The following is a 284,865-nucleotide window of genomic DNA, read 5'->3' on the forward strand; positions in this document are numbered from 1 at the left end:
CACTCAGATGCACGTAGGCATTCCTCTTTCTTCAAAAGGAGCTACCAGAAGCTCCGCGAAGTTAATCATCGAGGATGGGAGCATAGGGCCAGACCGATCTTTCTCCCTGCCCCATCTTTTGATGTTTATTAGTTTGCCACAACTGTGCTTTTTTTTCTTTTTTTTAACTGTGCATTTTTTTCTTAAGAAAACCCCTTAACGGGGATGCCTGGCCGGCTCAATGGGAAAAACATGTGACTTTTGAAATCAAGATCATGAGTTCAAGCCCCACACTGGACTCAGAGCCTACTTTAAAAGGAAAGAAGAAGAAAGAAAAACCTGGGGCACCTGGGTGGCTCAGTGGGTTGGGCCTCTGCCTTCTGCTCAGGTCGTGATCCCAGGGTCCTGGGATCGAGCCCCACATCGGGCTCTCTGCTCTGCAGGGAGCCTGCTTCCTCCTCTCTGTCTGCTTGCCTCTCTGCCTACTTGTGATCTCTGTCAGATAAATAAAAAAATAAAATCTTAAAAAAAAAAAAGAAAGAAAGAAAGAAAAACCTTCACTAAGTCACATTATTCTCAAATACACAATTACAATAATGCCCCTTATCCCAGTATGACTTATACTTTTCTTTTTTTAACCAAATATACGGAGAGAGGGACATATAATGTTCAATAGTATATTTCTGCAAGGTTTTTTTCAGACCAGGATTTTTTTTAACCTCTTAACTGTCTTCCATAGTCATTCAAATATCTTTATGCTTTTTATTAATTCTTTAGGAAAAGCTATTTTGGGATTTCCATTTTAAAAAAAAATCTAAGGGTGCAGTGTTTATTTTCTGGTATCTCGGTGAAACAGTTTTCTTCCTCATCACATTTCCCATGTTTCTCCAGGAGCCCAGGAGAAGTGAGTCCTTGTGGGGGGAAGGAATGATGGAGGAGTTACTGAATGGACCAGCAGGGGTGTCAAGTGTATGACAAGTGTCAGGTAGAGTGAGAAACCTTCGGATAGCTATCTGAATCTTTCAGCTCTAAGCCACAGGTTTGGGGATTAAGATCCACCCCCCCCCCCAAATTGCTAGAACTGACACAGGAACTCAGCAAAGTCACAGGATATAAAATCTATGCACAGAAGTCAGTTGCATTTCTATACACCAACAATGAAGCAGAAGAAGGAAAAATCAAGGAGTCAATCCCTTCTGTAATTGCACCAAAAACAATAAGATACCAAAGAATAAACCCGACCAAAGAGGGAAAGGATCTGTACTCTGAAAACTACAGCACGCTCATGAAAGAAATTGAGGAAGATGCAAAGGCATGGAAAAACACTCTGTGCCCATGGATTGGAAGAACAAATATTGTTAAAATTTTTATGCTACCCAAAGCAATCTACACATTCAGTGTGATCCTTATGAAAATACCATGAGCATTTTTCACAGAGCTGGAACAAATAAGGCCAAAATTTGTATAGAACCAGAAAGGACCCCAAACAGCCAAGGTAATGTTGAAATAGAAACCCCCCCCTCCCCTGCCCCATCCAACCTGTGCTGGAGCACCCTGCCCTCCCTTAGGATCACCTCTGGGACCAGGCAAGACTGAATCTGGCACCCCAGTCAGGAGGGACCTCACTGCACTCCTGTCCTGGGTTGCCCCCAACCCGTAGCCTCCCCGCCTCCCCCACCATTGTCGGCAGCAAAGGAATACGGCAGAGCAGGCTGGGGGTCAGAAGCTGCACGTGTGCATGTCGGGGCGTGAGGCTCCACGCTGGGTTCACTCCCAGAGCATCACCCCTCCCATCTCTGCCCCTCTCCTGGGCTGCTGCAGTCTCTTGCCTGCCGTGGACTCCGTTCCCAGTCGTTCCTGCCCACAGGCCTGCAGTACTTTGAGGGGCCTTCCTTCAGACCAGTTTCCCAGGACGCACATGGCCCCTGCCTTGTCCCGGACTCAGAGGACACACACACAGCATCCCGACTCTCCCGTTACCAAGACACACTGAAATACCTGCCTGCAGTCGTGCCCGTGTCCTAGCGGCGCCTTGCGGGTGGGAGTCTGGTCCGACGGACTTGGTTGGCACTGTGGTCTGTCCAAGTGTAAACCTAAGTCATGTCCCACCCTGCCCAGGGCCCTGGGTCTACTAGCAGAAGCTGAGCTGTCTTCACAAACACATATATATATATTTTAAGTTTCTTCCTTTCATCTTTAAAATTCACATGAAATTTGCATTGGACTTCATTTATTACATGGCTCTGTTGATTTCAATTTTAAAGGATTGAATTTGCAGTGCTCACATGTTAAAATCTTCTCCCCCCAACTAAATTTTTTTTTTAAGATTTTATTTATTTACTTGACAGACAGAGATCACAAGTAGGCAGAGAGGCAGCAGAGAGAGAGGGGGAAGCAGGCTCCCCACTGAGCAGAGAGCCCAATGCGGGGCTCGATCCTAGGACCCTGAGATCATGACCTGAGCTGAAGGCAGAGGCTTTAACCCAATGAGCCACCCAGGCGCTCTTCCCCCAACTAAATATTTAAGTAAAACCAACGCCGAGGTCGTCCCTTGGCCTCCTGAAGTCCTGTCTTCCTGGGGTAAATGTGCCCCATGACAGATGCCCAGACCTCCAGCACAGGTTACATTTTACTATGTCCTTGCGACCCTTGCTGTGAACTCCACCTGCCCCCCCCCACCGCCCATCCTCAGACAGCCGTCCTCCCGAACCATCTCCTTCTCTTCTCCCAGCCTGATCCCAGTGCCCTGCCTGCCTCCTCCTCTCCCTTCAGAGTAAGCACGATCTTGCCAAGCTTCCCTGGGGTCCGGCAGGTGGCATACACCTGCTGGTGGCCATACCAGTGCTGTGGCACTTCTTGCCTGGTTGGACGTGTCTGCCCCTCTACTCCTCTGACAGGGGCTTTGACTGTGCTTCCTGAAGGGACGGGTGAGCCCAGAGAGACCCTGTGACAACCCAATCAAGGTCAAGGAGCCATCTGGGCCCCAGGGGAGGGAGGCAGACCCTTGGGCCGGGCCACCCTGGACCACCTTCCCCCGGGCTGGCCAGTCTGACGGCTCCAGCATTAGAGACCCGAGTGATGATTACATTCAGCTGCGCAGCTGCTGGCCAGGGCGCCAGAGCTGTGTGGTGGGGACCGGGCTGGCATCAGAGTGTGGGACTCGAGGGGCGGCTGGCAGGGAAATCAGAGCAGCCCTTCTGCCCCTGGCTCCGGCTTTCCGCTGGTGACATGGAAGGGTATTAGGGTTCAGAACTCTCGACAATGGGCTTTTGTTCTCAGGACTACATCGTCATTGGCTTGCAGAGCCCTGGAGACAGGAACAAAAGCCAAGGGGGCCCTGCCATGTCTCTCGCCCTCCAAGCCCTGTGCCCTGCAGGAGTGCAGGGGGCCCCAACCCCACTTACGGTGGGTCCCTGGCCTCCAGCTCCATCCAGGAGCTCCAGAGCCCAAGGGACATGTCCGGCGACAGGCTGGCACAGGAGATTTCTCTGAGGCAGCCCCGGCTCGCAAGGGAATACCAGAATCCTGGAACGTCAGCATAGGAGGAGGCAACAGACACCTGCCCCAGCCTCTGCTAAAACTTACAGGGAGCAAACTGAGGCCCAGAGAGAGACTGTGACTTGCCCAGGGTCACTCAGTGAGGGAAGGCCTGAGCTGGGCTAGGAAGAAGGCCTTGCCCTCCAGAAAGGCACCGAGGCCAGTGTCTTCCCACCACTGGTCAGTTTTGCCTGCTCTAGAATTGCTTATAAATGTAATCCGGCGGTACGTGCTCTTTTGGAGAAGACTTCCATCTCTCAGCAGGATGGTTTCGGGTGTTGATGGTATTTTGTTCTTCTTATTGCTGAGTATATCCCACAATTTATCTACTCACCAGCTGATGGGCACTTGGTTTGTTTCCAGCTTCTTTCTCTTACAAAGGAAGCTGTTATGAACATTTAGGTACAAGTCTTATTTTTCTAAAAAAAAAAAATTGTCACAGAGAAGATAGAGACTATTGTGACAAACACATTTTTTTAATCAAGAGTAAACATCTCGTCACATTTGCTTCTGTTTTTTTTTTTCTTTTAAGCAGAAAATACACATCTAGTGAAGCCTCCTGATATGTTCTCCCTTTTGCCTCCTCCCCAGAGATAACCCCCAGCCAGACTTCAGCTTTTTTCCTGTGTACGCAGCTGGCAGTTTTTCTAGGTACAGTCATTCATTCCTCTTAACAAATATTGAGCACCTACCATGTGCAAAACCCCGATCTAGCCCCTGGTGATGCAGCCATGAACCCAACAGGCAAAAATCCCTGCCTTTGGGAGACGTTAACTAATTCAAATATATCATATGTCATGTTAGTGGTAAGGCCTGGGGAGAAAAATCAAGAGAAGGGAGAAAAAGTGAGGAGGTAGGGGAGTGGCTTGAAATTTTAAATTGGGTCGTTAAAGAAGGCCCCACCAGGGGCGCCTGGGTGGCTCAGTGGGTTAAGCCGCTGCCTTCGGCTCAGGTCATGATCTCAGGGTCCTGGGATCGAGTCCCGCATCGGGCTCTCTGCTCGGCAGGGAGCCTGCTTCCCTCTCTTTCTCTCTCTCTGCCTGCCTATCCATCTACTTGTGATTTCTCTCTGTCAAATAAATAAATAAATAATCTTTAAAAAAAAAAAAAAAAAAAGAAGGCCCCACCAGTTTCTATGGCTGTGTAAGAAATAACCCCAACCCCAAACCAAGTGGCTTATGCACAAGAATCCTACACCACCTCTCCTGGCTTCTGTGGGTCAGGAACTCGAGAGCAGCTCAGCTGGGTGGCTCTGATTTGGGGTGTCTTATGAAGTTGCAGTCAGGGGGTGGGCGGGCTGGCACCCTCACCTTGAGGGCTTCACTCACACACCTGGTCCCTGGCCTGGGTGAGACCCGGGCAGCTGCAGACTGGCCCAGGCGGGGGCTCTCTGGGCATCTCTGTCTCTCTGTTGTCTGTCCTCCTGTGCCCTCCAACAGTCAGGGCTCCAGAAGCATGTAAGTGGGAGAGAACCAGGAGGAAATGGAATTGCCTTATGGAGCCAGCTTTGGAAATCAGGGTCACTTCTGCCATCACCTTGGTCAAGGCCATTACAGAACTCCATCTGGGTTCAAGCAACGGAAACACAGGCATCGCCCCCGTACCCCCGTGGAGTCAGCATCACGCAGAATAGGATCTATACTGGTGTTTGAGAGCTCCCGCCTGCCCCAGAAGACAGCCTGTGTAGGGGTCCCTAGGAGGTGAGCGGCAAGCAAAGGCAGATCACACTTCTGAGCGAAGCCCGTTCCAGGCAGAGGGAACCAGCAAGAGTTGGAGGTAACTATCTGGAGTGTTCAAGAGCCAGCAAGAAGGCTAACTGGGTGGAGAGGAGTGAGTGATGGGAAGGCTGGTAGGAGAGGCGAGGTCAGAAATGCAACCTCAGGGGTGCCCCGGGTGGTTCAGTCGGTTGAGTGTCTGCTTTTGGCTCAGGTCATGATCCCAGGGTTCTGGGATTGAGTCCCGCATCAGGCTCCCTGCTCAGTGGGGAGCCTGCTTCTCCCTCTGCCTGCCACTCCCCCTGTGGTGCTTGCTCGCTCTCTCTCTCTCTGACAAATAAATAAATTTAAAAAAATGTTTTAAATTTAAAAAAGAAGAAGAAATGTAACCTGGGCCTTCCGGTCCCTGCAGGGGCCCAGCTTTTTTCAGAACGTGAGGGGACCCATAGAGGGATTTGTAGCAGAGGAGTGCTATGGGCTGACTCAGGTTTTTGTTGTTGTTGTTCTTGTTTTTGTTTTAATTGTTAATATATCAAAAGGCCCGCTTTAGTGACATGCTGGTCCCACCAGAAAATAATCGCAATAAGACTTTGTCAGGAACCTGCTCAAGCTGACCAACCAACTCTTATTTCTAAACCTTTGTGTGTACACGTGTGTCTTTCACTTATTTTTACTTTTTAAAATGATTTTATTATTTATTTGGGAGACAGAGACAGTGAGAGAGAGAGCACAGGCAGGGAAGAGGACCTGTAGCTCATTTGTATAGCTGGATGATATGCTTTCTAGAAGGTTGCAGAAAATGAAGGAGGAGCATTCTTCCCCGGGCTTCCCTAAAAAACGAGCTGAGATGAGGTTGCTTACTGGGAAGGGGACCCACAGCAGGGAGAGACAGAAGTGGGGGAGCCTGGGCAGGGCTGTATGGTCTGCAGGGTAAAAGCATGCAGAGTGCCCCCTCCTCAGAAATGTGCACCTGCAGGACAGGGGACTGGAACCTTTTTCCATTGGTTTCTGTCCTCACTGGTTGAGGTGGGGGGGAGAGCATGTTGCCTGCACCCTGGAGCCCTCATCTGAGCCTTCTTGAAATTGGAGGGGCCCCAGGGCATGTGAGACTTTGCTTGGGGTGAGAGTCTGAGCACACAGAGGAAGTCCAAAGCTGGAGGAGAGTCTGTGAGGTGCTGTGACAGCTGAGCTGAGGGCTGAAGGCGGGGACTTCAGGAGCCACACTGGCCAGGACGTGGGACTGATGCCCTCCAAGTGTGGCTTCGGAGGGCATGGGGTGCAGTGGCCTTGGAGGGGGCAGGAGGCCAGCGGGGGCTGAACCAGGCTGACCGTGAGGACTGGGAGAGGGAGAAATCTTAAAATGCCATGCAGGGTGGAGGAATGACCAGCGGGGAGCCGTGAGAAGTCTAGGCCACAGGCACAGGCGCCAGGGTCCTGGGATCAAGCCCTCAGCTCAAGTTCTCTGCTCAGCGGGGAGCCTGTTTCTCCCTCTTCCTCATTCATTCATTCATTCATTCATCCCATTCGTTTAGCACCTGCTGTATCACTGGGAGAGGCCCTCTGCAGCCCAGGCCGAGCCTGCTGGATCTGAGAGCCGGAGGTCGTCGCCTGATGGCTCTTCCTGCAGATCTTTCTGGAAAGGGGGTCTACCTAGTGCAGCTCCGTAAACACACGGGCCGAGCTCAGGGACGAGGAGCTGAACCGCGTGGAGAATGAGCCCTACATACAGGGAACAGAGAAGCACAGGCCCTGCGTGGCCTTGCCTCTGAGGCCTCCAGAAGCACGGTGGGCTGCTGGACGGAGGGAGCGGCGGGAGAGGACGTCAGGGACTGGGCCAGCTCCGCGGGTGTGTGAGGTCTCCTCCTCTTATTCAGAGCAGGAGGGGCGCTGTGGCCGGGGGAGGGGTAGGGAGGCGAGGACATTACAGAGGGAGGGCGACTCCGGAGCAGGAGAGCCCATGAAGAGTCCACCGCCAGGCTTCCAGGGAGGGGAGCTAAGGACTGTCAGCCCGCGGGCACCCTGGAAAGGCTCAGGACTGCAGCGGTTTCGGGTTCGCGAGGGACTCGGGCGCCCTGCCTCTTTAGACAGTGTCTGCTGCCCTCTGGTGGACGTGCGGGCGATTGCCCAAGCCCACTTCCAGTTTTTGCTTTAGCGGGCGGTCTGTGGGTCCTGTGGGTTCATCTTCAACTCGGGGCTGTAAAAATAGGTCCTGGAAGCGCCAGGCAACACTCGGCAGAAACAATTCATCAGGTTAGCCACAGGAAGGCAAAGGGAAACTATGGTGTGATTGCAACAGTATTTGGAGTGGAGCTGGAGCAGGACTGTGTGATGTTTTCTACCAGCGGTGGTCAGACAGAAGTGGGGCAGAGGGTGCATCTATCTTCTCCCTTTTGTTTCTCCAGTCCTTTCCACACCCTTGGACCCAATTTCCCGCATCAAATCCTTCGGTTTGAATTTTCCAGATTTGTGTTGGTTTGTTCAACATGTGCATAAACTACGACCAGGAGCAAATCCAGCTCTCCGGGGACCCGAAGTTTATACAACGGGAGAGAGAAATTCTCATTAAGGAAAGGAATAGAGGGGCGCCTGGGTGGCTCAGGGGTTAGGCGTCCAGCTCTTTTTTTTTTTTTACTTATTCATTTGAGAGAGAGTGAGAGATCACACATGGAGAAGGAGAGGGAGAAGCAGACTCCCTGCTGAGCTCGATCCCAGGTCCCTGGGACCATGACGAGCTGAAGACAGACGGTTAACCAACCCAACCACCCAGCTCTTGATCTAAGCTCGGGTCTTGATCTCAGGGTCCTGAATTCAAGCCCAGCATTGGGCTCCATGCTGGGCATGGAGCCTATTGGAAAGAACGAACAAATGGAAGGGAGGAAGGAAAGGGAAAGAAAGAAAGAAAGAAAGAAAGAAAGAACGAACAACACTGTGAATAATATATGAGATTTATGAGCTTCATGGTAAGTTCACCTTTCCTCTGACCCAACCATTTCACTCTAGATACATACCCTGGCGAGGTACCAAAAGACATGAATGAGTATGTTCACAGAGGTACTCTTTGTCAAAAGAAAATGCTGGATTTAACTCATCGCTATTGATAGAAAAATGGAGAAGTACAAGAGGAGTCAACATTTTATATTGAAAAGATACCTATTCTCAAATTATATCTAATGATTCAGTACAATACCAATCAAATTACAGCAAGGTTGAATAGAACATACTACTTCCAAAACTGATGTACATCCCTTACTTCACACCAAACACAAAAACCAGTTACAGATGGATTAAAGATTTAAACATGAGCGCGCATCAGTGGCTCAGATGGTGCCTGTCTTTGGCTCAGGTCATGATCCTGGGGTCCTGGGACCGAGTACCGCATCGGGCTCTCTGCTCAGTGGGGAGCCTGTTTCTCCCTCTGCCTCTCTCTCTCTCTCTCTCTCTCTCTGTCTCTCATGAACAAATAAATGAAATCTCTTTTTTAAATTTTAAAGGGGCACCTGGGTGGTTCAATGGGTTAAGCCTCTGCCTTGAGCTCAGGTCATGATCTCAGGGTCCTAGGATTGAGCCCTGGTTGGGCTCTCTGATCAGCAGGGAGCCTGCTTCCCCCTTTCTCTCTGCCTTGTGATCTCTGTCAAATTTTTTTTTTTAAGGCTCAAACAAAAAGAAAAGTTTTCTAAATTCTGGTTCATCTAGATAATTCACAAACTTCTTTTTTTTTTAAGATTTTATTTAATTATTTGACAGAGAGAGATCACAAGCAGGCAGAGAGGCAGGCAGAGAGAGATGAAGGGAAGCAGGCCCCCTGCTGAGCAGAGAGCCCCATGCGGGACTTGATCCCAGGACCCCAGGATCATGACCCGAGCCGAAGGCAGTGGCTTAACCCACTGAGCCACCCAGGCGCCCCAATAATTCACAAACTTCTACTGCCATCCAAAGTGGAGTAGAAAGGACGAGATTTTCTTTCTTGCTTAAAAAAAAAAAGAAGGAAAAGATGATGTATACAAACATATGCAACAGTAACTTGAAAGACATTGGACATCAGGTGACCAAGGACAGCATCCTTGAGAAATGCACAAAGAACAAGTGACCCCTGGGATTGTTTCCAGATAGGAAGGAGGAACTAAGGTGAAATACTCCTGGAGTTAAAAAGATGAACCTAAGAGGCACCTGGGTGGCTCAGTGGATTAAACCTTTTGCCTTTGGCTCAGGTCAGGATCCTAGGGTCCTGGGGTTGAGCCCCATGTTGGGCTCCCTGCTCATTGGGGGTCTACTTCTTTCCCTCTCTCCTTCTGCCCCAACCCCTGGCTCGTGTTCTCTCTCTCTCAAATAAATAAATAAAGTCTTTTAAAAAATTTTTTTAAAGATATTTATTTATTTATTTGATAGACAGAGATCACAAGTAGGCAGAGAGGCAGGCAGAGAGAGAGGAGGAGGAAGCAGGCTCCCTGCTGAGCAGAAGCCTGACGTGGGGCTCAATCCCAAGACCCTGAGATCATGATCTGAGCTGAAGGCAGAGGCTTAACCCTCTGAGCCACCCAGGCGCCCCTAAAAATTTTTTTAATTAAAGTGTGCCTGGGGGGGCACCGGGGTGGCTCAGTGGGTTAAAGCCTCTGCCTTCGGCTCAGGTCATGATCCCAGGGTCCTGGGATCGAGCCCTGCGTCGGGCTCTTTGCTCAGCAGGGAGCCTGCTTCCTCCCCTCTCTCTCTGCCTACTTGTAATCTCTGTCTGTCAAATAAAATAAATAAAATCTTAAAAAAAAAAATAAAGTGTGCCTGGGTGGCTCATTTGGTTAATTGACTGCCTTCAGCTCAGGTCATGATCCTGGAGTCCTGGGATTGAGTCCCACATAGGGCTCCCAGCTCTGTGGGGGGAGTCTAATTCTCCCTCTGACTTTCCCTCTCATGCTCTCTCACTTTCTCTCTATCGAATAAATATTTAAAAAATTGTTTTTTAATTAAAAAAGTGTTAGAACATTGGGGCACCTGGGTGGCTCAGTTTAAGCCTCTGCCTTCAGCTAGAGTCGTGATCTCAGGATCCTGGGATCGAGCCCCACATCGGGGTCTCTGCTCAGCGGGGAGCCTGCTTCCCCCTCTCTTTGCCTGCTTCTCTGCCTACTTATGATCTCTCTCTCTCTGTCAAATAAATAAAATATTTTTTTAAAAAGTGTTAGAACATAATTACAGGATTTGGTTTGTTAGGTGATTGAGAGGAAGGTTTGGTATTGGATGTTGTCAAAACAGGGTTAATTCTATGATCAGGTACCTTAATCTCATCTACAGGGAGGGCAGACAAGAGTGAGGCTAAAGCTGTGATGGTAAAGTAGCAGTAGTCATTAGCTGGGAGCGGGGATGTCTGGTTGTTTGCGGCTTGGACTTGCTCTTATTTTGTGTTCAACGTAACTATGGAGTGGACTAGTTTTGTCGTGACCCATCATAATCAGCCTGATGTTGTTTTATGAAATTGTTTATGCAAAACAGGACAACACCAAGAACTAGCCCCTGGATGCCAGGGGCTGCTCTTCTCTCTTTCACATACTAGTAAGCATATAATGCCCCATTCCTGGCTGGAGGATCTAAGTAATTTTGACAGGGAGATTTCTAGCCCAGGTGGGGAATTTCAAATAAGTAATTACATACATGAAATTTATTTATTTTTAATTATTTCATTTATGTATTTGACAGAGAGAGAGGGATCACAAGTAGGCAGAGAGGCAGGCAGAGGGAAAGGGAGAAACAGGCTCCCAGCTGAGCAGGGAGCCCAATATGGACCTCGATCCCAGGACCCCGAGATCATAACCTGAGCCAAAGGCAGACGCTTAACGAACTAAGCCACCTACGTGTCCCAAAAAACTTTTTTTTTAACTGAGGCATATACATACAATATTATAGTAGTTTCAGGTGTACAATATAATGATTCACCATCCTATACATTTCTCACTGCTCGTCAAGTTAAGTGTACTCTCCTTTCTGCGTTGTTGCATCCGAGAGAACAAGATGGCTCATCAGGAGCTCTACTGGAGCCATGAGGAAAGATGTCCAGGGTTCTTGCCACATCTGCTCAAACCAGCAAGGTCTGATCCAGAAAAATGGCCTCAATATTTGCTGCCAGTGTTTCTGTCAATATGCGAAGGAGACAGGCTTTATTAAGCGGGATTAAGTGAACTTCCTTGAATGGGTCATCCAAAATACCTACCTTAATGCCAATTCATTGTACATAAAATAAAAATGTATTTTTTAAGATTTTTATTTATTTGGCAGAGAAAGATAGAGCGAGAGAAGGACAAGTAGTGGAGAGGGAGAAGCAGGCTTCCATGTAACAGGGAGCCTGATGTGGGGCTCAATCCCAGGACCCCAGGATCATGACCTGAGCCAAAGGCAGACATTTAAAGACCGAGCCATCCAGGCACCTAAAAATATTTCAATTATGAGTGCTTTAATGTGGAAAAAAAAAAGATAAGTGTACTGATACCTTCTTTATCTATTTTAACACCTCCCCCACGCCCCCACCCACCTCCCCATCCACATCTATCTTAACCTTGTGGTATGCACTGGAAACCTTGGTTCTCTTTAAGGTCCTGGCCAGATGTTGACCCCCTACACACAACTATGCTCTGTTTCCAGCCTATCGACAAACACCATTTCATTTAAATTTCACTTGAACTCCATCCTTTCTCAAATCCTGAAACTGCCTTTCCTTTGCTCCGTGAAGTCCCAGGACTCTACTAGTATGCTACTTCTCTCCTTGGCAATGAGTCAATAAACGTGATTTGGTGCTCTGAGGCTCACACTGTGGTACACGAGAACTATATATAGTAAGATATAAATGCTATGGAAAAAAGAACGCAGGGGTTAAGTGTTGGGGAAAGGACAGTTTGCAATTTAAACAGAATCGTCAGAGAAGGCCTCGAAGATTAGTGATATCTGAGCAAAGACCTGGAACAAGTGGGGGATTTTTTAAATCTTCCGAGTGTCTGGGAGAACAGCATTCCAGGAGCCAGGCACAGTTGGTGCAAAAGCCCTGAGTGGGAGCATACAAGGTGTGCTCCGATCACATTTTCACAGCGAGCCTACCTTGATAACCTCTTTAATTCCTAACCTATCCTTCCCCCCCCCGTTACCCCCTTACCCAGCTTGTGCTCCCCATCCCCCAAGAATCCTTCCATACACAATCCCGTGATTACTACGTTTGTTTTCTGTTTTGCGAGAAAGCGCGGGCATCCTCACCCATCTCGCTCCCTAAGTAGCCCGAACTTAGAGACTTGGGAGGACACACAGCAGGAACTCGAAAGGTACGGGTGGAGGGGCTGACTGCACTATCCCGAGGCCCGGGGCTGGGGAGAGAGCGAGGCCAAGGGAAGGCGGAAAAGACCCGTCTCGCGGGCACTCGAAGACCACCGCCCAGTAGGCCCAGCCCCGAGAAGTCACCGCAGGATCTGCGCCCCGGCCCCTACCCCAGCCGGAAGGGCACCCTCGCGCGTGCGCCCGCAGCGCCCAGGTCCAGGCGCCCGCCTGATTGGCTGCGGCGGAGCCAGGAAGCGGTGTTGCGCGTGCGCGCTTCCTCCGCGCGGGCTCGAGTGGTGTGCAGCTCCCTGGTCTCTGTCGTCCCCGCCGCAGCCCTGACTCCCGGTCTGGGACAGTCGAACCCGGAGCTCGGGATGTTCCCAGAACTCAATAACCTTCTCAACACCGCCCCTGACAGGGCGGAGCAGGTAAGAGGCCGCGCGGCGGGAAGGGGGCGGGCCCCGGAGCGTGGCGGAAGACCGCATGCCCGGATGAAGCGCACGTGGACTCTTGGGAAAGACGCGACGTCCGCGGGGCACCGAGGCGCCTGGGAGTTGTAGTCCGGGGAGGGCCGACGGGGGACCCGGGCTCGGCGCGGGCGCTTACGGAGGGTGGGCGTCTCTCAAAGTGCCTTGGGAGCTTGGCCGCCTCTGCATTGGTTTACGTTCCCAGACCTGTACCCGGGAGCCCTGGGCGTGCTCACTGGCTCCCGGCGCCCAGAGGAGGAGGTTGTCTTGAGAGTCGGGAGTTTGATTCTCCCCGTTTCCCAGGAGACTAGCTTCTCATTCGCCCTGAGTTTCTCTCTCTGGCCCTGCGGCATTGTGCAGGTCGCAGTGAACGCTGCTCCTCTTCCTCCTCATGGTCTTGAATGCTGCTCTTCCAAGTTGCTCTCAGCCAGCGTCGGCTTCTGTCAAGTCGGCCTGGGGCACGACAGCTCCGCCACTTTGTTTTCTCCGCACTCCGGGGCATCCCGAAATTTTTCACATTTTAGCCCGGGGCTTACATCTTCCAGGAAACCAACCTGATTTATTTTACAAACTCTGTGCTCCCAAGAAAATGGAAAGCTCCACCAGGCAGCCAAAACACCATGTGTACCAGTCGGACCTTTTTAGGAACCTGTGGTGTCAGTTGCCCAAACCTGCAGATGGCACTGGCGACCTTCCTAGTTACCTCGGGCACCTCCTGAGTGCTCTGCCCAGGGCCGGAGTGGAGGAATGGGGGGTCAGAGTGGGCACCAGGAAATGACAGCACTAGAGGTAACCCTCAAGGTCTGATCGTGCAATTTTTCAAATTTTATAAGTGAAAGAAAACTCACAACATGAAAGTGTCCTATCAGATACCATTTGATCCCAACCTTCCCTTTGACGGGGAACTAGAGGCGGCTGGAGCAAGGCAGCCAGCCCCTGTGGAGTCCATCTTTAGATATAGTCTTTCCAGGACTTTCCATGACCAGAGCTCTCATCTAGGGCCACTGGGATGAGAACCTTGTTACTGGAGGTCTGCCAACTATTACTTCTCCCCTCTGCCCCCACCCTATTGGACAGAATTGGTATCAGAATTAGAAATAGGAATTAAGTTGGATCAGATTAGTTTTATGAACGCCCATTCCCATCTTGGCAGGCTGTGATTTTTATTCGATTCTGACAGTAAAAGCTTCTTTTGTTCAGGGTCTTGTTCTCCCCAGGACTGGTCCCTGAGGTACCACGGTGAATGAGGAAGATGAGGCACTTCATTCTGCTTGCCTTGGAGAAGTAGAAGCCGAGATATGTTTACCTATAACAAGTGATTTAATCAATCACTTTAAGCAATCACTTCAAGTATTGTTTCTTTCCCTTGTTTTGACTTATTTCCTTTTTTTTTTTTTTTTTTTGGTAATCCATGTGTGTGTCTCTGTGTGTATAAGATACTGACCTCTTTCCAGGGAGTCTAATTCACCTTTTTGTGTTCTTCTTAACTTTTAGGGGAAACTGACTCTACTCTGTGATGCCAAGACAGACGGCAGCTTCCTTGTACACCACTTTCTCTCCTTCTACCTCAAAGGTACAGGATTCATTGATGTTGTAGAAAAAGAAACCTAAGGCAAAACACAATGGGAATAGCGTTAACCAACAAGGGCTTTGGTGTTTGGGTAGCCAGATGGCTGTTTATTAGGTCATAGGTTACTTGACCGCCTTGCTCCCTGCCCATCCTCCCAAAGGGTGGTACGTACTCTCTGTATCCATGTCATATCTTCTCTTCTCCACCAAGCGTGTGTGCAGTCTCACGGAGACTCTTGTGGCCTCCTGATTTGATTGCTCCTTGATCCTTGTGTACTTGAGGTCCTTAGGACCTGGATCCATTGACAAGTTGCCCGGGCAGGAGATGCTTCCTAAAGAACGTAGGGAGGGAAACTGTAGGGCCAGTGCAATTTATAGAAACAGATTAGAAGAAGAAAACGGATGATGAAAAAGAGACTCATTTATCAACTGATTGCTTCTTGAGCCCCTGCTGAGCCAGGCCAAGATAGAGGGTAGACATTTGGCACTCTTAGTTGTAATAATTCACAGCTTTGAAAATTGTTTTCTTTTCCAGATGATGTTATTGTCCACACTGAAAGAGCAAGAGAATCTACGGTTAAATTATTAGAACTAATTGTGTTCCATAAGGTAGCTAGGGCCTAATAACTTCTTGGATATAAGACCAGTTTTTTAAAAAAAATTAGTTGTATTTCTGTATGCCAACAATAAACAGAAATTATTTATTTGTTTGTTTGTTTTTAAAAGATTTTATTTATTTTTCAGGGAGAGATTGGAGAGCACAAGCACAAGCAGGGGGAGTGGCAGGCAGAGGGAGAAGCGGGCTCCCTGCTGAGCAAGGAACCTGATGTAGGATTCTACCCCAGGACCCTGGGATCAAAACCTGAGCCAAAAGCAGACCCCTAACTGACTAAGCCACCCACGCATCTTCAAATAGTGTTTTTTAAAAAGCACAGTTGGATGAGGCATCTGGATGGCTCAGTGGGTTAAGCCTCTGCCTTTGGCTCAGGTCATGATCTCAGGGTCCTAGGAACGAGCCCCACATCGTGCTCTCTGCTCAGTGGGGAGCCTGCTTCCCCCTCTCTCTCTGCCTGCCTCTCTGCCTACTTATGATCATTCTCTCTATCAAATAAATAAAAATATTAAAAAACAAACAAACAAACCACAATTGGTTTAAAATAGAACAAAGTAAGGTATACCTAGTAGTACACGTAACAGAATTACATCTCAGGTTCGATGAAATAAGACATATATGAGAAAATGTGCGTCTTAGAATGAAATTGGGTATGTCATATTGCAAGGCCCCTTGAGTCTGTCTAGACCTGCCCCAGTGCTTTTGTTTCCAGAAGTATGAACTAGATGAGAGTGATTGTAAGTGAAGACTTCACTAAAAATCTGTTTGCTTTGTTTTCTAGCTAATTGTAAAGTCTGCTTTGTGGCACTCGTCCAGTCCTTCAGTCACTACAATATCGTGGGAAGGAAGTTGGTAAATATTGTAGACCTCCGAGGTGCAGTCCCTGAGTATGTGGGTCATGCCGGTGTGAGTGGGGCCAAGGCTGGTCTCCCCTCTCTGGGTTCTAGAGAACTTAGCAAGAGAGTGACTAAGGAAATCACAGGGTGCTGAACCCCTTATCTGAAGGGTTAAGACAACATCTCTTCCTGTTTTATTAATTTAGTTTATAGAACCACATCTGTTGTTAATCCAGTGCAACTCTACTGACTCTGGACCAGTTACAATTTTCTCCTTCTAGTGTGGGCTTTAATCTTAGTTTTGCTGAGTTGAAGATCACAGCTTGTTCTACCCCCAAACTGAGTGCCTCCTGTCTTTCTCTCAGTTTAGAGCTTACATCTCCCCGGATGTGGGAAGAGGTGCTTTTGTCACCAGCTCCTTATCTTATCTTGGCCTGTCCCTCATCTTAATCGATGCCGGCAGGAAAGAATAAGATGGCCAGGAGGGTGGTGAACTTTCTGGCCTAACCTAGGCCATCACCCCTGACCTGTGACCATGGGGGCTTACTGTTTTCCATTTTTGTTTTTGTTTTTGGTCTTGTTTTGTTTTTAATAGGCCCGCCTCAGAGAGGGAAAGAAGCAGGCCACTCATTAGCAGCAATGTATTGAAATGTCAGTTTTCCTACTGGGCCATGTCACCGCCTGATGTCACTGTGTTGGGGAGAAACTAATGAGAGCATAAGAGGAGGGTAGATTCTTTCCCATCCTCTGCAGAGAAAGAAGTTGTTCCTGTGTTAGAGGTCAGAGCATGAGCTCAGAGAGAGCAGTCATGTTAAGAACATGTTACAGGGGCACCTGGGTGGCTCAGTGGGTTAAAGCCTCTGCCTTCGGCTCAGGTCATGATCCCAGGGTCCTGGGATCAAGCCCCACATCGGGCTCTTTGCTCAGCAGGGAGCCTGCTTTCTCCTCTCTCTCTGCCTGCCTCTCTGCCTACTTGTGATCTCTGTCTGTCAAATAAATAAATAAAATCTTTAAAAAAAAAAAAGAAAAGAACATGCTACATTCCACGTCTGTGAAGCATGTCTCTGTGACCCTAGCATCTGTGTTTCTGGATGAGAAATCAACGTTCGCTCGTGTCCAGATTGGTACCTTTGAGTTGTCGTCGACACAGCAGGACTGGCACACACAGCACTGGGCACATGGAGGGCTGGAGTGTGAGCCTCCGTGCTCTGGGTGTGTTACTGAACTGCCATTAGTGGAACGGTAATGAGCGAGAGCAGAGGTGACAAGCAGGAGTCTTTCTGTCTGCCAGGGGTCACTGTGGGGCTGATGGCACTGCTTAGTGGAGGGCACCAGGGTGTGAATGAACATTTGAGACTTGGCCTAGGGGCATGAGGAGTCTAGAGAGTTCCATGTGACCTGTTTCTGCACAGATAGAGCAGTGGGCTGCCTATCTAGATTATATCCATCTTTGGGAGTTTGTCGAAATGCAGATCGTTGGGCGCTGCCCGCAGATCTTCTGGTTCTGGAAGTCTGGAGTGGCGCTCCAGGATCTGCCTTATAATTGGGTGACTTAAGATCTTCTCAGTCGGCTAGGTCATGAAGAGCCCTATTGAGAAGTTCTGGTCTAGGGGCCCCTGGCTGGCTCAGTCCAGGACCTCTTGATCCTTGAGGGATCAAGAGCCCCATATCAGGTATAGAGATTATTTTTAAAAATAAACAAACTTAAAAAAAAGAAAAGGGCTGATCTAGAGCAGGGGTTGACCCATCTGTTTATGTATCGTGTGTGGCTTCCCTCACTCTACAGAGCTGAGGAGTAATAGCACAGATCGTGGCCCGCAAAGCCTATGTTGCCACCTCCGTTGTCCACCTCCGAACTAGTGCGTCAGGAGTTCGTGTCGCCCTAGCTCTCGTGGGAGTGCCACCTCTGAGGAAGAGGGAGGAGAAGGAGAGCCTGTTGCTGATGAGATCGTCCTCTGTTGCCAGCAGCCTGGCAGTCGGTCTGGGAGCTGTGTTACTGAGAACCTCAGAGCCCCGCTGAGGTCCTGTGCCGCTGAGGCGCACCTGACAGGGTTTGTGAGGTCCAGAGCCAGCATCTGGCCCTTTCTTCTGCAGCCAGCACTTTTCAGACCTTGGTCATTCTCCCACCATTTTTTTTTTTTTAAGATTTTATTTATTTATTTGACAGACAGAGATCACAAGTAGGCAGAGAGGCAGGCAGAGAGAGAGAGGGGGAAGCAGGCTCCCTGCTGAGCAGAGAGCCCGATGTGGGGCTCAATCCCAGGACCCTGAGATCATGACCCGAGCCGAAGGCAGTGGCTTTAACCCACTAAGCCACCCAGGTGCCCACTCCCACCATTTTACTGTCATTATTATCGTTTCTAAATGTGCTTAACTTGGTAAATACGTGCATTTGAAGAGTTTATGATAGACTTCATGATACTGTTGCAAATTAAAGCCAAGTATTGAGCCATGATGAAAACAGACGTGTAAGCAAAACATCAGTTTTTTGCGAAGTGACCATTAAATATAAAGGCACAGTGGGGCTGGTGGGTTGGGGACACCCAGTGGAAAGAAGGCACGGGCCCCAACCAAAGGTGGACAGCTGCACGTTTACGGGGCTTAGAATGTGTCCTGTGCCCTCTTGTGAGCTGGAGTCTGGCTGCTGGGGTGGGTTCGCCTGCATGGGTTCGCCTGCAAGGCTCCGTGATTCACTCTCCCGTGTTGTTCAGGGTGTCAGCCTGACTGCGGCCCGGGAATGTGGGCAGCTTGTGTTCCTCGAGGGACTTAAGTCTTCAGTGGATGTCTTCTTCCGGGCTCAGGCAGAGCCACACCCCCTGCAGTTCCTCAGGTCAGTCAGCCCCCACCCCTGCCCAGAAGTACCCAGTGGGTGGGGGGGGTACCCAGATCAGGCTTGCTCTGTGATTCCTTGTCCCTGGCATGTGGCATGTGAGGGGACGGAGCTGCCTCCAGAAGGCAGACGCTTCCCTGGTGTTGTGGCTTCATCAGAGAGCCCTTGGCTCATGGACCTCATGGGCCAGAGGGCGTATGGCTGACCCAAAAGTTATAGAAAGCGTTATTTGCTGGGAGTATGGCAGAACAGTATGTTTTTTCCAACCCTGGCTCAGAGCCTTAGCACATACCTTTGTTCTGTTTTTGGCTTGATGTACAGGGCTCAGCAAAGTACGGCCTGTGGGTCAGCTACCTGTTTTTGTAGATAAAGGGTTTTTTAAAAATTTTATATTTTTATTTATTTGAGAGGGAGATCACAAGTAGGCAGAGAGGCTGGCAGGCGGTGGGGAAGCAGGCTCCCCACTGAGTAGAGAGCCCGATGCGGGGCTCGATCCCAAGACCCTGCGATCATGACCTAAGCCGAAGGCAGAGGCTTAACCCGCTGAGCCACCCAGGTACCCCTATAGATAAAGTTTTATTAGAATAGCTGCATTCCCTTGTTTGCATATTGTCCTGGCTGTTTTGCACTCCAGCGGCAGGGTTGGGTTGCTGAGGCAGACACCATAGGACCCACAAGCCTCAAATTTTACTGTTGCCCTTTAAGAAAAGATCTGTTGACCCTGGGTTTGCTATTCTGAGACTGGTTTTCCTGTTTCTTGTCCTTTGTGAGTGTCAGACATAAACACAGCTCTGTGCAGACCCCCCACGTGGCTGCTCTCCTTTGCTCCACAAGGGAGTCCCTGCTTGAGCTCTCCCCGCCTCCCACAAGACCGGGCCTTGTGCAGTGGCTGGAAGGCGGTGTAGAGTCAGAAGGCCCCGTGCCCCGACCCTGTGCGTGTGATCTTGCACATAGCCTTTACCATCTCCGAACCTGGGTGTCTTCTTCGGAATGATGGGCCTGGTTACACTTCACCCCCCAGGCTGTGGGAAGTTGCTGTCCTTGCTGTTAGTGGAGCTCAGACCTGGGGTGTGGGCTGGTGCCTAGGTCCTGTGCTCTGGTCCTTTTTGGGCCTCTGTTGCTGGGAGGTGTCCGCCCCGGGTAGACAGTGGGGAGGCTTGTTCAGAAACAGGCGGAATCTGTTTAGTACACAAACAGCCCTTAGACCTTGGTCCCTCACCGCTAGGTCACCTGAATTGCTATTTAGCTTTTTGTCCCCATGATGGCCTCCCGGGAAGGCTTCTCCTGCCTGCCTAATCCAGGTTAATCTTCCGATGCTTTAGCTCTTAGGTGGAGGGGTGGCATGGTGTCTCGTTAAGGAGGCTGTTTATTTTGTGTCCCCCAGTGCTTTGTACCTCCTAGGCCTCAAAGAGTGAAGTACAGCCCGCTTGTGTGTGCACGCATACCTTTTCTTTCCAACCAGATCAGGAACCCCTTTGGCCGAGGCCTGTGATCCAGTTCTTTGCCTCCCCTCTGCCTGTTCCTGTGAGGCTTCTTGGTCCCAGATAAACATTCGTAGAGAGAGAACTCACTAATGAGTCGTGCTTGATGTTCCAGGGAGGCCAATGTGGGGAACCTACAGCCCCTGTATGAGTTTGTCCGAGAGGCTCTGAAGCCCATGGAGGACGGACAGGCCGCCTGGAGGTACCCGGTCCTGCTGGTGGATGACCTCAGTGTGCTGCTGAGCCTGGGCCTGGGGGCAGTGGCTGTGTTGGACTTCATGCACTACTGCAGAGTTGCTGTGTGCTGGGAACAAAAGGTATTGATCGGCCTGCTCTCCGTGCTCCCGCCTCTGACCTCCATGGGCCCAGGCGGGTCCACACCTCCCTGGCTTGCGGTGCTCTTTCTTGTGGATTCACCTTGGGGTTTGGCTTTATGCTGGTAGGCCCAGAAATCTTTTGGTCTGCCATCCTCCACTCCCCTACTTGCCACTGTTAAAAAATAAGGGCCTCCAAATGAAAAGGTTGACCGGTACTGTCTTGACGGTAGCCGGTCGTGTGTGGTACTACAGCAGTCCTAGCTCCGGCACACGTTGCTTCATGTCCTGGGAGAAGTCATTGTCACTCTGCATGGACTTTGAAGATCAGTTAAGGTATAAACTGCTGTAAAAAAATTGTGAGATGTGATGCAAGTATAGGACATAACTGTTAACTGTCAAATGATGAGGCAAAAATGGGGATTTTGCCAACACAGAGCAATGGGAGTAGACCCATCTATAAGATATAGGAATGGCTTTGGTGCCTGCCTCACGGGAACCCAATGGCAGGAGTTTAGTGACACGAAGTTTGCAACACACCCACACAGCATCTGGCTCCCGGCGGCCGTTCTTCAGCATGTGATGGTGCCCCTGGCAGGCGCCTGTGGCTCTCAGCGCCGTGCGGTCAGGCCGCGGTGCTGGGCAGAGGGTGAGGTGAGCTAGTGGAGTCAGCCGGGGCTGTATGTTCCCAGCAGGGCATGTTGAACCCTCCTGTGCAGGGGCCTGCCTGGCAGCCAGGCTCAGGGGAACTCCAGGGACCACAGGGCTGCAGTCACAGGCGCCGGGAGCCCGGCAACAGAGAGAACGGGAGGAGGAGGGACCGGAAGGGGCGTGGAGGGAGCCCTCAGCCACACGGCGGCAGGCATAGTGCCTGCAGCTTAGCTTGCTCTGTGGCCTGCTGCTACCCTCGGTTTGGAAAAATACCTCTTTCAATTCAAAAAGTAAAACTTGAGAATAGTTTAAGAAAGAAAAAAGTAAGTAGCACAAAGAGTAGTACAAAGTAGCGGTCTCTTCCCTCACGTGGATATCTTTCCCGAGAGTCTGTGCAATTGTGAACATGTTTTATGTAGTGTGTGTGTTTCCTGTTGTCCTGTGTTTTTCTTCCCGTCACTGGTCACCTGCCATGCCATTTCATAACACACCTGTATTTTGGTGTCTGTTGCCTAAGAACGGAACACTTGAGTCTGCTTTCTTGTTTTTTTTTTTTTTTTTTTTTAAGAGAGGCAGGCTGAGAGAGGAGGAAGCAGGCTCCCTGCTGAGCAGAGAGCCCAATGCGGGGCTCGATCACAAGACCCTGGGATCATGACCTGAGCCGAAGGCAGAGGCTTTAACCCTCTGAGCCACCTAGGCACCCCTGCTTTCTTCTTTTTAATGACTGGAGAGTGTGCCTCTGAAAGGACTTACAGCGTAGCCCCTTCAGCAGGTCGACCTCCCCCTGTGGTTCTGGTTGGCCAGCTCCTGCCTGCCCTTCTGCCTCTGCTCACATGCGGCCATCTCCTGACCCTCTCCGCTGGGCCAGATAGGATGCCTCTTCCTGGGCTCCCTCAGTCCCCCATGCTGCCTTTTCTCCTGGCCTGTGTCCTGTGTCATCTCCAGGCCCACACCACTGCCCTCTGATCTCCGCTGCGGTCTGGCCCGTGCTGAGCACTCAGGAGCCGCGGACCGGAAGAACGGGAGCCTGGCAGAAAGGCGGCACTTTCTGCTAACGTGGAGGACCACAGGCCAAGCTGAGCTTAGTTTAAGAGGGATTGAGCTGGTGGGATTGAGCTGGTTGGATGTGCTGGCGAGGCTGGAATTAGGGTCTTGGAGCGTAAGCAGGCATCCTTCCTAGCCACAGCAGTAGCGTGGAGGCTGATCAGGGTGAAGATGTGCAGGGGATTGGAGGCCCTGAAAGCCCGGGGCCCCCCGATGGCCCTGCCTGGAGGAGCAGCTTCTCAACTTGACTCTCTGTTGCAGGGAAACATCGTGGCCCTGGTACATGACAGTGGAGACGCCGAGGACGAGGAGAATGACATCCTCTTGAATGGCCTTAGTCACCAGAGCCACCTGATCCTGCGGGCCGAGGGCCTGGCTACGGGCTTCTGCAGGGATGTGCACGGGCAGGTGCGCAGGGGCTCATGGGGCACAAGTTACTGCTTCTGTGCCTGAGCCGAGGCCTTGCGTGGGATGGTGTCGGGCCCTAGGGGTTGTTGGGTTGGGGCGTTCCTTCGGGTACAAGGGAAACCTCAGGAGTCGTGTGAATGCAAGACAGAGTCTGTTCCAGATGGGGCTAGCCTCACACAGCGGTGCACATTTTCCACGGTGGTCCCATTTGTGCCCGAAGTGGGACTTCTAAAAAGGACACTGCCATCTGGAGCAGAATTCTGCTGTCCAGCAGCGGAAGGCCTCTGCAGGGCCACAGCAGGCTTGGTATACTCGGCAGTGCTGCTCCTTTTAAGCTACAGACCTGGGAGGACCATTCCCCGTGGCTGGGGGTGCTGCCACCCCACTGCTGCCTCTGACCAGAATGTTTGAGAACTTGGGCAGAAGCTTAGAGTCCTGTCTTGGGAAGGACCCCACCCAAGGGGTTCTACCCCCACCCAAGGGGTTCTCTGCCTTCTAGAACTTCTGTCTCGGAATATCCCCCAAAGCCCCTGCCATGGCTTCCAGGTTACCTTGACATTGACCACTCTCGACGCATTAAGCATGGGTGAGAGTTTTGGCCCAGAGTTAGAAAAGAAAAGAAAAGGGCAAGCCCAGGGATGCTGTGTTGGTGGCACCTATGTGCACCGTGTGAGCAAAGGGTTCAGAGGAGGTTCTCCGAGGCCAGGCCCCCAGAGCGTTCTCGCATGCCTAGCATTGAGACATCATCAGAATAAACGTCTAGCCTTCCTGAGCCTGATTGAATGTGCTGACTCTCATGAGCTGATTTTCAGAATCAGGATAGCCAACAAAACCACACATAGAAAAAAAGACCAAAAGAGAAAATAAAAACACTTAAGCGGTTTTTCCCTGGAGGGCTGTTTTTCTCTTTCCTTCTCTTACACATTTTCTGTAACGAGCAAATATCACTCCTAGACCGAAGGGTTAGTTTTAGTTAGCTGGTAATAAGCTTTGTTTCCGAAGTGGGTCGCATGGCTGCGTGGCATGTGACTGGGACCCCCTGCAGGCCTCGGTCGCGGGGGGTGGAGGAGGCAGGGACGTGGGAGCTCTGCTTCTCTTTCATTCTTCTCCTTGTCCCTGTAGCTGAGGATCCTCTGGCGGACACCATCACAGCCTGCGGCCCAGCGGGACCGGAGCCTCACTTACCAGTACAAGATACAGGACAAAAGTGTGTCCTTTTTTGCCAAAGGAATGTCTCCTGCTGTTCTGTGACCTGATTGAGGAGCACATGGAGTGACCTTGGACCATTTTCAGATGTGAAAGATAGAGCGATGGGTCAGAATGGACCTGTACACCTTTGAAGTGGCATTTCAGCCTGGACCGGCAGCCCTGCTGCGGTGCGGGACAGCGGAATGGGGCCGTGATGGACGCCCTCGTTCCCCAGGGCCCTGGGCAGAAAACGCAGAGGGAGTGGTAACCCAGCCTCTGCAGAGAGAGATGCCACATGTCGAACCCAGGTGAAAATGGTGCTGGGAGCCTTCCCTTAAATACGCTTAAATGTGCTTTCGCCTCGACCACCCAGCGGGGGTATGAATGTGCCAGCTAGGAGATGGTCCCGGGTGGCAGGCACCCGAGGGACGCCGTGAGTAATCGTGGCTGGCATGAGGAGAGCCCCATATCTTGGCTTCCTCGTGATGGGCTGTCACATTTCATTTTTACTTGCATCCTGCAGAGGTATTTGCCCTTCAGTCCAGTAAGAAAACCAGTTTAAAGAGGCTTGGCAGTGCACTCAAGGCTGGAGAGCAGCTGTAGGCACCAAAGCCTGACTGAAGTCTGCACTTGTTGACCGAGCCTCCCAGAAACCAGAGGCGCCACTCGGTTCACGGCTTCACTCCCTCCTGGTTCTGGGGTCCCTGGCACGTGATGCTTCCTGGCTTGGTGGGAGGGGTAAGGAGTGTTCTTGCTGCCAGGAGGGAAGGGGCCTTGGCAAGTTGCTGCCTCCCTCACCTGCGAAGACCAAAGAGGTGAGCTCTAGCCCCAGTGTCCCATAGATGCCCGTCAGTCAAGATGGGCGCAGGGTAGACCCCAGGGGCAGTCCCTTAAAGTGTGTACATTTTTATTGTATGCTGATTATACCGCAATGAATTTGATTTTAAAAATGAATAAAATGAAACAAGAACACTGCTCTGCAGGGACTGAGGAAATTTATATCTGTTTTCAAAATTCCACTTCTCGGGACGCCTGGGTGGCTCAGTTGGTTGGACGACTGCTTTCGGCTCAGGTCATGATCCTGGAGTCCTGGGATCGAGTCCCGCATCGGGCTCCCAGCTTCACAGGGAATCTGCTTCTCCCTCTGACCTTCTCCTCGCTCATGCTCTCTCTCACCTCCTCTCTCTCAAATAAATAAATAAAATCTTTAATAAAATAAAATTCCACTTCTCACATTTTTTAGTTTTTGTAAAAGGGAACAATTCATTGCTCCTCCCCTCAAGTCATACCGTTGTGTTGGTTATCCTACTAATAACCAGTAATAGTAGCTACTTTTCTTCCCAAAATATCACAGACCTGATAGAATATTTGAAAATTATAGTTATTGAAGAATCTAATGATTCTTTTATGAATACTTTTCAGTATTAATACCAGCTTCATCTGAGCTACAGTTCTGAATGGGCATGGCACCCTGAATCTTTTTTTATATGAATGTTGTTATTCTGTTTTTTCACTTAATTTACAATTTAAATTCACAAATTTACTTACTTCACTTAATTAACTTCACTTAATTAATTTGTAAATTAATTAAATTTTTTATATAAGATTTTATTCATTTGAGGGGGGGAGCACAAGCTGAGGGAGAGGGAGAAGCAGGCTCCCCACTTAGCAGGGAGCCCGACTCGGGCCTAGGACCCCGGGATCATGACCTGAGCCAAAGGTAGATGCTTAACTGATGGAGCCACCCAGGTGTCCCTGAGTTCACTATATTTTAACATTTAATGGTTATTGAGCATTTTATGGTGTCATTATCCTAATTTGCTCTGCTATTCTCTGAGGATAGGTTCTGGGATTTGTAATTACAAATTGTGTTACAAATACTATTTTACTATTTTTAATCTCATTAAAGATGTTATTTTGGGGGTATCTGGGTGCTCAATTGGTTAAGCATCTGCCTTCAACTCGGGTCATGATGCTAGGGTCCTGGGATCAAACCCCATATCAGGCTCCCTGCTCAGTGGCAAGTCTGCTTCTCCCTTTCCTTCTGCCCTTCCCCACTGTTCATACTTTATCTCTGCCCTCTTCAAATAAATAAAATCTTTAAAAAAAATTATATTGGGCGCCTGGATGGCTCAGTGGGTTAAGCCTCTGCCTTTGGCTCAGGTCGTGATCTTGGGGTCCTGGGATCGAGTCCCACATTGGGCTCTCTGCTTGGCGGGGATCCTGCTTCCTCCTCCCTCTCCCTCTCTCTTTCTCTCTCTCTCTCACCTATTGTGATCTCTCTGTCAAATAAATAAAATCTTTTTTAAAAAATTATAAAGAAAAAAAATTATAAAGATTTTGTTTTTAAGCAATCTCTGTCCCCAACATGGGGCTCGAACTGAAAACCCTGAAATTGAGAGTCGCATGCTCCAACTGAGCCAGCCAGGTGCCCTAGGAATTTTATATACTATACCTTTTTGAAGGTGGGATAAATACTTGTTTCCTGAGAACATTCATACAGTCATTCAACAAATATTAAGCACCTTCTATGTGGCAGGCTGCTGTAGGCACTGAGGGTATGACCATGACAGAGCAGGTCTCTGCCTGCAAGAAATTGAGAAGTAATCTATGTAGAGTTAGACTGTGCTAAGTGCTATAAATAAAACAGGGAAGGGGCACCTGACTGGCTCTGTTGAAAGAGCATGTGACTCTTGATCTCCAGGTTGTGAGTTCAAGCCCCACACTGGGTATAGAGATGACTAAAAAGAAAATAAACTTTAAAAAAGCAGGGGGAAGGGACCTATGAAAGTGAGGGATGATGAAATTTTAGTCTTCTCCCTGAAGTGGAGTTTTTGAATTAAAGCATGGATTGGGGCACCTGCATGGCTCAGTTGGTAGAACATGTGACTCTTGGCTTCCAGTCCTGAGTTCAAGCCTCATAGTGGGCGTGGAGCCGACCAAATTAAAAAGGCAGAACAAAACGTGGACCGGCCCTCCCGTGGTATCATATTGTCCTTCAGAATGATGGAGCCGGTTAACAGTGATCTGTAAGTTTTCCTCCACCAGCATTGGATTTAACTTATCTTTTACGAGTTCAACAGTTGTGTAGAGTTGTGTGAAAACGGACACTTCTTTAACTAGGCTGATTTTCTCTCTCTATTTTCCCATGTGTGGAGAATGTATTCCTCACCTTTAATCACTTATCAGTTAGAATCTGAGGTCAACCTTGTTTTATCCATTCTTTGTAATATTTTGGAAAGGATTTTATCATTTGTTCATGTATGTATTTTTCTACTTTTATTTTTTATTTTATTTTTAATGATTTTATTTATTTATTTGACAGAGAGAGATCACAGTAGACAGAGAGGCAGGCAGAGAGAGAGAGAGGGAAGCAGGCTCCCTGCTGAGCAGAGAGCCTGATGTGGGACTCGATCCCAGGACCCTGAGATCATGACCTGAGCCGAAGGCAGCGGCTTAACCACTGAGCCACCCAGGCGCCCTGTATTTTTCTACTTTTAAAAACATTTTATCTTCAGAAAGATTTGTTTTCTATTCCAATATGCATTAGTTCAAGAAATATTTGTGGACTACCGGTTTTATTTAAGAGACCATTAAGATAAAGACAATCCTAAAGGCACCTGCTGTGCTCTGATGGGAGCTAGGAAACAGGCGTCTAAGTAATGTGACCCAGAGGAGATTGATGTTGAGGGCCATCAAAACAACTCAAGTAATGGACGGTGACAGGCTGATCGTCACAGGAAAGAGCAATTATTTCCCCGTCACTTTTTTGCTTTTGTTGAGGGAGCAGAGAATTGGGGAAGAAGTTATGGAGGCAATACTTTTTTTTTTTTTAAGATTTTATTTATTAATTTGACAGGGAGAAATCACAAGTAGACGGAGAGGCAGCCAGAGAGAGAGAGAGGGAAGCAGGCTCCCTGCTGAGCAGAGAGCCCGATGCGGGACTCGATCCCAGGACCCTGAGATCATGCCCTGAGCCGAAGGCAGCGGCTCAACCCACTGAGCCACCTAGGCACCCCTGGAGGCAATACTTTTTGAACAAGACCTTGGAATTACTCCCGTTTTGTCTCTGATGGTACCTTAGTTCTTCAGGATTTGGGAGAGGTATTTTCCTTCCCGAGTGGGATGAAGGTGCTGTGCTTTGTTGTTGTTTTTGTTGTTTCTAGCTTAAAATAATTTTTAAAATATCCTTCAAGTTAACTGATTTGGAATTTGCTACAGTATTGGGGCGCCTGGGTGGCTCAGTGGGTTAAAGCCTCTGCATTCAGCTCTGGTCATGATCCCAGGGTTCTGAGATGGAGCCTGGCATCAGGCTCTCTGCTCAACAGGGAGCCTGCTTCCCCCTCTCTCTCTGCCTGCATCTCTGCTAACTTGTGATCTCTGTCCATCAAATAAATAAACAAAATCCTTAAAAAAAAAAAAAAGAATTTGCTACAGTATTATAATTTGTCTCCATGCTAACTAAATAGCCCAACAGGATTTACTGAAAAGTAGTAATCCTTTCTTGTTATGTAGTTTGGGTTTATTTATATGTAAAGTTCTTAAAATTGAGCTTTTCTGAAATTTGTTTTTACTAGGTATTGAAAGGTTAGTATATGTCTGCTCTCAGGAGCCTTTATTAAAAGGGTACCAGTCCCACTTATTTATCCAGATGAATTTCACCAACTTGGTACTAAACTCCGTAAAGTATCCTTCAAGGATATTTTGTTCTCATTTTAAAAATTGTAGTTGTATCATTTTATTTAAAAAATTAGTGAAGATGGGGTGCCTGGGTGGCTCAGTGGGTTAAGCCGCTGCCTTCGGCTCGGGTCATGATCTCAGGGTCCTGGGATCGAGTCCCACATCGGGCTCTCTGCTCAGCAGGGAGTCTGCTTCCCTCTCTCTCTCTCTCTGCCTGCCTCTCCATCTACTTGTGATTTCTCTCTGTCAAATAAATAAATAAAATCTTTAAAAAAAATTAGTGAAGAAATTAATACTCTCTTATTAAGTGCTTTTTATTATTGGAGAAGAAATGATCTGGTTTTATAGAGTTTTTTAGGTTTTTTGTTTTGTTTTAAGTAGGCTCCACACCCAGCATGGCACCCAACACAGGGCCTGAACCCATGATTCTGAGATCAAGACCTGAGAAGGGCTGGATGCCTAACCAACTGAGCCACCCAAGTGCCCCAATTTTGTGGATTTTTCTATGGTGTCTTTGACATAGGGATGTAGTTGACTTTTTTTTTTTTAGATTTTATTTATTTATTTGACAGAGAGAGAAATCACAAGGAGGCAGAGAGGCAGGCAGAGGGGGAGGGGAAGGCAGGCTCCCTGCTGAGCAAAGAGCCAGATGTGGGGCTCAATCCCAAGACCCTGAGATCATGACCTGAGCCAAAGGCAGAGGCTTAACCCACTGAGCCACCCAGGCGCCCCTGTAGTTGACTTTTTAAAAGGTATAACTTATTTTGGTTTTTCTAAACTAATCTCTAATTGAGATTCCTGAATTTTTAGATATTTTTTCATGTTTTCCTTTTTTCAGATATTAGCATCTGCAAATAATGCCAATCTTGCTTATTTTAACTTTAAATAGGGCAAATCTTTTAATAGAAGTATAGTTAATTTACATTATTAGTTTCAGGTGTACAACAAAATGGTTCGAAAGTTACATACATTATGCAGTGCTCACCACCATACAAGTAATGGTAATTCTCGTTAGGCACCATACAAAGTTATTACACTGTTACTGGCTAAATTTCTCATGCTGTATTTTGCATTCCTGCTATTTATTTACTTTATAACAGGAAGTTTGTACCTCTTGATCCCCTTGACTTATTTTGTCCGTCCTCCTCCCCTCCGGCAATCGCCAGTTCTCTGGACTTACAAATCTGTTTCTGTTTTTTAGTTTTCATTTTTAGTTTCCACATATAAGTGAAATCATACAGTATTTGTCTTTCTGTGTCTGACTTACTTCACTTAGCATGGTCTCCTCTAGGTCCATCTATGTTGTCACCAATGGCAACGGCTCATTCTTTTTTATAGCTGAGTAATATCCTAACGCACGTGTGCGTGTGTGTGTGTGTGTGTGTGTGTGTGTGTGACATCTTTATCCATTCATCTATGGAGGGAAACTTGAGTTGCTTCATATCTTGTATTCACTATAGTAAATAGTGCTGTGATAAACATAGGGGTGCATTATGTTTTCAAATTAGTGTTCTTGTTTTCTTTATGTTTCTTTCTGTTTTCTTTTTTCTTTTTTTTTTAAATATTTTATTTATTTTATTTGACAGACAGAGATTACAAGTAGGCAGAGAGGCCGGCAGAGAGAGAGAGGAGGAAGCAGGCTCCCCACTGAGCAGAGAGACCGATGCGGGGCTCGATCCCAGGACCCTGGGATCATGACCTGAGCCGAAGGCAGAGGCTTTAACCCACTGAGCCACCCAGGCGCCCCTCTTTTTGTTTTCTTTGAGTAAATATCCCAAAGTAGAGTTACCGAGTCATATAGTATTTCTGTTTTTAATTTTTTGAGGAAGTCCGTATTGTTTTCCACAATGGCTACACCAATTTACCTTCTAATCAATAGTGCCTGAGAGTTCCTTTTCCCCCAAGATCCTTCCCAATGTTGTTACTTGTGTTTTTGATTCTAGCCATCTGACAGGTATGAAGTGATACCTCATTGTGGTTTGGATTTACATTTCTCTTATGATAAGTGATGTTGAGCATCTGTTCATGTGTCTGTTGGCCATTTGGATGTCTTCTTGAAAAATGTCTTTCCAAGGTCCTTTGCCCATTTTTTAATTGGACTTTTTTTTGGTGTTGAGTCGTAGGAGGGTTTTTTTTTTTTAATGTATTTTAGGTATTAACTCCTTATATTATATATAGATGTATATCATTTACAAATTTCTTCTTCTAGCCAGTCAGTGTGTTTTGTTAATGGTTTTCTTTTCTTTTCTTTTTTTTTTAAAAGATTTTATTTATTTATTTGACAGAGAGAGACCACAAGTAGGCAGAGAGGCAGGCAGAGAGAGAGAGGAGGAAGCAGGCTCCCCACTGAGCAGAGAGCCCGATGTGGGGCTCGATCCCAGGACCCTGAGATCATGACCTGAGCCAAAGGAAGAGGCTTTAACCCACTGAGCCACCCAGGCGCCCCAATGGTTTTCTTTAGTATGGAAAAGTCTTTTTAGTTTGACACAGCTCGAATACTTTATTTCCCATGAATAACTTCAGTCAGCATTTTGAAATCTGTTAAGAGTGGTGTGAAAGGACATGGGACACTTGGGTGGTTGAGTTGGTTAAGCGTTGCCTTCAGCTCAGGTCATGATCTCAGGGTCCTGGGATGGAGCCCTGTGTTGGGCTCTCCACTCAGCAGGGAGTCTGTTTCTCCCTCTCCCTCTGTGCTCTCCCTCCCTGCCTTCCTCCCTCTCTCTCTCTCAAATAAATCTTTAAACAAACAAACAAAAAAGGAGTGGCATGAAGGTATTTTTTTTTAAGATTTTTAAAATTTTTTATTTATTTGACAGAGAGATGCAGCGAGAGAGGGAACAGAAGCAGGGGGAGTGGGAGAGGGAGAAGCAGGCTTCCCACCTAGCAGGGAGCCCTATGCAGGGCTCGATCCTAGGATCCTGGAATCATGACCTGAGCTGAAGGCAAATACCTAATGACTGAGCCACCTGGGCACTCTGGTATTTGTTGTTTTAATTTCTGTTTTTAAGGGAATAGGAAACATATTTTATAGTAATTCTTACTTTTAAAATACATTAATTATCAAGTTAGTGAAATAACCTTGGAAAGGGAAAGAAAAAAGAAATGCTCCTCCTTAATCTCTTGCTCCCCCCCCTTTACAGTTTAACCAGTAATCATTAGTGAATTCTGTACTTTCTCAGCCTCATTGAGGTACTGACACTATTTTTCCTGTGCATGTGTTGAGCATCTCTCTGTTGTGTGAGCGCTAAATTCCTTTTGCAGCCTTGTTTTACTGGTATTTGTTCTATTTTCTATAACGTACTGCTTATGTTAGGCTTGTTAAAATTTTTAAGTGAATATTATTGAGCTTCTATGCAATCTGTATTTGTAAGAAAGATGAGCTATAATTTTTTGTTAAATAATTGTTAGCTTGGCTGTGTTTGAGCATTAGAACAATGTATGCCTCAGGGTACCTAGGTGGTTCAGTTGATTGAGCATCTGACTCTTGGTTTCGGCTCAGGTCATGATCTCAGGGTCGTAGGTTTGAGCCCCGTGTCATGTTCTGTGCTCAGCAGACAGTCTACTTGAGGATTCTCTTCCTCTTCCCTCTTCCCCTCCCCCCTTTCAAATAAATAAAGCTTACCCAAAAAAGAGCAATATATGCCTCATAAACCATGTTGAGGAACTTACTACTTTTTTTTTTTTTAAAGATTTTATTTATTTATTTGACAGACAGAGATCACAACTAGGCAGAGAGGCAAGCAGGGAGAGAGAGGGGAAAGCAGACTCCCTACTGAACAGAGAGCCCGATCCTGGGATCATGACCTGAGCCGAAGGCAGAGGCTTTAACCCACTGAGCCACCCAGGTGCCCCAGAACACACTACTTTTTGTATCCAGACAAATTCTTAGTTTATTTTATCCCAAATTAGGACTTACCTTGGTCAAGGTAAAGTAATTTTTCAGAGGTAGTTTAAAAGTATTTCTTTGTTATTGCTCTTTACATATGATAACTTTTCTTCGTTGTGCCAGTTTTAGTACTTTATTTCTAAAATAATTATCCATTCTATTTTTTTAACAAAATTATTTGTAAGTCATATATACCATAATAGACTTGTGTCCAGAATATATAAAAAACATACCTCATTAAGAAGACAACCCAGTTAGGGGCACCTGGGTGGCTCAGAGAGCCCGCATTGGGCTCTCTGCTCAGCAGGGAGCCTGATTTCCTCCTTCTCTGCCTGCTTCTCTGCCTACTTATGATCTCTGTCAAATAAATAAAATCTTAAAAAAAAAAAAAGACAATCCAGTTAAATAATAGGCAAAAGATTTGAACAAACATGTCACCCAAGCAGACATAGGAATGGCCAATAGGCTCATAAGAAAATGTTCTATATCATTACCTAACAGGGGAATACAAATTAAAACCACCATGTGATGCTACTGTGGAATCACTGAAATGGCTGTAGTGAGAGGATGGACAATTTCAAGTGTTAGCAAGGAGATGAAGAAATTGGGGCCTCAGATACTGCTGGTGGGGATGTAAAGATGGTGCAGCCACTTTGGAAAACAGTTGGGAAGTTTTGTGGGGTTTTTTTTTTTTTAAGATTTTATTTATATATTTGAGAGGAAGAGGTAAGGAGAGAGCATGAGCAGGGCGGAAAGGAAGAAGCAGGCTCCCTGCTGAGCAGGAAGTCTGACCCCAGGACCCCGGGATCATGACCCAAGCCGAAGGCAGACGGTTAACCGACAGAGCCACCCAGGCTCTCCTGTTTGGCAGTTTCTTAACATGGATTTACCATCTGACTCAGCCATTCAGTTCCCAGGTATATACCCAAGAGAAATGAAAGCAGAAACACTTGTAGGTGGATGTTTCATGGTGTTATTCATAATGGCCCAGAAGTGGAAACAAAATATCCGTCAACTGATGAATGGATAGACAACACAGGGGGAGGGCCCTGCAGTGGAATGCCATTTGGCAATTCAAAGGAATGAAGTGCTGCGACATGGCACAGCGCAGATAAGCCTCAAAAACAAGATGGCAGACGCAAAAGGCCTGATAGCGCACTAGTCCAACGGGACTATGGTGAGAATGGGAAATGACTCCACTTGGTTTCTTTTTGGGCAGATGAAAAAGTTCTGAGGTTGGAATGTGATGATTGCACTCTATGTATCCTGGAAATCACTGGACACTTAAAGTTTATTTAAAAAAACCAAGGTTATCTTGACTCCAGCCCTCAGAACTCTTCTGTAGTAGCAAGCAGCCTCCAAATCCCAGCGACGTAAATGGACAGACGTACACTTCATTTAAGTTACATGTTTGGAACTATGGGTCGTTGCTTCTGTTCTGCTCCATGCCCTCTCATTCTGGGACCCAGCTGGAAGGAGCATTCCCAATGTGGCACTCCTGTCCCCCTGGCTAAGGGTGAGAATGAGAGGCTTATTCTCCCAACCAGTGGCTCTTAGAGCTTCTGCCAGGCCATGTTCACTCACACTCTGGTGGCCAAAGCCAGACACGTGGCCAAAGCTGCCATTGGAGAGGGAAGTGTATTCACCCTGCCAGGAGGCACCAGTCACAGGACATTGGGCAGGGCTGTGTGTATGATCCCACCGCTCACCAAGAAGGGAACAAGGAAATAGTCGATTATAATGACCTTACTCGAGTACTCTCTCCAGGTACCCTGTCCAATGTCCCATCTGAAACCAGAAGCCAATCCTGAATACAGGGCAAAATCTTAAAGATCACTTTAGGCCAAGGTCGGTTGTCCTCACTATTGTTTACTTTCCCCTGACAATAATGTGTGGGGCAGGGAGGGAGGCAAGGCCTTGGAGAGGTGGTCCTGAGTCCTGTGGAAATGAATGGGTGTGAGGGAGGGGATATGACTCTTTGAAAGAAGGCTTGGAAGGGGTCAGCGGCCTGGGCCGGCACAAGAGCTGCTTCTGAGTCCCACTTTGCATTGTGACTACATCTATACCTTATACCATCCCAGAGCTGTTGCCTCTGAGGGCAGGAGCAGGGTCTGCCTCGGGTGGGTGCGGCTGAGCTGAGCGTGCCCAGGGCCGCAGGGTTGGGGGCGGGGCTGATCTCTGACGCTCTAGACCCGGTTCTGAGAGGGCGAGGTGAATGCGATCCAGGTCCCCGCTTGCGGCCTCGGGCAGTCAGTGCACAGCATCCCGGCTTGGCCAGCACTGGGCAGGCCGGGACTCGTGTCCCCACAGGAGACGAAGCCCCCAACGTTCCCCTTATATGAGACCCAGTAAGGAGACCTCCCTTGGGGTTTTCGGGACGCTCAGATGAGCGGACAGGTCAGCCCCCGGCATATACTAAACACTCAGTGGACGCAGCTTTGCGATTCCAACAAAGACATGGTCCGTGTGAAATGGTTAAATGCCCATTGGCGGATGGAAAAACCCAACACCCTAAATCTGCCACCCAGACATATCCACTCACTACACAGCTGCAGCACCTAGACCCTTCCTTCTCCGTGGTTGACTTTCCATAAAAATGATATCGTACTTCACAGTTCATTTTGAACCTCTTTCAGGAACAGGTTTCAACATCAGTAAGTATTCATAAGACTTGTCTTTTAAAAAGGCTGTAGGGAAATTCGTTTTATGGACTGAATTTATTCGACCCACCTGTATTTGTTGTGCATCTGTACTGTTGTCTTTAATTTTTTGCTGTTTTAAGCGGGGACCTAGGCATCTTGGGCACGTTCTTGGTAATCCTCGGAAGGTGCTGTCACAGCGGTCGAGTCCTGGTGCGGGCTCAGGGCCCTGCCCCATCTTCAATCCCCGCCCCGCCCCGCCCCGCCCGGACCAGTACCGCCACCTCTCCCTCCCTCCGGGTGGCGCGGCAGGCGTCCGCCAGGGGGCGAGCGGGAGCCGCGGGAGGGGCTCGACTACGCATGTGCGCGCCGCTGGAGCACGTGCGGGGGGCGGTGAGGGCGGGAGGGGAAAGGTAGGAGGTGAGAGGTGAAGGGGCGGAGAGCTGCGCGGGCGCCCGGCGGCCGGGAGAGAGAGGGCGGGTACCACGTACCGGACCGCGGGCCGGGAGCGCGCACGCCGCGCCCCGCCCCCGCCGCTGCCGCCGCCACCGCCGCCGCCACCGCCGCCGCCCGGGAGCTGCTGCCGCCACAGGTACTGCCGCGCGTGTCCCCACGGCGCCTGTCCCGGGGCCCGGGGTTCGGGCCTCCGGCCTCGCGGTCCCGGGAGGTTGGGGGGTGGGGGCCGCTGGGGACTCGGGCGCGCGGGCGTGGGCGCTGTCCAGCAGCCGTGCGGGCCGGGAGACCGCAGCCCAGAGAGGGGGCCGGGCCGCCGCGTCCCCACCCGCACCGGGTCCCCGCCCGCGCCCTCCTGTCCCCACCCAGCTTCTGGCTCCGGGTGACCACTGCCGGTTGAGGGGGTCGCGCCGTGGCGGCCCCTGGCCCGCCGTCTTCCCCGGGAAGCCGCCGCTTCTAGAACCTGCTTCGGAGCTGTCGGGGTTTTCCAGAGTGCGGGGGAGAGCTTGCTGTCCACTCTGCCTCTTTTTGGGGCTGTCTGGTTTTGAGGCAACACGTAGCTCCTTTGCTGGGTTTTGCTTGGCTTCTAGTTTTGCCCAAGCCCAAACTTTGCTCACTCACGTTACTCGTGCCTTGTTTATTACCTCGGTATATCATACGGGATTATAATGTCACGGTGGCACGAGTGCAGGGAGCCCGGGCCGTTTGAAGTGCAGAAAGTTGCACAGGTGGAAATGCTGTCGGCTGGAGGGAGCGGAGGGTCCCCGCGGGGCTCTGGCAGGAGTTCCCCTTCCTTGTGGCTATTTGCTGGCCCACCTTCTATGGTAACAGAGCTGCGGGGTTAAACTCTTTCTGGGGATTTTGTAACAATTCTTGTGAAGAAAACCCAGGAAAGGTTTCCTTAATGATGTTAGTCTTGTATGTGTTTCTTGTATTGGACCAGATCTCTTTTGGAGTTTGGTTATAGGGTGTCTTATTGGTGTGCTGCGGTCTCAGGATATCATGCTGGGGTCAAGAATGTCTGGGTAGTGTTCCTGAGGGATGCTTAACCGATGAACTTCTTTTCCTTTTTTATTCCTTTTTCTACGGTGCCGTTTCTTTAAAAAAAGATTTTATTTATTTATTTGACAGACAGAGATCACAAGTAGGCAGAAAGGCAGGCAGAGGGAGAGGGGAAAGCAGGGCCCCGCTGAGCAGAGAGTCCCATGCGGGGCTCCATCCCAGGACTCCGAGATCATGACCTGAGCAGAAGGCAGAGGCTTAACCCACTGAGCCACCCAGGTGCCCTTATGGTGCTATTTAAAAATATAATTTTTTGGAGTGTAGTTGTTACACTCCAGTGTTACATTATTTCTGGATGACACAGTGATTCAACTGCCTGTACATTATGCTCACCATAAGAGTAGTTACCATCTGACCTGTATTTTTTTTTTTAAGATGGCTCCAGGTGAAGCCCTGGTGGGGCGGGGGACAGGGGTCTTGAACTCTTGACCCTGAGATCAAAACCCCAGCTGATAACAAGAGTCAGCAGCTCAACTGACTCAGGCACCTGGGCCCCTATGACCTGTACCTTTTTAAGTGTATGTTAATATAGTTTGGGTTTTAGGTTTTTACACATTTGCAGCATTCCCAGTAGGCACATCATGTAAAAAAACAAAATATATGTGTATGTATGTGTGTGTGTGTATTCATAGTCCTTGTTTGAGTCTCAGATTGAAAGAATTTTCATTGGGGTGCGTGGGTGGCTCAGTGAGTTAAAGCCTCTGCCTTTGGCTCCGGTCGTGATCCCAGGGTCCTGGGTTTGAGCCCCGCATCAGGCTCTCTGCTTAGTGGGGAGCCTGCTTCCTCCTCTCTCTTTCTCTGCCTACTTGTGATCTCTGTTTGTCAAATAAATAAAATCTTTAAAAAAAATTCTCATTTATTGTGAACTAATCTGGTGTTTGAGAGCTCTCTCTTTTCTTTTGCTGTTGTGCAAAAACCACCTCTCCTGAGGTCTCCATGTGCTTTATAATCATTGGTTTGCCTTCCATCCCCATCACCCAGACCAGTTGACTGTTAGGTGGATGTAAAGTCTACTAGTTTATGACTGAACGATGGAGGCAGAAAGATGCTGAATTGTCGAGGTCGTATATGAGCAAGTAAACTGTCCAGTTGGGGTGCAACCATGCTTGTGGGATTCAGTACTTATGCACGTATTAATGTTTGGTGGCAGACTTAGGAATGCTTACTCTCTTAGTTATCTAGCCACACACATGAATGTGTCCCAAGGAATGACATGTAGGTTTATGTGCTGTTCAATTACTCTCACTCTCACCGTTGATAGCCATTTGCTGTGGCCAGGGTTAGTGATATTGGCTCCAACAGGTACTTTGTATACGGCTTATGTCATCACTTCCATTTGAACAGATAAGAAGACCGCTCCTTAGAGTGAATCTGGGTTTCCAGGGTCACCCAGCTTGTAAGTCGTGGATCAGGTCTTCAAACCAGATCTGCCAGACTCTACTGCCTGAGCTACTTCCACTGTAACTTGCTTCCTTCCGGAGTTGGCTGATGAAACAAAGTCCACGTGACTCCCCCCCCCTCCCAGTAGTAATTGAGTAAAAAATATTTATTGAACACCTGTGCTGTCTAGGTACTACTGTGCTAGGTGCTCTAATAATAGCTTATCTTACTTAATCATTATAGTAACCAGGTGAGATACTGTTACTCCCCCCCGCCCCTTTTAGTGCTGAGTTTTTACAGATGTTATCTGATGGGTCCTGGGTCACTGCTTGAGTTAGAGGCAGCGCCCAGGTGCAAACCCAGGTTTGTTTGACAACAGAGTCCATGCTTTTATGCTCTTGTGGCGGCAGAGTACAGTGATGGGGTGCAAGGAAGGAGCTAGCTAGCATCACAGACTCAGGTCAGAGATGTGGGACTCAGCAGGAAGGATAGCAGTTTGGGGGCTGCATTTGACAGCTTCCGCTTCAGGGGTCGGGGGCACTGCCCGAGCATGCTTGTGGGGTTGCTGGGCCATACGTAAGCTTTACCGTGGAGTCCAGAGATGAGGCGTGTCCATGCAGCAAGGGCGCTTGGAGGTCTCAGGGGAAAAAAATCAAACTGATCTTTGTGTTTGTTTTAGCTTTACTTAATTTTTTATTAGGTTATTTTATAAGGTACACTGTATATTATAGTAGTACATGCGTATATATGAATATACATATATTGGGACGTATACTCAAGTTCTTTTGGGGGGTTTAAATTTAAAAAAAATTGGAAACCACTGACTTATTTGATATTTAACATTTGTATCAAACATGTAAGGTGTTGAGCTAATCATTTGTTCCTTATTAGGAAGTTTAGTGAAGTTCACTATAATTTCACATAATTAGAGGAGTATTTCGTATTTTTTAAAAACATTAAAAAAATTTATTTCATAGACAGAGCACCTGCATGAGGAGGGGAGGGGCAAAGGGGGAAGCAGATTCCCCACTGGGCCAGATGTAGGGCTCAGTCCTAGGACCCTGATATCATGACCTGAGTGGAAGGCAGATGCTTAACCGACTGAGCAACCCAGGTGCCCCAAGAATGGTATGGTATTTCATATTAATAACCAGTTATAAATTATTTTAAAAATTGCAGTCACAATTTTGTGAAAGAGGATCTGGTATTTTAATAGGCTTTATGTCTCAAATGTAGTAGCAGTGTTAAGTTTGGAGCTAGAGTGACTGATACAACCCTTTAGAAATTAAAATTTTGTCGAACCTCTATTTTAATGTGAGAAATAAGAGAGACTAAAATAATCAGTTAACATAAATGTGGCAGTTGTAATAGTCACATTTGTGCTGTTAACTTCAGAGTATTTGCAAATCTTAGATGATATTTAGATACATTAAAATTCCAAATGTTGATTCCTTACCACTTCTTACAAATGAGATTTGAGTTTCTTCAGGTCACTCAGCTGCAGTGATTGGTAACTTATATCAAAATAAGCAATTCCAGAATTCTGCCTAACTTAAAAAAATCTTTAAATTCTCTTCCAGTTAATTTCACAATTGAATAGATTAGTGTTTGTTCAGGAGTTCAGGTTAAAATAACAGAAAGGGATTTGAGCAAGAAAATACATTCCCCTCGCTAGACAGGTGAGGCATTATTCATACCAGTGGTTCTCAGACTTTTGTGTGAATTAGAATCACCTTGTTTTAATCCTATTTCGCTAGAGTCTCTGACTCTGTAGGTCAGAGATAGGCCTTAGAATTTGAATTTCAAGCAAGTTCTCAGGCAGCTGCTGCCCGTCTTTGGAACCATACTTTGAGAGCCACGGCTCCATACAGGCACACCTAAAACCAGAGCACAATGCCAGTGCTGATGTGTTTCACACTGAATCCCAGCAGCATCAGTCAGTCATATATTATAGTTTTGCCAAGTACATAACTGGCTCTTGTTTTTAGACAGTTCCCCTTATTTTTAGATGATGTCATAATTAAGATTTCATTCTCAGTGATACTGCTGTTTATACTTTTTACTGTGTACTGTATTTCTAAATTTCTTGAGTTAGAGGTTTTTTTGTTTTTTTTTAATACAAGTTGTCCTTGTTGAAGAACAATTAGTACGCAGGTGTGCACATGCACAAGTTTTGTAATCCCGGTGGTGACCACTAGCAGGCTTCACTCTCGCTCATTCTCTTGTTCTCTGTCTTTATAATGGGATCATACTGTTTTGTATCCGATTCATCCCTCTGTATCCATGTTATATGTGAACCTCTTTTTCTGTAAAACACTATCCTACAACATTTTTTTTTAACTTAAAAATCTCATTTATTTCTGTGTTCCCCAGTTAACTTGATCCTGTGGGGCCTGGGTTGTGTTTAGCTGGGGGCCTGGGTTGCACCTTTCAGAAGACCGCAGTATCGCTGGGAAGGTCTCTGGTCGTGGTCCTCTTCAACAGTCTTCAGTGTCCCCCTGCCCTCATGGCCTTCCCCGAGCTGGCCTGCCCAGCCCTTCTTCCCTGCCACCTCACGTGGATGCCATCTCATCTCCGTGGGTGATTAGGTCCCTTCTGCCAGCCTGAGCCTTCGTTGGGTTTGGATATGCATTCTAATTTGTCATCCCTGCAACAGTGACTGTTGGAAACCCCAAGACCTGCCGTTAGCAAACAACAGAGAATGTTGCATCTCATATTCCTGTCAGGAAAGATAATCTTGAATTCTTCTCCCAAGTGCCATCCGAAGCTCAACTGAGAGAAAGAACATTCATTAGACTGTGCTGGGAGGTGGGGTTTTGTTGTTGTTGTTGTTGTTTTAAGATTTTTATTTATTTATTTGAGAGAGAGCTCGAGCACCAGAGTGGGGAGGATCAGAGGGAGAAGCGGACTCCCTGCTGAGCAGGGAGCCCAATGCTATCCTGAGACTCTAGGATCATGACCTGAGCTGAAAGCAGTCGCCTGATTCAGAGCCACCCAGGTGCCCCCGGAAGGTGTTTTTATGCTTACGTTCCAGGCAATGTTTTGTCTTTGAGTGAAGCCAGATCATTAAGAAGCAGCGTAATTCTAGTCCCTCTTCCAGCTTTTTAGTAAACTGACTTGGCATGGCCCTGCCAGCTTGCATTGAGATCTGAGAACTCCCCAAGAAAACCTGTGAGGCCAATTAGAAATTTCTTCATGGGGGCGCCTGGGTGGCTCAGTGGGTTAACCCACTGCCTTCGGCTCAGGTCATGATCTTAGAGTCCTGGGATTGAGTCCCGCATCGGGCTCTCTGCTCAGCAGGGAGCCTGCTTCCCTTCCTCTCTACCTGCCTCTCTGCCTACTTGTGATCTCTCTCTGTCAAATAAATAAATAAAATCTTTAAAAAAAAAAAAAAGAAATTTCTTCATGTTCAGTGCCTGGAGTGACTGTGCCTCATTTAAGCTACTGGTTTGATTTTTTTTTTAAAGTATATGGTGAACTGTGTCAGTAATGTTTCCTTCTTTGCGTTGGCTATTAGGGAGCTCAGAGTCCTGTTTGTATGGCTTGTGGTTTCTGTATAAAATTATTTCTGGCTTATAATGTTCTGCTTAATGGCTAGTTATTTTGCTCTTTAAGATTTTGCCACAAAATATAGAACACATTTTATCCCAGTTCTAAAGATTACTGTCATTGTATTGTAACCAAATGTGTTCCCACCCTATTTCCTTTTTTCTTAATACTTTTGAATTCCTCCTTGCCCTATCCCCCGCCCCCTCCTGTGTACTCATTCTTTGTTATTGTAGTTTAATTTTTCTGTTGTGGTAAATACACATAAAACTTACCGTGTTAATCATTTTAACTGTGCAGTTGAATGGTATTAAATGCACACATAATGTGCAACCATCACAACCATCCTTCTCCATTTCTCTTTTAATCTTGCAACACTGAAACTCCATACCCATTTAACATTAACTCCCCATTCCCTCCTTCCCCCTGCCCCTGGCAACCGCCCATTCTACTTCCTATCTATGATTTTTTTCTAATCTAATTCCACGTGGGTGGAATCATACAGTATTTGTCTTTTCGTGACTGGTGTGTTTCATTTAGCATGATGTTCTCATGGTTCATTCATGCTGTAGCATGTATTAAAATTTCCTTCCTTTTTATTTTTTCAGAATAGTTATTTATTTGAGAGAGAGACACACACAGAGCAAGAGAGGGAACACAAGCAGGGGAAGTGGGAGAGAGAAGCAGGCTTTCCACTGAGCAGGGAACCTGATGCTGGGCTTGATCCCAGAATCCTGGGATCATGATCTGAGCCCAAAGCAGGCGCTTAACAACTGAGCCACCCAGGTACTCCTGTTTGTTCTGTTTTTTATAGTAACCATCCAAGTGGGTTTGAGATAGTATCTCATTATAGTTTTGATTTGCATTTCCCTAATGGGTGGTGATGTTGAGCATCTTTTCGTGTGCTTGTTAGTCATTGGTGTATCTTTGGAGAACTGTTTATTCAAGTCCTTTGCCCAGTTTTACATCAGATTGTTTTTTGTTGTTGTTGAGTTTTAGGAGTTCTCTATGTATGCTGGATAGTAATCTCTCTCTCTCTTTTTTTTAAAAGATTTTATTTATTTATTTGGCAGTCAGAGATCACAAGTAGGCACAGAGAGAGAGGGGGGAATCAGGCTCCCCGCTGAGCAGAGAGCCCAATGCAGGGCTTGGTCCCAGGACCCCGGGATCATGACCTGAGCCGAAGGCAGAGGCTTTACCCCACTAAGCCACTCAAGCATCCCTGGATAGTAATCTCTTTATCAGATACTTGATTTGTAAATATTTTCTGTGTACTGCCTTTTTACTCTGTTGATAGTGTCTTTTGATGCACACAATTTAAAATTTTTTTATGAAGTCCAATTTTTTTTTCTTTTGTTGCCTGTGTTCTTGGTGTCTTTTTTTTTTTTTTTCTTTAAGATTTTATTTATTGGGCCCCTGGGTGGCTCAGTTGGTTGGACGACTGCCTTCAGCTCAGGTCATGATCCTGGAGTCCCGGGATGGAGTCCCGCATTGGGCTTCCAGCTCCATGGAGAGTCTGATTCTCTCTCTTACCTTCTCCTCGCTCACGCTCTCTCTCACTGTCTCTCTCTCAAATAAATAGATAAAATCTAAAAAAAAGTTACTTTAAAAAATATATTTTATTTATTTATTTCACAGAGAAACAGTGAAAGAGGGAACACAAGCAGGGGGAGCAGGAGAGGTAGAAGCAGGCTCCCTGCTGAACAGGGAGCCTGATGGGGGTCTCCATCCCAGGACCCTGGGATCATGACCTGAGCTGAAGGCAGATACTTAATGACTGAGCCATCCAGGCAACCCTGTTCTTGGTGTCTTATCCAAGAAATCATTGCCAAATCCAATGTTATGGAAGCTTTTGCCTTTTTTTTTTTTTTTTTTTTTTTAAGTAATCTGTGCACCCACTGTGTAGCTCGAACTCATCATGACCCTGCAATCAAGACTTCCATGCTGTACCTACTGAGCCAGCCAGGCAACCTTTGCCCGGTGTTTTCTTAAAGTTTGTTTTTCTTTGTTTTTTTTTTTTTTTTTAAATTTGACAGACAGAGATCACAAATAGTCAGAGAGGCAGGCAGAGAGGAGGGGAAGCAGGCTCCCTGCTGAGCAGAGAGCCAGATGTGGGGCTTGATTCCAGGACTCTGGGACCATGAGCCAAGCCTAAGGCAGTGGCTTTACCGCGCTGATCCACAGGTGCCCCAACACCGTGTTGAAGCATGTATCAGAATTTCATTCCTTTTTCAGGCCAAATAATATTCTGTTGTATGTGTATCCACATTTCATTTAGCTCTTCATCTGTCCGTGAACACTTGGATTATTTCTATCTTTTGCCTATTGTGAATAATGTTGTTATAAGCATGAGTGTACAGATATCTGTTCAAATCCCTACTTTCAATTCTTTGGCTATATACCCCGGGGAGGGATTGCTGGAATTTCTATGTTTCACTTTTTGAGGAACTGCCAAACTATTTCCTACAGCAGCTGTCCCATTTTATATTCTGCCAGTAATGCCCAAGTGTTCCCAGTTGCTCCACATCCATACCAACACTCATTTCCCATTTTCATTTATTTGTTTTTAATTTTTTTAATAAGAGCCATTCAAGTAGGTGTGAAGTGGTATCTCATTAAGGCTTTAATTTGCATTTCCCTAATGATTAGTGATGTTGGGCATCTCTTTATGTGCCTCTTGGCCATCTGTATATCTTCTCTAGAGAAATGTCTGTTCAAGTCCTTTGCCCATTTTTGAATAGGGTTATGTGTTTTTCTGCTGCCAAGATGTAAGAGTTTTTTACTCTGGGTATTAATTCCTTATTAGATGTGATATGCAAATACTTTTTCCCATTCTGTGGGTTGTCTTTTCACTCTGTTGAAAGTTTCCTTTGTTGCACAAAAATTATTCATTGTTTGAGGTCTGGTTTGTCTGTTTTTGTTTGTTTGTTTGTTTGTTTTTTGGGGTTTTTTTGCCTGTGTTTTTGGTGTCATATGTAAGAAATCCTTTTTAAATCCAACATCATGATGCTTTTTCTCTACTTTCTTTTAAGAGTTTTATAGTTTTAGGGGCACTTGGGTGGCTCAGTTTGTTAAGCATCTGTTTTTGGGGGGGAAAAAAAAAGCATGTGTTTTTGGCTCAGGTCATGATTCTGGGGTCCTGGGGACGAGCCCTGCATGGGGCTCACTGCTCAGCGGGAAGTTCGCTTCTCCCTCTCCTCTCCCTGCTCTGCATTCTCTCTTGTTCTCTCTCTCTCTCTCTCAAATACATAAAAAAGAGTTTTGTAGTTTTAGCTCTTTGTTTAGGCCTTTGATGCATTTCGAATTTATGTATGTGATCTAAGGGTTCAATTTAACTGTTTTGTATAGTAGCTATTCAGTGTTCCTAGCACCATTTGTTCAGAAGATTGTGTCAAGGAGAAGGGCTCCAGGAGAACCTCATCTTTGGTCTCTTCTTTGCAGTTCTTTCCCTCACAAGACAGTGCTTTTGCAGATCTGTGTTGGGAATGGAACCATTTTCCATGCGGCATTTGTATGAAAAGCTCTTGAAACCATAATAAGAAAGAGACTCATCACACCCCCACTTTGGGGTAAGCTATTAAGAATGATGGTGCTCTCCAGCAGGCCACACATTTGTCAGGAAACCAGGCAAGGGACCTCCATCCTGTGTGGATGTGGATGTGGCTGCCCATGTGTAGCTGGGAGCAGGTGGCTGGTCCCAGCACCTGCCAGGACCGAGACTGAGGTACCTTCTGCCTGGGCCAGAGGTCTTGTGAAATGACAGGGCTGCCCCACTGGGCTCTTGAGTTGTTTCTGCCTTTATTTTATTTTTTAAGATTTATTTATTTATTTTAGAGAGAGAGAAGGCAACTGGGGGTGAGACAGAGGGAGGGAGAGAGAAAATCTCAAGCAGACTGCCCGCTGAGCACAGAGCCTGCTGTGGGGCTCGATCTCACAACCCTGAGAACATGACCTGAGCTGAAGTCAACAGTTGGACACTTAACTGACTGAGCCACCCAGACACCCCTGTTTCTAGCTTAAAAAAATATTCTTTTCCCATATTCTTGGCAAGGGTCAGTTCAGTCTCTTTGTTAGTCATTCCTGACCAGTTCAAGAGGGAATAAGAATGTAGGTAGCTGGCATTATGGAAGAAAATCTTTAATGTATTTGTTGATGTCCAGTTGTGAAGAGGGGCAGCATCATGTACTTGGTTACTTGTTAATACAATTTTGTCTTTCCTTCAATCTGGGTGTTGCTGTGCCATCCCAATGATTTTTTTTTTAAGGTTTTATTTTTTTATTTGACAGAAAGAAACAGCGCATGTGTAAGAGAAAGCACCAGCAGGGGGAGCTGCAGGTAGAGGGAGAAGCAGGCTCCCCACGGAGCAGGGACCCTGACTGGGTTGTGACAGGGGCAGGGGGAATGGGGGGTGGGTGGGGAGGGCTCAATCCTAGGACTCACAGGTTATGCCCCAGTAGAAGGCAGATGCCTTCGACTTAACTGACTTCGACTTAACTGACTGAGCCACCCAGGTGCCCCCAATTATTATTCTAAATGTGGCAGTAATCATTCTCTTGAATATATGTATTTTCACGCTTCACGTTCTCTGAAATCAGCTTTCATTCGTGAACTGAAACTTATTTCTCTTTTCAGTACTTTTAACTTACTCTGCTGAGCATTCTTCTGGCTATTTGCCTAATTTTGATGCTTACAGAAGCAGAATTTCGTGTCCTAATCATCGGTCTACTTTACAAAGCAACTTTCAGGAAAAGCTTCTTTTCCCCAAGGGTGAACTGTTAGCAACAGTGGACTAGTTTAACCCAGTGAACAGACCTGCAGTGACTTTCCGCTCGGCACCAGGTGAGGTGCTGGGTGCTCTAGGGAACACAAAAGTGATTCAGCAGTGACCTTCTTCCTGAAGAAACCACAATCAATCAGAGGAGGCTGAAAGAGAATGAACGCAGGCATAATGGAAATACACAGTTACGGAAGCTCAGAGACGGAGGCCACTGCTTCCACAGGGAAGCGTTCAATATTGTTAATTTCAGCTTTTCGCTGCAGTAATAGATTCACATGGCAGAAAATTCAAAAGGAACAACAGTATACATGGGAAAGCTTCCCTTCCATTTTGCCCCTGGCCCCCATCCTCTCCCTAGAGGCAGCCAGTGTTACCAGTTCTCTAGTATCTGTTCAGGGGTGTTCTTTGCATGATGCAGACAAACACACAGAGAGCTCTTTTCTTTTACATGAAAGTAGCACACTATGTCCCTCACTTTTTTGTCTCTTTGTGATAATTTGTTGTCAATACATAAGAGTTTTCTCATTGTCTTTCACAATTGGATAATAGTCCACAGTCAGGATGTGCTTTTCTTTAGCCAGAGCTCTCCTGACAGACATACAAGGTGTTGTAAATTTTGCTAGTTTAGAAACACTGAGTTGCCTTCTATATATAGCATCCTTTGATGCATGGCCAAGTACATCTGCCTGGTCACTTAACCAGGAGCGGCATTGCTGTGTTAGTGAGTATGTGCTTTTGTAAAATTGTTAGCTCTTACCTGATCAGCCTCCATTAGAGGCTCGGTGCCTGTGTGCTCCTCAGCTGTATGTGGCTGTGCCTATTTCTGCACACCTCACCAGCACCGGGAGAGCGCATGGTTCAGTATTTACCTGTTTGATAGGTGAAAAAATTGTTTCTTTGTGTATATTTTTTTTCCCCAAAACTCAATTTTCCCTATAGAAAAGTTAAAAGAGTAATAGAGTGAACGTTCATATCGGGGTAGTTTTAATTTGTAGCTCTCCCTTTGCTCTAAGATTGAGGGACCATTTCCATTTCCTTTGCCCATTTTTCCTTTGGGCTTTGGTGTTTTTAACATTGATTTTGTAAAAATCTTTGATTTATGAAGAAACTTAGCACTTTGTTGGTGATAAAAATTGCGGTTATATTTTTCCAGATTGTTATTTCTTTTTATTTAGGATGGTTTTGTCATGAAAAAAAATTAGTTCTTTATTGGGTCATATTCATTGGACTTTTAAGGCTTCTGGGTTCTTTGTCATACCTAGAAAGAGCTTCCCTAGTAGAAGAGTATGAAAAATTACCCTGTGGTTTCTTAAAGTACTTTTTAAATTTCATTATTTTCCTTTATATCTTTTATCCATTTGGAATTTGAGAAGACACCTTGTATGTCTGTCAGGAGAGCTCTGGCTAAAGAAAAGCACATCCTGACTGTGGACTATTATCCGATTGTGAAAGACAATGAGAAAACTCTATGTATTGACAACAAATTATCACAAAGAAAAGAGCTCTCTGTGTGTTTGTCTGCATCATGCAAAGAACACCCCTGAACAGAAGAGTTGAGAAGCTCCAATTTAATTTTTTCCCAAATGGCCACCCATTTGTTGCAACACCTTGTAATGAGTAATCCATCTTTCCTCCCACTGGTCAAATGTCCTTTACTGTATGTGATCTACTTTGCCACATGTTGAATGAATTTGGGTCTATTTGTGGACTTTCTGTTCTACACATTAATCTGTGTGTTTATGTTTGGGTACACATTGTTTTAATTACTCTGGCTCTAGAGCATGTTTTGATATTTGGTAAAGTTAATTATCATTCATTGCCTTTAATTTTCAGAACTTTCCTGGCTATGTTTGTTTTTCTGTATGAACCCTAAGATAAATCTGTTTCCAAAAAAAAAATCCTTTTTGTTTTTCTTGGCACTGTGTTACATTTTTAGGTTAATGTAGGATGAGTGATATTTAGGTGATGAGTCTTCCCCACTAAGACTGTATGCCTTTTTCTTTGAGTCTTCTTTCATGTCCCTCTGAGTTTGAGAGATTTCTTGGCATTTCTTGTTAAGTTTATTCCCAGAGCTTTTTTTGTTTTTAGTGTTGTCAAAGTATTTTATCTTCTACCTTCTTGTTGATGTATGTGAAGGCATGGATTTCTGTATGTTAATTTTCACTACCTGCCAGTAGTGAAAGGTAAAGGTTTTCAGCCGATTTTCTATATTAGAATATACTCCACAAATAATGATCATTTTATTCTTTTCTAGTTGCATGCCTGTGTTTTCTTCCCATCGCCTAATTGTGATCACTGGCACCTCCACAGCACTAGTAAATGGTGGTGATGAAGTGCACAGGCTTGTTTGGTCTTTGAATCTGATGGGAATTACTCTAATGTGTTCCCAATGGGGTTGATTTGGCTTTGGGGTTGAGAAGGAAATAGTTGAAGTCTGTGTGTGTCTGTCTGTCATCTGTCTATATGTAAGTATAATATAAATGGCAGGGTTTCCTTCTTTTCTCATGGCTCAGTAGTATTCCATTGTAAATCTCCACTACATCATCTTTATCCATTTACCTGTTCACAAACAATTAGGTTGTTTCCATAACTTGGCTATTGTGAATAATGCTGCGCTAATGGGGATGCAGATAGCTATTCATGATAATGATGTTGTTTGCTTTGGATATATACCCAGAAGTAGGATTGCTAGATTATAGGTTTAGTTTGGTTTTTAATTTTTTAAGGAATATTCATATTGTTTTCTGTAATGATTGTACCAGTTTACTACCAGCAATGTACAAGCATTCCCTTTTCTCCACATCTTTCCCAACACATGTTTTCTGTTGTCTTTTTACTTATTTATTTTTTTAAAAGTAGGCTTCACGCCCAGCGTGGAGCCCAATATGGGGCCCGAGCTCAGAACCTTATCAGTCAGATGCTTCATTGACTGACCCCCCCTGGGCACCTCATCTGTTGTCTATTTATTTAGTTATTTATTTGGGGGTGGGCAGAGAGAAAATCTTAAGCAGGCTCCACATCCAGCCTGAGTCTGATGCATGGCTGGATCTCACAACCCTGAGATCATGACCTGAGCTGAAATCAAGAGTTGAGGATGCTTAACCGACTGAACCACCCAGGAGTCTCCGTAAACAAAAGCCATCCTAGTAGTTTTGCTCTGCATTTCCCTGATGATTAGGGGTGTTGAGTACCTTTCCATGTATCTGTTAACCATTTTTATATCTTTTTTGTAGCTATTAACAAATTATTGTTGCTGTAGTTATTTTTAATAATTTTGTCTTTTAACGGTTATGTTGGAATTAAGTGATTAACACATTACCATATTAGAGTTTTCTGAATGACTGTATACTTGCCTTTACCCAGTGTATATTTTCATGTTACTAATTATTGTCCTTTCACGTCAGCTTGAAGAACTCCTTTCAGCATTTCTTGTAAAGCAGGTCTAGTGGTGATGAACTTTGGGCTTTTGTTTGTCTGAAAAAGTCTTTATTGCTCCTTCATTTCTGAAGGACAGCACAGCTTGATAAAGTATTCTTGCTTGGCAGTTTTTTCTTGCAATACTTTGTAGGGTTTTTTGCTTTTTGTTTTAAGTTTTTATTTGAATCATGTGGTGCTCATCACAAGTGTGTGCCTCAGTCCGCATCACCTGTTTCACCCCTCCCCCCACCCTTTCCCCTCTGGTCACCATCAGTTTGTTCTCTATAGTTAAGAGTCTGTCTCTCTCTCTCTCTCTTTTTTTTTTAACCCTTTGCTTCTTTGTTTTGTTTCTTAAATTACACATATGAGTGAAGTTATATGGTATTTGTCTTTCTTTGACTTATTTCACTCAGTATTATACTCTCTAGCTTCATCCATGTTACTGCAAATGGCAAGATTTTGCTCTTTTTTGTGACTGAATACTTTTCCATTGCATGCATATACCACAGCTTCTTTCTGCATTCATTCATCTAGCGACAGACACTTGGGCTGCTTCCATATCTTGGCTATAGCAAATAATGCTGCTATAAAAATAGGGATGCATGTATCCCTTTGAATTAATGTTTTTGTATTTTTTGGGTAGATACCTAGTGTGATTGCTAGATACTGGGTAGTTCTGTTTTTCATTTTTTGAGGAATCCAGTGGTCTGAGGAACCACTCTTTTCCACAGTGACTATACCAGTTTGCATTCCCACCAACAGTACCTGAGTGTTCATCCTTCTCCACATCCTCATCAACACCTGTTTTTTCTTGTGTTTTTGGTTTTAGCCATTCTTATGAGGTGTTATCTTATTTTGGTTTTGATCTGCATTTCCCTGATGATGAGTGATGTTAAGCATCATTTCATGTCTGTTGGCCACCTGGATGCCTTCTTCATAGAAGTGTCTGTTCATGTCTCTTGCCTATTTGTAAACTGGATTATTTGGTTTTTGGGTGTTGAGTTTTATAAGTTCTTAATATATTTTGTTTTTTTTTTGTTTGTTTGTTTGTTTGTTTTTTTTTTAAGATTTTATTTATTTATTTGACAGAGAGAAATCACAAGTAGATGGAGAGGCAGGCAGAGAGAGAGAGAGAGAGAGAAGCAGGCTCTCTGCTGAGCAGAGAGCCCGATGCGGGACTCGATCCCAGGACTCCGAGATCATGACCTGAGCCGAAGGCAGCGGCTTAACCCACTGAGCCACCCAGGCGCCCCAATATATTTTGAATGCTAACCTTTTAAAGGATATGTCATTTACAGATATTTTCTTCCAGTCCGTAGGTTGCCATTTAGTTTTGTTGATTGTTTCCTTCACTGTGCAGAAGCTTTTTATTTTGATGTTGTCCCAAAAGTGTATAGTTTTGCTTTTGTTTCTCTTACCTCAGGGGATGGACTGATCTAGAAAAAAGTTGCTAGAGCTGGTGTCAGAGAAATTTACTGCCTGTGCCCTTTTCTAGGATTTTTATGGTTTTAGATCTCACATTTAGGTCTTTAAACAGTTTTTAATTTATTTTTTTGTATGGTGTAAGAAAGTGGTCTGGTTTTCCCAATAGCATTTGTTGAAGCATGTGTCCTTTTTCCCACTGAATAGTCTTTCCTGCTTTGTCAAAGATTAATTGACTATATAATTGTGGGATTCTTTCTGGCTTCTGTATTCTATTCCATTGATGTGTCTATTTTTGTGCCAGTACCATACTGTTTTGATTACTACAGGTTTGTAATATGACGTGAAGTCTGGAATTGTGATGTCTCCAGCTTTGCTTTTCAAGATTTCTTTGGCCATTTGGGGTCTTTTGTATTTCCACACAAATTGTAGGATTATTTGTTCTAGCCCTGTGAAAAATGCTGTTGGTATTTAAAAAAAAAAAAAAGATTTTATTTATTTATTTGAGAGGGAGAGAGAGAGCATGAGAGGGGAGAAGGTGAGAGGGAGAAGCAGACTCCCCCTGGAGCTGGGAGCCAGTTGTGGGACTCGATCCTGGGACTCTGGGATCATGACCTGAGCCGAAGGCAGTGGCTTAACCAACTGAGCCACCCAGGCACCATACTATTGGTATTTTGATAGGGATTGCATTAAATGTATAGATTGCTTTGGATAATTTAGACATTTTAACAATATTTATTCTTCCAATCCTTGAACATGGAATGTTTTTTCATTTTTTTGTGTCATCTTTGATTTCTTTCTTACAGGTCTTTGCCTCTTTGATTATATTTATTACTAGGTGTCTAATTTGGGTGCAATTGTAAATGGGATTTTTTTCTTAATTTTTCTTTTTGCTGCTTTATTATCGATGTACAGAAATGCAACAGATTAGGGTGCGTGGGTGGCTCAGTCAGTTAAGCATCTGGCTCAGGTCATGATCTCAGAGTCATGGGATGGAGCCCCACATCAGGCTCCTTGCTCAGTGGGGAGTCTGCTTCTTCCTTTCTCTGCTCCTCCTTGATGCTCATGCGTGCACTCTCTTTCTCTCAAATAAATAATCTTTTAAAAAATGTAACAGATTTTGCGGGGCGCCTGGGTGGCGCAGTGGATTGAGCCTCTGCCTTGGGCTCAGGTCATGGTCTCAGGGTCCTGGGATGGAACCCCGCATCGGGCTCTCTGCTTGGCAAGAAGCCTGCTTCCCTTTCTCTCTCTCTGTCTGCCTTTCTGCCTGCTTGTGATCTCTGTCTGTCAAATAAATAAATAAAATCTTAAAACAAAATGTAACAGGGGCACCTGGGTGGCTCACTTGTTGAGTGTCTGCCTTCAGCTCAGGTCATGATCCCAGCGTCCTGGGATCAAGCCCCGCATCAGGCTCCCTGCTCAGTGGAAAGCCTGCTTCTTCCTCTCCCACTCCCCCTGCTTGTGTTCCCTCTCTCGCTCACTGTATCTCTCTCTGTCAAATAATAAATAAAATCTTTAAAAAAAAAATGTAACAGATTTCTGTACATTGAATTTGTGTCCTGCAACTTTACTGAATTCATTTATCAGTTCTAGCAGTTTTCAGGTGTAGGTTTTTGGGTTTTGTGTATGTAAGTATCATGTCATCTGCAAGTAGTGGAAGTTTGACTTTGCTGATTTGGATTATCTCTTTTTGTTGTCTGCTTGCTGTAACTAGGACTTTCAGTACTATGTTGAATAAAAGTGGTGACAGTGGATGTCCTTGTGTTTTTCCTGGCCTTAGGGGAAAGGCTCTCAGTTATTCCCCACTGAAGATGACATTAGCTGTGGGTTTTTCACATATGGCCTTTATTAAGTTGAGGTATGTTCCCTCTAAACGTACTTCCTTGAGAGTTTTTTCTTTTTTTTTTTTTGAGGGTTTTTATCTTGAGTGGATGTTGTACTTTGTCAGATTCTTTTTCTGGATCTACTGAAATGATCATACGGATCTTATCCTTTCTCCTATTGATGTGATGTATGTGATGTATTACGTTGATTGATTTGAGAATATCAAACCACCCTTGCAACCCAGGAATAAATCCCACTTAATCGTGGTGAATGAATTTTTTTTTTTTTAAGATTTTATTTATTTATTTGACAGAGAGAGATCACAAGTAGGCAGAGAATCAGGCGGCGGGAGTGGTGGAGGGGGGGAAGCAGGCTCCCCGCTGAGCAGAGAGCCTGATGAGGGGCTCAATCCTAGGACCCTGAGATCATGACCTGAGCTGAAGGCAGAGGCTTAACCCACTGAGCCACCCAGGCACCCCTGATTTTGTTTTGTTTTTTTTTTTTTTTTACCCCTGATTTTTAAAAAAATGTATTGTTGAATTCAGTTTGCTAGTATTTTGTTGAAAATTTTTGTATCTGTGTTCCTCAGGGATATTAGCTTGTAGTTCTTCTTTTTTGTGGTGTCTTTATCTGATTTTGGTAACAGAGTAATGCTGGCCTCATAGAATAAGTTTGGAAGTTTTACTTCCTCTTTTTTTTTTTTTATAATAGTTTGAGAAGAATGGGTATTAACTCTTCTTGGTAGAATTCGCCTGTGAACCCATCTGGTCCCAGACTTTTCTTTCTTTGGAGTTTTTTTTTTTTTTTTTTTTTTTTACTAATTCAGTTTATTTGCAGGTAATTGGTCTGTTCAGATTTTCTATTTCTTCCTGTTTCAGTTTTGGTGGGTTATATGTTTCTAATAATTTACCCATTTTTTTGATAAATTATTAGGATAAATTATTAGGTTGCCCAATTTGTTGGCATGTAATTTTCCACAGTCTTTTTTATGTGGTGTTTGTTTTTATTTTTTCTCTCTCGTTTGTGATTTTATTTATTTGGGTCCTTTCTCTTTTTGTCTTGATAAGTCTGGCTAGAGAGTTATCAATTTTATTGTCCCCCCCCCCGCCCCCACCCAAAGAACCAGCTCCTGGTTATGTTGAGTAGTTGTTGTTGTTGTTGTTGTTGTTTTCCCCTTTTAGTTTCTATATCATTTATTTCTGCTCTCATCTTTATTGTATCCTTTCTTCTTCTGGTTTTAGGTTTTGTTTGTTCTTTTTCTAGCTCTTTTAGGTGTAAGGTTAGGTTGTTTGAGATTTTTCTTGCTTTTTGAGCAAGTAGGCCTGTATTGCTATAAACTGCCCTCTTAGGACTGCTTTCACTGTATCACAGAGGTTTTGAACCATTGTGTTATCATATTCATTTGTTTCCATGTTCTTTTTCATTTCTTCTTTTATTTCTCAGTTGGCTCATTCGTTGTTTAGTAGCATGTTATTTAACCATGTATTTGTGGTCTTTCCAGATGTTTTATTTTGATTGACTTCTAATTTCATAGTGTTGTGATCAGGAAAGATGCATGGTATAATTTTGATCTTTTGTTGAGGCTTGTTTTGTGGCTTAATATGTGATCTCTTCTGGAGAATGTTCCATGTGCACTTTGAAAAGAATGTGTATTCTACTCTTTTAGGATGGAATGCTCTGAATATATCTGTTAAATGCATCTGGTCCGGTGTGTCATCCAAAGCCCTTGTTTCCTTGTTGATTTTCTTTACTTTTTCTTTTCTTTTTTTTTTTTAAGATTATTTATTTATTAGAGAGAGAGAGAGCACACGCACAAGTGGGGGAGCAACAGTCAAAGGGAGAAGCAGACTCCCTGCTGAGCAGGGAGCCTGATGCAGGACTCTGTCATGACCTAGGATCATGACCTGAGCTGAAGGCAGTTGCTTAACCACCCAGGCTCCCCCTATTACTGTATTATTATCAATTAGTTTTTTTAAATGTTTGTTGTTAACTGTTTTATGTATTTGGAAGTTCCCATGTTGGGTTTATAAATACTTATAATTGTTATATCTTCTTGTTGGATTGTTCTCTTCATTATAGTATTCTTCTTTGTCTCTTGTTACAGTCTTTGTATTAATGTCTATGTTTTCCGATATGAGTGTTGGTACTCCAACTTTGTTTTGACATCCATTTGCATGATAAATGTTTCTCCATCCCCTCACTTTCCAGCCTGCAAATGTCTTTAGGTATAAAATAAGTCTCTTGTAGGCAGTATGTAGATTTTATTATTATTATTATTATTATTCATTCTCTTATTCTGTGTCTTTTTATTGAAGTGTTTAGTCCATTTACATTTGAAGTAATTATTGATAGATATGTATTTATTACTGTTTTGTTACTTGTTTTGTGGTGGTTTCTGAAGATTTTCTCGATTCTTTCTTTCAGGGTATGCTAGTTTTCTTTAGTACTCTATGTGGATTTCTTTCTCTGTATTCTTTGCATATTTCTTAGTGGTTTTTGATTTGTGGTTACCATTACGTTTGTAAATTATATTTTTTCCATATAGCAGTTTATGTTAAGTTGATGGGCATATAAGTTTGAACCCATTCTTTACTCCTCTCCATGTTTTAGGTATATGATGTCATATTTTACATCCTTTTGTTTTGTGTTGTTTAATTTTTTTTTTTTTACAGAAATATTTCTTTTTATTGCTCTTGTATTTCCTACATTCATGCTATTGGTTTTGGCCTTTTCTTTCTACTCAAAGAATCCCCTTTAATATTTCTTGCTCGGGTGATATAGTGGTCATGAACTCCTGTAGTTTTTGTTTGTCTGGGAGACTTTTTTTTTTTTTTTTTAGATTTTATTTATTTAGTTGATAGAGAGGCACAGCGAGAGAGGGAACACAAGCAGGGGGAGTGGGAGAGGGAGAAGCAGGCTCCCCCCCAAGCAAGGAGTCCAATGCAGGGCTCGATGCCAGGACCCTGGAATCGACCTGAGCCGAGGGCAGATGCTTAATGATTGAGCCCCATTGTCTGGGAAACTCTTTATCTCTCCTTCTATTCTGAATGACAGGCTTCCTGGACAGAGTATTCTTGGCTTCAGGTATTTTCTGATCAGCACTTCGAATATATCATGCCACTTCTTTCTGGCTTGCAAAGTTCCTGCTGAAAAATCCACTGTTGGCCTTATGGGGTTTCCTTTGTATGTAACTGTTTTTGTTTGTCTTCCTGCTTTAAATATTTTTTCTTTACCACTATATTTTGCCATTTAAAAAATTTTTATTATTATTTTTAAAGATTTTATTTATTTATCTGACAGACTGAGATCACAAGTAGGCAGAGAGAGAGGAGGAAGCAGGCTAGCCGCTGAGCAGAGAGCCCGATGCAGGGCTCCATCCCAGGACCCTGGGATTATGACCTGAACCGAAGGCAGTGGCGTTAACCCTCTGAGCCACCCAGGCGCGCTATATTTTGCCATTTATTTTTTAATTTTTTAAAGATTTTGTTTATTTATTTGACAGAGTTCACAAGTAGGCAAGGAGAGAGAGAGAGAGAGGAGGAGGCAGGCTTCCTGCTGAGCAGAGAGCCTGATGTGGGGCTTGATCCCAGGACCCTGGGATGGTGACCTGAGCCAAAGGCAGAGGCTTTAACCCACTGAGCCACCCAGGCGCCCCTGTTTTGCCATTTTAATTACAATATGTGATGTGTAGGTGTGGATCTGTGTTTGTTGATTTTGTTGGGGGTTCTTCGTGCCTCCTGGATCTGGATGTCTGTTTTCTTTCCCAGATTAGGGATGTTTTCAGCTGTTATTTCTTCATATAAATTCTCTGTCTCTCTTTCTGTCTGTTTGTTTTTGGGATTCTTACAAGATGGAGGTTATTAAGTTTGATGGAGTCACTGAGTTTCCTTAGTCTGTTCTTGTTTTGCATAATTATTTTTTCTCTCTTTTGTTAAGCTTGATTACTTTCCATTACTTTGTATTCTAGGTCATTAATTCGTTTCTCTGCATCCAGCCTTCTGTTCATTCCATCAGGTGTGTTTCTCATTTCATTTATTGAGCCCTTTATCTCTGCTATGTTGTTCCTTTGCTCTGTGTTTATGGTTTCACTGATGTCCTCCACTCTTTTTTTTTTTTTTTAAGATTTTTATTTATTCATTTGACACAGAGATCACAAGTAGGCAGAGAGACAGGCAGAGAGAGAGGGGGAAGCACGCTCCCTGCTGAGCAGAGAGCCTGATGTGGACCTCAATACCAGGACCCTGAGATCATGACCTGAGCCGAAGACAGAGGCTTAACCCACTGAGCCACGCCCAGGCACCCCTGATGTCCTCCACTCTTAAGGCCAGGGAGTATCCTTATGATTATTGCTTTAGGGGTTTTTAGTTTTTGTTTTTAGTATATGTGCTGCCAGAGCAAGCTCTTGTTTTTTGTTTGTTTTGTTTATTTGTTTTGTTTTTAAGTAAGTTCTATGCCCGATGTGGGGCTTGAACTCATAACCCTAAGATCAAGAGGGGTGTGTTCTACCAACTGAGCCAGCAAGGTGCCCCATGATCATTGTTTTAAATTGTTTATCAAGGGCGCCTGGGTGGGTTAGGCCGCTGCCTTTGGCTCAGGTCATGATCTCAGGGTCCTGGGATTGAGCCCCACATCGGGCTCTCTGCTCAGCAGGGAGCCTGCTTCCCTTCCTCTCTCTCTGCCTGCTTCTCTGCCTACTTCTGATCTCTCTCTGTCAAATAAATAAACTCTTAAAAAAAAATAAATTGTTTATCAAGCATGTTACTTATATCTGTTTCACTCAAGTCTCTGACCATGGTCTTAACCTGTTTCATCTAGGACAGATTCCTCTGTCTTCTCATTTTGTGTGAATCCCTTTGCCTGTTTCTCTGTGTTAGGAAAGCCAGCTACATCTCCTGTTCTTTAGTTTAATGGCTTTATGAAGAAGAGGTCACGTAGTGCCCTACAGCGTAGTGTCCCCTGTTTTGAAGGCCTGGTACTTCTGGGACTGTCTCCATTGTATGCTCTGTGTGCTCTGCTGTTGTATCCTGGCCACTTTATCCTTCAGGCTAGTCTGTCGAGGCTTTCTTTGACTGTTGTGGGCAGGGTTTGGTGCCTGGCCTGAATGTTGTACTTTTTAACTTGGTGTGCTCTGGCCTGCTTGTGAAATGAGATCTGTTGCTGCAGCTGGAATTGAGGCCTCACAGAATGACTGGGTTGGGAGACATGGTGTGGGCAGGGGTTTGGGCCAGTCATCTAGGGGAGGGCACCCCCCAACACCTGAGCTGGGACTGAGGTAAGCATGACTAGGGAGGGTTCTTCCACTTCAGTGCAGGGAAGTGGGTAGTGGGAGGGAGGTTGGTATAAGCCAGTTAGGTAGGGAATGTGCTCACTACACTGGTTCCTAGTGGTGGCTCTGCGTTTATGCTGAGAGGTGGAGGAGGGAGATGGTGCTGTCCAGTTCCCATGTTCCTGGCGGGAGAGGGGGTGTCTCTGTGAATGCTGCCTCCCTAGGACATGCTCCCAGATGAGCAGCTAACCTCCCCACCGTGTGCCCCAGGCACTCTTCAGATCACGGTTTCTAGGCCATATGTCAGCAGACTATTTGCCCTGCCTCTTCTCAAGAGTAGGCCAGTGACCTCTCAGCCCTTCCAGAGGTAAACATGCTGATCTTTAAAACTCTAGGCTTTAAGCCCCAGTCATTTCAAGAACACACAAGATTTGGACTGTCATGCTTTGCAAGGCAATTGCTATGGGGATTTGTTTTCCCCACGCACCCCTGCGTGTGCTCGTCTGTCTCTTGTCCTTCTTGCCTGTGGTTCCCTCCCCACTGCAGTAACCACGCTCCATTCCTCTCCCGAACTGCATCTCTGCACTTCCTGTCCTCTTTGATGTGGTCTCTTCTCTACCTTGAGTTTTGGAGTTTTTTCTGCCAGTCTTCAGATCAATTTCTGGGGTAGTGAGGATAATTTGATAGTTATCTAATTGTATTTGTGAGACCAGGCAAGCCTAGGGCCCTCCTGCTTCTCTGTCATCTTCCTCAGTCAGTCTCTTACAGCATTTTGAATACATCATCCCACTCTCTCTTGGCCTAAATAGTGTTTCTGCTGAGAAATCCACTGATAGCCTTGTGGGGGTTTCCTTGTAAATGTGAAGAATTTTTGTTCTCTTGCTGCTTGAAAAATTCTCTTTGATTTTAGATGGCTTTATTATAGTTTGTCTTGGAGATCTTTTTGGGGACCTATGAGCTTTATGAATGTGGATGTCTAAATCTCTCCCCAGACTTAGGAAGGCCTCAGCCATTGATTATTTATTTTTATTTATTTTTCAAAAATATTTTATTAAATTTTCTGACAGATAAGAAGAGAGGGAACACAAGCAGGAGGAGTGGGAGAGGAAAAAGCAGGCTTCCCACTAAGCTGGGAGCCAGATATGGGGCTTGATCCCATGACCTGAGCCAAAGGCAGGTGCTTAACCACTGAGCCACCAGGGTGTTGTCCCCCTCACCCCCACCATTGTTTCTTTAAATAAGGTTTCTGTCCTTTTCTTCTGTTTCCCTTTTGGGATGCCAACAATGTTTAGATAGTTTCTTTTGATGGTATCTCATAATTCACATAGGCTTTCTTTTGTTATTTTTTTCTTTTGTTCTTTTCTGGATAATTTTAAGTGACCTGTGACTTCACAGAATCTTCTGTTTTGATCACATCTGTTTTTGGTGCTCTCTACTGCATTTTTCATTTCACTCGTTGCATTCTTCACCTCCAGGATTTCTTGGATCTTTTTAATAATTTCTTTCTCTCTGTTAAAACAACTTCTCATTTTGTTTGTGTATTGTTTACTGATTTCATTGAATTGTCTTTCTGTGTTTCCCTATAGCTCACTAAGCTGAAATCTTTATTAGGTAGATTGCAGATCTCTATTTCTTTGGGGTCAGTTACTGGAAAATTACTGTGTTCCTTTGGTGATGTCTTGTTTCCTTGATTTCATGTTCCTGGGTATCTTACGTTGCTATCTTTGCATTTGAAGAAGCAATCACCATCTCCAGCCTTGACTCATTGGCCTTGGGAGAGAAATATCTTCTGTCAACCTGCTGGGATCCTGAGGCTTTCCCAGTGAATGACAATTGTATTATCAGATATTCCCAAACACTTTTTATCTTTTTTTTTTTTTTTTCAAAGTAGTCTCCACGCCCAGCAGGGAGCCTGTTGCAGAACTTGACCTCAACTACCCTGAGATCCAGACTTGAGCTGAGACCGAGAATCAGATGCTTAATTTAAGAAACAAAACAAGGGCGCCTGGTTGGCTCATTGGGTTAAAGCCTCTGCCTTCAGCTCAGGTCATGATCCCAGGGTTATGGGATCAAGCCCTGCATCAGGCTCTTTGCTCAGCAGGGATTCTGCTTCCTCCTCTCTCTCTCTCTCTGCCTGCCTCTCTCCCTACTTATGATCTCTATCTGTCAAATAAATAAAATCTTCAAAAAAAAAAAGAAAAAAACAGATGAATGTAGGGCAAGGGAAGGAAAAATAAAATAAGATGACAGAGGGAGGCAAACCATAACAACTCTTAACTCTAGGAAAATAGGAAAATTGAGTTGCTGGAGGGGAGGTGGGGGGGGAGATGGGGTAACTGGTTGAAGGGCATTAAGGAGAGGATTTAATGTAATGAGCACTGGGTGTTGTATGCAACTGATGAATCACTCAATTCTACCCCCGAAGCTAATAATATATGTTAACTAAATTGAATAAAAAAAAAAAAAGTCAGATGTTTAACCAACTGAGCCATCCAGGTGCCCCTCCAAATGCTTTTTAAATAGTTATCACGTTTTAGAATCAACGTATACAAAATGTACAGAAGATTTTTATAACAGTTTATTTATTTTATTTTATTTTATTTTTTTAAAGATTTATTTATTTATTTGACAGACAGAGATCACAAGCAGGCAGAGAGGCAGACAGAGAGAGAGGAGGAAGCAGGCTCCCTGCTGAGCAGAGAGCCCGATGTGGGGCTCGATCCCAGGACCCCGGGATCATGACCTGAGCCGAAAGCAGAGGCTTTAACTCACTGAGCCACCCAGGCGCCCCTATAACAGTTTATTTATTTTAAATACTTAATTAATTTATTTGACAGAAAAGGAGAGATAACGAGAGCGGAATACAAGCAGGGGGAGTGGGAGAGGGTGAAGCAGGCTTCCCCTGAGCAGGAAACCCCATTCGGGGCTCGATCCCAGGGTCCTATTATCATGACCTGAGCGGAAGCCACACCCTTAATGACTAAGCCACCCAGGTGCCCCTTGTAACAGTTTAAAAACTAAATATAAATGTTGGCAACATATAAAGAAAGAAGCATCACAGTAACTAAAATCAGAAATAAATTCCAAAACTACTTGAATATAAATATGTGTGTACTACTTTTATAATTGAAAAGCAATCACTGTTGTGGCTGCTAATGGAGAACTTTGGGGTAATACTCTATTTCTTGATGCGAGTGTTGTTTAGATTAATGGCTGTGTTTACTTTCATGGAGCTGTATGCTTATAATTTGTATACTTTTTTGTAATATTTTATGCTAAATTTGAAAAGTTTATTTAAAATAAAGGTAGTACTCGGGGTGCCTGGGTGGCTCAGTTGTTAAGCATCTGCCTTCGGCTCCGGTCATGATTCTGGAGTCCTGGGATCGAGCCCCGCATTGGGCTCCCTGCTCAGTGGGAAGCCTGCTTCTCCCTCTCATGCTCCCTCTGCTTGTGTTCCCTCTCTCTCTGTCTCTCTCTCTGTCTCTTTGTGTGAAATAAATAAGATCTTAAAAAAAAAAAAAAGGCAATACTCATCATAAAAAATGTAAAAGTACAGAAAGTTGACTTGAAATATTTCTCCACATACCTTATGCCACATGAAGATCAACAACCAGTACTAACATTTCCCTCCATTTTTCGGCTGTGCATTTTTGGCCTATAACCTTTATTTCATTATTTCAGACATTATTTCAGACTGTAGAAACAGTACATGCTCTGTGTGGAAAACTTGGTAAACACAATAAGGCACCACATCTCACAATGGAATGATAAGATTGACAGAAAGATGCCAATAGGCATAGTATAGCAATTCAGATTCTTTAATGACAAAGAATCCAGGAATTTATGAAGATATTTACATTAAGAACTGAAAGGGTTCTGATTCTGGTCAAGATGTAGTAAGAACATCCTGTCCTTTCTCTCTGACTGAATCCGACTAAAATCCCTGGATCAGTTGAGTACCCTGGAAGATAAATGACAGCAGATGGATTGGGGAAGGAAAACGTTTTTATTTTTTGTTTCCATACAATACCATCCAGCCTGGGCTCAGAGGTAGCACAAAACCTGGAACTGGGCACTGGGTGCGGACAGAAGAAGGTCTAAGAGAACCCCCCTCTTTCTAGTCTCGGGAGCAGGAAAGGGGATTCCTATGGGACAGGGGAGGGAGGTAGAGGAAGAGAATCTCTGATTTTTGTTTGCTCCCCTCCCTCTCCCCCCCGCCATTTTCTCCTGCCCTGGCCCCGGTGAAATACTGTAGCAGCAGAGGCAGTAGTGACATGGGCAGCCAGACTGGAGAGGAATCCTTTATTTAGGGGGATTATGGTCCCAGGAGCATGGAGAGAGATTCACTGAATTTATTTTGTCTCTTCTCGCCGGTTTACTAGAGGTGATCACAGTTGTGGTAGGTGCTCAGCAGAGAAGCTAAAGCTTTCCCTTTCTACCCAAAAGACTGGGAGCTGGAAAGTGTCAGGAAGATTGCAGAGAGGAAGGAACTCAACAAAGGGAACCCATAGTATTGTGTATGAACTCCTGGGCTCTCCTGTGAAATAGCATGGGTGCATCTGACTCTGAACAGTAAGCTGAGAGCCTAGAAGAGCAGACTACTGCCCAAGTCCTCTGCTGGCCACTGCAGGGTATGCCTGGGACAGATCAAAGTAGTACTGCAAGAGTTGTGCGAACTAAACTGACATTAGAACACAGCCCACACTGTACCCCTGGGGATAAAAATATATGTTTATAAATAATTAAAAATTAAAAAAAAAAAAGAACACAGCCCACAAAAGATGGGTAGGAGCTTGTGGATTGGGCCTACTTAAGTTAATTACTGTTAAGACAAACAAAAATCCAACATTTTCCATTCCACCTTAACAAGATCCAGGTTAATATAGCGTAATATCTAGAAATACAGAATTGCTCCACATACGAAGAGTCAGGAAAATCTTACTCTCCTAAGGAGAAAGGACAGATGGGAACCATGACATGATCCAGATGTTGGGCTTATCAAAGACTTTCAGGCAGAAAGTAGAATTAAATTATAATTAAAACTCCCCTTTAAGAATTGAGGGTGAACACTTTTGAAACAAATGGAAAATTACATATTTAAATTTTAAATCGGAAAACTTATAACTAAAACTAAATTTAAAAATTCATGAAATGGGGACGCCTGAATGGCTCAGTTGGTTAAGCAGCTGCCTTCGCCTCAGGTCATGATCCCAGCGTCTTGGGATCGAGTCCCACATCAGGCTCCTTGCTCCGCAGGGAGCCTGCTTCTCCCTCTGACTCTGCCTTCCACTCTGTCTGCCTATGCTTGCTCTCGCTCGCTCTCTCTCTGACAAATAAATAAATAAAATCTTTAAAAAAAAAAAATTCATGAAATGACCTCAGTAACAGAGGCGGGGGTATTGGAAGAGCCAGTTAACTCAAAGACGGAACAATGAGAATGATCCAGTCCAACCCAGCAGGAATTAAACTGAGGAAAAGTACACGGAGCTTCAGGGAGTTATGGGACAATATGAGAGGGCTTAGCTTTCATGTTATGGAAACCGCCAAAGGAGAGGCAGGCGATGGGAGTGGTACAGAAAACTGAAGAAATTATGGAAAGGAAGAAATAATGTGTCTCTATTTGCAGATGACATAATAATCAACTTAGAACTTCCCAGGGAATCCATGAAAAAGATTCTAGGTAATTGGGGCACACGGGTGGCTCAGTTGGTGAAGCGTCTGCCTTCGGCTCAGCTCATGATCCCACGGTCCTGGGATCAAGCCCCACATTGGGCTCCCTGCTCAGCAGGGAACCTGCTTCTCCCTCTCCCACTTACCCTGGTGTTTCCTCTCTTGCTGTGTCTCTCTGTCAAATAAATAAAGTCTTAAAAAAAAAAAGACTGTAGGTAAAATAGTTTGTGTGTGTGTGTTTTTTTTTAATTTTATTTATTTATTTGACAGACAGAGATCACAAGTAGGCAGGGAAAGCAGGCAGAGAGAGAAGAGGAAGCAGGCTCCCTGCCAAGCTGAGAGCCAGTTGCGCTCGATCCCAGGACCCCGGGGAACATGACCTGAGTCAGAGGCTGAGGCTTTAACCCACTGAGTCACCCAGGTGCCCCAGTAAAATAGTTTTGAATGGGAGGAAACACAGTACCCATTTCAAGACTTATTTTATAGCTACAGTAATCAAAACTGTGTAGTATTAGTAGAGCGATAGACACATAGATCACTGGAACCGAACAGGAAACCCAGAAATAGACTCGCATAAGTACAGCCAACTGCTTTTTGACTGAATGTTTGTGACTCCCCCAAATTCACATGTTAAAATCCTAACCCTAGTGTGATGCTACTAGGAATTGGGGAACTTTGGAAGGTCATTAGGTAGAAGGGGTGGAGCCCTCACAAATGGGATCAGTGCCCTCATAAAAGGGACACCAGAGAGCTCGGAATTTTCCTTTCTGCCATAAGAGGACACAGAAGATGGCCCTCTATGAACCAGGAAGTAGGCTCTGCCCAGAAATGTAATCTGCTATGATCTTGATTTTGGATTTCCCAGCCTCCAGAACTGTGAGAAAGAAATGTATTTTGTTTAAGCCACCTTGTGCATGGTATTTTCAAATGCTATAGAAGCTCAAACAGACTAAGATGTGCCAAAGCAATTCAGTGGAGGAAGGGTGGTCTTTTCAGCAGTTGGTGCTGGAATAATTTGATATCCATGGGACCAGGGGGAGGGGGAAAACAACCTAGGCCTAAGCATCACATTTTACACAAAAAGAAATTCAAATGGATCATAGATTAGTTGTAAAACTATAAAAACATTGGGGAAAAAATAAGAGAAAATTTTCAGAAGTACAGCTTGGTGAAGAATTCTTACACATGACAAGTAAAGCATGATCCATAAAAGAAAAAAGTGGGTAAACTAGACTTCATTGAAATTAGAAACTTTGATTCTATCAGAATTTGTGGAAAGAATAAGACAAGAGACAAGTGGGCTCAGTGGGTTAAACATCTGCCTTCGGCTCAGGTCATGAACTCAGGGTCCTGGGACTGAGCCCCATATTGGGCTCTCTGCTCAGCGGGGAGCCTGCCCCCCACCACCTGCCCTATCTCTCTGCCTACTTGTGATCTCTCTCTCTGTCAAATAAATTTTAAAATCTTAAAAAAAAAAAAAGGAAAAAGACAAGCTACAAAGACTCAGTGAAACATATCAGACCAAGACTCATATTGAAAGAATATAAGGATATCTCAACAATTCCTAAATACCCAGTGGATCAAAGAAGAAAACACAAGTGAAATGAGAAAATACTTTGAGATGAATGAGAACAAAAATCACAACATATGGAAGCTTACAGGATGCAGCTGAAGTAGTGTTTGGAGGGAAACTTACAGCTGTAAATGCCTGTATTAAGAAAGAAAGAAGATACCAAGTCAGTAAGCTCAACTATTAACTACTTTAAGAAACCAGAACAGGGGGCGCCTGGGTGGCTCAGTGGGTTAACCCGCTGCCTTCGGCTCAGGTCATGATCTCAGGGTCCTGGGATCGAGTCCCGCATCGGGCTCTCTGCTCGGCAGGGAGCCTGCTTCCCTCTCTCTCTCTCTCTCTGGCTACCTCTCCGTCTACTTGTGATTTCTCTCTGTCAAATTAATAAATAAATTCTTTAAAAAAAAAAAAAGAAAGAAAGAAAGAAACCAGAACAGGAAGAGCACAAATAAGCCCAAGACAAACAGAAGGAAGAAATAATGAAGACTAGAGTAGAAGCAAATGAACAGAGAATAGGAAAACCAGAGTAAGTAAAATAAAAAATTGATTCTTTTAAAAGATCAACCAAATTGGTAAGCCTTTAGCCAGAATGACCAAGAAAATAAGATTCATATTACTAGAATTATTCATGAAAGTGGGGACATTACTACCAACTTTCCAGAAGTAAAAATGAGTGTAAGGAAATACTATGAACAATAAATATGATGCCAGTAAGTTAGTTAGCCTGGATGAGATGGACAGATCCTGAAACATACAAAGAAAACTTACTAAAGAAGGAATAGAGGGACGCCTCCCTCCCTCGTGCTCTCTTTCTAAAATAAATAGATAAAATCTTTTTAAAAGTAGAATACCTTTTTTGTTTTTTTCTTTTAAGAGGACTAGAAAGAAAGGGGTTGGGGGGAAGGGCAGAGAGGGAGAGAAAATTCAAGCAGGCTACATGCCCAGCATTGACCCTGATCGAGGGCTCAGTCTCACAACCCTAAGATCATGACCTGAGCCCAATTGGACACTTAACTGACTGAGCCACCCAGGTGCCCTAAGGAGAAATAGAAAATCTGAGTAGCAGAAAAACAGGGAAAGAGGTTGAGTTAATCTTAAAATTTCCCACTTAAAAAAACAAACAGGGTGCCTGGGTGGCTCAGGGGGTTAAGCCGCTGCCTTCGGCTCAGGTCATGGTCCCCGGGTCCTGGGATCGAGCCCCACATCAGGCTCTCTGCTCTGTGGGGAGGCTGCTTCCTTCTCTCTCTCTGCCTGCCTCTCTGCCTACTTGTGATCTCTGTCTGTCAAAAAAAAAAAAAAAGAAGAAGAAGAAGACCACCTCTCACTCTTAAGCTCAGGAAGCAAACTGAGGGTTGCTGAAGGGAAGGAGGTGGGGGGGATGGGGTGGCTGGGTGATGGACATTGGGGAAGGTATGTGATGTGGTGACCGCTGTGTATTGCATAAGACTGATGAATCACAGACCTGTACCCCTGAAACAAATACTATATTATATGTTAAGAATTTAAAAAAAAAAAACAAAACTTAAAAAAAAACCAGACCCTCTCAAGATAGGAACAGAAGAGGTCTTCCTCAGCCTGGTGAAGACATCTATGAAAAACTTTGATGTGCTATCATATTTAATAGTAAAAAAATGAATGTTCTCTTCCTAAGCTCAGGGTTAAAATGAGGACTCATTCTTACCACTGCAATTCAGTGTTGTGGTAGAAGTTCTAGCCAAGACAAAAAAGACTATTTTTTTTTTAAATTATTATTGTAATAAAAACACATAACATAAAATTGACCATCTTGACCATTTTAAGTATACAATTTAGTAGTGTTAGTATATCACACTGTTGTGAAATAGATTTCTAGAACTTTTTCATCTTACCAAACTGAGATTCTAAAGTCATTTTTTAAAATGTTAATGCATTTGTTTTTTGTTTTTTATTATGTATTATTTAATGACTTTACCAACCTTATTTAGCCAAGACAGTTTTTTTTTTTTAGGTTTTTTTTTTAAAGATTTTATTTATTTGACAGAGATCTCAAGTAAGTGGAGAGGCAGGCAGAGAGAGAGAGAGAGGAGGAAGTAGGCTCCCCACTGAGCAGAGAGCCCGATGCGGGGCTCGATCCCAGGACCCTGAGATCATGACCTGAGCCAAAGGCAGAGATTTAACCCACTGAGTCACCCAGGTGCCCCAGATTTTTTTTTTTTAATTTAACAGAGAAATCTCAAGTAGGCAGAAGTAGATAGAGGGGCAGACAGATAGAGAAGGAGAAGGAGACTCCCTGCTGAGCAGAGAGGCGGATATAGGGCTCTATCCCAGGACCCTGGGATCATGACCTGAGCCAAAGGCAGAGGCTTAACCCACTGAGCCACCCAGCCGCCCCAGCCAAGAGAGTTTTATAAGAAAAATAAAAGGCGTCCAGATAAGAAAAGAGATTAAGCTAACACGGTTTGCAAATGACCTGATCTCGTGTATGTAATATCCTAAGACATACACAGACACATAGCTGAGAGGCATGTGTTCAGTGTCACTTGTCCTTAGGGAAATGTATTTTAAGACCCAGTTAGTTATCAGTACGTACTTAGCATAGCCAAAATAAAAAACAGTGGAAATACCAAACGATTCTAAATGATGGCAGATGAGAAGAAATCTCTTATGCTGCTGGAGGAAATGTAAAATGGTACAAGCACTCTGGAAAGTATTTTGGCAGTTTCTTAGAAAATTTCAACGGGCCATACTACCTAGCAGTTTCACTTCTAGGCGTTTATTCCAGAGAAATGGGATAGTCAGTAAACCTTTGTGGTAAAAACAAGCATGATAGGTCCATTGTGGCTGAAGCTTGGGGGAGATGGTGAATATTTCCAACAAACAGTCCTGAAAAGCTGTGGGACAGAGCCTGTAGTCTATATAGTTTTTTTTTGTTTGTTTGTTTTTTGTTTTTTACATCTTTTTTCCTATTACCTCCACCTCTCTTGGGTCTTTGGCACATTTATTTTTCTTTTTTTTTAAAGATTTTATTTGTTTATTTGACAGAGATCACAAGTAGGCAGAGAGGCAGGCAGAGAGAGGAAGGGAAGCAGGTTCCCTGCTGAGCAGAGAGCACAATGTGGGGCTCGATCCCAGGACCCGGGGATCATGACCTGAGCTGAGGGCAGAGGCTTTAATGCACTGAGCCACCCAGGTGCCCCTCTTGGTTGATTCTTATTAGGTGTGACTTGTTTGAAGAGAATTTTAAGTGTTGGGTGTTTGGTGAATATAGGCACAAAAAGATAATCATTTAAATTTTATATTAATGTATATATGTGGATTTTTCTGTAAGTTTCACATGTATTTTCTCATTCGGGGCCTGTTCAGAACTGTGGGGATCTCAGGCAAGCTGATGACAGAGTGGGATGAACTTGCCTCCCTGCTCTGTCCTTAGGGACCGACACATTCCATTCCTAGGGCCCTTCATTTTCTGAGCCAGAGTGTCTGACTTGATCCAGGCTTGTCCTCTATAGAATTCCTCAGGGCTGTTCTGACTGGTTCTAGCAGTTTTTTTCTTTATGTGGACAACTCTGTAATTTAGGTGTCTAATAATGAACTTCTTTGTTTTTGCTTATAGTGGGGTCTCTAGCAAAGGCAGGCTGTGGGATTGTTTATGTTTTCATGTAATGTACACTTTGGCCTCCTGGGCCTCCATCCTTTCCACATGTTGTGTCTCTTTATTTTTTTTTTTTTTATTTATTATTTTATTTTATTTATTTATTTGTCAGAGAGAGAGAACGAACAAGAGAGCCAGCACAGGCAGGGAGAATAGCATGCAGAGGAAGACGCAGGCTCCCTGCTGAGCAAGGAGCCCCATGTGGGACTCAAGGGCTCATGACCCAAGCCAAAGGCAGAGGCTTAATGACAGAGCCACCCAGGCCTCCCATGTTGTATCTCTTTAAATTCAGGAAGCAGAGCTGTAGATTTTGATATGAAGAAACCTATTAAGTATGGGGCAATGTAGGAAAAACAGGTTTTTGGATCACATAGAAATTTTGCTTTGGAGTAGCTTTGCATTAAAATTGTATGCAGTGGAATAGAGATGAATAATGTCTCCTCTTGGTAGGTTCAGGTAGGTTGGCTGTGTAATCAAGTAGAATTTGCATTTTTTTTGGCCTTGTTTTCTGGGTGCTATGAAAATTAACAATTAGTATAACTGGTAATATTAAGATCAGTGGGAGCTGAAATTAAGATCATGTCAGAAAGAGTTGTGTTGGCTGCAGACTGGAAGTGAATTAGATCGTTTTTTTCTTCTCTAGTTGCACTGGTGAAAGCAGGACTGCAGAGGTGGCAGAGAAGGAGATTGGCATCACAAAATCAGAATTTTTTGGAGGGCTTGGTTTTGTGACACTTGAGGGAAGAGATGTGAGACTTGCCAGAGGACTGAGGTTGGAAGAGGTACAGTTGGTTTCTGGCCTTCAGTCTTTGGGGATCCCTGTGATAGTGTCTCTCTCCCCGCAGGTGAACATCTCATCAGTGTGTGTATCCCCACCCGCACCCCAGGGGCAGGATGGAGGGCCAGGGAGCAGGAGCAGAAACACTGCTTCCCGGGGTCCTGGTGTCTGTTGGGGGGTGAGCACTAGTGCGGGTCGCCCCTGGTGGGTGCTCTGCTAGACACCTCTCTGACATGCCGGGCTCCAGTTGAGCCTTGTGAATGGCTGAGCTACCGGAAACAGCTCTGCTGCTGGGGCCAGCAGCTGCCACCTGCAGGCTCCTCTATCCTGAGCCTGTTGAGTTGACCCACAGAGGGTTCTATATCCTTAGAAGGTTGCTGGGCTGGAAAATTGCATATGCACGTAAAGCTTGTGTTTCCTGGAAGGTGGAAGGGGTGTTAGCCATTCATCTTCTTGAGAGCTGGCTATGCTGTGACGCCTTTGGCCTCTCCTTTCTGGTCTTGACGCTTCTGGAGAGTCACCTCTTTGGCCTAGGTTTCCATCAGTGAGCCTGATCAAGCCAGGACACAAGTTTGGGCACGTTCCCTATAACACAGACCGAAGAAAATGGCAACATGGAGCAGGAGATATGGATTTCTATTTTAGGGTAACAGTGGAGAGCTTGTAATGAAGGGAATTCTAGAACCTTGGGCCTTTGCTGGAGTTTTCTATTCTGATTTTATTGGTTTAAGGTTTTCTACTTGGAAGCAACAGAAGTTAATTTTGGCTCACACAGGCAGAAAGAGGATTTATTGGAAGGATATACAGTGGCTCACAGACTGGAAAGAAAAGCTGCTGAGCATCGTCTTCAGAAGGTGCTCGCATCAGAGGAGCCATGATCTTGGGAGCAGGAACCTATTGGGGTTGAATAAGCACCAGCACATATAGTTCCTATTTCTTTTTGCTCAGAAGTCAAAGTCCAGGGACAGAGGCCAACCACCTGGCCTGGTGTGGGTCAGGGAGGGGCACCTTGACTGACAGCGCGTGTCCAGGCCCAATCCCGTGGAGGGGGGTGGTTCTTCTGTGGCACAAAGACAGGGGCTGAGCAGGCCGCCACACGACTGTGTCCCAGTCTGACTGGGAGCAGTAGCTTCCTCTAATGCTGCTGCCACCATGAAATGTGTTTTCTGTCAGAAGCCTGGGCTTTTTGGTGTTTTTTATGTTAAAGGATAACTCTGCTGAACATTCCTTGCCAGTGAAATACTCTCTGTGCAAGAATGTGTTTTCTGAGGGGTCAGGCCTATGTAAAGTTTTTCTGGAAATCCCAAGGATTTCTTTCAGTCTGACCTGTGCCCAGAGAAAGGGTGGGGAGGATGTCCAGAATCCCCCTTTGTCAGAGAGCAGCTGAAGGTGATGTCTGCTACCCAGGTGTGCTTTCCTGTGTCACCTGTGGGAACAGTGCCCTCTTGAGGGAGTGGTCTTTTAGAAATGCCTGTATGGGAGAGGGTTGAGAGTTCATCATCAGAGCTAGAGGGGCAGTTTTTGGCTCTTAGGTTAGACTGACTGAGAAACTGCCCACCGTTAGAGCTGACCAGAGGGGGTGTGTGCGTGTGTGTGTGTGTGTGTGTTGGGACTGATGTCTCCAGACCTTGCATGTAGGCATCCTCAAACATGTCTCCAGCCACGCCTCACAGCTCCCTCCCCCAGCAGCGCCAGTGTGCTGACTTGTCTCCCTTCTTGCCAGGTACCAGCCGATGGTGTCCATTGTCCGTGCTGTCCAGCGCACACCAGGCTGATCCATGGTCACTTTCCGGGATGGCAGCAAGGTGACTTCAGCTGAGGATGACCCTGACTGAAAGGCTGCGTGAGAAGATATCTCAGGCCTTCTACAACCATGGGCTGCTCTGCGCATCCTACCCGATCCCTATCATCCTCTTCACAGGGCTCTGCATCGTAGCCTGCTGGTATGTTTCTGAGTTGTGCTGGATAGGGTAGGCCACTGTGTTGGGACAGCAGATTTCCTAATCCTGATTGCTCTGCAGCCCTTGGACTGTGTATACTTTTTACACAATGAAACTGGACGTCCATCGGAGCTGGTGGGTGGAGAGTTCGAGTCCTGAGGTGTTTAGCCGCTAGACTGAAAACGGTTCAGGCTGGCCCCGGCTTAGGCATTCGCCAGACTTGTTCATGTCATTAGTAGTCTATTTCTACTTCTAAGAAACTGGAAGATAATTGAAAGGCATGATCTTGTAATATTCCTTCTCCACAGCGACACTTTCATTTTGGTACCTGGTCAAGAGCAGGAGCATTCGAATGTTTTAAAACAAAATCCATTTGAACAGTCCTTGGACACCCTCGTGCAGGCTCACACAGAGACTTGGTTCTCTGCTCTCCAGTCATTTTCTGATGTTTACAAGGAGCCTGTTTCTGACCTCTTACTGATTCTCAGGGCCTGCTGTGCTCCCCGAGGACTGTCGTGCCTGCTGTAGCCGCCTTCGATTCACGTCTGTCTTTCTGTTACAGAGCCTCACAGAAGCCGAAGGCTACAGCTGATGATGACATGAAAAGGATGGGTTTGGTGTTAAAGGGTATCTGAGAGCCTTTTTTGGCTCTAAAACACTGACAGCCATGAAAAGAGCCCAGTGTGTTATCCTTGCTTCTGGAAGGATTTCCACACTGTTTGTACATCTGACGTTTGTTGGGTGCGTTCAGTGCTGTGCTGGAAGGAGGGTGGTTCGGGACTGAGCTCGCTGTCAGTTGTTGATGATCCCATGTTCTTCTCTAATTAGGACTAAGGAAGATGAGTATCTTTCATTGAGAATTTCCTGCCGGGTGCTTCAGGCATATAATTAATCTCATCAATCCTCATAATAACCTTGGAAAACAGTCCAGTTATATTTCCATTTAACCAAAGGAGGTTGGGGGATTGGGGCCTTGCCTGGTCTACACAGTTAATAAGCAGGGATACTGGGCCTAGGGATTCTCGTGCCTGCCCCCGAGGTACTCTGTTACCCTGACTCCCCTCTTTTCTGGCTCAGTGTTTTTGTACTGATGCTTAACTTTTGTTAAATTGTGTTGTAAAAGATAAGATACAGCTACCTCTTGTAGGACATATATTAGTAGAACCCAGATCTTGTGTGTGTGGTTTTTTTCTAAGTTAATTATCTTTTTAAAAGTCTCTCAAGATCGTACTTTTTAAAAGTCATCTCTATCCTTCAAAATCATACTTTTCTAGGCTTGGCCTGCGTGGTTCTCAAACCTGAGCTAGCAACAGAATCACCTGGAGGCATGCGCAACACAGACTGCTGGGCGTCACCCAGAGTTTCTCATTCATCAGGTCTGGGCTGGGTCTAGGAATTTGTATCTCTGACAAGTTCCCAGGCTTGGGACCACATGCTGAGAACCACTGGACTGTCTTTCTTGAAAATCTGTCTGCGGCTCTGCTACGTCTCCGCTAAAAGTGTTTTATCTTTTATTCTGATTTCTGGAGCAGCTCTTGGGGACACTCATGGTTATTATCCCCGGTATGGCCTTCTGTTGGGGGTGGTGGGACTGGGCTTCCCGTGCACTAAATCCTTGGGTCTTCAGTGGCCTCCACCATATGGAAGGTGGTAAGAAATACTTGGTGAACGAGTACATACAACTTGTATGCTGTGTGGTCAGTTTGAGTCAAAGAGGGGTAGTTGTGATTCCCTGTCCTCAGAGATAACTCTAGCTACAGGAAGAGGGAAGGATGTTTTCTGTTTGCCGTTCATCTTTGGGGATTGGGTGTCGCCAGGTGAGACCAGGCAGCGTCCTGGACCAGGAATGTAGGATACATGATCCCGGAGGACCAGCTGCTTGGGTGCAGTCGGGCCTTACCTCTGAATGAGTAATTTGCTCTTACACAAGTGTTTCAGAACAGACAGTTCTTGGTTTTATGACATGAGGTTTTCTGGTATGAAAACCTTAGAAGATGGCTACAGTCTCAAGTTTGGAGGACCCCTTCTCAACTCTGGGTGAATTAGAATGGGCTGGAAGGTTGGGGAAGAGGCAGATGTGCTGATATGATATTTAACAACCAACACAGCCCAGATGCTGCCAAGCCTGCCTTATATCCCCCAGGTGCTCCTGGCTGAACGTCAGTCCTGGGAAAGGGGTGGGTGAGGCTAGGGGTAGGACCCGGCTGATGGGAAGGCAAGGAAGACTGATCTTCCTTGACTCCTGTCTCGTAGGTCCTTTGGTACTTTCCCTTTCCCACGTGCTATTCCATTTGATGCCTGACATCCTTAGCGGGGGTGGTTATGTCCTAGTTTTTTTCAAGATGATGACACTGGTGTGGAGAGCTGATAAGTGGTATTACAGCTGGCATGTCCTTGTGGAAAGCCTTGTACTTCCTCCACCTCACCAAGGTGATAGGAACTTTTTGAAGAACACCGCTTAGTGCTGATAGCTTTTGTTGCAAGGAGTTTGCTCCCTGAACAGGAAGCCCAGGAGACATGGCCTCAGCTTCCGTGGGCCAGGAGCAGGATCTGTAGGCAGAACCTGCCTAGACAAGACCGGAGAGGGGTTTTGACACATTAGCCCTGTGTAACAGAAATTGAGGAGAGCGCTCCAAGTGGGTTTTATAACACTTCAGTAAAGATGGCCATAACAGGGGGCCCTGGGTGGCTTATTTGGTTGAGCAACTGCCTTCGGCTCAGGTCATGATCCCAGAGGACCGGGATCCAGTCCCATGTCGGGCTTCCAGCTCTGCGGGGAGTCTGCTTCTCCCTCTGACCCTCTCCTCTCTCCTGCTCTCTCTCACTAAGAAATAAATAAAATATTAAAAAAAAAAAAAGATGGCTATAACATATGCCAAGCACTGTGCCAGCCTAGTGACGCACATATCATCTCCTCAGAAGCGCGATCTGGACCCAAGACAGGTAGCCTCAGTGCCATTGGATGCATGCTCAGCAGATGTGACCTGGCCTTGGTGCAAAGGGAGATGGTGGTGTCAGGGAGGCTTCTCTGGGGGAAAACCTTTGAGCCAAACCCTGTAGGAAGAATGAGTGGCGTCTTCTCCCCTCTTTTCCTGTTCATGGTTGTGGCCGTCAGTCAGCTCACTCAGCAGCTGGGCAGGAAGGGTGGTCCCCCGAGAGCCCCTCTGAAAACCTGCTGCCTCCTCTGGTCCCACCTTCTCACGGCGCTACAGGTTCCTCATGTCTTTGCAGTCACGAGGTTTTAATTTGAAGAGGAAAACCAGCCTTAGATACTGTCCCATTCTCAGTGCCGTGTACTTTCCCAAAGCAGCAGCTTTGTCATGTCATCTCGAAGGAGCCTTTTAAAGGATTTTCTTAAAATCTGATTGGCTTAGGAAACATTTTGCAAAGCTAAATGATGTCTGTTAGCTTCCTAAAATGACAAAATGTGTTTCAACAGATCCACAGATTCTGGACCTTTTTGTCTAAGAGACCAGATACTGTGGCCCTAGGGCACAGGCCTCCCTGTCCTCTTCTAACCTGAGAAGCTTCTTTGTCCAGGGCAGGGTCCGCCCTCCTGTTCAGTCTCAGGTTGCCTGCAGAAAGCAAAGTGTGGGTCATAGACAGCTTCTAGTAGTTTTGTTAGATACCTGCATTCTGTTTAGTGGCTTATCTTTCATTGTCCCTGGAATGGGGCACTGGTGCAGCTTGAACTCAAAGGACTCCTGCTCTTGAGACCCTTGTTCAGATCTTAAAGGTCACGTGAGCTGTAGACCATGTTCGTCAGCACCGGATCACTCCAGGAGCAGTGAATGCTCTTTCCTCTGGGAAAATCTGATGAAACCTGCAGCACGTAGGCACTGTGGCAAGAGGTGTCTTCACATTTCCTGGAGGTTAGGCCACCCAAGGTGTGGCCCAGCAGCAGCCCAGCAAGGCGGAGGGTGCTCTGGCTTCCAGGCGGGGGTGTGGTAGGTGCACCGTGGGATGAAGAAAGAGTGCTTGGGTACAGGCTACCTACCGGCCTTCCTGGCTGCAGGTCAGAGGTTAGCATGAGGGTCATTGGGTCCCTTGATTCTGTTGATTCTGCAGCCTGCTGCTCCTGGCTAGAGAGGGTGACTTTAACTTGGAGAGCAGGTCAGAGCATGCTGAGGCCATTCTGAACCCCATGAAGGGTGGTCATTGTGCAGTCTGTGCGGGAATGCCAGAGCAGGCTTGGCTCCTTTCCTCTTCCTTTTTCTCTGGAAGAACACAGTACCTTGGGGCTGAGGCTGCATGTCTCAGCTCTGGTGGTTCTGTGTGGCAGCCTCTCTCCTGCTCTGCCCATGTTTTGAGTTCCCCCAGATCACCATGCTCTTGGTGGGGTGTGCACACAGGGCCTTGTATTAAAGGCTCTTTTTTTCTCTGCCTGTGTGGCCACTCTAGACACATTTTATTCTCTTTGTGGACAGGAAAGGCGTCTAAGTAGGTGAAGGCTTGTCTGGGACTGTGTTCTGGAGAGCCAGGCTGGATAGCTGAGGACGAGTCCCAAAGCCCCACTGAGCTGTGCCCTGAAGCCAACACCTGAGAGCCCAAGGGACTGGCTGCTGCAGCTGCTGCTGGACGCTGGCCTGTCCAGCATGCCAAAGTCCAGGCCTCGCCCAGCAAGAGTTACTCCCGGCCTCATGGACAAGCTCCGGAAAGGCTCTGGGATGCCTGTGGGAGATCAAAGACTCCTTCACCACCCGAAAGTTCCTCAGACACAAGAGAGCCGGAGAGCCCAGGAATACTGCTTCTAATCTTTTCACTACCCCACCCCTCGGCCTGCACTGGGGTTCTCCCCTGAGAAGGGAAGAGAGGAAACATTTCTCACCTTGATGTCTCCAGACAGGTGCCTCAGGCAATGTCTCTGAGCGTCATTTCTGTGATTGCTGTTTCCATCTGTCTTCAGCATCTCCTGAACCCCAGTCCCATATGACTGGGAGTGAGAGGGAATGAGACAAGCCAGTAGCATCCCCGTAATTGTGGGGCTAGAGCAACAGGACATTGCAGGGCTGCTTTGGGTCAAGAAGCAGGGGAAGGGACCATTCAGGGTCCTAAATACTCTTGCATGGAAGTGGATGAAATGTCCCTGCCCAAAGGCCCACCAGATGGGCTGTGGTGCTGCCAGTCTGGGCTGTGGGATGGCCGTCGCCTCACCCTGCCCGGGACACAACAGGGTGTGTGTGCACATCTGACCCTGACCCCCTCCCTTTGTTCTTACATTCAGGCCCCTGCTGGAGGGGCAACAAACAGGATACGTGGATAAGGGAGGGCAAGGCCGGGTCCTGGGATGTGGGGCAGAGGGGCTAGTGGTCAAGAACGTGTCCCAGGGAGGAGGGACCGCAGGTGAACCTACATGCCATACCCTCAGCACACACTCTGTTGTGGTGGACTTCAGAACACAAGTTTAAATGTATTAAGAATTTCCATACTGTTATAGCAGAGCATTAAACACCAAGCACTCAGACCTTATGAGCATGGAGTTCTGTGCAGCAAAATGTGCACTCACGACCTCAGCCTTGCGTGGGCTGTCTGGAAGGTACCTCATCCTGAACATTTCCTGAATGTCTTCCATGTGGCTAGTATTTGGGATGCAGGAATTAAAATGGCATGTCCCCTCCCTCTGTTTCCTGTATTAATCGTGTAGATGAGTAGGGGGTCTCCGGGCTAGTGGTTGCAGGCTGCGGCAGAGTATAGAGGAGAGGGACTGATCTGCTTGGGGACAGAGGAGTGGGGAGGCAGTGTGGCCTTGAAGGATAGGCAGGAGTTTGGCTGGCATTTGGGGGGCTAGAGGGCATTTTGGTTTGGGTTCCCCTGATGCAAGGACTGAGTCCATGTAGCTTGTGTGTGAGATGACATGAGCTTGGACGCCAGTGAGCAGTGAGCTGGGAAGCAAGGAGCAGCATCCGGGAGTGAGCCCCACGGGCAGCTGTGTCACCTCACCGGAGGATGTGCAGAAACGGGGTAGGACGGCTGCCTCGGAGCTCCTACCTGGGTGTGGGGGGTTGGACAGTCTCTGCCAGGGGTCAGCGGACTCTTTCCCTAAAGGGCCAGAGAGTAAAGCCACACACCACCTCGGTCACTTTGTTGTTTCATTTTTTTAAAGATCTTTATTTGAGACAGAGAGTGAGCATGAGGGGGGGAAGGGGCAGAGGGAGAGGGAGAAGCCAACTCCCCACTGAGCAGGGAGCCGGATGACTTGGTGCTCAGTGACCCCAAGATCATGACCTGAGCCGGGCAGATGTTTGACTGACTGAGCCACCAGGTGCCCCTTGTTTGTTTGTTTATTTAAAAGAACCTCTTAAATGTGTAAAAACCATTCTTAGGTCATGGGCCACACAAAAATGGGCCATTGGCTGTAGTTTGTGAACCCCCAGTCTGTACAACAACAACATCCGCTGGTTGAGGGCTGCCTCCCACTAGCATCAGTTCCCACCACTTAGGCAGAGAGACCTCCAACAGCAGTGGAAGTGTCGGGGACAGAGCTGCAAATGCTAGCAGCTGGAAATTGGGAATTGTGCCAGCATGTTCAGAAATAAGAACAGGGGGGATAAGGGAAGGGCACCAGTAGCCTGTGGGAGATGTGTCGGGTGGTCTCATATGGGGAACAGGCCGCACAGGTGTGGTAACAGAGTTACGGGTCGGGGAGATTGGGGACTTCAGGTCCATACCTGACTAAGAGATAAGTGATTTCAGGGGTAGAAGCAGAGGCTAGCTAGGCTAGTGCATTGCCCCAGGTGAGAGCTAATGGTTGCTTAGTCCAAGTGGAAGGCCTGGATGTGGCCTTGTCTAGATATATTTTGAAGGTGGAGCCTTCAGGATTGTCTGAGGACCAGATGTGAAGTATGAGAAAAAGAGGAGTCAAGATCAAAGTGCTTGGCCTGAGCAGCTGGATGGGTGGAGCTGAGGCAGGAAAGGAAGGGGAGGTTTTGGAGACATGGTTCATTTCCTTTGCCCCTGTAAGATCAGGGTAAGCCAAGATATAATCTGGTCTCAGAAACGAGTTTTGCAGAAGTAACATGAGGGTGGTGGTAGAAATCCCCAGACAGTTTCTTTAAATGTCTCTAGTCTGTTTTCTAACCTTGGAAAAGTGAGTGTTTTTACTTTTGAAAATTGCCTGACACTTTCCTTCAAAGCTTTCCTTTTGGCTAGAATTTGGCAGCCATGGATGGTGATGATTCCCTTGCATTTTGCAGTTTTGTAGAAGTTGGCATTTTTCTTTGCTTACGTTAAAAGGGATATATGGTTGATTAAATTTTTTTAGGAAAAAAAATGCAGTACAAGGTATTTGTGACCTTAAGAACACAGACTCTGGTGCCACACAGTCAGTGTCGACATACTGGTTTTGTTGCTTTCTAGTGGTGATGTAGCTTCTGCGTGTCTCATTGGGTTGTGGTGAGGCTTACATGAGCACATCGGTGGGAGGCACTGGGATCCATATCTGGCACGTAGGTGCTCAGTGAGAGAAACTACCACTAGTACAGGGACAGAAAATGGTCCACTGTCAGTGATAAGAACCATGTTGGGGTGAGTATGGGGCACTTTGGTAGCTCACAGGAGGAGCTGCCGAAGGGAACCCAGATATTGGGGGAAGGGGAAAAGACTTCCTGGGGCAAGTGGTACCACAACTGAGGGCTCAGAGATGAGTTATCTAGAAGAATGGGCAAGCGCGTTCCAGCAGGGATGGAGCCTCAGAAGCAAGAGAGCAGTTGTATGGCTCCAGGGCACAGGAGAATCACTGGGAGCCTCTTGAAGAATTTCAAGGCCTGTGGACCTTTCTCCCAAGAGACTTTGTCCTAAGAAAGTTGGAGGCTCTGGAGTGTCCTTCCCTTCTTTCTCTTCCTGCTGTAGTGTTTAGACTCCTGGAATTCACAGATGTTTTTAGTAATTTACAGTTTGAAAAAAAGGCTGCATCTAGTCCAGTCGGTGTGTTTCAAGCAGCTGTGGTGTGAGACGTGAACGTAGACGTGGAGAGTACTGAGTACTGCCTGCTTTCATCCTGGAGTGAAGCTTACGCTCCATCCATCTTAGCTCTGGGCCCCCAGACTCCCCTCCACAGGCAGAGTCCAGGGCTCAGCCCGTGTGCAGTGCAGAGCTTTCCAGAGCAGAACCTTAGCTCTGTTTGGAGTTTGGAGACAGCCCTTGACACCTACCTCCAAACAGTTGAACCTTGGCTTTTGAAAGCAGCAAGAGAGGAACAACTGTTCGTTTTCAGGGGAGTGTTCGTACGACTGACAGCTGATTTCTCCTCCCGAGACCATGGAGGCCAGAAGGCAATGGGATAACATTTAAAGTTTTTGAATGAAAAAAACTCAGGAAAGAATCATATATTATACCATACGATTGTTTGGTAATGGAGAAATTGAGATATATCCAGATAAACAAAAACTGAGGGGATTAGCTACCACTGGGCTTGCTGTACAAGAAACACTAAGTAAAGAAAGCCTGTCAGGCTGAAATGATGGGATACTAGACAGTAATTTTAAATTAAAAATAACACTAGTAGGGGCGCCTGAGTGGTTCAGTGGGTTAAGCCTCTGCCTTCGGCTCAGGTCATAATCCTAGGGTCCTGGGATCAAGCCCTGCATCAGGCTCTCTGCTCAACAGGGAGCCTACTTCCTCCTCTCTCTCTGCCTGCCTCTCTGCCTACTTGTGATCTCTCTCTCTGTGTCATATAAATAAATTCAAAAAAGTCTTTAAAAAAAAATAGCACTAGTAAAGGTAACCAGATTGTAACTTTTGGCTTGGTTTTTAACATCTTTCTTTGTCTTTAGGGCTTTAAAAGGCAAGTGCATTGAACAATTATTTTTAAGTCTATGGTGATAGGCCTACAATATACAGATTGGAGTCTGTGGCGATAATACTATAAAAGGAGAAAGACAGCTGTAGAAACAGTGTTTAGGTACTATTGAAACTAAGCTCTTCAGGCTGGATGGTTTCAGTTGTCTTATTTTCAAGGTCGCTGACCCCTTCTCCTGCTTGCTCACATCTGTAGAACCCCTTTGTAACAGCAGTATTTAATCTAGGTTGTTGTAAATTGTTAATAATAATTGTATTCCCCATAGTACCCAAATGATAACTTGAAAAATGCAGAAAAGGAAAGAAGGGAATCAAAGTGGCACACTACCAAAAATCAGCCAGATACCAAAAACCAAACAAGCAAACACAAAAAAACAACTATTGAAGGAATTGAGGAGCAAAAGTCATAATAAGACATGCAAAAACAAGTAGCACAAATAAATCCTTCCTTATTAGTAATCATATAAAATGTGAGTGGGTTGAACTCTTCTATTAAAAGAGACATTGGCAGATTAGATTTAAAAAGAATCTGTCTGTATGCTGTCTACAGGACACTTCAGATACAGACTACACATCAGATGTAATAACACAGAGAGTCTGAAAATAAGAGGATGGAAAAATATATTCCATGCCGAATAGTAACAGAAAGAGACCTAGAGTGGCTGTATGATTATCGGATTCTATTTAAAAGGTTATGAGACAAAGAAGGATGTGGATAAATACCTTAATAAGCAAGAGTGCAGGACAGTTACAGACACACACTCCCTTTCCAACAAGAGCCCCCAAAGCATATGAATCAAAAGTGGACAGAATTGAAATGCAAAATTGAGAAATCTACAGTTACAGTTATTTGAATCCTGCACTTACTTGCAGTACTGGATACAAAACCCAGACAAGATGATAAGGAAATGGGGAACTTGAGCAAGAGTGTCTGCTAGCCAGACCTCACAGCCATGCGGAGAACACCCAGCAGCGGCGGGACTGACCTTCTCAAGTGCTCATGGAACTTTCTCCCTGATAGACCATATGTTAGGCCACCTTAAGCAAGTCTTAATAAATGAAAGAAGACTGAAATCATATAGAGTGTCTTTTCCACTGTGGACTGAATCTAAAAATATTAGAAGGAAAGCTGGAAGATCCACAGATAAGTGGAAGTTAAACGGCACATACTAAAACAACCAGCGAGTCAAGTAATCAGAAGGCGAATTAGGAAATACCTTGAGATGGGAACGAAAATAGCACAATACACCAAGTGTGGTGGGGTGCTGTGAAAGTTCTACAAGGGGGGAGATGGGGAGCTGTGAAGAGAGCTCCGTACTCATAGCCAGAATATATAAGAGCTATGAATCAATGAGAAAAAGATAATCGAAAGAGTTGAAGAAAAGAGAATGTGTCCAAATGGCCAAAAAGCATGCAAAAGACATTTCAACATTGTTGCACATTGAAACCACAGAGACCCAGGCCTTCTCCTGGCCATGGTTGCAGTTAATTGGCCTGACAGCATCTAGAGGTGGCAGGGCTCTGGAGCAGCTAAAATTCCCGTCACACCACTGGTGGGCACATAGCATTTGTGCAACTACTTTGGAAAATTAGTGTTATCTACAAAGTAGAACAAGTGCACTCTAACACCCAGAAGTTGTCTTCTAGGAACACACCCAACAGAAAGGAGTGCTTTTGGCCACCAAAAGCCATATATAAAGATGACCATAATAGCTTTATTCTTAATGACTGAAACTGGAAACCAGCCAAAGGTTCCTTGACAATGGAATGGGAAAATGCACTGAGGTGTAATTCAGGGGAACGGCACATATCTGTGGGAAGGGGTGATCCGCCGTGTGCACTGGTGTGGGTGAATCTAGCAGATAAAGTTTAAGTGAAAGCAGCCAGTCATGAGAGGAGTACACACGTGGCACGGGTGATTTCATTTGTAAGCCATTAAAAAGGCAAAACTAATTTATGGTGGTAGAAGTTCTAATTTATTTATTTTATTTTTTTGAGTAGGCTCCACACCCACTGCGGAGCCCAGTGCAGGGCTTGAACTCACGACCCTGAGATCAAGACCTGATGAGACCAAGAGACGTTCACTGAGCCACCCAGGCACCCCCGATAGTAGTTTGGGGGATGCTCTTCACTTGGCGAGGGTGCAAGGTGCCTTCTGAGGTTCTGGAAATGTCCGATAGCTTGATCTAGGTAGTGATTATACAGGTGTATGTATATTTCAAAACTTATTGAACTACGTAGTTTAGTGCATTGTAGTCTATAAAAGTTAATTCTCAATTAAAAACAGAAGTATTCTTTTTTTTTTTTTAAAGATTTTATTTATTTATTTGAGAGAGAGACAGTGAGAGAGAGCATGAGCGAGGAGAAGGTCAGAGGGAGAAGCAGACTCCCCATGCAGCTGGGAGCCCGATGCGGGACTCGATCCCGGGACTCCGGGATCCTGACCTGAGCCGAAGGCAGTCGTCCAACCAACTGAGCCACCCAGGCGTCCCTAAAACAGAAGTATTCTTAAAAAGATGTGAAAGAAAATGCACATCGGTTTGCCAGCTTTTTGATACAAGGCCAGGGTTTTCCCTTGTGAATGGTGGGTCTGATTATGAACCATGCCCTCAGTGTGTTCTACACAATTTTCATGGTCTCTTTAAATTGCAGCAATTGCCCAGCAGTATGCCTCCGGCTCTTTGGGATTTTTATAGACCCCCCCCCACCCCAGTTTCTTGTTGTTGTCTTGCTTACATCTAATTTGACAATTTTTTTTAGCATCTTTCTTACGTCTCTAAAAATGTTCAACCTGTTTTACGAATTAGACTTCCTTGTAAGCTTTCTGTGACTAAAAATGAGCTTGAAAAAATTCTGATCTCCGAAAGTGGCTTCTGTGAGTGTGTTTCTAGCCCTGAAGTTTTATGGTTGCAGTATTTTGCACACGTGCACTGTACCTGCGGTGGCTCCTGCGTCACTTGTCCTGGCGCAGCCTGTGCTCCCGCCATGGCCTAACCCTTCTCTCCTTCTTGTTCGTCGCAGCTGCCCACTGCTGAAACTGCCCCTGCCAGGGACGGGGCCGGTGGAGTTCACCACTCCCGTGAAGGACTACTCGCCCCCGCCTGTGGCCCTTGACCACCAACCAGGGGAGCCCAATGAGCGGCCAGAGTGGGTAGGTGCTCAGCGTGTGGCCGGGGAGAGCCCCGAGGGTTGGGTGGAGATCGGCCGAGGCAGGGGTCCTGGGAGTGTGTGAGGGTGGCCATCTTCTGACTGGTGAATCTGTGTACTTGACCGGCTCTGCACAGGTACCACAAACACCTAGTCACAGTGAATAGCCTTGTTTGAAAGGAAACCCCAAATGACACAACAGTGAGACTGTCCTACAACACCAGGGTCGGGTATGTGGTTGTCATCGCTGTGGCCTGGTGGGTTCAGGGTCCTAGCGGGGCAGCTCACACACCATACCTGGGGCCGAGCAGCCTGAGGTGGCGCTAGCAGCCAGGCCATCTCCTCCTTGCCCCAAGCGGTCATGAGAACCACGGAGCATCCCTAGAGAATGTTGTCATCAGAGTCTTGGCACCATCTAACGTATGCCGTGTTTGCCTCATTTCTCAGATCGGTTAGGTCGGTTAGGTTCGATTTTCTCACAGTGCAGTTAGGTAGAGAGAGTGGAGTTTTGTGTTTTGGGTTTTTTAAATCCCTTTTTACAGTTAAGGAAATGGGGCCCGGAGTGATGAAGGGCCTCTGTTACTCAGTTTACGTGGGGTCAGCACTGCCATCATAACCCCAGGACTCCTGACTCCGGGTCCCTGCTGCTTCTGGACCGTACTGTCTTCAGTTGACTGAGCTCTGATGTCCACGAGGAAGGAAGAGTCACTCCAGTTGAGGGTCTGAGGCAGAGGAACTCACTCACTCTGACACTGGACTCATTACTCAGAAATCTGGCAAGCTCCAGAGCCCATCTCTAAAGTTTTTACCTTCCAGGTAGTGGATAATCTGTCCATCTTTCACACATTGTGCTTTGGTCCCGTGGACTTGTGCTGGGCTGAGTGTGTTGTTGAGGAGGAAAAGCAAAGCTCGGAGGGCAGAGCTCTTCCTCTGCCGCCTTCTCTGAGAGTGATGGTATGTTCCTCTGTTTCCTTTGCGGGTAATGTGGCCATCCAGTTCCGTGGTCAGCCGGGTGTGTGTTAAGCTGTACATGCTGTCCAGCTTACTAGGATAGGACTCCGTCCATTAACGTCGGAGGGAGCATGACTGATGTTGGCAGGAACTCGCTCTGTGATTTCGTGTCTCAGCTTGACCATTGGCCCAGCCTGGGATCTTCTTGGTTCAGACCCTTTACCCTCATTAACCTCTTGAAGCAGTTGTACCACAGAGTGGAACCGAGGGCTCCTGGTCACAACAGGGTGGTCTCTGTTGGTGGATATTTCATGACTCCACGAGTTCGTTGGGCCTGACGATATCGGGGAGGCATTTAATAATACAGCTGTTGGGGGAGGGGGTGATGTGTTTGTGAGCTCTTTGAACTTCCATAGTGCCCTTCTTTGGTCTGGGATGATGGTAGTAAACAGCTGTCGGATAACTGCTGGGCGCAGAAGTCAGAGGATTGTCTGCTCTCTCGTCCTCACTGGAGCACCCCCCGCCCCTGCCTTGAAGGCCTCTGTGCAGTGACCTGGTGGCTGTGCAGGTCAGTGTTCAGTTATCTTACCTCTGTGGACAATCCATGCTCAAAATCCAGGACAGCAGAGCAGGAGCAGTAAGGACTGCCTTAGTTACAAGGAACAGAAAACTCAGCCCAAACCAGAGTAAGCAAGAAGGGAATTTTGGGAGTCCTAGAACTCAAGGACACTATGGCTTGGGCCTCAGAAGGAGCCCCTCTCTCCGCTCTGTCAGCTCCGCTCATGATCTGCGCGCCAGCAGCGCCAGCCCCATGTTGGTGTGGGATGAGAGGGTGCCATGCTGATCTAAGGGAGGTTACGTGTAACTCCCCATCCCAGATCCAGGGGCAAAGGCGGGTACTTTGTTGACTGGCTTCATCATTTGTCTCCACCATGAGGCTGAGAATGAGGGTGGACCATTTCCAAAGGAAAATCAGGGTTCTCAGGCTCCAGGCAGCACAGCACAAGCACCTGCTGCCCACCGGGGAATGAGAACATCCTTCCTTCCCCCGTTGCTTCCGGCTTTCGCCATGTTTACTGCATGTCTGTGGTGTGCCCGGTAGGGTGTGATCTAGCTCACGGCTTCCGGGGAGGTCCCAGGCCAGTTCGATAAGACAAAGATGTCTGTTTATTTTATTTTATTTTTAAAGATTTTATTTATTTATTTGACAGACAGAGATCACAAGTAGGCAGAGAGGCAGGCAGAGAGAGAGGAGGAAGCAGACTCCCTGCCGAGCAGAGAGCCCGATGCGGGGTTTGATCCGAGGACCCTGGGATCATGACCTGAGCCGAAGGCAGAGATTTAACCCACTGAGCCACCCGGGTGCCCCAAGATGTCTTTCTAAAATAAATATGATACATGTCAAAGGGACACAGGAACCGACTGAAAGAGCCTGGTGGTCAGTGCTGGAAAATAAAATTTATTTTGCAATAAAGCAAAGTATTGGATTGGATTATAGGCCAAAGTATAAAATAAATATCTGAGTTCATATGATCAAATAAGTAAATGGGGGAAATAGACAAATTTGGGCAAAAATACAAAATAATTGATGTAAATACTCTGCCCTCAAGGCGGTGGGATTTAACCCCCTTCGTTAAGTGTGCACTGTGCATAGCGACTTCCTTCCAGAGAACACCGTATGGAGACGGGGAGAAAAGAAGCACTTTACAGTGGAGAACCAGATAGATACCTCCCCAGCAAGGCGGTCAGGGTCAGTGTCAGCAGTGGTAGATCAGGCTGATGGTGTATACCCTTGAGGGGCGACAAGTGAGACCTTCTGCCCCTGGTCTTCTTCCCAGATACCCATAATCCCAACCTAATTATGGGAAGAATATCACAGGAGTCCCAGTTGAGGGACGTTTTATGCAGTGCCTGACCACAACTCCGAAAAACTGTCAAGGTTACCAAAAGCAAGGAAATTCGGAGAAACTGTCACTAAGGAAAACTAAGGAAACCACATTTTCTTAGTTTTTAACCTGAAGTCCTTTGTCTTTCCCAGGGTCCCATTTAGGGCACCACAGTACATGCACTTGACGCTTCCCTGGCCGCCTCGCAGACCTTCCTGGTCTTGGATGAGCTCGGCAGCTCCAAGTGGTGGCCAGGTGTTTCGTAGAGCTGCCCGTTTGTGGGGGGGGCGGGGAGGTTTCTGGTTTTTCCTCTAGATTAGACTGGGGTTGTGGGTTTGGGGAAAACTGCAGGGTTGTGAAGCATCATTCTTTTCACATACATCAGCCTCCTAAGTTACTTTTTAAATTTCCATACAGTAACAATGTTCAGTCTTTATACCTTGCTACAAGTTTTTAAAAAGGTTTTCTAGGGTGCTTGGTGGCTCAGTTGGTTAAGTGTCTGCCTTGGGCTCAGGTCATAACCCTGGAGTCCTGGGATCAAGTCCCATATCGGGCTCCCTGCTCAGCGGGAAGTATCCTCCCTCCGACCCTTCCCCTTCTCATGCTTGCTCGCTCAGGCTCACGCTCTCTCTCATTTTCTCTCTCTCTCAAATAAATAAAATCTTTTTTTAAAAAAGGTTTTTAACGGATACATAGAGAAATCTCATTGCGGTTTCCATTTGCCTTCCCCAGATGATTAATGTCAAGTGCTTGCTGTATTTGCATGTCTTCTTTTGCTGTTTGCAAGTGCCCATTTTGAATGAAGTCATTTGGATTTCTTTTTATTGAATTGCTAGTCTTTCTGTATGCTTTTTATCCTCTTTGGCTTTAGTGTCCCCACAATGGGAGGCCATAGCTACACTCTGTGGTCTTGCCTTCGTGGGTCCTGCAGAGAGGTCTCTGATCCACTCTGCCTGGTCTTAGTACTCTGAGTCAGGCCACCCTATCTTGGAGTCACTAATGCAGCCCTGTCAGTGTGGGAGGGGCACTTTCTGGAAAGAGGGATGTTTTTACCTGAGGAAGAGAAGAACAAAGCAGAAATGGTAGAAGCTTTCCATTCCCCACACTTGTGTGACCTTGGGCAAGTTTCTTCACAACGTTGTTCCCTTGTTTCCCCATTCATAAAATGGGGATGAATCTGTATCATCCATTGTCAGAAGATTAGACAAGGCATGCAAAGGCTTAGTGCGGTACCTGGCTCATCACTTGCATTTGACACATTTGTGACTGTCACTGTACTTGATCAGATCTGGCCAAAGTCCTGGAGGAGGACCAAAGTTCATATGCTCGGATTGCCCTCTGGGGCACAGCAGGCTGCCACTCTCTCCAGGAAGCCTCCCCCAGATTTCTTGCCCTGCTTCTTCTCTGCTCTTGTGTTTCCACCTAGTAGGAATTGTGTTCTATTTAAGCGTGTATTTTAACATAGTAGTTGCTGAAGAAAAGCTTCTTGTTGAACAGAGAAACCGGGTGGCTTACATAGCCGACCAGGAATGTAAAGTGAGGCATTTCTCTTGGACCTCGGTGGGTGGGTGGGGCCAAGTTGGATCTGAGGTGGTGGAGTTTTAACTTTGATTGTATGCGCAGTGGGAAGCCAATCCCCCAGAGGCAAGGACTTGAGGAAAGTGTCAGTAGGAAGATCAGTTGTATTAAACGTGGAGAAACTGAGAGACGAGGTGACCATGCCTGAGAAGGATAGATATGTGAGTGGAAGGATTCATCTGGAAATCCTAATTTTACTAGTTTTAAGCCATGGTAATGTAACTTCATACAACTCACATGTTTTTTGCTAGACACTTCGCCGGATGGTTATATGTGTGGTGTTTTCTTGGGTCCTCACAGTGAAGTGTGAGGTCTGGAATTCTATCCCTGTTCCCTAGTAAGAGCCTGGGGGCTTAGAGAGTACAGACACCATTGTCCAAGGCACACTGCCGGGGCTGGCACTAGAAATTGAACCTAGATGGGTCCCCTGAGCCTGTCCCCCACCCACCGCCCACCACACCCCCTCACATGCCCAGAGCTGGAAGACAAGGATCAGGAGTTCTGTTTTTCAGAATTGCTGAGTAACAGGTATCCTCTGTCATGGTCTGCAGAGCCCCTGGGTGTGTCAGGATAAAGGTAAACTCCCTGAAGCTCTAGGTTGCTCTGTCTGAACGGAAAGGAAGGACTGTGTTTTATTTTTTATTTATTTATTTTTTTAAAGATTTTATTTATTTATTTGACAGAGAGAAATCACAAGTAGATGGAGAGGCAGGCAGAGAGAGAGAGAGAGGGGGAAGCAGGCTCCCTGCTGAGCAAAGAGCCCGATGCGGGCCTTGATCCCAGGACCCCGAGATCATGACCTGAGCCGAAGGCAGCGGCTCAACCCACTGAGCCACCCAGGCGCCCAGGACTGTGTTTTAAAAAACAAAACAAAACAAAACAAACAAACAAAAAAAAACAAGAACAAAACAAGCCTGAGGTCTCTTGCATTAACCTGGCTTCCCTAGACCGGCTCACCAGGAAACCTGAACTTCACACGAAGCCTACCTGGCCGGCCGCAGAAGTGGCTGGGCTTCCAGGGCCAGCCCCGTGGTGTCTGTGGTGGTGGCTGAGCCTGGACTCGGGCTTTCCAAGGAGCCCTGGTCAGCGCCTCATGCTGTGAATGCTAGTGGTTGGAGATCTCATTGGCTGTTGAGGAAAAACAGGCTGGAGAATTGGGTGGCTCTGGCTTTTAATCCTGACTCAGCTCCCTGTCCGCTCTGTCCTTGGACACATCCTTAATCTCTCTGGGCCTTGGTTTTCTTATCTGGGTCCTCGAGGTCAGGGTCTCCCAAGGCTGCACTGAAGGTATCAGCCAAGGCTGCGCTCCTCTCCGAGCCCGACTGGGGAGAATCCACTTCAGGCTCTCTCAGTGACCTGCTGGCAGTGCAGGCTGTCAAGCTGGGGGACTCCCTTCCTCACTGTGTGTTGGCTGAGGGTCCCCTCAGTTCTTTGCTAAGTGGGCCTTCCAGAAGAGGGGGACTTCTAGAAGACGAAGAGTTACAGTCTTTTCCCTTCCAGTTGCACACACTCTTGTATGCATTGTGCAACCATCCACCGCTGCAATTTTTCGTCTTGTAAAATGGAAACCCTGTACCTCTTAAAAACCCCCGTGCCCCCAGCCCCTGGCAACCACTGTTCTTTCTGTGTCTATAAATTTAATTTAGGTACCTCGTAGAAGTAGACTTGTACAATGCTTGTTTTTTTGTGACTGGTTTATTTCATGCAGCATTACGCCCTCAAGGGTTACTTGTAACCTAATCTCAGAAATGACATCTCGTTACTTTCGCTGTCATCTGTTTGTCAGAAGCCAGTCACTGGGTGCTGCCCACTCGGGGTTGCACACGGACGTGAGCCCCGGGACGTGGGGGTGGCTGGGGTCTCAGTAGAAGACTGCCTGCCGCAAGCTCCATCTAGTGGGGAGTCTGCGCTTTGTGCCTGTGGGCATCTGGATCCCTGCGCCCTTCCTCTTCTGTGGCCGCTGTTGGGGTATGGGTGGCTGCGTCTGTCTGCCTGTCTCTCACTTGACAGCACCCAGCATGGGGAGTGGTGGGCCCCTGGCCACGTCCCGCTGCGTTTTCAGTGCCTGCCATCTTACTTGCCAGCTGCTGCTCCCTGCATTGCCTGTGTAGGCGGATCTCAGGTGCAGCAAGCTCAAGATGCCGGGGATGCAGCCCTCAGGCAGGAGCCGCTGGGCAGGTGTGTAACACCTGAGCTCTCTAGTCCCTTAGGTGGGGTGACTCAGCAGAGGTCGTTTGGCCGGTAACACCCTTTGTTGGTTGCTTTCCCTCCCTGTGGCTTGTGCTTTTCCCCTCTCTGTGCTTTCTGCACACCCCAAATAAACCACCCGTCTTGGGCTCTGCTCCTCGGGAACCCAGACTGAGACAGTGGGTGACAAGAGTCAGGCCCATGCCTATTGAATAAACCATGGTAAGGGAATTTTGATGCCCAGAAGAGGGGGCTTGAAGGGTGCCAGTGTTGGGTGGCAAGTTTGTTACAATCCTATTAAATGAGGACCAAGACCTTGGAAAAGTTGCAAAGACGTAAAATAGCTGCTTGGGAAGTTCACTGGGAAATCAGGGAGGGTGAGTCAGGAGCCCTTCAGCAGAGGGAGGCCCAGCCAAGGCCAGGGGGCAGGGCTGTGCTGTAGGACTCAGCCATTCCCTGGGGCTGCCGTTGGGGCTTGCCGGCAGGGCTTGCCAACCGACGAGTGCTGGGTCTACCCAGCCCTGGTGGAAGGACAACAGAGAAAGAGACGTCTAAGGCAAAGGCTTACATGTTCCTATGAAAATCTGATGAAAGCCGTGGCTCCCTCTCCCCTAAAAATGATGATGATAGTCATAACATGTACACTTTGAAGCAGAAACTTTTTTAAAAAAAAATTGGTGCTCCCAGAACTTCTAGAGCTGTCCGTAGGACCCAGGAGAGGGCTCTGGTTCTGAGTCATGTTGCACTTGTAGAGATGGTAGTGTGAGTGGTCCTGGCTGGGATGAAGGGGGCTGGGGAGGAAGTTGAGGGCCTAAGGGTGGAGGTGGAGGGCCCGAGAAGGGCACTGGGCATAGGAGGTGGCGTGTGTGACACAGCCTTGTGGCCAGTGGGCACAAACCAGGGCTGGAGGCTCTGCGGTGCTGGGCCATCTCTGGGTGACCTGCCGTGTTCTTCACAGGGTTTGGGGATGATTGCCCTGGGGCGGGTCTCCTTGTAGAGCTGTTTGATTTCAGATGGCTCCTCCCCCACTCAGGACTGTGGGGGGAGTTGAGCGGAGGAGCTGCTGGCAGCCAGCTCCCTCCAGAGTCCTCTGTGCCTCTGAGCAGCTTCTAGCAGGCCAGGTCCTGTGCAAAAGACAAGCAGGTGAGGCCTTCTGTCCGCGGCGCCTTTGTGAGGGCGTCCTGAACGGAAACTTCACAGAGGCACAGGTGGTTGCCTTGGGTTGTTCCTTGACACTCAGGAGGCCGGAACTTGCCGCTCGCCTTCAGCATCCTGACCTTGCTTGTGCGATGAACTGTCTGGGCGTCATCGAGTGGCTGAGTGGCCTTTCTTCATGTCCTCCCTTGCTCTTGGGCGTCCCTGATTGCGGCACTGCCATGCGTCATGGCTGCTGGGCTGTCTTGCCCTGCCTCCACCTGGATGATGCCATAACTCCAGAGGCTTCCAGAGCGTGACTTCCACCTCGTCGCTTCCTCTCAAAGACAGCCGGGGGCTGTTCTTTGTCAGCGGGTTAGAATCCGCAACCGCTCAGGCAGGCGCCCTCCCTGCCTCCCCTTGTTCTGGCTGGGACTTCTGGTCGCACCTGGCAGGACTCCCGCGTGCTGTCCAGACTGGCTGTGCGCTCAGAGGCGCTCCCCGTCCCTCTCCTGCCAGGCCTTCCCCACCTCACGGCTCCATGCCATTTCTCCCTGGGCCGGCTAATCCAGTACCTCATTTTGGGGGTGCTCCATGACCTCTGTGTCACTGGGAATTACTCAGACGTGCCTGTTACATGTCTGAACGCTTCAGTCGGGGACCTGTTGTTAGTTCTTCCAGGGCTGCCGGCCGGTTCTAGTGAGAGAAGGGTGTGGCGCTGAGTGAGGAGACGCGGGCTTGGGCCCTTGTAACACCTGCACCAGTCCTGAGAGCCTGGGGAGTCCCCTTGCTTCTCACAGGACTGTCGGGGGGCGGGGGTGGTGGCAGTGAAAAGCTGTGCCAGAACTGTTTATTGGTAAGATTTCCGTGAATACGTAATCTCTGCATGTGCTGTTTGGATGCATGTGTGTGTCTGTGGGTCCATGTGGTGGGAGGGGTGTGTGTGTGCGTGTTCTCGATGCTGTGGGGTGAATGTCGGTCACATCCTTTCACAGTGAGGAAACTGGAATCCAGAAAAATACATGTTCCCGAGGCCGTACGGTTGGAGAGCTGGGATTTAAAATTGGGTCTTTGGATCTTTAAAATCCACTGACATGCAAGTGATGGGGTCAGTAAGACAGGCCGCGCCCTGTTGGGAGCTTAGGGTCCTCTGCGGGGGCAGCAGACCCATACCATAGAGGGCAGGGCTGTAAGTGCTTTAGGCTTCATGAGTCACAGTCTCTGTGCTGAACACTCACCGGAGTCATGGTTGTGTGACAGCAGCCAGGGACAGCACAGAGTGGGGTGGGCACAGCTGTGTTCCAGGAAAATCGTATTCAGAGAAGCAGGTGTTGGGCTTGACCACGCTTGTAGCCATGGTCTGCTGACCCCTGGTCTATTGGGAAGTGAGAAGGGAAGTGGTCCATAGATGGTAAAGAGCCCCTCGGGGACACCTTCATTTCTGAAGTCCCGTCCTTCGGGCCTCACATGGTTGGCCCATCGTAGATGCTCAGTACAGCCTTCCCGAGCATGGGCCAGTGCCGAGCTGACCTTTCTGCCCTTCCCCCGTTTCTTCCGCAGTATGTGGGTGCCCCCGTGGCTTACATCCAGCAGATATTTGTGAAGTCCTCGGTGTCTCCCTGGCACAAGAACCTCCTGGCAGTGGATGTGTTTCGCTCCCCTCTGTCACGTGCATTCCAGCTGGTGGAAGAGATCCGGAACCACGTGCTGAGAGACAGGTAACCCTCTCGGAGACCACAGCCTCCCTGAACTCCTTCCGCACCGCAGGAGGGGTGGGTGCCGGCCTCTCTCTAACCACAGAGCCAGCCAGCTTGGCGGAAACTGAACAGGCAAGCAGAGCGGCGGGGTCGCCAGCTTTGCATTTCTCAGCATCCTGCCGGGTCCCCATGGCCACACACCCCTGGACCTCTGCGGAGGGCACAGTTTTGTCCTCAGGTCTCAGATGGAGTAGGTGTCATCAGTGCTGACCCTGTGCCGGGCTTGCCTTACACCTCAGCTGGCTTGCTGCCTGGCGCCCCTGAGGCGTGGACGTGGTGGTGGTCGGGCTGAGAAGAGGCACCCCCCGCACCCCCAAAGCAACGGATTGCTTCTGAGGCCCCATGGGTGGTGCCACCCAGCCCCCCGGTCTCTGGGGTGTGCTGGCTTCACATGCTGCCTCCCCTCTGGGATTTTAGTTAGCTAAGGGCTTTGGCACACATTTTGGTGACTGAAATGAAGCCCCTCATTTTTGCCCTGGCTGCCCACTGAATTGCCTGAGGTGTCTTAGTGTGTGAGAGGTTGTATCCGCTCTCAGAACGCACTTCTCAGAGAGGCTTGGGGCCTCACGTGTACTGTGAAGGTCCATCAACCACATGGTTTGGTTGTTGACCGCCTGGAAGAACCCCCCCAACCCCCGCCCTGCAGCTGTCCTAATCCTTAGGCATCTGGGAACCTGAGATCAGGAGCCCCCTGTCAGTGCAGTGCGCCTGCCTTGTGTTCACGGACACAGCAGGTGCCTTGTGCTCTCTCCTGCACAGTTCCGGGACCAGGGGCCTGGAGGAGGTGTGCCTGCAGGTGACCGACCTGCTTCCAGGCCTCAGGAAGCTCCGGAACCTACTTCCGGAGCATGGATGCCTGCTGCTGTCCCCTGGGAACTTCTGGCAGAATGACCGGGAACGCTTCCATGCTGATCCTGACATCATTGGGACCATCCACCAGCACGAGCCCAAAACCCTACAGACTTCAGCCACGCTCAAAGGTACCTCCAGGGCAGGTTGCCTAGGTTGGTCACCATGTCCTCTGTGATGGGCGCTCTGGCAGATCAGGGGTTACCCCATGTTTTTCGGGGTGGGGGTAGGGAGGGGTCCTTGACAGCCCTACAGTGGCTGTCTTCCTATGTCAGTACCTGATGCTTTCTGTCTGCAGACTTGCTGTTCGGTGTTCCTGGGAAGTACAGCGGGGTGGGCCTCTACACCAGGAAGAGGATGGTCTCATACACCATCACCCTGGTCTTCAGGCGCTACCATGCCAAGTAAGGCTGGCGGCGCTTGGGGCTCCTGGCTGGGCTGTGGAATGGCATGAGGCTTTGAGTAGTCCCTGCTCTGGTTTAGGGTGTCCAGAATGCCCCCCGGAACTTGCAGTTTTTAAGGATCCTGTTGAAATGTTTATCTCCCTTAGACTGAAGGAGGCTGTGTTTCCACATTTGAGCAGGGATGACCTGACGCCTGGTTAAGAATAAGGAACTAACTATACATTGGATAATTGAATTAAAAAATAAAGAAAAAGAAGAAGGGACTAAGGCAAATTCATTGTCCTGGTGCTTCTACTCTGGTAGGAGTCCCTAGCTGGTGACTCCTGAGCCCGATGTGGCCTCAGGCCTTCCTAGCAGAGTGCTGCAGGCAGCTCCCTACCCAGGGAGAGAACACTGGAGATGCCTCCAGTCGATTGGCTGTCTGGGCCTTGGGCACTTAGAGTGCTATGAGAGGTCAGGAAAGGAGTGTTCAGGAAGGAGCTGGAGGAGCTCCTGAGATAGCTTTGTCATTCTTCCAAGGCTGCTTGGAGACTGTGGGGAAGCTCAGACACCACAGAGCCTCCAGCATGGGGAGGAGGGCAGCCCTGATGGGCCTTCCTGCCAGGGAGGGTCTCTTCCCCTGGCCCAAGAGGGACAGTCTGCCCCCTCACTCCTCCCCGCCCCCCCACCCACGAGCAGGTTCCTGGGCAGCCTGCGGGCCCGCCTGATGCTGCTACACCCCAGCCCCAACTGCAGCCTGCGGGCGGAGAGCCTGGTCCACGTGCACTTCAAGGAGGAGATTGGCATCGCCGAACTCATCCCCCTCGTGACCACCTACATCATCTTGTTTGCCTACATCTACTTCTCCACACGTAGGTGCACAGCGCCGAGGCGGGGGGCTTTCTCCAAGCTAAGCGGGCATTCCAGGCTACCTGCTTCCCTGCTCTGAAGGTGGCTTGGCAGAGAGGTCACCCATGCCCGGCGATCACAAACGCCAGGGCTTCCTCCTCTGGTGGAGTCTCAGGCTTGGGTGGTTCTGGGCCTTCTCTGGCTTCTCAGGAAAAGACCCTTCCTGGGTTAGGGCTCTCAAGACACACCATTTCTCTGAGACTGGGAAGTATGTGTGGCTGTTCTTTTCTTGGATTAAACTAGGGGCCTCCGCTTCCTCAGAGGTCAGGCACACTCTGCTCCTAGGAGATAAGTCCAGACGGGCCCCGGGTGGGTCAGGGTCTGGGGTAAACGCTGCCCTGAGGTGTCTTCTCTGCCTTCCAGGCAAGATCGACATGGTCAAGTCCAAGTGGGGGCTGGCCCTGGCTGCTGTGGTCACAGTGCTCAGCTCGCTGCTTATGTCCGTGGGGCTCTGCACACTCTTCGGCCTGACACCCACCCTCAATGGCGGGTAGGTCCCCACCGGGCTCCCCTGAGCTTCAGGCCAGAGAGCCTCCAGGCTTGCCCAGGACTGGATGCTTGCTGTTCCCCCAGATCTTTACGTAGTTATCTTGACATTGAAGAGATATATTTTTTTACCTTTGACTCACTTGGCTTGTATTTACACTCATGTATGTATAGTGTATCTATATATACATATAACACATATGCAGGTATGGCCGTGTATGTGGGGCAGGTATTCATATATGTGTATATAAGTGTGTTTTTGCATGTGTGTGTGTAAGCGATGTGGACGTGTGTGTTCAGTATATATCCACATGCATACCGCTCCGTATTGGTTTAGGGCACAGATGGGTAGGAGGTTAAGAAAGGTACATTTCTTCCCTTTTTCACTACTAAAACATTCAATTACTAACAAAATAGGTCATTTCAGAGTTTTGTTTTTTTTTTTTAAGATTTTATTTATTTATTTTGATAGACAGAAATCACAGGTAGGCAGAGAGGCAGGCAGAGAGAGAGGAAGGGAAGCAGGCTCCCCGCCGAGCAGAGAGCCCGATGCGGGGCTCAATCCCAAGACCTTGAGATCATGACCTGAGCCAAAGCCAGAGGCTTTAACCCACTGAGCCACCCAGGCGCCCCCATTTCAGAGTTTTTAAAAGATACAAGCACAGTCTAATTTGCCACCTTTCCATTGACCTGTGCTTTCTCTTGCCATTTCTCTCCAGCTCTGGGGCTGGAAGCCCTGTTCCGTGTTTGTCTTCGGTCTTTAGGCTCCCCCGGCCCCTGCCCATCCTTTAGTGGCCGCTGACTGCCTGGCTCCTCACTTACTGGGGCTGCTCAGGCTGGTTGTGGGCGCAGCGATACTGTGCTTTCTGTTACTTCCCTTGCTCGTGGAACACTTGCTGCCTTTTCTGAACCTGGTGGGGCTGACACCCCATCCCCTGTGGCTGCTGTGCCCTCCTCAGAGCCCTGGGTTCCATGGCCCCACAGCAGGGGTCCCGGCGGGTACACCTCAGCTGGGGTGACCTGTCCCTCACAGTTCTCACCAGTAGTCTGAGCTTCAGCTCCCAGAGAACAGGTAGTTCTCCAGATAGCTTCTGCAGAGGTGACGAGGGCCTGGCTGCGGTGCTGCCAAGGGCTCCCCGCCCTTTGCTCTGGAAGTCCAGTGTGGGAGAGACAGGGAGAGCGGTGCTCTGGCAGCCGCTGTGTGCTGTGTAGATTTAGACCAGGATGCTTGCTGATGCCCGGCCGGGCTTCCAAGCCTGCCTGAAAGCTGAGGGCTGTGCAGGCAGAGGGCCTGTGTAGTGCGGCAGAGGGGGCTGGGGCTTGTGCCCTGTGCTTCTGGAAGTCACTCAGCAGCCTCCCGCTAGAGGCTGCAAACCCCACAGCCTTCCCAGGGCCCAAGCCTATGGAGGAGCAGCACGTGCTGGGGCCTCCTCAGCACAGTCCTCACTCTCTCCCTCTCTGTCCCCAGCGAGATTTTCCCTTACCTTGTGGTGGTTATTGGGTTAGAGAACGTGTTGGTGCTCACCAAGTCTGTGGTCTCGACCCCAGTGGACCTGGAGGTGAAGCTGCGCATTGCCCAAGGTAACACGGCTGGCAGTGAAGGGGGCGCTGGGGGGGGGGTGCTTCTGTGCTGCGCTTCCTGCTGTGGAGGAGACAGGGGGCCCCACGGGTCGCCCTTGCTCTGACCTCCAGTATAACGTCGTGTGGACTGCCGGGCCCTGGGGGCTTGGTAGCATGTGCCCTGAGGAACCACGGAACTGCTAGACTGGACTTTGTGCTGGTTCATGTTTCAGTCAGAACACAGCAGGGCCCATGTGTGCCGTGGCCCTCTGTCCAGACTGGCACCCAGTGCTTCCTCTTCCTGCCTCACTCTGCCACACCAGGCGCAGGCTCCTGCGTCTGGTCACTGCAGAGACTGCCTCCACCGCTGCCACGAAAGGCCCCTGGGACTCGGTGCCAGGAGCTGGGGGTCAGGATTCTGAGGAAAGTGGGCAGAGAGCCTAGACCTGGAAGTCTAAACTCTTGCACTTCCTCTGCGGAACCCCCAGTCTGTGGGAACGGGGCCGAGGGCAGGCTGTTCGTTCATTCGAAGCCTTTGTGAGCTGCTGTGAGAGGCCAGGCCCTGCGCTAGATGGGGAGCTCTGAGGATGCGAGGGGACACGGCCCCTTACCCAGCAGGGGCTTGCTCGGGGGCAGGGGCTGGAGGAAGAACACAGCCAGCACTTGCATCGCTCGGGCCTTCCACCGGCTGTGGCTGTCCCTTGCGGACCAGACAGTATAGTACATGGCGGTGCCAGAGTGGGCGGCACTCGGCTTTCCTCTCGGATTTGCTCATCTCCGCACCCTGCTCCTCCCTTCGTCTGATGGCGGCCGTAGCTCTTCTCGGTGCTCTCCAGCCCCTTCCCTGCGGCAGCCGTGCAGTGCTGGCAGTACTGGAGCCTGGGCACTGGGAGAGTCCCGAGCACTGGGCCACTGTGGTGGAATGGCTGCCTCAGAAGGCTGGGCACCCTGCCGTGTGCTGGCCCCATGGCCCTGTTGTCCCCTGCAGGCCTAAGCAGTGAGAGCTGGTCCATCATGAAGAACATGGCCACGGAGCTGGGCATCATCCTCATTGGCTACTTCACCCTGGTGCCCGCCATCCAGGTAAGACCCCAAGGCCTGCCCGTGCGGGGGTACCCCTCAGCATGGACGCCCTGGCCTTGGGACCTCTGCTGCCCAGATGCCGTTCCATGCACACAGTGCTCCTGGCAGGCCTGGTTCAGAAGTTCTACCCAGTTCCAGTCAGACCTGTTTCTCATTTCTCAAGCAGAAGCCCTGTGCTGCACTGGCCCTCTCCTCCTTCCTGGGCTTAGCGCGGACCCACTTATGTAGCCTCCAGGCACAGACCACCCCCCACCATAGGAGGGCCACCACCCACTGCTCTGAGTGGCTCCTGTTCTTGGCCAAGTGCTCCCACCCAGCTGTGGGGCTGCGAGCAGGCGGAGGGGGACCTACGCCGAGTCGGAGCGCAGACTTGACTTGGGGGGCTGCAGGGAGGGAGCCGTGCAGCTTGTCCTCCCCGTCCGTCCCCCGGAGCTGGCAGGGCTGCTGAGTTGTGGTGTGAGCAGAGAACATAGGGTGACCGAGAGGGCATCTGCAGGACATAGTGCTGTCTTGGGACATTAGAGCTGCCAGAGCACTGTGTCACCATGAGCTGGGTCCTTTATCTTACCCCAGATGTGAGTGGAAGCTGTGGTGAAGGGCAGGGAAGGAAAACTGAAATCTGAGCAGATTCTGTGGACAGAACTTGGAGAGCAGAGGCACTACCCATATTCCTTTCAGGGTAGAAATAATTCCCTCCTGCCCTCTCTCCCTCCGTTGGTACTGTGCAGTCACTGGCAAGGAAGCTTTCTGGGAATCCTGACATTGGGTCAGGCCTGGGCTCTGTGTAGGCATTGGTCATAGAACTTAAGCAGGGCCAAAGAGTCTTTGAGGGAGGCCTTTTGGGGTAGCGGGATGCTGGGGCTCAGAGATTTTCAGGTTGGATCAGGCCTTCCTCTCTAGGGGGGTTGGAAGGTATAGGGAGAGCACCTACCCTTTCCACCTTCTTGGGGTGGTGGTGGGGGAGAGTGTCTCTGCTGCCGCCTGGTGGGGAGGGAGGGGGTTGCAGCTGGCACTGCCGCTTGTTCCTCGGCCACTCTCAGAGTCAGAACACAGCAGCATCTCTTTATCTCTTGGCTGGGCTCTGCCCGCCACTGCCCTACAGATTCTGAGGTACTTGCAGGCAGGGAGCTGCTTCTCAGGGTCTGCGCCATGATGTCATCGTGTTCCCTCAACTGCTCTAATTCCAGGAGTTCTGTCTCTTCGCCGTTGTGGGCCTGGTGTCGGACTTCTTCCTTCAGATGCTGTTTTTCACCACTGTCCTTTCCATTGATATCCGCCGGATGGAGGTAGGAGTGTGCTGTGCCCTGCCCCACCTACCTTCCTGGCCATGCTCGGGATGGCCCAGGGTGAGAGCGCTGCAGATCTCGGTCGTGGGCTGCCTCTGGACAGCAAGGTCGAGCCTTGACCACTGTGCCCCCCACAGCTAGCAGACCTGAACAAGCGGCTGCCCTCAGAGGCCTGCCTGCCCCCAGCAAAACCAGTGGGGCGGCCAGCACGCTTCGAGCGGCAGCTGGCTGTGCGGCCCTCCACACCCCACACCATCACGCTGCAACCGTCCTCCTTCCGAAACCTGCGGCTCCCCAAGAGGCTGCGTGTCATCTACTTCCTGGCCCGCACCCGCCTGGCGCAGCGCCTCATCATGGTACCTGCCCCCCCCCCCACCGCCCTCTGAGGGCTGGCCCTCCGTTCCCTCTGGACTTCTGCGCTTTGCTTTGGGAGGTGGGGGGTGCTCCTCGGGCCCTCACGGCCCCAGGAAGCCCGGCTTTGGGAAGCTGCCCACCATACCCTCCTGCCCAGATCCTGGTGGCTTCGGAGGTGATAAGCCTATCTCTGAGAGCAGCAGTCCCGGGAGCATCGGGTAGAAGAGTCACCGTCTCCTTAGAGGGACTCAGGACAGGAGCCTGGTGGATGGGGTGCTCTGGGATGGAACAGTGCCCGGCGTCAGAAAATGCTGGCCAGACTCATTCACTTGTTGGGCTGCGTGGAAGGAGAGGAGCAGGGCTGGCTACTGGCCAGCAGTGGCGCTCCCATGGAGCTGCAGGGAGAAGGCTGAGGCCCTCTGAGGACTGGGGGACCCGTGGGCGCCTCTGAAGCAGGTCAGTTAGCCGGTCCCTCTCGCCGTGCTGACCATGGGAATGGTGCCTGCTTTCTGGCCCCAGCTATTAGATGGGGTTTGGGGAAGTTCTAAGGGCGCTCTTCGTATTTCTAGGGCAGGAAACCCAAACCTTGACCATGAAAAGGGGACTCGGTCCCTCCAATGACAGTTGGCCCAGGTGGTAGTGGGAGGACTTGGTGAGGCAGAAGGGAGGACAGGTTGGGACCTGGGTCTTCTCCCCACCCCCAGGCCTGAGGTCCCTGCGCTGTTTCCTTCTGGCATGAGGGCCAAGGCTGCTGGGGGGTCAGGGCCACCCGGAGGTCCCTCTGAGCACCCATTGGCCCCCCTGCAGGCCGGCACTGTCGTCTGGATCGGCATCCTGGTGTACACAGACCCAGCAGGGCTGCGCACGTACCTCGCTGCCCAGGTGACAGAGCAGAGCCCGCTGGGCGACGGCGCCCTGACTCCCATGCCTGTGCCTAGTGGCGTACTGCCCGCCAGCCACCCCGATCCTGCTTTCTCCATCTTCCCACCTGATGCCCCTAAGCTACCTGAGAACCAGACGTTGCCTGGAGAGCCGCCTGAGGCTGGGGGCCCAGCAGAGGGCACCCCTGACAGCCCTGTCCCAGAGGTAACCTGGGGGCCTGAGGATGAGGAACTTTGGAGGACCCTCTCCTTCCGCCACTGGCCTACGCTCTTCAGCTACTACAACATCACACTGGCCAAGAGGTGAGTTGGGCTGTATCAGCTCATCGTCCCAGAGCATCCCTTCCCCCTCAGGCAGGAGACCCATTGCTTTGAATTTTGTGTTTCCTTTCCAAGAAACACCCATAGGGTTGTGAGGTAGGAACCTATGCTCCAGGCAGTCACAACCCAAGACAATGGCCCTGGGTCTCACCCTGGGAACTCACAGGTTGCGGCCAGCCCCTCGGCTGGAATGACATCAACCCACCGGCCGTCACCCACTCTGTGCCCGGATGGGGGACAGAGGCGGCCCACATGCAGTGGTGGCTGTATGGGCACTGGGTGCCTATCACAGAGCAGGGCTTGGGGTCGGTGCTGGGCTGGGAAGGACTTGGCTCTGCCCCCCCCCCCCTCCCGTGCTGGGAAGCCTGTACCCAGAAGGTGGGCTTGGAGTGGAGCGTGTTGAGCCAGTCCTGGTGGGAAGGGGGAGGGGCCCTTTCACAGGCTCCGCGCTGACACCCCCCCACCCCCACCCCCCGCGGGCTCCCAGGTACATTAGCCTGCTGCCTGTCATCCCGGTCACCCTGCGCCTGAACCCCAGGGAGGCCCTGGAGGGGCGGCATCCTCAGGACGGTCGCAGTGCCTGGCCCCCACAGCGGCAGGGCCCAGGGGCGCTCTGGGAGGCCGGCCCCAGGGCGCCCGGGGTGGTGCCGGCCCACGGCGACATCACCCTGTACAAGTAAGGCTCCCCAGGGAGGTGGTCGGCGGAGGGGGATGCAGGGGTGGGGGCGCACGTGACCACGCTCCCGCCCGCGCAGGGTGGCGGCGCTCGGCCTGGCGGCTGGTATGGTGCTCGTGCTGCTGCTGCTCTGCCTCTACCGCGTGCTCTGCCCGCGCAACTACGGGCAGCCCGGCAGCGGGCCTGGGCGGCGGCGGCGCGGAGAGCTGCCCTGCGACGACTACGGCTACGCGCCGCCCGAGACGGAGATCGTACCCCTGGTGCTGCGCGGGCACCTCATGGTGAGCTGGTGGGCGGGGGCGGGGCGGGCGGAGGCGGGGCCGGGGCGGGGCCCACGTGCTGACACCCCTCCCCCCACTTCCGGCAGGACATCGAGTGTCTGGCCAGCGACGGCATGCTGCTGGTGAGCTGCTGCCTGGCCGGCCACGTGTGTGTGTGGGATGCGCAGACCGGGGACTGCCTCACACGCATTCCGCGACTGGGGTAGGTGCCTGCCCCCGCCCCCGCCCCGCCCCCTCCGGTCCCACCCCACCCCCACCCCACTCGGTCCTCATTCCATCTTCCCTCCATTCTCACTCCGTCCTCCTGGCCCGCGGCAGGCTGCGCCGCGACAGTGGCGTTGGCAGCGTGTTCGAGACGCAGGAGAGCTGGGAACGGCTGTCGGACAGCGGGAAGGGGGGCCTGGAGGAGCCGGGGGACAGCCCTCCCCTGCGGCACCGGCCCCGGGGCCCCCAGCCGCCTGCCCTCTTCGGGGACCAGCCAGACCTCACCTGCCTGATTGACACCAACTTCTCTGCCCAGCCGAGGCTCTCGGAACCCACGCAGCCGGAGCCCCGGCACCGGGCAGGCTGCAGCCGTGCTCGCGAGGGTCCGGGCTACGACTTCAGCCGCCTGGTGCAGCGCGTGTACCAGGAGGACGGCCTGGCGCCCAGCCACTCGCCAGCCCTGCGCCCGGCCTCCCCTGGGCCCGGGTCGCCCCCGACCCCCGAGGACGAGGGGGCCTATCCAGAGAAGGGCTCCCCTTCCCTGGCTTGGGCCCCCAGCGCAGATGGCTCCATCTGGAGCCTGGAGCTGCAGGGCAGCCTTATCGTGGTGGGGCGGAGCAGCGGCCGCCTGGAGGTGGGCCGGGGCCAGGGGATGGAGGGATGGGGGAAGGGCAGTCCACTTAGGGTTTTAGGGTGCAGGCAGGTGCTCATGGCCTCTGGACCTGCAGGTGTGGGACGCCATTGAGGGCACACTGCGCTGCAGCAGCGAGGAGGTGTCCTCGGGCATCACGGCCCTCGTATTCCTGGACAAGAGGTGAGAGTGCTGCCCAGCCTGGCCAAGCCCCAGCTGTGCCCTTCCCGGTCCCTTCCCCAATGTGTCATTGATGGCCCTTCTCAGTACTCAGCCCCACACCTGTCAGCAGCAGGTACGCCACCACAGTGGGGGTGACAGCTGAAGTGCCAACAGCCTCCCCGCCAGCCTGGGCATGTTTTTCAGTTCCTCCACACTTGGAAATTCTTCCCTGCTCTGCTCGTTCTCTCCCGCCCCTGACCCCAGGGTGTCTGCCCAGCCCTCAGAGCTCCTGGTGACCGCCGGCCCTCCTGCTCCCACCTTCGTAGGCTGTGGCCAACTGTGGCTTTCCGGTTCAGGCCTTGTAGGCAGGCCCTGCCTTGTGCTGGTGGGACCTCTGGGCAAATGCCCTGTCTCTGCCTAGGAGTTCCTGGGCAGGGAAGAAATCCTGCTTTTTTGTGTGGAAAAAGGGAGTGCAGTGGGTGGTGCTTAGAGCAAAGCTGCTCTTCTTTGGTGAGACCACATGCCTCCTGCGGCTCCCACACAGTCCCCTTGGGGCCCGTCTCCCTCCTCGGAAGCCCGCCCTTTAGCTTCAGGCTGTGAGGGCTTTAAACTGTCTCACCTGTTCTCCAGGTGCCACTTTACACGTCAGCTCATGTGCCCCCGTGACCACCCTGTGAGGCAGTAGTTGTCCCCATTTCACAGATAAACAGAGGCAGGGTAGAGTTGCAGCCTGGGTCCCCGGCTTCAGCATGTTTCCCAGCACCTGTGCTTGCCTCTCGGCCATGGTCCCTCCGGCCGCTCCCATATGCCCAGCGGAGCTGACCCGTCCGGTGGCCACAGGGCTCGGGTGTTCTGAGGGAGCGCCCCCAGCAGCCGGTCTTCTCTTCCAGGATTGTGGCTGCCCGGCTCAACGGTTCACTGGATTTCTTCTCCTTGGAGACCCACGCTGGCCTCAGCCCCCTGCAGTTCCGAGGTCAGAGGGCCTGTGCTGGGCACGTGTCTGCGGCCGGCGGTGGGCAGGGGTGCAGAGTGCGGGGGCTGCCTGCAGGGTGTTTCCTCAGAGATTGCATACTTGGGCCGCTGTCTGCAGGGACTCCAGGGCGGAGCAGTTCCCCCGCATCCCCTGTGTACAGCAGCAGTGACGCTGTAGCCTGTCGCCTCACCCACACCGTGCCCTGTGCGCACCAGAAACCCATTACAGCCCTGAAGGCCGCAGCCGGGCGACTCGTGACCGGGAGCCAGGACCACACGCTGAGAGTGAGGGTTGGCTCCGTCTTGTGGGGGCTGCGGTGGCCTAGCCTGGGATGGCGAGCTTTTGGGGTCAGCCAGGGAGAGGAGGTAGAGAAGGGATTTCCCAGCCAAAAATGGAACTGGGAAACCACCCGAGACCAGAACCTGATGCCCACCCCTGCCCCAGGTGTTCCGTCTGGAGGACTCGTGTTGCCTCTTCACCCTGCAGGGCCACTCAGGGGCCATCACAGCGGTGTACATTGACCAGGTGAGGGGGCCACGCGTCAGGTACTGGGTACCAAGCCATGGCCTTTGTTTGGACTTGGGACAGCTGGCCTCCAGAACCTTTGGGGAAGCAGAACGGGAGGGAACCCCCACTCCCCAGGGCACTGGGATACTCTCGTGGACAGAGGCATTCCCCCAGTGACCCAGCACCCCTGCGCCTTTTCCCCTAGACCATGGTGCTGGCCAGTGGAGGACAAGATGGGGCCATCTGCCTGTGGGATGTGCTGACGGGCAGCCGGGTTAGCCACATGTTCGCTCACCGTGGGGATGTCACCTCCCTCACCTGTACCACCTCCTGTGTCATCAGTAGTGGCCTGGATGACCTCATCAGCATCTGGGACCGGAGTACCGGCATCAAGCTCTACTCCATTCAGCAGGTGGGCAGATCCGGGGCCACAGGACTCTTGGCATTTTAGGGAGGGATTCGAGGCACTAAGCTGATCCTGTCTTTGTCTCCAGGACCTGGGCTGTGGTGCAAGCTTGGGGGTCATCTCCGACAACTTGCTGGTGACTGGCGGCCAGGGCTGTGTCTCCTTCTGGGACCTAAACTACGGGGATCTGTTACAGACCGTCTACCTGGGGAAAAACAGTGAGGCCCAGCCCACTCGCCAGATCCTGGTGCTGGACAATGCCGCCATTGTCTGCAACTTTGGTAGCGAGCTCAGCCTCGTGTACGTGCCCTCCGTGCTGGAGAAGCTGGACTGAGCAGGGGTGGGAGCTGACGGTGCACAGCTGAGTCTTCCAGAAGCTGTCTCTGAACTGTCCTGTCCTGCCTCATGACTGTAATAATATTAAACTTTTTTTTTTTTTAATCCCATCTGCTACGGATCCTTCGAGCCACTTGCATCTTCCCCTAGAGCTGTCGCACCCCTGCCTCACTCCCTCCATGCCCGAACCCCAGCACGAGCCTTGCATGGTGCACAGGGGCAGCTCTGGGCCTGCCTCCTTCACCCTTCAGAGGTGTGGAAGCCAAGGGTGGCTCCGTGGTCCTCCTACGACCTGGCCACATCCAAGCTCACTAACGGCACCACATTTCAGGCAGTGCTGCTGAGGCTCCAGGTACCCCACCTAAGGCAGCAACAGGCAGATGCTGGCCACAGAACAGGTTGGTTTATTACTTTAATAGCAAAGAGCTGAAAAAATGTCAGGTCCCACAAAGGAGCAGAACCTAACCCAAGGCCCGCAAGGCATCTCCACCCCACAGGGGTGCGGGCTGGGCCAGGCAGGGCTGAAGGCAGCAGGAATGGGAACAAGAGACCAGGCCCACTGGAGAGGCCCTGCTAGGGTGGGCAGCCTGGTGCGGGAGATGTAGTGTAAGGACTGAGCAGGCAAAGCCTATTCAGGTCTTGTTAAGTGTCCAGAGTGGATCCAGAAGGCTGAGGGGGTCATCAGTGGCCCGGGCAGCCCTGAGACCCTGACCATTATGGGCTTGCAGAAAGTTCTGCTTGCTCATCCGCTGCTTTCCTTGCAAGGAGTTGTCCAGAGAAAAGGCCTCGGGAGTTAGGGAGGCCAACAGCTCGAGGGAGGAGGAGGGGGGCCCCAGGCTGGGGGCCTCAGGTACTGGTTGTTCCTCCTCAGGCTGGGGGGCCTCGGGCTGGGGTGAAGAGAGGGGGGGTGGGGAGGAGGGCGGGAGCTGAGTGGACTCTGGGAGGCTGGCTGGTGGCAGGCCCGGGGGCTCTACGGGGCCTGGGATGCTGGCAGCCGGAGAATCCAGGGCCCCAGGAGGCCGGATGCTGAGCTTGGCAATGGTAGCCTGGATGGAGCTGATGGGCACGTCCCCACCGAGGACCAGGTCCTGGGAGTCCTGAGGAAGGTGGTTCTGGGAAGACAGAAGTGGGTGAAGACCAATCTGCAAGGCTGGGGCGCGCCTGCCAGCCCCAGGGGCTCCTTCCTCACCTTCTGGCTGACGCTGGTGCCGGCCGACGGTCTGCCCGGAGGAGGCACACCATGGCGCTGCAGGACTTGCTCCACATGTCTCACCACCGCCTCATGGCAGAACCTGAGGTGCAGCTGGAGAGGGCCCTCGGCTCAGTCAGCAGGGCAGGGTCTCACCGCCCAGGGCGGAGGGCCCCTCCCCGGCCCCATCCCACCTACCCCCTTCGCCCCCAACCCTTACTTTCTCCTGCAGCATGTGTTTCCTCTGCTGCCGCATGCGCCGCACCAGCCGAGGCAGCTCGGGGATCCCATTCCCAGCCTCCACCTCCTGCACGGCGGCGTAGAGCAGCGCGAAGGCTCCCGTGCGGCCCACCCCCGAGCTGCGGCAGGAAGGGGGTGTAAGCGGGGTCCAGGGCTGAGGTGCCGCGGGGCACGCAGCCGCTGCCCATGGGGCCATACCTGCAGTGCACGACGACGGGCGTGTGCAGTGGCCGCTGGTGCAGGCAGTGCGCGTGCACCTCCTGGATGAAGCGCAGCAGGTTGCCGGGGCTGTCCGGCAGGCCCCTATGGGTGCAGGCAGGACCCGTGAGCCCGAGCTCAGCAGCTGCCCCTGTAGTGCCCGCGCCAGAGCCCGAGCTGCCCGAGCCCCCCGCCCGCCCAGGGACAGCAGACGCACAGCTCAGGCCAAGTGGGGAAGTGGAGGTGCACGAGCGAGCGCTTGAGGCTCTGGTCCCGGAACTGCAGGCTCAGCACGCGCTCCACATGGGTCTCCGTGGCCCGAACGCTGCTCAGGGCCAGGCTCAGGGCACCGTGCACCATGGGCTGGCCCCTCTCGGTGGGGAAGTAGCGTGCCACCTTTTGCTGAAGAAACAGGCAAGGCAGTAAAGGCTGCTCTGCCAGGGCCCCTCCCAGGCGCCCCCCTCCCCTCGCCCTCTCACCTTCTCCATCTCTGCCTCAGACACCAGCATGACAATGACCGACACCTTCTGCTCATGCACCATGAGCCAGAAGTCTGCGGCTGTACCGGGCAGCGGCGCCTGGGTGGCCACCAAAGGCGGGCAGTAGGGTGAGAGCCCTTCCACACGGCTGGCGTTGATGTAGTCGTCCTTACCCGAGCGCAGCACCACGCGGTTACTGTCGTAGGGCATGACATCCTGGTGCCGGTTCTTCAGGGAGTAGCAGCGGGCAATGGCAATGGACCGGCCACGGGCGTCGTGTTCCTGGGCATCCTGCAGCTCTCGCCACATGGCGTCCAGGGCCGCTGCGTCCCCCAGCTGGCCTCGAAAGGCCTCCAGCTCCCGCTGCAATTGCTGCAGCCTCTCGGGGTGCTCGTAGGGGTCCCGCTCAATCAGCCGCAGGGCTTGTGGGCGGCGGCCCTCGGCCGCGTCCACCTTTGTAGGCTGCAGCAGGGGCTGCCCACCCCCAGGGGGCTGCGTGCCTCCGTGCTGACTCTCCGGGCTGGAGGATAACAGGTCTGCGGCCGCAGTGCCCCGGCGCGCACATGGGGGCGGCTCTGCAGCAGGGGCCCGAGGTGGCACCGGGCCAGGCCCTGGTGACGGGGCAGGTGAAGGCACCAGATGGGGGTTGGGGGTGGGCTGGCCAGCAGGTGAGGGACCCCGGATGGAGAGAGGGGCCGCCTGGGGGCCCAGGGGCCTGGGGGAAGGGGCAGGACCATATGCCAGGGTGGGATGGGGAGACTGAGGTGGACCAGGGGTGGGGAAGGGCAGAGCCCCTGAGTGGGGGGGCAGAGGGTCCTGAGAGGGGCCCGGGTAGAGGGGGGTGTGCAGGGGTGGTGTTGGCTGTCCCAGGACACCAGATTGAGGGGCAAAAGGGTAGGGAGCTTGTGGGGGGACCCGCCCTGGAGCCGGGGGTGGGAAGAGGTTCGGATGCTGGAGTGGAAGGGGCTGCTGGGGAGGCTGGGGCCCAAATGCCACTCCTGCGGGATGAGGCTGGGGCCCAACCCTAGGGGCTGGAAAACCTGGGGGAATCCCAGGAGGAAAGTGGTGCTGGGTTGGGGGAGCTGTGAGGGGCGGCTTGGCTCCCATAGGGTAGGTGTAGGGTGCGGGCAGTAGTTGCGGCTGTGGTGGGGGCACCGGGAAGCAGGGCTGGGGAGGAACAGGGCTGGGGTTTGGCCGTGGTGCGGTGTGGCTGGAGATGGGGGCCTGCACACTATCTACAGTGGTGGTGGCTGGCCGAACCCCCATGGCCATCTCAGGGCCTGAGAACTGGGGAGGTGGGGCTGAGGGCAGACCTGCAACTGGCGGGGGGGGGCCTACACCCCTATAGGGACTGCTCACCACACCATGCTGTGGGGAGGACCGGGGGACAAGGCCCAACTCCGGTGCGTAGGCAGGGGCTGAGTAGAGGGCAGGTCCAGGGGCGATGGCCATTGCAGGGTGGCCTGGGACCTGGGGGGCCCTGGGCTGCAACACCTGGCTGGGGCCTGAGTAGGTACAAGGAGGAACGGGACCTGAGAGATAGTGGGGTGCTGGGCCCACAGAACTGGGGAAGGGGCTGGGAGGAAAGTGGAGGGGGGTAGCAGTTCCCAAGTAGGTTTCCGGTGGCCGTGGGCCGGCCACCATGTCAGGGGGCAGGCTGCGCAGCTCCTCGGGCAGGTCTCCTGTCTCCGCTGCCTCCCCCTCTTCCCTCCGGGGCAGTAGTGGCTTCGGGGCCGTGGGCCGTGGGGGCGGCTTCTTCTTTAGCTCCCTGCGGGACAAGGTCAGGAAGGAGTGGAGCCAGACTGCCATCGGGGAGCCTGGGTCTGGGCTGGAGCTGCCCCAAGGCCACACCCACCTGTCCAGGAGCTGCTGGCGCGCAGCCTCACGGGCCTGGCAGGTGGACTGCGCCCGCTCCAAGAGAGCAGCCACCTTGCTCTCCAGGTCCGCGTAGAAGTCCTTGCCCTCCTGGGACTTCTTCATCAGGTCCTCATAGGCTTCGTAGGAGGCCACCAGGGTCTGGAGTGTAGAGTTCCACCTGGTGGGCAGAGAGGCCAGCGGCAGGTGAGGAGTGGAGCCGGGCTCCGGGCGGGAGTCTGGGCTGCAGTGCGGGGCTAGACACTGACTTTTGGTCCAGCTCACTGAGCACCCGCCGCACGGCCGCATACTGCACGTTGGCCTCGGTCAGTGCCCGGAGCACGTTGTCCTGGGCCGCCAGGTTCTGCTCCAGGTACACCCGCAGCTGGTCATACTTCTTCAGCTGCTCCTCAAACAGCTTCTGAGGAAGGGGGTTGGGGCATAGGGGACACTCAGGGCCGCACTGCTTCAGGGGGCAGCCCAGCATCAAAGACCGGCCCCGCCTCGCCAGCCCCACCTTCATCTCTGAGTGGTCGGCAGTAACCAGCGAGGCCGTGATATCATCCTTCTGGATCAGCTCCCGCAGCTGCTGCTCCAGGGACACACGCTGGTCCCGCATCTCCTGCACCTTGGCCAGGATACGCTTCAGGTTCTGCAGCACAGCCTTGTCCTCTGCGAGCAGCAGTGGTCGGTGAGACCAGAGGCTCCAGCTCCACATCCCTCCCCAGGGGCACAGGATGGGGGGGTGCAGGGGGCTCACCCGGGGTGAGGGCTGGCGTGGGCAGGGCAGCCCGGACCTGGTCCAGCGGCCCACTGAGCAGGCGCAGGTTGCCCACGTGCAGATTCATGGCCCGGTGCAACTCGCTGTTGGTGAAGGAGGCCTTCTCGTGGACCTCCATGTACTTAGCCCAGTCGCGCCTCACCTCAGCCAGCTCTGCCTTGGAGCCCGCCGGGCTGGCCCCGGCCTGGCCCAGGGCCTCCTGCAGCTTCTGCTCAAGCAGCTCGTCCTCCTCCAGCAGCTCCCTGATGTCCTTCAGGGAGGCTTCCACATCCGTGAACACACCTGACAGCGCTGGGGGGCGTTTGCAGGAGAGGAAGAGCTCCTGAGGCAGCCACACCAGGCACCCACCTTGCGCCCGTCCCCAAGGAGACACAACTACCCACACGGTCAAGGGCTGGTGTGCGGCCCCAGGCTCGCTAAGCAGGACAGATGGGAGCATGAGGGTGGGTGCCTGCACAACCTCCGTCCTCAGTGAACACCGGAAGGCCGCCGCAGAGGACTTCCGCCACCCAAGTGCTTCTCCCCCTTGCTCACCTTGCATGGACTGCACAAGGTTCCTGACAGTATCAGGCCGGACACTGAGAGCTGCGCACTTCTCCATGAGCTGGGGCGGGATGTGGTTGTACGCATCAAGGTTGTCCACAGTCTCAGGGTCCAGCTGCATTGAATCCATGAACTGACTGGGGGGGTGGGGATGGGCAACAGGACCAGGTGGGCACCGACCCAATTTTCCCTCCTCTCATGAGGGTAAGCCCCGCCACTGAAACCCAGGTCTGAGGTCCTAGCAGAGGCAAATCAGCATCCTGACCTCCACCACTGAAGGTCTGGCCTAGCCCCACAGAACACACCTGGGGCACTGCTGAAAACAACGGGACACAGGAACACTGCCCTCCCAAGCCAGGTGACTGTTCCCCTATAAATCTGGTACCCAAGACCATGTGCAGGAAGGGGAAGGCTAGGCAACCTGATGCAAGAAGACATTCACTCTTCCTCTCCCCATTGCAAGCAGCACTAGAGACCCTGCAGAGGTGCACTGCATCCCCACGCCCCCCCACCCCCGCGCCTCCCACCTCCAGCTCCGCACTCACTCCAGGACCTCATTCTTGTCCTCAATCTTGGCCATCATCTCCCGAAGCAGCTTGGCCTTCTCCTCACTGCCAAAGTGACAAAGCAGGTGTTGGAAGCTAGGTCTCGAGACCGCCCAACCCCATCTGTGCTAAGAACAGGTCAGCTCCTCCCACCCACCTGTAGAGCGACGAGGCTTCATGAGCAGCCATAGGTACCAGTTTGGCAAAGATGTCAGGGCCTGTAACAGCAGGGTCTGTGGGGTTCACTGGTAAGGGCTTCACCAAGGGGGCGCCTGGGAGGAAGAGGAAGAACGGTGGAAACCAGGCCCACACAAGCCTTGAGTCGGCCTCTATTCTATACTCCTGCCTTCACGACACCCCCCCCCCAATCCTCAGCCTTCCCTCAGCTCCAGACCTTTTACAGGCTGAAGGGTGTCCAGTGCTGGGACAGCCTCATGGTAGATGAAGTCATTGTCCTTTTTGGCAGAATTGTACCTGGGGTCAGAGGGGGCAGTGGGGAGTCCAGCAATTAGGCCACCCACTCAGCTACTTGAGAGCTGAGCCCCCCGCCCCCCTCCTTCCCAGCCCAAGACTCACTTTCCCCCAATGACATCCATAGCAAAGCGTAGTGCGTCCTGCACGGTGTCAGGCTGGCCCTGGAGGAAACGGATGGGAGGGGACTCAGCCCCAATCAAAGCCAGTGCTAGCACAATCCTCGGCCCCCCGCAGGCTCACTCCAGGTTCTCTCGGGGCTCTGAGGGCCAGCCAGGCTCTTCCTCAGCTTTACCTTGGCCAACTTGATGGCTTCATTGAGCTTGTCCAGGGCACTCTGGAAATATGTGACCTGTGGGGGGGCAGTAGGCAGAGCCTGGTGCATCCTTCCCTCCTCCTGCAACCCCACTAAGCTCTGCCTGCTCATGAGGTGACCCACTAGAAGACCAAAAGCTTGAGGAAGCAGCCAGGTGTCAGCCCAGCCAACAGCACGGAGTCTGGCAGGCCAGCTGGCTCCACTTTACAGCTAGCCCGCCCCCACCAACCCATCCCCACCTCAGTCCCCTGGGGACAAAGGTGAAGCAGGTAGGACAACACAAAAGAAACACCAGGCCTGCAGCTGGGGGGGTGGCCAAGGATGTGGGGGTGAGGAGAGCCTCCCCACCCTCTGCCATGGAAGGGAGCCCTCTAGCACCTTGTGAACAAGGATGGAATCAGTCCGAACCCCTCCTCGCCACAGCTCACTCACCCGCTCCCCAAACTTCTGCTGCTCCTCCGCCTGCTTCCCCATGTGCAGCTGGGGGCAGAAAGAAGAGACTCTTACTTCCCAAGCGGTGCCCGCCCCGCCCAGCCCTGCCCCACCCCGCCCCAGTGGTCACGGTGCTCGCACATGAGCCACAGCTGCAAAGTAGTAGATCTTCATCTGGACAAGCTTCTTCCAGTCCTTCTGGATCCGGCCCAGCAGTGAGGCGGTGTCGGGGTTCTCCAAGGCCCGGCATGCCTCCTTGTAGTAATCTACTACCTGGGGGCCAGGATGGGGTTGTGAGTGGGAGTCAGGAGTAAACTAAAGGCCTGCTCTCAGTCCCTTAAGGGCCACCATCCACCCCCGCCCCTACCTGTGCACTGATGCGGGCCACCAGAAAGCTCTTCCTGTTGTCCAACATTGACTTCTCCAGAAGGCACTCCTGAGCCTGGCCCTGGGCCAACAAATGCAGAGATCTTACTCTTCCCACCAGGGGAACCAGAGAACCCTGTCCTCTCCTCCCACCTTCCCGCCTCCAAGAAGCACCCTCCTGCTCTGACCAACCTGCAGCTCAAATGATCAAAACCACGTCCCCACTGCCATGTGCACAGGGCCGGGTCCAGGATCCGGCGCTGGCTGTCCCCTCCCCTGGACAGAACTGGGCCCCGACGAGGGCCCCTCCTCACCAGCATGAGGTTGACGTTGAGAGAGAGGATCTGGCGACTCATGTCCACACTGTAGGCCTGAGGGAAGTGCTCACGCAGGTAGGCAAAGGCGCCTGCTGCACACTGGAAATGCGTACAGGAGACCTTCATGCCCTGGGAGGGAAGAAGAGGACGATGGCCAGAGGCAGAGCCAGAGAGCTGCTCGTGTGTCCACTCCCATGGGACAGGGCACAGACTATGGAGGCGAAGAACACTTAGCCCCACCCTTATGTCTTGTGTCCTGCCCGCCACTCCTCACCTCCTCAGACACCCGCTTGTCCATGGCCCCCAGCATGGAATGCAGCGCCCCTGGGGAGTGAGTCAGAGGACATGGTGTCAGAGCTAGCCTGTGGCTGCTCCGAGTCGCCGCACGCCTCTGTCGAGTGTGAGGCAGGGAAGACAGGGTCTGGGTATTGCGGCAGATGGTCCAAGAACACCCAGAGCGGAAACTCCCAAGTCCAGCCAAGCCCCTCAGTGTCTTGCTCTATCCCAGGCAGACATGGGATGGAGGAAGGAGGAACTCCCGTCCACAGCACTCAGCCCACAGTTCCAGTCTTGAGGCCCCAGGGATGCCTACACAGACAGCACTTGGGACTCCCCAGGCTTCTCCCTTGAGCCACACTGGACCTCAGTGTGGATTGAGTCGCTGGACTCAGCTGGACTAAGTCGTCCGGGCTGATAGCAGGGCTAGTTGAGGCCAGCCTTGTTCTCCCGCCTGGAACAGCCCAAAGCCACTGGGGGGTTAGAGCTGTCCAGTCAAAGAGAGGTCACTGCTCCTGGCCAGAGCACAACAGCAGCAGCACCACCACGTGGCAGAAGAGGAGCTTCTCCCCAGCAGTGTGCCCATGGCCCAGGAAAGAGGTGCTAGGAGAGCTATGGGGAAGGCGGTGGAGGGGTCGGAACCCAAGGGTCTTCTGTCCATGAGCCCACTGCCTTTGCGGACTTCTGAGCGGAGATCCTAGGTTGGCAGAGCTGAGAGGCAGGCCCGTGGGGAAAGGGTTAGGCAGCTCACCAAGGTTGTAGAGAATGCAAGCCTGCTCGTATTTGATGTCCTCATGGGCCACAGACTTGCCAGAGAAGATCTCGGTCCTGCAGACATGGCACCCCCATCAAATTAAGGGAAGGAGCTGGCCAAAGCCTTGAGGCCAGGTGAGAGGACCAGCCACCCCAGTTAGGTCAGAGGGAGGCCTAAGGAGACCACACCAAGCCACCCCTGTCCTCTGTGGCAAGGAAAAGGGGAGGGGGCTGAGGAAGGGGAGGGGACATCCCCACCATCCAAACACTGGGCTGGCCCAGGCTCCCTCTGGGCATCCCCCCAGCCCTGCCTGCCAGCTCTCACCAGGTGACAGGAACGGCGGCCTCCTGGCCCGAGCCCATGGGGACCCGACTCTGCAGGTAGTGAAGCTGGCCCAGGTACTTGCGGAGCACGCTGCAGCCCTCAAAGTCCCGTGGGACACGGACAGCATTCTGGGGGGCAGATGGGAGAAGCGGTCCCGCCATCACTTGAGGTAGAGTACAGGCAGGTCTGTCTGCCCACAGAGGCCCCAGGGAGAAATCTGCATCTGAGATAGAGACCGCACACTCCAACGGATCCAGAGAAAGCCCACAGCTAAGGCTGCAGCTGTCTAACCACCGCCCTGCCAGCTGGGGCTAGCTGAGTCGGTCCCACCTTCCTGGAAGGCAGGTCTACAACAGGTATTAAAAATGTTCATGTACCTGACACTGACCCATAGCTCTGTGTCTAGAACATACAGTAAAGAATACGCAGAGAAGCAAATGCTTGATGAGCACACGCGGATATTTATCACAGCATTAGTAACAGGGTCACATACTGCATGCCTCCGAAGTGGACTGTTCAAATAAATTATATCAAGGCCACCCCCAAGAGAGAACACGGCCACAAAGACTGAAGACGAGAGTCTCTATTACGTCTAGATGTTCATGACATATTTATTGAGCCAAAAAAGAAAGGTAACAGATAAGCAGTATAGTTTCATTTATATGAAATTGTATAGATACTGACAGCCAACTAGGTATATAAACAAAGATAAAAGATTCTAGAAGGTTATCCACCAAAACGTTAAGTGAATACCACTGGGTAACAGGGTTTAAGTAACTTCTCCTATTCTATCCATACATATAGAGACATCTGTTTCTTTGTACTATTTACTCATTATATTGAACACTTTCACTTTTTTCCTTTAAAAAAATTTTTTAATTTAAATTAATTAACATATGGTGGATTAGTTTCAGAGGTAGCGATCAGTGACTTATCAGCTGCACACAACACTCAGTACCCATTACATCACGGGCCCTCCTCGATGCTCATCAGCCAGTTACCTCATCCCGCCCAGCCCCCCCCACTTTCACTTTTTAATAAAAAACAATAAAGCTATTCTCATTTGGGGGAAATAAAGCAGATGAACACTGCACTCAAAAAGAAGAACAGACAACATCCTCTCCAAGAAGCAGGTGCACAAAACAAAGAAGGGACAGGCTAGAAGCATTGTGCACACCCTCACCCCACCTGCTGGAGAGAACCACAGCACCCCACTGCCCACTGGGGACTTCAGCAGCCACTGGGCCCAGCCGAGGGCTGACCAGCACCAGGGCCGACCAGCACCGGCTAGCAGAAATCCTCCTTGGAGGACACCACACTCCACAGCTGGGCTCAAGGCCTCTGCCTGGGATACTCTCAGAAGGAAGGGCCGGGCTACTTCCCCAGTCCGACTTGACAGCACTCCCCGGTGCCTCCAGCGCCTCTCTAAGCAGGAATGTAAACTCCCTCCAGAGCCGCTTCCAGAGGACCCAAAACAAGGATCAGGCATGTTCACGGCCTTACTGCTGCAGGGGGACACATCCCTCAGGCCAGGCCTTCTGGAATCCAGTCACCACCCACTCCCCATCAGAACTGCTGCTAGAACCAAATGCCTCATGGACTTAACATCTTCCTTTAGGCTGACCCATCTGTCAAACTGGAGCCACATCCTCATCAGGCGCCTCTCTAAAACAAGAGGGTCCGTGTGTTAGCTACACAGTTTTTTAATATTCACTAAAGCATATAGAGAAAGATTAAAGCAGAAAACATTTGTCTTTGTGCTTCCCAAAACCACCTTTGGGAAACAATGGAAGCAACCCTCCAAGTGACACAACTCCACAGCACTTTTAATCTTTTAATCCGGCCAAGGATGAACCCCCCGGCCGGGCTCTGCATGGGGAGCACTAGGCAGAACTGGAGGGGCTGAGCCAACAGCAGAGAGGAAAGGAAGCTGAGACCGCACCACTCCCACCACCCCGCTCCTGCCAGCAAACCCTTCACCGCCTGCCAGCTTTATGCCCTATAAATCAAGAACTGATCTGAGTTGCAGCCGGAAGGTCTTCTTAGAGACAACTCTTCCAGCCCCTGCTTTAGAGATGAGGATACTGAGGCCAGATCACCAAAAGAGCATCTCCTACAGCTCCCCAAACTTTATCTGCCTTCCATTTCCAGGGGGCGCCTGGGTAGGTCAGTTGGTTGAGCATCAGACTATCAGACTCTTGGTTTCCGCTCAGATCAAGATCTCAGGGTTGTGAGATCGAGTCCCGCATTGGGCTCTGTGCTCAGGGCAGAGTCTGCTTGAGATTCTCCGTCTGGCCCTCCCCAATCTTAAGCTCGAGCTCACTCTCTTTTGCTCCTGCCCTGCTCATGCATGCATGTTCTCTCTCTCCCTCTCAAATAAATAAATACGTCTTTAAAAAGAAAAAAAGATCTGCAATGGACTCCTGTGTAGCTCCCTTAATTGGAGCCTTCCACTGTAGAAGGCCAATTTTTCCAAAATAAAATAAGCCACCTGGCACTTGGCCTTGGTAACGCTGTCTCCGCAATGCTGTAGGTAGTACCTCGGTTCCTCGCCTGAGAACTGAGCCTGCGTCAGCTCTTCTAGCTCTGGTTCCCACACCCGCTGCCCCACTGTGTCTTTGATGAGCCACCATGTGCACGGCTGGGACCACACCACCTCCGGAGGCAAAGGGAGGCGTCAGTAAGTCACGTGGAAGCAGGAAGGCCTCACCCCAAACTGCCAGATGAAAGCCCCACTCTAGTATCACGCTTCCCGGATCCATCCATCATGATGCTTCTCTTTTACTGGGCACCTTGTTGCTTTTCTACCCCCCAGCCCCAGGAAAATGAACTCAAATACTATCGGAAAAAAACAATTAACAAAATAAATTGCTCAGGGCACCTGACTGGCTCAGTCAAAGGAGTGTGCAACTCTTGATCCTGGGGTCATGAGTATGAACCTCACAGTGGATGCAGAGATTAATTAAAAAACAAAACAAATTGCTCAACTGCTTTTCTCCACACTAACTGTAACAGGTGGAAAATATAAAAGGGGAGGGACACTTAACGATAGCAACAACAATTTAAAAAAAAAGTCTAGGAGCACCTGGGTGGCTCAGTTGTTAAGCATCTGCCTTTGCTTGGGTCACGATCCCGGGGTCCTGGGATGGAGCCCCGGATCGGGCTCCCAGCTTTTCCCTCTGCCTGCCACTCCCCCTGCTTGTGCCTGCAGTCTCTCTTGCTCTCTGTGTCAAATGAATAAAACCTTTAATTTTAAAAAAAATGCTTTATGGCTAAAAAATGCTAGCTGAGCTTTCAGTGAATTTCAGTGAATTGTAAACTTTTTGCTGGTGGAGGGTCTTGCCACCATACTGATGAATGATCAAGGTCGTGGTCGCAGGCAGCTGTGGCAATTTCTTAAGTATGGTAAGTGAAGTCTGCCTGTGGATTTGCTCTTTTACAAATGATTTCTCTGGAGCATGTGATGCTGTTTGAGAACATTTTACCCACAGCAGAGCTTCTTTCAAAATTGGAGTCCGGGGCGCCTGGGTGGCTCAGGTCATGATCTCTGGGTCCTGGGATCGAGTCCCGCATCGGGCTCTCTGCTCAGCAGGGAGCCTGCTTCCTCCTCTCTCTCTCTCTCTCTCTGCCTGTCTCTCTGCCTACTTGTGATCTCTCTCTGTCAAATAAATAAATAAAATCTTAAAAAAAAAAAATTGGAGTCCGTCTTCTCAAATTGTGCTGCTACTTCATCAATGCAGTTTACATGACACTCTAAATCCTTTGTCATTTCAACAACTTCACAGCACCTTCACCAGGAACAAAATCTAGCACAAGAGACCACTTTTCTTTGCTCATCCATAAGAATCTGGTCAAATTTTATCATGAGATTGCAGCAACTTAGTCCTATCTTCAGACTCCACTTCTAGTTCAAGTTCTCTTGCTGTTTTTACCGCACCGTGGTAACTTTCTCCACTGAACTCAGGAATCCCTGAAAGTCCTCCATGAGGGCTGGAACCCACTTTTTCCAAACTCCTATTCATGTTGACAACCTCCTCCCATAAATCGCCATTGTTCTTAATGGCATCTAAAATGATGAATTGTTTCCAAAAGGTATTCAACTGAATTTACCTAGATCAGAGGAATCATCATCTATGCAGCTACAGTCTTATGAAATGCATTTTTTAAGGAATAAGCCTGAAAGCCAAAATGAGCTGCAGAATGGATGTTGGTTAACAGGCATGGAAACAACATTTCCATCAGCGCTCTTGGGTGACCATGTACACTGTCAATGAGCAGTCATATCTTGAAAGGAATCTTCTCTTCCTGAGCGGTGGGTCTTAACAGAAGCCTTAAAATATTTAGTAAACTAAGGGGCACCTGGGTTGTTCCGTGGGTTAAAGCCTCTGCCTTCAGCTCAGGTCATGATCTCAGGGTCCTGGGATCCAACCCCGAATCGGGCTCTCTGCTCAGCAGGGAGCCTGCTTCCCCCTCTCTCTCTGCCTGCCTCTCTGGCCTACTTGTGATCTCTCTCTCTGTCAAATAAGTAAATAAAATCTTTAAAAAAAAAATTTAGCAAACTACATTGTAAACACATATACTGCCATCTGGACTTTGTTGTTCCATTTCCAGAGCATAGGCGGAGTAGAATTAGCATAATTCTTCAGGGCCCTAGGATTTTCAGAACAGTAAATGAGCACTGGCTTCAACTTTACAGTCACTAGCTGCAAGAGAGTCAGCCAGTCTTTTGAAGCTCTGAAGCCAGGCACTGACTTCATCTCCAGCTATGAAAGTCCTGGATGGCACTTTCTGGTATGAAAGGTGGATTCTCCACACTGAAAGTCTGCTGTGCAGTGCAGCCACCTTCAAAAATTATCTTCTAGATCCCCTGCTGCAGCTTCTCCATCAGCACCTGCTGCTTCACCCTGTACTCTGTTTTATTTTGTTTTCACAGATTTTATATATTTGTTTATTTATTTGAGAGAGACAGAGAGAGAACAAGCAGGGGGAGGGACTCGATCCCAGGACCCTGAGATCATGACCTGAGCCAAAGGCAGACACTTTACCATTTGAGCCACCCAGGCGCCCCTCACCTTGTACTTTGATGTTAGGGAGACGGCTTCTTTCCTTAAACCTCATGAATCAACCTCCGCTGGCTTCAGACTTTCCTTCAGCAGCCTCCTCAGCTTTTTGAGCCTTCACAGAATTGAAGAGTCATTGTCTTGCTCTGGGCTAGGTTTTGGCTTAAGGGAATGTTGTGGCTGGTGTGATTTTCTAACAAGATCACTCAAACTTCCTCCACATCAGCCACTGCTGCTGATGTGGTTTTGTTACCATTCATGTGCTCACCAGAGTAAAAACTATATTTCCTTCAAGAACTTTTCCTTTGCATTCACAACTGGGCTAACTGATACAACGGCCTATCTTGGATTTCAACCTCTCTTCCTCACTAAGCTTAATCATTTCCAGCTTCTGATTTAAAATGAAAATGTGCAACTCTTCCTTTCACTTGAACACTTAAGAGACTGTTGTAAGGTTACTAACTGGCCTAGTATCAATACTGTTGTTTCACGGCAACAGGAAGACCCAAGGAGAGAGAGAAAGACACGGGAACAGCTGGTTGGTAGAGCAGTCAGAACCCCCCCAACATTTACCGACTGAATTTACATGCTTAGATGGGGTTTATGGTGCCCCCAAACCACGGCAATAGCAACCTCAAAAATCACTGACCACAGCTCACCCCAGCAAATATAAAGATGAAAAAGTTTACAATATTGTGAGAATTACCAAAATGTGACAGAGACACACAAAGTGAACAAGTGCTGTCAGGAAAATGGAACCAAAAGACCTGCTCCACGAAGGACAGGACAGTCACAAACCTTCAATTTGTAAAAAATACAAACAAAAAAACCAAAAACAAACAAACAAACAAACAAAAACCAAAACACAGTATCTAGGGGCGCCTGGCTGGCTCAGTCAGTGGAGCATACAACTTTTGATCTCAGGGTTGTGGGTTCGAGCCCCACATTGGGTGCAGAGATTACACTAAAAAATAAATAAATAAAAAACACACAGGGGTGCCAGGGTGGCTTGGTCATTAAGCATCTGCCTTTGGCTCAGCTCATGATCCCAGGGTCCAGGGACTGAGCCCCGCATCACGCTCCCTGCTTGGCAGGGAGGCCTGCTTCTCCCTCTCCCACTCCCTCTACTTCCATTCCCTTTCTCACTATCTCTCTCTGTGTCAAATAAATAAATAAAACATTTTAAAAAAACAAAAAGCAAAAAATAAACACATATGGTATCTGTGAAATGCAATAAATCTAAGTCTAGGAGAAAAATGCACAGAAGACACTGGCAAGTCCTAAAAGGATATATAACACATTAACAACTGCGAAACCTTACTATTAACCAAATAACAGAAAATTAAAATTAAATACCCTTTTCACCTAACTGCCAAAACTGCAAAGTAGCAGCAGGAGTAGGGGGTGGAAATGAAAGCAAGTGCATCCTCTTCACCCACTAATTCCTACAGAAACAATCCCAGAAGTGGTCAAGCATGCATGACATGGCTTATACTTACCATGGGGAAAATGGAAATAACCATATGTTTGCTGACACCAGACTGATTAAATCACAGTGCAATGCAATGATCACAGGATGTTACAAATAATATGGTTCTATGTTCACTGATACAGAAACAAACCCACAATACATTAAACGAAAAAAGTTGACTATGGAGGCTGTATAGGCAGTGTAGGGTCCTACTGTGTTTTTGTTTTTTTAAAGATTTTTATTTATTTATCAGAGAGAGAGAGGGGGAGAGAGCGAGCACAGGCAGACAGAATGGCAGGCAGAGGCAGAGGGAGAAGCAGGCTCCCTGCTGAGCAAGGAGCCTGATGTGGGACTCGATCCCAGGACGCTGGGATCATGACCTGAGCCGAAGGCAGCTGCTTAACCAACTGAGCCACCCAGGCGTCCACCTACTGTGTTTTTATACAGTATACACAGCTGACACTTGAACACTGTGGGGTTCAGGGTGCTGATCCCCCAAGCAGTCAAAATTAACTATAATTTTTGACTTCCCCAAAACTTAACCACTAATAAGCCTACTGCTAGCTAGAAGCCTTAGTGGTAACATGGTCAGTTAACACATATTTTTTATGTTATACGCATTATATATTGCATTCTTATAATAAAGCTAGAGAAAAGGAAATGTTAAAGAAATCACAAGGAAAATACATTAATAGTACTGTACTATAGAAAACCTGCATATAAATGGACCCATGCAGTTCAAACCCATGCTGTTCAAGGATCAACTACATATAAAATTATAAAATATATATTCAAAAATTTGCAAGAATTAAGAGTTTTTTTTTGTTGTTGTTGTTGTTTTTGCTTTTAAGCATTTCAAACGTCTCCATTAAGTCAGCTGCTTTAAAGAGAAAAAAATATTAAACTAAAATAAGAACACAGGCGGCGCCTGGGTGGCTCTGTGGGTTAAAGCCTTTGCCTTCGGCTCAGGTCATGATCTCAGGGTCCTGGGATCAAGCCCCTCATCGGGCTCTCTGCTCAGGTGGGAGCCTGCTACGCCCCCCTCACCCTCTCTGCCTGCCTCTCTGCCTACTTGAGATCTCTGTCTGTCAAATAAATAAACAAAATCTTTATAAATAAATAAATAAATAAAATATGAACACAGTTCCAGGTGGCTTCTTTACCTCCCTATCAAACCTGTCCCATTCACAAGTGCGTAAAAGTACTGTTGTCCTACCTGTCTGAGCAACTCCAGCTTCTTCAGTTCCTCATTGTAGGCTTCTGGGTTCTCTCCGTAATTCTTTAGGACAAACTAGAGGGAGGGGGAGAGAGAGAGAATGTAAACCAAGAACACAGAACACTCCCCTGCTCTCACTCCTGCCCTGAGCCCTTAGCAGTCACTAGTCTAGATGCACAACCACGAGCCTATCTCCTGGACCACTGGGAACTTTACCTCAATAACGGGGTAGCACTGAGATGTTGACCATGGGAGCCTCTACCTTTAAGCTAAATGGGAAATACGACTGGACCACCCTATGTGAACATGCTGGCTGGTCTTCATCAGGCTGAGCCCTCTCTGTAAAGTCCAGGACTCTGGCAGCTCAGGAAGCTAGGGAACTTAGCTGGCTGAAACGGGATCCCACTAAGCATCCCAAAAGAGGCCACCAATTCAAGCCTCCCTCAAGGACTGGACCTTGCTGTGTTCTGGGATCTCAACCATAATCCTAACCCAACAAAAAATGTAAGCAAGACATACCAAACAAGAGTGGGAGTGCAAAGCCTTCTTCACCAGTTGTCCTGGCTAGGGAAGGGCACTGCAGTACAAATGATTTACATCATCCTCACCTTGAAGAAAGGCCCACAGGTGTGTGATGGGAATGATCCATATAGGAGAAGGAAAAATCTGTGCTCACATCAGAGAGGGGACTGGCATGCCTGGCCCCAAAGCACTCAACCACCTCAGGAGTGGACTCTTGGAAATGAGCACACTCATCAGTCTGGAGGCATAGCCTGCACCACAAGAGCCCCTGTCCATCTAAGATCAGCAGACTAAGGCCACTGACCAGGAAGCCTGTTGTGGTGCCTGCTGCCAGCATTAGTGATCTGGGGGCAGGGGGCAGATATACCCATTCCACAAACACTAAGGCACTGATGCCCACCTCACAGGTTCCCTAAGACCCAAACCAAGGTTGTGAAGCGGTGAAGGAAGTCAAAAAGGCTGAATAGAGGTGGCCAGCTCTCTCTAGTAGCACACTCACACAGCATCTGCGGCCCACTCACCTGCTCTGAGGTTCCTTCCCAGAACCTATGCCACAGAGCTGAGGCATTAAGCATGTGGGAACCCAGGCCATGTGACAGCTCCTACCTGCCTTGGCAGGGAAAGGGAGAGGAGGGACAGGCAGAGGGGAGGCTCCTGCTGAGCTTCTTTCAGCATCAACCAGTCACATTCCCAAACCTCCAATCCTGACCCTCTTCTGTTGGTTTTACCTCCTGCAAGATCCATGTGTTCATAAGCTCTATTCTCACCCCTTCAAATCTACCCCTCACCTAGATGCCAGAGTTCTTTCTAGCAAAATCCACTGTCATTCCTAACTTCAAAGCCTTCTGAAACACACACACAGCTGGGGGGGGGTGGTGGAAACAAAACCCAAACATACTTTTCTCAGGACAGTGAGATTATGAGAAATAACTGAATTGCAACCTAAAGAGAAAAATCTGGAAAGGATGTGTGACAATGGCTCCCCAAAGCCTCCAAAACCAAAGGTTATTTCCTAGGCACAGAGTTCACGGCTCTTCATAAGCACTCCCAACAGCCTTCAAGGACTGTCTTCTAGCAACTCCTGGGGACCCCCAGCCACCAGGCTTGTGGAATTGCACTCTCAGTTCTCAATACTTGTTCACATGTCCCCTCTTCTCTATTAAGACTCAGCTGAGATGTCACTTCTTTGAATTTCAGCTGCTGCTCTACCTACATTCTAAACATGCCTTCACCAGACTGTGCCTGACATAGTGGCAGGGTCCTGCCAACAACACCCCTCCAACCCCCACCAAGCATCAGAAATGGTAGGGGCCTTACTAGGTGTTTTAGATAACTCAGCAAAAGGTTGTGTTTACAGGAAATGCAGAGAATGGATGAACAAACTGAAAATACTAAAAGGAGACACTCAAGAAAATTCCGAAGATGAGACATTTTGCCCAACAGTTAACCTATTCTCTGAAAAAAAAATCAATGTAATGGGAGTGCGGCTGAACAAGAGACTAGTCTAGATTCTAAAAGATTAAAGAAACAGAACTAAATACAATTTGAGAACCTTGACTGAATCTGAATTTGAGGGGAAGTCATAAAAATACTTCGGGGGGGAGAAGCCTGGCTGGCTCAGTGGGTAGAACATGTGACTCTTGATCTTGGGGCTGTAAGTTGGAAGCCCATGCTGGCTGCAGAGATTACTTAAAAATAAAATCTTTAAAAAAATGCTTTGGGGACAATAGGTAAAATTTTAATATATATTATAGTAGAAAATTTTTATGGACTTTCTTACGTGTGATGATAATACGGTCACACAGGAGGATGTGCTGAGATATATACAACTTACTTTCAAAGCTTTGTGGGATATATACATATACACACACGGGTGTGTGTGTATAAAGACACACAAAACAAGAACACACAAACACAGTGAAATCAAACTCTTTTTTTTTTTTTTTTTAAAGATTTTATTTATTTATTTGAGAGACACAGATAGGGATAGAGAGCATGAGCAAGGGAGGAGAGGGAGAAGCAGGCTCTCTGCTGAGCAGGCAGCCCAATGCAGGGCTTGATCCCAGGACCCTCGGATCATGACCTGAGTTGAAGGCAGACACTTAACCGATGGAGTCACCCACGTGCTCCCCGAAATCAAACTCTTTACAGTTGCAGAGCTCAGAAGAAGAGTCTGCTCAGGATCTGAAGCTCCTGACAGAACCTGAGAAAAGGCCCAGCAGCAAACAGACCTCGGACCCTGCCACCACAGACCAGGAGCAAAAAACTAGAAGGCAACAACAGGACACCAGTGCACCTATACAACCAACAGCGAGTTAGGGTTGAAAGGACCAGAGAACCTCCAGAGCCTAAGCCGGCTCTGGAGCAGCTGGCCATCCTTTCCTGGGGGAACAAAAAGACCTACGGACAGGTCTGTTAACTGAGACCATGTCCGGGATCAAAGCCACTGGGGTGGGGGGCATAAAAAAGGAAAGGAAGGAGTTACAAGCGCAAAAAAGTAAGAGAATGGAAAGGCCATCTCCAGAGAGAAAGATCAATATGATGTTAAGACCTCTAATAGGAACTCACATGCATTAATTCTTTTTTAGATTTTTTTTTTTAATTTCTTTGAGAGAGAGAGAGAAATCACAAGTAGGCAGAGAGGCAGGCAGAGAGAGAGAGGGGAGGAAGCAGTCTCCCCGCGGAGCAGAGAGCCCGACATAGGGCTCAATCCCAGGACCCTAAGATCATGACCTGAGCTGAAGGCAGAGGCTTTAACCCACTGAGCCACCCAGGCACCCCTCACATGCATTAATTCTTGATTCTCACAAGCTTATGCGTTAAGAATAGTTCCATATTACAGGTGAGAAAAATGAGGACCAGATTAGTTATATAATTATTTGTAGCAGCTGAAGCTCACCTAAATTAAGTGGAAGAGATGACCTAAACCAAGAGCTGTCTGATTCCAATGTCTATGCTATTTCCATGATACTACTCTTCTCTTTAACTGAGCAACAAATGGCACAGAATTTTGTATGCAAACATTCATCCTAGGTCCTGCCATTTGTTTACAGATTGTAAAAATGGGAACCAGAGGGGCACCTGGGTGGCTCAGTGGGCTAAAGCCTCTGCCTTCAGCTCAGGTCATGATCCCAGGGTCCTGGGATTGAGCCCCAGGTCAGGCTCTCTGCTTGGTGGGGAGGCTGCTTCCTCCTCTCTCTCTGCCTGCCTCTCCACATACTTGAGATCTCTGTCTGTCAAATAAATAAATAAAATCTTTAAAAAACAAAACAAAAAAAAGAACCAGAGATTAGCAATGGCAGTGCTGGAACCCCAAGCCAGGTTTCCTGACTCTTGTCCCAGGGATATTCCATTTGTATCTCTTTCTCTTCTATTAGCATGTTCCCATTCTTCTGTGTCTGTGTCCCCTCACCCCCTGGCCCACCCCAGGCCGTGGGGGTGTTTAGCTTTTGCTCTTAAGTTGATACAACATCTTGGAATTCCATGGTGCTAATTAAAGCAATAAGACAAGAAAAAAGAGAATAAAAGGCACACATGTGTTAACATTACCTTTGTTCACCACACACTTATTTTTTTGCCCCACTTGCAGGATTTACTCAAATATGAGGCATTCCTTGGGCTGGTCCATGCAAACACACATAAAACTAAGTCCCACATAGAGGAGTGTTAATAATTACAACATATGCTTTGCTACTGAATTTCAAATGAGATTTATTCAGAGAAAGAAATTTTATTTCCCCTTGATGTCAGCAAGCCTAAAACCAAATTACAGGCCAACAGCACTGAGGATGAGAACAAAGTGACCAGAGTGACCCTACACTCAAAAGAATCTCTCCCACATCTCTTCTAACACCACCACCAAGGATAACTCAAGTTACATCTCCTGGCAGGTGCTAGAACTAGACTAGGTCATTCAACCAACACTTGTGAAGCACTCTCCACACACAAGTATTTATTACTTCCCAAGTAAAGGAAAGACTCTGGAGTGAAATGGATACAGGTTTTTGGTGTATGAGACTGAAGTCAGAGAGATGACCTGGACAATGCAAGTCATCTGCTCTTGGAGCCATTCGGCTTTAAAACACAACTGGGCAGACAGGTTTGGTGACTCCAAATCTGTGATAAGAGATAAGCCAGGTCACCACCAGAGGTAACCCAACGTCCCATGCTCCCCACTGCTGAGGAGGCAGGGTCCCCTTTTAGGCCCCTGGTTGTCTCATTTTCTTTTCTGTGTGTGTAGCAAGAACTTCAAAGGAGTCGGCTATCGAGAAGAGGGAGAAAAATCCCACAAACCTAAACACCAGGCACTACAAGTGAGTAAGATGAACCATAAGAAGAGGTAGTAAGAGTGAACACTCTGTGCCCCAGGTCAACTGAGCATTAAGACCTGACTGAATTTGGAGGAGTGTGGTACAACAGCTAGACAGCTAAAGGGGCCCAGAGGACGTAGGGTTCAACCTGAATAATGAAGAGGAGGAAAGGAATTCCAGTAAGGACCAGAGCATGAACAATGACCAGATGTGGAAGGAAAAGAAGCTGACAGTTCCTACAGGAGAGGCCTGGGGGAACGAATTAGAGAGAGGCAGGCTGAAGCCAGTGGAGGCAGGCCTTGAATAGTGGGCAGTTTCTCTGGAGAAAGTGGAGATTTAGAGATCAGTCCAGCCAGAGTGGGAGGAGAGGTGAGGCCAAGAAGCTACTCAGTTGGCAGGATGGCTACCACATGATACATCTGCCCTTGAGGAAGAGTTACTATGTGGATCATCAGAAGATAAGCTCCAGGGGTGCCTGGGTGGCTCAGTCTGTTGGGCGTCTCACTTTATCTCAAGTCACGATCCCAGTCCTGAGATAGAACCCCACATTGGGCTCCCTGCTCGGTGGGAAGTCTGCTTCTCACTCTCCCACTCCCCCTGCTTGTGTTCCCTCTTTTGCTATGTCTTTCTCTCTGTCAAATGAGTAAATAAAATCTTAAAAAAAATAAATAAATAAGATAATCTCCATGAAAGCAGGAATTTTTGTCATTACATACAGCCCTGACTTCCCAGGGCTGGCACATACAGTCACTCAATAGCTATTTGTTCAATAAATGAATCCGAGATGGATGTTAACACCTAAGTCCAAGTGAGCTTGACTTAAGCTCTAGTGTAGTTGATTAAGGGCAGGTGTTTGGGACCGGAGGAGGAAACAACTTCAAATACCAACACTTGTCACCAAATCACTCGGTGATGTAGAGTACAAATCAGCCTTCATCAGCTTCCAGTGAGTCAGCACTCTGGGCTCCACAGCACAGGTAAGAAAGTGCAGAGACAGCAGCATTTTCCCACTCAAAAATTATGTGCGCCCCAGTATCCCAACCTAAAGTTTGGCACTGCAGTTCCAAACCAGCTTGCTGTTCTCCTGGCTCTTATTTCACGTTTCTCCATAACTGAAGGCATGTTCATTAGGAGCAAAACCCAATACTAACCATTAAGAAAGATCTTTTCAACAGTCCAGGCCTTACAAAGAAACAAACCCTTTAGCTCTCTGGAAAACTCCTATTCATCCTTCAAAGCCCACCAAGCCTTCTCTGATGGCCCCTCCTTAGGCTGGTACTTCATACACTGCATATACTCTTCCACTGATACCACCATTTAATTTTTAAACTTTTTTACTAAACTGAACTCCATGAAAGAAAAAAAAAAAAGAACTGTCTCTTACTCATCTGTATTACCAAGGTAATAGTGCTCAATAGGTTGACCTCAACAGAACCCATTTTTACCCCAGTATCCTAAATTAAATTCCACCTCTCAGCTCCAAGTCACTGGTGAAGGTTCCCACAGCTGAGAGAAGGGTAGAAGAGGACAAGCATACGAATGGCAGAAGCAGAGTAGGGGCTCTGGTTGGGGAGAGGAGTCCGGGTCAGGAAGAGTTCCCAGGCTCAAGTGGCTTCTGCAGTCTCCCTCAGGCAGAGTTCTAGGGTACCCTGAGGAAGCCCAGCCTACCCACACACTGCTATTCCTTTTCAGTTGGTTCTTGCAAATACATGCCACAATCTTAACCTATCAAATAAATGGCATATCTTTCCCAACCCCAAAGAAGAGGAAACAAAGAAAAAAACAAAGACTAATCGTGTCTAGGAAATGAAAAGTTTCTTTAGCATTTGAGACCACCTGAGGCTGAACAGCTAATGAGCAACTACTCTCTGGAGGCTCAGAGAGCCTTCCAGAAACTCATTACTCACAAAATACCCTGTTGGTTAGGTAAGAGTGGCCAGAGTATCAAAGGCTAAGTTCCAACAAAAATATCTCCTAGGATTTTCTGGGCTAAGACTTTATCCACTGGATTTCCATAATTTATGGTCACCATATCTAAATTCCCTCTCAAATGTCATTCAATCATTTGAGAAACACTTTCCTGAATGCCCAACTATGTAGAGGGGACCCCACTAGGCTTTGAGGACAAGGAGATGCTTCTCTGGTCATTTAGAATTGAATAGTTAAAACATAGCACACATACTAACACCGGGAAAAGAATGGAAAAGGGGATTCAGAGAAGAGAAAGATTCATCCAGATGAAAAGGATTAAAGAATGCTTTCGGAAGAGAAAGAACTTAAACTGGGCCTTGAAAGATGGACAGAACCAATATACAGAAATTAAAGAGGGGCCCCATCCCCATCCCACAGGACAAAGAAGAGAGATTTTCTGGGTGCGAGGAATTCTACAACCAAAGGCACAGAAGAGCAAAATACAGAGAATGTTAAGAGAACAGCAAATGGCTGACTGTGAACAGAATCTGTATCAGAGATACACAGATCAAGCATACACTTGGCCGTCAAAAAATACTGAAAGGGCTGGGGCTGGTCAGGGAGAACTCTAAATGGGTTGGGGCTGAATGAGAAAACAAAGGAGTTTTGTTGTGTTTTAGAAAAATTCATCCAACTGAACTTGCCTGAAAGAGCAGATGGAGAGAAGACTGGGAAAGAGCTAACAATATCTGGGAAAGAGCTAACAAAATTCTTGAGGTTTAGATTAAATCTAATTTCCTGTCTTTACAAATGAGTGCCCAAAGAAGTTTAGTTTAATGACGGAATCAAAGGAATTCAATCTGTTACCGGTAGTGTAAAGAGAGGGAGGGAAACCCAGTGCTAGGTGGCCCTCCTCAAGGCTGATGTCTCAGGGGGCACCTGATGCTCATTCCACACGCCTGGCCCCTGTGCCAGCCCCACCTGAGCGCGCCAGAGCTCCCTTGCCTCCATCACCAGACCTGTCTGTCTCCCCCGTCCAACTGAACGCTCAACACAGCAACTGCTAAGGTTTCTCCGGGAGCTACAAGCTCCTCTCCCCTCCAGGAGGTTAAGAAAAGCAGTAACCCTTCCAAAAATGACAAGGAACTGTATCTTTTGGTCCAAGGGGGCTCCCGAACATGGTTCTTCGTAAGAGCCCAGAGACAACTGCACCAACTGTCAGAGAGACCCCAATCGCAGAGGTCAGGCATACCTCTGGCTCCCACCTTCAAAACTCACAAGAGGAGCCACAACCCCTGAGTCCGCCCAGAAGGGTGCTGGACTGACCCCGCACCTAGGGTACAGGTCAACGAAACGGCCAGGGAAGCCCGCCTCTCCCCGCGGGGCGGTCCCGGCCTGGAGCAGAGGCGAGCCGAACTAGGTCCGGAGCGTCACCCCGAGGAAGTGCGGTGCTTCCGTGGGAACCGCAATTGGCCCGGAGCAGAAGTCGGAAAGTCGGTTTCGACGAGACTGTGGGTATTAGCCCCGAGCGGGCGAAGCGGGGACAGGAATGTCTGCGGGGGGTGGGCCAGGCTGAGGAAATCCACCCGAGGCCCCTCCTGGCCTCACCCAACCCCGCGACCAGGGCCTAAGGGAGATGATGGACGCGCAGGGGGCGTCACGCGCTGGCAGACGGCGCTACGCGGGAGAGGTGGGGGCTGTGGGGGAAGTACTTACCTTCTTCACGGCCGGCTGGAAGAGGAAGTCACCAGCCTCCTTCAGGTCCAGCCAGATCATGGGCATGCGGGGTACGGCCTCCATGGCGGCTGGCGCCCGCCGGCCACCGGGCCGCTCCCCTAGCTGCCCCAGCTGCTGCCTCAGCCGTGCGCCCCGCCCCTCCGCGCCGGAAGTCACTTGTCACGCGGGGATGAAAATTGGCCGCAGGGCCTGCTGGGGGATGCAGTTCCCGCCTGCGCAGTCTTTAGGGCTAGGCGCAGCTCCATCGCGCATGCTCAGTTTCCTCCGCAGGAAGGGCGTGTAGGGCCAATCTCCAGCTCCCCGCGAAAGGGTTTCTGGGAGTGATAGTCTTCCTTCACTAAGCTGAGAAGCCGGTGGCGGCTGGATTTCTCTTCTGAGGCGGGGAGGATCTGCGGGCCTGGCATCTGCAGCCGCGCTCGGGCGCTCGGGTGTCGGGGCGGGGAGGGCGTTAGAGACCTCACCCATTAGCTTGTAGTCCCAAGTAGAGTCGAGGAACGTAGAGGACAGGGGCAGGGCGGGTGCTGTGACAGAGATAATGTGACGGGTGGGCCGCCCAAAAGAGGTGATTTGGAAACAGCCCTGAGGGAGGGACCCCCTGGCCAGAGGGAGCCCCGGGCAAGATGGGGCTCAGAAGAAAGCAAAGGGTTTTATCCCAGGTTGCAGAAATTTGGGACAAAGAAGTGACTAGTTAGAGACTAGTGTACTCCGTCCAGCCTGAAAGGCCCGGGGCTGCCTAAGGGACTGAGGTGTCCACTTCTGATGGGAAAAGAACGCCTCGCTAGAGTGTAAAAGCTAAGAGCCATGTGACTTGATGGGCTGGGGTGAATATGTGTGGCCCCGTGAGTACCTAGGATGCCCAGACTGGCGGGGGAACCACAAAATAGAGAAGTTAACCTCTAGAGGGGTGACCTGTAGAGCTGGAATTTTAAAGTCATGTATGTGTGACCCATCTTTGTAAATAAGATGGAGAATGGTTTGGAGATCCTGAAGGCCAAAGTCGAAGCTGGGAAGCCAGTGAGAATCTTTTTGTAGTCTTCCAGAACACTGGTGATGCTGGGTTGGGGCAGAGGGAGGTAAAAGGTGGGCACATTTGAGAAACATTTTGGAGAAAAAAGTGTCACAGCTTGGGAAGGATGGATGAAGGGGTATGAGAATGTCAAAGATGATTTCCAAGTTTCCATTTGGTACAGTTGGGTGGCTGCAGGAACACTTACTGACGTGAAAACAGGAAGAGCAAAAGCTCAGGTCTGTCTAGTGCTGAGCTCGGAGACATTTAAGAGGAGATGTAAAGGAGAGTCTGGGACGTGTGGTGTCTGGGCTCACAAGAGGGGATTCACCCACAATGCCGGACCCAGTTTGACCCCAAATCTTGTAAGACTCAGTCAAGGGCCTACCTTCATGTCAGCGGGAGTTAGAGCAAAAGAAAATGCAAGCACAGCAGTGTTCCTAATAGTGTTATTCACAGTAGCCAAAAGGTGGAAACAAACCAAATGTCCATCAGTGGATGAGTGGATAAACAAAATGTGGCAAATCCATACCCTGGACTATGACTCAGCTGTAAAAAGGAAGGGAATTCTGACACCTGCTAGGATATCAATGAACTTGAAGGCATTATGTTGAGAAAGAACGGAGAGCAAAAAGGACAAATATTGGGGCACCAATAAATTGGTGCATTAATTCACTAGGGCTGCTGTAACAAAGTATCATAGACTGACTGGCTTTAACAACAGAAATCAATTTTTTCACAATTCCAGAGGCCCCAAGTCTGAGATGAAGGTCTTAGCAAGATTGGTTTCTTCTGAGCCCTCGCTCTGGTTTGTAGATGGGTGTCCTCTACCTGCATCTCCACTTGGTCTTCTCTCTGTGCATGTCTGTTTCTTAATCTAAGACACCAGTCATACTGGACAAGGGCCCACCGTCATGACCCCATGTTAACTTAATTACCTCTTTCTCCAAATACAGCTACACTCTGAGCTACTGGGGGTTAGTACTTGAATATATGAATTTGAGGGAGACACATTTCAGCCCATAACACAGGGTCAGTGATATAAGGGGCAATTGGGGTGAGAGGTATCAAAGATCAAGAGGCCCTGTGAGGGGGCCTCAAATGCTGAGGATATGGGTGTGGGAACAGGCCAGTGGGGGCGAGGCAGCAGAAAGATGTCCCCCAGGGCAAGAGGTACCTTCCTAACACACGTACTTCCTCACAGGGTGGGACAGAGTTGGGAGTTTAGGGAAGCCTAAGACGCCACAGTACCTGAGGAAGAGTAGGCCCCATTACAAGGGGACAGCAAACACCCCATTCAACCCTTTCTCACGACAACCCCATCACACTCGGTAGAGCTGGAAGGGCCTCAGAGACACAGACATCCTGCCCCATTTTACGGCCGTGGAAACTGAGACCTGGATTGGTGAATGGATCCCTCAAATCCCCCAGCAAGTGAATGGAAGAGTCCAGGCTGGGCCAGGGTATGCTCCCTCCCAGTTCAGTTACTCAACAGTTATTTACTCCACAGCCCCTGTGCTCTGTGCACTGTTCTAGGTGCTGTTGAATAAGACAGGCGAAGATCTCAGCCATCACAGAAGAAAGAATATACACTAGGTTTGATGGCAATAACAGCTACGATTAAGATGAAAAAATAGAGCAGCAGAGAAAAGAGGATGGGAGCATGAGGAAGGGACATCTACAATTTTGTATCTTTTATAGAGATACAGGGTGGTGAGGGAAAGCTTCAAGGAGAAGGTATGATTTGAGGATGTAAAGGAGCAAGCCAGGCCCATAGCTAGGGGAAGAGAGTTCTAGAAAGAGAATAGCAAAGGCAAAGACCCTGAACCTAGCGAGGAGGCCAGGGTGTTTGGAAAACTGTAAGGGATGGGGTCAGAGAGGCAATGGGTGGAGGTGAGGTAGGGGTTTGCTGGCGGGAAAGGCTCTCAAAGGCCATGGTGAGGGTTTGGGCTTTTCTGAATGACCTGGGGAGCCATGGGAGACTTTGGAACAGAGGAAGGATGTGATCTGACGGTTTCAGGATTACACCGGCTGCTATACTGATGGACTGTGGAGGAGGGTAGTGCCTCAGAGGAAGGCCCATACCAAGAATTATGGATTCCCAGGATTCTGTTCTGGGCCCTCTAGAGAGGAGCAGGGGCCAGAACTGCTGCCTCAGGATCTTCACAGAGAGGTCTTGGATATGGGCACACACAGGAAACGTGGGAGGGGGACTTGAGGAAAGAATATACCACAGGGGCAGAGTGAGGCTGGGGTCTGGCATGCTTAGGCCCAATCACCTCCACAGAACAGAGCGGGAAAAGTGTGACTCTGCAGGAGGCTGAGTACTAATGGGGTTGGCGAGGAGAGAGTCTTTCTAGCTCAGTGCAAACGCCTGTCAAACTCCCAGTTGGGGTGGTGTGTGTGTGTGTGTGTGTGTGTGTGTGTGTGTAAGTTGACAAGCTGTTTCTCAAATTTATGTGGAAAATCAAAGGCTTTAGAAGAGTCTCCATAGGATTTAAGAAGAGAAACAAAATGAGAAGACCTGTTCTACCTGATGTCTAGCCCTGTTAGAAAACTGTGTGATTGAAACAGGTGAGTATTTGTTCAGGAATGTAACATTAGACCATCGGAATGGGGTAGAAAACCCAGCAACAAATCAAAGCCTTCCATGTCCACTCAGTGGACTCCAGAGTTAGAGCACAGCAGGCCAGAGGAGAAAGGGAGGGCTGCCGACTAAATGACGCAGATCAACTAGTCCCCCACAGGGAAACAATTACACTGGAGTCTGTTATGGGGTAAATTGTATCCCCCATGAAGATATGTGAAAATCCTAACCCTCGGGTACCTGTGACTATGACCTTATTTAGAAATCGAGTCCTTGCAGACACAATCAAATTAAGATGAGTTCATCATACTGAGTTAGGGTGGGTCCTAACCCAGCAACCAGTGTCTGTAATTCAAGAAATTCTACCTACAGGGGTGCCTGGGTGGCTCAGTGGGTTAAGCCTCTGCCTTCGGCTCAGGTCATGATCCCAGGGCCCTGGGATTGAGCCCCACATTGGGCTCTCTGCTCAGCAGGGAGCCTGCTTCTCCCTCCCCTGCCTGCCTCTCTGCCTACTTGCGATCTGTGTCTGTGGAATAAATAATAAATAAAATCTTAAAGAAAAATTCTATCTACAGACGCTGATCATGGCAAACCCCACAGTCATGTTAACCAATTCCTTAAAATCAATCCATCTTTCTATCTATGAGCTATCTATGTGTCTCCTATTGGTCCTGTTTTCTCTGGAAACCCCTAAGTGACATGGAGTCTACCTTACATCATGTTTCCAGTCATGTGTAAAGTCAGGAGAATGGCCATCCTTGGGGGTGAAGGAAGAGAAGTGATTGCAAGTGGGGGACACACAAGGAGCTTGTGGGATTCTCAGAGTGTTTTGTCTCTTGATCGATCCAGGTGCTAGTTACAGGAATCTGTTTACTTATTTCTGTAAGAGGTAAATAAACCAAGCTGTACACTTCTCCATTGAGCATATTTTGTACATATGTTACATTCCAATAAAAAGTTAATGTAAGGGGGCGCTTGGGTGGCTCAGTGGGTTAAACCTCTGCCTTCGCCTCAGGTCATGATCTCAGGGTCCTGGGTTCAAGCCTCACATCGGGCTCTCTGCTTGGCGGGGAGACTGCTTCCCCCTCTCTCTCTCTGCCTGGCCTTTCTGCCTGCTTGTGATCTCTCTCTGTCAAATAAATTTTTTAAAAATCTAAAAAAAATGTTAATGTAAGAAGTTAATTCCAGGTATATTAAGGACTGAAATGAGAAAGGCTCTAACTTTTCAAAGTATATATAGGAGAATATCTTTATGAAGTCAAGCAGGGAAAGATTTCTTATGATATAGGGAGTACTAGCCATGATGGAAGACCAATAAATAAATTCAACTTCTTTTTTTTTTAAAGATTTTATTTATTTATTTGACAGAGAGAGAGAGACAGAGATCACAAGTAGGCAGAAAGGCAGGCAGAGAGGAAGGGAAGCAGGCTCCCTGCTGAGCAGAGAGCACCATGCCATGTGGGGCTCGATCCCAGGACCCTGAGATCATGACCTGAGCCGAAGGCAGAGGCCTTAACCCACTGAGCCACCCAGGCGCCCCTAAATTCAACTTCTTTTGAGTTAAATTCTTTTGAGCAAAAGACATCATAGAGCACTGAAGCCAGCTTAAAAGGCTTCATTGGCCAAATCTGGGACAATTTGAGAATCAAAATAACATAAGAATAGTAAGGGATTATAACCCATCAAATAAAAGAGTACATGAATTTATACAGGTATAAAAAATAATAGGTTAAAACAACAAAAAGTCAACTACGAGACTTACTAGGAAGGATGAAATCACACTCTTCAGCAATCATCATATTAATAATTTAGGCCAAATCTTCGATGGACATAAAACTAGTGAACTTAAGAAGTAAAGCAACATGGTAGTTACAACATGGTAGTCACATAGTATTGCCCCACCATATATTTATTAATTACAAAGGGAAAAATAATAACTTTAGATGAAGAAACTGGACAGACCCCCAAAGAACCTAACAATGAAATGAGACACATTTGATATGGGCTTTTCTTTTTTGCTTTAAAGGACATCACTAGGAAAATTGGGGAAATCTGAGTAAGGTCTGTAGATTAGATAATGGTAGTGTGTTAATGTTAATTTCTTGCTTTGGAGACTTTTTCAATGGAGAATGTTCTTATTTTTGGAAAATATATGCCTAAATATTTAGGTGTAAAAAGGCATCATTCTGCCCCTGTCCCTTACTCTCAAGCCTCTTGCAGGAAGTTGGGGGGATAAGTATGTGTGTGTGTTTGTGTGTGTGTATGTGTGTTATATCCATAAAGTTATATACAGAGAGCAAGAAGGGAAGAGGATGCAAATGTAATAAGATGTTAACATTTGGGGAATCTGGGTAAAGAGCATGAAGAAATTCTTTACACTACTTTTGCAACTTTTCTATAGAAGTCTGAAATTATGTAAAAACATGAAGTTAAAAGAAAAACAGGACACCATAAAGAAAATGGAAGGACAAGACCAAATTGGGAGAAGGTATTTGTCAGACATAACCAACAAAGGATTACCATCCAGAATATGTACAAAACCAAAGGCATCTGGCTGGCTCAGTTGGTAGAGCAGGCAACTCTTGATCTTGGGGTTGTGAGTTCAATCCCCACGTTAGGTGTGAAGCCACCTTCACACAGATGTTTAACCGCTGAATCACCCAGGTACCCCTAGGCATGGAACCTTCTTAAAACAAAAACAAAAATAGGATGTGTAAAAAACTCTCATGAGTTCTCAAGAAAGACAGGGGTGCCTAGGTAGCTCAGTCAGTCAAACGTCTGCCTTCGGCTCAGGTCATGATCTCAGGGTCCTGGGATCCAGCCCCACATCAGACTCCCTGCTCAGTGGGGAGGCTGCTCCCCCCCCCCTGCCTGCTTGTGTTCTCTCTCTGTCAAAAAAAGAAAAAAAAAAAAAGACAAATAGCCCAATAGAAAAATAGGCAAAGGACTTGCAAGGAAACTTACAGGAACAGCCAGACACATATGGAAAGATGTCCAGCCTTATGGATACCCAGGAAAATGCAAACCCAAATGATGATGAAAGTCCACTTTATATTAATCAGATGAATGAGGACACATCAGCGTTGGTGTTGGTGAGGATGTGTAGTCACAGGAACTCTCGGCCACTGCAAATGGGGTTGTAAATTGGCACTACCACTTTGGAAAACCATTTGGTATTATTTAGTCAGGTTGACACTACATGTCTCCTGTGCCCAGTGACTCCACTGCAGCGTATCTGTATAGCCTGGAAAGACCCCTACGCACACACCCCAGGAGCTGTGTCCAGGAGAAATGGTCATAGCCACCCAAACGGGAGACATGGGGCCCTCCCACCCCCACCCCTACCTCCACCCCTGCCACCCTCCTTGGATGCGAATCCAGAACCACTGCATTACAGGTGGGGAAACTGAGTCATGGAGCGGGAAAAAGGCTTCCCAGAACACCACCTGGGCTCTGAGGCAGGGGAATGTTCTGGTGTGGCAGGGGAAGGGAGAAAAAAGAGAAAGAAGAGGGGAGGGGAGGAGCGAGGAAGGAAGACACAGAAAGATGAGGAGAGCGACAGAGCTCTCCTGATCTCACACCTGGCAAACTGGAGGCCAGAACCTGAGGGGTCCCCATGGAACCCCTTCCCTTCCAGCCACTATCCAGTCTCCTGGAGCTTGGGGAGGTGACTCTGAGGCTGCTCCCCTCCTTTTGACCTGGAAAAGGCTCCCATGAAAGGAGCAAAGGAGAAAATGCTCAGGGACTCAGGGCTGCTCCTCCACTCTCTAGAGGGTCCCCGGTCCTCTGGGAATCCTTGGGGCATCGGTTACTTTCTTCTAGAAAATGCTCCTGTAGGACAGGTTTGCAAATAATGCAAGGTCAGGGGCCTCTGAGGCTCATCCAGGAAACCACACTGCCCCCTAGCGCCCAGAGATCACTTAGCCAGCAGATGGCGCCAAAGCCAACAGTGTCCCAGCAACACAGCCACAATCCCAGGGGTCACTGGCAGAGCAACCCCCCAGCAGATTTGACATGATGAGTTTTTGTTTGCTTGTTTGTTTGTTTTATTTTTTGCTCAGGACCAGATTTAATTCTTGGGTGAGGGGCCCTCCTGTACCAGTGTTTGTGCATAAACAAGGAGCAACAGAAGATTTATCCTTCCCGTGCCTAGGACAAACACCCTAGTTCAGGTCATTGATAGGGAGAGACTCCAGGGTAGATGTCCAGCTAAACCTGGCACAACTCTGAGATATCCTGGCTTTTGCAGAGGGAGCCTGGAGGCTGGGCAGCACCCTCTGGGGGTGGAGGGTGGCGGGGGGAAGGTTGCCAAAACTGATGGGTCAGGTTGGGGTCAACCTGTGGGCTTCTCAGATGCCAGGGTCATCCTAGCTGAGGTCTCAGTGTCTGTGGGTAGTGGGGCCATAATTCTGGTTCTGGAGCATCAAGTGTGTGTCCCCATGGGCCCAATATGGCTATGGCCTCTTTCTCCTGCCCATCTGACCTGTGCAGGGCATCCAGAGAAGGGCTAAGTTTTCCTGGAATTTGTGGTCCCCTTGACCACCCCATTACAACAAGGGGGACGCTGAGGTCCGAGAAAGGCAGAGGCTTGCCCAAGGGGCCACTGCATTTCTTTCTTCATAATTCCTTGGCCCTTGTGAAGGTTTTTTTGTTCCAAACTGTAGGGCCTCCACTTACCAGCTCTTTGCCGGGGCCCAGTTCTTAACCGCCTGGGGCCTTTCTTCATCTGCAAAATCAGGTCCTGCTCAGAGCCTGGAGGGGTTAGAGCGCCATACTTGCTAATGGTCTCCGCTACGTTTCTGGGCCATCACTGACCTAAAAACCATCACAGCCGTACCTGAGGCTTCCTCTGCCTTACTTGCTGGCCCACATCTTCAACCCACGTTAGTTTTTCATCTTCTCACTCCTACAAGGTAAGAGGTGTCATCTCTGCTTTACAGATGACAGGCTGCCCAATAGGGTCCCAGGCTTCTGGGGCAATCAAGGCTCCCAGGTATGCTCGGCTGAGCCTGGCAAGGTAGTGCCGTTTCCTCCAGCTTTGCCCGCAGGGAGAAGATGCATATTTGTGTAGGCGAAGGCTTGCTGTGAGGCGGATGCCGGAGACCCCTCCACAGGCCCCTCCCATGAGCAGGCCTTGCCTGACCGGTGGGGTCCTGCTCCAGGACTCCACAGCCCTGAGCCTGTGCAGGCTGCATGTTACTAGCATGCCTCCGCCTGCAGGGGGCACTCTAGGGCCATGGATCTCCAGCTCCATGCAAACCACCAGAATGGCTTTAGGGTTGTAGAGTTCAGGCTGCAGAAATCTTTCTGAGGCTATGTTAAACTTGGTGTTTCCTGGGGCGCCTGGGTGGCTCAGTCAGTTGAGTCTCCAACTCTTGGTTTCAGTTCAGGTCATGATCTTCAGGTTGTGGGACTGAGCCCTGAGCCCTGCATGGGTCTCCCTTCTCAGCACAGGGTCTGTTTGAGAAATTTTCTTTCTCCCTCTCTCTCCCCCTTCCCTGCTCTCTCTCACTCTCTCTCTCTCTCAAACAAATAAACAAATAAAATCTATTTTAAAATAAGTAAACAAGCTTGGTTTCTCTTATTGGACAGGGTAAGACTTAGAGTTAGGCAACTGCCTATTCCCCCCGTTTAGTCTTCTCCTGTGACCCGGCCTCTTCCCCATGGCTGACCTGTCCCAGGTCCCTGTTCTTCCTGATCTTTGCTGCCCACTCATGCACAGTCTGCACTAAGTAGTCTGGCCTTTGCCTGCTGGGTCCTTCCGGGCCTCTGGTCCACCAGCCAGCCTCCAACTCTTCTATAGCCTCTAGGGTAGAGGGAGCCCAGCCCCAAATTCTGAGGTTCCATTTTAAATTGGGGACTCAGTCTCCATTTGGGCTGGTTGCCTGATTTGTAACAGAGGAAAGGAGAGAGCGCTTTCAGGAAGGCACCAGTCCTACACGTCACCAGCAGCCCTTGGACAAGGCAACCAGAGGAGCAAGTGGCAGTGGATCAGAGAAGGGACAATGGCAGGGGTCTGGAGGAGGCTAGTGCTAGTGGTAGCTTGGCAGCGGTGGCCTGTGTAGAAGCCATCCCAGCACCTAGTGTGTTGGGTGTCCTTGGGGCCACCCAGGCTGGGGAAGCAGGTGACACCTGCTTTATAACGAGCATCCAGTGAGGACAGTGGGTGGGAGAGAACGTCTGGCATGGGCACTGAGTGCTGGGTTAACGCTAGCTACTGCTGTTTTTATGATAACGTTTCTTCCACGGTAAGGTAAGACAGAGATTGGAATCTCAAGGCCTGACAGCTGGCTAGTTGGTAAATTTGGGGGTCTGCCCTAGGATGGAATGTGGGTCTAGGAATTCAGCCTCTACTCGGGCCCTGGGCACAAGGGAATGAGCAGAGCTGTTTCAAAGCAAGGAACTGGACGGGTCTCACTCGTGCCTCACGGGTGGGCTTCCAGCGTCTCCCTCCTGCCTGACTGGCCTTCTCCTGGCAGCTGAACAGGCAAGGCAGGTATTCTTCTTACTTCACAGAAGTGGAGACTGAGGGGCAAAGACAGGAAGCGACCCTTCAAGGTCGGGCACAACTAGGAAGTGGTATCCTTCAGCTAGTTCTAGCCCCGCCCATCTTCAATCTCTGGGGAAGTCACTTAGGAGGCCCCTTTTAGAGGTTCTGGTTGGGGGCACCTGGGTGGCTCAATCAGTGAAGTGTCTGCCTTCAGCTCAGGTCATGATCTCAGGGTCCTGGAATTGAGTCCCACATTGGGCTCCCAGCTCAGCAGAGAGCCTGCTTCTCCCTCTGTCTGCTGCTCCCCCTGCTTGTGCGCTCACTCTCTCTCTGACAAGTAAATAAAAACTTAAAAAAAAAAAAAAAAGAGGTTTTGGTGGGAGGTGCAGACCTTGGCTAAGCCCCTTCCAACTTGTAACTGTGACCCCTCTGTGCCTCTGTTTCCTCATCCATAAAAGGGACTCCATCACCAGTTTTCTCTGGCTTCTTTAGAAGTCCAGCCCCACCACCCACTTCAACTTCAGGATCAAAGATGTGGGTCTTCAGGGAGGGCAAGATGAATCTCCGACACCCCTGCCCCACTCTGTTCCCTGCCCCATGGAGAAGGTCCTCTCCACTCTCCCAACTCACGGGTGCTGTGCCTCTGCCTCCAGCCCCTCTCCACGTGAGGTTTGACTGCAGAAGCCTTTTTAAAAATTGGGTCTTTTCCTTAATTTTTTTCTAAAGATTTTATTTATTTATTTGACAGAGGGAGAGAGATCACAAGTAGGCAGAGCAGCAGACAGAGGGAGAGGGGGAAGCAGGCTCCCCGCTGAGCAGAGAGCCCCGTGCGGCCCTCAATCCCAGGACCCTGAGATCGTGACCCGAGCTGAAGGCAGAGGCTTAACTCACTGAGCCACCCAGGTGCCCTACTTTTTCCTATTATGAATGATTATTGATGTGGGAAATAAAGGTAGAAGAAAAATTATTACATTTCCTTACTACCTATAGTCAGCCCATTGACAGACAAGTCCTTGAAACCAGCAGAGTGACATTCCTCTAGGGACTCAACTGCTTCAATGTAAATACTTTGCTAAGGGCAAAAGGCAATCCTAGCCCAACCGCCCCCACACACCATCCTGTAAGTCTACTTTAACATATAAAAATTCCTTCAGAAACGATCTCTAAATGCCCGAGATACATGCTGGCAATCATCCCCCAAGCTTATGGTCCACCAATAGACATCGGAAGGATTTCATGCCTAAAGTTCTATCAGACAGTAATAAATGACCTTTTCCTAACAATAGCTAGCTCCTTCAAGGTCCTGGGAACCTTGCTTCCAAAATTCCTTAGAGGCTTACCCTATCCCTAACGCCCTCCCAACTTGGAAGTATATAATGGGCCACTCTGAATGACCCCAGTGCAGCTCTTTCCGCCCATGGGTCCTGTCCAAGTGCTTTAATAAAATCACCTTTTTGCCCCAAAGACGTCTCAAGAATTCTTTCTTGGCCATTGGCTTCGAACCCTAACATCATCTTTCCTACATCATATGGTGCCCAGCGTGGGACTTTGAGTTCAGGGTCCCAGCTGGACTCTGAGCAGCGGTGCAAACTTAGTGAGTACTTCCTCTTCTCTTCCTTTACTCTCACTCCAGGGACTCCTCAAGGAGTACGGTCTTACTGGAACACTTGCATGTCGACTGCTCAGGCTGCAATCCTCTAGCGCGTGGCTACCCCATGGGGAGGAGAGAGCCTGCCTTTTGCCTGGAAGTTAGTACACTGGCCGGAATGGTAATAAGACCCAGAAACTTGATGCCCTCTCTTTATTCCTGTCCTTATATGAAGTTGTGTTGGGCATAGGACAGCCACCTAAATCACCAGGACGACTGCCAATCTTAAGACTCCTCTGTGAGGTTTCCTCCTGATTGATCTAATGTGACACTGTTCACATCCCTAGTCCAGCCGTTTCTGGCCATAGGACCTCCACTGGGAGCTGGCCGAAACTAGTACCCAATTGAATTAAAACCCAATTGATGTTTCCTAGAGAAGTTGGCTGTAAAGACTGTTTGGGTTGGAATGTCGCTTAGATCATGATCGATTTCCATCTTTACTATTTTCCATTAATTTCCTCTACTAACTACTTAAGCTACAAAATTTGGTAAATTGACCTTCTAAAATTTTTCTAGTGTTCTTCATTGGTTAAAACAGTGGGTTCTTCAAGGCAAGGAAAATAAGGCATGACCTTCTATGGCATGACCTTCAAGGTACAGGATTTCGGTCCATAGGCCAGGCACCCATCCATAGCCTAGGATGCAATGGGGAAATAGGAGGACGCTCGCATCCCTCCTACGGGGGCCTTTATCGGCAGTGGTGGTCATAGCGATTTTGTTCAGGGGGACACCTGGGGTCGCTTTGATCCCAGGAACCTCTGGGAGTCAGAGGGGGATTTTCTAGGTAATGGACCTTCTCTTTTCTTCAATTCCCAAGGACTCTCCCTTGGAGTGCCTTTTAACCCAATGGAAACAATTCAGATTGCAAAACTTACGGAAGTATTGAGCTCCTGTAACACTGCATGGCCTCAGTGGGCTCTCTTAGATCTCTTTTGCAGGAAATAAGGCAGAATGTGTTTGCCCGAACGTGCCAGCTAGTAAACTCCCTCCTGACATGCTGGATGATCATTATCTAAATGGGCCTCCTCCCAATAAAGCCAGGTGGCTGGAGGAGACACAGCTTTCCCTAGCAAAGGGATCCCGACTCTCTTCCTCTCTGTTCCTCCCCGTAATTGTTGTGGGGGCTTCTCCCTCACTCACTTCCTGGATTAATGGCTCTAACTGGAGACAACTGTGGTTAGTCTCCCTTGGGATGGGCGAGCAGCAGGCAGAGCATAAGCAGGGAGCCTGATGTGGGATTTGCTTGTAGGACCCTGGGATCATGACCTGAGCTGAAGGCAGACACTTAAGGGACTGAGCCACCCAGACGTCCCTTGAGATGGGGAATTTAAGGTATATTCCCAAGTAGCTGTTGGAACTCCCTTTGTTTCGGGAAAATTCCCTATCTTCTCTGGCCCCACATGGACTGCCTATTTGTTCTTATTGATGGGAAAACATGGCATCTGCTCCTAGAGCTGATGAACTCCAGAACTGGGAGCCCTTTCTCTACCCCTGGCAGCACTTTGCCTCTTTTGTCTCCCCCTCCCATTCCTCCTGTTTCTGCATCACCTTGGGTGTGGCCTGCATAACTGGCTTCCACACCATTCTCGAAGCTTCTTGCACCATGGCTCCTTCTCCTTCATTGTCGAGGAGTAAGAAGAGCATCCCCGGGACCTAACACCACCCACTCCAGATTTCCCCACCAGGGTCTCAGGTAAAAACTGAAAATGGGGTGGGCCCAGGTGGCACATAATAAACTAAGTTAAGTTTATTGGCTGAATTAAGATAGACATGTCTTTTAAGTGATCAGCAGTAAATGTGAAATTTTTATTCTATTGAGGTTTACTGAAGGTCAAATAAGCTCGTGTTATCTCTGTTGCAATTTGTTGGCAAAAAGATGACCAAAAATGATGGTCAGTTGTCTGTCTCATCAAAGTTTTCATGGGTAATTATTAAAATAGCTTTCAAAATCTTTGGTAACCTGAAACTTCAAAGTTTTGCTTGGATGATAAATGGAATTCAATTCTTTGGACATCTCAGTCTTTTCCAAACAGGATAAAGTCCTAAGTCATTGATAACTGGATATAGGTTTGTGCTTTTGACTTCTTATTGCAAAGAAACTAAGGATATTTAAATCTGTTGGTAAACACATTTTGTGCTTAACTGATTCAGAAGTTTGCCATCTAAAGAATTCTGGTGTAACAGTTCACAACTGGTTACTCCTTAGTCTTTGCTGGAGACTAAGGTTTCTAAAGAGTGCAAAATTCTGCTCACTGTAACTAAGACTGATGAAATCAGGGAAACAACTCCATATGTGGAAAAGTAGAAGATATGCAAGAAGGATATAAGGAATAGGAATGAATTTTTGTTGAAGGTAAAAGAAGGTAATTTTGTCTTAAATGAGATGGTGGTTTGGAGAGAAGTGGCTTGGGACAAAACCTGAATGCAAAGGAAAGTTGTAAGAGGTTTGTGAAGGGAAAACTTTGGAATGGAATTTTAGATGTGGTCAGGAGGGGCTGAGACTGAAATAAATGGATTTTACAGGACACTGGCATAAGACTGAAAGTCTGCTTTTTCTCTGTTCAAAAAGACAGTTTTCTCCAGTTGTTGGTCTGCTATTGATAAGAACATGTAAATAGTTGTTTTCTCTTAACCTGCCAGAAAAACCAGTTTCTATTTCTTACTTTTATCAGGTCTTTAACATCCCTAATCCTATGTAAGCATGTGCTTTAAAACTTCCTAAGGTTTTAACAAAGTTCCCCAAGATTTGAATCATGAACAAAGTCTCATTGACTAATTGGGCTTGTTTGGTATGTTACATTCTGGCATAAGATGTTGTGTGTCACAGAATAACTGAGTTTCCTTGTCAACTGTATCATAATGAACTCTCATATCAGATCATCAACAATGTCCCTTTCTGAGTTTTTGTTATTTATAATTGTTCTTATTGTTTTGCAAAATGGGTTTCATCTTCAAGGAGGTTCATATAAAAGACTTTTAGGACAAATCAAGTTACTCAATATCTTTAAGATCAAAACTGAAGTGAGTAAGAATTTCCAGAACGAACTAAAAGCTACATTCAAACTGAACAAGAATTAGTAACCAGGGACTAAATGAACTAAAAGGATGATTATAGTTGTGTAACTCTTGGTTGAAACACTGCTGTGCTGGTTTTCTAATGTTTACTGCTCCAGATTAAGGAAACTTTCTCTTAAGATATCTATGACTTACAGAAACATGATAAACTATTCATTTGTGAACAAGCTGAAGCATTTAACTTTTCTCTCTACCTGAACGCTCCAAAATTCCAAAGGTCTCAGTAAGTATTCTTTCTTCTATGGCAATCATAGTCATTTGCATAAGTTCAATAAGAATCTGTTCTTGTAACAGGACATCACTGGAAAATGTTGGTTATTTTACCACGGCTTAGACTGGAATGTCATATTTGAGAGAGACATGCTCAGACACAGTATTACCAGACAGCTTTAAGGAACTAAGGTTGACTTTATGAAACCTGGAACCATAAAGCCCCTTGGAAACGTTGGCCTGATACTTTGCTTACAGAGTTCCCAGCAGCCTCACCAGGTGAGTCAAGAATGTCACTTCCTGGCAGATGCAGGAACCTCAGGATATATTGGGGGACCTTATGAAGAGGAATATGCCCAAATTGACAGGTATTGTAGGCATGTCTGATGGCAAGCACTTGGCCTGGCTTCTGGCCTGGAGAGGTTATTAAAAACGCAACCTAGGGGCACCTGGGTGGCTCAGTGGGTTGAGCCTCTGCCTTCGGCTCAGGTCATGATCTTAGGGTCCTGGAATAGAGCCCCGCATCGGGCTCTCTGCTCAGCAGGGAGCATGCTTCCTGCTCTCTGCCTGCCTCTCTGCCACTTGTGATCTCTCTCTCCATCAAATAAATGAATAAAATCTTTTAAAAAATAAAAAAAAAATTCAACCTAGAGATTCCTTATAAAAACCTCGAGCAATGCAGATTCTCAAAGATCTATATGATCAATCATTATTCTTGCTGAGCTTATGTAAATGATTATGCCAAGTTTGTTAAAACTTGACTTGTTTTGCAAACAAATTAGTCCGATTGGGTTACTTCTGATTTAAAATGAGGGTTATTTTAGAGAAAAAAAATATGTTTCAGTAAGTCACCTTTGTGAATGTTAAATTCTAGATCTGATTGTCTTTAAATGTTTGTGTACCTAAGCTAGACATCTTGGGGGTAAACTTCAGAGAAATTAGCACAATAGCATGTATAGACAATCTTATTATTCTGTGGGGATAACAGGACCCCATGGGTACATGATTATTTAAACAGTTGGAAAATGGGATTGAGTACCCAACAATTGTATAACTCAACTAGTACCTTGACCAATTCTATGTGGCTGGGATGATGAAATTGTTCCCTAAGAGCCAGAGAATACCCCACTCTGTAGGGTTAACCATGGGTTTGTGGAGTTAATGGATGACCTCACTTTTTTATGGCTGGATTGGATGGTGCACTTGGGGATGCCCTTATCTCTTGACAAGTCTTCTCCTACTTGCCAGTGATTCCTTATAGTTAGGATATTCTTAACACTGGACCTCAAACAAAGAGGACTTCTTGACGGCTTCATCCCTCATGTTATATTTATCCTAGACCCACCTCTACTGAGATACGATTGCAAACAAAGGCTCTAGCCAAGTACACAATAAGGGGAACCTCAGATCTCACTATGGGACAGTTCCTGACTGGAAGGACTTCACATCAAGTCCAGAGTGTTTTAGAGACCAAAGGCCACCAATGGGTGATGGAGGCTGACTTCCTAAATACCAGGCTACGCTTATAGGTATGCCTGAAATTATACTTGAAACCCATCAAATTTTAACCCCAGCTACCCTTATGCCTGGACCTGACCATTGTCCTTCTACAGAGCATAACTGTTCAGAGGTTATTGATCTTGTTTATGTTAGTCAACCAGCTTTAAAAGATTCCCCATCAAAAATGCAGATGACAGTTGGTTTACTGATGACAATAGTTTCATGGAAAAAAGAATAAGAAAAGCTGGGTATGCTGTAGTTCTCACTCATATTTGGCAATTGCCAAAGCCTTAAAAGTCAATACTTATGCTGACTCCAAATATGCTTTCCTAGTCCTACATGCTCATGGAGAATTTTGTAAGAAAAGGGGATTATTATCATGCAATTAAACATGGGCCTGAAATTAAGTCTTTTACCAGTTTGAACTCCAATAAAGTCCCTAAGTTCAGTCTATTCAGACCAAGAAATGCACAGGACTGGCTTATTAATAATAAAAAAATCTTTATATCCCAAAATAACCAATTGAAAGTAATACAGGATTTACACCAAGCTACTGACTTGGGTAAACCTTTGCCAAGAAAAACTGTCCCTAGATTTGGACTCCCTTGGTCCCTACAAAGTAACAACGGACTGCCTTTTATCACACATTCAAAAGATGCCCCTTCAGTATCATGCTTAGCGAAATAAGTCAATTGGAGAAAGACAACTATCATATGATCTCCCTGATATGAGGAAGTGGAGATGCAACATGGGGGGTTAAGGGGGTAGGAGAAGAATGAATGAAACAAAATGGGAATGGGATGGAGACAAACCATAAGTGACTCTTAATCTCACAAAACAAACTGAGGGTTGCTGGGGGAGGGGGTTGGGAGAAGGGGAGTGGGGTTATGGACATTGGGGAGGGTATGTGCTATGGCGAGTGCTGTGAAGTTTCTAAACCTGGCGATTCACAGACCTGTACCCCTGGGTATAAAAATATATTATATGTTTATAAAAAAAAAATATGCCCCTCCAAAAATGGAAAAGCCCTTCATATCTTGACTGCAGTTAAAGGAGGTCCAGAATTGGATGACTATCTTCTAACAGGACCCAATGGCTATGCAGCTCTAATTTGTGTTCAACTTGGCTTCTCCCAGGCTGGATAGGCCTCTGAACTCTGGGTTTTTCCTGGATGCATGGATGCATTCTTAAAACCATTACCAACCCAGCCAGCCTTCCAAATTTAAAACCAAATTTAAAATAATGGTGAACATGTTCTGTGTCTTTTTGGTAGGAGCATGTTGTTTGGCACATAGGAAGTTAATAAGTACACGGTCAAAGCCCTACAATCTACAAAACAGAATGACATTAGATGTCTCAACTGCTACACAAGGTGGAAGTCGTGCTATCACAAAACAAAATACTATGTATATGTTCCTGATTACCCCAAAATACTTCTGGGTTTCTGACATAAATACTCAAATTGGGACATCAAAAGATCTCTCTCTTTCCTTTAATGATCGGTTAAACACCTGGACAGGAAGAGGATTTTTGTCAACTACTAAAGAGCTCTTACTTGAGCTTCTTTTTCTTTTTGTTGTACTTATCACGTTTTGCTGTTTTCTCCCATGTCTGTCCACTTGGTGCCGAGACACCCTCGCTGCCATGACTTCAAGCCAACAGATGATCCTTTCCACTCAGGGAGATCCACCCATGCAGTCTTCCTTGGACTCAGCTGCCTCTGCCTTTTGTAGCTCCTGTATCTACATAAAGCACAACTGACCAATGTTGACCCACAGGGAGGGACATCTCTATGTCCTATTTAGCAGCAAGAAGTTGCAGAAGATGAGACCTTCCACCCTCAACAACCTTAAAGATTTAAAGGTCGAAACTGTTCAGGGAGGAATGATGTGGGAATCAAAGACACAGGAAAAATTATTAAATTTCCTTACTACCTATAGCCCATTGGCAAATCCTTGAAACAGGAAGAGTGACATTCCTCTAGGGACTCAACTGCCTTGATGTTAATACTTTGCTTAAGGGCAAAAGGCAATCCTAGCCCGAACAGCCCCCCTGACACACACACCAGGGTCCTGTAAGTTTCCTTTAATGTATAAAAATTCCTTTGGAAACTTCCTTTATCTCTAACCCCCCATCCCAAGATATGTTTTGGCAAACATTTCCCAAGCATATGGTCCACCGACATACAACAGAAAGGTCTCATGACTCAGGTTTTATTAAACGGTAATAAATGACCTTTTCCCAACAAGAGCTGGCCCTCTCAAGGTCCTGGAAACCTTGTTTCCAAAATTCCTTAGAGAACTTATGCTATCCCTAACCCCTTTCCAACTTGAAAGTATATAATGGGCCACTCTTCATGACCCCAGTGCAGCTCTCTCTGCCCACGGGTCGTGTCCCCGTGCTTTAATAAAATCACCTTTTTGTACCAAAGACATCTCAAGAATTCTTTTTTGGCCGACAGGTTTGTACCCTAACATTGTCTTTCCTACATCAATTATCAGTCCTTATTATAGAAGAAACACATGCTGGGTGCCTGGGTGGCTCAGTCAATTAACCGTCTGCCTTTGGCTCAGGTCATGATCCCAGCATCCTGGGATTGAGCCTGGCATTGAGTCCCGTGTCCAGCTCCCTGCTCAGCCTGCTTCTCTGTCTCGTGCTCCCTCGGTTTGTACTCTCTCTCTCAGTCAAATAAATTAAAAAAAAAAAAAAAAAAAGAAGAAGTAACGCACACTGTAAAGAAATTACTGAGTATAAAAAAAGGAAGAATAAAGGGGGACCATAATCCACCTAGAGATAACTGCTTGTATAAAATTAGGAAAATAACATTTTATTATAGCAAATTAACAAAATGTGGAGAAGCAAAATAAAATAGAAAATGTCCCGGGACCCATCACCCAGGGACAGACATTAACCATTAGTATCATCCTCTGCATCTTTTCTCTGTGCACTCTTCTATTTCCCACAAATACGACCTCCCCTCCCCAAGAGTGGGGATGATTCAGGTACTTATGTTATAAAACCGGTGGATGGAATATTGTGCAACTTTTGAAATAAATATGAAGATAGTGTTACATTAAGGAAAATGCTTGTGTTAGAATACGTGAAGACTTTATAAGCCTGACTAACAAAGAGAGAGGCAAAACGTGTTCAGGCAATGTGGGAGGGGAAGAGCCACAAACACCCACATACCAGACTGATGGAATTTAAGAATTTATGACTACCTGCAAAAAAAAAAAAAATTTGTGACTACAGAGAATGAAAAGCCGGAGGAAGTGAATGATTTCTTAGCTAAAAATGAATGATCAGCATTGACCTGGGACTAGAGCAGGAAGACTTGAAAAGGCGTTTTCTCATAAGAGCCTGGAAAGGTGATTTAGAGTTCCAGCACCTGATGGCCCACAGCTGCGATTATCCAGGCTGGAGAGAGGGGCTGCTCAATGCTCACAAGAGACCTCAGAGGAGTCTCCTTAAAATACAGATTCCGTTGGGGCACCTGGGTGGCTCAGTGGGTTAAAGTCTCTGCCTTTGGCTCAGGTCATGATCTCAGGGTCCTGGGATCGAGCCCTGCATCGGGCTCTCTGCTCTCTGGGGAGCCTGCCTCTCTGCCTACTTGTGATCTCTGTCTGTCAAATAAATAAATAAAATACAGATTAAAAAAAAATACAGATTCTGATCCAGTAGGCTTGGGTGAGCCCCAGGAATCTGCTTTTGCAGCTCATATTCAGGTGATGCTGGTCGGCATTTGGAGTGGGGAGGCTTTGAACGACTTCATCCCAAAGTTACTTTAAACTTTGTTAATACAGATATTCCTGACTCAGTGCTGGTTCAGTGATGGTTCGAGTTACGGTTGTCCTCGACAAAGCTGCAAAAGAGATATGTGTGAGTAGAAACTGTACTTCAAATTTTGAATTTGGATTTTTCCCTGGGCAGGGGCGTGCGGTTCCATCTTCTCTCCTGATGTGGGGCAGGGCTCGCAGGTGTGATCAAAGGGGTGAACTATTCTGTACCCATAGAATCAGGCTGCTTTTCATTTCCACTACAGCACTCAATAGATTACACGAGCTGCTTAATGCTTTGTTATAAAATACACTTGCTGTTCGATGATTTTGCCTAACTGCAGGCTACTGTAAGTGTTCTGAGCTTGTCTAACCTGGGCCAGGCTAGGCTGTGGTGCTCAGTAGATTAGGTGGTGTATGAAATGCATTTCTGGACGTATAATATTTTCAGCTTACAGTGGGCTTCTCAGGACATGACCCCATCGTAAGGAAGATATGTAGTTTATGTAAAATATCACAATATCACTTCTATCTATATATCATAGTTATTTAATTCAAAACCAAGGGGAAAAAATGGAAAGCTCCTCAATTCATTTTATTAGTCTCAGAATACACTTCATATAAACCTAAAGAGAGTATAAAATATCACTTTATGAAGCAATTCTCCATAGACTACTGGCAACTAATAATAACAGTAATGTTGGTAATAGTGCGTTGTCTCGCCTTCCCAGGATCTGAAATCTAGTGTCCTTTTCCCAGGCTGTTATACTAGCAGACAAAAAGCCAAATCCTTTCTGATCCTAAAACGCCCAGTTTAGGCTTTCTCTAGATTTTTGCAGATTTAATGTAACCAAATTATAGCCCAATCTGATTAAAAGGCACAATATAAGATCTGAAAAAAATGGAAAGAGAAGTCTAGTAATTTAAGCTCCAAAAGGCAGGAGTGTCTGATCGGATTGTTTGCTGCTTTATCTCCCTAACTAAAATTCAGGGCTTGTTAATTAAAAATAAATCCTGAACCAGTCAAAAGATTTAATATCATGAATAAGTCCATTTTCCCAAAATACATAAACTCAATGTATTAGACTTCACTAGGATCCCTACAGGGTTTGTGTGTTTTTGAAGGGAATAATCTTCAAATTCACTTGTGAGAAGCGACGTCCAGGAATAGCTAAGAAAACTGTGAAAAGGAACAATGAGCTGAGACAAAGTGACTGTGGTCCAGAAGGGGGACGAAGGACAGGAGGGAACCAGGAAGCAGGTTGCTGTACATATGAGAAGGGCTCGGTGGCAATGACAGTAGCATACTTTAGTGGGAAAAGGATAGTTTTCTTTCTTTCTTTCTAAGACTTCCTTTATTCATTTGAGAGAGTGAGGAAGAGCGAGAGAGAGAGCACAAGCATGGTGAAGGGCAGAGGGGCAAGCAGACTCCCCGCTGAGCAGGGAGCCTGAAGTGGGGCTCGATCCCAGGACCCTGGGTCCATGACCTGAGCTGAAGGCAGACACTTAACCGACTGAGCCACCCAGGCGCCCTAGAAAAGGATAGTTTTCACACTGGAGGAAGACATGTAACCTCTATTAATTCCACTTGGATTACAGGCACAGGTATAAAAAAAACCCAACATCTTTCAAGAATACCAAGTGGGCAAAACGTGGGAATGAAGAGGACACCAGGAAAGGTGAGGAGAATGACTGAGCAAATAGTGGGACAAGCACACGGGGTAGATTAGAGCTTTGGCAGAAGGTGGGGGGAAAGAAGGCTCAAAAATTATGTACACACACACAAAAAAATTATGTAGAGTCCATTTTCTGTAAAGTACACAAAAACTCCCAAATATGGACATGCAGATGCACCCAGATGGCTTATATGAATACGGAGAAAAATAGAGAAGAAAATCCATGGGTGTTAGTAGGGTTTTTTTGCGGGGGAGCTGCTGATGTAAGTGGTAGGAGAATGAGGGGGAGTCAAGCAGAAAAGGAAAAAAAGTGGGAGCTTCGCTGGAGCAAAGCCTCCCTCTGAGGCACACTTTCCTTCGTGTGAATTAGGAAGGGGGAGGTATGAGGGGAGCATAGGCATAAAGAAGTCGAAAGTTTTAAAACAGCAGCAATCTTGAGGACCATGTAACATCAAGGAAAAGTGTTTGTGTCCAATGGCTAAAGCAGGGCCCCAAAGTTTACCTACATGGGTGGATACAGCAGGCCCCAGCCTGGGAGCTGCTGAGCTGGGCTTGTCCCCATGCGACGGAGACCACAGTGCCCCGAGAGCCCACAGGCCCCCTTCCCGTCCCGGCCTGAACCCCACACCAGGCTCCAGAGCCCCAGAAGAGACAGCAGACCTTAGGGGCCACAGAAGCTGCAGTGAGAATCAGTGTTTTTTTGTTTTTGTTTTTTTGGGAATCAGTGTTTTGTTGCTTAAAAAAAAAAAAACAAAAAACAAAACAGGGGCACCTGCATGGCTCAGTCGGTTAAGCATCTGACTCTTGGTTTCGGGTCAGGTCATGATCTCAGGGTTGAGCCCCATCCCAAGTCGGGCTTCACTGGGCGGGGAGTCTGCTTGAAGACTCTCTCCCTCTGCCCCTCCCCACACTCACATTCTCTCTAAAATAAATCTTTAAAAACAAAACAAAACAGCTTTACTGACCTATAACTGACATACAATGACTTGCACGTATGTATTCAAAGTGTACATTTAGATATACTTGACATAGTACAGACCCCTGAAGTCATCACCAAAATCAAAACAGTATACACACCCGCTGTCCCCCACAGCTTCCTCACAGCTTCCCCACAGCTTCCTCACACCGGTTTACGATCCTTGCCTCTTCCCTGACACCTTCCTCCCCAGTCCTGCTGTTCTCAGGCAACCACTTCTTCCTGTTGCTGTAGATGAATTTGCAGTTTCCAGAGTTACATATGAATGGAAGCCTCTAGATGGGGTGTTTGTGTACCCTCAAAATTTGTGTGTTGCAATCTTGGCCCCTCCACAGAGGGTCTGTGGAGGTGGGGCCTTTGGGAGGTGATTCGGTTGTGAGGGTGGAGTCCTCATGAATGGAATTACTGCCTTTATAAGAGATGGAGAGCTCCCCCGCCACTCCCACCATGAGAGGACGCAAGCAGCAGACTGGCCGTCTGTGAACCGAGAAGCAGGACCTGACTCCACACGGAATCTGCCAGTTCCTTGACGTCGGGCTTCCCAGCCTCTACAACCACGCGAGACAAAAATTCATGTTTTTTTTTTTTTTTAAAGATTTTTATTTATTTACTTGACAGACAGAGATCACAAATAGGCAGAGAGGCAGGCAGAGAGAGAGAGGGAAGCAGACTCCCTGCTTAGCAGAGAGCCCGATGCGGGACTCGATCCCTGAACACTGGGATCATGACCTGAGCCAAAGGCAGAGGCTTTAAACCACTGAGCCACCCAGGCAAAAATTCATGTTGTTTTTAACACCCCATCCATGTACTGCATTTGGTGATAGCTGTCCGAATGGACTAAGAATCACACAGCACACCTGCTTCTCACATCTGGCTTTTCTCACTAAGCATTGTGACATTGAGAGTCATTTATGTTGTACCGATAGTTCATTCCTTTTACAGCCAAGTACGGATGGGACAGTCACACTTTGTTATCTGTCTACCTGTTGATGTTTTTGTTTGCCGCTCATTACTGATTGATCTCGGGGAGGTCTCTTCCCCTCTCTCACTCTTAGTTTGCTCATCTGTAAAATGGGGATAACCTGGCTGTCTCTTTGGGAGGATCCAACAAGACTTGTTGGACGAATACTCTATCAAGAACTGAGGAGGGGTGCCTGGCTGGCTTAGTTGTTAAGCATCTGCCTTCAGCTCAGGTCATGATCCCAGGGTCCTGGGATCAAGCCCCACATGGGGCTCCCTGCTAGGCAGGAGGCCTGCTTCTCCTTCTCCCACTTCCCCTGCTTGTATTCCCTCTCTCGCTGTCTCTCTCTCTGTCAAATAAATAAATAAAATCTTAAAAAAAAAAAATCAAGGAGAGCTTGGCCTCGGAAGGAGGAGCTAAGTGTCCTTGACCCTCCATCTCCAGGGACCACGCATCTTACCCGTTAGAGGAGCTGTGTCTGATCCGTCCCGGAAACCATGTCAACAGAGCAGGCCCTGAGACCCTGGGGAACCTCTGGAGGCGTCTGAGCAGGGTAGTGATGAGATGTGATTTACAGCTTTACAATTTCACTCTGGCTGCCGTGCTGCCTGTGGACTACAAGGAGCTCAAGGTGGAAGCCAGGCAGGAAGCCATTAGGGCGATCCACATTCTAAGGGATGTTCTGAAGGTGTGGACTGCTATGGAGGTGGAGGACAGATTTGGACTGGAGGGAGAGTCAAGAGAACAAGATCATAGCTTGGCTGATGGAGAAGAAAAAGATGAATGAGTGACTCTCATCCCTTCCCCAATCCCAAATCCACCACTAGGTTCCTGAGTGAGCAACTGGGAAGATGAGAGATACACTATCAGGAGGGGGAACACTAGGGGGTGACCAGCTGAGGTACCAAAGTGGAAATGGTCATACTGGGATGCAGACAAGTGAGTATGCGATTCTGTGCCAGTCCAGAGTCCATGCCAGTCCAGAGATGGGACTCCAGATGCCTTTCTCACACCTGGGAATGGGCACTATCAGCTAGGGAGAATGTATAGGATGGAATCAGAGCCCAGGACAGAGCGCCGAGGCCTCTCACATTTGGAAGTGAGAGAGAGGCAGAGGTGGGCAGTAGAAGAGCGGAGAACAGAGATGATCTTTGAGACAGAGAGATGGGAGCATCAGTGAAGAAGAGACACAGCATCATCTCAATCCCTGCTGAAGGGGCAAGAATTTCCCTAACCACAAGGATCCAACACCCTAAGAGAAGCAGATGCCCACCTCAGGGGGGTCTTATATATATTTAAGATTTTATTTATTTATTTATTTTAGAGAGAAAGAGCATGGGCAGGAGGGGCAAAAGGAGAGAAAGAAAGATTCTCAAGCAGAGTCCGATTAGAGTGCAGAGCCCGACATGGGGCTCAATCTCATGATCCTGAGATCATGACCTGAACCAAAACCAGGAGTTGGAGGCTTAGAAGACTGAGCCAGCTGGGAGCCCCAATTCTATCAAATATATATATATATATATATATATATATATATATATATATATATATTTAAATATATTTAAAATATATATATATATTTTAAAGATTTTATTTATTTATTTGACAGAGAGAGATCACAAGTAGGCAAAGAGGCAGGCAGAGAGACAGAGAGAGGAGGAAGCAGGCTCCCTGATGAGCAGAGAGCCCGATGCGGGACTCGATCCCAGGACCCTGAGATCATGACCTGAGCCGAAGGCAGCGGCTTAACCCACTGAGCCACCCAGGCGCCCTCTATCAAATATTTTATATTATTTTTTTAAAGATTTTATTTACTTATTTGAGGAAGAGCCAGAGAGAGAGACTGAGCACAAGCAGGGGGAGCAGCAGAAGTAGAGGAGAAGCAGGCTCCCCATGGAGCAGGGAGCCCGACGCAGGTCTTGATCCCAGGACCCTGGGATTATGACCTGAGCCTAAGGCAGACTCCTTAACCAATGGAGCCACCCAGGTGCCCCAATCAAATATTTTAGAAATAATACCAATCCCTCACAAACTCTTTCAGAAACAGAGGAGTAGGAAACACTTCCCTCCTATGGGGGGCAGTATTACCAGCCAAAGATATCATGAGAAAAGAAAACATCTTTAGTGAACACAGACACAAAAAAACTTCACCAAATATTAGCAAGCCACACCCAACAACATAGAAGGATTATAAAGCCATGGCTGAGTGGGATTTCCCCCAGGAATACAACGTTGGCTCAACATCTTAAAAATCAGTGTTATATGCAGCATTAACAGGTTAAAGGACAAAAACCACACGATCATCATGAGATATGCGGGAAAATCATCGGACAGAATCTAATACTCATTCATGACGGAAAATCTCAACAAATTAGGAATAGAATAAAATTTCTTCTGCTTGAAAAAACTCACTGAAAGGGGTGCCTGAGTGGCTCAGTCGGTAAAGCATCTGCATTCCGCTCAGGTCATGATCCCGGGGTCCTGGGATCAAGTCCTGCATGAGGATCCCTGCTCAGTGGGGAGCTTGCTTCTCCCTCTCCCTCTACTGCTCTCCTGCTTGTGCTCTCTCACTCTCTGTCAAATAAATACATAAACAAATAAAATCTTTAAAAAAAAGAAAAGAAAAAGAAAAAGTCACTGATGAAAAAGCCACAGCTGTGGGGTGTCTTGAGTGGCTCAGTGTCAAGTGTACGACCTCAACTCATGTCATGACCTTAGCTTAAGTCATGATATCAGGGTCCTGGGATTGAGCCTGACATCAGGCTCCCTGTTCAGTAGGGAGTCAGCTTCTCCCTCTCGCTCTGCTCCACCCCATGCTCTTTCTCTCTAATAAACAAACAAATAAAATCTTAAAAAAAAAAAAACCCATAGCTTAACATATTTAATGGTAAAGGACTGAATGTTTTCTTCCCTAAGACTGAGAAGAAGGCAAGGATATTCATTTTTGCCACTTGTATACAACACTTTGTACAGTAGAGGTTATAGCTACTGCAATAAGCAGGAAAAAGTTAAAGCCATCCAGATTGGAAAGGAAAAAGCAAACTGCCTTTATTAACAGATTATATATCTTATAGAGAAAACCCCAGGGGCACCTCGTGGCTCAGTCATTAAGCAGCTGCCTTCGGCTCAGGTCATGATCCCTGGATCCTGGGATCAAGCCCTGCATCAGGCTCCCTGATCAGCAGGAGGCCTGCTTTTCCCTCTCCCACTCCCCTTGCTTGTGTTCCTTCTCCCTGTCAAATAAATAAATAAAATCTTTTTTTTTTTTAAGAAAATCCCAAAGAATGTACATTATTTTTTAAGGATAAAAACTAATACATGAGTTTAACAAGGTCTCAGGATATAAGACCAATATCAAAAATAATCTCTAAATATTAAACACCAAAAAAATCTGAAAATAAAGCAATTCCATTGATGATAGAATTAAAAAAAATAAAAATATGTAGGAATATTTTAACAAAAGAAGTATAAGATTATACACTGAAAATGACAAAATATTGCTGAGAGAAATTAAGGAAAATCTAAACAAATGACAAACATTCTGTGTTCGTGGATTGGAAGACTTTATATTGTCAGGTTGGTTAAATTCTTCTCAAATTCATTCATAAATTCAACATAATATCTATTAAAACCCCAGAAGGTTTTTCTGTAGAAATTGATGAGCTAATCATAAAAGGTATGAGAATACAGGCACCTAAAATAGTCAAAAGAATTTTAAAAGGAATACGGTTAAGGACTGAACATTATCCAATTTTAAGACTTTCTTTCTTTCCTTACTTCCTTCTTCCTCTTTCTTTTCTTTTCTTTAAAAGATTTTATTTATTTATTTGTCAGAGAGAGCACAAGTAAGCAGAGTGGCAGGCAGAGGCAGAGAAAGAAGCAGGCTCCCCTCCAAGCAAGGAGCCTGATGCGGGACTTGATCCCAGGACCCTGGGATCATGACCTGAGCTGAAGGCAGCTGCCCAAAAGACTGAGTCACCCAGGTGTCCTTTAAGACTTACTTTAAAGCTGAAGAAACCAGTATCATACAGTCAGTGTGGTATAGGCTCATGGACAAGCATATAAGATCAATGGAACAGAACTGAGAAGCTAGAAATAAACCCTTCCATTTATGATCAACGGATTTCAACAAAGATGCCAAAGCAGTTCAGTGGAGGCGTAGTCTTTACAACAAATGTACCAAGACAAATGGATAGCCATGCACACAAAAAAATGAAAAATTAAAAAAATATTTATTTGAGAGACAGAGAGAGAGCACGAATGAGCATTCACGAGCAGAAGGGGCCGGGGGGGTGGAGAATCTGAAGTAGACCCCCCCACTGAGCATAGAGCCCAACTTGGGGCTCGATCTCAGGATGCTGAGATCATGACCTGAGCTGAAATCAAAAGTCAGATGCTCAACTGACTGAGCCACCCAGGTGCCCCCCAAAAATGAAGTTTTAAAAATTAACTCAAAATGGATCATACACCTACATAAGAGCTAAACCATGAAACTTCTAGAAGAATTCCTTTGTGATCTTTGCTTATGCAAAAAGTCCTTAAGACTATGACTCCAAAAGCATAATCCATAAAACAAATTGCTAAGCCAAACTTTGTCAAAATTAAGAACTTGGACAATTCAAGAGACGCACACCGCTGACAAAATGAACACACACCATACCCTGGGAGAAAATATTTACAAGTCCTGCATCTGATAAAGGGTTGGTATCCAGAAAATGTAAAGAAGCTTTATAGTTCATTCATAAGACATGACCCAATTTCCAATTTAAAAATGGGCCAGGTTTGAATAGCCATTTCACCGAAGATACAGTCAACAAGGGCATGAAAAGATGCTCCAAATCTTTAGTGGTCAGGAAAATGCAAATTAAAACTCCGGGGAGGGGCACCTGGGGGGCTCAGTGGGTTAAAGCCTCTGCCTTCAACTCGGGTCATGGTCCCAGGGTCCTGGGAACGGGCCCTGCGTTGGGCTCTCTGCTCAGCAGGGAGCCTGCTTCCCCCTCTCTCTCTGCCTGCCTCTCTGCCTAGTTGTGATCTCTCTCTCCCTGTCAAATAAATAAATAAAATCTTAAAAAAACAAAAAACAAAACAAAACAAAAACTCTGAGGAGATGCCATTCACATCCACTAGAACGGCTCTAATCAGAGAGAGACGATTTCAAGAGTTGGCAAGCTGCAGGGCAACCGAATGCTCACCCACTGCTGATGGGAACACGGCAGAATGGTACAGCCACTGTGGAGCAGCTCATCAGTTTCCTAAAAAGTTGAACAAACACTTACCATGTGACAGGCACCTTCCAGGCACCTACTCCAGAGAAATGAAGATGCATGTCCACAAAGACTTGTACATCGCGCGGCAGTATTTTTCATAACAGTCACAAACTGGAAACAAACTAAATATTCATCAATTAGTGAAAAAAAATGGATAAACAGAATGTGGCGCATCTACACAGTGGAATATTATTTAGGAACAATAAAGAAACAAAAGGGTACATGCTGCTGCCTAGATGAACCTCAGATACATTCTAAAGGGGGCACCTGGGTGGCTCTGTGGGTTAAGCCTCTGCCTTCGGCTCAGGTCAGGATCTCGGGGTCCTGGGATCGAGCCCTGCATCTGGCTCTCTGCTCAGCAGGGAGCCTGCTTCCCCCTGCCTCTCTGCTTATTTGTGATCTCTCTCTCTCTCTGTCAAAATAAATAAAATCTTAAAAAAAAAAAAAAAAAGAAGAAACATTCTAAAGAAGCAGGCACAAAAGACCACCCTTTTATATGATTCCATTCAGAATAGGCAAATCTGTGGAGACAGAAAGTGGTTGCCTGAGGATGACGGTGGGAGTGGGGATTAACTACACACGGGGAAGAAGGAACTTTTTGAAATTATGAAAATATTCTAAGATGGGACAGTGGTCATGGCTGCACAATTCTATTTGCCAAAAATCTTAGAGCACTTAAAATGGGTAAATGTTGGGTGCCTGGGTGGCTCAGTGGGTTAAAGCCTCTGCCTGCAGCTCAGGTCATGATCCTGGGGTCCTGGGATTGAGCCCCGAATTGAGTTCTCCGCTCAGCAGGGAGCCTGTTTCCCCCCTCTCTCCGCCTGCCTCTCTGCCTACTTGCGATCTCTGTCAAATAAATAAATAAAATCTTTAAAAAAGGGTAAATATTAAGGTATGCAAATTATGCCTCAATAAACTATTAAAAATCAGCAGTGTTTGCATCTGATATCCCCGAGTGTCCTCAAGTTCAAGAAACATACTTACGACACCTCCTCTATGCACCCAGTGCTGAATACATGACAAAAGACACTATCCACCAGGTAAGACAGGTAAACAGTCTGTTCCCTGGTGGGATACAGCAGGTGGGGACAAGCATGGAAAAGGGGCACCGTGCTGACAAGAGATGCTTTCCTAGAGGAGGGACAACTATAATGACACCCTGAAGGACTATTTCAGGGAGGCCAAGTGGGGACAAGTGCCAGGATGCATGGCCTTCTATGCCATGCGGGGATTTTATCCTGAACTGTCAAGCTAAGAAAAGAGAATAGGGAGCCGGAGCTCAGCTCTGTTAGAGAGAAAAACATCTGGGTACCACTAGAGATGAAACTGGGAACAGCAAGGCTGGGCTAATCACTATGAGGACAGAGAGATGCCCTTGGCACTTTTTGGTTGTACAATGTTATGTCATCGTGAGCAGGAGCAGAAACCAGTAGTGTTCACCTTTGAGGTGAGGAGGAGTGGGCTCTGCTGTTGGTTGTGAAGGGAGAGGAACCCATGGGACTACAACAGAAGGACATGGGGAGTCCAGCAGATGAGTTTAGCTGAGTCTAGCTGGACTTCTGAACAAGAGGGTGGTTACATGGAAAGGGCTGTTCTTTTGGGGCAAACAACTTTCTTCTACAGCATAGAGCCCACAGATAAGCTGGCTTCCTCTGCTTTGGCATGAAGGTACTTACTTCTATGATGCAAAATCCATCACAGTTCTGGGCAGCAGCCCTGCACACACCAGGCACGAGGCTGGACGGACCAGACGCTGCTCCCATGCAGCGAGCTGGACTGAGTGTGGAAATCTGGTTTCAGTTCTTGGCAACACCACCAGTTAGCTGATGAATCAGGTCCGCGGGCCCTTCTGAGGCTATTTCCTCATACTGAAATGAGCCATGCTAACTACCTGGTGGGGATTCCTGAGAGGCCCTGGTGAGAATTTATAGTGTTTATGTGTGAAACGTGTGCTGGTGGGATGTTACATGGGAGAGACATACCCTTCCAAAGACTTGAAAAACAAGTTGCCGGCATAATCATCACCCAGTGGGTAAGACTGACCATAGGTGACTTCTGGAAAAGTGCAAACGAAGAGTTTCCTGACCTCCACAACCAGTAACCAGTGTGTAATCTCAGGAAGGCAACTCTGGAATGTGGCTGTATTTGGAGAAGTAGAAACTAAAGACGGGAGTCTGGTTCTCTCCCATTCTGAGGACAAACCACCACAGGAATTTGCCTGCACCGGAGTGCCTGGCTGGCTCAGTGGGTTAGAGCCTCTGCCTTTGGCTCCGGTCATGATCCCAGGGTCCTGGGATTGAGCCCTGCATCTGGCTCTCTGCTCAGCAGGGAGCCTGCTTCCCTCCCCCCCTCCCCCGGTTCTGCCTGCCTCTCTGCCTGCTTGTGATCTCCATCTGTCAAATAAATAAATAAAATCTTAAAAAAAAAAAAAAAAGAGTTTTCTAGTACCTTTTATGTGCACCAAGGTTAAGCACTTCTGGCCCAGAGTTTTAGAAAGGAGCTGGACACTTTGGTTCTAGACAGTCAATGGGGCAGCCGCATTCCATCAGGGAACTCATGTTTTATGGCTCTGAGTGAAGAAAATGGGAAAGCCGAGAGGAGTGCTGATTTGGACACCAGCAAGTATGCAACATGCGTATTTTTCACCCGAACCCATTCTTATAAAATACACATGTCTCTCCAAGGACTGCTTTTGCTACACATCTGGCCCTTCTCTTATTTTCACAGGAATATTTTTACATTGTCCAATGTATTTTTTCACTGAAAGGCAAAGAAAAGATGATTTACTTCTAATATTTAAAAAATAAAACAAGAAAGGACAAGAAGGTATTAGGAGTGTACTCTTTATTTCTCTTTGGTTTCTTAACACAAAAGACATGCGTTCTATAAATAAAAGGAAGTAAGATTTGCTGGGGGACAACGACTTGGTGGGGGGTGGGAGGAGCAGAATTGCTACCTACTCCCATCTCTGTGGCCGAGTCAAAAGGCTGGTCTTCAGCTCCCATCCTGGCTTTGATCTCAGGTGAAACCTGGAAGACAAGGCTCCGTGTGTTATCTGGGAAGGGGAAAGGCCCCAGGACAGTGAGTGTCACAGTCCTGTACTCACAGGTGGTCCACTGAGCACAACATCTCCCCCACCCGCTGGTTACACCCTTTTCACAGTATCCTTGGGTGAGGACTCTTCACTGGGGCTCCTGGAAAGGCCAAAGAGCCAGCCCAGCCACTTGCAAACATCCTCCTCAGACTACGGAGCCGACTGCTGAAGAGTGTGCAAATGTTGGTGTTGGCTCATTTTTGTTCAGAGCTCACCTAGATCAAAACATAGGCCTCTCAGGTGCAGCAGTGTACCTTCCGCACCAGGAGATGGGGGTGGAGTTTGGGAGGTTACTACGAGAGCAGCAGATCACACGGGAAATGACCTATCAGCCTCAATGGCAAAATCTGTGCCACCGTCCTGAGGAGCTGGGAAGCCTGCTCATTAGCCCACTCACTGATCCTTAACCCCTCCGTGATCTGGGCTGGCCAGGACTGCTTCTAGTTCACAGAAGGGCTTGTAACAAGATGGGCACGGACACACATCTCTCTAACAGGAAACACAGACCCCACTGCCTTCCCAGTCTACCTCTGTAGACAGACTGAAAGGGACTGAGAAATTCTGGGGTTCCGCCATGAGCCCAGGCTCAACTATATCAGACTGCTGAGTCTTTTAAAATAAAAAGATAATTTTCAAGTGCTTGTAGCAGAGGCCCAGCTCCTAAGTGGTGGGTAACAAAGGTACTTCCCTCTGGATACATGGCGATTGCACATACTCGTAAACCTTGTGGTGCTGGGGTGGGAAAGACGTCTCAGGCTCACACTGTGCCTTTCTGAACACGCTTCCAGGTCACCCCAGGCAGCCATCAAGGGACGAGAGACCAGCCAGGTGGAGGATGGGGCCCTAAGAGCCAGTCTTGCATGAAAGGAACTATATCCTCTTTTAGTCTGTACTGGAAGCATTTTAGAAAACCAGATTTTGGCAGCAGCAGTTGAAGGACAGCCCCACTGCCCAGTGCACTGGTAACACAAGAGTCCTCCTGTTCGGGTTCCACTGTGCGACACCGAGGTCCCGTCCAGGGAGGAGGAGGAAGGAGCATAGAGTCTCTTCAAGAGGTCATTTGCTAAGATCAGAGGAAGAAATATAAAATCTTGTTCTTTGCAGCAGCAAGAGATTCTTTCGGCCTTTAGTTCTCTGCCATAAAGTCAGCTTTGCTCGAATGTAAAGGCCCACCTTGCTGGTCGTTCTGCCGAGGGCTGGAGGGAAGCCAGGCCCCTGGAATTGGCGAGGGGATGGAAAAGCAGTGGACTGGGGGGGTAGATGAAGTTACTGGTCCAAGCTGGCCATGGCTGGTGGAAGGACCAAGTCCCTGGTTAGGTTCTAGAGGTACCAATGGTCAATGTACCCTAGAAGCATCACGATGAAGAAAACGATCCAGGAATGATAGATAGATAGGCGAGAATCCGGCCGGACCTGCTCTTTCTTTGCTGGTCAGATGAGGAATGAAAGTGGGGGTGGGGAATCTGAGTGAGTGCCATGGTGGCTGTGGGAGGTGACCACAGGGGCACCCGGAGCCTCCAGCGACCAGCTGGGAACTCCCACCTAGAAGAGTGGCCGGCTGTCAAGCAGCCCACTCGCTAAGCCTACAGTTAAAAAAAGTCCTCTGATGGCGGGTGTGAATGCGAACCCCGTGAGCACCTTGCTAGAGGACCAGTGGAGAATACACTGAGCCCGGACATGCGAGGGCCTGGACACGCAAGGGCTCAGAGGCGACCCCGAGTGCCGTGCAAGGCCTCAGGACCCTGGGACCCGAACGTGGGAGCGGATGCCGCCCTTCTCGTGGTGGCAGTCTTCCACGGAGACACGTGTTCCCCTTTAGTGTCTTTCAACGTTTTCTTCTCCCAAAGAATGTTCACTTAAAAAAAAGTACTTTTCTTTCCAGTTTCTTTCAAGTGTTTCTTTGTTTCAATTTCCTTCGATTTCTTTCAAGTATCTTTTTTTTTTCTTTTTCTTCTTCTTTTGTTGCTCCTCAACAAGATGAAAAGACCTCACTGAAATCCCGAAGCTGGACATGGGAAGAGCTTCTGTTCTCCTTGGTTACCTAGCAGTGAGGACCCAGTGCTCTGTGCCCTCGGATGGAAGAGATGCTCGTGCGCAAGCAGCCCCCGTGCTGGGGTGCCTCTGCCACAGGCAAAGAGGACACCCCAAGTCCATCCTTCCTCCCCCAGCCGCAGCCCAGCTGCCAACAGGCTGGGCCACCAGAGCCACTCCTCTGCTGACTGGCCACAGCACGGCTGGAGAGCAGCAGGTGAGGAGTGTCAGACGGCAGGCCTTCTGCAAGCGGCAGGTGGGAGCTGGCCCTGGATGGAGCCCGTGTGCGTGTGGACCAGCACAGCAGTCCCGTCGCCAGCTGCGGAACCCAGAAGGGCTCTGCCCCACGCGGTGCACCTTGGTGACCTAGGCTTGACGGTCCCCAGGGCAGCGCGGAGAGGGAGGATGTAAGCACCTGGAAAAGCCGTACCTCCAGCGAGCTCACATTCACCCCGTCTTCTGGTCTACCCCCTCTCCCAAGAGGGCCTGTCCCTGGAAGGGAGCGCCTATGTTTGTACCAGATCCCTACCCCGCCACATCCCCCCTCCGCCTTAGATAGTGAGGAGGGGGATGCAGCCCACACCCACGCCGCCCTCGTGACAGGCCATGGGGGCCATGAATGTCCAGCGGTCCGTCTCCGGGTCGTACATCTCCACCGAGCTGAGGTTTGACTGTCCGTCATAGCCCCCCACGGCATAGAGGCGCCCGCAGCTGGCCACCAGGGACACCCGGCTCCGGCGTGTGTGCATGGGCACGATCAGGCACCACTGGTCGGCCACGGAGCTGTACATCTCGGCGATGCTGAGGAAGCCGGAGCCGTCATAGCCCCCGCAGACGAACATCTTGCTTCCCAGGGAGGCGGCCCCGTGCCGGCAGCGCTTGTTGAGCATGCCGGCGGCCGGGTGCCAGGTGGCCGTGTGCTGGTTGTAGTGCTCCACCTGCAGTGGGGAGAGAGGCCCAGGTCCGCAAGTCAGAGGCTGAGCCCGAGTGCGGCACGTGGCAGGGCCTCGAAGTGCCCAGAGGCAGCCTCCAGGGAGAGGCCCGCGCACTGCCCCTGATGCCCACTTTCCGCAGCGGCACCCCTGCTCCTGGGCTGATCCACAGAGAGCACCTACTCTGACCTCTGCTGTCTTACTTCCCGGGAAACAACGGCATTGCCCAAGGAGGCACTCCTGCGGGGTCCGGGGGACGGGAGGAGAGCAGGGTCTCCTGAAATCCGTCCAGAGCGCAGCCCTGATGGACATCACAGACCTACTACTAGACGGCAGTTGAGGTTTTTTTAAAGAGAATAAGTGCAATTTCATGGGACGCCTGGGTGGCTCAGTGGGTTAAGCATCTGCCTTCTGCTCAGGTCATGACCCCAGGGTCCTGGGATCGAGCCCCACCATCGGGCTCCCTGCTCCACAGGGCACCTGCTTCTCCCTCTGCTTGCCTCTCACTCTGCTCCCCCTGCTTGTGCTCTCTCTCTGACAAATAAATAAAATCTTAAAAAAAAAAAAAAAGAATAAATGTAATTTCAAATAAATTATCCAGAATACAACTATTCGCAAATCCGCCCTATCTAGAGTTGAGCTTACTCCGGGCAGCGGTTCAGTGGAGAACCGAGCGGGGCGAGTGGGGGACGGCGCGGCTATACTCTTCCCCTCCTCTGCGTACCCTGGCTCCACTCTCGGAAGAAATCTCAGAGCGCGTGGCAGACGGCCCGATGACGCTCTGCCCAGTTATGGCAAGGCTGAAGTTTCTTTAAAAAAACTGCCTTTCAAAATTACACTCAAAGGTGGGGGACACTTGGGTGTCTCAGTCGGTTAAGCATCCGACTCTTGATTTTGGCACAGGTCACGATCTTTCAGGGCTGTGAGACTGAGCCTTGCACTGGGCTCCACGCTCAGCAGGGAGTCTGCTTCTCTCCTCCTCCCTCTCCCTCTGCCCCTCACCCCACTTGAATTTGTGATCTCTCTTCAAAATAAATCTTTAAAGACAGAATTATTCCTTGAAGATGGGAGGAGTGAGTGCCCTTAGCCCCAGGGGAGCCCACACTCACGCTGCTGAAGATCTGCAGCCCGTCGTGGCCGCCTGACACATAGATCCTGCCCTCAAACACCGTCACCCCTGCAGCACTGCGACTTGAGCTCATCGGGGTCACCACCGTCCACCTGCAGGAAAGAGCCAGACGAGGGAAGCCATGAGATGCAGTGTTGCTGTCCTCCCAGGACAGCTTGGAAGCGGCTGGGCAAACTGTACAGCGCTCCTTCTCACCCTGGACAATCTCCCCACCTCTATAGGCAAGTCCCTCCCTCTTACTCCTGCCCAGTCCTGGGAATGGGGCCACTGGCCATCTAGCTGTCCTTCTCAGATTCAACGTTTTTATGGCCCTCTTCTCCTTTATCTTCAACATTCCTGTGGTCACCAAGTCCTTCTGGCCAGACTTCTAGTCATTGCTTGTTCCCACCCCCATTACCGCTGGCCTAGCTTGGGCCTCCCCTCGCACAACCTGCCACAGCCTCTGTACAGGAGGCCTGGCTTTGAGACCCCGCCCACCCCGACGCCGTGTGGCACGTCCCTCGGGTGGCTACTCCTCATTTCCTCCAGGGCAGAGTCTGAGTTCCCTGTGCAGTTCTTTTTTTTTCTCAGGCCTCACCTATTTGCACTTTCCCCTCCTGCCATGTGCCACCCACGCCGGCTCCTCATTCACAACGAGCACCTTCCCTCCTCTGGGCCTCTCCTCGTGCTGTCTCCCTGCCTACCATGCGCATCTCCCACTGTCCGTGATGGGCCTCCTCTCAGAAGTCATCCCTGCCGCCCTGCTGCTCCCTGCCAGCTGCGGTAGAGATGAAGGTGCTCCCAGGAAGTCCAGGCAGGCCCCACAGGGTAGGCTAATCACGATGTACCGGGGACCCCAGCAGACCAGCTGCTACTTTTTTTTTTAAGATTTTATTTATTCACTTATTTGAGAGAGAGAGAGAGCACAAGCAAGCAGAGAGAGAGAAAGAGGAGGAAGCAGGCTCCCCGCTGAGCAGAGAACCCAATGCGGGGCTCGATCCCAGGACCCTGATATCGTGACCTGAGCCGAAGGTAGAGGCTTTAACCCACTGAGCCACCCAGGCGCCCCCCAGCTGCTACTTTTAAGGATCTCAGACACCCCGCCTGACACACAGTAAGTTGGTTAAGTGAATGGGATGTTGGCTGAAAAGCATTCGGATGAAGCCATTTAATGAACTGGCTTATGAGAAGATTCAAATACTGAAATGAAAAATTCGGGCTAACCTTGCCAGCTGTTTTCCAAAGAGTAGTCCACAAAATAAGATGGTGACAGGCATTACGTAAGATGAGATTCAACAGATTTCTTTACTGCCGAATTTTTCAGTCTTTAAATTGTTACTATGTTTGATGGAAATTAAGAACTCTGGCGGTACAGACACCATTGCCTTCCAAGCTTATCCGACTACGTAACATTTTTCTTTCTTTTTTTTTTTTTTTTAAAGATTTTATTTATTTATTTGTTAGAGAGAGAGAGCAAGCACAGGCAGACAGAGCAGCAGGCAAAGGCAGAGGCAGAGGGAGAAGCAGGCTCCCTGCTGAGCAAGGAGCCCAATGTGGGACTCAATCCCAGGACACTGGGATCATGACCTGAGCCGAAGGCAGCCACTTAACAAACTGAGCCACCCAGGCGTCCCCAATGTAACATTTCTTGCCCCTCTAAATCACATCCAACCCAAATCATACCTCTCCTACTTGGGAAAGTGATGTTCATTTATTCCTCATTTCCTTCCACTTGCATTTCCATTAAAATGGGCGATTTAACAAAGAAGTATACACTGTTAAGTAAACACCTTCAACCACCTAGGTAGACTAGTTTGTTTTTAAAACTTAGTCAATCCTGCATTCAGGAACTAGAAGTTATTAAATACCGATTATATGCAAAGTACTATAGGGACTGAAATGGTAAGATACTCTGCATCCTTCAGAAGTTTAAATGAAGACCCTGCAGTTCTAATTCTCATACTGTCCGTTTAACCAGTTCCAGTTTTCCCAGGGGAGCTGCAGGCGAGCAGGTCTCCTTACTTGTCTGTCTCAGGCGAGTAGGTCTCCACAGAGCTGAGAGAAGAGTTGCCATCATAGCCCCCACAGACGTAGATCTGTCCATCCAGCACGACCGTCCCCATGGCACTGAAAAAGACAGAGCTGTCATGTAGACGGGCCTCAGACCTCCTGGGCCAGCCTTGCACGCTGCCTGGAGATCCAGCTGCCCACCACAGCCTCTTTCTAGAGCAGACCCAAATCCCACGTGTGCGACTAAGTGTAGAACAGAGGGGAGAGCAGCTGCTCTGCAGTGCCACCTGTTGGGGTTCCCTCGGGAGCCCTCTCCACCCTGGATGTATCTGAAACGTTCATCTTCTACTTCGTGTGCTCAAGGTCTCATTACATCAAGGTCCTCTCCCTCCTGCTCAAAAAGCCATCCTTGCCTCAACAACTGTCAGTCAGTCCCTCCTGACCCCAGGCTGCCAGAGCAGCTTCTTTATCTCAGGCCTTGTCATTGTCGTGGTCACTCATTCACCCCTGGCGTCCCATGAGGCACTCAGGAGGCGTGCTGTCCTGGGCCCTAGAGTCACAGTGCCGAGCGAGCCAAAGCTCCTGTCCGCAGGGGCTCATTCTGGCGCCTGGGGGTGCTGGGAAGTCACCTGTCACCTCTTTAACAAGTGGGGACCTCCTGGAAGACAGGGTCTCCCTCTGTTGACTGTGACCATGCTTCGTGTACTGCTTTGTACGAGACAGGCCTTCAATATGGGTTTGCTTTATTAGCCTGATTTTCCTATTTAATTCACTGCGAAGTTTGACAAATGTCTTTTCATGGCAGATGTGGCACTGACCGCCACTACTTTGTCCCTGTTGGTGATGCTATGCTCCCCTTGTGCACTGGTGGAAGTCCTACCCCCCAACCACACCTGCCAAGGAAGTGCCACCACCTTCACGGTACAGACGAGCAGCCACGGCTGGGGAGGCTGGCTCCTTCTCTGGGCTGCCCAGTGACAGGCATGCCTCGGATGAGCATGAGCTCACTCCCATGCTGCCCACCATGCCCCCCTCTTCCCAGGTCAAAGACCCAGCAGTCTGGCATAATCAGAAAATCTGTTCTACATAATGCCTCAAGAGAAATTAGACATGTGTGCCAAGCTGCCCGATTCACTGTTTTCAAATCTGATGCTGGAGAAGATTCAAAATGAATCTGGGTGGCTGACAAACAGGAAAAGAAAATATGCCAGGTTTAACGGCCACCTTTCAAACGTACACAGGAAACCAAGCTGATCCCCGTAATGTCCCTTTGAGTGACACCGTAAAAGACCTCCTCAACTGGCCCGGAAGAGGAAAAGGACTTTTGCCTCAGGCAAGGATGGTGGGAAGACCACAAATTCACTAGACACTGTCATGTGCTTCCAGAAGTGGACAGAAGGAACAACACAGTAGTTCAGCAACCATATGAGGGAGAAGAGTCAGAGAACTGAGTGAGGTTAACTATCAACCGGGTGATAAAGCCAGTGTGAAGACGGAGGAGGCCTGCTTGGTCCACCAGAGGAAGCATGGCCTGGAACACTGCAGGCGAGGGGAAAGATGATGGCAGGAAGGAGCTTGTCACCACTAGCAGGACAGAGAGCCGTGTGGGACGGTAGGAAAGAAGTGACTCAGAACAGTTTTTGGCAGCCTGTAATTTCAAAGGGATGAAACGGAGCCGGGTCTTTGCTAATAAGAGGGCATTAACCACAGCGAGGGAAGGGGATGCCCGGAGGACTCTTCTCCCAGACAACACTCCAAACTCTGTGACATCAAAGCAAGGAATTTGCCCAGAGCAGACACCCAGAGAAGAACGGGCTGCAGTAAAAGCAAAAAAGGCACTCATGGCTGGGGAAATGGAGCAATGAGTCATCCGAGGCCAAGAAGCCTGTGAGACGCCCAAGGATAGAAAAGGGAAGCACTGAGGTATGGGGAGGAAGGAACGGGGAGGGTGTTAGCTCAGGGGGGAGCCGATCATGTATACAAATTTTTCTTCCCAAACAAACCTACTGTGACCCTTTGTGAATCTGGTCTTACCGGTACAAAGGCAGACTCCTCCCTGCTCAAGGCCACAAACTAACATTGCAAAACATGGTATGTGCGCCTCCTGGCCTGACACTTCTTCTTCCTCACCACACAGGCAGTTGCTTGATCTTACACTCACAACAACCAGAGCAGGGTCAGACAAAGGGGCCTATCAGGCAAATGCTTAGGCCACAGAATTTACAAAGCAGAAATGCCCTCAAAGAGCATCTGCCCCAGTCGTTTTCAAACTGCCCCTTTCAAAAACAACTCCTCTGACTTTCCCCCTAAAGTTGGGCATCTGTCACGGAAGCTCGACTCATGAGAGAGATGCAGAACTGTTCTGGTTACTGGGGTACGGACTGCCTCCTCCGTCAGCCCCGGAAGAGAGAGCTGAGCGCTGCTTGAAGCCGCTGACCCAGGGTGGCCCCACGGAGGGCAGAAGAACAGAAGACCCTGTCCAGTGATCCCTCCTACTCCAGAGCCCAGCTGTGCACATGCTCCCCACATGCCTGACGGAAGGGAAGAGGCCGCCTCCCCTTCAGCACTCAGAAGGCTGAATGGAGGTGCCATTCAAATGCCCTCCAACTCCTCTTCAGGAAATATAGCAGGCAAGTGACAGAGGAGACAAGTATCTGGAGTGTGTTAAGAGACATAAATCCGGTCCACCTATGTGCTCACACCTGGCGGAGGGAGGAGGGGACTGAGAGAAGCACGTTGCTATGGCTCAGGTACTCGCAGCGTGGGAGCAGCACGGGTGTGGCAGGGATCCAGGCGTGGGGGTGGGGCGAGAGTATAAGGGACAATGCTGCTCACGTCTTTTCATCACTAATAAAGTTAAACCCTCCTTACTCGTCAAGTTTCACCTGTAATCTTCCGGATGTTTCCATCCAGTTTCTTTCCCTTTTGGAAATCTACCATAACATATGTTTCAGTCCTTATCTGACACATAAATAACAATACAACTTCTACATGTCTGTGTCTCCTCAACGGACAAGGCAAGGATTTTACTTTGGAGCAGATGGGGGCGAGCTCCAGGTAGGTGCTGGCAGTGGCTGGCCTAGCCACAGGAAACCGCCAGGCCAGCTTGTGTTTTGTATTACTCTGTGCCCCTGCCCGTCTAGCATGGCGCTCCCCAGATGCTCAGTGTGTGCGCTCGGGCTGCCCAAGTGGCTTCCAGAATACCTCCTCTTGCTATTCATGCTCCGCACTCTGGTCCACGTGTCCGTCTCTGGGTTGTAGACCTCCACGGTGCTCAGCCGCAGCTGGCCGTCATACCCGCCGATGGCATAGAGAAGCCCATTCACCACAGCCACACCGACGCGGCTGCGGGCTGTCGTCATGGGATGGCACTTCTCCCAGCGATTGGCAATGGGGTCGAACACTTCTACCACATTCAGGGAATCACCTGCATAAAAATTTGCTACTCAAATTAAAACAAATGAGACCACGTGTTTAGATCACAGCTGTTGGGCAATGATTACATGGAACGTTTGACTTGGCTCTATCGGCTCTCCCCACAGAAATGCTCAAGCCACATGGGCCCACTAAGACGCTTCAGCCGTGCTAACCTCAAACCGAATTCTTTAAGGAAAATCAGAATCAGACAGGAAGCATTTAGTTTTAAGCTACAATAAGGTATTCCACCCGCTTAAGGCCAAAGTGGAAGGGAAATGGACACACTCTCCCCACAGTGCAGGGGGCATGCCCAGAGGGAAGAACCTGGGTTCCCCTGCTGCCTTCACTTATTAGCATGTGACCCTGGGCAAGTTGCTTTGTATCCCCATCTTCTACTCTCACATGCGACATGGAGATAATCTCTATGGCAGAGCTGTCGTCAGGATTAAATGGCAGAAAAGCACCTAATGTAGTTGTAGAACACATTACGTGCTCAACAAATGGTAGTTACAGTCAGCAGGAATGATGAGTCCAACCCTGACATTTACAACAGGGTGTTTTTTGGATCAAATAAAATCATCTCCTCCCTGTTCTATCCCACCGTGGGGCACTTCACACCTACCACACCCCAGCGTCTACCAGCTGAGGTCGTCCCTTTTCCAGGACACATGGTCAACAAGCATAGGGTAAGCAGACTAGCACCCACCTCTCATTAACCTTCAATTAAAAACAGAACTGCCTAGGACTGCCCACCACCTGCCCCCCTCCATGAGCCTGGACTGACCTTGAGGAAAGGCCTGGCCTTCATGTGGGAAGTGACTCCGCCCTTTGCCACCAACTGTGCCACCAAGATCCAGGAGTCCACAATGCCCCTCCCTGTGCCTGGGTGTGCAGGAGGGCAGGGGGCCTCACGGGCTTGCCTGAGAACTTGGCTGGGTGAGCGGCCAAGAACATGCCGACTCTAAAGCCTGCATGCGCTGCACGGGAGGCAGCAGGTGGCGAGAAAGTGGGATTATGGTTAGGGGCAACTCTGTGTATTTGGAGAATTTCCCTTCTCATGGTGACAGGCTCAGTCTAACCCCAGATATCCATAGGACCAAATGTGACTCTCATCACAGGCAGCGGGTAACAGAGTTGGGTCTCGGACTGCACGCTCTCCAAGGCTGGTATTTGGCTCTGATACTCTGATTCAATGGTATTCACACCTGACACCCTTTCACTGCCCAGCATAGCAGCTGCATCAATCAGGAGAGACCAGGGTGGCGACACATGGAGGAAGGGAGCCAGAGGACCAGGCTAGGTTGTTTGGTGCTTTTTCATCCAAAGTCCAAGACAGGGCCCTGCAAAGGGGAGCTGCAAGATACCTGCTGAGTTGAGGCCCCCCACGGCATAGATAAGGCCCGTGATGGACGTGCAGCAGCGAGGCCGAGTTCTGAAAGCCGGCAGGTGGGGCCGGCGCTCCGGCATGAGGTGATAGTCCTTGGCTTCGTCTACCAGGTCCCTGGAATAAGGTGCAGGATGTTACAAAGCCAGGTATCCTCCCCACATGGTCTACATTTGTATTTCCGAGTCTGGTCGCCCCACCCCCAACTGGAGGGGAAACATGCGAGGAGAAGCATTCTGGAAGGTTTGGTCTTGAACCCAGGTGAGTCCAGGCGGAAGCACAGCTCCTGAAACATCCTCAGAATCGGAGGGGCGAGATGAGCAGAGTAATCAGAGCGACTATCTTCTAATAGGCACACACTGGCAGGAGAACAGGGTAGTGGCTACGACAGCTGGCGCTGGGGAGTTCGAGAAGCAGCCTGCATCCTGTCTGCCAAGACCCAGCTCTTCCTTCCTATCCCTCTGGCTCGCACCCCGCAAAGTGCCATTTCTCACCTAGACTGTGGCAGAAGCCGATTGCTGCTGACCGACTGCCCTGCCTCCAGCCCTGCCTCTCCATCCCACCCCCCACACTATCGCCCAAGCCGTCGAAGAACCTTCAATAGCTACCTGCTGCCTTCAGAACGAAGTTCAAATTCAACAACCCTCTTGGACTGCTTATCACGGGGTCCCCCCACCTGCAGCCACACCACCCCCTCCTGCCATACGCCTTCATGTGGCTCGCGCACAGACACCGACTTCCTCTGAACTCGCTGTGAATATGACAGGCTGTTTGGAGGAAGGTGAACATTTTCCTTTGCTGTTCTACTTTTATAATGACGCTCCCATACGGCTACTGCCTTCCTGGCTGTTTCGGGAGCTCTGCTCTGCCACGTTGTCACTGATGTACCTTGGGTAAGTTTCCCCTGCTGGTAAACACCACCTCCCCCCTTGCCTATTACTGTAGGCAGGCCCAAACCCACCTGAGGCCAGTGCACTAATGTTTACTAGAGACAACGAGGAGCCCCGGGGAGTCACCACTAAGTCAACTCCTGGAGATGCTAGAAGATCCTCAGGGAGTGCAGGGGAGGAGGCCCCTTCTGCCTCCATGCCCCCTCATGGCACATTTACTTGCCCAAGGGATCGACTTGGGCTCTTCCATGGTCTAGACCCAAGGCAGGTCAATCTGCGTGCCGTGAATTAGGACGGACCGTGTCAAATTCTTCTGCCCCTGAGCTGGGACACACACAGCCTAGGAGCCCAAGCCCCTTCTCCGCTGGCCCCCTTGCCCCCGGCAGCGTCCTATGTGGGCCAGTCCTCGCTCACCTGCACTTGTGGCAGCAACGCACCAGGTCATCCTGCTGCACGCGGTCTGACAGGAACTGGGGCCGGCAGAGGGGCAGGCGGATATTGGACAGCAGCTCAGGGAGGCACGGCCCCCTCTGCTCCCGGTCATATCTGACCCAGGCCAATGCAGCTTCAAAGACCTGCCGTGGCGGAAAGTGCAAGCCGTTTAGTAACCCCTCGCTTCTGGGGCCACGTCCCCGGGCCCCCAGTCTCAACCCCTGCACTCCCTATACGGAGGCAGTCCCTCGGGCCCCTCCATCTTTCCTCCCACTTGTCTCCTGAAGTCACTGCTTTCTGCTTCCCCAATCTCCCCGTGTGGCCCAGCCTCCTGAAAGGCAAGCCTCAGTGGCTGTAACAGCTTCCCGGCTTTCATTACGTCTTCCTAATGGAAAGCTGCCAGGGGCTCCTTCCTCCTTTCTGCATGTCACCGCACTGGCCGCTTGTCTTCGCTCCTCGGCCCCCTCCACCCTCTGCTCTCCCAGGCTGGCTACTTCTCTGTCCACACATACCCCTGCATTGTGAAGGCCCCTCAAATCCTCCTCTTCATCTAAACCCGCCCCCCTTTCCTTAAGGCCTGGTTCCAGATCGACGCACTCTGGAGCTTTCCCTAAGGGCTCCAGCCACAAGGGTACATCCCTCTAGAACCCTGGATCCAACGTATCACCGATAAACGAGCTGCCCTGGGTCATGTTCATCAGTGGAAGAGCTCGGGACAGGGCTCGCTCTTGGGACAGGCTCTTCCCTGAACCTTATAGCGTCCACACGGCCACACTCGGGGCACCCTTTTCTACTGTTCTTCGGATATTAGGGAAATGAGCTGACTAACCTCCCAACAGCTTGCCTCCTGGGACCTGGGGCTCCTCCCGCTGAAGCAGAGTTTCCCAGCAGGCCAGGACTCCACACGGCAAGCGTCCCGAGCTGCTCTGCCCCGGGCCTGGGTTAGGTTTTCCAGTGACCGGAGCAGCGGACGCCTGGCCGCAGACGAGCTCCCGGCGCCTGCAGGGGCAGGTCCAAGCATCTCACCCCCGCACCAGAGCCCTTCGCCGTCCAGTCCTGGCCACCCTCTGCTCCAAGTATCATCTACTTTGTCCTCTCCCGGTGCCTGCACCACACCTCTGCTGACCAAAGGGATCGCCCTTTGCTCCTCTCTGACTGCTAATACCCTGTGTTCTTTATTCACTCTTCTTGAGAACCCCACAAGAGGTCTCCTTTGTCCTTCGAGGACCCTAGCCATTCAAACGCTTTGCCTCTTCCATCGGTTTCATTCTTCCGTGCTCCCCACTGCCTCCAATCCTTTCCCCTCCATAACTGATGTCAATAGGCCTCTGACACTGCTCCGTCTCCCCCAACCTCGCGCTCAGGGCCCCTCTGGCCTGCTTCCTCCGTGCGGTCTCACCCAGCATGGGCTCTGCGGGTTCTGAGATGGGTGCCCTCAGCACTCATGCTGTGCACCTTCCTCCCTTAATCACATCCATCTGGAAAAAGTCTCTTCCCTGGTGAGGTCCAGCTCCATAAGTGGACCCCACAGCAGCATATGCCGCTGCAGGAGCTGGCTGGTCCTTTCCTTTCCTTTTTATTTATTTATTTTTTAAAGTTTATCTATTCTTTTTAGTAATCTCTATGCCCAACATCGAGCTCAGACTCACAACCCCAGATCAAGAGCCAGCCAGGCACCCCCTGGTGGGTCCATTCTAACTTCGTGGCTGCTAATCTCATCAGGCCCTACTTCCCACCAAGCCCCTCTTCCTTTCCCTGGTGTCATCTATTTCCTCTCCTGCTCCCAGAGGGCTGGCTCATGCCTTTTCATCTCCCCTCACATTTCTCACCCTCCTCCCGATCCTTATTCCCAGCTAAGAAAATAGACACGCAGCAGAAGAGAATGTCAGCAGGCTTTGCCAGCTTCTCCCTGTGCCCCTGGCTGTGGAGGTTCTCCCTTCCGCGGGGGTGGACGGGAGTGGCTGGTGCTCCCAGCAGGGACACCCCTTAAGCCCTCGACTCAGCCTCCTCTTGCTTCCTCCAGGACGTCATGCCAGCAGCCATTCTCCCTTTCCTCCTACGTCACCGACTCTTCCCTCTCTTCTGGAAAATTCCCACCAGTAGTCAAATATACTGCCATTTCTCTCACCTTAAAAAACAAACCAATCCCTTCCAACTTCATATTCCTCCCCAGTAATTGCCCCAGTGCTCTGCTCCCCTTTAGAGGAAGACTTTTAAAGAATTATCTATGCTAATATCCAGTGGCAGCATTATTTCTAATAGTAAATATGGGAAATCACTGGAACTTCTAAGAATAAGGGGTGTGATGTTGATAAAATCCACTGAGGGGCGCCTGGGTGGCTCAATCAGTTAGGCATCTGCTTTTAGCTCAGGTCATGATCCCAGAGTCCCTGGCCTGAGCCCCACATCGGGCTCCCTGCTCAGCACGGAGTCTGCTTCTCCTTCTCCCACTCCCCCTGCTCATCCTCTCTCTCTCTCTCTCACTCAAATAAATAAATAAGATCTTTTAAAAAAAATCCACTGCATGTTAGACACTGAAATGGATATAAAGTTCTCATGAAACATGAACACAGTATAATGAAACAAACCCATAATAAACAAGCCGCACATGCATTATGGTCTTCATGAAAAAAACAGAGAAGATTAGAGAGGCAGCCCCCACGTGCCCTGCACACGGCTACCGCGCTCTACACACCTGCTCCTCTGACTTCACGTTCAGCTCGTCCCGAGACACCAGCTCGAGCACGTCTTCCAAGGGCAGGGCCAGGAATTCTTCCGACATGGACACTTCCACGAAGTGCTGGTGGATGAAGCTGTTGGCCGCGTCATACAGCACGGCGCACATCATGGTCTCGGCAAACTGGCGGACGCCCAGGCAATTTTTGGGGTGAAGACTTTTGCCATTAGAAAAGAGGGGAAAAAAAAGTTAGAGGAAGAATAGTATCTTCGATCATTCTCAGGTTGGTTCTGGGGAGAGCTAAAGAATGCAGAAAACCCAGCTTTGCTGTCTGGTTGGCTGCAAACTCCCTACACGATCCCAGGTACACTGCTCAGGGACTCCATTGTGAAGGTTTACAATGAAGACAGTTTTATCCTCACAGTCCCTGCCTCTTGGACCTCGTGCTCAGTGCATCTAGGGGGGATGAGCTCTCTGGGAAGTCCTGGGAAGCAGCTATGAAGACAGCAGAAGAATATGCACTGGAAAACCTGTTTGCTTTCCCTTAGGTCATTGGCATTCTTCTTCTTCTTTTTTAAGATCTTATTTATTTATTTGAAAGAGAGAGACAGACAGAGATGGTGAGAGAGAGCATGAGTGGGGAGGAGAGGGAGAAGCAGACTCCCGCCAAGCAGGGAGCCTGATATGGTGCTCGATCCCAGGATCCCGAGATCATGACCTGAACCAAAGGCAGACGCTTAACCAACTGAGCCACCCAGGCGCCCCAGCCACTGATACTCTTGGTCGAACACCTACCTGTTCCCCAGGAGGGCACTGAAGTTGTAGAATGAGAGTTTATTGTTTTTTTTTTAAATTTTTGAAGATTTTCTTTATTTATTTGACAGAAACAGACAGAGCGAGCACAAGCAGGCAGAGCAGCAGACAGAGGGAGAGGAGAAACAGCCTCTCCGCTGAGCTGGGAGCCTGATACGGGGCTTGATCCCATGACCCTGGGATCATGACCTGAGCTGAAGGCTGCCACTTAACCTACTGAGCCACCCACATACCCCTAGAATAAGAGATTAAACCATGCAGAGAGATGACTTCTCTATCAGGATCCTTACATTCCATCTTCTGTCAACGGCAAGAAACTCTATGGGTCTAACAGGACACCTAGGAACGACAGCAGCAGCTACCGCTCACTCAGCACCATCAGGGCACCCAGTACTTCTCCAGCCAGAACCTTTTCAACAGCGCTACAGAGCAATCATTATTTCCACTTTTAGATGGAAAACTGAGGCTCAGAGAAACTAAGAATGTGCTCCCAGTCCTCTCCAAGCAAGTGGTGGTGCGGATGAATCCCGTATCCGTTCCCACGACTTGGAGACAGACCTGCCCTCGCTGAGGCCATCTGGGTACATTCGGGCCCTGCGTCCCACCAGGTGACACGGAGGGCTCCTCAAGTGTCCATAACAGCCTCACCTGGAAAAAGGTAAGGATAACAGCTAGCCAGCTCCCACACCTGTGGCCACGCTTAAGCAAGAATGTGGCAAAAGCACTCAGCATGGTGTTTGGCGTAAAGTCAGCTACTGTCTTAATTTTTTATCGTGGTTGTTCTTCTTACTACTACTGCATCTGACAAAATTTCAAATGCACCCAAATTGGTTCTGAAATCTTGGTGATAGCGGGAGACCCTGAGGATGGGGTTTTCTTGTTTTGACTTTGTGACTGATAATCTGTAGAGGGAGAGGGTGTTTATCGGATGGAAGGGGCCCGGGTTTTCTTTATTAGACTGCCTGCTTCCCTTCCCTGCCATGTTGTTTGTTTATTTATTTTTAAAGATTTTATTTATTTGACAGAGAGAGAAAGAGAGCATGCTAGCACAAGCAGGCGGAGTGGCAGGGAGAGGGAGAAGCAGACTTCCCACCCAGCAGAGAGCCTGAGGTAGGCTTGATCCAAGGACGTCAAGATCATGACCTGAGCCTGAAGGCAGCCACTTAACCGACTGAGCCACCCAGGTGCCTCACCCCACCACTCTGCTTAAAGTAACAGGCAGAGTTATATTCGCTAGTCAACAGTCACCACTGTCCCCCAGCTGCAGAGTCTCTGAAGGGCCGAGTCCCTCAGGAGCCTGCCTTTGGGATAATCTAAATTCCACAAGCTATTGCTTCCCTTCCAGCCTGAACTGGTTTGGTCCAGTGCTTTGGAAATCTGTGTGCATTTCCACAAAGGCCAGGAAGCATGAGCACTGACTAACACCTAGGCAAGGCCGCAGAGCCAGTGAAGAACACAGGGCTCAAGGTCAGAAGGTCAGCTCAGTCATCAAATACCACCTTTCTCCTGGAGCACTTACAGGGACTGAATGAGACTTGTTTAAAGGCCTTTACACATATGGCCGATGTGAGTTTCTACCTTCCCTGGGCCTCTACACCACGTGCTTCGCTGACCCCAGCCACAGCAACATCAGCTCAAGAGGAGGCTTCAGTGCTATGGACTGGGAACTGGTTAGAGTCCAGAGCCATGGGGAAAGATGGCCAAGTAGCTGCCTGGTGCACATTTCCATCTGCTCCCTCTCCGGTTAGGACTCCTGTACCTCGCCTTTGGCTCTCTAATAAGGAGAGCAAAACACACCTTCAACTGAAATGGGCTTTCATGTCGATGAGATGTGAGAAGCTGCATGTGAGGCAGCTGGTGGGGAAGTAGAAGGCCCCATTCAGGAGCAGGAGGAAGAGAAGAGGGAAAATGAACCCCAAGGGCGGAGACAGACCCCCATCTTTCATTAGCCACCTCACAACCAGCAACCACCTTCCTTGCAGCACAGCTTGACTCTGTCAGCAGTAAGAGGTAATGCTTTATCAGAGGCAGGAAGCAGTGACCTGAATTAAGTAAGTTACTGGCTTGGTTCACTGATGCATCCGAGGTTCTGATTCAATTCTGAGAGAAGAGTTTTGGAGAATACATAGCTCCAGTGCTCACCTAAAAACAAGGAGGCCCATACATCTGAACACTTGGAAAGGGACCACAAGGAAAAAAAAAAAATCAACTCCAACCTCATGGACAACTCTGACAGCTTTACAGCTTCTCTGTGCTCTGGGAAATCCTGTGTTTCCCACTATTGCTCAGAACGGTTTCTCTCAAGTCGCTAGTGATCACAGCTTGGCGATGAAGGGCCCACATGCTTATTTTTGAATATGGGCACATGGGATGGGGACAGGTGGGGGGGCCCTAACACACTCTGCAGCCGGGCTCAGGGAGAACCACCCCAAGGAGCAGAGGCAGTGATGGTAACTACTGGAAGGAAAACAGAAAGCAGGTCAAGTCTCTGGGGCCTGTGCGAAGGAATGAAGACAGGAATAAGGTGTGAAGTGAGGCTTCAGAAGGGATCTTGCAGGACAGGACAGACTCATAAGGTCAGGCTTTGTGCTTAAGTGCGTCTTCCTAAAATGTCACTGATGCACGTAAAAACTCCACTGGTCTAAAAATCACTTTTCTAAGCAAGTTTTGGTTGACACTTCTTTGTAACAAAAGCTGGGTCCAGTGTTGAGTGATGACCTCGAAAGCCCCTAGGTGGAGCTGTTGTCCCCTTGTGAGAGTGGCCAACTGCATCCTTTCCAGAATGCCGACTTAATCATTCTGAGTTCTGTGGGGACAGAGAGATAAACCAAGACTGGTCTACATCCTTAAGCAGCTCAGGAGTGAGTAGGAGAGCCAGGGTGCCTCATACCCCCACATGCATCGTCCAGCCTGACCCAGAAGCCATCCTAGCACAGGGTCAAGCCAGGCTCTGGGGCTATGCTGTCTTTATGTAGTCTCATCTGTAAAACCTGAAACAGGACTACCTATCTCACGATGAAACCACTCACCCTGCACCCAGAAGAGACTGCCCCGTGTGCTAAGCATCATACCCACGGTTATTAAGACTAGCTGCACACACAGCAGTGCTCGGTGATGTCCATGAGCACCATGGGAGCAGGATAGGGACAGCAGGTGGGGTCCACAGAGCTGATAAGGGAGCTGGACTGGGACAGGGAAACATCAGCTCTAAGAGGAAATGAGGTTCAGGAGGGCAGATCTGAGACAAGAAAAATGCTGGTCTTCAGGCCAGGGACCCTGTGATCACAGCAGCTCAGGTGGAGGCCGGGCCTCAGAGAGCACCACAGACAGAGACTGTGTGAAGCCCAGCACTACCCTGCACCCCCAAGTCTCTAGTGGTTAAGGGGCAGCTTTGACCTTATGGCTAAGAGCTCCCCCTCTTCAGGGGGAAAAAGAGCTTTCTTATCAGCTCAGTCATCAAAGGGGCATTGCTGAATGCTGGACCTAGGCAGGGATATACTCTGTGGTCCTTACCCTAAAAGAACACACAGTGACTGCTTCCAGAAGACTTAGGGGGACAGAGAGTTCCAGAAGGTGAAATTTGGGTGGCCCTCTAAAGAGCTGAAGGAAAAAGAAGTCAAGATATTCAAGGAGGGGAAAGGATCCACACAAAGAAGGAGATGGGCTATGGAAGAGTGAGCAGCATGGAATCTGTCGGTTTGGTGAGAACAGCCAGCTAAGTCCGCCCCTGGTCAGACTGGAGGACCAGAAGAAGAGGTACATGTCAGGCCAGGAGAGGGCAGAGGCAGGGGTCCATAAATATGTTCCTCAAAGGTTCACCCCAAAGAACCGGGCACTGCTCGGCTGCGATCTGAAGAGTCAGCTCGCAGGCTCACTCCCTCACGGAGCGAGTTGGCAGGGGCTTCCAGGACTGACCCGGGTGCGCTCCCCACCATGGGCCGGGTCCGGGGCCTCACCGTTCTCGAAGGAATGTGCAGCAGGCGTCCTTGATGCTCTGCAGTTGCAGGAAGCTCGCGCCCATCAGCAAAGACTGCACGTTCTGCTGGTCAATGGCAAGGTGGCCGTTGTAGGCGAAGTTGATCAGAGCCTCCAGGGCGCTAGAGAAAGGAGGAAAGAGCCGCTTCAGAGACTCTGGCCCTCGCTGAGCTGACATGCCTACCTGGGGAATGTGTGGGCCCCGCTCTAACATCCATTGAGCCCAGGCCCTTCGAGAATCTGACAGGAATAATGACTTCCTCAGAGCCGAAGACTCATTCTACTTCTTAAGCCATCTTCATTGCCCAAATAATCTTATTACAGAAAATTCTAAAATGAGAAAGCAAGTACCCACAATCTCACTACTGAATGAGTCAACCGTGGTTACTTTCTTGGGTTCATTTTCAGTGCCTATTTGCCCGCATGCACAAATGGTACGCAGATAATCACACAATACTTATTGAGTCCTTTCCCATGCTGCTACGCTGTCTTCACATTTATCATTTTTAGTGGCTGCTATACAGTATTTCAACATGTAAACACGCCGTAATTTATTTCCTTTACTGGTAGGCCTCGTAGCTAGTAACTTCTTACTGCCATCACAAATAGTGTTTTTATTATTTCTTTGGGATACATTTCCAGAATGAGAGGCCGACAAATTTTTCTGCCTTTCAATTCCCACAGGGAAAGAACTCCCAGTTCCGTCTCGGCTGTATGTGGTCTGGCCCCTCTCCGGCTCTGACCTCAATGCCTTCCACTCCTAGCCCTCACTCTAGACCAACATGCCGAATACATTCTCACCGCAGGGTCTCTGTACCGTCTGCTCCGTCTGGAGGGCTCTGTCACCAGGCGGCTCACTCCCTCACTTTAATAAAGGTCTCGGCTCAAATGTCACCTCATCACAGAGGCCTTCCTTTATCACCCTGGAATAGCACAGACCTCCACCATCATTCACTTTACTTTTCTCAACCTGGTCTCGTTTGCCAGCCCTATCCTGCACATGTGCGGTTATGGTTATGGCCCGATCCCCAGGACTAGAGGCACACTCAGAGGCACTGTTTTCTCTGTGCTATAGCTCAGTGCTTACAGCCGCACACATGACAGGTGCTCAGTCTACCTCTGAAAAATGAAGCACTTGGACTGTGCATAGACGATGAGCACAGCTCCTTCAGACACAGACCTCAGAGAAGAGAGCGCACAAGTGTCCTTGCAGACCTCCTTCTGTGTCTTTCCTTAGAAGTAGCTGGCCTGAGATTTCTGCCTTGCAGTGGGGATATAAAATGCCTCCACGTGCTGAGGCAGATCACTGCAATCATCCAGAGGTTACTACTGTTCCCAGCTCCTTCACCCCCAGTTCCCACCATGGTGAGATTAAGAAGGCAGCAAACAAATGACAGGTTACTGGCTGATGTCACAGAATCATTGCTTTATTGTTTCTCCTCCAACAAAAATGTCACTGCCCTGAGTCACCCTGGGTGTCTAGTCGGCTACTGCATTCCCAGACCTCCGAACAGGGCCAGGCACATAAGTAGGGGTACAGCAGACCCTTGGATAGAGCCTAGGTTATAAACATACAGCCTCAGTTCATAGACTTGCCACAAAATCAAACACAGAATCAGTCACATAAACATCCTTCTCCTTTTCAAGGCCCAAAAAGGCATACTATGGAATATGTTTATATAAAGTCTTCATACAGTAATTAGCAAGGTATTTCCACGAACAGCATCCATTAGTAAGTGACTTTGCATGTCAGGACAACGTTAAGTAAGTGCCTGATGACATGATTTCAGCAGTTATGGTATTGCCTCCTGCCTCTAAAATTCATCTAGGGCAGACTATCTCAGCTTTGGCAGCACTGACGTTTGGGGCCTGGAACTGCCTGCTAGGGAGGGCTGTCTTGGAGACTGAAAGGCATTTAGATGGGATAACTTTTGGGCTTGCCCTCTTTGGGCTTCAATTTTCTCAATCATTCAATAACCACAATTTTGCCATTTTCTGAATCTGTGTTGTCCCATATAGCAGCTACGAGCCATACACGGCAATTTCAAATTAAGCTAAAGTTAATTTTAAAATTAAGTAAAACGTATAATTCATTTATTTAATCCCACTAGTTAAAATTCAAATGCTCAGTAGCTACATATAGCTACATATAGTGGTCACCATTCTGGAGAGTAAAAATGCAACATTCCCATCAGCGCCGGAAGTTCTAATGGCCAACACTGTATGAGACACCTGGGGAGAATACAGAATGAAGACCCTCATTTGGAAAACTATTTCATCAGCTAGAACGGTTAGCACAGAAAAGGGCAAAGGATAACGTCTCACCACATTTGTACCCAGTCCTCGTTATAAAAAAATATCTTGGTGCTAGCTCCTATTAAACGTGTCGCTCCAACAGTGCTATGTTCCGCCACAGGCCCGCCAACGGCATCATGCACGGGGCTGAAGCTGAGCCTGGGAACCTGAAGACCGAGAGACCCAGTGGAGAAGCTGAGTACCTGGGGTCCATTCCTTGCATTACAATCTCGTCCTGCTTGCACTCCATCATGTCATTTGTAAACATAGCATGGAAGTACGGGATAGAGGCTGCTAAGACGATCCGGTGGGCACTAAATTTGTGGTCTCCAATCTGTGGGCAAAGAGAAATACAAAGAGAGATACTGAGTATTGCAAATACAAAACCTGACCGGCCCTTTGCCCCGCTAAGCCCCTGCCTGTCGCAATGGCACCGGAGGCATCCCAGTACATGACAGCTGAGCTGATCAGTTCCATCCACATACTCGGTGACAGGGGAAGAATGCAAACAACACAGTTTCATGGGCGTTAAAATGGTAAAAAAAAAAAAAAAAAAAGAAAGCCCGAATGCTTCCAGTGCTAGTTTTTACTTATATGCAGTCTCACTGCCCTGTTCCTGACTCCCCACCAACTCAGAGACCTGACATCTCTAACACATGATCCCGATCCCAGTTTTATTAAAGGCAGATGGAGGAGACAAACTGTCCATGAACCCAGGAACTCCTGACAGTAGGCTCCTCCAGAAGAGTAAATACACAGTGACAGGAAGAAAAAGAAGAAACAAGACCAGACTTGAATAGGGGCACTGAAGGACAGAGCAGGCATGGTGGGCACAAGTGTTGGGGGGTCCGGGGGCAACAACCGGGCTGCGGGTTGCTACAAGGAGGCCAGAGTTCCTCTTAGGAAAATGGCCCCAGCAGCAAGCAGCTCAAATGACTGGTACTGTGTACTACTGGTGCCCCGCAAACGCACAGTCCACAGGTCTCAGGTCACATGGGGACAGAGGCAGATTCCCTCCAACTTGTATCGAACCCTCCCAACAGACACATACTTAGCCTGGGGAGTCCCATAATGTGCTTTCCAACTATCTGCCAAAAGGATAGTCCTTTTAACAAGCTTTGCCATTTATAGCTTCCAGCCATGTAAACATTTCCACTTAAGAACTTTCTAGTCTTCAGAAAGAACAAAACAGTCTCCCTCCACCCCCCAGATTCCACATTAGTAAAATGCCAGAGCACCTCACTACCTGATACCAGCTCTTCTTGGTCACATTTACTCAAGGATTCTAGTTCAGGTCCTGTCACTAAGGTCTCTTTTTCATCACTTTCCATTTATTATCTGTAAGCTGTCCTTCAAGATCACACAATCTTTCAAATACCAAAGGATCGATGAAGACTGACTCAGATTCGATGAGTTCCTCACAAAATCCATGTGTGGCTCATCTACCGGTGTTGGGGACATGAAATGGCTGTGTGCTTTGGAGGTTTTCATAATTAAACAAAAAATCATAGTAAAACACAGAACTATTTCTTAAAGTTGTTCTACTAAGTTTCTAAAACCAGCAGTTTCCCTGATTCCTGCTCTCAGGGGCCACCTCTTTCTTCTGGTATATATCTCCACCTTTCTTTCTTTCCTTTTTTTTTTCTTTTTTAATGAGATTTATTTATCTCTTTGAGAGAGAGAGTGAGCATGAGTAAGCAGGGGGAGGAAGGCTAAGGGGCAGAGGGAGAGAATCCTCAAGCTGACTCCCTGCGGTGGGCGGAGCTTCATCCCATGACTCTGAGATCATGACTTGAGCCAAAATTAAGAGCTGGAGGCTTAATTGACTGAGGCACACGTGCATCCCCATCTCCATCTTTCTAAGCAATGTGCCTATAATAGTAGTTCTTGAATTTTCACTTCTGGTTATGACTTGTGGGAGCATGTCTCCAAAGAGCCCTGAATGATCCCTGCCTCCTGGCCCTCACCCCACTGGGCAATCTCCTTGCACACTGTCTCGGGGTTGGTCAGTGCGGCTGACAGAATACACAGAAGTGATGGTGTCACTTGAATGCATGTTACATTCGTGGCTGGGTCATAAAAGGCACTGCATGGGGCGCCTGGGTGGCTCAGTCGGTTTAGCATCTGCCTTCGGCTCAGGTCATGATCCAGGGTCCTGGGACTGAGCCCCACATCGGGCTCCCTGCTCAGTGGGAAGCCTGCTTCTCTCTCTACCTCTTTCCTCTGCTCGTGCTCTCTTGGTCCCCGTCTCAATCTCTCTCAAATAAGTAAATAAAATCTTTAAAATAAGTAAATAAATACACAGGCAACTGCACATTCCTTTTATTGTCTCTCCCAGATCACTCGCTCTTGGGGGAGCCAGAAAACAACATAACCTGAGGAGAGCCATGTGAAAAGGAACTGAGGCTTCTTCCTACCGCTACCTGAGTGAGCCTAGAAGAGGCCCCTCCAGCTCTAGTCAAGCCTTCAGATGAATGTAGCCCAAGGTGGCACTCGGACTGCAAGCTACTTCTGAAGTCTGAAGCTGTGAGATAATAAATATTAATTGTTTTAAGTCACTAAGTTTTGGAGTAATTTTTGGTTAGACAGCAAAAGATAACTATTATATTAGCTACTTAATTTCTGTGATGGAAGATCAGGATTTTGTTCTAACATTCTCTTCACATAAAACTCCACTTACTTCCTCTGTCTTTCCAATATAATTATGTCTGCATTTGTTTAAATTAAGGGTTGCATTATTAGGTCTATGTGAATATTATTTGTAGCCAAGCCATGATGTATGCTATGATTACATTTCTTTTCTTGTATAATTTTTTCCCTGGAGATAAAAAGGAAGTATAGAACTCCTTTTAATACATTCAATCCGGCACCCTAGCAGTATGTTTCTGGTTGTCCTGGAGGCATCCCTACCAGAACTCTGTCCTTACAGGAATCCCTTTCACCTCATCTACACTAGAACCCGTTTCCTGAAGCCCATTGAGTCTTCTTCTTCATTTATTCCCTGTTCTGATGAAAAGCATCTTCTAGCAGAGCTGCCTAAGAAAAGGTATCCTACAAACTGTTTTTACTCACAGCACTCTGACACACAAAAACCAATTTTCCAACTCTCCAGACACCAATTGGTATCCTTATAATTCGAATCTAGCATGAACTACTTGGAGTTAGTGCAGGTTAAGGGCTCAGTCTCACAAGACCACCTCTGCTTCAGATACCAACTGCAAGCCTGAGCCACTTGTACTACCGAGCAATTGGCTATAAAGTCAGGGAAGGGGTGGGGATAAGAGTATTTCCCACAACTCCCTCCTCAGGTGTGATAATTTGGCAAAATGGCTCAATGAACTTCAGGGAAAATAGTTTACTTACTGTTACTGGTTTATCACAAAGGATACAAAAGAACAGGCAGCTAAAGAGGTACATAGGGCAGGGTCTAGAAGGGTCCTGAGCACAGGATCTTCTGTCCCTGTGGAACTGAGGTGTGCCACCCTCCCCACTCGTGGCTATGTTCACCAACCTGGAAGCTCCCCAGAGGTCAAAGGTTGGGACTGAAGTTCCAACCCTCTAATCACATGGTTGCCCCCTCTGGCAACCAGCCTTATCCTGAAGTTTTCCAGGGGTCCACAGAGAGTCACCTTATTAGCATAAACTCAGGTGTGGTTAAAAGAGGTTTGTTATGAAAAACAAAGGAGGCACCTCTCACTCAGGAAATTCCAAGGGTCTTAGAAGCTCTTGTGTCGGGAACTGGGAACAAAGACCAAATATTATAATAAAAGATGCTCTTATCACCCCTACCACTCAGGAAATTCCAAGGGTTTTAGAAGTTCTGTGCCAGGAACCAGGGAAAAAAACCAAATACATATTTTTTTTCCCTCAAAGAACTGTTTTGTGCTTTGTTCTTTTTTTTTTTTTTTTTAAGATTTTATTTATTTGAGAGAGAGAGAGAGATGCATGCATGCACAAGCAGAGGGTAGGGGCAGAGGTGGAGGGAGAGCAGGCTCCCCGCTGAGCAGGGGATCACAGCCTGAGCTAAAGGCAGGAGTTCACCTGTATGAGCCACCCGGGTGTCCTCCAAATACATTCTTATAGTAACACACAATCAAAAGGCATATACACAATATGTCTGAAAATGTCTTTGTTAGCCTTCAACCTGGATGATAGTTTAGCTGGCTATAAAATTCTAAGTTGGGGGATAGTTCTTATATCAGAATTCTGAAGGTATTACTCCACTGTCTTCTACTTTGTTGCTTTTGAGAAATTTAATGCCGTTCTGAACATTAATACTTAGTATGTGACTGTTCTCTCTAGAAGCTTCTAGTGCTTTCTCTTTATCTTCAGAGTTCTGAACTCTCACGGGGTAATACCTTGGTGTCCTTTCATTCATGGTGCTGTCTCAACCTATAGACTTTATTTTAGTTCTGGGAATGCTTTTCCATCTTATTTCTTTGATAATTTCCTCCTCTCTATTGTCTATTTTTTCTCTTCTGAAATTTCCATGAGTCAGGTGTTAGGCCTCTTGGAACAATCTTGCATTTTTTCACCTGTTCCCCATTTCCCACCTCTTTCATTGGGTCTATCTCCTGGGATTCTTCAACTTTATCTTTCAATATCTCTGTGTTGTAGCTTTTTATAAGGCTATGGTATTTTTAATTTCCAAGAGGTCTTTCTTGTTTTCTGAAGGTGTCCCACCCCACTTTTTATTGAAAGACTCTTATTTCTCTTTCATGGATGCTGTATTTTCTCTAACCTCTCTCAAGATATTATTTTTTTTTCTTTTTCTCCTCCTCCTCCTTGGTTTTTCGTTCCTCTGAGTTCCTTTTCCTGAGTTTCCTGAGTTCCTGAGTTTCCTTTTCCTCTGGGTTCCTTCCCCCCCATTTGTTTTTGTCAAGATATTACAGTTAAATTTTTTCATCTTTTTCTCCTTCTCCCTGCTTTTACTGTTTTCTCTGAGTTCTTTTTCCCCATTTGTTTTAGTCTCTGTCTTTTATTCTAGCGGCTTGCTTTAAATGCCTTGTGACACTTGGCTATCTGTTCATATTTTTAGAAGTTGAAAGTTTTTGAGGGGGTGGCTAGGCTCATCAACTTGTGGACTTCACATCAGGGTGATCAAGCAAGAACCTGCCATTTTGCTGAGGACTGCTAAAAGCAGTATCTTTGGGACTTTTTCTCTGGGGCAAACTTATCAGAGACAGATCTTCCAATCTCTTGCATGGGAGCGCTTGCCTGTAGGTATTCTGGAAACTGGGTGAGAGAGGGGGATGGTCCTTCCATTCACTATTTAGACTTTGCCTTAAAGCCCTTAAGTTCTGCTCCATAGTCTATTTCCTCTCTTCTATGCTTGGTATACCCTCGGTTCAATATGGAAGACTAAAACTCCTGTCTCCTGGCAAAGTGGGGGAGGAGCTGTAGACAACTAATTGCTTTTCACACAGACTTTCAACTAATCTTCCTGTTTTCAGTATTTTGCTTCTCCAATTTTGGAATTATTCCAGGGTTCTGCATTATAAGTCCTCTTTCTTCTTTATTTCTCCCCCAGCAGGCACTTTCAGTTCCTCTGGCCCTCAAAGTTCATCACACTTCAGACTTTCTGGCTTCAACATTCTATTGATCTATCATTTGCTGACATCTCCTCTCCCTCTTACTATCATTTTAATGGCACAGGGCTTAAAATGTGTGTTCGATTAGTTGTGTTAAATTGTCATGCATTTATTTTTCATCTGGAAAGGAGAAGACAAAAGAACAAACTGTACATGCATAAACTAGGTGACCTGGTTTCCCCAAAAAGCTCAGCTAAAGAGAGGGCAGACCTATCTTGGGATATGCTAGCCAGATTACAACTGGATTCTGCATTCTGTTAAAGGGAAGAACAAATATGTCTATATCTACAAGAGGGAGACCAAGGTAGGAAAAGGTCTGGAAGCTACATCTTAAGAGGAATGGTTAAGGAGAGCTTATTTGTAAAATGTAATGGGGGAGGGGGGATACAGTAGCTATCCTCAAACCCTAAAAGGGTCATCACATGGATGAGGGCAGATCTAGATGTGATAGGGGGGCAGACTTTAGTTTATTATAAAGATTAAGAAGAACCTGTCATCTAAGAATGTTTAGGGATGTCCTTCACCAGTTCCAAAACTATTAAGGGACCTACCAATTCTATAATCCTAGGATATCACATTTTTGTGAAAAGTTTAAAAAAAAAACAAATACTGGGGCACCTGGGTGGCTCAGTGGGTTAAAGCCCCTGCCTTCGGCTCGGGTCATGTTCCCAGGGTCCTGGGATCGAGCCCCGCATCGTATAGAGCCCTGCATCGCATCGGGTTCTCTGCTCAGCAGGGAGCCTGCTCCCTCTCTCTCTCTGCCTGCCTCTCTGCTTACTTGTGACCTCTGTCAAATAAATAAAGAAAATAAAAACAAAATAAAAAAAAATTAAAAAACCCAAATACTCTCATTTATAATCTCAGTATAAAAAGTCACTCAAAAAAGATGATCATTTATTGAGTTCTTTTTTTCCTAAGTACCCATTATGCATTCTTTTCTCATTTTAGTCCTCATGGCAACCTTCTACATTAAGTAGCTGCTGTGAATTTTGTTTTGTAGAAGAAGAAATCAAGATTTTGAAGTTACATAACTTGCCTTTTATATGAAAGAGAAGGATTTATGCTTGAGCTGTTTACTAATGAAGCTTGAGAGGGATCCAGTAAATAACACGCCTCCTCCCTGCTCAAGTTCTCAGCCAATTGGGAAATTTTTGAAATAATAAAAAACCTACACACGATAAAAATTATACAGAATTAAATACACACATATACACCAGTGAATAAAAGTAAAGCTGGGGAAATCTGAATAAGAGTGGTGGATTAAATTAGTATCAATACCCTAGTTGTGATGTTGTACTACAGTTTTATAAGCCATTACCATGGGGGAAACTGGGCAAAGGGTACACAGGCTCTCACTGCTATTATTTCAGATAACTACATGTGAATCTACAAATTATCTCAAAGTTAAAAGTTCACTTAAAAAAAGGGACAGGGGCCCCTGGGTGGCACAGTTGGTTGAGCATCTCACTCTTGGTTTCGGCCCAGGTAGCAATTTCAGGGTTGTGAGATTAAGACCCATAATCAAAGCAGAGTCTGCTTTGAGATTTTCTCTCTCTCTCTGCTCCTCTCACTTGTATGTTCTCTCTCTCTCTCTCTCTCTCAAAATAAATAAATAAGTAAATAAATCTTAAAAAAAAACATATAAATAAAAAATAAACTAAAAAGGGGACCAAGAAAATGGGAAATAGAAACATTCTTTTATTACTGATTAAATACTATAAATTATGACCTACATAGGAGGACACGTGTGGTCCCTATTTTAACATCTTGAATTACACAGGCCCATGCAAAGGCTACTTTCTCCAGTAATAGATCTGCAATTATACTGTTACCTCAAATCTCCTCAATTCTCCATTCCTAAGGTGGCAAAGAAATGTGAAATGATGCAACAGAATTTACAGAAAAATAATTAATGAGCAACATATAATCGGCTGCTCAGAAAGGGCAATACTACTTGGAACACATCCCTACCTTTAATCACATTCTGCTATGTCCACCCTCAGACAATACCTGTTATAAAAGTATTACCCTTAGAATGGAATCAGACCGTACATTTCAAGTATTGGAAAGAGTCAGGTACCAAGTCCAAGCTAGGGCAGAAGGAAAGAAGTGAATCTGGTATAATGAAACACTTTGAGCTGAACAAGTTCAACTCATGACCACATACAGAAGCTGCCTGGGCTGGATCAGGGCATCAGGTCTCTGTGCACGCAGCAGACACCTGGTGCCTGTGCTCACACTGCCACTTTGTAAGCATTGTGTACCAGCACCAGCCACTTAACCACTGGGGGACGATATGCAATGACTAGCCTCTACAAAGCAAATTAGGGGCAATCACAGGACTTCCTGGGTACATAAACACCTCCAAATCGGCTTCCAAGGGGAAAAACAAACAACTCCAGCCAAGAGCCCAAACAGCCTCCACTAAAACTGCAGCAAAGACTCAGCACTCATGCCACTTGGATTCTACAAAGAGTGGATGCAAAACCTCTTTCTAAGCAGGGGCTCTGCACAGTAGGATCTGAAGAGGAGACTGAAGCATTCCTGCTCACCTATAGGGCTCCTCCATATATTTTTTAAATTATGAAGCCTGTGGGGGCGCCTGGGTGGCTCAGTGGGTTAAAGCCTCTGACTTCAGCTCAGGTCATGATCTCAGGTTCCTAGGATGGAGCCCCACATCGGGCTCCCTGCTGGGTAGGAAGCCTGCTTCTCTCTCTCTCTCTGCCTGCCTCTCTGCCTACTTGTGATCTCTGTCTGTCAAATAAATAAATAAATAAAATCTTAAAAAAAAAGAAAAAAAGTCAATGGGTAGCTTAAATGCACATGTGCTTCAACTTCTCTATACTTGCTTTTTTAAAAATCACGGAACACACACTATTCCTCGATAAATGTTAAAAATCAAAGTGGCCTCCGTGATGCAAGGATAGATATGAAAAGGAAAGTGATGTGATGTGAAGCTGGAAAAGTAGATACGGTACTCAAGAACTCTACGTTTTGCTTTAAGAGTATTAGGAAACCAGGCAACAGTACTAAGGAAGGGTCTCCAAAGCAACGGGGCCACTCTGCAGGGAGAGCATGAACTGGGAGTTGCCATTCACTTAAGGTCACAGATGACAGAGAGGGGCTAGCTTGCGGGTAGAAGATCGAGTCAAGTTTTGGACAAGATGCCACCACGTGCCTGGGAGGCATCCAAGCAGAGATACTGTGTAGGAAGTGGACGGGTACGTCTGGAACACAGAGAGATGGGAGACTAGGCTCAAATGACACCTTTGGGAGTTGTCAGGTTGAGACCAGAAGAGGTCACTGAGGGAGAGAGCTCAGAGACCGAAGAGGGTTTAAGAGAAATTCTAACATTTAAAGCTCATCTAGAAGAAGATGCCACAGCAAGGCAGCAGAAGGAAAGTACAGAAAGGAAGAGAAGCAAGGGGACGCCGGGAGGAAGAGAAGGGCTGGGAGCTGGGGTGGTGCGCACCGCTGCCAGACAGGCGGTGTGGTGCACACGGAAGCCAGAAGCCCTGTACCAGCAGGTACCAGCAAGGTCACCTCATACAGGTCTCTTCTGTCCTTGGCTTCCCAACTTATGACGTCATTCCTATTCCTCTGACTTCTCGGGAGTTTTAAAGAAGATCAAATATAAAGGAGTATGAAAATGGTTGCTATGAATGTCATTTGACCTAATCACCACGGTCATCCCAATTTCCTGAAATTCCAGTGGGGAAAAAGGTGTGCAGACCTGTGCAGACCATGCTGATGTTGCTGCCAATCCTGGGTCCTGTTTGGAGGGATGGATTTGTGCTGATTTGTCCCAGCTGGGTCACCAATGAGATAGGACTCAAGGGTACATTTACAAACCTGACGGAGGTACTCCACAATGGGACACAGATGAATAAATAACCAGCCGCACGGACTCTGGAGAAGATTGAAGCTACTTAGCTTTTCCTGAGTGGGGCCACCTAATTGCAACGCTAGGCTTATTAAATTAAGTGATATATGATACACATGCAAATACCCTAGCATGTGTCAGGTGCTTAGCAGAGATTTAACAAAAATATTGTTTTGCACCCAGCTGAGAGCTACAGCCCTATTTAGCCTCCTGTGAGACTAAGATATAAATAACTGAAATCCTCACGAGTCCGGTCGGATTCACAGAGATTAAAACTCTGGAGTTTCAGAGCCAGCTCTACTACAGACAGAAGGAATCTGCCCAGTTTTACTATGGTCTGTTCCCAGGTTGGGCTGGATTTCTAGGTAGGAGTATTACTTATGGCAGTATAGCAAGGAGTATAGTAAAAAAAAAATTAGAGATTCTCAAGAGAAGCACTATAAATACTGGTAAATGTTGCTGTGATCAACCAGGCTATCAGACAGTATTAGAAAGCACTGCATTAAAGGTCAAAATACATGCCCAACTCTCTTATCTGCTCATCCCAGGGGAGACAGAGACCACAAGCTATACGCCACAGACTTATCGCACCAGCTTCCAGGCCAGCCGTTCTTTCTGTAATGATCCAGGCAAATCTTTTCTCTTCACCCCTGAGCCTCCGTTTCTTCATAAGGGGCTCTAACTGGGTCAGGTTTCTTAACAGGTAGTCATTATATTTGAAACAGTAGTCTAACATGGATTTGGTAAAGCTTTGCCTTTTGATCATGATGGCATCTACATACATGCAAAGAGTAATTATACACACATCTTAAAGGCATCATTTCTCTGGCCAACAGATTGGTGTACGTGTGGATATGAGGGCCCCTGGCAATAACTCTGCCCTGGGGCACAGAAACCTCTGTACCAGAGGTTCTCCAAGGGCCCTCCTGGTTAGTTGAGTCTGAAAGTATAAGCAAAAGGAACCAGAAATCCTGACCACCTCTTCGTCCACTTAAGTTTTGACTTGCCTTAACATACATGCACACGTGTGTGCACACACATGCACACCTAGCTTCCATGTTCTTCCCTGAAAAGACTGGGAAATTTTCCATTCACAGCCCTGGTTTGGTGGTATCATTAGATCAACAAGGACAGTGTAGCATGACACCACAAATTCTGTTCCCCATCAACAGGCAGTTGGGGCTCAAGATTCAACCAGCTGCTTATTCAAGCAGGAAAAGCAGCAGGGCAAAATCTGAGTTGGCAGTAATCTGAGACAGGTGTTCCCAAAGAAAGCAAAAGATACACCCAGAATAGATTTCTCTTTGATGGAAAACATTTTGATACTATTGCTCCTACTTTCAAGCATCTGACAATAAATATAAATAAAACACTAAGTGAACAGTTAAGTGCCCAGCCTGTACAGACAGATTACCCTTGGGATAAGTGGGATTTAAGACTAAGCTTTCAGACAGTCACAAGAGATGCTGAAAGTGCATAATGGTAATCCATAATTTTACTGAGGCATAAATTTGAATCATAAAGGCTATAAAGCTGGTGTGTGTGAGAATGTGTCTATAAAATGGACAAGTGGCAGGGATGGATTAACCTCTAAAATTCCTTTAGCCTCGAAAATCATTAATTACAAATCTTTTAAGATAGACAGCATATCATTGTAGATAAGAATAAGTACTCTGGGGGCACCTGGGTGGCTAGGTCAGTTAAGTGTCTGCCTTTGGTTCAGGTCATGATCCCAGTGTTCTGGGATCAAGCCCTATATCGGGCTTCCTGCTTCTCCCTCCGCCTGCCACTCCCCCTGCTTATGTTCTCTCTCTGTCAAATAAACAAATAAAATCTTAAAACAAAGAGCAAGTACCCTGGAGCTAGATGACCTGGGTTCAAATCTAGATTCTGCTCTTTGCTAGCTCTGTGCCTCAATTCACACAACTGCAAAATGGGGTTAAACAGTACCTCTCTCATGGGGTCATTATGAAGATTAAGTTAGCTAATATCTGTAAGGCATTTAAAACAGTGCACAGCACATATGAAGTATGACAAAATTGCTTATTAAATAAATAAAATGTCCTCAAATTTAAAACTATAGAAGTTACCTTTTTTTTTTAAAGATTTTATTTATTATTTATTTGACAAACAGAGATCACAAGTAGGCAGAGAGGCAGGCAGAGAGAGAGGGGGAAGCAGGCTCCCTGCTGAACAGAGAGCCCGATATGGGGCTTGATCCCAGGACCCTGGGATCATGTCCTGAGCCGAAGGCAGAGGCTTTAACCCACTGAGCCACCTAGGTGCCCCTAGAAGTTACTTTTAAGACCTTTAGAAAAGGGGTTGGCAAACTACAGTCTACCTGCCCAAATGCAGCCTACCTCTTGTTTTGTATTTTGCTTTTTTTTTTTTTTTTTAGATTTTATTTATTTGACAGAGAGAGACATAGCGAGAGAAAGAACACAAGCAGGGTGAGTGGGAGAGAGAACCAGGCTTCCCGCTGAGCAAGGAGCTCTATGTGGGGCTCGAACCGAGGACCCTGGGATCATGACCTGAACCAAAGGCAGATGCTTAACAACTGGGCCACCCAAGTGCCCCCCTACCTCTTGTTTTCGTGTGGTATGAGGGAAGTGCTGTTTTCAAATTTTTGTATATGTTTTTTGGGGAAAAATTCAAAAGAAGACTAATACTTCATGACATGTAAAAATCATGAAATCCAAATTTCAGTGTCCACATACAAAATTTTATTGGAACACAGACATGTCCCTACCATGGCAAATTTGAGAAGCTGTGACAGTGATCGGTGGCCTGCAACGCCAAAAATATTTACTATCTGCCTCTTCATGGAAAGAGTTTGCTGACCTCTGCTCTAGAGTCAGAGGGAACACATATTACGAAAAGGGATGTAAATACATTCTCTAGAAAGAAGATGATCACTTATTTAAGAACCCCCTATCACACCTGATCTGTTGCTATTCACAACTCCTCCTGCTGAACTATTAGGAACTGTGGACTCCACCAGGGAGATAAAGTGTCTTATACAAAATATTCCTTTTAAAAAGGAAATGAGCTAAACCTGAAATAGAGCCACTCACACTGGAGCCATTAATGGCCTGTACAGGCCTGCCCAACACCAATGTGTCTTTTTTTTTTTTTTTTTGAACTTCAGTTTCTTAACCATAGTTACACAATTATTCTCTTTCTGCCCCCCACCCCTACCCCCAGGGAGTTTCAATGCTAATTAGGCTCAGCAATAAAGCAGCCTTGTCCATCAGAAATGTAAGAGGTGAACTGCATGGAGATGCCTAGAAGCATCCACTTTCCTAACTCAGGTGTCAACCATGGCCCCACCTTACTGAGCAAGCGCCACCCACAAAGCCAGCTCAAGCCAGCGCTCCACCCCCCAAACAAAATCTGACTCAGACGTTAGCTGAGTAGGGCTATTCCCTGTTGCAGATGTCAAGCCTCAGTCACAAGCACCGTATTTTTCTGTTCTCACCCATTCCGGTGGACTTCAGACTCCCTGGGGGGATTAAGGGTTTTGTACACCCCTTACATAGCTCAGTAAATAGTCACGGAAATTAAAATACCAACTCTATCCTCAATAGCAGCCCAGAAAGTCAACAATTCCCTCTGAAAATAAATTAACCCTGGCGAAGAATGGCAGTTTCACCGAAGGTTATGTAAAGATGGACAGCATGATCTCTTGGTTAAATTTAGAAAAGCATAAATTTAGAAAGCAGGGGGGGCCTTAGGACTTTCTACCCATGTCCTTCAAATTTTTCTTACATATTTAAATAAATACAGTAAATCTTCCAATAACTGTAACACTTGAGGGCTACTATTATAATCTATTACTATCACTTGCCATTAACCAGATAGATCTCTCTAAATTGCTATGTAATATAGGTAAAGCTATTAACTATATGTTAACAATGTATAATACATTAACTATCATTACCTATAATATAATGATGATGATCCATAACTGAACTATTTTAGGTTACTTGAAGGTTAATAGAAAACACTGGTGGTTCAACACATGCCACTAAAAATCTTCCAAAAACACGACTAGCTATAGACTCCATCTCATATCAGCTCTGTCTAGTGCTCCTTACCTCCTGGGATCATTCATCTTCCTTCCAACCACACTACATAACACATGATCTAAGCCCTACCAATGAGACATTTCCTCAAGACTTTTCAAATGAGAAAGAAGAGGGACAATCCCCTGAGGATAGCAAGGAGCCATCAGATTCTCACCACCCCCACGTATGAAAAACCAGTCTGCAGGGGGAGGAGGATGCTGACCACAGAGGGAAAGTGTCTTGGCAGCATTTCAGTCCCTGGGCCCCCAATCAACACTGTCTTTCCTGCAGTTTGACTACATGAACCAATAAATGGTTGGTCTTGCTGAGGGTAGTTCTGCTATTAGAGCCAGAGTTCTGAGCACATGGTCCAGAGAAAGCCCTGGGGGAAATAGAAGAGGGGGAGCCTCCTTCCTGGCTTTAGTAGATGGGCTGCATCTAAAGGTGGCTTTAGCTCTGAATGGGCCCTTACAGTGCCTCAAGGCCCCCATTTTCCTCACCAGTCGGGGCTTAAAGGATTAGAACACTCGACACAGTAAAGAGGTCATTTCTGCTGTGCAAATATGATTTAACTCCTATCAAGACCAAAGCAAGATTATTTTTATAGATACAGATAAGACTCTTCAGGCCAAGGAACTAAAATAGGTGGAACAATTTTGAATAATAAAGTGCAAATGGCCAATAAGCACCCGAAAAGATGTTTAACATCATGAGTCATCAGAGAAATGCAAATCAAAACTAGAGTAAGATACCACTTTATACAGACCATAGCTAGCTATCAGCAAAAAAACCAACCAAATGAAAACAACAACAACAATAAAACCCAGAAAATAACAAGTGTTGGTGAAGATGCGGAGAAACTTGAAGCCTTGAAGCAGGGAGGGCACTGCTTGCACTGCTGGTGGGAATATAAAATGGTGCAGCCACTGCAGAAAAGTTTGGAGAACAAAGAATAATAGTATGACACAGCAATTCTGCTCCTAGGTATATAACCAGAACTGAAAGCAGATATATTTGTGTGTTCACATATTCACAGCAGCATTATTCATAATACCTAAAAGGGGGAAAGAACCCAAGTGCCCACCAACAGATGAATGGATATACAAAATGTGATCTATTACACAACAGATTATGTAGCCTTAAAAAAGGAATGGAATCAAGAGAATGAGAAAATAAGCCACAGACAGGGAGAAAAATATTTGCAAAAGACCTATCTGATAATGGGCTGTTACTCAAAACCTACAAAGAACTCTTAAAACCTAACAGTAAGAAGACAAGTGAATTTTAAAAATAGGCAAAAGACTAATAGATACCTCAGCAAAGAAGATACACAAATGGCAAATAAGTATATGAAAAGATGTTCCATATCATGTCATGGGGAAATGCAAATTAAAACAAGATTATCTATTCGAATGGCCAAAATCCAAAACACTGACAACACCAAATGCTGGTAAAGATGTGGAGTATAGGGAACTCTCACTGATTGCTGGTGGGAATGTAAAATGGTATAGCCACTCTGGAAGACAGTTTGGCATTTTCTTACAAAACTCAACACATTCTTACCATACAACCTAGCAATTACATTCCCTGAGATCTTCCCAAAGGAGTTAAAAACCCATGTCCACACAAAAACCTGAACATGAATATTTACAGCAGCTGTATCCACAATTGGCAAAAGTTAAAAGCAATCAAGATGTCCCTCAGGAGTTGAATGGGTAAGTGAGCTGTGGTCCACCCAGACAGTGGAGCATCATAAAGCACAAAAAGAAATGAGCTGTCAAGCTAGGAAAAGACATGGAAAACTTTAAATGTATATTACTAAGCGAAAGAAACCAATCTGAAAAGGCTACATACAGCAGGTTTCCAACATCTGGGACAATGGAAGGATCAGCAATTGCCAGGGGTTGTGGTGAGGGAGGGATGAATAGGGGGAGCACAGATGAATTTTAAGGCAGTGAAAATTCTGTATGTTACAATAATGCTGCTTACATGTCATTATATAGGTCAAAAACCACAGAACATATGACACTGAAGAGTGAACCCTAATGGAAACTAGGTTTTGGGTGATAATGATGTGTTCATCTGAATTCGATTATAACAAATGTACCACTCTGGTGCAGGAATTGTTAGTGGGGGGTGCTGTGTGTGTTGTGGGGTTAGGGGCTTTATGAGAAATCTCTGCATCTTCTGCTCAACTTTACTATGAACCTAAAACTACTCTAAAAAACAAAAGCTTTCTTTCTTCCTTTCTTTTTTTTTTTGAGTTTATTTATGTATTTGTCAGAGAGAGAGCACAGAAGCAGGGAGAGCTGCAGGCAGAGCAGGCGGAGGGAGAAACAGGCTCCCTGCTGAGTAAGGAGCCTGATGCAGGACTGGATCCCAGGACCCTGATGCAGGACTGGATCCCAGGACCCTGGGATCCTGACCTGAGCCAAAGGCAGCAGCTAAACCAACTGAGCAACCCAGGTGTCCCAGAGGCTTTTTTTCTTTTAATTTCAGGAAACTCTACCCCCCAACATGGTGCTTGAACTCACGACCCCAAGATTAAGAGTCCTATGCTCTACCAACTGAGCCAGCCAGGCACTCTAGGCCTATTTTTTTTTTTTTTTAAAGGAATGAAATTCTAATACATACTAAAATGTGGATGAACCTTGAAAACATTATACTAAGCAAAATCAACCAGACACAAAAGACCAATATTGTAGGATTCTACTTATAGGAAGGGTCTAGAAGAGGCAAAATCAGAGATAGAAAAGAGATTACAAGGGGCCAGGGGAAGGGGTGATGGAGACTTATTGCTCAATGGTTATAAGGCTCTGCTTTGCATGATGAAAATGTTTTGTAATAGACTGTGGGTAATGGTTACACAACATTGTAAATGCATTTAATTGACTCAGGGAGACTAAAGGACTCCATAAAAATCTGCTTTTTGCTCCTTTTCTTGCTTCTATTCTTGCTAGTACCTGCACCCCCACCCCACTTTACAAATCCTGCATAATGCAAATAGTTTATGTCCTCCATGTAAGGAAGGGGCAAGGAACCAATGATCTCTTTAGAATAGATAACATTTAAGGAAGGACCAGGTGAGAATGACCAGAAGCCATCATGTGCACATTTCAGACCTGGACATCTAGACGCCCAGGCCCTATGGCTCCAAGGAACAGCATCTGAGCCCTCATCCTTGTTCCAATCAGTTCCTAGATGCCTGAGGGGACACATACACCAGACCACCTTCTTCAATAAAACTCCCAGACCCCATATAAAGACGAATCTCCCAGACACTCTGTCTGTACCTGCACTTGCTCTATACCTGCAATAAATTCCGCTTTAACCTCCTGCTGGCTTGCATTGGATTTCCATCCATCCTCTGGGTCCCTGGACCCAGCTTGCTGCCATCATTATGACAAATGAATTATACACTTAAAAATGGTTTAAAAGGTAAAATAGTAATAATAATATTATACATATATATTATGTATAAAATTATATACATTATATTACTATATATTATTATTATTTAAATAGTGTAATGGAAGAATAAAGTGAGAGTAATCAGTCTCCCCATTTCAAGATTTACTACAGCCATAATTTGCAAAACTGCGTGGTACTGGTGCAGGGATACAGTACTTCTTGACCAGAAGAACAGAACCGAGAATCCAGAAGTAGCCCCACACAAGTATGGCCAACTGATTTTTGACAAAGGTACAAAAACATCTGTACCTCAAATGGAAGAAAGGGAAGTCTTTTGAGTAAATAGGACTGGAGCGACTGCATATCCACAGGCAAAAGAAAGACTTCAACTTATACCCGTTTATATAAAAATTAACTAGATACGGATCACAGATTTTTAAATATAAAACTTAAAAATTTTTAGGGGCACCTGGGTGGTTCAGTAGGTTGATTTTGGCTCAAGTCACGATCTCAAGGTTGTAGAACTGGGGCCTGCCTCAGGCTCTGCGCGCTCAGTGTGGAATCTGCGGGAGGATTCTCTCCCTTTGCCCCTCTTCCACCCACGCACATGCCCATGCATGCTCCTTCTCTCTCTCATAATAAATAAATCTTGGGGAAAAAAAAAAAATAGAACTTTTAAAAGAAAACACTGGAGGAAATCTTTAAGACACAGGGCATGGTAAAGAGTTCTGATATGAGACCAAAACTACAGTCCATAAAGAAAGATTTGATCAATTAGACTAAATCACAATTTAAAAAACATTGCTCAGTGAAAGATCCTGTTAAGAGAATTAAAAGACAATTCACAAACTGGGAGAAATATTTGCAAACTCGCAAAATAAATAATTAGATTTTATTTTCAAATTAAATATAAGCCTGGTTTCTTTGGGTTTCAACTTTGTCTGCTTGAAATGGGGAGAATTATATTGACCACAAGAAAATCTTTTTTTCAAAAGAAAAAAGATTTTTTTTTTCAAGATTAAATGATAGAAGAGAAATGAAAAGGTCTTTTAAATTAAAAAGACACTCAGCAGGATCTCAAGAGCTCAGATCTTAGATCCTGTCCTTTCTCTGCAAGAATCTAAGGACAGGGGATCAGCAAAGACTATGCTTTCTGAATGGCAGGAACAGGCTTCCCCAGAACTGAATGGGCGGCAGATTCCCAGATTCATCACAATGGTACACCAGGCTACTGTAGAAATCCTCCCAATACACACTCTGAGAGGTGTGTGATGAAATAAAAACAAAAATGGGGCACCTGGGTGGTTCAGTAGGTTAAAGCCTCTGCCTTCAGCTCAGGTCATGATCCCAAGGCCCCGGGATCAAGCCCTGTATCAGGCTCTCTGTTCAGCAGGGAGCCTGCTTCCCTCTCTCTCTTCCTGCCTCTCTGCCTACTTGTGATCTCTGTCAAATAAATAAATAAATAAATCTTAAAAAAAAAAAAAGAAATAAAAACAAAAGTATCATTATTTGCAAATTATACTTATAACTTTGTGCTATTACTTGCAAACAATACTATTTAATAACAGGACTTGATACTAGTTAGTAGTATATTTTTGACATATTTGCCAAATATGAGTCCATCTGGCAAAGGACTTCTATCCATAATATATAAAGAACTCTGAAAATTCAATAGTAAACAAAGAAATACAATCCAATGAGAAAATGGGCAAAAGACAGGAAAAGACATTTCATTAGAAAGGATATCCAGATGGCAAATAACAAACACATGCACTGTTCAACAACACTACTACCCATTAGGGAAATGCAACTTAAAATCCTAATTAGATATCACTACAGATTTGGCTACAAACAGAAAATGGCTGTTTGTAGCCAAATCTGTTGTAGCCAAAATGGCTAAAACAGAAAAAACAGTAGCGACAGCAGTTGCTGGTGAGGATGTAGAACACTGTATTAGGCAGGGTTCTCCCGAGAAAGAGAAGTGGTACGTGTGTACACACATGGAGAGGGAGCGAGAGAAAGGAGGGAAGGAGGGACGGGGGGCTGGTTTTAAGGAGTAGGCTCACACAATTACGGGGGCTGGCAAGTCTGAAATCTATAGGGTGGGTTGACAGATGGAGATTCAGATAAGATTTGATGTTGTAGTCTAGAGTCTGAAATCTGCACGGCAGGCCCCCCAAGTGGGAAAATTAGACAGGGTGTCCCTGTTATAATCTCAAAGAATTGTTTCTTCTTCAGACACCTCAGTTTTGGGGGGTGAGGCCTTCAAAAATTATATGAGGCCCACCACATTATGGAAGGTAATCTAAAGATTTATTTATTTATTTGACAGACAGAGATCTCAAGTAGGAAGAGAGGCAGGCAGAGAGAGAGAGAGGAGGAAGGAGGCTCCCCACTGAGCAGAGAGCTGGATGTGGGGCTCGATCCCAGGGCTCTGAGATCATGACCCGAGCAGAAGGCAGAGGCTTAACCCACTGAGCCACCCAGGTGCCCTATGGAAGGTAACCTCAATATACTAATTTAAATGTTAACCACATCTTAAAAACACCTTCACAAGCAACATCTAGACTATTGTTTGACCAAACAACTGGGAACCAGTGCCTAGTCAACTCGATCCATAAAATTAACCATTGTATTCATACATGCTGGTAAGAATGTAAAATGGTACAGCCGTTCTGGAAACCAGTTTGGCAATGTCTGCTAAAACTAAAAATCAGGGGTGCCTAGGTGGCACAGCCGGTTAAGTCTCTGACTCTTGGTTTCGGCTCAGTCAGGATCCCATGGTTGTGGGACTGAGACCTGTGTTGGGCTCTGCACTCAGCATGGAGTCCGCTTAAGATTCTCTCTCTCCTCCTCTCCCTCTGCCCCTCCCACTCGTGCTTTCTCTCTCAAATAAATAAATAAAATCTTAAAAACAAAAACAACTAAAAATCAATTCACTGGATGACCCAGCAATTGTGCTCTTGGGCATCTATCCCAGAGAAAATGAAAACCTATCTTCATGCAAAATCAAATAAATGAATATTCATAGCAGTCTTATTTGTAGCCCCAGACTGGAAGAAACCTAAATGTCTTAAACGATTAAACAAAATGTGGTACATCCATATCCCAGCATACTAGTTGGAGACATTAAGGAAAAAACTATCAATACATTTAACAACTCTGAGAATGCTCTCAAAGGCATTCTGCTGAGTACAGAAAGCCAATCTCGAAAGGTCACATACTTTATAATTCCATTTATATAGCATTCTTGAAGTGAGAGATGGAGAACAAATTAGTGGCTGCCAGAGACAAGGGATGGAGGGTGGGAGGGGGATGGGTGTGACTATAAAGGGGCAGCACAGGGAAAATCTTCATGGGTACAGAATAGTTCTATATTGTGGAGGTCTTCTGGATGTGGAGGTCACATGTAACCTTGACAAGTGTCAATGGTGGCGGACCGACGTGACTTAATTATCTTACTAACACGAGTTCCACCAATGGAGCAATCTTTGTGTGTTTCCTGCGATAGTCTAGCAATGAACACGTAGTATTTGTTGAATGAGTCAAATTTCTGAATGAATCAACCCAAAATATAATTGAGTCTGTCATGTCAGTCCCCATTTTGTTGGGCTCCCCACTGCTTACAAGTCAGAGTCAAATCCTAAACTGGCTTCCATCTACCCCAACCAGCGTCATCTGCCACCATGTCTTTCTTCTCAGTTGTTGGCAATTCCCCTACATCACCCTATTTCCTCTACTTGGATCCTTATCCCTTATTTTTCTGCTCATTCATGAGTATCCAGCTCAAATGCTCCCTCTTCTGAGGGACCTCCCAGACTCCCAGGCAGTCTGCTCTCCATCCTGTAGAGCCTGGTACAAGCCTCCAGCATACATTACAGCATAAATTATGTTTTCCCTAAAGAAGGTCTCCCCCTCCAGAATGTGTGTTTTCCCCACAGAAATAAAGTACTTAACACAGTGCTTCATTGCATGGGTACTTAATGAATCCTAGAACCCATTTCATCTAAGGGATAGCTCTCAGTCTTTCATCGGAGATACAAATATATAATAAAACTTCTGATGAGTTTCATCTCTTCTTTTTAACCTTGATCTTCTGGCTCGGGACTGATTGAGCTGGTGGGAATAAGACACTGACACATCAAGAGGGTGACTATCTAACCTTATCTAGAAATTTGGTTAGCTGAAGAGGCTCAAGAAAAAGATGGTAAGGGTTAGGGATGACTTGAGGAGGACCTGGCATCCAGGCTGACAGTGTATTCCCAACAGCAGAAGAAATAAACAAGCCACACCATGGTAGCCTTGTTCAGGTGCATTTCCAACAAGCTGGCATATAAGGAAAGTGGAGCATCCTTTCATCTTAAATGCTGGATGGCCTGTCCACAGTCCACAACATGGGCAGAGGGAAGCTAGTCCATTCCACTAAAAGCATAAATGATTAATCTCACAAACCCATGGGGCTGAGAACCAGACAGCAAGTACAATAAAACATACTGGGTTCAGTGTGGAGTTTTGATGGCATTTTAAAGCACACTGTGTGAAACCCTCTATTGATGGAGCTTTAGATCTCTCTGCTTTTAGGGGGCCCCGCTGGGTAAGTGACTCCGGAAGGGGGTGAGAGAGGAAGTGGCTGACCAGCTAGGACTAAAAAAAGACGTGGGCCATGGTCTCATACCGAGCCAGTCAAGAGCCGGCTAAAACATTCAGACCTTCCCATCCTTCCCAAATGCACCCCCTGCCTCCCGCCCATGTCCCGCAAGGTAGAATGCAAGCGGAGAGGGAGACAGAAGGGCAGAGTCCACAGAAACCACACGTATGAGCTAGACCAGCAGCATGTGATTTACAGATATTCCTTACCAGTCTAGACTCCACATCACGAGAATTCAAGTTCAGTCTACACTCACCCACCTCCCCAATCACACTTTCCATCTCAATCTCTTACTTGTTCAAGAAACATCCTGTCTGTGCACTTTCACGCCTGGGCCCGAGAACAGGCTTACCCCAGCCAGGAATGCCTCCTCCCACAGTGTCTGTTTGTCAAAGTCCTATTCATCCTTCCGGGCACCAATCAGACACCATCCTCTCGGTGAAACCATCACAAATCCTATGAATTGGAAATAACTTCCATTCCTTTGGTGTTCCCTTAGGCCTCTGGGAATAGTTGTACGGTTACAGGATGGATCAGACCCTGCCTCTCATATTTAATTATGGGCATCCATCTCCCCCACCAATTGATCTGGAAATGCCAAAGATAGAGGCCGATGCCCACTCCACAGCAGGGTGCCTCATGCACCTAGCAAAGCTTTGAGCAGTTATGTACTTCATTAACAGGCTGACTGAAGGAGCATCTCAAATATAATACCAGGGGCCCTGGGCAACACAGCAAACACTTTTGAGCACCTAAAACACGCCAAGAACTGTGCCGGATAATGGACGCTTCACAGGCCGCAGGAGATCGACATCTGGACAGCAAGAGTGAATAAGCGAGCACTTCCACACTGTTCAGTAAGGTAAGGGGAGTAGGTGCAAAGCGTGAAGGCAATGCTTCTCAAATCTTCAAGAGCAGAGGGTTCAAGAGTCACCAGATTGTGGTTCGATAGGTCTGATGCGGGGCAGAGAGCCTGCATTCCAAATGGAGGATGATACTCCAGGAACGATACTCTAAGGAACGAAGGGTCAAGGTCCACAGGAAGAGGGAAGGATTGAGTGCACTGGGAGGGACATGAGAAGATTCCTCAAGAGATGGGATTTCACACCACACCTCACTGTAACAGGGTAGCACGAAAGAAAGAAGATGGCTCAGGTCTGTGCTTCCCAGAAGCAGACAATGCTGAACAGACACAATGCAAAGTGCCTCAGCAGAAGAGAGGAAGGAGTTTCTGGCCATTTCTTTACCCCTGAGGAAAAAAATGGAAATGAAAGCAGTTTTGGAGCACAGGTAAGATTGCTGGTAAAGGTGAGCGACCAAGCCAGAGAACGCGAGAGCCGCGGCTCAGGAGTTGGAGACCACGGGTCATGAAGACACAGCCATCTGGAGGAGTCTGTGGGCAACTAGGGGAGAAGAAAGAGGGGCCGGGTTGGGAGGATCCTGAATATCAAGAACAGGACCGGGTGTCCTAGAAAAGTCAACCAAGAGCCGCGGTCAGCTCCAACAGGACAAGCTTAAACTTCTCTCTCTTACGTCTGTCTCCCGGATGCAGTACGCAGTGACCGATTTCTGTGAGCAGCTTAGAATAATCAGAGATGCAGTTAAATCAGCAGCCTTTCCTTTAATCCTTCCGAAAACCAGCCCACACCTGCTGCTCCGGCACTCCCACAGCCCAGCGGCTCTCTCCAGAAGCCATGCTCACTTAAAGGGATAGCCTACGGACAGGGGAAAGAAGACAAGCTATCCCCAACTTGAGTATGAGCATCTCTTAAACCACCAAGAGCTGAGCAGCCCAGGTCTACTTCCTGCTGGCCTGACAAATTTCTCACCTCTGATTCTCTCTGTGGTGCAAACAGAAGTGACTTCAAGAACAAGCCACAACTGGTTTCTCTAGCTCTGGCCATTAGCACCATGTCTCCTAGGAAAAGTCCAGGTGAAATCCTGTGCTCTCTTCACGAACTCCAGAAAATAATTATGTCATCGTCATTGTGATAAATGACACAAAATACACAGGAAAGAGACAGGATGAGCTAAAGCTGATTCCAGAGTTTCAATCCTGCCTAGATGGACCATATGTCATCCAGGCACAAAATCAACAAAAGCGGCGATGGTTTAGGAGGGAAAGAGCCTTCATTTGAGATATTAATTAGCATAAGGATCAACAGGACAAATGAAATGTAGGACTAGCATTTAGGAGCAAAATAAGCAAGACAAACATAGATGTAAAAGCCATTTGTAATTTAGAGACCATGCCAACAAACCTTTACTTGGAAGACAGGTCAGCATAGTATGTTTCACTGGTCCTCACAGGACAGCTTTGTCAAGGTTATGGGACACTTAGACTTTACTAATTGGCACAGGAAAAAATAAGCTTACAACACGCGTACGTCATTTAAATATGTCTCTCCTAGAAATCGATTCCTTTTAAGTGACCATTGGAAGAGCAGCTACAGGGCTGAGCTGATAAAATCTGGCTCCCGAGAGCTGAGGCAGCACACTATGAAAGTGAAAGAACAGGGAAGGTTATTCCTTAGTGTCCCGTGTTTCTCATCAGTGGGTTTGGACAGAGAGTCAGCTCCTGCTTTCAGGGTCTCTGCAATCACAGCACTAGAAGCAATCCCACTTGCCCATCTTGAGCTTATCAGCTTTTTAAAAAATTGTGGTAACAGGGGCGCCTGGGTGGCTCAGTGGGTTAAGCCGCTGCCTTCGGCTCAGGTCATGATCCCAGGGTCCTGGGATCGAGCCCCGCATCGGGCTCTCTGCTCAGCAGGGAGCCTGCTTCCTCCTCTCTCTCTGCCTGTCTCTCTGCCTGCTTGTGATTTCTGTCAAATAAATAAATAAAATCTTAAAAAAAAAAAAAATTGTGGTAACATGTGTATGTTATTTTGTTATGTGTATAACAAAATTTACCATTTTACCCATTTTTCAGCATACAGTTTGGCGATATTAAGTACATTCATGTTGTTGTGCGACCATCCCGACCATCTGTCTCCAGAACTTTTTCATCTTCCCAAACTAAAACCCTGTCCCCATTAAACACTAACTCTCCATTCCCTCCACCTCCCAGTCTCTGAGTAACCGCCATTCTACTCTTTGTGTACTCTGGTTACTTCCTTTAAGTGGAATCATAGAGTGTCTGTCCCTTTATGACAGACTTATTTCACTCAGCATAAAGTCTTTAAGGTTCACCCACACTGGAGCAGGTGTCAGAATTTCTTTCTTTCTTTCTTTCTTTTTTTTTTTAATCAAGTAGGCTCCACATCCAATGTGTGGTTTGTACTCATGATTCTGAGATCAAGGCCAGTGCCCCTCTACCGACTAAGCCAGTTGGGCACCCCGAATTTCTTTCATTTTTAAGGCTGCATAATATTCCACTGTATGCCTTTCAACAAAATGGAGTACATTTTGTTTATCCAGTTAACTGTTGGTACACCTTGTGTTACTTCCATCTTTTGGCTATTGTGAGCAATTCTGCTATGAATATATACAAATATCTATTCTTGAGCTTGTTTTTTTGAAAAGCATTTTTGTGTTCTGATCAGATATGCAGCACACTCTGCCCAGATGTACTGGACCACTGGTGAACTATCTACTTTGCCTGCCAGAAGCCCCAACTCTGGCCCTTACCTTCACGGCCCTGAACACAGCCGGTCAGGTCCACTGGAACACAGGAGCCAACACGGTCTCCTCTGGCCTGCCATTCTGCAAGCAGCTAAGCATCCTCAGCTTCAACTGAGACAGAAAGGGAGCACGGTGTCTTTAGTTAATGCTTCGGAAACAGTCTGCTTCAAGCTCTAGCAGAGCTACAAGACTTTCAAAGATGAGATGCAAAATTTACCAGTAACTTCTCCTATGTCAGTTATTCACAGTCACCAACCAGGACAGTCCCATGATCACCAGCAGTGAGCTGGAAAGAGATCTTCACTTCTGGTTCATCTGCACTCTTTAATAAGAGATGCTTCCGACTGCTAGATGCTGTATGGGAATGACAGAGTGTATACCAGGGCCATAAGGCAAGTGTAACCTACTTCCAAGGCCTTAAACTTGACAGAGGCCATATTTCTATACAACAGGAGTCCGCCAGCCACAGCCAATGGGTTAGGCCTCTACCTGTTTTCGTAGATCAAGTTTTAATGGGACAGAGCCAAACCCATTCATGTATGTGTTCTGTACGGCTGCTTGGGTGCCACGACATCAGAGTTGAGCAGTTGCAACTGAATCTGTATGACCCACAAATCCTAAAATATTTACTATCTGGCTCTTTACAGAAAATGCTTGCCAACTCCTGGTTCACACATCTTGGTTCACTCTCTTCTCCCCAGCTGGAGCCAAGTGCTGAAGAGGTCAGCTGTTCGTGTGGAAGAGGCCTTCCTAAGCTGGGGAAACTGGCTGGCTCTAGAACAAAGAGGCGACAGCAATGCCAATACTCCACAAATCCAAAGTAGGATGGGAGATGCCAGGCTTGAAATTTAGAAGGGGCTAAGGACACACCTTTCGAAAAATGTGATCTCATCTGCTGTCAACCCACCGCTAAGCTGAACCAGGTGTGGCCAAGAGGCAAACAATAGAGTCTCCTGTACAAAACTGTAAAGGAACCGCCCCCTGTGAGAAGCATCCCCAAACACAGGCTTCTTAAATTTACGCAGAAGTCTCAGAGTGAACTCCCTAAATGCTGCTTCAGTGGTAACTGATTTTCCAGGATGCCTCCAGCTCCCTTTTCCTACCCACACATCAGGCAGCGGCAAGCTCTCTCCTCCTCTGACTGGCGTCCAAATGTAACAGCATGAACTACAACATAACTTGAGGAAGAAAGCAAAACCGACTTTTCGAGAAACATACATTCATACCTAAGTGCACCTCTGCTCTCAAGGAGCATATCCTTCTGCTCAGTTCTGTTTGTTCACTAAGAAAAGGCAAGGCTGGAGATGAACACAAATACTTGGGGAAAGTCAGTAGAAAACACCAGAAATGAACAATACTCAGAAGCATAAGTTTTCCAATGTGGTGCCATTTCAAAATCAAGAGAGTCCAGAATTCAAATGTGCAAAAGACTAGCTGATAAAGCCTGCATCTTTCCTCTCTCCTGAAACAGAGTAACGGTGGTGCATCGGGACATAGACATCGCTGTCCTCCGTGCTTGAAAATGACTCTGCAGATGGTGTGTGTTCCCTGCTCTGCTTCCTAACGTCAGCAGGGCAGGTGAGTAATGGGAAGAGGATGCAAAAGCATTCCTTCGACCAACAGCTAGGCTAGATCCCAGATATAAAAGCTTTGTCCCTTGGGCAATCCCTTAATATCTCTAAGCCTCAGGGTTTTTTAATCTCTAAAATGAATGGCTTTGATAGAGGACCTCTATGGCTTCTTTTCGTAGGATTCTCCTAGCTCTATAATTAAACTTGTGTAACTCACTATACCACACAGAACATCAAAATGGCATGTATCAACAAGTCCTTACTTCACTTCCTGATAGCCTTTTCCAAACTCTTTCATCACCAAATCAGTGTGAGAGGAAATGAGGCAAGATTCCAGACTCAAATGTGTGGCTCTTGAAGCCGGTCTCAATGAGAATTGTGTACCTGGATTTAGTGGGTCAAAGGAAAATATTCTAATACTATGCCTCTTACCCATGGAAAAGGCATTTCTTTCTGGAGGACAAATTATCAGATCTGGGTTCAAAACCTTAGCAGGGGTCTTGGGAAAATGCTAGAAGACCAATGCCAGCTTATTGGTGAAGTTCATTAGTGGCTGCAGAACAGAGAGAGAGCGCGCGATTGAGCAATGAGAGAGAAGGAAGCTTCTCTCCTAAGCTTATGGGTCAGTGAATAATAGCAGGTTTGGTGACCCCCTTCTGCTCTCACAAATAAGAAAAAGGAGAATGTGAGGTGAGGGGAGATCAGAAAAATGTTCAAGTGGTGGGTCTAGATCTTATTAATGAATAACAAATTGTGAACATTCACTGAATATGGGGAGTCTGCCTAGTGAACCTGACAGATGAGGCCTGAGCATTGGGCAACTGGCAGCCCAGAAGAAAGGAAAGGATACAGGCTGATGGGAAGAGGGGATGGGAACCGAGGTGGAAGCAAACCTCTCTGCCCAGACAAAGCCCAATGTTATAGGCTGCCCAGAAGTCTTGCACTGCTACTCTCCTAACCTTTAAGAGAAAATTGTCATGTAGACGGACCATGGGCTTTTTCTGATAGGAAAAAGATACTCAGCTGGATTCAAACCCATGAGCCAGAAACGGGCCTTAGGGAAATTGCTCTTAAGCTTGAACACAAAATTTTGTGTGTATGTTAAGTATGTGCATGTATGTTAAGTATGTGCATCTTTCTGGGGAGAGGGCTCATCATTTTCAGGTTTTTAAAAAAGATTTTTCTTTATTTATTTGAAAGAGGGACAATGAGAGAGAGCATGAGATGGGGGAAGGTCAGAGGGAGAAGTAGACTCCCTGTGGAGCTGGGAGCCTGATTCAGGACTCCGATTCTGGGACTCCGGGATCATGACCTGAGCCGAAGGCAGTTGCTTAACCAACTGAGCCACCCAGGTGCCCCGTTTTCAGTTTTTTAAAAAACATGTCAACATAGACATAGAATATGATTTTTTAAATCTAGTATTATTACCCTCTCTGTTCTGCCTCTTCTTAATTATCCAACAGGTGCCCAAGGAATTCAAATTTCAAATAGTTCCAAAAACAAAATTAAGTAAGGTTTGAGAGTTGGCAGTGAATTTTGAGAATACATCATACCAGCTAACGCTAACTTTCAGACACTCCCTAAAGCTCAACAAGATAGAAAAGATGACCTGTTGTTAACAGTGAGTACAACTGACCTGGGGTAAATTAATTCAGGTAGCAGCTGGAATTCAGTTCCATCACTGCCAGTGATAGAAGATGCAACAGAGCAAGGAAGGACATTTGGCCAGGAGAACAGAGACCAGGAGTCCAGTCTCTAGTCCTAGCTCTGCCTATCTCAAGCTGTGATTTTGAACAAGTCCCTTCCTTTGGGCTTGGGTCCTCATCTGTAAAATGTAGGCTACTAGAGCAGAGCAGCAGTCTGCATACTCTTAAGACAATGAATGTTATGTTTAGATAAAATCACCCAGAATTCATCAGAAGCTAAACAAATTCAAAATGGCAGGTTGAACATGCCCATTTATTTTTTTTCTCTCTAGAAACCCCACCATTATTATTCATAATTATGTCATTATTCATAAATATCTGCTGCGACTGAACATTTACTACATGATTGTTTTAAGTCCATTAACTAATGGAATCCCTAACACTCTTATTAGGTAGGTGATGACGCCCATTTTACAGATGAAGAAACTGAGTCCCTAGTGTTTAAGGAACTTGCCTAAGTTTCCACAGCTAATAGGTGGCAGAGCCAGGATTCTAACCCAGGCAGTCTGGCTTGAGTCTGTGCTATACCATTTCTCCGACTGACAATTTGGGAACACCAAAACTCCCAAGGAAAAAGCAGCTGGAAGAGAGCAGATCAAATATATCACCAAACTTTGGAAGGTGAGTAATGACTGACTTCTATGCAGAACAATGAGCACTGCACATGGCAAGTCACTTCGGAGTCCCTTCCAAACCTCGACTACTGGAGACTCAGGTTTCCTCTGTAGGTGTGAGCATAAGGGAGGCTGAAATCAGACAGGAGCGGTCACCACCCCGGCAGAAGACTGGAGGTTTATCATCTGGACAGGATGAACCAGAGACTCCAGACTTGGGCAACCAGGGAACCAACCACTAAAGACAAAGAAGTGGCACCATTCAGGGATTAAGTGAAAGTCTGCATACAGAGGCAAGAGCCCCCAGTACCCTCCCATCATAAGGTTCCTAGAATGGGAACAGCCAACTTATTCCACTTAGGCAGAAGCCTGAATGAAGGTCCATGGGCTCTGAACATACTGCATGGAAAAGGGGAGGCCCATCACCCTACAGGTTTGGCTCTAAGGATGTGGCCCCAGGGCAGGAGTAGCATCACTGGGGAATTTGTCAGAAATGTAAATTCTCAGGGCCATGCCAGATGTACTGAATAAAAAATTCCCAGATGAGGTCCAACAACCAGTGTGTGAACAGGCCACCAGGTATTCTAATACTTGGTATTAGAAGTTTCAGGAAAGACTCTATCCTGAGAGAGAGAGAGAGAGAGAGAGAGACCAACAATCTCGGTTGGAATTACCTCTAATAATTTTCTTGTTCCTTTGAATGAACAAAAAGCATTGTAATGGAAAAAAATCATTCAAGCATTGTTATGCTAAAGGTTGTTATATTCTGTATTTGCATGAAATGCAGAGGCAAAAGGCAGTGCTTCAATTTATTAGCAATATCTGTAACCATTCCCCTCCATCATACCCTTTTGCTTCTCTTTGTCTCACAAACTTTCCCTGCCTCTTCCTTACAGCCTAACTCTTAACCCCCAAATTCTCCCCATTACTGCTTTTCACCAGTCTCTACTCACCCCAAGCGTTACTGCCATGACCATTCTTCTGCTTACAAACCTCTAGTAGCCTTGACATCTTCTACTATGTAATCACCATGGACAAAAATCTCCTGTTTATATTTACTTCCTCAGCCTCCTTTAGTCCAGTTCATTTTTCTCAAGCCCCTTGGCTCCCCACCGAAGATCCTTTTCCCTCTTGAGGCCACTTCACCCCCGCTCCTGGAAAACCAACCTCCTTAAGCGAGGCATCATGCAAAGAATACTACACATTTTCTCACTGAATCCTCACACTAATACTGAGAATTAGGAATCATCCTGGTTTTTACATTTGGAAAACTGAAGCTTAGAGAGATTAAGAAACTTGCCCAAGGTTACCACTAGGATTTTAATCCAAATCCTTCTATCTCCACACTCTTGACCATTCTACTCTCCTGTCTCCAGAGGTCTGACTCAACTATGGGAAGAAGAAAAGTTTCCTTAATTCTGTAGAAAATAAGCAGGGTGAAAAGATCTCTGCATGTGTGTATATATATATTTCATGGGATCCCGCAGAGATGCTGAGAGCCTTTCAGCCAAAGCCCAACAGGGAGCACAGTTCACAGCAGCACCTTCCCACGTGGAGGGCTCCAGAGGGCTCAGAGGGTTAGGCCAAGGAGCAGCGGTGCATGCCTCTCCAGCAGGAATGGATGCAAAGCACGGGAGGAAGTCTGGCTCTTGCGTCCAGGATGCCAGTAGGGAACAGGTGGTTAAGGGATCCCTCTCCCCCACGCGGACCCAGTCCATCCTCCGAGACCTTTGTGGAGGTAGTAGAGATGGTGCACCTTTCAGTGAGGAACAGAGTAGACGCCCACTCCAAAAGGTGTCCAGATCCGATTTTAAAAGCTCTGATCTAACAATCAAGGACAAGCAATGACTGCTAAGGAGAAGGCTGCGCCTTACAACGGCACAGCTAACTTCGAGGACCACCAAGAAATGTCTACGGTGACAAGAGAGGGTGCCCATCAGAATGTAGAGGCGGCCACCGCCCCCTCCTCTCCAGAGGGGTTGCAAGTTCATTTTCTCCCGTCTGTGGGACAGAAAAGCGAGGCGAGTACCCCAATGTCTCCCACCCCGAGGGCCTCAGCCACACACCTCTCAGCCTGTCCTTCTAAGGGCTGAAGGGCTGTCCCTGTCCGTCTCCCCACTCAGCCCCAATTCCTCTCTCCCACTCCGCACCCCTCTTTCCCCTACTCGGTCTCTCTCCAATCTCCCTGCCCTACCACTCTGCCCACTAGACCTCCTCTCTTCCCCTACCCTCCGCCCCTCTTTCCTTCCCACTCGGTTCCTTATCCCTCAGCCTCACGCTGCCCAGTCTTCGGTACCTTGAGCGTCACGTCGCACAGCTTTCCTTGCCGCCGGATCTCCTCCATGACGCCGTAGCCGCGACTAGGCAACTCGGACACGGAGAAGTGCACCAGATCCTCCAGCTCCTCCGCGCCGTCCTCCACCATCTTCCCCGGCCGCCGCGACTGCGCAGGCCTGGCCGGCCGGCTCGATACTCAACGGGGCGGAGCGAGGGCGCGCGCGAACCGCCGCCGGGAGCGCAGGGCTGGAACAGAAGGGCCTGCCCGGCCGCCGTAGTCTCAGGGCGCTCCGCACCGGAAGCCCGGCTGCCCCGTTTCCTGGTGCAAGCCTAGTCTTCGTTCCCTCGCTTTCCCCACTGTGCTTTCACGCCTGCAGCTGCCTCAGTCTTTCTAGATTAGCCGGGCCATCTCCCATCTTTCCGATTCTGCCCTGACCTATATCGTAGCTCGATCCAGGGCCGCGGATTTCATTTCCGCCACTACCTTGGTACTTCCGGAATCTGCGGAAACGATCCGTTGCCATGGCGGCTATGTACACAGTTCTGCGGCGGCGAGATTCGGCTTGCAGTCGCTGCACTTGCAGCGGTCGGGCGGCGGGAGGACCACTGCCTCCGGAGCAGTGAACGGATTCACGCGCCGCCCGGGTGGGGAGAAGCAGGCTGGAGAGGGGAGTGTACGCTGAGGCGGCTGGCAGCGACCGGGATCCGAAGACCGCTCCACCCGGGAGTCCCCAGGCTTAGCTCGCTGATCTGTGAAACCCGAGCGGAGGAGGGGTCGCGGCATCGTGGGCGCCCTTTCGGGCTGGCTCCGGCTTAGGGTCTTCGAATCTAACGTTCCCTGGCCCCACGAGGGTTCTGCGTCGCTGCCGAGGTTGAGAGGGCGCGAAGTGGGGGACCAGAGGTCTTCTGGACCCTTCTGTATTCGTCAGTTTTCGAACTGGAGGGGGCTTCGGGATCTCCAGGTCGACCCGCTCGCTTTACAGATGAGGAAACCGCTCCAGAGAGGGACAGGAATGGCCCCAAGGCCAACTGCCACCCACACTCCACGCAGGGGTCTGGTATGTTGGATGAGGAAAAGGGAGGAGGCCCGATCTGCCTGGAATTGAGGCCGGGTGCGTTTGGACCCTGTTGTTTTGGGGTTCAGATGCTGCCACCAATCTGACAACTATGAGGGTTCCGTATTGAGAGCGCTTGGTCTGGGCAGGAGCGCTGGAAGCTAGGGACTCGTCCCAGCAGACGCTCCCTCTCCTTTTATCCAGCCTTCAGCAGTGCTTGGTAACAATTCTCTTCATTTCCACCCTTAAACCCTTAAAACATAAGGAAACCACGTGCCTTTCAGAGAGGTCTCCTGGTGACCACTCAGAGGTTCACTTATTTACACCAGAACTACCTAAGGGTGGTGCCCATGAGAGAGACACTTTCCCCACAAGGTACTGGGGTGGCGGGGGAGACACTGCTAAAAGAGAGGGCATGGTGAGGGGCTGAATATGGCTTCTTGCAAGTGGTGCCTGGAAACTAAGTGTCCTAGAAAGGCTGTGGGCTCAGGGATTGAAGGTGGTGTGGGAGGGGGGAGTGACATATGCCCCTTGGGACTCTCTCAGTAGTGACGGAAGATGAACCCACAGGTGGAGATTCAGCCGTCCTCTGACTTCCAGCCATGACCATCACTACCAACCACCATTTCTCCAGTTCCTGCTCTGTGCTGGGCACTGTTCTGGACATTGAGGGGGGATTCAAAAGAGATTAAAGCACAGTTCTGTCCCTCAAGCAACTTGTAATTTAATTTGAGACCGGAAACCCACTCAAATGATGCGGCGTAAGAATGGTAACAAGCATTATTTCAGTAAGTGCAAGATGGCATGGGGTCTCAAATGTCTGGGAGTTGAGTGTCTGCTGGTCAGCAGCCTTACAGGATGGGTTAAGACAGAAGGGGGTGGGGGGATGCTGGCTGGCTCAGTCCTTAGAACATGCAACTCTTGATCTTGGGGCTGGGAGTTCAAGCCCCACATTGGGTGTAGAGATTACTTAAAAAAATAAGATCTTAAATAAAATAGAGAAGGCTTGCCTCAGGTGGATATAGCTCCTGACATACTTGGAGCTGTGGATGTGAGTGTGGGGTGGGCCTTGGGAAGATAGGGGGACTGCATGGGCATGTGCATGTGCAAGTTGCATGCCCCACTCTGAGGGGAGGGTGTGCTTGGGCTTTCCTGTGCTGTTCTTGTGCTGGGTGGGTGGGGGCTTCCATGAGGGAGGCCTGGGCACCTGCCACCTGCGCTGGTTCCATTCAGAGGGCACCCAGAGCCGGAGGCCAGGCCCTCAGACTGGTGTGAGCAGTGGTTCCCAGAGCTTTAGAAACTGAGGGTAAGTTTGCTTGTGTCAAAACACACCTTCCTCCACTCTCAACTTCCCAATAGCTTAGATCATTTTGAGATTGAGATTTTCCTCTTCAATTTCCTCAATTTGGGATCCACGTTAGAGCCATTTATGGCTTTGTATTTCTTGAGCTCAATTTTGCAGACAAAAATTTTAGGACTGAAATTGGATAAGCCAGCACCCTTGATCACCTGAATACCTTTCAGATCCATTTTCTAAAAATGAAAATGTCTGAATGGTCCCATAGTGGCTGGGAAAAGACTTCCATGAAATAATTACTTGAGGAATGTAGTAAGTGGACACAGATCTGCAGTTGGCAAATATAAGAGTGACATGTTTGCTTATTTGATTTGACATCCGAAGACCTTGTAACAGGGATTGGAGTTTTATTTGTTGACACCACTGAAACTGTGAACAAAGGGGAGGGCCTATTTAATTGCTTCTGTAGAGATATGTTATGCCATTGATGACAATTAACATAATTGTAATAGTCACTAAATTTAGTGGTCATTGCAAGTTGTATTTAGAAATATAGGGAGACATTAATATTTTTAAAATCTGCAATCTTTTTATCAGGTAACATTCATTGAACCTCTCTTGGATTATACATATATTCTTTATTTAATGTGCTTTAAAAAAAAAAAAAGTGAAATAGGGGCACCTGGGTGGCTCAGTCTGTTAAAGCCCCTGCCTTCAGCTCAGGTTGTGATCCCAGGGTCCTGGGATCAAGCCCCACATTGGGCTCTCTGCTAAGTGGGGATCCTGCTTCCCCCCACCCCCGCCTGCCTCTCTGACTACTTGTAATCTCTGTCTGTCCAATAAATAAAAAAAAAAATTTAAAAATAAAATTTAAAAATGAAATAATGAGGGGTACCTGGGTGGCCCAGTCGGTTGGGCGCCTGCTTTTGGTTCAGGTCATGATCTCAGGGTCCTGGGATCAAGCCCTGCATCAGACTCTGCTCAGTGGGGAGTCTGCTTCTCCCTCTAACTCCCTCTATACTCTCTCAAATAAATAGGTGAAAATCCTTTTAAACAAAAAGTGAAATAATTATAATCCAGAGAAGAAATCCCTGTCATGTATGACTTTTTCTTTACAGTAAAGGTCTTAACAATTAATTTTATTTATTTGTGGAGTTCTTTGCAATAGTTCAAGCAAACTATTTTTTTCCTTAATCACCATGTTTTGGCTATTTTCCAGTTTGAATATAAAATTGAATCAGCTTCTTCTGTGTCTCATGTTTCTCTAACTCCTCGTGAATTCAACAAATCCTTTGCTGGTTGTTTTTCTGTGTTTGTTTTGTTTTCTAAAAATACCCAGGAGATTTCTTTGGCTTCAACTCCCCTTTCCTGCCCCTTGAAGGTACAGGTTATTTTAGTGGTAAATGCTTCGTTTCTTCTTGAACTGGTTTAAGCCCGAGAGGGAAGTCAGAAGAGAAGCTTACCATGTAGCACACATCCAGACTCTTGGGCCTTGTCTCTATTCCAAATGTGTTTTGTTCATTTGGAGCATGAACTCTAAATGAGTTTTTAACATTCTTTCTTTATATGCATAGTTCCATAAAAGTAAAATTATCGAAATGTGAGAGCCCAGTGTTAGGACTACATGACCATAGACTACTTGATGATATATTCACATTATTTGAAAAAGAAGGAAAGAAAAAAAAAATTAGATCAGTATTAGGAAAACTTATACGTAAAATTAGAAATGTTTCCTCTTTGGACAACTTAAAATTATGTTAATTTCCCCAGTAGTTTCAAACAGTGAAGTTTAATATATTTTTATAGACTTTCATCTTGTTTTCTAGAATTCCTTAACCAGATTTAATGCAATTGATGATGATTAGAGATTGATTTTTCCTTAGCTTTCCTTAGAGCTCTTGATATTTTTTCTCAATATTTAATCATTTGTCATCAGTATATGAGAGGTATCTCAAGAGCTAAGTTTTAAGTTCCCCTCAAAGCAATAAAAATAGCACAACCGTTCCTTCTGTTTAATAACCGTCTTTGCTTCTCCTCTCTGTGGAGTGGAGATGCTGGAACCAAAATTTTCTGTCTAATTAGTATTAAATATTTTTACACAGTCACTGTCAAGAGATTTCACCAATGAAACTGATAGCCGATGAAATAGGAGATTTAAGGGCACCTGGGTGGCTTAGTCAGTTAAGCGTCTGCCTTTAGCTCAGGTCATGATCCCAGGTCCTGGGATTGAGCCCTGCATAGGGCTCCCTGCTTGGGGGAGAGCCTGCTTTCTCTACCTACGGTTCTGCCCACTTGTGCGCTCTCTCTATTGCTGTGTCAAATAAATAAATAAAATCTTTTTAAAAAAGAAATAGATTTTAGTAGTTATCATTTGGTTGTGTAATTCAATTAAAAAAAATTTTTTTTAATATTTCATTTATTTATTTGACAGAGAGTGAAAGCATGCAACTAGGGGGAGGAGCAAAGGGAGAGGGAAAGAATTTCAAGTAAATTCCTCCCTGAGAGTGGAGTCAGTTGTGGGGCTCCGTCTCACGACCCTGAGATCTTGACCTGAGCCGAAACCAAGAGTTGGACCCTTGACCAACTGAGCCACCCAGGTGCCCTTGATTTTAAAAAAAAATTTTTTTTAAGATTTTATTTATTTATTTGACACAGAGAGACACAGCAAGAAAGGGAGCACAACAGGAGGAGTGGGTGGGAGAAGGAGGCTTCCCGCTGAGCAGGGACCTGGATGCGGGACTTGATCCGTGGACTCTGGGATCATGACCTGAGCTGAAGGCAGACGCTTAACAACTGAGCCACCCAGGCACCCTTTAAAAATGTTTTTATAAAATACTTCAGTTAGACAGAATCTACGAGATTAATTAACTCTCCCCTCAATGCAACAGTCCCTTTGGTGGCATCTCTGTTAGCTGGCATCTTGACTTTGCTTGAGTTTTTTCCATTTATAGGACAGTTCTATATAGTAGCAAGGTCACTTACCTGAATCTGCCTCCTTATTCCTTATGTCTATAACCTTACATCCTATTCCATGAAGCTACCCTAAGGTTTTATTTTAACATTTTGTTACACATTGTATTATTCACAGTAGTGTAAATAAAGAAATACAAATGTAAGTGTGTCTACCTGAAAGAAAATAGAGTTAGGTTCGAGAGAGGAAGAGGAGGTAGAGGGCTCTCTGATTTTTTTCTCAATGGACTGCCAGAGAAGAAAGAATATTTGATTATGGGCTAGATTAAATATATTTCTAGGGCATCATTTTTCTGGTCTAAGTCAGTCACATGGAGGTTGAGGAGGAGATGTGGCATTTGCAGTAATGTATGCTAGTGAAGAAAAGAAAATTAGTTTAAATGCACGTCCTAAGTATTTTAAAGGAAAATATAATGAATGAGGCAAAGCGTAAGTGGACTGCATTACACAATATTTTTAGGAGACACATCTAAGATTAGGCCACTCAAGGGAACATTCTTCTTGCCTTGTGTGTCTCTCTTAGGGGGCCGTTGGTGGAAAATGATGAGTCGGCCTTTATAGCAGGAAGTGCCTGTGTATGTTGAGCAGTGTCCCTGAGTAGAGCACTGACAGTTTAAGGGGTTAAAAGGAAAACTGGCTCTTGAGGATAGGAAAACACAGACTGCATGTCACTGTGTTCTACTCTTCTTTGTAAGCCACAGCACCCCCCCCCCCATGATGGTCATTCGATGACGACCACTGAAAGTTGCACTGTTTTTTCATTTTTAGCTGGAATGGGCACTAGGAAAAAGGTTCATGCGTTTGTCCGTGTCAAACCCACCGACGACTTTGCTCACGAAATGATCAAATATGGAGATGACAACAAAGTAAGTGGAACGCACTTGCCGTCATGGGCCTGGTCCCTCTGTCCCCCCTTGCTACAACATGACCCTGTTTCCAAACAGCCTGTAAGGACAAAGACAGAATTGACAAAAGTTCAGATGGACTTCAGAGTCCAACAAATCCAAAACACTCCCCTGAATCGCTTTTGATGAGGAAACCCTTGAAACTCCCATTTTAAATTATGTTTTTGCTTAATACGTTTACCTTCATCCTTGTATCCTATACAGAAAAGCTGACCTTTGTGCACACTCATAAAACTTTCTGGTGATCAGATCTGCTGTTACATGATCTCCCCGGGGGTCCAGGTAGAATGTCTTAAGTTGATAACTGTTAAACTTACCAAAGCAGTGGAAGCAACTCTTATTGAGATAACTGGAAAGAGTTATCTGTCCCCATGCCTTTAACACTGTCATGACCGTCTTTCTGAAGCCCATGAGAGGCTTGGGACAGGTTGAGAGAGTCCTGTGTTTTCATTCAGCAAACAACTGTGCATCCACTCTGGGCAGCACTGAGATGTTCTTTAAGGGAGGAATTCAAGGGCAAACTCTCCAAGCTTTGCAAGTCTTGGCAGTCAGAAAAAAAGCTCACACTGGGCACGGTTTCAACGAACATGGAAGCACAGAATATTTAATGTGTGAACGGACCAAGCCTCTCTTTCTTGATCTTAACCTTTTCTGCATGTGACTGTGTCTTGGCTCCTGGATTAGGGCAACCAGGACAAAAATCCAACAAGAGGCTCTTTTTTTTTTTTTTTTAAGATTTTATTTGTTTATTTGACAGACAGAGATCACAAGTAGGCAGAGAGGCAGGCAGAGAGAGAGAGAGGGAAGCAGGCTCCCTGCTGAGCAGAGAGCCCAATGCGGGACTCGATCCCAGGACCCTGAGATCATGACCTGAGCCAAAGGCAGCGGCTTAACCCACTGAGCCACCAAGGCGCCCCAACAAGAGGCTCTTTACATCAGACGTCCCCATAGTGAAGACTTGGAATTTACCATTGACCTAATGCAATGGGTTCCTAACTCAGCTCTTCCATAGAGCATCTAATTTTTTTTTTTTTTTAAGAAATCTGTGCATCTAAAAATATGCTAATTACAAGTATGTAGGCACCTTGGATTTGCTGTAACACCAGTGAGGAACTATGAGAAACCAAGAAGAGCCTTTTCTGTGGCTGTTAATTCTTCATTCCTCACAAAGGCCCATAGCATGTAAGAGATACAGCTCAAGCCCAGGCATCTGTTACCAAGCCCACTTTTCTCTCTGGCCTAATTCAAGGCCTCCCTGTGCTTAGTGAATGTGTCTAAAGCTTGGTTAATAGAAATAGGAAAAATGTGCTGGACTCAATATCATAGATGGGGGAACCAAGGCAAACAGCACCCAGTAACCTAGGGTGACAAGTCCTGAAACTATGACATGCTCTAGTATCCCGATCCTTCCACCTTAAGGGTTGTGTGATCTTCCTGCAGGAGATTTCCTTCTCCCATCCCCAAGAACTCACTGAAATAATTGGCCACTCGTGGGAGTCCCTGTGCCTCCTAAAGTTCACTTCCTCTATTTTCTCCAGGTTAGGCCTTAGCTAACAGTGAGTTCTTCATACCAGTTTCCTAAATACTCTCTCTCTTCCTCTCTTCCTAGAGCATTGATATTCACTTAAAAAAAGATCTTCAGAGAGGGGTTGTCAATAACAAGCAGACAGACTGGTCGTTCAAGCTGGATGGAGTTCTCCACAATGCCTCCCAGGACTTGGTTTATGAGACAGTCGCAAAGGACTTGGTTGCTCAGGCCCTCGATGGATACAATGGTAATTTAGTTAATTGTCGGTTGTTTTACGTAAGAACCCACAGAACCCTTGCTGTAGGAAGAGATGCAAGTATTTTACCGTGGATGAAAGAAAAGATAACCTCACATGCTAACTCCTGTGTGCTTCTTTGTCCGTCTCCATTTTCTTATGGTGGAAAACTAGGTATTTGCTTGGTGATACTGTGGGCATGACTTGATCCAAAGTTCTGGGATCCTACCTTCATAGGAAGATTCAAAGGCTGTGGCTCTTTATAGGTCATGGGGATTGAACTATTATCCTGTTTCAGATCTCTCAAATATTAGCTTGGAAGATAATGTCCCTTATAAATTTGACTGAGTCCAAATACTTTTCTCTTGGTTACCTGCTAGGAGCTACTTCCATTCATTCTACCAGCAAAATCAGTCTACTCTTCCTATTCTAGTGTAGGGTTATTTACATATAGCACCAAAAAAAAAAAAAAAATGGAGTGGAGTTTGATTGTCTTAACAAATTAAAAGCAGCTTTATTGGGAAGGTTTTAACAGCTAGTTTAGTCTAAGATGCTTGAAAATCTAAAGATTTGAAAATCTTTAGAAAGAATGTATCACCATTTGTAAACTTTGTCCATGTGACTGGAATGTTCCCTGTCTGCAAGTTTAAGGTCTTTGGTTTAAAAGTCTGTTTAGTGTTGAGGCCCATGCATTGTAATGTATCCTACTTGTGACACATAGGTATGGTCTTCATTGACCCTCAGGGGATTTGGCCCCAAGGAACTAAGAAGGTCTAGGAGGTTAATAGTCTTGGGCTCTGGGTACTGTGGAATCACAAATGGGCTCTGAGTCCTATCCGCTGTGACTCCTTCCTGCACATTTAAGTTAGTAGATACTGTTTCTGACCATGGCTCCCATGCTGAGTTAGAGCCCCTTGTGTAAAACCTACCAATCCCAGGAACTAGAGCATTAGCTGTAGAGAAGGCAGACGCTGATTTCCATGGCCCTGTGTCACCCTGAAGCAACATTTGGGATGGGTCTGGCTCAAACTGGCCATACCAGGAGGAAGGGCAGATGGGAACAGGAGCACCAGAGCCTGGTGGTGATGGATGGTAAATCTCACAGACATGACAGGTGCAAACAGAAGTCTTCGCTGAGAGGACATTGGGGCTAGGTCAGGACCTGTCATGGTGGTCTGTTTCGGGAAGTGGCAGGGGACCAACTAGCAGCCCTGATTGATCCTGTGGAAACTTGCAGTCTATACACCTTTCTTCCTGGGCTTTTGAAAGCTCTTCTTGCCTCCGGCCTGGCCAGCTCCATGGTGGCTATGCCTGAGACTTGCAGTTCATGGCTTTGCTAAAGAAGGGCTAGAGTTCAGTGTTCCTGTTTCCCTCCTCACCTGTCTAGGAAAATTCCCAGTTTCTCTGTTCCTTGATATCACCTGCTCTGCTCAGAAGCCTGACGGTGGGATCTTCTCTTGGCACAGGGAGCCATCTGGGCCAGATTCAGAATAGCAGTCTGTGTTTTTTTTTTTTTTTTAAAGATTTTATTTATTTATCAGAGAGAGAGGGCGAGAGAGCAAGCACAGGCAGACAGAATGGCAGGCAGAGGCAGGGGGAGAAGCAGGCTCCCTGCGGAGCAAGGAGCCCGATGCGGGACTCGATCCCAGGACGCTGGGATCATGACCTGAGCCGAAGGCAGCTGCTTAACCAACTGAGCCACCCAGGCGTCCCAGCAGTCTGTGTTTTGACCATTTATGTCCCCATTTCCCTGCCCACCCATCCTCCCTATAGCACGAGTTCCTCATGTCCACGGCTGCTCCTGATGGCCACTTCCATGCCCTGGTCCAGGCTGGCACCAGGCATGCTGGCGGATAAGAGAGCTATCCTCAGGGGCACCTGGGTGGCTCAGTCGTTAAGCATCTGCCTTTGGCTTAGATCCCGGGGTCCTGGGATCGAGCCCCACATCGGGCTCCCTGTTTGGCAGGAAGCCTGCTTCTCCCTCTCCCACTGCCCCTTCTGTGTTCCCTCTCTCACTGTGTCTCTCTGTCAAATAAATAAATAAAATCTTAAAAAAAAAAATAGAAAGAGCTATCCTTGAAGCTCTTTTCCTGGACATGCTTCCAAATATTTGCAGGTACCATCATGTGTTATGGGCAGACAGGAGCTGGCAAGACATACACCATGACAGGGGCAACTGAGAATTACAAGCACCGGGGGATCCTTCCTCGTGCCCTACAGCAGGTAGGCAGTGGGCCCACAGGTGGGGTGCCGCACGGGTCCCTCCTCTTACCACAGCTGCTGCTGACCCTAGGCCTGCTACCAGACACAGGATGCACACTTAGGGGTTAGGGGTGCAGAGGCCTCAGAAAACCAGGAGTTCACGTTTCAGAGTTTGACCCAAGCCCACACGGAGCCAGTTTCCTCATTTGTGAGGACATGTCAACCGGCCTCTTGGCTCCCGCACTGGTCTGTGATCCTGTAATTAAGGATTTGGAGGTCCTAATCATGTTCCTTCCTTGTTCTAATGAGGGGGATATGGACTCTTAGAGAGCTGCCTTACTGGCCTGCTCTGGCTTCTACCACCACCATTGCCCCAGAAAGAGCAAAGGGAAGAAGCAGGCACAATATGAACATGCAGGACTGAGTCAGCCTTGGGGGGTCTGGGAACTCTGAACGCAGCATAGAGGGGCCTTTCTGTGGAGTCCTGTGAGGACCCTCTTTTGGGAGGTAGGCGGCAAAGCAGCTTTTTCCCAAAAGCATCTTGAGGTTTTCTAGCCCTGTCCTGTGAGAATGGAAAGGACCCTGTATAGACTGCCTGGCTCTCATTGGTGAAGAAGTCTCCTTCATGCCTTGCTGTCAAAGCTTCAAGATCTCAGCATCTTCAGCTTCAGTAGTGTTGCCCAGAAAAATATAACGGAAGCCACACATGCAATTTGGGGTTTTCCCATAACCACAGTTTAAAAAGTAAACAGACAAAGGTGATTTTGATATATTTTATGTCAGTATATGCAAAATATAATCTCCACATCATATGTCGATGTGAAAACTCTTGAGATATTTTACATTATTTTTCTCACACCAAGTCTTCATGGTGTGTGTTTTATGCTTATGGCCCATTTCCGTTTACACACTAAATACTCATCAGGACTACTTGATCTGTATTTACATTTCATAAAATTTACTGTTGAAGAGGTAGATTTATTAACCCAATTTGTTCCAAACATACTGAAAAGTTTACCAGTAACTGAATTTAGGAGCTGCTTTAAAATTCAAATTAGTTACAATTAAATACAATTTGAAATTCCGTCTCTCATTTGCGTCAGCCACATTTCAAGTTTTCAGCAGCCACTTGGGACTGGTGTCTACCGTGTTGGACAGCATAGACCTAGACTGTTAGAGCAAGGTGGGGGCCTAAGGGATCATCTAGCCCAAACCCCACTGCCCATTTGACAGTTAAGATCTTAAGTTAAGGTCCAGAGAGAGGAAAAGACCAGCCCAAAGTCACTTGCCCATAAGTACCAGGGAAGGTATTTGGAGCTGGGAAGACTGAGTTTGGGCTTGGCTTCTCTCAGGAGCTAAGTGACCATAGACAAATAATTTCATTGCATGGACCTTCCCACAGGTGGGCATTGCCCCTGCCTTGCTTCAGTCACAGGGGAGTTGTGAGCATGGAATTAAATAATGGATGTGAAAGAGGCATCTATATGTTGAGACCCCATAAAATAAGGGATCTTCACTCCAGAGTCTTTTCCATTCATCATGTCATGGGGCTTTTCAATCTGTTAAGCCCAGCCTCAAAAAACTACATGATAATAATTATCACTCAATAGACTGATCGTAGTAATTGTTGATGATGACCATCATGCCAGCTAGACTATAAATTCTTTTAGGACAAAGTTTTTTTTATTGTACTTTTTGATGTACCCTGCTGAGGCCAGAATCCTTCTAACATGGGCTGGTCATTGGAGTTTTGCTCTTGGTGACTGCAGTCCAATCCCCCATCTAGGTTTTTAGGATGATCGAAGAACGCCCCACACATGCCATCACTGTGCGTGTTTCCTACCTGGAAATCTACAATGAGAGTCTGTTTGATCTCCTGTCTACTCTGCCCTATGTTGGGCCGTCAGTCACACCAATGACCATCGTGGAAAACCCTCAAGGGGTCTTCATTAAGGGCTTGTCGGTCCACCTTACAAATCAAGAGGAGGATGCCTTCAGCCTCCTTTTTGAGGTGAGATGACCAAGTCTAAGGGCCCCTTCCTTCCTTCTCTCCTTCCCCCCTTCCTCCTTCTTTCCTTTCCCTTTTTTATATTTTTATATTTATTTACTAAAGATTTTATTAATGTATTTGTCATAGAGAGCAAGAGCAGAGGGAGCCACAGGTAGAGGGAGAAGCAGGCTTCCCACTGAGCAAGGAGCCCGATGCAGGACTTGATCCTAGGACCCTGCTGAAGGCAGATGCTTAACGGACTGAGCCACCCAGGCATCCCTCTTCCCTTTTTTACTTTGCTCCCTCCCTCCTCCTTAGTTTTTCACTTACTTTGATAATCGGAATGAATATTAATATTTGTTCATTTAGCAAGTTCAGATAGTAAAGAAAAAATACAGGAGGGGCGCCTGGGTGGCTCAGTGCTTTAAGCCTCTGCCTTCGGCTCAGGTCATGATCTCAGGGTCCTGGGATCGAGCCCCGCATTGGGCTCTCTGCTCAGCAGGGAGCCTGCTTCCCCTCTCTCTCTGCCTGCCTCTGTGCCTACTTGTGATCTCTATCAAAAAAAAAATAAAATAAAATCTTTAAAAAAATTTAAAAAAATACAGGAACAAGAAAAAGAATTCACTTGTCTGTTTCCTATATACAGCAACAATAATGTTTATTTTGGCTTATTTTCCTCTAGTATTTTTTTCCCTGTGCAATTTTTCCTTAACATAGTCAAGATTGTCCTTTTTTTCAGTTAACATTAAATCATGGGCATTTATAATGTAGAAAAAAATAAGGATTAGCATCCTTAGTATGTAAGAGCTCTTACAAATCTATAAACTCCTCAATGCATGCTATTTTTTTAAAAGGCATATAGGTTGGAACTCTTTTTTAAAAAAAAGATTTTATTTATTTATTTGAGAGATAATAAGCATGGGGGGAGGGGAAAAGGGAAAGAGAAGCAGACTCTCCACTGAGCAGGGAGCTAGGTTCTGGGGCTCAGTCCTAGGACCCTGAGATCATGACTTGAGCTGAAGGCAGATGGTTAATCGACTGAGCCACTTAGGCACCACTAGGTTGGAATTCTTATACTTTGTTGCTGAAATGTAAAATGGTGCAGCCATTTTGGCTGTTTCCTAAAAAGGTAAACATTAATTTTATCATAGGACCTAGCAATTCTGCTCCTAGGTATTTTTCCAATAGAAATGAGAAGCTGTGTTCACACGAAGACTTGTAGGCAAATATTATAACAGCATCATTCATAATAGCCAAAGACTGGAAATAATCAAAATATCCATCACCTGATAAATGGGAAAACAAATGTGTTACAGTCATATGATGGAAAACTATTCAGCAATAAAAAGAAATGGAAGGGTGCCTGGGTGGCTCAGTGAGTTAAAGCCTCTGCCTTCGGCTCAGGTCATTGTCTCAGGGTCCTGGGATTGAGCCCCACATCGGGCTCTCTGTGCAGAGGAAGCCTGCTTCCTCCTCTCTCTCTGCCTGACTCTGCCTCCTTGTGATCTCTGTCTGTCAAATAAATAAATAATCTTTAAAAAACATCTTAAAAAAAAAAAAAAGAAATGGAGTAGCAATAGATGGTACAATATGGGCGAATCTCAAGAAAATGCTCAGTAAGAGAAACACAAAAGATCTATCCTGTATAATTCCATTCATTTGAAATGTCCCAGTGGACACATCTTTAGAGATAGAAGGCAGATTAGCGGTTGCTCGGGGGAAGGAGTGGGAAATGGTTGCAGATGGGCCCAGGGAACTTTTCGGAGTTACACAACAGTTCTAAAACAGGATTGTGGTGATGGTTGCACAACTTTGTAAATTTTGCTAAAAACAGTCACTGAATCCTATCTTTAAAACAGAGAATTTTACGCTATTTAAATTATGTGTCAATAAAATATTTTTTTAAAAGTCACCTAGGTGTCCTCTGGGGTGATTTATACGTGGAGCCCTTGCATCTACAGGGAAGATAGCATCCCAGGAGGCAGCGGTCGGGCTTTCTTGTCCTCTTGTTGCTCCTAACATTTCACCGTGACGAAGGATGTTTGCTGTAGGTTTTTGGTGGCTTCAGGTTAAAGAAGGTCCAAGTTTGGGAAGGGTTTTTATCATGAATAAGTGTTTATTCATTCCCTTGGTAATAACCACTCTCCTGACTTATCATCTTTTCTTTGGTCTTCTTTATAGGTTTACCACCTGTGTTTCCTCCAACAGCATAGTTCAAAAAATTTTTTTGAATTTATTATTTATTATTACTATTATTTAAAGATTTTATTTATTTATTGGACAGAGAGAGACACAGCGAGAGAGGGAACACAAACAGGGGAAATGGGAGAGGGAGAAGCAGGCTTCCTGATGAGCAGGGAGCCTGATATGGGACTCAGTCCCAGGACCCAATGATCATGACCTGAGCCAAAGGCAGATGTCTAACTGACTAAGCCACCCAGGTGCTCCTAACCTCCTTTTTTTTTTTAAGATTTTTATTTACCTATTTGGGAGAGAGAGAGAGAGAGAGAAAGCATGAGCAGGGGGAGGGGCAGAGGGAGAAGCAGACTTCCCGCTGAGCAGGGAGCCTGATGTGGGACTTGATTCCAGGACCCCACAACCATCTTCCTCACCAAAAGCAGACACCCAGCTGACTGAGCCACCCGGGCACTCCCCCTGCCTTCTTTTTAATTGAATATTTAATTTCTTATTGTCCTTTTTGCCCCCTTTACTAATTTAGAGGTTAAATGTTCATTCATATTTATATTCTCTCACCTTCTCATTTTATCCTAGAAATAACAACTTGCACATTTAGTTAATGTGAACATACCCAAATGAACATACCTATCTAGTGAAATCTGAATCAGCTCTGTGGATTATACCAGTGTCATCTTGGCTTTGATGTTGTGCTATAGTTTTGCAAGATATCAGCACAGGGAGAGGCTGAGTGAAGGGTACAGAGGACCTGCCTGTACATTTCTTTGAAACTTCTTGTGGATCAAAATAAAATGTCATTTTATTCCCAACATCATGTTTATCTATAACATTGCCATTTTAATCATGTTAACAATTATTTTAAAATAAAACCTCTCATTTCGTATCCTACTTCTGACACATCATTGGGGCATCTGGATGGCTCAGTGGGTTAAAGCCTCTGCCTTCAGCTCAGGTCATGATACCAGGGTCCTGGAATCGAGCCCCGCATCGCATCGGGCTTTCTGCTCAGCAGGAGGCCTGCTTCCCTCTCTTTCTCTGCCTGCTTGTGATCTCTGTCAAATGAATAAATGAAATCTTTAAAAAATAAAATAAAACCTCTCAAAATCTAAAGTTCATGAAAACCTCTCCTTCCTCCTGGATTCTGTAAGAACCATAGGATTGTTGCCTTGTCTTTTACATTTTTGTTTTTTGACTCCACAAGGGAATCATTATTAATGTTTTATATAGTCTGCATTCTTTTACATTTACCCTCATATTTACCACTTTCTTTTCTCCAGAACCTTCCACTGGAGGATGTTTTCTTTCTTTCTGTTATACTTCCTTTACAGTGAGTGTGCTGGCAACAAAGAGTTTCTTGTATTTTGAAATGTCCTTATTTTATCCTAAATCTCAAAAGATAGTTTTTCTGGGTATAAAATTCTATTTTGGCATTTGTTCGCTTCTACCATATTAAAGATATCATTGCAAAGTTACGTTTTCCATCATTAGTAGTGAGAAGCCAACTGTCAGTTTATTCAACAGTCTTTTCAAAGTGTGTTAGTCTGGATTCTCTGAGAAGCAGAGGCCAAGATGGGATTAAATATGCAGATTTTATGAGGGGAAGTTCCTGTATCAAGGAAGCAGGGAGGGAACTGGGTAAGATTGATCAGCTGTCAAGCCATGATGCAAGCCTCAGGTGAAGGGAGGGAAGGTCAGGCGGAAGTTTCTAGATTGCTATGCTGCGTAAGGAAGGCTCGGGAGCAGTTAGCACAGGACTCTTCATGGAGGGAAGTATAGTTCTCAGGCCATCAGAGCTTGCCTGGTGGAAGCCAGAAAGGCAAAGGGAGAGAGCACTTCACAAAGAGGGGACATAAGGATGAAGGTGTAGTGACCCTTATGCTTTTGGCGAATGCCACTGAATTTGTGGGACAGGCAAAAGTGAGAAACTGTGGAGACATGGCCATGGGGGTCAGTGAGGAGGTCAGCCAGGTCTGCTCCATGGCTTAGGGTTTCCCTTCCTCTCCCCAGGGGACCTTGTTACCACTGCTTTGGGCCTTGTTCAGAGTATTTCTCTGGGGCTTTTAAGGGGACAGGGGTCTCTCCCATAGGTCCTTTTTCTCCTAAGAACAGCTGTTTCTGCCACGTCTTTAGGTGTATTCTGCTCATAGGGCCCAATTCTGTGAATTAGAGGCAAGGAATTAGAGGCAAGGTCCCTTTAAAAATACAAGTTACGGGACGCCTGGGTGTCTCAGTCAGTTAAGCCACTGCCTTCAGCTCAGTTTGTGATCCTAGGGTCTGGGATCGAGTCCCACATCGGACTCCTTGCTCAGTGGGGAGCCTGCTTCTCCCTCTTACCTCTGCCTACCACTCTGCCTGCTTGTGTGTGCTCTCTCTCTCTCTCTGACAAATAAATAAATAAAATCTTTAAAAAAAAATACAAGTTACTAATCTTTAAAAAAAGGGGGGGGGGTGCCTGGGTGGCTCAGTGGGTTATACTCTCTGCCTTCGGCTCAGGTCATGATCTCAGGGTCCTGGGATGAGCCACATGTCAGGCTCTCTGCTCAGCGGGGAGTTTGCTTCTCCCTCTGCTGTCCCCCCCCCCCATCTCTGTGTGCACACATGCACGTGTGTGCTCTCTCTCAAATAAATAAAAAATCTTCAGAAAAAAAAGTAACAACATGTTCACTGTAAAAACATGAAAACGTGCAAACATATATAAAAAGAACACATGGGAGCACCTGGCTGGCTCAGTTCGTGGAGCATGCTGCTCTTGGTCTCAGGGCTGTGAGTTCGAGTCCCATGTTGGGTGTGGAGATTACTTAAAAATAAAATCTTTTTAAAAAATGAAAAAATAAAGAAATGATCTCTAAACCCCAACCCAGAAGTGACCATTCTGAACATCTTATTGGAAGCATCTGTGTATTCTTTCTTGTGGGAGTGCTTTTGTGTTCCTTAGATTGCCCTGCCATATGATTTCACCCTTCATTTGGTTGATGTGGTGCACCCCATTGATCGATTGGCATGTGCTGAACCATCTTTGCATCCCAGGGGTTAGTCCCCCATCATCCTGGTGTATGATCCTTTCAATGTGCCATTGATGTTAGTTTGCTATGATTTTGGAGTCTGTGTTTCTCTATGATTAAAAAATATTTGTTGGGGTGCCTGGGTGGCTCAGTGGTTTAAAGCCTCTGCCTTCAGCTCAGGTCATGATCCCAGGGTCCTGGGATCGAGCCCTGTGTCGGGCTCTCTGCTCAGCGGAGAGCCTGCTTCCTCCTCTCTCTGCCTGCCTCTCTGCCTACTTGTGATCTCTGTCTGTCAAATAAATAAAAAAAATTTTAAAAAGTATTTGTCAAGGGGCGCCTGGGTGGCTCAGTGGGTTAAGCCGCTGCCTTCGGCTCAGGTCATGATCTCAGGGTCCTGGGATGGAGCCCTGCATCAGCCTCTCTGCTCAGCAGGGAGCCTGCTTCCTCCTCTCTCTCTGCCTGCCTCTCTGCCTGCTTGTCATCTCTGTCAAATAAATAAATAAAATCTTTAAAAAAAAATATTTGTCAACATTTTCCTGGCTGTGTCACATTCCATTGTACAGACAGATCATTCCCTAATCACTGAATATGTAGGTTGATTGTGAGTCAGTATTTGTGAACATTTCTAAGACTCTTCATTTTTTTTTTTTTTAAGATTTTACTTATTAGAGAGAGAGCATGAGCAGGAGGGAGAAGGAGAAACAGACTCCCTGATGGGCAGGGAGCCCAATGTGGGGCTGGATCCCAGGACCCTGGGATCATGACCAGAGCTAAAGACAGATGCTTAACTGACTAAGCCACCTAGGTGTCCTCTAAAACTCTTTATATTTATTGCTACTTTGCTTTTCAGGATGCTCTACAGATTCACACACCTAGGTGGAGGGTGAAGGTCTAGGTTTGGACTCCGGGTTGGTCTCCCATTCTACTAGTTTATAAATGAGATTTCTCTGGAAGGTTTGATGGCAGTAACATGAAATCACTTGTGTAGCTGTTGGTATTAGCTGTTAGTTAAAAATGAGCCAAATATCTTACTATTTTAATTTTTCAAAATGCTGTCTATGTTCCCCCTCCTTTTCAGGGAGAGACCAACAGGATTATAGCCTCTCACACAATGAACAAAAACTCATCCAGGTCACACTGCATTTTCACCATCTATGTGGAGGTGAGCGTGAGCTCTTTGAAGAACCCGGGAGGGGCGGCCGAGTCCCGGGCACCTGCTCTGTCAGAAACTTCTCCCTGTGATGTCTAACATCTGTTTGGATGTTTTGTAGGCCCATTCACGGACTTTATCAGATGAAAAGTACGTTACTTCCAAAATTAACCTGGTGGATCTAGCGGGCTCAGAAAGGCTGGGGAAGTCTGGGGTAAGTGGGAAACAGGAGGTACTTTCTCAGCAAGCCACAGCCTGTTTCAGGCATTGAGCTTGTGCACATGGGCTGTCCCTCAGGGGGTTTTTGAGAGTCCAGCCCTCAGCTAGACCCACTAGAGCATGTGGGCTTGACCCTGTGGAGCTGGGGGATCTGGTATCGTAGAGATGAACCAGCAGCAGCATAGTTATAGTTCCTACCTAATGGGATTTTTGTGAACATTGAGATGATGGCACCAAATTCTTAGCAAGGTGCCAGCCCTCAGGAAGTGCTCAGTAAATGCTTTGTGCTAGTATTAGCCTTTCTCTGTGTATGGGGAGAGGGGTGCCCCCATGAGTCTTGCCGCATTTCATCTTAGACACTCATATGAGTTTGAGTAGTAGCATCAGAATTCACAGGATTCTGTGAATGCATTTCTACATGCATTTTTACACTTGATCTTAGCCAAAAGGCCGAGAAGCGATTCTATGTGCATTTTAAAACAGATTTTATTTATTTATTTTAGAGCTAGAGAACAGGGTGGGGAGAGAGAGTGAGAGGGAGCATGCGCACAGGTGGGGCAGAGTAGAGGGGGAGGGACAGGCAGACTCCACGCTGAGCACAGGTGGGGACACAGGGCTCAATCCTACAACCCTGAGATTATGACCTGACTGGAAATCTACAGTCAGACACTTCACTGACTGAGCCTCCCAGGTGCGCTCTTGTGTGCATTTGTCTATGTGTTTTTATGCGTATGATAGCCTCAGGGTGATGTGCTCACGTATCTGCACATACATTCCTGGGCGGATTCATGCCGGTGTGACTCTTAAGTGAGTCTGCGTAGGAATATTCACGTACGTATTCATACGCACGTGAATGCCCCCATAAATATTTGCAGGAACATTCCTGAGAGTATTAGTATTAGCCTGAGGTGGGATACAGTCCCGTGACACTGGGGGGATGGCGGGCTCTGGGAAGGAGTCTCTGGCCTGGCCACCCACCCGCAGGGTTCTCCGTGGGGCTGTCTCCCAATTGGTGTGAAGTGAATGTGACTTTTGGTTTGTAGTCTGAGGGCCGCATGCTGAAGGAAGCCACCTACATCAACAAGTCGCTGTCATTCCTGGAGCAGGCCATCATTGCCCTCGGGGACCAGAAGCGGGACCACATCCCCTTCCGCCAAAGCAAGCTCACCCACGCCCTGAAGGACTCGTTAGGTGAGGGTGCGGGTGGTACCCCGGCAGGAGGGACAGGCTGGGCCTCGCTGCCGCTGGTGATCACAGAATTGCTCCCTTCCTCTGGCCTGCGCTTCCCTGCGGCCTCTTCTCCGTGACCCCAGACGCAGACACAGCGGAAAAGGCAGAAGCATGAGTGGTATCCTTGTCTGTCACCCACGGCGTGCCATGCTATTCCCGCAGAACCTCGGTGGCAGCTTTTCCCTCTGCTGGGAATACCGTCTCCTTTCCCCTCATCTCTAAACCTGGAAGAATCCTTCATGGCCCTCAAGACCGTGGTGGGCCTCTCCCTACACTGCCTTCTATTCCCCTACAGCCTCTCTAACAGAGGAGCAGGGGCTGTGTCTTTGCATCCTCACGTCTCTAGGCTTTCGTGTTGGGCCTGATGGCACAGTCATGGGTGTCTGATTATTGGTAGAGTGCCACCAGTAGCGAAACCCTGGCCCGCAGCCCCATGCCAGTCTCCTCTGCTCTCCTGCTCCTCTTTTAGGTACATCCTGTGGCCTCTCCCCTTCCCTTCCCTCCTCCAGCCTCAAACATGCTTGGATGTGTCCCCTGTAACCCTGTCTGAGTCAACTCGGGCGGCTAAAACAGACTGGGGGGTGCCCACACAACAGACGTTTATCTCTGATGGCTCTGGAGGCTGCAAGTCCCAGATCAAGGTTCAGCCTGGATGGTTCCTGGTGAGGACTCTGTTTCTGGCTTGTAGATGGCTGCTTTCTTGCCGTGCCTTCACATGGCCAAGAGAAAGAAAGAAACGAGAGAGGGACTAGAAAGAGTTCTGGTCTCTCTCTCTTTCTTATAGGGCCACTAATCCCACTATGGGGGCTCTGCCCTCAGGACCTCATCTAAACCTCATTACTTCCCACAAGCCCCCTCTCTGGATGCGATCACATTGGGGGATAGGACTTCAACATAGGAATTTTGACAGGACACAGACACTCAATCCATAACAGACCCCCACCAGCCTTAAAGGAATCTCTTGGCAGAAAACCCACATGGTTCATGGCGCTTCTGTGTCCTGCTTTCTGCAGGGGGAAATTGCAATATGGTCCTCCTGACGAACATCTATGGAGAAGCTGCCCAGTTAGAAGAGACGGTATGTAAAGACAGCCCACACGGCCTACTTGGAATCCTTCTCACGGATTCCAGGGCTGGGTAAGGCTGGCTCTGGGCTGGCTAAGCTGGCATACTTAGCCACAGACATTATCAAAAGGGAAGGGATCCAGGGGATGAATCAGCCAAAATTGCTGCAGGAGGCCCAGGCAAGATCCACATACCAAGTACCAAGGGGCAGAGGGAGGAGACAAGGCAGGAAGCAGGCACAGGGTGGGCGCCTCTGTGAGGAGAGTTTCGCAGGGGGAAAGGACTGGGCTCCCTGGGGTGCTGCTCCTGTGAACTGGGATCTAGGACAGCGGATTTCTTGTTCTTCATAATTACACACTTAAAAATCTTAGAAGTAGCACAGATTCTGGGCTGTGGTTATAAGGCCTGTGTGAGCTGACAGGCATTAAGCATGTGCGCTGTGTGTAGTGTGGTAGGGACGTGCTGGGAAGAGCAGCTTGGGAGAGGTGAGGTGCCTGTGGCCTGAGGCCACAAGGTTCCTTGCCATGGGCCTCGGTAACGTGAGAGGCCCAGATGAAGGAGCCCTTCAGAGGAAAAGGGACTTTTCCTGAAACTGGGGTGAGGAAGGCGGGCACCGAGCCGGCTGCGGTTAAAGGATGTGTCGTACAGAAAGCTGAGGTGCTCCTGGCAGAGGACACTGTGGGCCCGAAGGTGTGGGCCGTGCCAGGAACATCTGGCCACTGGAGGGGAGGGCCTGGGAAGAAGAAAGGGAGAAAAAAACTGCAGAGGCTACACGAGCACATGATGGCCAGGCTGATGCTTTCACTGTTCTGCCAGTTGCTGGGCTGTCATGGCGTTTGAGTAGGGGAGGGCTGTGGCCAGCGTTGTGGCTCAGGGAGATTAACCCAGCTGCAGGACCCAGGTGACCTGGGAGGGGACAAGCTTAGGAGAACTAGAGGCAGTCATAGAGGCCATAATGGCTGAGGCAGTGACACGGGTAAGCTCACGCAGCTGGGCACCCCGGCGGCGGTCTTCCTCTGAAGGGTCACTTATCATAATCAGGCAGATTTGGGAAGCTCTCTGTAGGCATTTTGTTTTGTCAAGGGTGGACGGTTAGGGCAAGCTTCAGTCATCTGGAGAATACACTTACGCGAAATAGATCCTTTCCAGGCACACTGCAGGGCCTCCCAGTTTCTTGCATTAGGGACCAGCCTGCGTCCAGAGAGGGTGCCCTGGGACTTGGGAGGCCAGGAGGGAGCTCCTGCTGACGTGCAGGCAGCATCCCCAGAGGAAGGCTTCAGGAACCTCCCAGTCTCAGCATGACAAAGCACGGGCGAACCCCAAGAGGAGCCATATGAAAATCGGGCCTCCTGACTGCCTTGCTGAGGAAATGCCCTCTGAGATAGGCCCCCCTCTCTCCTTATCCCCACCCCTGAGATGGTCACCGCAGAGGAAGCAGCTCACCTGGTACCTGGCATTCCCCGGAGCCTTGTGACCCAGGACACAGCTCATGGAGCCCGGAGCTGCTGTTGGAAGGGCCTCGGGGGTTTGGGACAAAGGCATATTGGGGTGTGGAAGCGAATGATTCTCTTTTTCAAGTGCTTTAAGCCTTCCACCCTATTCCTGTCAAGGATCATGTTGCTTTATTCAGTGACACTGCTTGTAACGTGTGGGAGTAGATACAGCGAGGGCGCCCTGGCCACACTTGCTGCTGTGCGCAGAGCAAGAGAGCCTGATTCCAGCCCACACAGAAGCCGCTCGAGCTGCAGGGACAGGGCCTCCTCCCAAAGGCTTGCTGTGGGCCAGTCGTGTAGAGAGCATGTTACAGACCTCTTCACCAAGCCTCCCGGGCCCTGGGAGGCAACTCTTCCCAATCTTACAGAGAAGCTCCAAAGCCTGTCAGAGGCTGCACGGTTGGTCAGGGCAGAGTTCTTAACCACTAGACCAGACTGCTTGAAGGAGGAGCCCTTTCGGGCCTTCTTCTGGGCCACTCCTGGGTGACCCCGCTCCCCCCCCCAAGTCTGCACCCTGTTTTAGGGCCCCGAGTCAGCCCGGCATGGTGTGAGGCTGGGATCTCAGGGCCCGCCCTGTGCTACCACTGGCTGTACCTCACTGCCAGGGAGCAGCCCTCCACCTCTCATGCAACAACAGTGCTGTGGAGCAGCGCATTGGGGCCGTTTCTCAAGTGCCTGCTTACATGGCTGCCTCATGGGCCTCCAGCCGTAATTACCCCTGCCTGGCTGCCCCTCCCTTCTCCCCAAGAAGGAGACCCCACCCTTCACTACGGAGTATGTCTATATGCAGAGATTCATCTTTTCTGGTAGGCTCCTTGGACCTCCTTTGCAAATATCTCCACTCACGAACCATTGGCTAAAGACACAGAGGTCTGCCTGATCTGTTTTTCAGCTGTCTTCACTGCGGTTCGCCAGCAGGATGAAGCTGGTCACCACAGAGCCCGCCATCAACGAGAAGTATGATGCTGAGGTACTAAGGGGCTTGTGGGCAGGTGTCTCACTGTGGGGAAGGTGTGTGGGTGTGTGCTGCCAGGGTCACACAAGCCTCACTTCCCTTTCTGCCTTACCTGAAGATCCTCATGCAATCTTGGTCTGTCCTTTTACACCTTGGGGCAGACCAGGGTCTTCAGAGGTCCTGGAGACCCCTTAGGGGGCCAGCACCCAGATGAAAGGGCCAGGTCAGGTTACCATCCAGCTCATGTGTGAGGTTTTGGGGCTTCTGTGTGAGAATTCCTTAGAGCTAACTGTTTCGAAGTGAAGTAAATGTGGACAGACTCTCAGACTCATCTGGTTATGTCACCACAGAAGCTCTTTCGTCCCAGCCTGTGTGATCCCTTTAAGCAAGCAGAGCTGACCATCCAGAAGTCACGCTCAGCATCACCACTGCCCAGGGAAATGCAGGTTGAAAGCTTAGTGGAATTCCACCTTCAGACCAGCCCAAACTAGAATTGTTCTGATGATGGAGAATGATGGTGGGGATGTACAGAGACAAGGGCGTGTGTCTGTCTCTGGCCAGAGTGTTGTCCATCCAGCTGCTGTGGAGAGCATGCTGGCAACATCTCGCCAAATCAAAACTCGTTTACTGGTAACTTGGCTTTCCTTTAGGACGCTTGTAGAATCACGGTCACCAGAGACAGGAGCATATGCATGCCCTAAGCTCATGGCAAAGCAGTTAATTAGACCTTCCTGAGTCTAAATCCTGATGGAAAATAATGGTCCCTGTGGCTCCCTAGAGCTAACCCATGGCTTGGAGGCAGAGGAAGGTATTGGGTTGGTTAGAGCTGTGGCTCTCAAACACGCACAGGTATCTGAACCCTGGGCAGGCTTCCGGAATAGCAAGTCACTGGACCCATTCACAGAGTTCCTGTATCCATTGGTGGAGGGGTGAGACTTAAGGATTTACATTTCTAGTAAGTTCCCCGAGGCTGCTGCTGCTATTCTGGGGCCACACTTGAGAACCACTGGCACAGTAGTCAAGAGCCATGGTCCCCACAGTGGACTGTCGTGGTGTGGCGACCTGCTCTTTCCTTCCTTCAGCTGCCCAGACTCAGTAGATGCTTACCCTTCCTAAGCCTCAGTGTCCTTGACTGTGAACTGGAGAAGTAGCAGAATCCACTCTCAAAGAGATGTGGTGAAGAATAAGCTCACGGGGAGAAACCCCTTAACACAGTGCTGTTGTGGAGTAAATGCTCAGTAAATGTTAGCTAGTCCCCTACTCACTCATACAGGTCAGCAGGGTCCCTTTCTGGGTGGACAGTCTAGAAGCGTTCTTCGCATACCTGTGTGAATGGCCTCGGGACAGAACGGGGCTCCCACTGCTCATTGGATCAGTAGCCTTTAATTAACAGGAGATTAGCTAAGTGAGCTACAGAGGGAGGGAGTCCAGGCTCGAGTTGTGTGTCTGGATAACCTTAAGTGGGACCACAGTGGGCCAAACGTTAGCGTCTGTCGTTTCCACCGAGTCTAAAAATGTGCACAGCAAAGCTGAAGATCATGAATGGATAGATGTGAGGGCAGTGAAAGAAAAAAGCGTGGGAGTGGGAAGACCACACAGAGGTTGGGGTTTCCCTCTGGGATGTCGGAGGGTATGGACTTGGAGTGAGGCTCATAGTGGCTTCACATTTCTCTGCCATGTTTTATCTCTGTCTCTCGCTCTTTTTTTAAAAAGATTTTATTTATTTATTTGACAGACAGAGTTCCCAAGTAGGCAGAGAGGCAGGCAGAGAAAGATGGAGAAGCAGGCTCCCCTCTGAGCAGAGAGCCCGATTCGGGACTTGATCCCAGAACCCTGGGATCATGACTTGAGCCGAAGGCAGAGGCTTTAACCCACTGGGCCACCCAGGCACCCTGCCATGTTTTATCTCTTAAAATGAAAAACAAAACCAAAAATTGAACCCAATAGGATATCCGGCTGGCTGTTCAAGTCCAGTTTTGGGGTGGTCTTCCCGGGTTTCATGGCATTATTTGCTATGCTTTTCTGTAGTTGAGGGATTTAATTTATTTTTGTTAATTTCCTCATCCGGTGTCCTCTGAACTCGGGAACCCTGCATTGCCACGTGCGAACCTGGCTGGGTAGGCCGTGCGCCGGACAGCAAGCACTTCCATGCCCTTCCATGTAATTTTTTTTTCCTTCCATGTAATTTTTGTTCCGAAATTGGCATGATTGGTCCTGGCCAACCAAGTCTCTGTGTCACCCAGCATGGGCGTGTGTATGATCTTTATGATCAGCATTTATAAGCAAAAATTCCTGAGACCTGAGGAATTCCTTTAGTTTCCCCTTTCCCTGGACCACAGCCAGCCTGCCAGTGTTCTTTCTAGCACAATCTTCAGCATGAGATGCCTCTTTTCGAGGCAGTTGGGTAGCTTCCGTGGCATTTCCTCAGCCAACCGTAAGGCAGGAGGCTGAGTCCCTGATCCACCTCCGCCACCAGCTGTCTCTGAGCCTTGGGGTTTTCACCCTTGAACTCGGGGTGGGACTGATGAACTCCCGTGACCCTCCCACTCTGTGAGTTTGTGATGCTGTGAGGGGGTGTAAAGGCTGCGAGCCTCGGGCATAAACAGGCAGCAGAGCGACACTTGTTGTTCTCTTCTGCTGAGAAAAGAGAGCACCGGCAGGCCATGAGGGGTGGGGGTTAACCGGAGAGGCTTCCTGGGTGGAGAGCCGCTTGTACCTTAAGCAGAACTTTCTGAATTAGCCTCATTACGCTTATGCTGAAAACCCCTGACCATCAGAAAACTTATGTGAGTCTGTGCTGATTCCATCCAGAAAATGGCCCTTAGCTTTAAAGGACTTGGCCAGGTTTTCTGTTCCACCTGGGCTACCAAAAAAAAAAAAAAAAAAAAAAAGGAGTCTGTCAGCTAGGAGGTGCTGCCAGGTCCTGTTCTGTGGGGCCCGCTGCTCCTGCCCTGTGTTTCCAAGCAGATTCTCTCCAGTCAGACTGCCAAGCATTAGAAGAAGCAGCTCCAATGCTCTCAGGATGTGACATGGAGGCTGGTTCCCCTGGGAGCGGGGGTGCATCTCCCCACATCACCTGACTGGCTCAGAGATCTAAGCCTGGCTCCCCCTGCCACACTGGACAGTCACCCCACTGGAGGCCCTCAGTGTTGCAATGCAACAGACTTTCTCTAGCTGGGGCATGATGTCTTTAACAGAGCAGAGATCCTTCAGCTGAGAGGACGGGCTGGCCACCAAGCCTCTCCTGTTCACCTCATAGGAAGTCTACTGAAAGAGACCATCTTGGGGCTTCCCCGAGGGGCAGAGCCAGATTTGGACCCTGGTCATGCGCTTTGAGTCCCAGGCTTTGTGCTCTGAACTGCCACAGAGCCACCAGGATGCCAGGGTTCTGTCGCCCCTAGCTGCAGACTGGTCACAGCGTTGGTCACAGCGTTGGTCACCAGTCCCAGGATCTAGTTGTCAGGGGCTCCCTCCAGTGGCCATTTTTCGACAACTGAAGAAAGCCCTATTCACAGTGACGGTTCTCAGTGTAAAATCCCTGTGCCTCTCATCTATCAACTGTAAAAATGACTCAGCAATTCTGTTTCTAGAAATATATCATTTGTCCATTTACCTAAAGTCTACGGAACACTTACCATGTGCCAGACACTTTTTGAAGCACTTGGAATATTAGTATGCAAATAAACACATGTCTCTGTCCCCAAAGAGCTGATGGTCTGCTGAGAGAAAGATAATAAATATAAGAAATAAGTGAGTCTAGGGGCACCTGGCTGGCTCAGTTGGGAGAGCATGTGACTATTTTTTTAAAAGATTTTTATTTATTGGGGTGCCTGGGTGTCTCAGTCGTTAAGCGTCTGCCTTTGGCTCAGGCCATGATGAGATCGAGCCCCACATTGGGCTCCCTGCTTAATGGGAAGCCTGCTTCTCCTCTCTCACTCCCTCTGCTTGTATTCCCTTTCTCACTGTGTCTCATTTATTTGTTTAATTGATGCAGAGAGACACACAGCGAGAGAGGGAATACAAGCAGGGGTAGCGGGAGGGAAAAGCAGGTTTCCCGCCGAGCAGGGAGCCCGATGCAGGGCTCAATCCCAGGACCCTGGGATCCTGACCTGAGCCCAAGGCAGACACTTAATAACTGAGCCACCCAGGTGCCCCGAGCATGTGACTCTTGATCTTTGGGTTGTGAGTTCGAGCCCTATGATGGATGTAGAGATTACTTAAATGAATAAACTATTAAAAAAAAAAAAAAACAGGAAGTGAGTCTAGATCTTGCTTTTTGCAACAACATGGATAGCCCTGGAGGACATTATGCCAAGTGAAATAAACCAGATACAGAAAGAAAAATAATGCATGATCTCACTATATGTGAAACCTAAAAGGTCAAATTAATAGAAGCAGGGAGTAGAGTGGTGGTTACCAAGAATAGGGGCAGGGGCCGAGGAAAGGAGAGATGATGGTCAAAGGGCACAAATTCTCATTATGTAATGGGTAAGTTCTGGGATCTGATATACAACATGGTGACCATAGTTAATAGTATTGTATACTGGAAATTTGCTAAGAGAGTAGGTCTCAGAGGCTCTTAGCACACACAGAAATGGTCGCTAGGTGAGGAGATAGATATGTTAATTAACTTGCTGTTGCAATCATTTTACTATATATATGTGTATGCTGTTGTACACCTTAAATATTCATAAATATTCATACCTCCAGATCACTATACTATACCTTCTATTACAATAAAGTGAGTCAAATGAATTTTTTGGTTTCCCAGTGCCTGTAAAAGTCATGTTTACACCATACTGTAGTCTGCTAAATGTGCAGTAGCATCGTGTCTTAAAAAAAAGTATATACCTTAATTTAAAAATGGTTTTTCAGTGGGGTTCTTGGCTGACTCAGTTGGTTGAGCATCCAACTCTTTTTTTTTTTTTAAGATCTTATTTTTTTTTAGATCTTATTTATTTATTTGACAGACAGAGATCACAAGTAGGCAGAGAGGCAGGCAGAGAGAGGGGGGAAGCAGGCTTCCTGCTGAGCAGAGAGACCAATGCAGGGCTTGATCCCAGGACCTTGGGATAATGACCTGAGCTGAAGGCAGAGGCCTTAACCACTGAGCCATCCAGGCACCCAGCATCCAGCTCTTGATCTCAGCTCCAGCCTTGACCTCAGGGTTGTGAGTTCAAGCCCCCTGTTGGGCTCCATGCTGGTTGGGGAGCCTACGCAAAATAATAATAATAATAATAATAATAATAATAATAATAAGTAAATAACTGTTAAAAAATATTTTATTGCTAATAAATGCTAACCATCGTCTGAGCTTTCAGCAAGCTGTAATCACTGATCACAGGTCACATAATAAATACAAGAATAATGAAAAGGTTTGAAATACTGCAAAAATCACCAAAATGTGATGCAGAGACATGAGGTGAGCAAATGCTATTGGGAAAATGGTACAAAACAGAGTTGCCTGACACAGGGTTGCTACAAACCTTCAATCTGTAAAAAGTGCAGTATCTGGGAAGTTCAATAAAGCAAAGTGCAATGAAATGAGGTATGCCTGCCTACAATTTCTCTTGAACAATTTTTTTAAATGTTAGCGGGGAAAAAAAGAAAGAAATAGATAAATTCTAGAGTTCCACCGCTCAGTACATTAGCTCTGCTTGCTTGGGGCTATTTAAATTAGTTAAAATTAAAGTTCACTTTCTGGGTCACACTAGTGACATTTCAAGTATTCCATAGCTACATGTAGCTCATGGCACAGATAAAGACCGTTTCCATCATTACAGAAAGTTCTGTGAAACAGCATTGCTCTGGGGTATGTTGGTGATAGGTGCTATGAAAAAAATTAGAGCAAGATTTGCAAAAAAGAGTGGTGTGGGCGTGGGGAGGGCATTGCAGTTTTCCGCGGGGTGATTGAAGTTTTCTTAATTTAGAAGCTCTTGAACAAAGACTTGAAGGAGGTGTGGGGGTGAGCCAGGGCAGTACTTGGGGGAAGAGTGTCCCGGGCAGAGGGGACAGGTAGGGCAGAGGCGGGAGTGTGCCAAATAATTTGGTAGGGCTGGAATGAGCTTGGGGGGAACAGCAGGGAAGAAGTAATGGGGGCAGATCACAAAGGGCCGACGTTACCCAACAGAAACCTAGAAAGACCCAAAGATCTAAGGACAAAAATGTTGTGCAGTGTTGTTTGAAGCAGCAAAAATATTAGAGGTGACATACCTGATTATCAGCAGGGAATGGCGATATGTCTGTGCAATGGTCAGGAAGGATGAGGGTAAAAGGTACAACTGTGCTTGGAGGCAGTGGGCTGCACTGAGAGGGACACCACCCTGGTAGACCAGAAATCTGAAGCTCCTGGGAGTCGGGGTATGCGGTTGCCCTGTGGGTGCCTGTGCTCACTGTGTTCTGTCTCCTCTGCTCTAAGAGGCAGAGGCCAGGGGACTGCTGAGGCCCCCGGAGACCCTAAACTCACCCCAGTTGGGGCAAAGTCACTGATTGGGAGGGAGCTGTCCAGATGCTGACATCACACCCCACAGGTTTCCAGGAGGTGCCTGGATGTCCAGGCATAGATTAGGGAATTGTGGGCTTGTTCTGGGAGAGGCAGGGTGTTCTCTCTGATGGTCCTCCCTGCCCCACCCCAAACTATGTTTCCTGGCAGCGAATGGTGAAGAACCTGGAGAAGGAGCTGGCGCTGCTCAAGCAGGAGCTGGCCATCCATGACAGCCTGGTAAGGGGCTAGCGGCAGGGGTCTGGGGTGAGGGGTTGGCTGGACTGCTAGAGGGGGTGAGGTCAGGGCACCAGGTGGGCAGAGGGACTGGGTGGACAGGGGCCAGATGGGTAGGTAAGCCAAGTAGGTAGGGAGACGGGAAGGGGGCTGGGGAACAGGGATGCCTGGAAGCTAGGGATACTAGAAGACCAGGAGGATGTGGGCAGGGATTTCAGATACCAGGGAGCAGAGGCAGACAGTTTACAGGAAAATGAGAGGCAGGTGGCAGGCAGGTAGGGCAGGGGCAGACAGCATGGGGGTCAAGGTCAGGGAGGTGGGACAGTTTGGGCAGTGGGAGAGGGGCAGCAGCAGAGTGCCCTGAGGGCAGAGGGTGGGAACTGGAGACCTCTGACAGCTTGCCTGGGCCTACTTACGGTCCAGGGAGGGTCTCTAGGCAGAGGCAGCCACCACCTCCACACACCCCCCTGCCACAGCCCTCATGGGACAGAGTCTGCTGAGTCTCAGCCCCCTTGCTTGGAGTGGCAAGCCCATGTCAGGCGGCTCTCAAGACCTAGTTGTCCCTCTGTGACCCCAGAACCTAGCCAGCATGGTCAAGGGAATGGAGCTGGCTTAGTTGGCCAGGGCCTGTGTCCAACCTCCCTACCTTGGTTTTCAGAACGACCCCTGCTGCCCCTGTTGGGCTCAGGTGTTTGGAGCTTGTTGACATGTTCTTCATCCTCCTTCAAGGCCAACCGCACCTTTGTGAACTACGATCCCATGGATGAAATCCAGATTGCTGAGATCAACTCCCAGGTGCGGAGGTACCTGGAGGGGACGCTGGACGAGATTGACGTAAGGAGCCTCTCCTCGGGACCATGCCCTCCCTATCCTGGGCATCCCCCACTTGTGCTGGGCTGGCCTTGGAACCTCATTCTGAATGGGTGCAGTGGGTATGGGGTGGGTGGTGCTGGACCCCTGGCCTTGGGCTCTACAGCCTACCGAGGCCTCAGCATCCATGTTTAGGGTTACAAGGATGGGTGTGCCCCTCAGAGTGGCCAGCATCCTTGAATAGCCTTGACCACACAGGGGGTGGCCCATTACTGTGGGAACAGGGTGGTCCTTGGAGCCAGGCTGCCCTGGATCACATCCTAGCTCCGATGTCTCCTTGCTGCATGACTTCAGCAAAATGCTCGACCTCGTGTACTTGGGTGGCCACACCTGTAGAGTGAGAGGGAAATCAAAGTGGAATTAACTCAGGATCTCAACTGTGCCGGGCAGAGTGAGGCCATTCAAGGGTAGCCGTCACATGGGCTGACAGGGCAGACACGCAGGGCCTGTGTTGGAGTAAGCTAGGGAGGAAGAGACAGCAGCCACACAGGGAAGGGTCCTCAGGGGGAAGGATGCATTCTATTTTGACAGTGCAGGACAGGAAACCCCTCACCGGGGAGCTACATGGCAGCACCACCCACCCCATACCCGCCACGCTGGGCTTCTTACTGTGGCAGCTCTAACTGACAGGCCTGGGACAACTGAGGAGTGGGCTCTTCTGGCCTTGGAGCAGGGTTAGTCCTGGAATGACCCTCTGTCAAGGGTAATGCTTGTGGTCTGTAGGGCCAAGAGGGAAGCCAGTGGCCTTCCTCGAGCCACTGATGTGTATATGCTACACAGAGAGTTCATGATGGAACCTTGTAGAAACAGGAGGGAGCTGAAGACAGTAAATTTTATTAAAATTTTTTTCTTAGTATTTTCAAGAACTAGAGTCAATTTTATAGAGACCTTCACTTAGAAAAGGTAATTTTTAAAGACTCATTTATCTGAGAGAGCATGAGCTCGCAAGCATGGCAGGGGAAGGGGCAGAGGGAGAGAGAGAGAATCTCAAGCAGACTCCCTGCTGAGCATGAAGCCCAGTGCAGGGCTGCAACTCATGACTCTGAGATCACAACCTGAGCAGAAATCAAGAGTCAGCTGCTTAACTGTCTACACCACCCAGGCACTCCACGGAAGGTCATTTTTATAGCCTCAGTATTTACTTAGTTTGAAAACTATGAATCAGTTGTGTTTCTCTGCTCATTTTTTTAAAAGATTGTATTCATTCATTTGAGAGAGAGAGCGCGTGCACAAGCAGGGGGAGAGGCAGAGGGAGAGGGAGACGCAGACTCCCTGCTGAGCTGGGAGCCCGACGCAGGGATTTGATCCCAGGACCCGGAGATCTTGACCTGAGCTAAAGGCAGATCCCCAACAGCTGAGCCACCCAGGCGCCCCTGTTTCTCTGTTCTTGAGGAGGTTCCTGATGTTCCATTCTCAAGACATACATGATTAAAGGGTTAGCCAAGGAGTCCTGGTTTCTCTTCTGAGTGTAGACACACCTTCAGCCCTGCGTGGCCTGAGGCCCAACCTCTGCCTTGCTGTCTTGCCTCCAGATCATCAACCTCAGACAGATCCAGGAGGTGTTCAACCAGTTCCGGGTGGTGCTGAGGTAAGGGACCCTCACCCGCCCATCAGACTCCTACATCAGGCTGCCGTTTTCATTTCCCATGGCCAGGGTGTGGCTCTCAGCACACGGCCTTGTCTCTCATGGATGAGAAGCCAGCTCAGAGTCCTTGGGGTGTGCCCAGGCCCCTGAGCTCTCAGAACCTCCAGCCATCCCTCTCCCCTGGGGGAAGCCGGGAGGAGAGCTGTCTGTTCAAGGCCAACTCAGAGAAGAAGTGATCCCTGGTGGGTGTTTCCTGAGTTCATGAATTAGACGGGAGGTCCTTCTGGAGTGCCAGCCCTGAGTGTGGCCAGAGCAGGGCATCATGAATATGCCCTGTGCCCCGCCCCCACCTCAGGAGGCATTTGTGATGTATTGGGGTGCAGACATACCTGTACAGTGAACAGCTTGTGCTGGGTGGTAGCACAGGCGTGGGTCACATGTTTCCCTGGGGCCTTTTAAAGATAGAACCTAGGTGGGAAACCATGGTCCTGAGGCAGGCTTACAGTCCTTGTTAGTTTCCTTGGAGCAGAAGTCCCTGGCATACAAGGGTGGCCACTGCCAATTCGAGGGGTGAACAGGTGGTATGTGGTCTGAGGAATCGGGGTGTGGAATGGGCTTGTTTTGTCTGGTTCACCATGAGGGTGTGGCTCCATCACAAGGGGCCACACCCAAATGACTTCTAGTTCTCATACTTGGTTTTCGATCTGGAAGGTTCAGCCTAGCTCCAAGGTGCAAGGTGTTCTCTCCTCTCTCTCAAGCCAACAGGAGCAGGAAGTGGAGTCCACTTTGCGCAGGAAGTATACCCTTATAGACAAGAATGACTTTGCCGCCATCTCCGCCGTCCAGAAGGTATGCACGGTTGCTTCCTGTTGACAGCGTTCATGTCAGATTTTTTCCATCCCCAGACCTTTCCAGAAGCAGCAGGGGTTCTACATCCGAGCAGATCTAGGGTTGCAACAGATAAAGGGAATACCAGGATGAGCGTGACCCATGCAAGAGTAAACCGGATATGAATTCAGAATGGTCTCCAGGATTGGAGTCATGACCATAAACATGACCATAAACAAGACCAGTTCATGGAATTAGGCTAGAAACAGGCCTTAAGATCCTCAAGGGTTGGCATGAGACACCAGACCATTGAGTGAAGTTGATGTGGAGTGTGGACATCGGTGGTGAGAGACAGTGCTGTTGGAGACAGCCTCAAGCTAGCAACCTGGGCCCGCCATCTTGGCATGTGGGGTGAATATACCCACCTAAGCATAAGAGTTACTTGGGTCCCCCACAGGCCAAAACCCTTAATCTAACCCTCAGCCCTGTGGCTGGCCTCTATCCAGGCAGGGCTTATGGATGTTGAGGGCCACCTCGTGGGTGAGCCTGATGGACAAAGCTTCGGACTCGGGGTCACGCCTTTCTCTACCAAACCTGGGAAGAAACCCAAGTCCAAGAAGATGTTCAAAGAACAGCTCGGGTGAGGAACCTTCCTGTTGCTTTACCTGCTCACCACTTGGCCCTCCTCAGCTGGTGAAAGAGAGGACACAAGCTAGTGTCTTTGCTACTGGGTGGTCCCTATTGCTCGTATTGCTGAGAATACTAGCAACATCTGTGGGGTCCAGGCTGCGCTGGTTACCTCTTATCCACAACCCCAGGAGGTAGGAGATCATGGCTCCATTTTACTAATGTAGAAACCAAGGCTTGGAGAGTCAGTTCACACCACTGACGAGTGATAGAGTAGAATAGAGAAGCCGGGTACCACCCAGGTATTACCTGTGGAAACCACCCCTAACTAGAGTCCTGTGACCTACTCCTTGGTACTCATGTCACCTGAATGCCCCAGTTCACCTTCCAGACAAGAATCGTTTGTGTGCACCAGGCGAGAGAAGTGTCAAGGCTCACTAAATGAGATGCCCTCCCTGGAAGGTGCTGGTAGCTGTGGACATGAACACGGGCTCTAGGAGGCTTCTCTCACAGAAGGGGTCACCTTGTGTGAGGCATGGCAGCCTCTCTGGGCTTCCGTTTTCTTCTCCCTAAATTGGGGAATCATAATAGTAGCTTCAAAGTCAGGAGGGTTGTTGGAAAGATAAACGGTGAAGGCAGCCCCCGTACCTAGAACATACACCATCCTAATGGGTGTTGCTATATTATCATCTGTCAGAGGACACGGGCCGGAGCTGATCATAGAAAACTGTTCCATGTGTAGTTGAGTAGCAGGGGTTGCTGAGGTCCCTGGTCTCCTCCTGACAGCTCAGGCCTGCTCACATGTGCCTCTCTGAGGAGGAGGAGGACCCTGGGTGCCATCACTTGGAGAGAGAGGGCAGCTACTTTTCTGGGAGTGGCTGTGGGCATTCGTTGAGGTGGGAGAGTGGGTTGTGGACTGATCAGGCAGCAGGGCAGACATGTCTTGCTTTGTCTTTGGTCCCCAGACAGACCTATGTGGGGTGGCGGCTCTGCCTTCCCAGGATGGCTGTGTGATGAAGACCTCCACAGCCCGGATGCTCCCGGGAGCCTGTGGCCCTCCTCACAGGCCCAGCCGCTTTCAAACCTGGAGACTGCCTAGTTTCCCAGGTGTCTCCTGCCAGGGATGGCTAAGGGAGGGCTCCTCATTCTGAGGAAGGGGGGAAGAATGCCCATCGGCGTGGCTTACGGTCATACCCTTTGCCCTTCAGCCTAGGAGTATGATCCAGCTAGGACTGCATGGGATGGGGCTTTTGCTGTCTGTGGGTTTGGAAATGTCACTCCCCGAAGTACCAGAGATACCTTACTGCCTATGACTGAGCCCTGGGGCCTCCCTGCCTTCTCCTTCCAGCTCCTTAGGAAGAAAGGAAGGTGCTGGCAGCCCTGTGAGTGGCAAGGATTTGGAGGTCTCCATTTCCAAGACCCAGGCGACCCCATCGTCCAAGGAGGGGGATGTCAAAGACTTGCCCCTGCGGGACCGGGAGACCTCCAGCTCTGAGCCCCTTCCCTTAGACTCCCCAAAGGAGGAGTGGCGCCCACCCAGGTAAGCACCTCAGGCCAGTTCACCAGACCACTCAAAACCCGAATGTGGTCATGTCAAGAGCGCCTACAGAGAAATGAGAAGTAAAAGAGGGGGTAATAGGCAAAGGCCAGGAGCACAGTCTGGAAAGAAGCAATGTGATGGCTGAGCCACACGCGAACCGGTCCCGCCTTAGGAGCCCTCCAAGATACACAGTTATATGTGGAATCATTTTAGATTCTTCAGAGAGTAGTCATTTAAAGAATTATGTTTACAATTTTAAAAAAAACTAATGTATTTATATTAAAAAATTAACTAACTTAAAAATAACTAATTCAAAAGGCCCTATCTTTTTAAGGTATGAGACCCCTTCCTCTAGCTACCCGGTTCCTCTCCCTGGTGAGCCAATAATCGAGTGTTCAGCAGTGGAGCCTGAGGAAATGATTAGAGCTGTGGACAGAGATTTATGCAAACATGTTCATGGCATCATTCATTTAAAAAGCCAAAAACGAGTTTTGGAAACACCTTCAGTAGCTAATGTTACTGAAAAGGTACTAAGTGAATGATTGTCTCTGCCCTTGGGATGTACAAGGATGGGTGTGAAGAATTCTTTCCTTAGCAGATGAACATTTCCAAGAACTCAGAGAAGTTGAAAGTACTGTACAGCCGACACCCTCTTGGTTCTGCATTGAACACATTGCTTCCTTCATCACACATCTGTCTTTCTCTTCATCCCTCTTATTTTTTCAATGCATTTTTTTAACTTTTTAAAAAATATTTTATTTATTTGACAGAGATCACAAGTAGGCAGAGAGGCAGGCAGAGAGAGAGGAAGGGAAGCAGGCTCCCTGTGGAGCAGAGAGCCCGTTGTGGGGCTCGATCCCCGGACCCTGAGATCATGACCTGAGCTGAAGGCAGAGGCTTTAACCCACTGAGCCACCCAGGCACCCCCCCCCTTTTTTAGTATTTTATTTATTTATTGCATTTTTTTAACTTTTAAAAAATTTATTTATTTTTAAGATTTTTATTTATTTATCTGAGAGAGAACACAAGCAGAGGGGAGGGGCAGAGGGAGAGGAAGAATCAGGGACTCTCAATCCCAGGCCCCATTCAAGGGACCAAGCCACCCCAGCGCCCCCTGATGCATTTCAGAGGAAGCTGCAGACAGTCCACATTCCCTACCTCAACACTTCACCTCACATCCTCACAGTGTGAAGGAATGCCTCTGTGAAAAACACAAGATGTAAAATGGTATCTGCTGCATGACATCAAACATTAAATAATGAATCAAAGAAATCCCTGAAGGAGATACACCAAAGCGTAGTTGCCAATAGGTAGTGAGTGGTTTTTTGCTTTGTTTTCTGTTTTTTACACTTTTCCTTGCTGTCCTTACTTGCTGTGATGGTCACGTGCCCTTGCTGGGGGGGGGGCGGGGGGAGTCAGAGACAGACACGGGGGCGTGGTTTCTGCATAGGGTGCCTGGGACTTCTGGTCACCTGCCCACAGAAGACCCCCACCAACCACCCCAAGAAGAGGGACAAAGTGCCTAGTGGCTCTGGCTCCCCTTCCCTTCCCCTTCTGTCTTCAGGCCCAGTACCCCACCCCCCAAACCTGTGGCCTTCGAGGACTTTAAGAACGAACGGGGCAGTGAGATCAACCGCATCTTCAAAGAGAACAAATCCATCTTGAATGAGCGGAGGAAAAGGGCCAGCGAGACCACGCAGCGCATCAATGCCATCAAGCAGGAGATGGACCTGACCAAGGAGGCACTAAATTTTCAGAAATCAATCCGGGAGAAGCAAGGTGAATGTGGTGGGAAGGTGGCGGGTGGCGGTGGGAGCTGAGTCATCCTGCTCTAAACCGGGCAGCCTTGGGCACCAGAGGACGGAAACAGGAGGGGGCTGTGGTCTTCACGCCTGGGTCGTCGTGTGGGTCTAGCCAGCCCCGGGGAGTCACAGGCTCCTTCCGTATCAGACAGACTTTGCCTGTGGATCTCCCGCTATTTTGTTATCTCAGACCTAGGTGCTGGGCCTTCTACCTGGTGTGTGCTGCTCCCAGTGGAGAAGCAGGCCTTTGGTCCTATAGACACTTCCCCAGAGGGATGGGCAGCTTGTGACCCCCACAAGGGCCGTATACGGGTCCTGGTGTGGTCTCACTGCCCAGGGTGGTCTGATTGGCGTGAGGGTGCTAGTGAAGACAAGAAACTGAGGAGGGAAAGAGAGAGCTTAAGGAGCCATTGTCACTGAGACCATTCCTCATGCTCATCCCTCACCACCCATGCTGGCCTGGCAGTCTCGTCTCCTAAGGCAGGTGGTGTCTGGGGGGCCCTCAGGCTCAGAGAGGAGGGACCTCAGTGTGGCGAGGGTGCTTACCTGGTGACCCTGACCCTAGTGCCCTTGTCCCAGTGAGGGACCGTGCTCACCCCTGCCCTGGGGTGCCCTCCCACCTTGAGTGTGCAGAGGACTCATCGGGGAGGGCCGATCAAACACAGACTCCCAGGCCCTGACTACTGGCTAACTCGGGAGATCTGGAGCAAGGCCCAGAACTGCATTTTAATGAGTAACCATCCCGACTCGGAGGCCAGAGGTTCAGAAGCCACATTCTTGTTCACAGTCCTGGTCCCATTGTCCTTCTCCCGACGAGGCACAGCGGAGGTTAGCAGGCTTCCCCTGGCTAAGTCACAGCCCTGTTCCAGGTGGGCCGCCCAGGTGGCAAGGTGTTGGGGCATCTCCAGATGTTGTTTTATTTCGGCGGTCCAGGCGGATCATCTCACAGTCGGATGTGCGCATTACTCATTTACTTCTCAGAGGGCAGCTCCAAATACTTCAGGCCACTCTGCTTACACCCTACAGACCAACAGTGACACACTGCTCCAGAGGGCTAAGCCTCCATGGGTCTGGGCACGGGGGAGGGCTGGCAATGGTGGCTCCAGCCAGAACCTCCAGGGTGAAGATCTTACAGGACCAACGACTTCTTTGTCCCTTCTGCCCACACCTTCTTTGACTGCAACTTCTTATCACTTATTTACATATCTTAGATAATATATATTCATGCTATGCTGACGTATCATTTATGCCTAAATATACCTGAAAACAGATATTTTAGAGGAATGAGATAAAGATTAAATAAACATTTTTATTTTATTTTTATTATTTTTTAGAAGATTTTATTTATTTATTTATTTATTTGTCAGAGAGAGAGAGTGTGCACAAGCAGGCTGGCAGGCAGAGGCAAAGAGAGAAGCAGCTCTGCACTGAGCAAGGAGCCGATGTGGGACTCAGTCCTAGGACCCTGGTATCACGACCTGAGCCGAAGGCAGTGGCTTAACTGACTGAGCCATCCAGGTGTCCCAATAAACACTATTTTAAAATAGTGAAAATTTGGGGGCACCTCAGTTGGAAGAGCGTGTGACTTGATCTCAGGGTTGTGAGTTCGAGCTCTGTGTTGGGTGTAGAGATACTCAAATAAATAAAAACTAAAATATTTAAAATTTTATCTATCAGTATAAAAACATTTTTTAAAAGATTTTATTTATTTAAGGGAGAGAGAGCACAAGTGGGGAGCAGAGGGAGAGGGAGAAGCAGGTTCCCCACTGAGTAGGGAGCCTGACATGGGACTCAATCCCAGGACCATGGGATCATGACCTGAGCTAAAAGTAGTGGCTTAACTGACTGAGCCACCCAGGCGTCAAAAAAAACACATTTTTGCTCTTTCCCCACCAACATCAGTTGTTTTTCCATTGGTTATTAAAATACCAAATAAAATACTTTTATCTTGAGGGAATAGATCAAGAAAATATGTTTTTTGATTCATTTTGATTGATAGCCACTTATTGACCCAGAAAGGTCAGCAAATTTGGCATGTTAATTAGTGTTTTGTGAAAGAAAAATGAAAAATCATTTTAGGTTCAACTCTTTGAAGTTTTTTTCCTTGGCGATAATCAGAGGAACCGCCCCCGCCCTGCGGGACACGAAGTGTTCACGATCCCTCCCCATGTCAGCAGAATACTGTAAAGACTTTACTCGGTTAAGGACTTATGTCTGTCACAGTGACCACACTGGGGACTGCCCACGGCACACAGACCAGGCCGCTCTGCACTGAAGGGGAGGGACTTTAGCGGGAGGGCACTCTTTATCCCCTCCCAAATCTAGACTTCTTGAATTGAGACCAATTCAAGATTCCTAAGTGCTTCTCCATAAATGGTGTCAGTGAATATGTAACTTAATTTTTTCCCAGGAAATATCAGTGGAAGGACACCTGGAGACTGCCTCATGCTTCCGGCTCCCTCCCCTGGCCACATACCTCAGTCACATAGAAGACTCACTCTCCAGGCTTCCTGGGGGTGGGAGCCCCACAGCCCTGATGGGGTTGACCTGATGCCTATGCTGAGATTTCAAGGTCCCATGGGCAGTGGCTGGCTGAGTGCATGGCTTCACAGACCATATTATTTTGTCTTAACTCAGCAACCCTCATCTGACAGACCTTAAAAGCACCATGAGATGACAAAACAGCACAACAGACTCCTTTCCTCCTGAAGCCTCTGATAGCCTTTTGACATGATACAGATTCACACGCTCTGTTATTAATAACCTTGCCCAGGTGCCTTATGGTGCTAGCCTGTGGTGGCAGTTCGTGTCTATGACTCACAAAAAACGTAAACGTCCATTCAGTTGAGGTGGTTACTGAACTATCTTTGGCCAGTGAGGTTTAAGGTCAAATAAGTGTGAAACATGTGCCATCTCTACCCTCTCCCCTGCCCACTCGTCCTGTTCTTCAAGTTGCCAGTGTGTCCCCATCCGAGCTGAACTCCCTCTTCTGGTGAGACATGTCCTGGTGGCCTGGCCTCCTCATGCTTTGCCCACCCCCACCCCACACCCCAGCCCTTCCTCTAGTCTGTGGTCTTCGTGCCAGCACTTTGTTCCTTCTTTCCAGAATGCCTTCCTCCCCACACCCCAGGTGAGCTCCTCGTTCTCTGACCTCCTCTGTCCCTGCAGGCGAGTATGAAAACAAGGGGCTGATGATCATCGACGAGGAGGAATTCCTGCTGATCCTGAAGCTCAAAGACCTCAAGAAGCAGTACCGGGCTGAGTATCAGGACCTGCGTGACCTCAGGGCTGAGATCCAGTACTGCCAGCACCTGGTGGACCAGTGTCGTCACCGCCTGCTCACGGGTGTGCCATTTGGGAAGGCTGGCTGGCTACCTGAGGTCACGGGAGGCAGAGGGCCAGGCCTGGGTTCTGGAAGCCGTGTCAGAGCGTCTCTCTGACAGAGTCTGGGGCTTGGCAGGGGCTTCCGAAGTGTCCCCAGGACTCTGAGAGCCGGAGAGGGAGACAGGAAAGGGTGAGACCCTAGAGCAGGAAGCGAACAGAGGGTGCGCCTGTGGCAAGCACACACACAGGCTTTACCTGCTTCCTCGGGGCCTCCTCAGCACCTCACAGTGCTGCCTTCCCGCCTCCCTGCAGAATTTGATATCTGGTACAATGAATCCTTCTTCATCCCTGATGACATGCAAGTGTCCCTGAAGCCAGGTAGCAGCATCCGGCCGGGCATGGTGCCTGTCAGCAGGCTCGTATCTCTGGTGAGCGCCACGGGGGCTGGGGTGGGGACCGTGGGTGAGCACAGGGTGTGGGGGCAATACCCTTTGTCCTCTGTTTTCTCCACAAAGATGGCAGTGTATAGGCTGCTCCCAGACTCTCCCACAGCTGGCCTGGGCAAATGAACAGATCCAGGTCTCTCCCCCATTATGGAGGATGGGGACACAGAAGACATCACTTCCTGCTGCCACTTTTCTGGGGGAGCTCATCCTGCCAGGTGGCAGCTACAGAATATCTGGAAAATATGGGGCTGGGGGTTATGAGCTACCCTGCGTGGGGGTTTGCACACCCTGTGAGTGGCTGCCCTGATGCCCCCACAGGCCCTGTCAGGGTAGATCCTAACATTGGCAGGCAGAAGGGACTGAGTTGAGCCTCCCCTAGGGAGAAGATGACCAGGACAAGTTCAACCAGCTGCAGCAGAGGGTGCTGCCTGAGGGCCCCGACTCCATCTCCTTCTACAATGCCAAAGTCAAGACAGAACAGAAGGTAACTTGGTGTGGGGGAGAGGGGCTTATGTCTCCAGGAAGGTGGGGCTTCAGGGAGCACGTTATTAGGACACCCAAGATCACGCTTCCCACTTTGGAGAGGCAAAGAAGGACTGTGGCAGCCGAGGGAAACACAGAGTCACCCAGAGTCAGTGGGTGTCTTTTGCCAACTCCAGAGTCCTAGATTGGGTTAAATCCAGCAGGGGTCCCACACACCATAGCCAGGCCTGCAGAGGGTTATTGGGAGCTAAGCTGGTACCATGTGTGGGTCACAGCCCAGGGCAGGGTCTGGGAATCTTCTGAGACCACTGCCTGTTGGGGACAACCTCTCCAGTGGGGGCCACCATGAACAGGAGGCAGGGGACAGAGGCCCTGTCTCTCTGGAAAGGTTTGCTGGAACCCAATTACTTGGCTGAGGAAGGCAACCCTGGCCAGGCTGCTCCCATGGACCCCACTGGCTGACTCCAAAAAGCTTGCTCAGGGTTGTTCATGAAAATCTCTCTGTGGGAAGATGGGACTCTCCCAGAGGACTGGGGAAAGAATGGAGTAGGGGCAAGTGCTTAGATAGCATACCCTCAGAAATCATTTGACTGTGACCGCCATGTAGGGGCTTCCTTCTCTGGCTACAAAGAGGCCTGCCCCTGCTGGGCTTGATGGAAGGGGCACATGGTAGGAAGCAGGGGTTCAGCTTTATTTTTTTGCAGACAGATATCCAGTTTTCCCAGTGCCAGTTGTTGAAAAAAAGGATTCTTCATTGAATGATCTTGTTACCCTTGTTGAAATTCAATTAACCATATATGTGAGGGTTTAATATTTGGACTCTCAATTCTATTCCATTGATCTGGAAGTCTGTCTTTATGCCAGTACTGTAATGTCTTGGTTACTATAAACTTGTAGTTAGTTTTGAAATTACAAAGTATCAATTTTCCATCTTTGTTCTTCTTTTTCAAGATTGTTTTGACTATTCTGGGTTCTATTTCCATACAGATTTGCAGACCAGCTTGTCAGTTTATGCAGAGAAGCCAGCTGGGACAGAGGTTGTGTTGAATCTCCAGATTGATTTGGGGAATAGTGCCATCTTAACAATATTAAGTCTTCAAATCTATGAACATAGGCTATCTTTCTATTTATTTAGGTGTTTAATTTCTTTCAGTGGAGTTTTGTACTTTTCAGAGTATAAGTTTTGTATTTAAAAAAGTCTATTCCTAAGTATTTTATTATTTTTGATGCTATTATGAATGGAATTATATTTTCAATTTCATTCTTAGATTGCTGTTCATTGTATGTATAGAAGTACAGTTGATTTTTGTGTAACAATGTGGTATTCCATCACCTTGCTAAATTCATTTATTAATTCTAATAGCTTCTTAGTGGATTCCTTAAGACTTTATACATACCAGATCATATCATCTACAAATACAGATAGTTTTACCTCTTCCTTTCCAATATGATGCCTTTTATAACCTTTTCTTGCCTAATTTGCATGGCTAGAACCTCTAGTACAAGGTTGAAATAAGAGGTGAAGGTTGCCATCTTCGTCTTATTCCTGACCTGATGGGGGGCAGATATTCACAGATGTTAGCTGTGGGGTTTTCCTAGAGGGGAAAAAAAAAGATCCTTAGAGTAGAATTTCTCACTCCGCTGCACATGAATCACCAGGCTGTTAGAATACAGAGTCTGATATGTCAGCCCTGGAGTGGAGCCTGAGATTCTGCATTTCCGATAAACTCCCAGATGGTGCCTATGTGGCTAGGCCAGGGCACACCCTTTGAATAGCACACTTTGAAGTTCATTATTAGGGGGTGCCTGGCTGGCTCAGAAGAGCATGCAACTCTTGATCTCAGGGTTTTGAGTTTGAACCCTGCAGAGGGTGTAGAGATTAAATAAATTTTAAAAACTTAAAAGAAAATGAAGTTTCTTCAGAGAAACTTTCTCTCATCAGGGTGAGAAAGTTCACATTATTTAATCCAAAATCCATATTTCAGCTTTTGGCAGTTGTCCTAATGATGTCCTTTATAATTATTCTCCCTTCCCATCCTGTTCAGGATCCAGTTTAGGATCATGCTTTACATTTAGTTGCCATGGCTCCTTTAATCTAGAACAATTCCTCAGTTTTTCCTTGCGTTTCATGTTTTGAAGAGTCCAGGCCTTTTTTTTTTTTTTTTTTTAGTTGAATGTCCCTCAGTTTAGGTTTGTGTGATATGTTCTCATGATTCCAATTCAAGTTGTGCATTTTGGGCAGGAATACCCAGAGATGATGCTATGTTCTTCATGGTCCATTTATCAGGAGGTGCCTCAGTCAGCTTGGGACGCTATAACAAAATACCGTAGGCTGGGGGCTGGAGTCTTAAACAACAGACATTTCTTTCTCATGGTTCTAGAGTCTAGGAAGTCCAAGATCCAGGTGCTGGCAGATTTGCTTCTTGGTGAAGGCCTTCTTCCTGACTCATAAACGGCCATATTTTTTGCTGTGTGCTCACATGGCTTTCCTAGGCCTGTGTTTGTATATATATAGAGAGAGCTATTTCTCTCTTTCTGTTCCTCTTTTTCTAAGGACACTAAACCATCATGAGGAGCTCCACGCTCATGACGTCATCTAGATCTCATTACCTCCCCAAAGTTCCCCACCTATTAATACCATTACAGTGGCCATTAAGGCTTCAACAAATGTATTTTGAGGGAATATAAACAGTCTGTAACAGGAAGCACAAGATGTTGCTTTGTCCCATTATTGGTGAGGTTAATTTTGATCAGTAGGTTACAGTCACCCTGTACATTGAATAAGAGGACCAGAAGGTCTTTGGGTTTGGCTTCCAGAATTTTATTCCTCATTGTAAACTTGTTTTGACTGGCATAAATTATTTCAAGATCATAAAAAAGGCAAATCGAAGTGATTTTCATGGTTGCCACCATGAACTTCTCTCTTGATATTCCGGACAAATCTTGCATTTTCTTGAATTACTTCCAAAGTCTCAGATAAACATTTGAATTCTAAATCATTCAACAGAGGAATCCTGAATTTCTGTGGTCAGTGCTATATTCTCCCATCCTCCCCGAATCTCTAGAACTCTCTGCATTGGACATTTCTTCTGTTGAAGACATGCCCACGAACACGCTTTATACGCACATGTTGACCTTGAGCCATTCCATCTTACATTTGTTTAAAACTTGTCCCATGTATTTTTACACATCCGACAGACAGCATCAGATTTGTTAAGATCAAAACTTTTTCCATTTTGTGGAATTTCTCTCTTGGTGGCTTTTATTCGCGCGCGCGTGTGTGTGTGTTTAAATCTTAAGTTCCTAGTTGATTGGTCTGCAGCTGTGGTAGTCTCGAGGGCATTAGTGCATTCCCACCCCCCCCCCCCCCCCACACACACACAATGTTTGTACTTGCTTCTGCAGTTAGCCATGGGGCATTGCCAGTGCAGGACCATTTTAACCTCCTCCAGAAATTCCAATGTGAGGGACGCCTGGCTGGCTCAGTGGGTAGAGTATGCAACTCTTGATCTTGGGGTCATGAGTTCGAGCCCCATGTGTGGTATAGAGTTTATTTAAAAAAAAAAATTACAGCTTGAGAAGAAATTAATATCCAGAATATATAGAGAACTTTTAAAGCTCAAAAATGGGCAGGGGCACCTGGGTGGCTAGGTGGGCTAAGCCTGTGCCTTCAGCTCAGGTCATGGTCTCAGGGTCCTGGGATCGAGCCCCACAGCAGGCTCTCTGCTCAGCGGGGAGCCTGCTTCCCCCTCTCTCTCTGCCTGCCTCTCTGCCTACTTGTGATCTCTCTCTCTGTCAAATAAATAAATAAATAAAATACTTTAAAAAAAATAAAAGCTCAAAAATAGGCAAAGAGGGGCGCTTGGGTGGCTCAGTGGGTTAAAGCCTCTGCCTTCAGCTCACGTCATGATCCCAGGGTCCTGGGATCGAGCCCCAAATCGGGCTCTCTGCTCAGTAGGGAGCCTGCTTCCTTTCCTGTCTCTCTGCCTGCCTCTCTGCCTACTTGTGATCTCTGTCTGTCAAATAAATAAATAAAATCTTTTTTAAAAAAGGGCAAAGAATAGATATAGCTGGAAAAAAATATACAGATGGAGAGTACACACATGAAAAGATAGACGTTCAAGGTCACCACTCATTAGGGAAAGGTGAATCGAAGCTACAGGATACCTGTTACCTCATACCTGATACCTCATACCTCACCTCATACCTGTTAGGATGGCCACTATCCAAAAGCCAGAGAATAACAAGTTTGGTGAGGATGTGGTGACATTGGAGCCCTGGTGAGCAGGCTGTGGGTGAGAATGTAGAGTGGTACAGCCAGTAAGTGAAACACGCCACTCACCAAAAGGCAAACGCTATAGGATTCCACTCACAGGAGGTACTTCGAGTGGCCAAAACCAGAGACAGGAAAAAGAAAGTGATTGCCAAGGGCTGGGGGAGGTAGGGAATGGGGGAGTTCGTGCTTAATGGGCACAAGGTTTCAGTGTTGCAAGAGGAAAAGAGTCAGGGGGATGGATGGTGGGGACGGTTGCATATTAGGAATGTATTTAACACTCCTGAGCTGTACACTTTAAAGGTTAAGATGGTATGTTTTATGTAATGTGTCTTTTGCCACAATAAAAACACCTGGGCAAACAAGAGGATTTCAGTTTAACATAGGAGCTGTGGGGGGTCTGGACTCATACCCACATTTCCAGTTGGGTTTTGCGTTCGCTTGTTTACTGCCCAGTGTTTCTGTATCCGCACACTTCCCGCCCGCTTTCTGAGAGCCCAGCAGTGAATTTCTGAACATTTAGTTGCTTTGTGGATGCATGTGTGTCCATGCCTCTGGAGATAGAAACCTCTTGCTTTCTTTTTGAACCTAATTCTTGCCAGAAACTTTCAAGTGGGCCCTTGGAACATGTTTGTTTCTTTTTAAACCTGAGTGCCTCATGATTTTGGGGGGTATCTGGGTGGCTCAGTCAGTTAAGCATCTGCCTTTGGCTCAGGTCATGATCCCGGGGTCCTAGGTTGGAGCCCTGAGTGGGCCTCCCTGCTCAGTGGAGTCTGCTTCTCCCTCTCCTCCTGCCCATCTCCCCATACTTCTTGTTCTCTCTCTCCTCTCTCAAATAATATATTTTTTAAAGATTTTATTTATTTATTTGACAGACAGAGATCACAAGTAGGCAGAGAGGCAGGCGAGGTGGGGGAAGCAGGCTCCCCACTGAGCAGGGGGCCCAATGTGGGGCTTGATCCCAGGACCCTGAGACCATGACCTGAGCCAAAGGCAGAGGTTTTAACCCACGATTAAGCCATGATTAAGCCATGACTGAGCCACCCAGGCGCCCCTCAAGTAATATTTAAAAATAAAAAATTAAAAACGTGCCTGCCACACCATATTTTTAAAAAGATTTTATTTCTTTGACAGAGAGAGAAAGAAAGAGGGAGAGAGAGCACAAGCAGGGGGAGTGGCAGGCACAGGGAGAGGGAGAAACAGACTTCCTATTGAGCAGAGACCCCTACATGGGACTCGATCCCACGACCCTGGGATTATGACCTGAGCCAAAGGCAGAGGCCTAACCAACTGAGCCACCCAGGTGCCCCCTGCCACACCATTTTAAAACAGTTTTACACACTTTCTTTAGGACAAAAGAACGAAAGGGGATGGATGGAACATATTTCTCACAGAATTGGGGCTGGTCAGAGGGCATCCTTGTCCCCAGAGTATGATGCTTGCAGAAAGAATGAGGGCGTGGGTGTAAGTGGCATGGCTTCGGGGTCTTAAGTCCATGCCTCCTAATCAATTCCCATTTTCTCCTCTTCTCTGTGTCCAGCGCAATTACTTGAAAACCATGATGGGCCTCCAGCAGGCACACAGGAAATAGGGACTCGTCGCCAGTGCCTTGAAGGATGAGACTCCTGGAAACTCCCACCTGCTCTCGTGGCGCTGCTGACCCACCTGCCCGGAGCTCCAAACGCCCTGCTCCGAGGCTGGGGCCCCGCGCAGAGAACTCACGATAGCCTGCCTTCCGACGGCAACATCCTTCACCCGACACCCTTGCTCATCCTCACAGAATGCTTGGGGTTTCAGTTCACTGTCGTATGCAGGGACAGGATAAAATCACTCTCTAGTCTGTACTTTTGATGTTCACTCAAAAACTTGCTTTTATTTCCTGTCCAGGAGGATGTCTTCCCTGTGTACAGGTGGGGTCAGAACTGAGTCTCCAGGAAGAAGGTGAAAAAGTAGTTCAGCCGCCCTCCTGCTGGCACGGCTTTCTCCCACCGGCCAGCGCCTTTCCTTCCCTGGATGGACATCCTGGGGGTGAGCTGGCTGTAAGGAGCCCCGGTTCTCACAGGTCCTTCAGGCTGTAGGTTCCCTGAGCCAGTGAAGGCAGGAGGCCCTTCTTCCTCAGCTACCAGAAGAGGAATGGGTCTTGGTGAAAATGGCTGAAGGGCAGATTTTCATTTCACATAAGAAGAGGCTTAAAATGAGAGCCATCTTACCATGATGTTAGCAGCAAGAGCCCCACAGTAGGAGGCTCTCTGGCAAGGAGGTTACAGACCATGCACTGCATAGAAGGTTGAACTGGATGGCGCTGGTCCAAAGACCCTGTGACTCTGACTTCAGCCTGTCAGTGAGCAGATGGATGGGGGTTTGTAGAAGAAAGTAGAAAGGTATCCTTGAGGTCAGCCCCTTTCTCTTTCACTGACTGATACACAATGATCCTAAAAGAGCTTTCAGAGACCTCTACTATGCCAAGGCTTCGCAGAGCAGTGCCCCAACTTCATCCTCCTGGATGACACTCATGGGAACTGTCACAGCCCAGAACTAATGGTGTGCACTCAGCCCTGTTGGTCTGTCCTCATGTTTCCTTCAATTGTGGCCAAATGGACAAATTGGCCCAGGCTCTGCCTACCCTCCCAGCTAGTGGAGGCCTTAGGCAGAGAGTTCTGGTTCTTTCCTTCCTTGGCTGTCCCTGTCCAACCAGGAACATGAGGGGGTTCCCAGGTCTCTGGAACATCTTAGGAAATAGGACACGACAAAGAGGTTACATCATCTTGTTGGGGCCACCGGAAGCAACTGTTTTTGGCATAACGAGTCCCCCTTCCCCTCATTCCCTGATGGCACCGCTGTGCTGGACATCACTCCATAGGATTCCTAGACGGCCAGTCTCAGGGCTTTGTCATGGCAGTTGGGCACATTCGTCTTTAGCTCATTCATTACCTTGTAGGCCTCTTTGGCACAACGTGAAACAGGTCGTCATGAGCATGGGCCCAGCCACAGGAATAAGCCAGGATGGCGCTTGGTAGATCACCCTTCACTCGAACTCCTCACAGGAGCAGATGCTTCCAACATGAGTGGGAGCTAGGGGGCATCATGTCCACTCAAATGGGCTTGTTGTTCTAGAAAATAGTTCCTGAGGAGCTAATCTGACCCCTAAAATCACCCCTGAGGGGCCTTCCAATTTCATCATGTGACAGATAAGATAACCTGACAATACTCTTGCTACAAACAGAAATGCTGGCTCAAGTAGAAGTTTTTATTTTTTATTATTTGTTAAAGGTTTTATTTGACAGAGAGAGAGCACAAGCACGGGGGGTGGCAGAGGGAGAGGGAGAAGTAGGCTTAGAGAGTCTGATCTGGGCTTGATCCCAGGACCCTGGTCTCATGACCTGAGCCGAAGGCAGCCGCTTAATGACTGAGCCACCCAGGCGCCCTGATCACAGATTTTTAAAAAAGCAGAACGTCTAAGGGTGAAAAAATGTTCTAAAAGTTAAAATGACAGACTAGAAACAGCAAAAGAGAGAATTAATGACCTGGATGTTGGATCTGAAGAAGATACTTGGAATAGAGCATAGAGGGATAGCAAGACAGAAAACAAAGTGTGGCTGAGAGACATGGTGGACAGAATGAGAAGCGCCAGGATACATGTAATCACAGATCCAGAGGTGATCCCAGGGACATCTGTCATGTGTGCTTATCCAGTGTCCTGGCTTTAAGTGTCTGTTCATATGCCAATTGTCAATTACTTACAGCTAGCCTAGGCTGCTCTCCTGTACCCAAACCTGTATGTAACAGTCACAGCTCACCTGGCATCTCTGATTGAATGTCTATAAAGACATCTACAAATCAGGGGTGCCTGGGTGGCTCAGTCAGTTAAGTGTTTGCCTTTGGCTCTGGTCATGTTCTCAGGGTCTTGGGATCGAGCCCCATGGCTCCCTGCACAGCAGGGAGTCTGCTTCTCCCTCTCCCTCTGACCCTCCTCCTTGCTTGTGTTCTCTCTCATTTTCTCGGTCTCAAATAAAAAAGAAGAAGAAGGCATCTACAAATCAGCGTGTTTAAAACTAAATGCCTAATTGTCGTCCAAATATGCCCCACCACAATCTCCCTTATCTCAGTCCAATTGCTCAGGCTAAATCCTTAGTTTTATACTAAACTCCTCTTTTCCTCTCACACCCCATGTCAAATCTGTCAAGAAATTCAGTGGACTTTACCTTTCTACTGCATTAAAAATCTGACCTCCTCCCCGCTTCTATTGCCCCAACTCTGATCTAAGCCACTGTTCTGTCTTGCCTGGGTATCTCAGCAACTTCCCGTGTTCTCTTTTCTTCCCCTCATTTTCTGTAGTCCATTTCCAGAACAGCTGCCTGGTTGATCCTTTTGAAATCTAAGTTAGACCACATCATACGTCTTTGCAGACTTCAGATGGTTCCTGTTTCTCTCAGAGTGAAACCCAGTTCCTTAAAACAGCTCGAAGGCCCTACGTGATCTTGCCTCCTGTGACTTTACTCTGTTCTCTCTTCTGCCCCCTTGCTCACTCTGCTCCAGCCATGTGGTCCTCCTCCCTGTTCCTCAGACATGCCAGGCAGCTCCTTCCTCAGGACCTTTGTACCTGCTGTTTCTTCTGCTTGGAATCTTCTCCCAGATGTCCACATGGCTCACTCTGACTTCCTCCAAGTATGCTTAAATGTCAACCTCTGTAGCAGATACTGTCATCCCTTGATCATAGACCCTTGCACTTGTCATTCCTGCAAGTGGATTCCTACTGAAAGCATCTGCAACTTTCTACATAAAGGCTTTCTCAACCGTAGGGATGTATTTGCTGCAAAGGGGGCCCAAATGCCAGGGAGTTAACATTGAGGAGCAACTCTCAGCCATTGAGTTGGCGGATGAGTATCCTAACCTCTCACCTGGATGCGACATTTCTCAGGCATGTTTGCTATTTCCTGGGACTTCGCAATAAAAGTACAAATGCACACACAGATGAATGGAACCAAAGGAAAAAAAGATGGTTGCTATATTTAGTGGAATTATCAGTGAAATAATATCACAAAATATTTAAAGTAGCTAATGATACAATTTTAAATCATATATAACAGTATAATGAAAAGGTTAAGATTGGACCAATGTAGCACCCAAGGTTTCTTTGGAGATTCAAGAGGACAAAGAACTCAGGGTAGTCCTCCCTGTCCTTCATGATCTTGAATCTGGAGGGTTCAGACACCTCTGTTACTGTTTCCTCTGGCATTGTAATGGAGGTTCCAATTGCCCCCCCGCCCCAACCCCCATCAGCTGGCCCCAGGGAGTCTCACTTTGCACTTGACTTGAGAGGGCTGCATTTTCCTGAGCCAGTACAACAGAGTGGTAAGCACAGGCTTCGGGCCAAGACATACGAATTTAAACTGGGACTCCATATCTTAATGGCGTGGGACCTTGGGCAAGTTGTCCAATTTCTCAGCCTTTTTTCATGTTTAAAATAATGATTAATAACCCTGGGGCCGTGTATGTCTAGTGCACAGCAGGGCTTCAACCAACTGAAACTGCCATGACATTAACAATAACAGTAATAAAGTACCCAGCATTATGTCTGATAGACAGTAAACATACATACACCCCCGCCCCCAATGTTAGGCTCCCTTTCCACTCCCCAAAATGGATTCTGAATTTGAAAAGGCAGCATTCAGACAGGCATTATTGTTCCCTAATTAAGCCTGACTGTGATTTTTAAAGACCAAAAGCTTTAGTACAGAGAAGTAGCTGCTAAAAATATACCCAGTGTCATCCTGGGCAGTGTTACTGGAGGTCAAGTGTCTTGGGTCAGCGAAGTAGTAGTCCCACGATATACCACATCCGCCAGGCTGCCTTGGAACTTCATGTTGGTGGCTGGAGGCAGAGTTTTCGAAGGACAGACTCCCCAGGGGAGGGTGACAAGCATCACGAGAGGCTCTGAAAAAACTCAAGCTGGGGCGCCTGGATGGCTCAGCTAAGCGGCTGCCTTCAGCTCCGGTCATGATCCCAGAGTCCTGGGATCAAGTCCCGCATCAGGCTCCCTGCTCAGCAGGGGGGTCTGCTTTTCCTCTGACCCTCCTCCCTCTTGTGCTGTCTCTCAAATAAATAAATATTAAAAACAAGAAAACAAAACCCCAAAACTGTCAAGCAAGGAATAGTCACAGAAATTAGAGACATTTAATCTGAGAAGTGAAGGGGTGTGTGTGCAGATTTTCTGTCATTTCAGGAGGGAAAAACAGGATGAGTTTTCCAAACCTGGAATGGATGGTCTTGGTGCAAACTGGGCCCCTGGTCCCTGGAGGATGCAAGCAGCGTCTGGGCAGCCCCAGTCAAGGTCCACGTGAAAGAAATCCTCAAACCAGGAAGTGAGGACTTGGGAGGCGTTAAATCTAAATTCTGTGATTCTATAAAAGCAGCTGTAAAGTTATTTAATGTATCAATCAAAAATCACATCATATATGTAGACATATTCATATTTGAGCAAAAAAGACTAAAATGTCAAAAGCTCAGTGGTGGTTTCTGGATGAAACAAGGACTTCCTTTCCTTTTGAATTTTTAGTTTATTAAATATTAATTCCTTTTATTAACAGAAATATCAAATTTAGAGAATAATAAGAAAAAGTTTTCTAATGAGCAGCTCAGCTTTATAACGATAAAGGGAGAGGCACTCTGCATTATCTGCAAATGCTGGAAGGGGGTCTTACGTGTAGGGAAGGGGTTTACCTCGGGGCTGGCCATGATTGTATGATTTGATAACTACGTGGCTGGTTAAGAAATGGAAAAAGAAAAGAAGTGAATTTCTGGATGCAGGTGGGATTTTCCTGTTACGAATCCCCTGAAGGAGAATCTTCTCTGTCCAGAAAAGCTGTAAAAGGCATTTTGAGGCTGGGATTTTGCATGTGTGGAGCAGACAAGTGCTATTCTTAAACTGGGGGTTGCTGTGCTACAGGGCTATGCCCTGGCCTTCTGCAGAAGGTGGGAAAGCTGAGGGAGCGACCTGGAAGGCTCTCAGAGAGGCAGAGAGGATAGAGAACACAGCCACAAATGGCGCCAAGTATATGAGAAAGGAACACAGGATCTGAGACCTCCCAAGTTGAGATACCACGACTCAGAGTCCAGGACCTTGGGTATTCTCCTTTCTCTGAGTCTCAATCTCTGCATCTGCAAAGTGGACGCAGCAGCTCTCATTACCCTCTCCGCTACAGGGATGCTAAGAGAATCACAGGAGATAATGTCCACAAAGACCTTACAATTTCTAAAGCCTTCCATAAATATGTTATTATTCCTGTTCTCTCAGGATGGCAGGAAGCTATATTAGGTAAGAATCTCTTCTGTTGGGTTAGAGTCTCAGAAAAGAGTGGGAGTTTGAACACCCAGTAAGAGCATTAAAAATTCCCAGAGCTATAGAAAAACATGGTGTGGTGGTGGTGGTGGCAGCAGCGCCAGTGGTGTCCAAGTCTAAGAAAGATTTTGTACATGAACCGTGAGTTTATTCGAACCGGACAAGAAACCAGGATCTCCTGAACACAGATGGATGACTGGATGTTAGTGAGAAGAACATCTAATGGTATTTAGGTGTTTCCAGCCCTTTAAGTCTTTTCATCTAAATTTTGTTACCATCTGTCCAAATATTCTAATATTAGTCAAGATGTATAATTAGCTCCTGAAACAAGCCTTGTGGTCTTCTGCCAATGCCACTTCCTTGAAAAGCTCTAGAGGCAGAAGATGGATTAGGAGCCCTTCCCTTGATGGTTGGCAGTCCGGTGATCCTGGGGGCCTGTGATTCTAGGTCAATCCCACACACACACACAATAAATAAAGCAAACCAAGACTCCAAGGGCAAAAAAGATGCAGATTATTACCTCAAGCATTATTTTAAGATTGGACTCTAAAATGAAAAAGAAAAAAGTGTTTGTACATGTAAAAAAAAAAAAAATTAACCAATATAGAAAGAGAGAAGTATATTTTTTTGAATTCTGACACAGCTGTTCTTATTCCTGGCTGCATATTATAATCACCTAGGGTGCTTTTATAAAATCCTGAGGCCTAGGCCACATCCTAGACCAATTAAAACAGAGCCTCAGATCTGGGGATCAGTAATCTTTAAAAGTTCCCCAGTGATTCTAATGTGTAGAATGAGTTGAGACCGCCCTGGTAGGAGACCTGGACATTTGTTTTTCACCTTTGGAATGCTCTTGTTTACCTAATATGGTGATAAATTGTTGATTAATCTTAATTAGCTGTTATTTAATATCATATATTGTCTTAGAAACAAGCACAGAAGCTTCTCTGCTGATTAACTTACAATTCACAAATTTCCATATTTTCTGATTATAAAAGTCCAAGTACTCAAAGGTAATACCTTGGCAGTGTATGTTTTATCGGCTGCACAGGTGATTCTCATTTGCAGTCAAGATTGAGAGGCATTGCTGCAGGTACGCCATAAACATTTAAATAGATGGGTGTGGATGAATGGATGGTTGTATGAATGGGTGGGTGGTTGGACGGGGATCCAGGGATTCTCGGTCTTGGCACTACTGACATTTTAGGTCAGATTTGTTGGGAGTGATCCTGTGTGTTGTAGGATGTTTAGCAGCATCTCTGGCCTTTACTCACTAGATGCCAGAAGCATCCCCCCGGTTATACAGCCAAAAATGTCTCCAGACATTTCCAAATGTTCTCTAGGGACAGAATCACCCTGGGTTAAGAACCATTGGAGTAGATCAATAGATGGATGGAGGGATGGACAGATGGAAGTATGGACAGCTGATTGGAGAGGAGGATGGATTATATTCTCCTTTGGACTAGCTGTAACATGTTAGTGATGTCCTCATTAATGAATTAAAAAAATCTTTGGCACATGTTCATTTTATATGTGTATGATAACCTTGATTATATGATTATAACTTCTTTGAAAAATTCTCCTCTAACAACAGATAAATGGGCATTCTTCAGTGCTGGAGAGAGAATCAACTGGCTCATGTTTTCTGGAGGACTATTAGGCAGGGTCTCACCAGAGCCTCAGAAATATACATATTGGCACATACTGCATGTATGCATTAGTACCTACACTTGGGATAAAAATATGGCTATACCTTAAAACTTAATTGTGGTGGCACCTGGGTAGCTCAGTAGTTAAGCGTCTGCCTTTAGCTCAGGTCATGATCTCTGGGCCCTGGGATTGAGCCCCGCATCAGGCTCCCTGCTTAGTGGGAAGCCTGCTTCTCCCTCGCTCACTCTCCCTGCTTGTGTTCCCTCTCTAGCCGTCTGTCAAATAAATAAATAAAATCTTAAAAAAAAAATAATTGTGTGTCTACCAGAGTTATACCACAAATACATTTTTCTCAAATGCAAATGTTAATTATTATTTAATTTTAGAATATGATTTATTATTATAATTACATATTATATATTATAATAATGCATATAGTATTAAGATATAATTATAATACATGACATGTAATTATATATTATATAATTTAATTAACTGTACACATATTTTAATTATAACATATAATCATTATAACTTTTATTTTAGTAGCCAAGTTTGTAAAAATTTAACATTTTAATACTTACGGGCACCATAACTTCCAAGCACCTTATGGCAGCACAACTGCTATGTGTACCTCTGAGATACTAAAAAGACATCCATGTTGTTCAAAAAGGAACAACAGACACCCAAAAGAAGTCACTTGTCCCCAACAGCAAACCAAGATCGAACTGCAGTTTCAGCCACTCCCAGAATGTGACCTTTAACCAGTCCATCTGGGACTACCTGGTCAGCACCAGTGAGGTCATTTTCATGAGAGACCCTCCTCCCCAGAGAAACCTTGTCTGAGACAATCCACTCTTTGTTATAAACTCCCTTTCCAGCCCTTCTGTCAACAAAAGACTTCCATTTTGCAGCTCCTTGGAGTTCCTTTCTACTTGCTGAATGCGCTGCTGCCTGATTCATGAATCAATGAATAAAACCAATGAGATACTCAATTTACTGCGCTGAATTTTGTTTTGTTTTGTTTTGTTTTTGGCCTTCAACAAAGGTGAGTGGAGGAGCCAGATTTATTTCCATAGGTTCTGCAGTAAAGGGTTTAATCGACAGTGATGTCATCAAGTTACTCAAGTTTCCTTCCTCTCTAACAGTATTTGGGTAAAGATTTATCTCCTCTATAATTCCTAAACTTGAGGTTAGGGTGAGGATATAATTTCTTTGAAGCAAACAAACAGACTGCAGACTGCTTTACTTGGAGAGGTCCCATACTGAATATTAGGTGCAACATTGCTACTCCCGCTTATGTTTTTGTTTTTGTTTTTTTCCCTAATAGTTTCCCATTATACCATCCTCTGACCTTGGACCTCGAACTGTGGCTGTGCAGCAGTGTAAGTTGTTTTACAAAATTGTCCTTAAGTATCCATGTGGTAGTCAGCTTCCATTGCATACACACAAATTCTAGCATCTTCCCTGGAGTGGAAATTTGGAGAATCCGTATAGCCGTTTCATAGGAGACACACTAGCACTCTCAAGGTTACTTCAATTGAGTATAGACTCCCCAAAAGACTGCCTGAAAGCTATTTGTCAAGTAGAGCTAAATTTATTAAACTTGCTGCATTAAGAATGCCAACTTGAGAAAGTCACAATAATTTCTCAGAAGGGGAAATTAAGAAGAGGATATTTCTAGGATGATTAGGGCCTAAACTGGATGATTTTAAGGAGGGACTTGCAAAGCCGGAAACTGATTGAGAGAAGGCAGAGTTTATATCAACGATTTTGGATTGGCAGGCACAGTGAACAACAGACATTTTCTTAATATTTAAATTCTAGTTAATTAACATGCTGTTTAATATATTAGTTTTAGGTGTAGAATTTACTGATTAAACACTTCCATATAATACCCACTGAGGCAACAATCTTTAAGCAAGTCTTGATGACTTAGTTTCCGTAAGTAAGCTCTTTTTGTTAGTTCATAGTTTTCTGGGATCAAGTATTTCTTGGAGCAAATAGCTAAGCTAGTTTTGCTTGTTCCCAATATTATTTAATATAAGGAGAGGAAAGTATGCTTGGTATTTTTTAACCTAGAGACAGGAAATTAAGTTGGTTTTAGTTCTCTTTATCAGGTTCCTGCAAACTACTTTCGTTGTAAGCAACCACTGGTTGTTCATAAGTCTTATGCTGGTATTATTGTTAAAAAAAAAAAAACAGTGACAAGTCGTCTTGTTGTACGTTAACACCTAATGGCTGCCATTTCATCTTGCCTGAGCAACTTGTATAAGCGTGACAAGGCAGTTCCCAAATCTCTGACAGGTCAGGTAATGTCTCTGCCTGAAGAAAAATGGTGAAAGCAGCCCACTCTCTGCCTTTAACCAGTAATTCTGTTACACCTTGCTGCACTGAAGGGACAGTCTAAACAAATATCTGAAGGGTATGAACAAAACTTTGTATGATTCCAAAAACACTCATGGTCTTTACCATGATTTTCCATCCCATAAATATTACTTAGCCAGATTCACTCTGTTGTTAGACTTGGAAATCTCTTGTGACTGTATTAGTTTTCTATTGCTGCTATTATACATTACCACCAATTTAGTAACCTGAAACAATACAAATTTATTATTTTACAGTTTGAAGTTTGATATGGGGCTAAAAATCAAGATGACAGGGTAGAACCCATTTCCTTGCCTTTTCCAGATTCTACAGGATGCCTATATTCCTTGGCTCATGGCTCTGTTAACCTTCAAAATAAAACTGCCAGTTATTTTACTGGCAAAAATAAGTTTAGGAAGAGCAGAAAATTTCAATCTGACACAGGTGGGCGGCAGGAACCCTAGGTAAGTCCTGCAGAACAAAGGAGGGGAACCCTGTGTTAGAGGTAGAGGGAAGGGAGAAGTTGGGAAAGTTGTTATAAACAGAAAGCCCACTGGACTAAACCAGGAGTCCAAAGTAAAGCGGCTTTTCATTGGCTGAGCTGTGACACTGTCTCATTGGCTGGGCTGTTGCCAGGGGAGGAGGAAAGCCTTTCAGCCTCCTGCTGGGGGAGTAAAGTAGTAGCCCTAATAGTAGGTACTTGCAAGTGCATCTCTTCCTGATGGGTCTGCAATTGACAATGAGGGACTCCTCATGAACGCTCCCCTTGCTGGCCTCCTGACTCCCATTCTAAAGGAAGTTTACACTTCATTTTCACAGGCCCCCTTCCATCCCCAAAGCCATCTCTCTGACAATTCTTCCATAGTCATGTCTCCTTCTGACTATCCTTTTCTTCTTCCACTTTTAAGGACCATTGTTATAACACTGTCCCCATCAGGATAATCTAGGATAACTTCTTTATTTCTAAAACCAGCTGATTAGCAAACTTGGCTCTATCTGCAACCTTAATTCACCTTTGCCATGTAATCTGCCATCGTCATAGGCTCCAGGTATTAGGACTTAGGACAGGGACATCTTTGTGGGGAGAGGCATTATTCTACCCATCACAGTTATCACGTGGAGGAGGAGCTTGGCTGACTAGATGGACTTGCTGATGTCCAGGGCTACCATGTGATCACTGGTGACAAGGTCAGAGAAGGCAGAAGTGATTATGAGGTAGGAATTTTGCTATTTAGGTAAAGCCAAACTCAAATATCAGATTTTGGTAGGTGCCAAGACTGAGACTGAACTTCAGTACATTTCTAACACCCTTTGACCCAGCAATCCACTTCTAGAAATTTATCCTACCAAATTACTCATACAACTGTGCAAATGTATACAAACAACAATATTTGTGCCACACGATTCCCACGAGAGAGAAGTTACCTGCAATGAAGTGTCTGTCCATACAGGAAAGGTTCATGAAAAATAGTACACTTTTATTCTGGAATACTTTGCAACTTACATAAAATGAGATAAAATTATAATGACTTAAAGGATAGTCATGATGTCTTGTAGTTTTTTTTAAAAGAGCAAGCTGTGGAACAAAAGGCATAGTATGAAACCATTTTACCTTTTATAAACGTTTTTGCATGTGCATAAATGTGAATGAACATGCAGAGAAAAAGGCCTGGAAGGATATATACACCTGTTAGCAGTATAAACTACTGTGTTGTCTAGACATTTTCTAATGAGCATGTTATCCCTTATTTATCCCTTGACTCAGAAATTGTAATTCTAGGAATTTACTAATGAAAACATCATGGCGATGAACAGAGACTTATCTGCAATGGTACCATTGTTTAAGAGTGAACAATTGTGAGGTGCCTGGGTGGCTCAGTCGGTAAGTGTCTGCCTTCAGCCCAGGCTGTGATCCTAGGGTCCTGGGATCGAGCCCTACATCAGGCTCCCTGCTGGGTGGGCAGCCTGCTTCTCCCTCTCCCTCTGCCACTCCCCCTGCTTGTGTTTCCTCTCTCACTGTATCTCTCTCCCTGGCAAATAAATAAAGAAATAAAAGAGTGAACAATTGTTAGCACCCAAAATGAAGAGGGCATTGATTAAATGAGTTGTACATTTATACTACGGAAGAGTACACAGCCATTAAAAATAAGATAAACAAATATGGTATTGAATGAAAATATTAAAAAACATATATAATGTGTTCCATTTCAAATACACATGCACATACAAATAAAAATATTATGCAAATATCAGTAGCTATTTCTATAGGGTGGGGTAATGGGTGACTTTTACTTTCTTATGATTTTTTGGAAGAGAGGAAAAGGAAGAAAAAAAGTCCAAGGTAAGATTCTACTTCTACACTTTTCTCAGAGTTGAACATAAGAGGACAAAATGCATGAAGGATGCAAGAGTTCTCGGTTTGGGTGAGAAATCCCAGGGAGGGCAGCTAGTCCTGCGCTCTCTAGAGCAGCCGTTTAGAAAGTCCGAGCAGCACTCAGTAATCACGCTGGAAGTGTGGTGGTGACTGGACTAACAGTGGGACGGGGACAACAGGCACAAATCCCACAGGCCCAGACACCAAAGTCTCCAGGCCAGAACAGAAAAGCACCTCCGCCTAGGCATTCCCCAGGGGCTGAGCTGACCAAAAGGAAGCATCAGGACAATTTTAGGGTGTCATTATGTGGCTGGCAGGAGTATAACCAGGGGTCATAACCAAGGGTCATAACCAGTCACAGACTAAGACTCCATTGTAAGATTCAGAATTTTTCTGTTGATTTTCATGCTTTTTTTTTTTACAATGTCAATGTATCAATTGTCTCCTGTTCAACTATGAAAGGTGGAAGGCAAGACTGAACACTGAATCACAACCGCCACCTGAAGCTGATGGTCTAGAAGGAAGCAACTCGGGAGACCCTGTGGGTTTGTTCGTTCTTTCTTTCTTTCTTTCTTTCTTCCTTCCTTCCTCCCTCCCTTCCTTCCTCCCTCCCTCCCGCCCTTTCTTCCTCCCTTTCTTTCTTTCTTTCTTTCTTTCTTTTTAAATTCAGACTATCCAGCCCTTGAATACACAAGCCAGAGGTAAAAGTTCTAGCTTAGGGCCTCCTCACACCCGGTGGCCAAAACGTCGGCTGCTCTGGCCTGTTCCAGTTCTGCTCTTTGAGCTCTACCCATGGCGCAATGCTGCTTGCTTGTCTGACCCACTCCCTGCAGGCTGGACCTCTTTCTCTCTAGTGGATTCTGGGGGGCTCTATTCTATTCCCTCTTCAGAGGTGATGCACCCACTGCTCCACTGCTGGAAATAACCGTAGCTGATGGTTCATAGCTACACTCCTCATCCGAAACTGCCCTCAGCTCTAGGGAACTGCCCGTGTGGGCTCGGCCCCCTTCCAGGCTCACAGCCAACGGCCTGCTCCTCATCTCACAATTTGAGTCAACTCTGAGGGACTTCCCCAGCTCCAGATCTGCTTGTAGGGTTATCTGAAGTCCCATCTGCAACCTCACTGGGGGCCACCTTCTCCCTTCGCCCAGTTCTGGCTCCCTCCGCCCCTTATAGTTATGTCTACTAAGTACACTCTCTAACAAACTGGCTATTCAGAATTTGCTGAACAAATTCTCTGTAGCTCAGAGTCTGTTTCAAGGGAAGCCAAGCTAAGATATCCTCCTACTGGGAGTCAGACCTGTGCTTGCTACAGAATCACAGGAAACAAGCAAACCCATCAGAGGTTAGAGAGGTCTGTGTTCAGCCAGGCCCGTGTCCATCACTAATAGCTTGATCTTGGGAGTGTTCCTTGATCTCTTGGGTTCCCAACTGGTACATGAGGAAAGAAGACAGGCTAGCTCTGCTAGCCACGAAGTGGTGGACAATCCAATCCTACTATACATACATATATAATATAGATTAATACAGTATGCATATATGTATTTACATGCAAATATTCTGTAGCCCTGGGCACTGAGGGGGCCTTGGTTCAGTAACACCTCCAACAGCAATGTGCCAGATCTAATACCAAGTACCAAGATCTTGGCTTCCAAGTACCACCCTCCATGAAAAGAATTCCTAGGGTGTGATAGGGAAAATTATGAGACAAGCTTGGAATAATTTATGCCAGACAACAAGGAAGTGCTCAAAGAATGATATGGTTTTTATCAAAAGGACATAGAAGGCAGTGGAAGAGGTTTCACTAGTTAAATCTGAGATAATTTGAGATTAATTTTTAAAAATGATCTCCTAATTTAATCTGCAAATTTAACACAATTACTATCAAAATCCAGCAGGGTTTTGTTTTCTGGATTTTTTTTTTCAAAAATCAACAAGCTGATCCTAAAATTTATATGGAAATCCTAAGAACCCAGGAGAGTCAAAACCATCTGCCAAAAGAACAAAGTTAGGGGACCCACACTTCCCAATCTAAAACTTACTATAAGGGAGAGATTGGCAAACTTTTCTATAAAGGGCTAGACAGTAAGCATGTTGGGCTTTGTGGACTGTAACTTTCTGTCACAATGATCAACTCTGTTTTTAGTATAGTCAGTGTTGTGCAATCATCCCCTCAATCTAATTTTAGAGCATTTGTCACCTCTTAAAAAACCTTGTATCTATAAGCAGTCACTCCTCATTTCCTCATGCTACTTTCCCAGCCATAGGCAACCACCAATCTATATTCTGTCTATAGATTTGCCCATTTGAGAGATTTCAAATAAATGGAATCATACAGTATATGACTAGCTTCTTTCACTTCGCATTGTGTCAGCATTTCATTCCTTCTTATAGCTGAATTATAGTCCATTGTAAGGACATACCACAACTGTTCATTCACTCATCAGCTGATATCTGGACTGCGTACATTTTGGGGCTATTAGGAATAGTGCTGTTATGAACCAAGTACACGTTTTTGAGTAGACATATGTTTTCATGTCTTTGGGATATATGCCTAGGAGTGGAATTGCTGGGTCATATTGTAGCTCTGTGTTTAACCTTTTGAGTAGTTGCCAGACTGTTTTTCAAAGTGGCTCTACCATTTTATCATCCCCCAGCAGTGTTGAAGGGTTCCAATTTCTCCACATGTTAAACAACGCTTGTTATTATCTGTCTTTTTTATTATAGCCATCCCACGGGGTGTGAAGTGCTATCTCATTGTGGTTTTGATTTGCATCTCAATGATTAATGATGCTGGGCATCTTTTCATGTGCTTATTGACCATTTGTTTATCTTTGGAGAAATATCTATCTCATCCTTTGTCCATTTTTAATGGGTTATTAAACTTTTTATTATTGAGTTTTAAGAGTTCTTTATATAGTCTGATACATGTTCCTTGTCAGATATATAATTTGCAAATATGATATTATAATTATATTATAAATTATAATTGCCCTATGTGGGTTCCCTTTCTTCATGGTGTCCTTTATTTACTTATTTTTAAAGATTTTATTTATTTATTTGACAGAGAGAGAGAGAGAGAGAGAGCAACAGAGGTAGAAGCAGACTCCTCACTGAGGAGGGAGCTTGATTCAGCATTTGATCCCAGGACCCCGGGATCATAACCTGAGCCAAAGGCAGACACCTAACCGGCTGGGCCACCCAGGCACCTGCTATGGTGTCCTTTAGAGCACATAAGTTTTCCATTTGGATGAAGGCCAATTCACCTGCTTTTTTTTGTTGTTGTTACTTTTGCTTTTTGTATCGTATCTAAGAAACCACTGCCACATCCCTAGTCATGAAGATTTACTTCTATGTTTTCTTCTAAGAGTTTTACAGTTTTTGTTCTTTTGAGTTGATTCTGTGAGGAGGTAGATCAGATTCATTCTTTTGATTATAGATATGTAACTGTCCCTTTATCAACTGCCAGAGTTAACAGTCTAAATTCTTTTTTTTTTTGTGATCCAGTTTCCAAGGTTTTGTGATTTTTTTTTTCACCAAAATTGTTAAAACTGAAAATTGTTAAGTTTCAACATGATACCATAAATTTCCCACCAATCGTACAAAATATCCCCTTGGGTCAGTTCTAAATTAGGCTCATGCAACAAAATGCACATTTCATTTGAAAGGTTTTGTGCAGGTGTGCCCAAGCTGTCAAATCCAATTTAACAGGACCAAATACCTAATAGTTGAAGACTTAGTTTTTCATCATGCTGTCTCTAGAGAGGTTCCAAGCAAATGAAATGGTGAAATCCCATGAAACCTCTTTTTCTTTAATTTATACCAGCCAAGAAAGATCGGTACTAAGTAATTTGGAATAGTGTCAAGGGGGATTCAATTCATTACTGCACTGATTCTGAGGAGTGGGTAGCAGTGCCAGCTGCATTGCCCGTGAGGGGTAAGTAGTACTGTGGCCTCTGACAATGAGCCACAGGGTCTTCGGTTGATAGGAGGGTGGGCAGTTGTTCTGACATAGGTGAGTATGGGAAAGGTGTAGGTGGAAGATGGACTTATAAAGGCATGCTGGGTTGGATAGGTGGCTGAGAGAGGGCTCAGGTACCTTGCTGAAGTAATATAAAGAAGTTGTTAAGAAAAATTACTTGGAAAAAAAGGCAGAAAGGTAATTGACATGTACTTTCAATGTCATACTGGGAATTAGGGAATTAAGGGGGATGTTGGTTTCATCCAAGAGTTATTTAATTACCTATCTTAAAGGAATGTGCCTTTGTTATTTACTATCAATTACTCTAAAGTTGGATGCTAAATATTATCCAGTGGAAAAGATAACCCCAAAGGTAACTGTTTGATTGCTCTGCTCAACATGAATGAGTTTTATATTTATCCAACATTTTAATTCTAACGTCCTTTTTTTCTCTCCCAGTATTCCTTTGTAAATGTCTGTGAATACCCAGTTCCTCAACATGCTCTTTGAACCTGCTTTAACATCTTACTAGTTCCCTTATATTTGTATAAGTCATGTTTTCAATTTTATTTATTTTTATTTTATCTATTTATTTGACATACAGAGATCACAATTAGGCAGAGAAGCAGGCAGAGAGAGCGGGGGAAGCAGGCTCCCCGCTGAGCAGAAAGCCCGATGTGGGACTCGATCCCAGGACCCTGGGATCATGACCTGAGCTGAAGGCAGAGGCTTTAACCCACTGAGCCACCCAGGTGCCCCTCAATTTAAAAAAAACATTTTTTAAAAATTTATTTACTTATTTTAAATATTTTATTTATTTGACAGACAGTGAGAGGGGGAACATAAGCAGGGGAAGTAGGAGAGGGAGAAGCAGGCTTCCTGCCGAGCAGGGAGCCTGAGGCAGGGCTCAATCCCAGGACCCCATGATCATGACATGAGCTGAAGGCAGACATTTAATGACTAAGCCACCCAGCCACCCCAGAGGTGGTGGCTTTATTTTTTTAAGATTGTTATGGGGCGCCTGGGTAACTCAGTTGGTTAAGCAACTACCTTCAGCTCATGATCCTGGAGTCCGGGGACCAAGTCCCACATTGGGCTCCCTGCTTGGTGGGGCATATGTTTCTCCCTCTGACCTGTCCCCTCTCATGCTCTCTCTCTCTCTCTCTCTCAAATAAATAAATAAATAAATAATCATAAAAAAAAGATTTTTCATGTATTTATTTGTCAGAGAGAGAGAGAGTGCACAAACAGGGAAAGACAGAGAAGCAGGCTCCCCACTGAGCAGGGAGCCCGACTCGGGACTTGATCCCAAGACCCTGGGATCATGACCTGAGCCAAAGGCAGATGCTTAAACAACTGAGCCATCCAGGCTTCCCGATGTTTTCAATTTTTTGAAAATTTTACTTTGCCAGGATTCAGCTGTGATTACCCGATGACTAAGAGTTGTTCAGTGTCCTTTGAGGAAAAACATCAGCCCCTACTGCAACAAGGAGCTCAACTCTAAATTGCATTGGAGTCCTCATTCTTGGTGGATTTGTAAAGAATTAAATGAAGAAGCTGTGGAAAATGTATTCCAAGGGAGTGGGAGGCTCTTTCCCAATGGCTATAATATTACATCATAGTACAAACCCTAGGGGGCCAGCCATGCCAGGTGAGCCAGACATTCTCACATGAGCATGTGTTTAAGAATGATTTTAGGCAATACTGCATCTCAGCCCCTGCCTGGGCTACCTGCTGCTTCGTTGTTGAAAGTCCATGTTGACATTCAGATACCTCTAACTTAGCACATTAAGCTGACTACTGCTTTGGTTCTCTGTAGGAAATGAGAGAACAACGCTCTTGGCTTCAAGTATGGTCTAAAGTTATTAACAAACTCACCAGGGCTAACATTCACTGCCTGGAAATGTTAACTGTTTAGAAGTGTTTCCCGGTTAGTTTGAGAGCTCCCCAAAGGCAGAGATTATCTCATTTATCTCCATATCCTCTATTTCTACCCACAGGAGCTGGCACATAGAAAGCATTCAATAGTTGCTGTGAGAGAACACTTTTTTGGAAAAGTTCTACTGGCAGGTACTATACCTGGGAAACCGAAAAATAAAAATAAAAGATGTTCACACACAGAGAAGCAGGAATCTACTAATTTATTGCTCCAAGCTTGGGATTAATTTTGACTTGCTTGGGTTTCTCATGGTAGGGTCGAAATAGCTTGGGTTAGATAAAACAATTAAAAAAAAAAACGTAACATCTATGTAACTCAATAAAAATTAGCCTTTTCCAGTAAGAGTTGAACACCATTTATCAGACAAACCAATTTCTTGATTAAAAAAAAAAAAAAAGCACAGGACATTACTGTACTTCCTTAGAGTGTACATATTATTTTTCTTTCTGAGATACAAATAGTTGTGAGTACTGTCTAGGGAGGCAGAAATTAGAGTATCAGAGGGATAAAATGACACTGAATTATCTCTGCCATATGAGGCACTTGGTTGAATTATGTTCAGTCATATGCTAGGGTTACATAATGTGAACTAAACAGACAAAGCTGTGTATATTACAATAGTGCTAAAAGATAGCAGTTATAAATATTAAACAATCTCTAATTTCAAAAAGAGTTCACATTCATTTGGAATGGCCCAAAGCTATTCTAACTCTCCTGGCTTCTGTCAAATTATAAAATGGAGAGGTCTAGGGGCAACTGGGTGGCGCTGTCATTAAGTGTCTGCCTTCGGCTCAGGTCATGATCCCAGGGTCCTGGGATCAAGTCCCACATCGGGCTCCCTGCTCGGTGGGGAGCCTGCTTCTCCCTCTCCCTCTGCCCCTGCTTGTGTTCCCTCTGTCAAATAAATAAATACAATCTTAAAAAAAAAATAAAATGGAGAGATCTGAACAATCTGGACATCTGTCAGAATATCACGTTGGTTCTCCATATTGATGATGTCATGTTAATTGAACAAAATAAGCAATAAATGGATAGCACTGTAAGCTCCTTGGTGAGACTCATGTGTTACAATGGCTGGGAGATGAATCCTATGAAGACTCAGGTGTCCATTATATTCAGTGAAATTTTTAGGACTCTAGTAGTCTGGGACATCACCTCCAATGAAAGACAAATTATTGCATCCTGTACCTCCTTCCATTAAGAAGAAAGCACAATATATCCTTGCCAATATTTGGTATGGTCAGTCTCTTTGATTTTAGCTATTCTAATAGCTGTATAGTAGTTTCTTGCTTCATTTTTAATTTGCATAATTAATTTGCATGATGTTGAACATCTTTTCATGTTCTTACCATCTGGATATCTTCTTTGATGAAGTGCCTGTTCAGATCTTTAAATAATTAAAATTGTGTTGTTTTCTTACTGTTGATTTTTGAGATTTTTAAAAAAACATTTTATTTATTTATTTGTCACAGAAAGAGAGAGCACAAGCAGGCGGAGTGGCAGGCAGAGGTGGAGAGAGAAGCAGGCTCCATGCCAAGCAAGGAGCCCAATGTGGGACTCAATCCCAAGACCCTGAGATCATGACCTGAGCTGAAGGCAGTGGCTTAATTGACTGAGCCACCCAGGTGTCCCCTAATTTATAATTTTTGCAGAGAAGAGATTACTCGGAAGTTTATTTAGTTTCTGGGGTGCCTGGCTGGCTCAACCAGTGGAGCATGTCACTCTTGATCTTGGGGTTGTGAGTTCAAGTCCCAAATTGGGTGTGGAGATTACTTAGGAAAAAACCCCAAAGCTTTAAAATGAAGTTTAGCTTCTAAAATTAATATTTGATACATTATAGTTACAAAGTTAAAACCATGGTTCTTCCTGTGCTTTTAAATTCTCCATATAAATTTTATTATTCTCTTAGCAATTTTTATTGAAGTATAGATGACACATAATGTTACATTAGTTTCGGGTATGCAACATAGTGATTTGACAACTCTATTTGTGATGTTATACTCACCACAAACGTAGCTACCATCTGTCAGCATACAACTTCTTTGCCCATTTTTTAAAACTGGGTTATTGATCTTTATGTTATTGTTATTAATTTACTCTTGTAATCTGTCTTTTAATTGTTATATTTAGAGAATTTATATTTAATGCAATCACTGAAATATTGGAGCTTAAATCTGCCTTTTTCTTTTTTGTTTATTCCTTCTTTTTAATTTCTTTTTCTTTTTCTTGCCTTTCTGTTAGTTAATTGATATTTTTTAAAAAATTCCACTTTGGTGGAGCACCTGGGTGGCTCAGATGGTTAAGGTCTGCTTGCAGCTCAGGTCATGATCCCAGGGTCCTGGATCAAATCCAGAACAGGCTCCTTGGTCAGCAGGAAGCCTGCTTATCCCTCTGCCTGCCACTCCCCTATGAGTGTTCTCTCTCTCTCTCACCCTCTCTCTGACAAATAAATAAATAAAATCTGAAAAAAAAATTAAAAAAAAACTCAACTCTTGATCTCAGCTCAGGTCTTGATCTCAGGGTTGCGAGTTTGAGCCCTGCATTAAGAAAAAAAAAAAAAGAATTCCATTTTTATTTAACTATCATGTTTTTGAGTGTGTCTCTTTGTATAGTTTTTTTTGGTAGTTCCTCTAGAAATTATACATACATACATTACGTATGTCTATTGGTTTTAATATTTTACTAGTTCAAATGAAGTATAAAGACCTTATCTCCCTTTTAGTCCTTCTACCCTCCCC

General features: G+C 47.5%; 5 protein-coding genes and 1 pseudogene across 11 annotated transcripts; 4 read left to right on the plus strand and 2 right to left on the minus strand.

Annotated features, from left to right (window-relative positions):
- The first annotated feature begins 11,115 nt into the window (after window positions 1–11,115).
- LOC123394420 lies at window positions 11,116–11,520 on the plus strand (annotated as a pseudogene).
- A 1,235-nt stretch (window positions 11,521–12,755) lies between these two features.
- Window positions 12,756–24,887, plus strand: ELP6 (elongator acetyltransferase complex subunit 6). The gene is made up of 7 exons (XM_004760766.3): window positions 12,756–12,940; window positions 14,474–14,552; window positions 15,943–16,013; window positions 18,709–18,827; window positions 20,424–20,625; window positions 22,579–22,725; window positions 23,848–24,887. The coding sequence occupies exons 1-7, from the start codon at window positions 12,887–12,889 to the stop codon at window positions 23,974–23,976; spliced, it is 801 nt and encodes a 266-aa protein (XP_004760823.1). The 5' UTR covers window positions 12,756–12,886; the 3' UTR covers window positions 23,977–24,887.
- Window positions 24,888–35,551: 10,664 nt separating this feature from the next.
- On the plus strand, window positions 35,552–105,683 carry LOC101682504 (SREBF chaperone). Its single transcript, XM_045080592.1, has 23 exons — window positions 35,552–35,710; window positions 71,638–71,857; window positions 83,672–83,801; window positions 93,094–93,251; window positions 94,050–94,270; window positions 94,438–94,543; window positions 95,222–95,394; window positions 95,795–95,921; window positions 97,386–97,498; window positions 98,466–98,560; window positions 99,748–99,846; window positions 99,984–100,202; window positions 101,008–101,384; window positions 101,890–102,078; window positions 102,158–102,359; window positions 102,446–102,561; window positions 102,678–103,197; window positions 103,292–103,377; window positions 104,247–104,329; window positions 104,447–104,613; window positions 104,774–104,854; window positions 105,042–105,248; window positions 105,331–105,683. The coding sequence occupies exons 2-23, from the start codon at window positions 71,736–71,738 to the stop codon at window positions 105,574–105,576; spliced, it is 3,837 nt and encodes a 1,278-aa protein (XP_044936527.1). The 5' UTR covers window positions 35,552–35,710; window positions 71,638–71,735; the 3' UTR covers window positions 105,577–105,683.
- Window positions 105,684–105,977: 294 nt separating this feature from the next.
- On the minus strand, window positions 105,978–131,046 carry PTPN23 (protein tyrosine phosphatase non-receptor type 23). The gene is made up of 25 exons (XM_045080578.1): window positions 130,870–131,046; window positions 122,411–122,485; window positions 114,664–114,791; window positions 114,337–114,413; window positions 113,584–113,633; window positions 113,307–113,438; window positions 112,994–113,074; window positions 112,768–112,899; window positions 112,627–112,674; window positions 112,174–112,230; window positions 111,984–112,042; window positions 111,802–111,881; window positions 111,565–111,679; window positions 111,408–111,473; window positions 110,854–110,999; window positions 110,299–110,610; window positions 110,056–110,210; window positions 109,808–109,959; window positions 109,540–109,719; window positions 107,685–109,452; window positions 107,423–107,607; window positions 107,206–107,310; window positions 106,988–107,126; window positions 106,768–106,881; window positions 105,978–106,690 (listed from the first exon to the last, which is right to left on the minus strand). Exons 1-25 carry the CDS (start codon window positions 130,951–130,953, stop codon window positions 106,211–106,213), a joined length of 4,920 nt encoding a protein of 1,639 aa, XP_044936513.1. The 5' UTR covers window positions 130,954–131,046; the 3' UTR covers window positions 105,978–106,210.
- A 31,842-nt stretch (window positions 131,047–162,888) lies between these two features.
- Window positions 162,889–216,760, minus strand: KLHL18 (kelch like family member 18). Of its 3 annotated transcripts, XM_013060589.2 has the most exons (11): window positions 216,529–216,662; window positions 210,348–210,452; window positions 185,324–185,454; window positions 182,807–182,947; window positions 178,056–178,254; window positions 175,343–175,503; window positions 174,019–174,155; window positions 172,442–172,679; window positions 169,250–169,354; window positions 167,229–167,340; window positions 162,889–166,125 (listed from the first exon to the last, which is right to left on the minus strand). In XM_013060589.2, exons 3-11 carry the CDS (start codon window positions 185,386–185,388, stop codon window positions 165,739–165,741), a joined length of 1,545 nt encoding a protein of 514 aa, XP_012916043.1. In that variant the 5' UTR covers window positions 185,389–185,454; window positions 210,348–210,452; window positions 216,529–216,662; the 3' UTR covers window positions 162,889–165,738. The 3 variants fall into 3 exon arrangements, with proteins under 3 accessions (XP_012916043.1, XP_004760825.1, XP_004760826.1); XM_004760768.3 differs by lacking the exon at window positions 210,348–210,452 and having other exon boundaries at window positions 216,529–216,760; XM_004760769.3 differs by lacking the exon at window positions 210,348–210,452 and having other exon boundaries at window positions 172,442–172,664; window positions 216,529–216,759.
- Window positions 216,761–216,819: 59 nt separating this feature from the next.
- KIF9 (kinesin family member 9) lies at window positions 216,820–264,341 on the plus strand. 5 transcript variants are annotated; one of them, XM_004760771.3, is made up of 22 exons: window positions 216,820–217,567; window positions 218,111–218,352; window positions 222,600–222,697; window positions 224,346–224,511; window positions 226,616–226,722; window positions 228,488–228,712; window positions 234,968–235,051; window positions 235,161–235,253; window positions 236,302–236,449; window positions 237,502–237,566; window positions 239,939–240,016; window positions 246,654–246,722; window positions 247,449–247,553; window positions 249,122–249,177; window positions 249,933–250,023; window positions 250,509–250,642; window positions 251,978–252,169; window positions 253,734–253,948; window positions 257,140–257,316; window positions 257,608–257,723; window positions 258,121–258,225; window positions 264,038–264,341. In XM_004760771.3, the coding sequence occupies exons 2-22, from the start codon at window positions 218,316–218,318 to the stop codon at window positions 264,086–264,088; spliced, it is 2,412 nt and encodes an 803-aa protein (XP_004760828.1). In that variant the 5' UTR covers window positions 216,820–217,567; window positions 218,111–218,315; the 3' UTR covers window positions 264,089–264,341. The 5 variants fall into 5 exon arrangements, with proteins under 5 accessions (XP_004760828.1, XP_012916042.1, XP_004760827.1 ...); XM_013060588.2 differs by having other exon boundaries at window positions 218,114–218,352; XM_004760770.3 differs by having other exon boundaries at window positions 218,135–218,352.
- The last annotated feature ends 20,524 nt before the right edge of the window (window positions 264,342–284,865 follow it).

This window comes from Mustela putorius, unplaced genomic scaffold (genome assembly GCF_011764305.1).
Source record: "Mustela putorius furo isolate JIRA1106 unplaced genomic scaffold, ASM1176430v1.1 tig00000095_pilon_pilon_pilon, whole genome shotgun sequence".
Lineage (NCBI taxonomy): Eukaryota > Metazoa > Chordata > Mammalia > Carnivora > Mustelidae > Mustela > Mustela putorius.

Bases quoted from the DNA above. Each gene is read 5' to 3' on its own strand.
- ELP6 (XM_004760766.3), top strand. From the start codon at position 12,887: ATGTTCCCAGAACTCAATAACCTTCTCAACACCGCCCCTGACAGGGCG. The intron at 12,941-14,473 runs GTAAGAGGCCGC...CTTAACTTTTAG, and splicing joins CCCCTGACAGGGCGGAGCAG to GGGAAACTGACTCTACTCTG. The intron at 22,726-23,847 runs GTGCGCAGGGGC...TTGTCCCTGTAG, and splicing joins GCAGGGATGTGCACGGGCAG to CTGAGGATCCTCTGGCGGAC.
- LOC101682504 (XM_045080592.1), top strand. From the start codon at position 71,736: ATGACCCTGACTGAAAGGCTGCGTGAGAAGATATCTCAGGCCTTCTAC. The intron at 71,858-83,671 runs GTATGTTTCTGA...TGTTCGTCGCAG, and splicing joins CTCTGCATCGTAGCCTGCTG to CTGCCCACTGCTGAAACTGC. The intron at 83,802-93,093 runs GTAGGTGCTCAG...TTTCTTCCGCAG, and splicing joins CCAATGAGCGGCCAGAGTGG to TATGTGGGTGCCCCCGTGGC.
- PTPN23 (XM_045080578.1), bottom strand. From the start codon at position 130,953: ATGGAGGCCGTACCCCGCATGCCCATGATCTGGCTGGACCTGAAGGAG. The intron at 112,231-112,626 runs GTGAGTGAGCTG...GCCCCCCCACAG, and splicing joins AGCAGAAGTTTGGGGAGCGG to GTCACATATTTCCAGAGTGC. The intron at 107,127-107,205 runs GTATGGCCCCAT...TTCCTGCCGCAG, and splicing joins CCCGTCGTCGTGCACTGCAG to CTCGGGGGTGGGCCGCACGG.
- KLHL18 (XM_004760768.3), bottom strand. From the start codon at position 216,657: ATGGTGGAGGACGGCGCGGAGGAGCTGGAGGATCTGGTGCACTTCTCC. The intron at 172,680-174,018 runs GTATCTTGCAGC...TAATTTGAGTAG, and splicing joins GGGGGGCCTCAACTCAGCAG to CAAATTTTTATGCAGGTGAT. The intron at 167,341-169,249 runs GTAAGGAGACCT...TCTTTCCTGCAG, and splicing joins TACTCGCCTGAGACAGACAA to GTGGACGGTGGTGACCCCGA.
- KIF9 (XM_004760771.3), top strand. From the start codon at position 218,316: ATGATGCGGCGTAAGAATGGTAACAAGCATTATTTCA. The intron at 246,723-247,448 runs GTAAGGGGCTAG...TCCTCCTTCAAG, and splicing joins TGGCCATCCATGACAGCCTG to GCCAACCGCACCTTTGTGAA. The intron at 250,024-250,508 runs GTATGCACGGTT...GCCTCTATCCAG, and splicing joins CCATCTCCGCCGTCCAGAAG to GCAGGGCTTATGGATGTTGA.